At 29.0% G+C, this 288,358-nt stretch overlaps 2 protein-coding genes across 2 annotated transcripts; both read left to right on the top strand.

Moving 5' to 3' along the window:
* Positions 1-73,128: 73,128 nt before the first annotated feature.
* LOC136989451 (uncharacterized) lies at positions 73,129-76,805 on the top strand. The gene is made up of 2 exons (XM_067287604.1): positions 73,129-74,986; positions 76,750-76,805. The coding sequence occupies exons 1-2, from the start codon at positions 73,129-73,131 to the stop codon at positions 76,803-76,805; spliced, it is 1,914 nt and encodes a 637-aa protein (XP_067143705.1).
* A 14,384-nt stretch (positions 76,806-91,189) lies between these two features.
* On the top strand, positions 91,190-256,723 carry LOC136989518 (uncharacterized). Its single transcript, XM_067287715.1, has 8 exons — positions 91,190-91,269; positions 228,540-228,745; positions 239,073-239,208; positions 249,356-249,489; positions 249,556-249,769; positions 252,208-252,359; positions 254,598-254,826; positions 255,903-256,723. The coding sequence occupies exons 1-8, from the start codon at positions 91,203-91,205 to the stop codon at positions 255,971-255,973; spliced, it is 1,209 nt and encodes a 402-aa protein (XP_067143816.1). The 5' UTR covers positions 91,190-91,202; the 3' UTR covers positions 255,974-256,723.
* Positions 256,724-288,358: the final 31,635 nt, after the last annotated feature.

Here is a 288,358-nt window from a genome sequence, read left to right as displayed (position 1 = left end):
AATAATATATATTGTTTTACTAATCTATGTGCTAAAATATATCTTAGTGTTTCAGCATATAAAAGCTTATTTTTACATCAATTTTTGTATAAAATATGAGCAAAATTATGAAGATAGTTGACAATTCTTGTAACAAATTCTTACAAATTTACTTAATTAACATGCATAAATTAATGTAAATAAACTTATTTTAATACACTGCAACTCCTGAATATATATAAAGTAATAAATATTATTGTAACTTCATGTACTAATATTTATTTTAGTACATAAATTTTAATCTCATTTTTGCTTCACTTTTGCTTATATTTCATATGAAAATGTAACGAAAAATTATATAATATAATTAAAAATGTCATAAATAAATTGAAAAATGTAATTCAGGAATTATTGTACAGAAAATGTGTCAGTGTACACAAACTACTTTAAAACAAACAACTATTATATCCTGCAATTTTTTTAAGTACGTAAAGTAACATACACTCCTATACATTTATGTACAAAAGTGCAGTTTAATACATATTAATGTAGAAATTTATTTTTTCATTAATATATAATTATTGCATAATTTTTGTACATATTTTACATAAAACATAAGCAAAAATTGTGTATGATAAACAAAACAAAACAAAATCAATAACAGGAAAGGGCAATGAAAAATTTCATTTATAAGAAAATGCAATACATTTCTCACAAAATAAAATACAAAAAAATTTATGTATAAAGCTACAATGAAAAAATTTATGTATAAAATTGCAATAAAAATTTCACCTAGAAAAATAATTCAGTTGTAAAGATAAGACTTATTAAATGTTCTGCAACAAAAATTTAAAAAGAAAACTTACTTTTTAGAATAATTTATAATTTTTATAACAATTTTCTTAAGTTATTTTTATAAAGAGTAAAAACTTTTTAATTTTTATTAGAAAAAAGTAAGAAATGCACTGAAAAACTCATCGATGTTCTGCAACAAACTGCTATAATTTAAAAAATTTTAAAGGAAAAATTAGTAGTTTTATCTCTTATAATTATGAGAAATGTTACAATAGCAGTTCTCTTTTTTGAATCTTTTCAGTCAAAATATTATATTTAAATAAAACCACTACAAAAAATTTTTCAACTTGTAGTATTCTTCACTGCATAACGCGATAATCAAATGTTTTATCATTATTAAAACATGAATTATATTAAAAAATCGAATTAAAATTTTAAAATTAATATATTAAAACAGTAGAAAGTTCTATTTAAAAAATTAACATAAATTAATTTCATTCATTAATCAACACTTTAACAACATTTTTTTTTTTGTATGTATGTAGTGTAATGCATCCTGGATTTACCATCGATCTACAATTATACCATAATTTTGTGTAATAATAAAGTAAATTTTGTACATTTTTTAATCGTATTAAAAACATTTCATAAATCATCACCTTCTTAAAGAGAATTTTAAAAAATAAGTGTAAAGTAAGTAGATGTGTTATTTTATTTTTTTTAACTTTGAATTTTTTACTCCTCCTCTCCTCCTCTGATCCTCCTTCTACTCTCCTGAAAAATCCAGTATTGTTGCCAAGTTAGATTAATGAATTGGCTAATGATGTTGATATTAAAAGGTGTGGTGTCAGTAACGATTAATGGTAATAGCAACAGCTGTTCTTTTTATCATTGGAAGCAAAACAAAGTAAATAATATGTCTACATTCATTTAAGTTATACAATTTGTTACCAAGCTGATATATTTGTCTCCAACTTACACAAGTCATTAGTCGAAGATAACGTTGAAAAAAATTAATGATAAACCCCTTTGGTGGCGAAAGAATCAAACCAAAACATCAGTTGAACATATTAGAATTAATGGTGCTTAAAATAATTAAATTTTATCATCCAATTCTGATGCCTTCTTCCTTTTTTTCCAGTTATAAATATTCATTAGAATGTTTAAAACTGAAAGTTTTCAATGTTTCAAAAGACAAATAAATTGATAAAATTGGTAATTTTCTTTAATAACCGAAACATAAAAGTCATTAAAAATGTGAAGATACAATTTGTAAAATCGAATTGCATATTTTTTGTTCTCTTCTTCTGTAAATTTTTCATTATTTAGCGCAGTTTTATATAGATATAAAAATAAGTACGTCGTATCGATCATTATATAAAGTTATAAAGAAGAAATTAAGTTTAATGTTAAAATAACCCAACGTACCTTCATTTTACTGAGAAATTCTTCATAAATTTAACATAAACTTGTATAAAATACGATTAATTAGATGGAATTTTTTAAAGTAAAATATGATGAGTTTTAGTGAATAAATTTGCATTTTATTGATTTTCGTATTAGTCTATAAACGAAAAATTAAATTCAAAAGTAAACTAATCTTACATACATTTACTTTACTGAGTAAGAGATTTAAATCATTAAAAATTCCTGAATACTGTTTAAAAGTCTTTACCGAAGTCACATAAAATAAATCACATTAAATTAATTTTTATTAGTATTTAAATACGAAAAATTTAGGTTAATGGCATGGTAATCTTACCAGCAATATTTTTACTGAGTAAAAATCTGATAGTCAGCGACATTTCTTATGAATGAGTACATTACACTAATCTATACAAATGTTTATAAATATAAAATTAAGTTTAATGTTAAAATAGTCTTATATACATTCATTTTACTGAGTGGGATCTCGAGGGGTTAGTTAGTTAGAGAGTAACTTTCTCTAATGCCATCTAACGTTGAAGATGCAGACTAAAAAGTAGATAGATGAGAAAAAGTGCTTGAAACCGCGTTAAAAATGCCTCAGATAATTTTTCGGAACTCTTGAGTAGAAGAAGTATATAAATCCTTCCGGTAAAGAACCGAGTGAAGAAGCAAAGAAGAATTTATTTTATCTTGTTTGTAGACATCTTTATACTGAAGCAGAAGTCAAGGGGCTTAAGGCAAGGATTTTCTGGTTCGGCATGCGGAAACCGGAACCTAAATGAGACAGGAGAAAGCCTTTAGGTTGATGGATGAAGGCGAAAACGAAATCGTTAGCCACTAGATGATTGTCGATCACGTGATTGATTCTGTACAAATACTTTTTTTTATTTTTATTATATTCCTTTCTGCTCGTTTATCTACTCTCCTCCTCTTCTTCTTCCTCCTCCTTTGCACTTTGTTCTTCTCTTTTCGGTTAATTGTTAATGACCAAATATTGTATGAAACTATCCTCGACAGTTTCGTATAAAGTACATTTGTCATGCTTCCTATCCACAGATGCTATTTCGTTTCAGTAAATATCCTAGGTTAATCTTTTTGGAGATTGTTAAAAGTCCAACTCCCATTAATATGCCAAATGAGATAAGTGAAATGATTGAAGACATCGTTTTAATTGATTAATTGCTTTCGCAGTTCTAATGCAATTTTCTGACAAAGAATGATCCATCATAGCTACTTATTTATAAATAGCCGTGTCGGAGATAATACTGTTCTTTTTTATTCCCTTATCGCGCAGTTCTTAAAAAACGCAAGGGATTTAAGAGCAATGGAAAAAATTAAGGGATTTAAGGGTGTTGGAAAAAATTGAGGAGTTAAAGGTGCGATGGAAAAAGTTAAAGGAGTTGAATTATGGAGAAAATTAAGAAAAGTAACAATGTTGGAAACACATTCAATGGAAAAAATCATAGTTAAGAGTAATGGCAAATTAATGGAAAAAATTCAATGGATAATGGAAAAGTTATGCAAAAATTCGAGGGGGAATAATGAAAAAGTTAAATCTAAGAGATTATATATAACTCATGAAAACCCTAAAATAAAAATTTAAGACTTTTCAGGCTATGTGGTAAAAAATTAAGGAAAAAGTTGAAGGAAATATGAATGGTAAAAAAGTTAAGAAAAAGTTAAAAGAGCTATGAATGGTAAAAAAATTAAGGGTTAAAAAGCACAGCGATTATGAATTATAAAGTTAATGAAAACATTTAATACTTATGGATACTGATCAGTGAAAACATAAGTATAGTAATAAAAACTAATTATAATATTTAAAGATTACTAATATAGAAAAAATTAAAGAGTTAAAATTTAAGAAATTATGACTGATAAAAAGTTAAAAGTAAAATTCGAGAGTTGAGTAAACAATTCAGGAATAAAATTTAAAAAGTAAAGAAAAAATTTTTATTAAATTTTTTCACACTTCTTAAATGAGTAGTAAAACAATTATGGATAATAAAAATAATAAATAACATTAAAAGAGTTAAATAATGATATAAAAAATTACGAGAGTTAATAGTAATAAAGGAAATTAAGAGCCATGAATAACGAAAAATTAAAGATATTAAGTATGACTTTTTCAATTGTGTACTTAAAAATAATGCAAAAATTAAAGGAGCAAACAGTAATAAATAAGACTTAAACAGCTTTAAACGATAAAAAATTTAAAAAATTACGATTAATAAAAGATGTACAAGTAATGAAAAATTATAATAAGAGTTAATTGTAATTAGAAAAAAATAAAGAATAAAATATAAAAGTAATGAAAAATTCATGGAGTTTGTTGAAAAAATTACAGAATTAAATCACTTTTAATTGAAATTAAAGAGCAATTTATGATGAAAAAAATGTAAGAAATTGAATGACAAAAAAATGATGAGCGTAATGGAAAATTGACTTATGAAAAAAATTAAGTGAGTTAAGAACGTTAGAAAAAATTTGAGAGAATTAATAATAATGAAAAAATTCAAGAAATAAAAAGGTGATGAACAAAATTAAAAAATTTAACACCGTTGAAAATAATTAAGAAAAGTAAGTGAGTAATAAGTAAAGTTTAAAAAAATCTTGAAGGAAAACACTTATGAGAATTAATAATTATATTTTAAAAAAATAAATAAATGAAATTAAAGGGAATGAAAAAATTCTGTTAAGTATTAAATTAAAATAATTAGAATTTATTCAATTCATTATGTTTACTATCATTCAGAATTAAATGTAGATTTAATTTTAATTAATATGTGAATTTATGGAAATTAATTATGAATATTGTATTGATATATATATATATTTATAATGAATTATAAATTAGGTCAAATTTAATAGATTAATTAAAAAATTTTAATTTATTATTAATTAAATTTTGCTGAAGAGTGTTTTGAATTTCAGCCAACAGAATTATTTTATTTTATTTCTATTGGATTTTTTAAATTGAGTTTTTAAATTTAAATTTCAATTTATAATTTATAGATAAATTTATAATTATTTTACTGAAAAATTTTATTTAATTTAAGATTTTTTTAGGTTTTCAATAGGTATAGAAGGTCACTTAAGAAAAAAAAGTTTAATCTAACATAATTAAAATTTACTTCAAATTTGGACCTGCTAGACAAAATTTGGAAATAATTTTGAATCTGGTTAATCTTACAAATTATATCAATTACATAATGCTGTTACTTAACCAAGGGTTTGAGACTTACTTCATGAAAAAATCCATTTCTCTATGCTCAAGCAAGGGTTTAATAACTTAAAGACAAAAAGAATTTATTGAAGAATAAGAAATTTTGTTTTACAATGATTAGTCTTACAAAATTTCTCTCAACCTATAGTTCGCAACCTACTGTATAGAAAATAAAATTTTTTATTATGCTAGAAACAATCAGGGCCTGATTTGCACAGAAGCTAAACAGCTGCAACTTGGGCCTCCTGTTAAGAGCCCATAACTAAGGCCTCACATTTTTACAAGTATCATTATTTGGTAGAGAGAAGGGCCTGTTATACGTTATAATTTAGGGCCACAAGCTTAATTCTGGTCCTGGAAACAGTATAAACTCTTTACTAACCATATCTAACCCTAAGTGAATCAGTTGTTTGTGCATGAAATTTCTTATATATATGTTACATTTCATGCGATATAAAAGATCGAAATAAATTTTTCATTAAATTTTATGACGTTTTTTACAAGTTTGATGATTTTTTTAGTATTCTATGATTTTAATACTAGTGAAACATCCATAAAAATCTTCTAACTCTTTTCTACTATAAAAAATGTCGTATATGTTTGAAAAGATTCTGTAAGTAACCATTTTAAATAATTAATAAATTTTTATATTAATTTTTTAAAATATTTTATCCTTTCTTAGTGAATTTAAGAAGCATAAATAACCTTAACTTTGCTCTAAAAAAAGAAAAACAATTAATATAAACATAAGTAGTTTAAAAAGTCGTTTCTCAACAAATAGATCACGATCACCCGGTTGATAATATGATAAAACTTTAATAGAAAATTCCAAATAAAGACAAGTTAGTTGAATGAAAAAAAAACAATAAAAATCAGCAATAAAACAAAATCCGTTTAAGCTTTTAAAACCGAACATAAACTTATTCTTTAAAAGTATTCCTTACTCTTTAATTATTTAAAATTCATTGTGAAAAGAGTAAACTTAAAGTTTGTAAGAGAATAAAAAATTTAAAGAGACGATCCACTAATTTCTAAAATTCAATTTTCTAGAATTGTTAAATCCTTTAGAATCCTATAGAATTCGAATAATCATCCAATTTCTACTTTAATAAAGAGCTTGACAGGAATAAAATAATCTTTCTAAAGGGGATTAAACTTGTTGTTTATATAATCAGATGGAAATTACCAATTGTTCGAAGTAATTGTTTGTTTCTCTTTTCCTTTACAGTAATTAGCTAAAGGATTTACTGCACATTTCTCTAGAGAAGAAAACCATTTGCTAAAGATTTATCTCCGTTTACATCTTGGCTAATATGACGTACGATTCTCTTAAGTCGCCTCATTCATTTTCTAAACGTCTCTCATACTTTAAGATTATTTTTAAAAATGGATTTTTAGAAATTGTTTGCATTAATCTTTCATCTAAAAATCGTTTATTTTATTTCCTCCACTATTTTTCCCCATCTTTCACCAAGAGTCTTTGCAGATGTGCGTGTGTCTTTTAAAGAAAATTGTACAAATTTAAACCCCTCCTACATTTTACTTATCGAAAAAAATATATCTGAAAATTTATATTTATAAAGGAAGATTTTTAAACAAAAATTGTACAGATGTATTTCTATAAAACTTGCATATTTTTAGAAAATAATATGGTTTTTACGTGTTAAATTTGTACGTGTATTTTTTTAGGAAAGTGTACAAACATTTGAGTATGTGCAGTTCTTTTCTATTAACACGTCACAAATTTCTATAAAGTAAATATCTTTAGAAAATTCTACAGGTTTAAAATTTGTCTTTTTTAATATAAAATAATATCTAAGTGCTTTTTGAGAAATTTATATAAGTTTAAACCTGTACATTCATTTTTAAAATCGCATCTGACAATTTATAACTACAGAGATAATGTTTATGGGAAAATTGTACAAGAGTAATGAACAATTTTAAAATTGTATTTTTATAAAAATTAAAAAGATTGATTTTTTTATAAAAAAAAATATAAAATGAAATTAAAAAATTGTATTTTTAGAAAAAAGAATTAAAAAGGTATTGAATTAAAAATTGTGTTTGTAAAAAATACAATTTTTCCATTTTCATAAAAATACAATTTTTAATTCAACAATTTTCATTTTTTTATAAGGATTTGCAAATTTATTTGTGGGTAAAACTTTCACAGGTTCAAATTTGCACAATATTTAAATAACAAAAATTTAAATTCAATAATATTTTCTAAAAAAACATAATTTTTAGAAAATTTTTCAAAAGTGTGCATTTAGAAAAATATGTTCGTCTTATTTGCATAATTTTCGTAAAAATATATACAAAATGTTTCTTTTTGGAGAAAAAATATTTATGAGCAGCTGTAGAATTGTTTTTGGAAGAAGGAACATTGTTTAAACTTATATCTTTCTAAAAACATTTCTTATAAAAATCTTTATATATAAAAAAAATTGCAGATATACTTTTTTAGAAAACTTTTCTAGGATATCAATTTTTATGTGTTTGCCTAGAAATGCATATACAAATTTAACGCATATACAAATATTATTTTCTAAAGAAATATTTTAAAATAAAATTTTGCGAATTGCGTTTTTAGAAAACAAATCGTTTAATTCAGCAATTTTTCAATTTTTGCAACAATACAATTTGTAAAATTTTCTTACAAATTCTACTTTCAGAAATAAAATTTGCAAGTTGTATTTTTATAAAAATACAATTTGCAAATTTTATTTATGAAAGTAGAATTTATACTATGTTTTACATATAGTGTTTTTTATAAAAATTTAAAAAATGTTGAGCTGAATTGTCATTTATATTTTATATATATATTTTTTAATTTTTATTTATATTTTAAATATACATACACTTTTATATTTATATATTATTTATATTATATAATATTTAATAAAATATATTTAATAATTGTAAATATTAAATATATTTTATTAATTATTAAAATTACATAAAATACAAAATTATATATAAGTATGATATAATTTTGATATTTTTCCTATAACTATACTTTATGTAACTTGTTTACCTTATTACTATTTATTATTTTTTTTTAAATCTATATTATTTTTCATTATATTTTTCTAAAAACACACTTTTATAAAATGTTTTTAAACAATGTTTTATAAACTCAAAAAAATACGTGTTTTTAAAATATAATTTTGTAGGTTTTAAATTATAAAAAATTGTATAAATTGTCAATCGTATAGAATATTTGTTTACATTTCTCTAAAACTTACATAAAAACCCATGAAAGTGTGTTTTTAGTAAACTGTCTTTTGTATTAAATGTAATATTAATTTTGAATGCATTTTCTAGAAAACTGTACAACTGCAATTTGAATTTTCTTTTTGAAAAAGTTTTTTTAAAAATGTTTATAAAAAATAATATATTTGTAGATTATTTTATTTATTTTTAGATCTCTTTGAATTGGATTTGCATTTGTTTCTTTACACATTCGAACGTGCTCATTTTTCTAAAACGCATATCATATGTCAATAAGATCTTATAAATTTGTGTTTTTAGAAGATAATATTTTGCAAATATCGAATTTGCATACGTGTTTTTTCTAAAATTGTAGAAGTTTGAACTTATAAATCATTTCTAAAGAATATTAGAAAATTCTAATAATAAGTATATGTTTTTATCGAGTTTTCTGCTTCATATGTGAATTTTTTTTGTCTAAAAATACATGTAAAAAGCTCTCATAAAATTTGCTTTTTTTAAAAAGAATGTAATCGTGCATGACAATTAATTCGTTTTTGAAAAAACAAAAAAAAATTTTAAAAATGTTCTAAGGTAAATTGAAACTATTTTAGAAAACTGCATATAATTGAGCATGTAAACCTTTACTAAAACATTTTTAGGCATTCTTATTTATTTTTTTTTTTTAACTATTTTTGAAAATTGTGATTTTCAATTTTGATAATTTTGATAAAAATGTGTTGGTCCAAATATATAAATTTTTTAAAACTTATATCTAAACGAGCAATCACTTATTCTGAAATCGTCACAATACCAGGCTGCAATTTTCGTCACAATGCTCGCAATTTTAGGAGTGTGTTGCCCCTGTACATCAAATTTTTCCTGTTAACAATAGTCATGCCGGTCATCTATATGAAAAAATTTTTAAATTCAAATCACGTGACTTTCAGTTTGCACCGGAGGTTTGTATACAGTTAATCGGGGTCTGTTCCGCGCCCCTTGTCTTTCCATACCCGTTTTCGACTTTCATCTAGCTCCGTTATCGAGATTAAAGAAGGACAATCAGACAGTGAAAATGTTTAGGTCTACAAGTTTTAAAAATTGCAGCTTAAATATATTAAACCTGCAATAATAAATATTAAAGTTACGGGTGCTAAATTCGTTTTTCCAAGTTGAAAATCTCAAATAATTTAATTATTGAACAGCCATAAAGATTAACAATATTTAATTGTTAATCTTTATGGATAAACAATTAAAATGGATTTTTTTAGAAGGTATATAATTCACTAAAAGCCAAAATAGGATTAAGAGAAGGTATTAGTATAATCTTATTAAGATTTTTACTTATGATATTCTTTAAGTAAATTATATTAATTTAGAAGTATAAGTTTAATTCTGTGTTAAAAGATCTAAGTAAATAAAGACAAGTTTTAAAAAATGCAAGAAGTCAATTAAGAAAGAAAAATATGACTTTTATAAGAAAATGAATTTTTTTTTTTACAAAATAAAAATTTCTGCTCTTAATTGAGGTATAAATATATTTGTCAGTTTAATTCTTTAATGTTTATCTTTAATTCGAAACTTTGAAAAGGATTTCTTATTATTAAAATAAAAAAAATATTTTATAATCTGTTCGATTAATTTAATTTTTACAATCATTATTTTAGTTTTGTATTCTTGAAAACAATTTATAAATATTTTTCCTACTTTTTTCACTTTATTTACATTCTTTCAAAGTTTCTTTTACTTATTGATTATAATTTTTACTGTTTTTAAATATTTATTTATAAAATTTTTTAGCTTTTTTTTCAGTTGCAATGCTTATAATTTTTTATTTAATTCGTAAATTCATTTAACAGTAATAAAAATATGAGGATAGAGGAGTGTTTAAGATGGTTTAAGAGTAATTCATGCAGTTTGAAATTTTGGAAAGTCTCATAATTGTTTATGCTGCATTCTGATAATTGTTCATGCTGTTGAACTTTTAAACACAGTTTAAACAATATAGACATCAGCACGAACAATCTGTGCTAGTTCATACTTTTGAATTTCTGAACGTGCATGAAATAATATAATGAATTATAGAATAATGTACAGTACAACTCATAAACAACATAATGAGTTGTTTACACTTTCGAGTTTATATTTCTCACGCTGTAAAAATTTCATGTTTAATAGCATGAACAATTTAAGGCTGAGATTCTAGAACAGGGTTATAATAACAGATAATTATGGTATAAAGTATTACAGGTTGTTTCAAACAACATAAACATTTTAAGCATTAATAATGTGCAGAAGTATACATAAAACTCTATAGCAAACATTGTTTATGTCATTGAAGTTTTAGAACCAGTCTTAAAATAAACAACCTGTAAATTATTTGTGTATCGAATTTTCAGTAAATGCTACAAATTAGCAATAAAAACAAACTTAATATGAATTATTTAGGTTGTTCATGCCATTTAGTTTATAGAAAATATTTCTATAATTCAATTTGTAAGTTGTTTAGACTGTAAGTGCTTAGAACATGCCTCAAACAATATAATACTATAATATTGTTCACTATAATAACATTGCTCAATCGCATAAACAATTAATAACATCACTGATTGTTCGCACAGATCTACTCTTCTCTTCTAATTATAATTAATAATAATTATATATATTTTATAAGAAGAAACACTCCAAAATGTGTCGCAGAGGAAATATTATACGTGATTTAATTATAATCTAAAAATAATAATAAATAAAATTAATATTTACTTTAAAAAACTAGGCAATTTTTACGATATAACGTTTTAATAATAAACAATTTTTTACGAGTTAGATGAAGTAGAGTAACGTCTGGCCATCAAGGATGATATATTTAATATCCTCATCCACTCTGTCATTTTGTGGTTTGTTCTGATTTCATTATTATTGCCACGACAGGGCGAAGGGTGATGAGTAACCACATGTATAAATATCTCCAGATGGGGTCGAAATGATCAAACATTGCAACGACACGTGACCCCTCTGCCCCTTTGGGGACGCATCATTAATATTATTTTGTCACTTTGTTTCCCTGACTGACCACACTCTTGTCATACTCCATCATTTTATGTCTTAGTCCACTAGGAACAGCTGACGCATCCAGTAACCGAAAAAAGTACACATATATATATATATATAAAAAATACAAAGCAAGTCAAGCCGTACTAAAACTACTATGTACAGAGTCAAAGTTGTCATACTCAGAAAACAGACTTAACTTTTCTTATTATATTTCTTTTTTATTATCTCCTTTTCCATTACCCACTGCAAGATTTTTGCTTGTCACTTTACTGCAAACACATGGATTGTACAGTACACTTACAAACTATACACGTAAATACACAAAAATAATATATAATAACTGTAAATTTGGATTTATTTTGTATTTTTGTATAATATTCTACACTCCGAGCGTGTTTTTAAAGTACAAACTTCAATTACAAATGTACATAAATTTGTAGTACAGAAAAATTACGATAAAAATGTCTATAATATGCAACTTTCATCTTTGCTAAATGCAGGACAAGCCAAAAATCGGTTAACAATTACAAGATTTAATACACAAATTACAATATAAAAACAGTTGCAGACTTTCTTGGAAAGTTTGTTAAATTAATTGTAAATCATACACTCAGCCAACTTTTGGGCCAACTTTGTATGTGAAATTCAACAGAAAAGATGTTTTTTTCGCACACTTTGAAAACTTCGTACATATTTCTCATAGTACATGTGATATATGAGAATATATAAAGACCAATATAGTATATGAGGTATTCAAGCACAAGAAATGATAAAAATGAAAAATTTAAAAATATACGGTAGGTAAAAGTTATAAATTATGAGAAGTAATGACAATACTACATGCCTCATATATCTATCTATGAGCTTAACTCATATCTTTCATACTGTATCTATGAGCTATCACTCTATACATCGTACTGTATTGCTGAGGTATAATTACGTATCCGGACTTTATAAAGAGCGGATACGTAATTATAGCTCATAAATGATCACTCATAGCACATAGAAACATAGTTAATAAACTAGAAATTCATGTAAAAACGTTATATGAAGTATAATCATAAAGGAAAAAACCAAAAAAGTATATACAACTACTTAGAGTTGTAAAAACACAAAACAAATTTTCATAATTTTTTTTAAAAAAGTTTTAAGTAATGTATATAAATCTACATTTTCTATGTCAGGAAAGAAAAAAATCAAAGAATTGTTCTAATGTAGAGAAGTCCATCTTTGTCTAAAACTTCAACAAAGACAAAGAGAGGGAGAAGAAGAAGGAGGAGGAGGGGAAAAAAGTGAAAGTAATAAAGACTACAGGATTTTTGGAATATACCCAAAAATCTGTATTGAGTTTTAATGATATACGGAGCATATCAAACAATATCTCTCACACAACGACTGAACAGTTTAGAATGAAAGAGATGCTATTTACTGAAGCATTTCATTGCTTTCAAGAGAGCTGCATCTAAATGAGATAGAATAACTTTATATGACTTTTTCCATAATATAATACAGTCTGTCAATGATCTATATTTCTACAACCATTTTAAGGTGACAACAGAATGAATTATGAATAGAGAGAAAGAGAAGAAAGGAGAGGAGAAAAGAGAAAAAAATTTTCAAAATATTTTTCTTTTCTGCAGAAAAATAAAAAATATATATATATATATATATATATATATATATATATATGTGTGTGTGTGTGTGTGTGTGTTATGTTTAAAATGTGTATTTGTATTTCCAAAAAGGCATGAAATTGTTGCTTTTCCTAAAATTTGAAGTTCAGTTGTGTTTATTTAGAAATTTTCTATTAATTTTTGAGAAGTCGTGATTTTCGAGAAATTGTGTACTAATTTTTGGGAAATTTTGTTTACAATATTGGAAAATCATGTATTACTTTCCTGGAAATCATGTATTAATTTCGAGGAAAAACGTTTGAAATAAAATTATTGCATTTTCAAAAATGTTTTTAAGTAATTCCATTGTTAAAAATACAAAGTAGTTACATTATTTTATAATTATATTTTTCAAAAACACAAAGTAGCCGAGTTATTTTCCCATTTCTCTTTTTTCCCCTTAATTATAAAGTGATCTTTCTAAAAATACGAAAACAAGATATTGTTTGAATATGTGAATTTACATTTTCTAATTTTGTACTTTTTGTATTTTTTCTTAATTATAAATTTAACGTTTCTGAAAATACCACAAGAATTTACTGCTTAAAATATGAAAGTATTACATTAAAAAATGTTTTCAAGTACCTTTATTTCTAAAAAGATTAAAGTGACTATATATTATTTTACATTATTTTGTCATTCCTATTCAAAACTTACAAAGTAATTATATTTCGATTTGGAACTTAGAATTTAAATGCATAATAATTATATTATTTTACTCTTTTTGTACAGTATTTTAAAAGTATTTGAAACCGTTTGGAATATTAAATACAGTAGGTGATCGGTTAACGAACATAATCCGTTCCAAGACTTTGTTCCCTATCCTAATTGTTCGTTAACCGATTATCGATTTACCATAGGTTTTTATGGTAATTTGATTAATTCGTTCCGGAAAGTCCAAAAAATAAAAAATATATTACTTTCTTACTACGTTTATTTATATGTAATAATAAAGATACATATATACACAGTCTTGCATTTTTATTAGTCATGTTTTTTTCCGTTTGTGGGGTTAAAGAATCTGTCTAATGCCGATTGCTTTTCTCTCTTCAGGATTTTTCAGAAATAATTAATTGCATTGTAATTAGGGTTTCTCAAACGGGATCCCGGTTGTATTGTTTATCCGGGAAATATCCCGGGAAATCCCGCAAATTTTTTAAAAGTTCACTTTTTTCTTATTTTATGTTAAGATTGTGGCAATTTTGCTAATAAAAAGTATAATTAACTCATAAACAGTCAGAATACATTTGTATTCATTAATTTTAAACCTACTTATTAGTTTTTTTTAAATTTTTCCTCGTTATGGCATGTCACAAATGGTCAATAATCAATATGTAGCGTATTTGTTGCAGGACTCTAAAAATTCTTTACTTGTCAGAACCTGTAATATATGGAATAATTGTGTTTATGCTGTCTTAATTTTTAACTATGCCCAGTAGCTTCAATAACTGCGTAGATGTAACGCCAGGTTGTGCAAATTGGGAAAGGATACAAACGAGTATGAAGTTTTTCTTCATAAACCAAATTATTGATATTAAAGCCAAACGAATTGCTGAATTATCGGGCTATACGCTTGATGCCGCTATTAAAGCAGCCGAGGCAGACAAATCAATAATACTAGAGGGCAAAAGAAGTACTACAATCTCGAAAACGAACTAGAAATCTTCCAGGCTACTGGTGAAAAAGCACAACGTCTGTCTTCTCTTATATGCTTTAGACGATTCCGCTCATATCAATTGAATCGGAAAGAACATTCTCGGTAGCAGGACTTTTCATTACTAAAATAAGAATCAAATTGAGTGATCGGAGTATTGACCATCTTTGCTTTTAAAAATCTTATTATAAAAATATACAATAATATTTTGTATTATGTTTTATTTAAATCACGAAAATTACCTTTTAAGTTCTTTTTTTTTAACTTTCAACTTAATTCAAAGCATTTTTATTGTTGTTGTTGTATGTAGTTTCCAGCAAACTTTAATAAATTTTTCTATTTGTAAAAATTTCTACGTAATTCAAAGGTAATTTTTAATATAAATCTTACACAGCATTATTAATATGATTTTGGAGGTTGCAAACGTATTAAATTACTTTAAAAAATGAAAAATAATTATATCATTTGATTCCAAGATATTTTGTATCTTAAAAATAATTAATTCTATCCCGGGATTCCGGGAAACAGTACACTTTTATCCCGGAATCCCGGGACAAGCAAAAGACCGGGAAATGAGAAACCCTAATTGTAATTGTAGAGATCCCTGAGTCTAATAACCTCAACCTGGTTTGGATGCCATTCTAAGATCGTTGTTCTGACATCCTCCCACTTCTTCAAAACATCTTTAATAGCAGATATCGGCATTAATCCTTTTTTCAGAAAGAAAAAAAAACATCTTGCCGAGTTTCTTGGTGTTCTTCATTCAAGAGTTCTTGGCATTCTTCTGTCGTCAGATCAGTTTCAGATTCAAGTTCCATTTGAGCTCTTCAATGTTCTTTATTTCTCAGATGAGATTTTTGTTACTCCTTTAGCTGCTTGAGTCTTCTTGATTATACTGTAACTTTCGTAGATAAGATTGAACTGCGGCCTACTGTAGACCTGTTCGAGTCATACTGCTTAGTGACATCAGACGACATCTGCCCACTCTCTACTTATGCTGTTATACTCTCATCTTTCGAAAATAAAAACCCACGCAATACTTAACAGTCTCGCGAATACTATAAAAGAATTGTTTCTGTCAGAACAATAAAAGGCTGGAATTACAAGGGAGAGTTTCAAAGTTCGGAGGAATACTATCCGATCAGTATATACCGGGTTGACGGTCGATGTCGACGTCTCCCGCGCTCCGAAAAGTTTCGAATTGTTGCCTGAAGACGAGGAAAGACCAATCGGTATTCAATATTTTACGTCATTTCTTCTTGTGTTTGTTCTGTGAGGTGTTCGTTATCCGAACATAAAAATCTTTCGCGAAAGTGTTCGTTATCCGATTTGTTCGTAGTCTGAACTGTTCGTTAACCGATCACCCATTGTACTTGTACTTGGCATTTCAAATTTTGAAAGTAAAAGTATTTATATTTACAATACAGGAAAAATACTGCAAAATTTATTTGATTTTCGGATTTTAAAGGCATTATTTTACCTAATAAATGTTGTTAATCGAGAATCACCGGAGAGACAGACAGAAGATACACATTGCAGAGATTAAAGTATCTTCGTTTAATCAAGGAAGTAATAGACAAATATATATTTACATAACTAAAGGACGAACGTCCGTACGTGTCGACAGATCACAGTCAGAAGAAGGAAAAAAAAACAAAGGGTAATAAAACCTTTTGTTCTCTTTGGGAAGGTCCCTCTAGTCGCCAAATTGGTTTGAGTTGAGAGTACCCACACCCCCCTCAATTTCATATTACAGGGGACCTTCTATGGGTCCGATATCTATGTTGGTGACGCTTGTCCGAAAATAGTGGTTTTATCAGGGCGTCGGCCGACATCTCACTGGTCGGTAGATATTTGATGTCGACTTCTTTGCGTTCGAGAGCCTTCCGGATGAAATGATGTCGTATCCCGATATGCTTTGAAAGATCGGGTTTTTGACAAGTTTCTAGGCGCTCTGGTTGTCGTTGTATATCATTACGGGATGATATGGGCTTGAGTGGACATTGCAGAGAAGATGTTTAAGATGGATGGCTTCCTTTGCTGCTTCAGTTAGTTCGATGTATTCGACTTCAGTTGAACTGAGTGCGACGGTACGTTGTTTTCATGATTCCCAGCTCACTACCGCACCTCGGAGCATGAAAATATAGCCTCTGTAGCTGCGTCGATCGTTCGGACATGCTACCCCATCGGCATCCACGAAATCTTCGAGTGGTTTACCTGTCTTTTTGAATGTGATTTTATCGTCGGCAGTGCTTTTGATGTAACGAAGCACTCGTTTTGCTGCTTGCCAATGAGTATGGTTGTAGCTGCTTGCCAATGGGTATGACCTTTGTCGGTTATTTTGGAGACTGATAAGGAGGTTTGTGCAAAGTGATGGCACATGAAGAGTGTTTAGGACAGGAATGTTCAACCCGCAGCCCACTTAATATTTTTGTGGTCCACTGCACTCTAAATTTTTTAGAAATATTTTCATTCATTTTGGTAAAGTATATCGTAAAAACTATTCTCATTTCACTGGATGCACTTTGATGTCGTAATGACGTAATTGGTGCTAGAAAATTATTTTATCTAGAAAACTGTTATGCACATGGAGTAGTAGGTATTGTTGTGAACAATTCTTTTCGTGCATGAAAAACATCAAGTCTGCTGAAAGAAATAAATTGAGTGATTCCTATTTTATTAACATTCTTAGAATTAAGACTAGTACCATAAACGCAAATATTGACAATACTATAAAAAGAAAGCAATATCAAAAATTGCATTGAATTTATTTTTATTTTGTATGAGTATAACTTTTTTACTGTCAATAATACAGTATTTTTTGTAATTATATACATTTGTTATTAAAATTTGATATTCATATTTTGATCTTTTTAAAAGCATATATATGTCTCGCCATGATTGCCAGTAATCCCGAGATTCGGGATTACTGGCAATCATGGCGAGACATGGTATCGCTCTGTTAGTATATTCCCACACGCCATTCCTTTCGAGTACAGCTTCGGCCTGAAGACACCACGTGTCATAATTTTCTCGATTTAATGGTTCGACTTTAAATGAATTCATTCTTACGGACACGAGGAAAAATCGACGAAATAAGAAATACAAAAGATATGAACCAAGTTGTGATCTAGTTGTTATTCAGTTCCGCAGTGGTGATGGTGTCCGGGCCCACAATCTGTTGTTGATCGGGAATCACTGGAGAGACAGACAGATGTTACACATTGCAGTGGTTAAATTATCTTTGTTTAATCAAAGAAGTTAATATACAAATGGATCTTAACATAACTAAAGGACAAACATTCATACGTGTCAACAGATCGCAGTTAGAAGAAGGAACAAGGGAAGACAAAGGGTAATAAAACCTTTTGTTCTCTTTGGGAAGGTCCCTCTAGTCGACCAAATTGGTTTTTATCGAGAGTACCGACAATAAATTCCTAAAATCATCTTTAAGAATGTAAATGTTATGCTGTATATATTTAAAAACACGGAGCAATTATATATACAAAAAAATATCAAATTGGATTAAATTTCGAAAAATCTAAGCAAATATTTACATATATATAAGTGGCCACATTTCTAAAAATATAAATACGATTTTTTAAAAACACAAATTAGCTATATTTTCAAAAATCACAAAGCAATTCCACTTGCAGAGTGTACTTACTTCAAACTACGTGAAAGTACAATGGATACATTTGTAAAAATGTAATTTCATAAAACACAAACTCCATTTTCCAAGAATGTAAATTAGTTTTATTCGCAAAAAAGCATCAAATAAAAATAAATTTCCAAAAATTTAAGCAATTGCCTTTTCAAAAAATAACCGTAATAAATAAAATGTCATTAAACAAACAAAAATTGAATGCATTAAAAAATTATTTAAAAAGTTATACTTGCAAAAAATCATTAGATGAAAACAAATTTCCGAAATTCCAAAAATTTCTAAAAAAATCCACTAACGAGTTGTTTAACTTTCCTGGCAACATTTACAACTGCACGTGTGACGCCATCTTCTACGATATTTTATTATTAAAATTTTTTTATATATTTAATTATTATAAAATTGCAAAAAGCTTAATTTTCAGGGTAAAGATGTGTTTTATAAAAAACTTGTAAATGCTAATAACGAGGAAAATTGTCATTAAGTCTGACCCTACTGGAAATACACACACGACCCCCTTTATCTACTCACTCCGTCGACCTTTAATCACCAAAATTAAACAGAATCAATTCCCCTAATACACAAACCTTCTTGCAAAATTTCAGAAATTTTCGACAAAAAACACTGGAGTTAGAGTTATTAATCTTCGAAGAGAGTGAACAAAATCGTGCTCCCACGCACTAACATTCATACATACAGAAAAAACCCTCGAATTTCTTTGCATTTCTCAACATTTCAAAGTCTCCTCAGTCCAAAAATGTAAAATTCTTGAGGGTCATTTTTGATCGATCGCCATACTTTCTCTCTGTTATATATAGCAGAGCCGAAAAAGTGAGAAATTTGTAATAATTTTTTAATATCAAATTATTACAAAAGAAGTTAATGTTAGTCTTCTACAAAAAATGTTATTATTATTATTGGTAAAGACACATCAGCGTGACGTAAAACACTGGATAAATGTTTTATAAAACTATACATTTGTCATTAACAAAAGACTAAAGTAAAATAACTTAATTAAGTCGCCGTTCTGTATCATTAATTAAAGTAATAAAATATAAGAATTCAGCCATTTTTTTCTCTTGCAGCTCTTATTTTCTTACTTCACTTTACTCTTAGACTTAAATTAAATCTATGACCATAATTTAATTTAACTTGTCTGTTTGTCTGTTTATGTGTTATGTTGTTTCTAATTCGTTTTGCATTTTATTTTTTTATTTCTTCTTATTAATGAGTTGGTAGCATTTGTTTTCTAGATCAAAACTTTTTGACACATTATATTTTCATAAGTAAAGTACTTAACGATTTTTCTAACTTTTGCGTGTATTTTCTTTGTAGAAAATTACAAAAAAAAACTCAATTTAGTCGAAAATATCAGAATGATTTTTTATTCTAAAAAAATCATTTCATATTCGTAATCGATATCCCTTAACGTTCTTTCAGATATATTAATAAGAATTGTACTTTTTCAATGTACTAGAAATCGATCTTTGATATTTTCCTGAGAAAATTATTGATAAAACTAAAGAAATTTACTGTTTTTCTCCTTTTAAAACAATGCTTATTAGTTAATTTACGCGTGTGTTGATTTACTCTGTGTAACTTTTTCTTATCATTTTCTTGCTCTTCTTTATCTTCTTCTTCTAGAGATGCTTCGACTTTAAAGAGAGGTAATTTATAAATTCTTTAAAGAATAAAACTTTTGATATTTTCCTGAAAAAATTATTGATAAAACTAAAAGAATTTACTGTTTTTCTCTTTTAAAATAATGCTTATTACTAAATTTACGCTGTGCATCTTTTTCTTATCCTCTTCTTGCTCTTTATCTTCTTCCTGTTTTTCTAGAGATGCTTAGAAATTAAAGAGAAGTAATTTATATATATATATTAAAAAATAAAATTCCCTTTTCTGGAATTGACAGCTTCATACAACAAAACGGTATAAGGCAATTAACAAGGGGTTTTCCTTTATCAAAATGACGGATACGATCCTTGAAGAACAGTTTGCTACACTTGGTGAATGGTGTGCAGCAATTATGTTTTGGTATAAGCCGTTTGTCACCATTACCTTGCATGAATTACGATGTCTCTTCTTACCTCTTGCTACTTTTCTTAATCTATTTGTATCAATAAGTATGTATTAGTTATTTTCCTATTTATCTTCGTTTGTTGGAAGATAAATGAGATGCATTTCAGCAACACATGAAAGTAAATAAATTTAAACCGCTGTTTAGAAAATTATTTAATTTTTCGTTTTTTAAGATTTAATATTTTATTTTTCTTATTAAAAATTTATTTATTTCCTTTATTCGGATTTAATTATTTAGCACAAAAATGAAGATGTATTTTTATACATATTTGGTCTTAGAAACTCGTGCTTTATTGTAATTCTATAGATGACTGGTTTTATTTTTATAGTACCTTTATCTGCAATTTTCTGTTCTACGTGCTGATAATTTAGTTGAATTTTATTTATTTTATTCTTGTATTAACTAATCCGTATTATATGAGAGCATCTCTATGAGGCAGTAGATTGGATCATTTAATATCTGTTCGATGTGATTGCCATCCTGTTGCAGAGGGATTCAGAGCATCACTCTTCTGAATCTTTGTATTGCATAACAAGGATTTAAAGGGGTGATCCCTCTGAACCTTCGATACACCTTGCAAGACATGCCCACAAGAGGCCGAGTGGATAAAAACCACTAAACATTAGTAGTTGGTTGCGGGTTCATACCTCACCTAAAGTTTTCTGGATTTTCTTTACATGTCTAACACCTAAACATGGGCCAGTTTCTCTTAAAAAGTCTACCCAACAGGCACCACTTCTTGGCAGATCGCCGTGTTGTATTGCCTTATTCCAGCACCCAAACTTACAAGATGTCAGGCATTGATCCCTTACATGCCTGTATGATTCTAGCTTTCACATAGGTAAGTGACACGATTTTCTATCAATAAATAAAGGCCCTCGAGTGACTCCACAGATAATACAGTGGTATGAGGTCTGAACTAAGTGGGAGATATTACATTAAAGTTTGCCTATGTTGCCTAACTTATGGGGGACTCTGTACAACAGCATTAAGTGAGATAATCTGTACACTAAATTAATTTTGAATCATTGTTTATCAGTAACAGTAATATAGAAATCTGTGATTCTAATGCAGTAATGAGGAAGCACCTGCTCAGCATTGGATAAGAAGAACTGCATTCTTTATAACTTACTGAAAATAATTAATTTTATGGCATTACACATTAATTTAAGCTCCTTTTGTTGCAACACAAACCCCATTTTTTACAAGGAAAGCTAATAAAAACTTAAACTGACAGATAATCTGTAACAACAATAAAAGAAATAATCTGTTACTGGAAGATTATCTCAACTATTATCGTCAAGAAACGAAGATTATTATTATTTTTTAACGCTTGGTTAAGCTTAAATTGACAAATAACCTGTCAAAACAACTTAAAAATCGTCTACAAGTAAATAATCTCTATTTCTTTTTATAGTTATTGATAAATAATTTGTGTCTAGTAGCATCACCAAAAAGATTCTTCAGCTCTGCAGTGTTTATAGTTATTATTTTAGCACTTTAATTCTGAATTTTTATAAAAACAATATTATAAATGATATCCTAAACCAGGATTTGATATACAATTATCACTTTTAATTAAATTATCTTCACTTTTAATGTGATGCGGAAGCTAGCTGTGGATACAGAGCTAGAATGGTGGATAGCACTCTCAACATCACTTAGAATTAAGCATATTTTTTATTAATGCTTAATTATGATTTAGAAATGTTATTTATGAGATGTGTGCTTTCTTATTACGTTTATAGGATAGTTTATAGAATATTACAACACATAATAACTAAGATATCATTTTGTTAGCAGTGATACTTGACATATCATTTCTATAGTCTTAATGCTCTTTATTTTAGGACAACAAATTTTACTTTTATTAAAATAATATCTTATTTGATATCCTAAACTAGGATACCATATACAGTTATCACTTTAAAAGATATCCTCAATTCTAATATGATGCTGTGGATGAAGATCTATAGTGATGCTGTGGATAACATTTCTTCAGAACTGAAGATATCGGGCCATTAACTCATAATTATATTAAAGTAAATGATATTTAAGTTAATATAAGTTATGTGCTACGTATAACTTAGAAAATAGTATTTATAATGTTAAAAATTATAATAAAACGGCATTTTTCTGTAAGGAAGTGGCATATTCTAGTATGTAAACGTATACAATCTCGCGAAAGATAAACAAATTTCCAGTTCAATAATCATTACAGGAACTAAAATAGTGTAATAAAATGTTTATAGCATAAATCCACTTACTAATAAAACTATTTACGAGATAGATGAATTTATAAAATTAAATATTTAAATATACAAAGAATATATAAGTATCATCAGCTCTACAGCAAAGAAGATGAGGAAGAGGTTATAAGATGCTGAGCCATTTCTTCTATATTTCCTGGAGAGAATTAGAAATTTTATGTATTCATAAAGTCAAGAAAAGAAGTAAAAACGTAAAAATATAGAAACGAAAATTCATAAGACAGGGGGAAGAGATTGTGATACAAAACATTCTTCTGTCAAGCTCTAGTTACAGAAATCGATAAAGCTGACGTATTGAAGTAAACTTCTTTGAGCTGTGCATAAAAAAATACTTTCTCGTTTCTGAAAGACATTTCTTGCTCTTCGTTCTGTCCGATAGATTTAGGAGTTTTCTAGAAGGTTTTACTACCGACATTTTTACTCCTGACCTCAGCTTAGGAGTGAGAGAACGTTATGACCAACTCCATTCATTCAACCATCCAGCTTGCCACCTGTCGTGGTAAAGTAGATATAAATTTCTTTCTTGTAATAGAGAAGGGAAAAAAAGAAAAAGAAAGGGGAAAAAGGAAGTTCTCCCTCTTACTACATTTCTTACATTTTTTATACATAAACTAAAGATTTTCTTAGATATCTTCTAGGTTTTGATACAGACAGATCTACAGCTTCAGGATTTATATCACCCAGCATCATTGGAGTGATGGGTGATGCGGATATCAAAGGATAAATCTAAGTAAAGGTGTTTGTGAGAACATAATAAAGGAAAGGATCGCAATATATCTCCTTAGACAGAAACGTTGTTTAGCATCTGTTAAATGGCAAGTAAAGTGTAAGATTCTGTTTAGCAATCGAAGGGTTGACTCTTTTCTACAGGATTATTGTGGGAAATTAGGTGGAAGGAAACACTACAATTGTGGCTATAGTTACAAATATACGTGAATAATTAGTTACCAGCACAAATGTATATTCGAGTAATTATTGTAAAAGTAGTGTTTTCAAAGCTGTAACTTTGGTGTTAAGTGATGCAACTAAGATGTATTGATACGTATTATAGATGTCTACAGCATAAATGGGCCTGTATAACTGTGCAGATTCATTAGTTGTGTACATACGTATACATTCGTATGTGTAGATACTACATATATTTATGTTATTCTCTGAGTAGATGCGTTACTGACACACTTCATAATTGCTGATTTTCTAGTATACGTGTATAAATACACAGATACAAAGTAGTATTGCGCAAATATACATGAATTTGTGTGTTTACATTACTGACTCACTAGTATCACACTTCATAATTCTTGTATACATGTATGTATGTTGTATACACGGATACACAGCATGATGTTTGTATTTATGTATATTTATTCTGTATAGCTACGTAGACACGTTACTATTACACTTCACAATTGCAGATTTTCAAATTTAGGAAATTATTAATTTATTACCCAATTAAGTAATAAAAATTATCAATAATTACTGCAATAACACTATTAATTTCTTAAATAAATTTTTTATTTAACTTTTTATACTTTTAACTATTTTTATACTTAATTATATAAATTAAGAGTAACTTTAAAGAGCAAATTTACCTTAATTAAAGTAAAATTTAGGCTATTTTAATTGCAAAATATCCATTTTTAAACCATGAAAAGGGATGAAGACGTTAAGTAGAAAGTGAAAACAGTCGCCAAGCATCTATTAATATCGACAATTAAACGTTTCTGTAGAAAGAAAAAGCAAGAAGAAAGAAAGAAAAAAATACAAAGAGTTTAATTTTGAAAATTTCTGGATGATGACATAGCTTTGTAATTTATTTGAAGGAAGGTATGCAGCAAAGTTTGAAAGGAATTTGTATTGATTGGTTAGGAGCAATGTCTGACAACATCTGGATGTGACACTCTACCACTACAACGTTTGTCAGTGGCAGTAAGACATATTTAAAACTGGCTCCAACAGAGATATACAACAATTTATTTCTTTCTTTAACCATTGTGTGGCTATATTTTCTCGTTTTAGACATTTGTTCACCACTTATCATCCACGCCAGTCGAGTTCTGTGTTTATTTGTTTATCCATCATCTCCACAATGAGACGTCATCATTCTCCCTTTTTTCCTACGGTGATTTAATTAAAAAATATGTAAAATACGTATCGGTTTCAACGATTTTTTTCTTACACACGATTTTACTCGAGTAAAGGAGGAAAAATCCCTTCATCTAACTTACAGGCTTACACGATAGGAGGATGGAGGAAAAAGTAGTGGATACAAGATGCTGTTGGATGAAGAGGAGACGAGAAGAAAAAAGAAAAAACGGAAAGTGAAGAGAGTTGCATTGGTTTTATATCCGAGTCGTTTTTATAATCGACTTTTTATTCTGGTCATCCATCACGTATGACGCAACGTGACTGCTTTATGTCACGTTTTATCCTTCTAAATAAAGGGAACGATCAACAAGGTGTCATCAATCGCCCCCCTCTTTTCCCTCCATTTTCTTCGTGCGTGCTTTTGAGCCTATGGGCTACAAGTTAGGCAACTGAAAAATGATAGATTATGATTATGAAAACTGATGCATAACAGATTTCAATAGCGAATCTCTCCCCCTCGTGTAAGGGGGTGAATAGGAAAAATGTGATAAAAAATCGCAATTTTACATAATTTTTTTATATTTTTTTATAAAATAAAATGCTTGTAAGATGATGAATAAAATATTAATTTAATTTTAGTCATTTTATCGTTCTTATCCTTTGTTTTTAGTGTTTTTAAGATGATAAGAGATGCTCTAACTCGCAGGAGAAGCTCTAATTATGTTAAAATTCGGTTTTTAAATATGAAATAATTAAATTCTTTCTAATTAATTAATAAATTTAGACTATTAATTTATATAAATTTATATAAAATTAGCATTTTTAGAGATGAATTTATAGCCAATCCGAAGAGAATCTTTATAATTTTTATTCAAAGCACGTGTTTTAACCCTTTAATTTTCTTAAAAATTTATAAGAAAATTGGAATTTAAACATTAAATTTTGACTAAATTAGAAATTAATTATATATACTTAAATTAATTTTAATTATTTTATTTTTTCCCCTTCTTTAAACTCTCCAAAGTAGTGCTTTAATTGATGAGATGCTCTAATTATGTTAAAATTTACTTTTTAAGTATGAAATAATTAAATTACTTCTAACTAATTAATAAATTTTAAATATTAAGTTATATAAATTTATAAAACTAACATTTTTAGAGTCGAATTTACAGCAACTTTACAGAAACTACAAATTTTCTATGCATTTCAGTAACTAAATTTAAAAAAGAATCTTCATAATTTCATTAAAAATGTGTAAGAAAATTGTCATTTAAGCAAAATAATTTAATTATAAATCAATTAAAAGCTTTAAAAATATAAATATTTATGAATTAATCACATAAAATAATAGATAAACAGTTGAAGATACGCTTCATCATCTCATCCGTCTTTGAAGTGGAAAAAATTAAATAAAAAAATTATATAAAATAAAATAAAAATTTTAAAATTTAATTAAACAAATTGCTAATTAATTAAACTTAAAAATAATTAAACTTTCTTAACCTCAAGCTTAAATCATACATCACGCTACAGAAAAAAAATACTTCAGTTTTACTTAAAGATAATTAAACTTATATAATAAAATAATTATTTTATATAAATTTTAAGAAAAAAAAAGTGGTAAAATATATTATTATTTTATAAAATTTAACTTGATTTAGTTTATAAAACATTATTTGATTGAATAACAAGGCGATAAGTTTAATAAATGGATAAATTTTAGCATCTTCCTCCTCCGCATCCCAGTGTCAAGATGAATTAACAAAGTCCTACTTTCTTCCTCATCATTACAGAAAAATTAACTAAATTATCTTGGAAAGATCTCATTCTTTAATCTTTTCAACTTGTCAAAATTTTATTTATTTCATTTATTTATATATATTTTTTTCCTTAATTAAATTTAACGCTCGAAAAGGAGCTTATTAGTAAGCAGGATCATTTCTTTAATTAACAAGATCTTGCCAATTATTTAATTAAATAGTTAAGTCTCCATACGTGAATGTTGAAGATGCTTTACGAATTTAATAGATTTATTTTGATCTTTAAGCTCTTTTCGATCATCAAATTGCTATTTTTGTCACAGCTTTCGATCAAATCGATCAATCTTCTAAGCCATTTAGCTTAGAAGAATGATCAATTGGATAGAAATTATTGATTTAAATTGATAAATAATAGTGTTTTGATCAATTTTAATGCGTTTTATAGCTTTTATTCTATCTAAAAATCATAAGATTTACAAAGAATTTCGAATAAATCTTTAGATCTTATAGCTTCCTTATAAATCTCCTGGCTTTTTACTTATATATAAATCATAATACCTATGAATTTTATCGATTAGATCGATCGATTTTTAGTTATTGATCGATTTTGAATTATAAATTACAATATTTGTCGATATTTTGATTAATTTTAGTGACATTTAAGCATTACCTCGACCCAAAAATCTATAAAATATACGAAGGCTTTAATAAAAATAAAACAAAAAATCAGGTTTTAACGAAAAATTGATCGATCTTCTAATGTTGTTTAATTAAAAACCACATTTTAAACAAAGTTTAAGCCCCAAAACCCAAATTTTAAACAAAATTTATGAGAGTTTTGATCAATACGTTACAACGTTTATCAAACGTTTGATCAATCTAATCCAATCTTTAGCTGTTTGTTAACAATATACACCTTTTTCGATCAATTAGATCGAAGCATTACTTTTATCTAAAATAAAAAATGTATAAAATTTCTTTACAAAATTTATCGGTTTTTAACCTTTTCGATTGATCTTGTATCATTGTTTAATTTCACAATCAATTTGAACGATCACAAACTGTTCAAATTAATAACAAATAAACCATAAAATGTATGAAAAATATCCCAAAACTAAAGAAAATTGACGAAAAATTCCGCAAATTAGACAAAATTTATTAAAAAGACCCTCGAAAATCGAATGAAATTGTTGAAAAATACCCCCAAATTAAACAAAACTAATGAAAATCCCCTAAAATTGAACAAAATAGTTGAAAAAATTTCTAAACTTGAACAAATTTGATTTTAAAAATACCCAAAATTAAACAAAATCGAAGAGAAGAAGCCTAAAAACTGACGAAAAATCCCCAGCAATCATATATTTCTCACAAAGCAGACTTTTATATTTAGAAAATTTAAAATAATATAACATTTTAATACATAAAACCCCCATAGAAAAATTCAAAAAATGATTCCCAAAATTGAAAAAACGGCGAAAAACAGGGAATAAGCATCCTGAGATCATCGAACAATTTACAAATTCATGATTAGAAAAATACAATTTCTTGTTATATTATTGATTTTTTTTCGGTGGAACCATCATTGATTTATGAAAAATTTACATTTTGAAACGAAAATATATCATAAGTTTTGATAAATGGATTGCTGGATGTGACTGGCTTGATGGATTCTTGAACTGGATCCAAGAGGTAAATCAGTAGAAAAGTAAAGTCAATTTTTGAAATCTTTATCGATTTTAATTTGGATTATTTACAGGAAAATTGCGGATTATTTTTCAAAGAAATTGCATTATTTTCCTTTTTTCCTTTTTTCCTTCTTGACTTTTTTGTATTTCTATGCAAGAATTTATTACAATCGAATTAAATTAATAATTGCGTTTGAATCTGTGACAACGGACACCTCCCGACAACGGCCGCTACTAAAAAAGGGGCCATTCTTTCAGGAACTTTTATTTTGACCAAAAAAGCTTACAAAATAACCTCCAAACAACGGCCATTTTTACGTTTTCTTCACTGGCCGTTACTCAGAGGTTTGGTTGTATTTTATTACATAAATTAACAAAAAAATGACTTGTCGATTTAAAAAAAATCTATTTTTCAAGCTTTTTCGAATTTATTTTTAAATGTTTTTATCTTAAAAATCCCCCGAAAAAGTAGATTTTTTGGAAAAAATAAAGCACAAATTTTACGTATAAACTTCAAAAAATCGGTTTATAATAATATATAACGTCCGAAAAATTCGAAAAAAATTAATCAAAATTATTTATAAATTTGTTTGAATTTTCTTGATTAAGTTCTTATTTTATTTTGGTAAAAAAATTTTTTTTGGGTTGGTTTATTTATTTATTTATTTTATCTTTACGAAATATTTTTTTGCAGAGATCTCATGTCAAACAACTTTATGATGTTTTTGTTGATGTTTGCCTGCTTTTTTGATAAAAATTTCTAATTTAGATTTATTTATTTATTTATTTTTTATCTTTATATAACAAATATGTATTTATATATATATTTAATTTTAAGTTCTCTTTACAAATAGTCTCCATTTTTTTATTTCTGCCAAGAACTTTGGAAAATTTTCTTGATTTTTGTGCAGTACTTTCATAAATGTCTTTATGATTTTTCCTTATCTTCAACAAATTCTTTCGGCTTTTCTTTTTCATAAAAATTTCTTACATGAAAATTAAATTAGAAAAAATTCAAAAATATTTTTATATTTTTCATTTTAGGAAATTTGAAAAAAAAAGTCATAAATTCAGCAAAATTGATTTCAAAAATACGCCAATATTTAACAAACTTGATGAGAATACCCCAAATTGAACAAAATTAATGAAAAAAAATAATTGTCTTATATTTTATTTTTTCTCATCAATTATGTACAATTTTAGGCGTTTTTTAATCAATTTTTTATGGAGTGTCAATTATGAAATATTTTAAAAATTTAGGAAAGCATCTCACTTCACGTCTCTCTGCATTAAATCTATATATATTTCTATACATAACACTTCTAAACTGTATATTCTACACACCCCTTATTTTTTTTCTAGAAAAAAGTGTCGATTTTTAAAAATTTTGTTTCGTTTTTTACAATTTTATACTCGACATGGTTGCATATATATATGCAGCCATATATATATCTTTATCATATACATAGTGCATGGAAAGTGTAAAATAGAGATATAAATATATTATAGAGATTTGAGATTCCTGATTCCAACATCAGAAAGCGTACGAAGATATCAGGAATGTATATATGTATAAGAAATATGTAGGGACGTCAAGAATTTCTTTACCCCTACATTTCGACATCATCTCTCTCATCCTTCTTCTCACTTTTCTATAATTCTTTCTCTCTGTATATATATACATCGTGTGTGTGTGTGTGTGTGTGTGTGTGTGTGTGTGTGTGTGTGTGTGCATAAATGCACAATTATATGAATATAGAAGCCAGTTATGTATACATAACTGGCTTCTAAATAACTCTTCACACATCCTTACGCTCTAATAAACTCTACACGTTTTAATTTGTTTTGAGGGGGTTTAAATATACTTGATACAGATAGAGACATTACAAATTTTTATGTACAGATGTCAAAGTTCTGATGCCTTTATATCAGCAAATATATGCATAAAGAAACCTCCTTCAGCATCCTCCTCCTCATCCCTCTCAAGCATCATCTTGTTCTCTTCATACAAAACTCTCTCCTACACGATACCCTTAATATATCCTTACACTTTAATAAATTCTACTTACTCCTTAATTTATTTTACACAACTGGCTACACAACTATACTTAACAACGTTTTCAATTTAATAGTTTCAAACATAAGAGGTTGGAGATTCTATCGATTATCGAGTTAGGAAGTAAACTTAAATGCTGGATAGCACAGTAGAAAATTGATGTTTAAAATCAATTCGAAAGATTAAAATTATTGCTTTCAATTAACGTTATTACAAACCCAAGTTTTAAGCATGAAGAATGAGACATAAACACTGCAAACAATACAACATCAGCCATTTTTCTTAACAGTATTGATGGAAACAACATCTTTAACTAGCTGCTAATAAACGATGTGGCTTTAAATTTAAAGATTTGAAGCAGCTGCTGAGAGCATTCCGCATCGGTTAATGACCAGAGATGTCCAAACTGCTACAATAATTATTATACAAAAGCCTTTCTCTATAGTAGAGCTGCGTATATAGAGATAACCGTAATCACGACCTGACAGACCACGTTGTTTAAAGTCTCCTGCAGTGGTTACACGCTGCGAATGACTCACGATACGTGTCTGAAACGTTACTCACCAGCCAAAATGATCATTTAAGCTACGAGATTTTCATAAAAAATCGTTTCACAAGTCTCAAAAATCGTTTAAACTCTTCTTACATAAGATGATACACTCGAAAATGCTCCTAATCTTCTATAGAGAGAGAGAGAGGAAGGGCGGAAGAAAAGTTTTTCTTCTGTATTTTTTTACTTTCTTCATACTTTCTACTCGTTTAGTTTGCATTAAAATATAATTTATAAAATTTTGTTGTGGTAGTGATAAATAATCTTTTAGTTGTTACGCTTATGAGCATTACGTTTTATGCTAAACGAACGTGACCACGTGAGAAGAGCTAAAGTACAAACACGACAGTAATGACTTTTGTCACGATGTCTGAAATAATTGTCGTGTGACACGTGAGGAAACATCGACATTGCCACTTTCTCACTAATTCACCTTTAGCTTTAATGAAGTTGTCATCCGGAACCACGCCTGATGATTACCTCACTTACACTGAGTTTGACGTCACCATTTTACACCCTTTCTCGCTTTAAAGGGTCTCAAATTGTAGCTAGAATATATTAAAATGTAAATTTGCGGATTCAAATTTATGTTTTTATTATTTTTATTAAATTTAATTACTCTTTTACGTAAAAAAAATTGCGGAGTTTCGAGTGAAAAATTTGCATAATAAGCAATATTTTATGTATTATTTAATCCATTTAATAAACATGAATTAATGAAACGAATTTAAAAGAAAAATACGTTATTCAAGCGATTTTACTTTAAAATACAGTGCCGGGCAGCAATTTTTAATTATATTTTTTATTTATTTAATTTAAAATATATGCTCTCGATCCCAAAATTGTAGTGTCTTGTCCCTGTACATCATACTTCTCCTGATTACAACAGTCGTATGTAACTTTGTTCTGGGGAAAATGTCTGAATTAAAATCACGTGACTTCCGTTAAGAACCGTATACAAGAAATCGAGACTTGCCGCCCCCAAGCTTTCCATATCCGGTTTCCAAATTCATATATCTAACACTGTTCTAGAGATTAAGAAAGGACAGACAGACGGATTACAGTGGGAATTTATAGTTCTACAATTTTTTCAAATTGCAGCCCAATAATTGAAATTCAGCCTTAATCAGGAAAATTCTTGAAAATACACTTAATCTTTACGTTATATTTATCAATTTCATTAATTTATCACTAAAATTTTATTTAAAAATTTCATTAATCTAGAAAGGAGCTTTTAATTATTAAAGTTTCACGTAAAAAATTAACTATTAAGATTTGTGACAAATGCAAGAAGTAAGAAGCAATCTCTTAACAACATCATTAATATGTCAGAGACATGGCTTATCATTTTTCACATAAATTTAAATTTAAAAAAATTTAAAAATATAATCAGAATAATTTTATTTTTATAATTATCTGTAATAAATAATAAATAAAATAATTATTTTGCTACTTCAGACGAGAAGATGATAATTTTTTACTGTCTTTTTAATCATTTACAACAATTGAATTTCGTACGTTACACGCGAATGTTAGTTTCTTATAGTGTAGAAATTGATTAAAAATAATTAATAAAAAAAATCCAGCAACGAGTTGCGTAACTTTCCCGGAAAAATAGTAAAAATTGCGCGTGGCGTCATCTGTTATGAGATTTTATTAAAAAGTTTCTCGTATTATTAATTATTGTAAAATGGCATAAATAATAAAGATGAGTTTTATTTTAAAAATTTTAAATGTTAATAACGAATAAAATCATTAAGTTCGACCCCACTCGAGATACTAAACGTGACCCCTTCTATCTTCCCACCCCGTCGACCTTTCACTACCAAAATTTAATCGCATTAATCCCCTAATACACAAATCTCCCTGGAGAATTTCAGAAATTTTCGACAAGAGGCACAATTCGACAAAGGGTATTAAGCTTTAAAATGGGTTAACATAATCGTTTCCCCTTACAAACACACAATAACATCCATACATACAGTAAAACCCCCCAAATTTCTTTTGCGTTTCCTCTACGTTTCAAGGTCCACCGAGTCCAAAAATGTAAAAATTTCTGGAGTAATTTTATGACCCACCCAAAATTTTTCACTGTCGTATTCTGGTATAATAGTGGAAAAGTAAAAACTATTGTTAGTTTTCTTTAATTACATGTAAATGGGTGAAACTGGTTTATAAAAATTGTCATTTTCGTGTATTATTAAAGCTTATTTTGAAAGAAATAATAATACTTATTGCCAGTTTCACGATTTCATGAAATTGAGGAGTTTTTAAAAACGTGTTTTTAATTCATTTTCTTGAAACTGATTTTAAAAATATTTGTCAGTTACATGTGTTGAGTTGTACAGTACACACATGTACAAGCGCACCTGTTCTGTATACCTAAACGTATGGATGACAAAACTGTCAGTTTTTTTGTGGTTCACGCATTCAGGTATACTGGTACATGCTTTACACATGATACACAAAATTGAGAAGTTTATAAATAAAAATTTCGTTTTCATGTATTATTGATATTGATTATAAAAAAATAATTTGTTAGTTTCATATAAAACATTCGGAAATAAATATTATTTTTCAGTATCGGCTATTGTATATTGTTGATACTGATTAAAAACAATCGAATTTCACTCGTAAGATTGGCATACGAAACTATTATGTATTTATTGATAATTCTAATTAAGAATAATTGTAAATTTCACACACAAATACAGAACACGTGAAAATGGTTAATTGTTAAATTTTATAATACATATTTTTAAAAAATATAACGTTTTTTTATGTGTATACAACAATAATTTGTATTTAATCAATAACAATGCACGATAACGATCAATTTTTCATCAACATGTGATACTGAAAATGATTGTTTTTAATTTTCAAACGTGATGTATGAAACTTACAAATTACTTTTTAAAATCAATATCAACAATTTGTAATTGACGAAATTAATTATTATTATTTTTTAATCAATATCAACAGTTCTTACAGCTGTTAATAACTTTTAATCAGTGTCATTAGTGAAAATGACAAGTTAAAAAACTTAAATTTTTATTTTTATTTGTTTATGCTGTGATACACGAAACCGATAATTAATTTTATTTTTTATAATTAATGTCAATTGTTTATGTTACTGATATTATTTAGTCGATGTTATCGATAAATAATTAAAATAATAATTTTTTTAAAAGATTATCGATAGTTTAATACTGATATTTACGTTGAAATTTTATAACTTGTTATGTTAATGTATTCCTGTGTAAATATATGAAATTAGCTATTATTTTTTAATCAATATCAACAATTTTCATTGTTGATGATAATTTTTTTTTTTAATTTTTTAATGAGTACATGAAAATGATTAATTTTATTATCTGAAAATTTCTCATAGCCATGTGTAATGTGTAAAATTAACAATAGTTTTCGACAATATAAGAATGTGACACTTAAGTTTTTAAATCAATTTTAACAATACAAGAAAATGCCAATTGTTTAAAATTCATCAGTATCGTGCACCCACGTGTAACGTCTGAAATAGATCATAATATTTTAATCAGTTTTAACAATAAATAAATAAATAAATCATCATTTTCAATTAAAAGAAAATTAATTTTAATTATTATTTTATAAAAAGAATTTTTTTAAAAATTTTTACTATATTTTTGTAGTAGAATTTAAAGTAAATTTTAAATTATTTCAATAAAATGTACTTAATAAAATATACAAAACAAACTCTAAAACATAATTTATTTACACTTTATTAACGATAGAAATGTGTAATTAATATATAATTTAATCATTATTCAATACAAATTGTCTTAATAGTAGCAATAACAGAAACATCGCCGTATCATTTTTAATTAATATAATTTCTTAGCTTTAAGAGACGAGTAGGTGATACTGTTGACAGTTGAAACGAAGGAGAGAATGTTGTTGAAGTTATTTTTTTCTTTCCTCATCCCCTCTCATGCCAGTCATCGTTACGTTTCTTATCGTTCCATCACGTTACACTAACTCGTTTTGTCACATTACATGCACAACAGCAATACGAAAAATAATTACTTATTTATCATCCTCTACAAGAGTCGAGTCGGATGATAAATTTTCCAGACAAATATAGAAAATATTATGGAAGAGACTACTTTAAAATACGATTGTAAAGTCTTTACCCCTTTGAAAACTTTCGATTATAGAGGAAGAATAGTTGAAAACAATAAAGAAAAAGTAAAAAAATAAAAAATAAAAAATAAACTGTTAGAAATTTTAGTTTGATAAGGTTTTATCTCTTGTCTTTCTTAAAAAGTTTTTCTTTGCCAAGTGCAAATTTCCCAATAGATTAGTTAGCAAAGCACGAAGGTAGTTGTCACTTCATCATGTATTAACTTCCAAGAAGCGTGCGTTTACTTTGGAAAGTAGGAAAACTTGTATAACGGATAGCCATTCACTCCTTTATTTAATCAGAGATTTAAGCAAAAGATTTCCTTTGCCTGACTTCTAAGTCGTCAAGTGTCAAATTTCCTTTTAGTCTCGTGAGAATACACAATCCTTTCCAAGTGTTTTCCAAAATAATATTAATATAACAGAAGAAAACAAAGAGAAAAATATATATTTATATATATATATATATTAGAAAAGGGGGGATTTTAGTCACGTGGATAAATTTATTATTAAGTTGAAGGGATATTGCATCATATGACAACTTTTCTGAAACTGGTTATGTGCTACAAGATTCTCCTCTTTTCTTGCATTATCTGCTTAGTTATATCGTTTATTTATGACTGAAAGAAGTGATAACATATTATATATATATATATATATATATATATATATAGAGAGAGAGAGAGAGAGAGAGAGTTGCTGTGTTTGATATTAGAAACGTGTAAACTTAATCCTTTTTTCCTTTTTCCTAATATCGGGAAAAGTTAAGAAAGTATTAATTTAAATAGTCAACTAATCAGAAAAGTGGCAAATTTCGTGTATTTTTCTTGTAAAATTGTAAAAATATTTGTGTAGTTTCTTACATGGATGCTTTAACATACTTCCCACGCCAGTGTTAAAGGGTTCGGATCCTGCTAAATATGAGTTTATTATTGAATTTCCAATTGAGATTTTATTGCTACTGGATGATTTATAGAATCTGGGCGTTGTTATTGAGTTTTAATAGATGTTCTATGGATTATGGATGCAACAACATGTGAAAAAGTGACAACTTATATGTTTAGTTAGAGAATTTGATGCTTGAAATTTTAAAAATCTCATTATATTTTTGAATATTTCATTAACAACAACTAAAATGATAATCAAAATGATGAACTTCTTTCAGAAACGTGGCAATTTCTGAGTATTTTCTTGTTTTACAGGGATGCTTTTCACATACTTCGTGCAGTAAAACGTTAAAGCTTGCTTCTAGTTGAGTCACGAGTTCGGATCCTGCTGTAGATTTATTATTAAATTTTTAATGAATATTTTATTGTTATATACAATAGTACATTTACTTATTAATCATTTCTCAAGCATTTATCTTGAAGTAAGAATTCCTTTCTGCTATACAGAGAGAAATTTTTAGATAATTTAAGCTAAAAATCTAAATAATTTCGTTTAAAATCGGTTTAAATAGTTCAATTTTTTATATTTATGCAGAAAACACGCACATATCAAATTTTATACAGAAATTTCCAAAAAATACAACACGAAATATTCTAAAAAAATAATAAAATTGCGAAAAATTTTCCAGAAAAGAAGTGGGAAATTCAGTCGCTATTTCTATGAAAAATAGCAATAAATTTACAAATAAATTTACTTGAAAACCTAAAAAAATGTCTTAAAAATTAAATTTAATACAAATAATCTAAGAAAACACAAAAATACTCACAAAAATCATTATGAACTCTACATCTCCAACCTCCTCCATCATCTGTCTTTTATCGTTTAAATAGATAAATTATATATAGAAATAAATCAGGGTGAATTTAATCACATGTTTAAAGAAATTAATTTAAATTAAACGAATAAGAAAGCTCAATATTTGTATAAATGTAAACAATACCAACCTATTTGACATTCTGTAAAGTAGTTAAGAGGAGGCAATATTAAATGATTACAATTAGTGGAATGTAATCTGATGAATGCATTGCTTATTCTAATTAATGAAAAGTATGAAAATTTTTACCAGTTTCGTTGCTTAGCAAACTTTATTCCACACATTACTTTGGATTTCATTCATATAATAGGATTATGTTTACGATAATAGCGTCGTATCTATAAAACGTGACTGTAAAGGAAAAGTAGTTCAGCCTCTAACCATCCCATCCGCATCACTTACTTTAGATTTTTAATTCGTAAATTAAATATTTTCTAATAAATATAATGTGTTGTAATTAATTTATACCGATAAAAGATCGAGTTAACTTCCTAGATAATTGTTTACTTTTATAATTTTCTTCCTTATATAATTTTTATATTGAGTAAAGTGTGTTGGATCTCTATGATTGTTGGATGAGTAAGTCTACATTTTCTCTGGATAATTAATTATTTTTTTAGTATTTTATTATTAATTTTAAACCATGTTTTATTTTAATATTTGTGTTTTAATGGAAATTTTTTTCACAAATTCTTTATACTTTCTTTGAAATTTAAAATTTTGTACAAAATTTTTGCCGGAAACTTAAAGTTTTTTTTTATGTTGCTTCCTTCAAAATTTGTAACTTTGCTTAGAATTCAGAAGGGCTGCATTTTCAGTTTGCTACAAATTTCAGTTTAGGGCCTCGCGATATAAGTCTATAACTTAGAACCTCATACTATTATTATTTAGTGGAAAAGATGGGCATGTTATATGGTATAGTTTAGGGCCACAACAGGTCTACGTCCAGCCCTGAATTCCTTGTATATTCTTCAAATATTTCACTTTCGAAACTTTCTGTTAACATCTCCTGAAAAGCTTGGAATTTCCTTGAAATTATTAAAATTTTTCTCAAAATGTAATGTTTTCGCCTGATTCGTGTATCAAAATTTAATTTTTATTCAGCTATTTCCCGCAAAAGTTAATACTTTTCCTACAAGAACTAACAATTTCTCTCAAACACCTGATGCTTTTCTTTAAAAAAACAACACTTTTCCACGATATTTCCCTTAAAACATGATATTTTTTCTTTAAATAGACGTTAAAACATTTATTTTTAATTTAACTTTCCTTAAAATTTGAATATTACACTCAAAATTTAAGAAAAATTTCTTAATTTTTCTATTCTCCTAAACATCAAACTGAAGAACATTTTACGAGTTATATAATTAAAAATTAAGAATAATGATTGAAAAATTAAACAAATAACAATTTAATTTATATCTAACATAAAAATTCTATAAAATATACGAAGATAAATCCATAATCATCCCGTCTCTCATCATTATTCCTGCATCTTCCAAATAGGGATGAGGAGGATGAAGATAATCCATCTCTATAACGGATTCATCCTCAGCTTCACTCTAACTAATTCATGTTTATCTTAAAGTATTTATATAGAAAAATAAGATGTAGAGATGTACAAATAACGTTTCATATATGAAGTGATAGCCTACAGTGAGGATGTAGTATGGAATGTTTATGTAAGGATGTAGGATAAACTTAGAAGGTTCTCCATCACTTTGAAAAGTTGTACTAGAGGGGATTTCAATTGACTATTTGCCATCGAGTATAAGTTGTAAGCTCACCCTGGAAGCTAGTGTTGAAAAGCAAATGGTTTTAAGTCAACGACTCTGGGGTGGTCGAAGTTAAGTGCTTTGGTAAATTCAAAAATATATCTAAAGAATCTCAAGAATGTGGGTTGAGGATGTTAAACAACAATTTATATTCTTATCTCTTGCTGTACTACCAAACTAACTAAATTTTTCCTAACAATTTATATAAAAATACACTATAAAATGTACATAAAGTTAGACTCGTAGTAGCAGTAACTAAAATTATTCAAGTTACTTCTAATGCTTAAAAATCGCATCAAGCTGTATAAATTAGGATATAATCATCAGTAATTTATTTATATCTTAGTTAGGTTACTAACTTAATACTGTAGAAGCACAAGGGTAGCATTTAAAAAGAGTTTAAATGTTTTGAATAGTTAAATAACGTAATACCCAGTTAAATTGTAATTAAAATAATATTAGTTATGTATATTTATTGTTAAAGTAGTAAGTTAATTACTGATGTTAATTTAATTGCTATATTTCATATTGATAACGTTCAATTTTTTGAAAAATTAACGATAATTCTAAGCTGAAACCTAATTACTTATTAAAAGTGTTACTGTTGTAGCTTTGTTGCTACAGCAGCATATATTAAATTATAGTAAATTTGAGCATTAAAGCATAAATAAATTATTTTTAATGATTATATATTAAATATATCACTAAAATAGCATAGAAATAGCATTATAGAAGCATCAATATGTATCATTTAAGTACAGTTGAATCATTAAAGTTTAAGTGTAACTATTGTAGATTCATAGCTATGATAGCACGTTTATTCCCATAGTAGTTTATTATTAAGACCGTAAACATGTTAAAAATCAAAATATTTATAATATTTTACATAAATTTAACGAAAAAATTTGATAACCACTGATACGATTCTTTCAAAGTTTACGACTAATTAACTTATTAACATTCATATTTAGAGGAAAAAATACGGTTTAGAAACACCAAGAAATTTTAGAATTATCCTTAATAGGTTATTAATTAACATATACTTTAATTAATAACCGATTTTTCAAGTAAAAATCTTTTAAAGCGTGCAAATTAATTCGTGTTTCTAAGTACAGAATGACTAATTTAACATTCAGGAATTTCGATAAAAATTCTGTTTAGATGGTGTTAAACGTTAGAGTAAACTTTAAAAAAAATTATTTAAATTCTATCCATCTTATCACTTTAAAAATGTATTTTTCATGAATATTTTAAAATGCAGCATCTTCGGAAGCTCGAGAGCAAATTCAGCATCTTATAAACGTTTACAGAAATTTTCTAGAAATTGTTTTAGTTTTACTTATTCTATCACTTAAAATACATCATATTTATCGACTTTTTAATATAAATTATTGTCTCATCCATCTTTCATGATGATCTATGAGCTATGTTCAACTCTATGTTAGCTATAAATTTTTTTAAGAATGAGATATCATTCGTCATCTGTGCTTCATTTCGATGATTTTTTAAGCTTAATTAATGCATTCTCCACACCGGTAGCTTGTTAATTGGATCATCATTAAGATGATAATGCTCTTTTCATTTATCATCACTCATTATAACGTTTATTCGACATTTTTTATGATGTAGAGATGCATATTCGCCTCATATTCTAAGAAAACTGAGTGAAGATAATAATAAAATCCAGAAAAATGATGAATAACATATCTAAAATCTGCATCTTTATTACTAAATTATAAAATCATGCCATACTATTGGATAATAATTAATATTTTTAATGACACATCTCCAATTAAAATCTCATTAAATCTTTAACAGTGTAAACTTTTAAGTGGATATTATAAAGGTTACGACAAGCCAATTTATAAAAATATATACAATATATAAGATAATTTACGAAATAAAAATAGAATTATATATAAATTTAATATAGAAAATAGGAAAAAAATCGATTAAAAAAACAGCACGCAGCATCCATCCTCTTCATCCTCCTCATCTCTTCTCTGGTATTATCTCAAATATATCGATTATAATTTTCAAATGGACCTTAAAACTTATCGATTGCTATTTGTTGAGCTGTCAGAACAACCTGAAGGATCTCCTGTAGCGAAGACATAAGTAAAATAGCATACATTTGACTAAAGATCATTCCATTTCTCTTTATGTATCAAAAATTTTACTTTGTAGGTCACTACGCTCTCAATACATTTGACTTTCAATTGAAGATATCTTTCTAGTCATATACTTTCGACTTATACAATGCAGTTGGAAGTATTTCAAACAAAATGATCTTATTGATAATCTACTAAGAAAATGATTCAATTCAAATCAATTCATGCACGTCGAGAGGAGGAAGAGATATAAATAGATACGCATCATGCAGATGGAATTTCTTTCTTTTTTCCTATAGTTTTTTCTTAGCAAAAATCTTAAATTTAGATGAATTTTATATCGAAAAATGAATAAAAATCATATTAAAATAACATACAAAAACAAAATTTTTTACCATTATACACAGCAGAAACGTGTAGAAAGCATTACTAAGTGAAGATCCGTCGATGAAGCATCACCAATATAAACACATTTTATCGAAAAAAATAGATTCAGTAAACGTTAAAATTTAATAAAAATCAAAATTTATAACACATCTCTCGCGAAAAAGTAAGAAAAAAGTAAAAAAAGCAAGAAAGGAGGTTAGCAAATCCGATCACGAAGTGGTGTATCAGTAAGCAGGAGAGATTCTCACATATGTGTAAATGTGGTTAAATCTTCAACAATGCAAAACTTTAATCAATTTATTCGCCGAATAATTAAACAAATAAGACAATAGATAACAATAAAGCACTCATAATTAGGTAGAAAACTCAATACACTTTAATGACGTGCTAATCACGTTAAATAATTCTATAAAGTTAGTCCTTTACCATTACTTAAAAGCTTGTAGCTTTGGTTTCTCTGTTCGATTCAATTATTCGTGTTATCCTTATATATATATTGATTTGTTTCCTACCACAAGATGGCATTAGAGTTTCTATAGCTGCTACCTGACATTCCATCATCCAGTCGATACTCCATTCTCTTAACTCTTTACATATGCAAAGCGTGTAAAGTAAGCGAGTTAAATATATAAATTATGGAAAAAGTAAATTAAAATTTATATATTTTTTAATCAAAATATATTAAATATATTCAAGGTCTTCACTAAAATCGATTCTGTGATGTGTTTATCTATCAGAAACTATAGATAAAGTGGAGCAGTGAAGGTTGTCTCTATGTACTAGCATCACTTAGAAAAGTTTTGGGATTTTTCTAAGAAAATAAAAATAGTCTCTGATAAATTTAATAATATTCAAATTTTATTTAAAATTCTATATTTAAATTTATATAGAATTTATATATAAAGAATTATTTTAAATCTTCTCTCTTTAGCTTTCTTCTTCACACTTGGAGAAACGAAGCAGTTGATATGTGCATAGAAAAATGTAATTTTCTATAAAAATCAGGGAAGAAATAACAAAAAAATTTCTGTAATTTAAACTTTAAAGAGTTGATTTATACAATTTCATAAATTATTTTAATAATTTTTTCATATTTTATTTAAAAAATGACATATCTATACTTGTCTGCTTATACAGTACGTGGATGGTATCTTACACAAATATAAGGAATACACATGCAAGTATTTCATTTTTATTTGTAAACTTGAGAGAAATATAAATAATTTTTCAATTTATTTTCCCATAAATTGATATGAAAGTTTCATTAATAATAAAAATTAATTTTTAGAGTTATACATAAAACACAATTATTAATTTTATAACATGGAGTTATATATCTTTCAAAATAATATTTTTACATAAAAACAGTAGAATTATTATTAAAACTCTCACCTCTCTTTTAATATTCTCTACATATATTTTAAGGAAAAATTAATTAATTAATGGTACACAACGTAAATTTATTTATTTATTATTTTACTTGAATATTTTTTTTAAATTTTACTACTCATCTTTACTTAGAGGAGGAAAGAAAAAGTCATATTTTATCTAAGAAAAAAATTACTTAATAAAATTCATTACTTCGTAACGACTTCTTTACATCTTTCTTAATTTTACAGCAAAATTAAAAGAGAAAAAATACATTCTAACATTAAAAAATCCTCCTCCTCCTGCTCTTCCTCCTCCTCCTACTCCTCTTTCTCCTCCCTTTAAGCATCTCTATTAATTACATCAAATGGTCGTGTTTTATAAATATATATATAAATTAACTACATTTTAAACATTTTTCTTAAATTATAAGGCTGTCACCACGTAGTTAATTAGAGAAATCCCAGTTATTATTTTGTTGCTTTGTGGTATTTTTCTTTGTGATTTTTTACCTCTAATTTTTTTTCATTTCTTTTGATAAAAAACTTGATGTACAAGCTTTCAAGAATGGAATTTCTCTTCCATTTCTCCATTATTTTTATGTATTTATCTTGGAAAATGAACTACTACTACTTTTATCTCCTGCTAACAATTTAATCACATTAAATGTATATGGAATTTTATTTATTTATTTTTTAAGTTTTAGATGGATAACTTAAATAAAATTTAATTAAATTTTTGCTTTTAAGCAATGAAAATGTACATAACTATCATTTAAAAAGCTTTTCTTTCTATTATTTTATTTTATTTTGTGGTTTTCAATGTATTATCTGATAATGTAACAACTCTTGTTTATGTATATAAACAGTTATTTACATCTGGATAATGCTAAAAATCTTTATTAAAATTAAAATTAAATTGTTAATTTTAATAATAATTTCTTATTTAATAATTTTAAAGCCTATTAAAATAAAATATTATTTTATTTATTTGCTAAATATATACAAAACACTGATTTTTTAATTTAAAATTTATGATTACATTTTTATTTTAAAAAGACAAGTTTAATTTTAAAAGATTAAGTTTAATTAGTTTTATTTAAAATATTTTTAAAATATTAATTATTTTCTTGTCTTTTTTCCTGCTTAAATCCTCAGAATCATCATTGAAACTCTTAAATGTGTTTCACTGCAATACAGAAAGATGCGCTGGATAAATAAATATTTTTATTGAAATATATGCTTTTAATCTTTAAATTATTAATTTTTACATTAGAAACTTTTTTAAAAGTTACTAATTTTTATAAATCTACCACGTAATATTGATATTTTTTCACTTATTTTTGTGTAAATAAGCTTTATACATTACATGGCTTCATTCTTTGCAAACAGAAAAATGCTTCAGGTTGAAATAAGAATTTTATATCAAAATATAATTAAATTTAACGTTACGTTTTTTAATTTTATAATAAAAATAATATTGTTATTTTAAATAATTTATATTTATTATTATTTTTTTATTATTATTATTTTCTCCTACTTTAAATTTTGTATCCTATAAGCTTGCTTTACTGCAATTATAAATGATTCATTGAAATAAATTATGATTCTACATTAAAATCTAAAGATCTTTTTATTATATTTTCCTTTTTAAAATATTTTATAAATATTTACATCGATATTTTTTATAGTTTTATCCCAAAATATAATCTAGCCTGTATGTTTGCTTCACTGCAAATATGAATAATGGAGTCGGATAAACGATAATTTAATAATAAAATTCAATGATAAATTGTTATATTTTAAAATTTTTTAACATTTATAAGTATTTTAATTTATATTTTTATTGGAATAAGCAAAAAAATATACTCAGTTTCTTATATTTTAATCTCATTTCAAGTACGAAAAATAAGGTAATGTTTATCACGATTTTAAATTAAAATTTAAAAATAAATTATTAAAGTTTTTAACTTTTTAAAGTCTCGAATAAATATTTTAATTGATATTTTTATAATTTTAATTTAAATTTATTTCTTTAGCCAGCATCTTCCAATTTATAACCAAGTAAGAACGATGTAGTGTGATAAGTGATGATTTTAAAGTAAAATTTTAAACATTTTAAGATATTTTAAATAATTTTAAATAGAAATAAATAATAATTACTTAAAACTTTATGCAAAAAATGATTGTTGTTGTTGTGTTTTAAGAGCTAACATGATTTGGGATGCTAAATAATAAATTGACTTTAGAAACCAATTCCAGATGTGGATTCTATTTCAATAAACAAAACAGAAATTGAATTATAATGAAGAAAAAGTTTTTAATATATTGTTGATAGCTAAATTCCAAATAGAAAAAATTATATACATATATACATATACAAAACGAATTATCCAACTTTTCTTTCGATGAATAAATTAAACTTTTTAACTTTCCAGATGGGTGATTCTCATGTTGGATGCAAAATTACTTTGGATGAATTACTTACATTTTATAAAATTAAAAAAAAAATTCATTTTTATAAAATAATTGAAAATAGTATTAGTTATTTTTGATATAAAGAAACGATGTTTATTTCTCTAACATTTTTTAAAATTAAAATTTGGACTCTGCATAGATTCTAGGATCTTGTTGATTGATTTATATAAAATCTTGTTTAATATAAAATTCTGCAATGATTTATTAATATTAAGTGAAATTTTAGCATTTTAAAACATAATTAAAGCAGAAAATGTAGAAATTATGTTGTAGAAATGCATGCAAAGCGCTTAATTCTTCAGTAAAATTTCCATCTTGGATCATCCATTTATTAAAAAGCTGGAAACGTTGTTGTAGGACTTTGCAGGCAATCCTTATTTGTTTTCTTCCCTGATAATTCCTACTATTACCTTTATAAATCTTCAGATCTGTTTGGGAGATATTAAGTAGGTGGGGCCATATCTCTCGAACCAACGTTACGATTTGCCTGAAAATTTCATAGAAAGTTCCTCCTTAATACTGAAATCTTCATGCAAAATTTCAGATATGTTTAACAAAATGCACGGGAGTTATCACGATTCAAAATGAGTAAGCAAAATCGTAGTTTCTCCAAACACATACAGGAAAAATAACCAATTTTTGCATTATTGGACGTTTCAAAATCCCGAGTGAAAAAATTTAAAAATCCTGGGAAGGTGGTCACTTCAATTCATTGAAATTCCCATCCCTGTGATGCTTTCAGGATTGTAAAAATAGAAATTCATAAAATTTACTACGAAAATAAACTTCGACTTGAGTTTTTGACGCGAAATTTGAATTAACACTTGTTATTTCTTAAATTTAATTTTAAAAATTCTTTAATATACAGGATTTTTATGTCAAAAATATATTTAAAATATAATAGAAGACATTGACGAATTTTCTATTTAAACAATGCATTTTCTGAAAAAATATTTTATTTCAAATTACGTAAAACAATTGAATCTCATAATTTTAAAGAATAATTTCTAAAATTTTCCATTAAAATTAAATATTTGTATTGGAAATTCAGCTTTCAGAATGGGAATATGTTATTAACTTGTTTACTTCACAGAAAGGATTGACTAAGAACTAAGACCATAGCCTTAGTTCTCAGCCAATGCTTCCTATAAGAGACAAAGTTGTAGAATTTTAAATAGAAAAAATGTTAGTTGGGATCCTTTACAAGAAACTTGTAAAAATTAGCAAACATTTTATTAATTTACATATCGATTTTTCTTAAACTGCTCACTCGTTACTGGATACCTTCAAGAGCAAAGTAGATAATGGGAATTCCTTTATAGCTTAATTACTTGTTTTTCAAGTTAGAATATATGTTTAACACTTTAAAAATGTGAAAAATACCTTTAAAATGTGCAAAAATATCTTTATAATGTAAAAAAGTATTATTGCAATGTGCATAAATACCTTCAAAACGTGCAAATAACCTTAGCAAAAAACCCTTTAAATGAAAGAAAATATCTTTAAAATGTAGAAAAACATTTTAAAGTGTGTAAAAATATCTATAATACCCGCAAAAAGTCTTTGAAATGTGAAAAATATCTTTACAATATGCAAAAATACCTTTATGATGTGAAAAAAACCTTTAAAATGAAACAAAATACCTGTAAAAATGTGCAAATCACCTTTAAGATATGCAAAAATGCCTTTAAAATGTGAAAAAATACATATAAGAGGTGCAAAACTTAGTTAATAAATAAGAAATTTATATTTACAAATGTGATATGAAGAGTAAACAATGTATAAAAATCGAGCATATTTTATGATGTTTACGATACAGAAAATAGGATTTGAAAGAATGAGAAAATTTTAAACAATATTATTATTTTTTCCAACAATTTTTCTTTCTCTCTTTCTCTATAAAATTATTGTTTCCCTCTTCAGAAAAGTATTTTTGAATCGGATAAACAGACACAAACGAAATTGCTTACACCATAATCTGTTTTTCTTCTAAAATAAAAAATAAAAAATAAAAATAAATCAAATTTTTCTTTAGAACCAAAGAACTTTATAATATATCAATATATATATATATATATAAAGATTATTTTTTATATAATAAAATAAAATAATAAGATCTATATTAATCTACAGATAATAATAAAAAATTGATTTTTATTATTATTTTTTGTATTTTATTATTTTCCGAGCGAAAATATAATAAAAAGAAACCTTTTTGTTTAATTTTTTGTGACTTTCTTCAAATATTTCAATTTTACAACATTTTTTCATCAAATTTTTCATATTTTTTTTCTTTTCTCTTTCTTCTTCTTCCCAACTTTTCTTACTTTTCTTACTTTAATTTTACAGATATTTTGGACTTGGTGGCCTTGAAACGTAGAGAAAAAAAAAATGGGGGTTATTTCCTGTATCTATGGATTTTAGTGTGTGTGAGGGAATACTATCTTCTTCACCCACTTCGAAGCTTAATAACGCCTGTGCTTTTTGTCAAAAATTTTTGAAATTTGGTAGCGAAGTTTATGTATTATTGGAATTGGTGCTTCTAAATTTTGGTGGTTATAGGTCGAGGGGGTAAGGAGATAGAAGGGGGTCGCGTTTCGTATCTCGAGTACAGTCGAACTTTTACTCGTTATTAACATTTATAACTTTTTCTAAAACTCATCTCTACCCTTATAATTAATCTTTTTGCCATTTTATAATAATTAATAATATGAAAAGTTTAAAATAAAATCTCAACAGATGGCGTTACACGCAATTTTAACTATTTTTCTGGGAGAGTCACGCAACTCGTTGCTGAATTTTTTCTTATTTTTTGTATTTTGTCTCGTCTTTTTATTTTTTTTTTAATTAACTAAAATGTAAGAAAAATTAATTTAAAATTTAAAATATTTAAAGAAAAATAAACAGAAAAGTAAGAAAATTAAGTAGATTCTCTCGCCTTTCAGTGGTGAGTGGTTAAAACCATTGAACACTGGTAGTTTGGTGGTTAACACCGGATAACTCCACGTGCTCAACAGGTTGGTCACGTGGAATTACCCGAGTTTTCTCCACGTGCTTAACACTTAAATAGGTGACAGCGTCTCATTGAAAGTCCTCCCAAGAAACATCTCCTTGGCAAATATCCCCATTGTTACATTGCCTTCTCTTATTAATCCATCCATTTTATCTTTTTCTTCCCCTTCATGAAGAGGAGGAAAAATTCTTTTAATTTCTATAATTGTTAAATCATATGTATACATTTGCTTAATGTATTCACTATGATTTTCTCTAAAGGCTTTCATTTTACATATAATTTTTTGTATTTTTCTTCCTTCCTTTTCCTTCTTCTTAAGTTTTCTGGATTTTTCTTTATTTTTATTTTATATTTTCCCAATTTTGTAAGAAATTTTAATAATTTTTTTATAAATAATTGTAGCAATTCCTTCTTACACTTTCATATGATTCTTATACAACAAGAGGAAGTTGAAGAAATTCTCTTAGCCTTGTTTTTAATAGAAAATATTCATATTTTTAATAAATAAATATTTATTTATTGTAATTTCCTTTAATTATTTTAATTTTACAACATTTTCCTCAATTTTTAAATATTTTTACCATCTTCTTCCTCCAAGAAAAGTTGAAGGATTTTTCCTCTTCCTCTTCGTGAATCAACAAAAAAAATCCATCTTAAATTTTCTGATTTTATTTTTATTTTCATTTTAATTCTTTTACATTTCTGTGTGAAATTTTATTTATTTTTTAAAATATAAATACAAGTTCATATCTAATTTCGATTCTGTTGTGAAATATTAATAAAAGAACTTTGATGGTTTCCAATTCACAAGTTTTCTTTCCTTGTCTTTAATTTGATTGCTTTTTTTACGTTTCTTAATTTAATTTTTGAAATATTTTAATAAACATCAGTCACATTTTAAAGAAAAACATCGAATTTAATTAATTTATTTGTCGAAAATATTACACGTACATGATAAGACTTCAGCATCTTCCAATGTATTATTCTGTTGTGACAATGCCGTTTTTTAAAATAAATTTACTATATTCTATATCTTTCTCAATGTTATAGCATACCTTATCATTTTCTAATTAAAATTACATCATATTTTTATATAATAATTAAATAATTACACTTAGAAATCATCATTATCAGAATTATCATTACTATTGATTAAGAGAATGAGCATTATCTACATACAAACTTCACAATTTTTTTTTCGTTTTGCTAATTTTTTTGAAAACGGCGAATTTTATTGGTTTTTAAATAAACTTTTAATTATTATAATTAGAAAAATAAGTTGTGTTGTAAAAGAATATTTTTGTGGTTTTTAAAAAGTCAAAAATATTATTTTACTCTATTGGATTTTATAATACTGCCTTAATTTATCTTAGAGATGAATTCAATTAAAAAATATATATTTAAAATTTTTAAGCATACTTTTATTTCCAATTGCTTAACTTCTTTTTCCACTTATTATTCTTTGCTTCTCTTTTTTCTTCTTCTTCCTCCTCCTCATCGTTCTTATTCCTCTGCTTTTTCTCTGTCCTCTTCCTCTTCCTCCTTTTCTGCCTCTGTTTTTTTCTTCTTCTTTTTCCTCCTCCTCTTCCATTTCCTCTTTTCTTATTTCTCTTTTCTTCCTCTTCTTCCTCTGTTTCTCATTTTTCTTCTTCCTCTGTTTCTCATTTTTCTTCTCCCTCCTCCTCTTTTTTTCTTATTTTTCTGCTTCTCCTTTTTCTTTCTCTTCTTTTTTCTCCTCTTCTTATTTTGTTTTTCCTTTCTCTTCTACTTCTTTCTATCATATAATGACTGTTCATAAATATTGAAAATCTTCAAGTTTCTTATCATCATTATCACATCTTGCTCCCTTCTAATACGTATTACTTATCACTTTTCAAACTCATTTTCTGTTTATTTTGCTGCTTTTTAATCATCTATTATTTTGTTTTCTTACATATCTTCATCATCATCATCATCTTTCGCTCTTCCTTAACATCTTTTGAGTTAAAGAGATTTTAATATTCATATTTTTTTTATCGTTACAGCTTATTCTATTTTATTATATATCATCTCCTTCATATTTTGCTCCTTTCTTAACAGTTAGTGGAATTCTTATTCCTACTGTATTTCGTGTTTTTATTTGTTACCTTCCATTTTAACCTGTTACATATAATCAAGTCTTTATTAACGGCCACATCTAAACAACGGCCTTTTTTTTTTTTTGTTCTCGTCAGTGTCTATTGTTCAAGGGTTTAACTGTAACAAAATCATGATTATCACCTTCACGTTTCGCTCCTCTTCATAAGATTTACACGAACTCTTGTTTATTTTTTAATCCATCTTTACATCATTTTACCCTTACTCGTCATCGTCATCATCATCATCATCGCATTCCGTAATTTTCTTAGCATCTATTTTAATAATTATTTACATCGCAACCTATCTTCTAACATCATTTTTCATCCGCATCTTCTTTCTTTTCAGTGTCGTCCTTCTCTTTCACTTAGATCTATCCAAATCCTTATTCGTCTTCAATTCATCTTTATACTTCTAAATTACCTTTCTGTTTAAAAAAATCTATTTTCAAATATATTTTATTTCTTAATTCATCATCGATTTTATCATATTTCTTAATACATTTTTTCAAAACTTGATTTTATTTTTTAAAGCCCATTTTCCACATCATCGTTTATCTTATTCCACACAACAATACATCTTATTTCTTAATTCATATTCCTCTAACTTCTCGTCTTATTTATTCACGTTCTTCTTCCCTTTTCTAATGTTTCCATGTTTCGATTCGCTTCGAGATGGACTGCAATCATGAAGAAGACAACGTTACCAGAAGCCAAGTCACTTTGTACTTTTCTGTGCTGCAATTTTTGAAAGAAAAGAAGAAAAAAAAGAAATAATTTAGAATAGAAGAAATGTTCCAGCACTGGAAATACATTTAAGAAAAGTTAAACATGATCACTCTTCTAAAAAAAAAAAAGAAAAAATTCAAGAAAAAAATCGAAGGTTCATCACGTGATGCTGATTGACTTTGAGAGGAAAAAGAAATGAAGAGGAGAAAAACAATATTTTGTTTTCCTTTTTATATTTTTTCCTACTGTTACTTCCTTTTCCTTCTGTTTTTTTTTAAAGTTTTTTTCCGCTGCTATTCTTTGCGTCTTTTTCCTCTTTTTTATTTTTTTCCGTGTTTTAATCTTATTTTTCTGCTGTTTCTTACTTTTCTATTAATTTCTTTCCTTCCTCTGTCTAATCTTTTCTTCTCCTCATATTCCTCTACTGTTCTATCTTTTCTTCCAATAATCTACTATTTTTTCACCTTTCTTTAATACTTTTTCTCCTTTTCTGATTTTCCCCTACTCTTCCATCTTTCCTCTCACTTTCCTACTGTTCTTCCATCTTTCCTGTCTTATATACTCTTCGTTCTTTTCTCATTTCCTATACATTTCCATCTCTTTTCTCTTCTCATTTTACTCTACTATTCCCTTTTCCTCATTTTCCTATCGTTCTTCCTTCCTTCTTTTGTTTACTTTTTCGTCCTTTTCTTATTCTTCCAACTAAACAACAAAAATTTTTCTCACTTAAATAAATCTTCAGACCTTCTTCTCTACTACACGTTAAACAATTAAGTTTAACGCCTCCTTCTTCATAAGATCGTACAGCAAAGACACGACTCCAAAAATAGAATTAAATGATGAGAATTTCACAACGAATTTACATATTTTAAAAAATATATAAGAATAATTACAATATGTATAAAGGTAATGAATCTTTTATTAGACACAAATTTTCTTACTCTAAGTAGAAGAGGTAGAAGAAAAAAGAAATATATAATTGGAGAGGAGCCAGACAAGATTCTTTACTGAGTATCGTGTATCATTGACCATAAAACATGAAATCCTACTGAGTGAAAGATTGCAGAGAAGATTATTAAAATGTTAACGTATACAGAAACGAACCATGAAGCAAATAAAACTATTTCTTTTTTTAAAAAAATACATTTTAAAACTCTTTCTAGCTATGTAAAAAAACATAATAACATAAAATTTGTTCTCATGGTTTGTTCTGAAGCTTGTATCTTCATTTTTTTTTATTCGATGGTGTGCATTAAGCTGGATTATTCTGTTAGAAAAATAGCTAAAGGCCTTTTATGTTTTGAATATTGAAGCGTACTTACTGTTATACTTCATGTTTTTTTTTATCGTTTAGTCTCTTATAACCACTTATTCCTTACTATGTACATAAACTGCAACTGGTAACAGGTAAATAAAATTACTTAATATGTCTTTAAGATTTAATTTTGTAAAGGTTTAGCTTAGTTTAGTATAAACGTGGCTTTCTTCTGGATAATATTAAAGATTTCTCGATTTGTAAGACGATCGCTGAGACGAGGAACCGATCGATTTTTAAAATTATAGCCACTCAGCACGTTTCATTGAATAAAGTACTGATATGCACGAGTGCATATCAGTACTTTATTCAGTTTGTGTAGCGTACAAGTATGTTACAATTTACATTCCCTCTTAAGAAAAGAACAAGAGGAAACCTCCTCTAAGTCAATATCTTTGCTTAGAATAGCGTAACTTATAGAATAACGTGTACAATATACTAACTTAGAATGTTTACTTGACATATAAAGTAAGTTTTTACAATAATATAAATCTATCAATTACGTTATTCTATATTATACTATATAATATCATTCTATCAATGTTTTAAAGTGTAACGCGTAACGTTACGCTATAATAATACTATTGATATGTTACGCATTTGCGAGTTTATGGTTAACAATCTTAGGATCTTTAAGTTGTCTTATTACGATTAGCCTTAAACAGTGTTTTCAAATTAAAAATAGACTTAAACAGTATATTTTTAAGGCTAATTAATTTTAAAAAGATTATTTGTATACAGAAAAGTATACAAAGAAAATTTAATTAAATTATCCGTATAAGAAAATTATCTTTTTTCTACTGATAATTAGATTTTTCCTAATGCAGGAATTCCTTTGATATATTGCCTTCTAATTAAGTTATCCTGGAAAGGTACGCTTCTACTTATACGTTTAAAGTCAAATTAGCTGTAAAACACCTTAAAGAATTACACTATTTAAAGGCTAACTGTTTAGCCTTCCAACACGTCTTTTGTTACATAAATCCTACTATTAACTGGTTGATAACTAAATCCTATACAATAATTTAAAGCAGAAATTATTCAGGCTAAGTAGCCTACCGTTTCTTCTACCATAATTTAATTTTCTTCACGAATTAGCCTTTACAAAGCCATCACACTTTCACGCAACTTCAAATATATACACGTAACATACAACTATAACTCACTAAGCATGCAACCGTAACAACATAGAACACATCAATCACATTGCAAAGCCACAATTTGAATTTCTACAAGCGTGAAGAAGGAAGAAAAAAATTAATATAATTCAAGAACGTAACTATATACAGATCAACGTAAGATATATCAATGCATAACATAAACCTGTGCGTAACGTAAAGCATGATAAATGTTTCCTATGATAGAATCAAAGTGTAGTTTATGGTTATATATATATATATATATATACGTGTGTGCTTGTATATATATTCTTTTTTCTGAGTTATCCGATCGCTATCATCACAAACGTTTCAAGGCAGTCATGATCAATTTTCGACTTAACAACACTATCTCACATTTCCTGAACTGCTGATTGTGCAAAAATCCAGATACCAGATAACCGACTTCTCAACTGTCCGATTGAAACAGTCGATATACCAAACTGGAAAATGGAACTGGTGACGTCAGAGATAAGGGAGAGAGTATGGAACACCTATATCAATATTATATATATATATATATATATATATACACATATATACACACTCCATCCTCAACTTCTTCTATTTGTATATTGCATTACCCACAACTCTAGCGTAAAGCAGCTCTGAGTAATTAGTATAAAAGTTTATAAATAAATAAATATGTATGTACATATTTAAAACAAAAGAGTGGTAAAGTCGTTAAAAGTTGTGATAACAAGTAAGCGAATTTTTGACATTAAAATATCTAAAGATGCGACCCTTTTCTACTTTAATTTGCAAGAAATTTTTGCTTCGATTCTCTGCTTTGAGACTTTCTTAATTTATTTTAAATGTGTTACCACTTAAATTGATCAGAAAATCTTTTCTTTCTTTGAAATTTCTACTTTTCTAGATGATAATTTAGCTAATTTGCATATTAGAGCGTTTCGTTAGGAATTTTTATAAATTTTTAAAATATATCTGTAACTTATTTACGTAAGTATATTTGAGTTTTATATTCATCTTTATTTATGAAAAATATTAGTTAATTAACGTTTTTATTAAGTATTCTAGATAGATTTAAAAAAAAAAAACTATGCTGAACAGCATTGCTCCCATTTTGATAATTATAGCTGTAATGCTGTACAAGTACTTGTATGTCATCAATAAAGCTGCTGTAAACAAAACGGATGCTAGAAAGTAAAAAATTAGCGTAAATGATCCTATCAACAACCTTAATCTTGAGTAGCTATGGAGATCAGGATAAGATATTCGCCATTATAATTGGCTGTTTTTGTTAGATAATTTTTATCTAATTGGCCAATTATATGAAGAAAATAATGCAAAAAGATTTTAAAATTTTAAATCATACAGAAATAAATAAATATATATATATATATGTCATCTTACCCCATGCACATATCATAAGGCATTATTTACTAATAATACATCATATATGCTTAATTATAAATATTTTACAATATTTTCATAAAAAATAGATGATTTATAATTTAATTCTATAAAAATCTACTAAATTTATTAATTAAATTAATATAAATTAAATTTTATACTTGCTAAATAATTAAAAAGGTCGTTAATATAATGTTTATAATAATTTTTCTTTTTAAGTAAAATCATAATGACAAAAATCATGCATTAATAGTCGAGGTTAACATTTATGGTTCATAAAATAATAAGTAAGATATACGTAAAAAATATTTATAGCTTCCTTCACTCCTATTGGTTGTTCTAATCAAAATAACCAATCAAACAGCCGATTTTTTAAAAAATTCTAAAGCGCTGAATTTATTCGAAATACCGAACCAAAAATGTAAAATTTGATTAATTATGTTAATTTTTTAAAAAAATTTGTTTTTTAATTAAATTTTATTAAAAATATAATTCTAAACCAACCATTTTCGTTATTTTAATTAAAAAATAAGAATATTTTATACGTGTTACTGCAATACATTTTCAATTAGCGACAGTTTTACTCGTTAAAAAATTGCATTTTAAGTATCTAAAATTTATCTAGATCAAAAAAGAATATATTATATAAAAAAGAGAAAGTAAATGCATCAAAACAATCTGAAAAAACCAACTGGGTGTTATTATACAATAAAAAGTGGTAAGCTTTTCTCTCTTTGGATCAATACTTTTGTACATTGTTAAGAAAGGATTTAAGTAATATCCTTGAAAACATTTTTCTAATTAATTTATTTTTCTAAAAAGGATTTAAAATATTTAATAGTAACTGTACACCTATTTTTTTCTTTATTAACACAGTTTTTTAATCACCAAAATATTATTTTCTATTGTAAATTTTTACTTTTAAAAATTCTTAATTAATTCTTGTAAGGACAAAAAAAATTTAAATGTATTTTTTTTAATTCATTCAAATATATTTTTAAAAATTTAATTAATGATAATGTTAATGAAACTGTAGAAAATGTTTCTTTCTTTTTTATGGAAGAAGAAGGTTGTATCAGCTTGATAAGTTAGACTTGAATTACTGTAGATGAAGGTGATTTTTTATTGTTTAGATGCTGAATTTCTACATTTATAGAAAGAAGTAATGAAATTCTATCCCTTAATAACCTTTACTTATCTTTGATTTTGCTCATTGTTACGTTTTTTTACACCTGGGAATTGTAAATCGTATCTCGTTCTGTATATATGCCGCATCACTTCGTACACAAAAGATGCTGAAGAGTCACATGAGATATCTCTCTCATCCTCGACTATTATAGCGATTATTGCACCTTTATAGAAATTTTACTACCAGAACAAGACACAGTAAAACCTCTATCTTTGCAAGACACAGTAAATGATCTTTCTATCATCATTTCTTCACCGTATCCAAAGTTACGATTCTACCTTGTCGTTACAAACGACATTACAAGAAGTAGTGAATGTTACCAATCGCAAGATCGTAGCCTGGGGTAGTATTTTCAACAGTTGTGATAGAACAGGACCCACTATCTTGGGTTATTGACCAGCAAATATTCGGTTGACAACTCTTCAAACTCACCCATTCCTCATCTACTGTTTCATACAAGCATCAGCACCTAGAGGGTTGCCAAGCTTTGTCATCCATTACGCAGCTTTATGAAGTCATTGCGATGTCACCCAATCGCCATTTTATATCTTACAAAACGACAGGGGAGTTGTTAAAAGTCTCGTGGCCTCCAGCATTATAGAACAGGAACCGATCGTTGGATAGCAACCAGTGGATGCAAGGTTTCTGACCCTATGCTTCAGGGAATTCATCAACTCCGGCCAGCTCCGAGTGTCAAGTGATAAAACCGCCAAAGAATCCCCTTAAGGTATGATTCCTATCCTCCCCGTCTACATTTAAGTGCAAATTAACTACGCAGTCGCTGTCGATGGTGTCAAACAATGACTCATTTTACCTAATTTTACTCAAGATCTAACGTCTTAGTAGGTAACTTGATATCTTTACTTCTACCTTAATAGAAAACTTTATCGTTTAGGTGATGCTGCTATTGATTTCCTATACTGATTGTCTAGTATCGTACTCCTGTATTACCTATAATAGAAGTGATAACGATTTGTAGGTTACCTTTTTTTCGACTTCAATAACACATAAATTCAGTCTCAAGTTACATTTATAAAATTAAAAGGAGAAATTCCTTCACGCACTAATCTTTTAATTTGTGAATAAAAGAAGAAAATAAACACAAGAAGATGAGAAATATCCTCTCTTATATTTATCTCTTAAACTTCGGGTGTAAATGTAGAAGACGAGTGCTAAATTTATTCTATTTTTATTTAAATACAAGATAATAAGCATAAGAAAAAAATGTAAAGATATTGCTTCATATACTTATTTTCTTTTAAGTGTAAGAACAGAAGATAAGTCTAACAAATTTTACATTTATTATATTTTAATTTCAGTTTGAGTAGGTAATAAGTAAGAAGGCAAAGTATAAGAAAGTGTAACACTGTAGCACTTATTACTTATTAATTTCAGTATGAGAAAGTAATAACTCAGAAAACTAATGTAAGAAAGTGTAACCCTTCGTTACTTAGCTCCTTTAGTATCAGTATGGGGAGGTAATAACTAAGAAGGCAAAGTGTAACCTTACACCACTTATCAACTATTAATTTCAGTGTGGAGAGATAGTAAGTAAGAATACAAGAATAAGGAAAGGGAGTATCCTTCCTTACACTTTCTTCTTTCAATTTTCCAACTAAAAATTTTTGTTTATATTGTATTTATTGAAACTTTTTAAACATATTTTATTATTAAATTGTCAAAATTTTATTTATTTTTGTATTTAAATATTTGAATAGATTGCATTTGTTTCTGACAAGCAGACAGATTTTTGTTTTTGTAGATAATTGGATTATGTTTGAAGTGTTGCGTGTCAGATAGGCAAAAGTTTAAATCAAAATAAAAATGTATATTATTTAATTAAAATTATATAAATAAAAATATGTTCAAATTTAATTTACTGTTTTTATTAAAACATTGAAAAGTTTCTCGAATCATTTTTTAACTCTTATTTATTTTTTTCTTTTAGGTTCCTTTGTGTATGATTGATATCTGGCTTTCAGTTGAAGAATTGCGTTTTTGTACGAACGTTCTGTTTGTCTGAACGTTCATGTCAGACAAAACGTCATGTTTGAGTGAGCAGAATTGTCTTTAGTGCTCCAAAATGTGCTTTTCTAACCTGTTTTTGTGAAAGAAATTAGTATTTTTTACCAGAAAGTCTTGCTTTTTTTAAATTTTAACCTAAAAGTTGTGTTATTTTATTAAGAAAATAAATTTTAAGTACTGTTATTTCCTTTTAAATCTGTCATGAGAATTTTCTCGTTATGTTCATGTAGACAAAACATGATATAAATTAATTAAAGTTGCCATTTCTTGTGTACTTTATGCATAATTCAAGAACATGAAAAGTGAACACAAACCTTATTTATACAGGGTAATTTAACTGATCACGTAAACGTGTGCTCACGTGTTAACATGTATTCTCCATGAGTGTGAGCAAAGCACTCATTTTATGTGTGCATTTATGTAAATGGCACTCACTTATAAGTGTACACTCTATAAAAGGACACTTTAAATCAACCTGTATAATAAAATAAAGCTATAATTAATTAAAACAGGATATTAAAGGCATAAAAATATATCTTAACATCAAAATTATAAAATTACAACACACGTAAGCATTTTATTTATTTATTTATAAAATAACGATTATAAAAGGCATAAAAATTCAATAAAAATCCTTAAAAATTTTCCTACCACTTATGCTAAAAACTGGAAAAAGTATATTAAAAAGTTATTTATTTTTTTATAAAAAAATAGAAGAAAACCAGAAAAATATTATTGAATCGACAGATGGAAGGATAAAAAATATTTTATTATCATAATCTTTATATATATTTTTTTATAAGAATTATACAAGAGAAATTTTTTAAGTTGAACACTTCATAATGGAATGATTATGTAGCTTATGTATATATTCAAATTATTCTTCTTTTTCTTTTTTTTTTAATGTTTAAATAAAGAGGAAACGGCGAATGTTTTTAAAAGTAAGTCCATCTTGGCTTCTATACTGTTTGTCGACTAAACGTTATTCCTTTCTATCTAAATGGATTCTCTTCTCTCTCCCATGTGTCCTGTGCACAGCAATTGTTATCTTCATCCCTCCTATTTAGATTCTAGCTAAAGTTTAGACTGATTCTGTTCTTTTATTTTATTCAATTCTGTAATATTTTTTCGATTTTATTTTATAATGGAACGATTCCTTTCCCTCTCCTCCTCCATTTCTTCCTCCTCGTCCGTCTCCTCCTCCTCCTCTCTGTTTCTACCTCAAAACTAAATCTTTATTATTGTTTCTTATATCAATGATTTTTATTATTTATAACTAAGAAAATGTTATAACTTTAGAACTTGAGTGGTTAGAAATTTAGAAAAATGCAATTTTTCAAAAAAATTCTATGATGAAAATGGATGTTGTGAGTTACTTTTATGGATTCTTGCATTAGATATGTGAACATTTATATATAAAAAATCAAATTTTATTGATCTCTTTCTTATAAATAACATATATCTTTTTGTAGCTCATACATTTTTTTTTAATATATAGATATGTGTATGATCTCTTAAAATCTTTTACAAATTCTCATATCAATCTATGTAATCCGCGCTGTAAATCATGTATTTTATCATATCTTAAGCCAAGTTTTCTTAATAAATATTTACTAGACATATACTAGGATATACTGTGATGATATCTCACAGGATAATTTTAAAATGAAGCTTAAAAGTCGTAAAAAAATTGCAGGTGTAACCACGATAACGTAGAGTAAACGTTATAGAATATATTCCTTAAAACGTGATATATTATGATATCCCGGTATAATTTCTATTAATTTACACAAAAATTGTTCCATATACTCTAAATATACTGAAACACACGTACGTTGATATGCCCATAGATAAATGTACAAAATTCTCATAATATACCTTGTAAGATATACATTTTAAACATAATTTTTTAATGATACATCAAACAAATATATCTGAATGAATCTCGGTAATATATTTTGTATATCGATAAAAACAGAAATTAATTTTACTAATAAATATAGTTTTTATGAATAATTTGAGATGTCATCTCGTATATAACGCGCACTCAAAAGTTAAGTGTTTCTTTTTAATTATATTATTTATGGTATGATTATCAAATATAGCATAATATATCACGAAGATATACTACATACAATAAAGAAAACAGAAATGTATTCTACTAATAAATATGATTTATATCAATTTTTCTTGACATTATATCCTACGTAATGGGCACTTAAGAAAACTGTAATTTTTAAAAATGAATTTTATTTATGAAAAGCGTGAAAATATATATCATGTATACCCCAATAACATGTTCTATACATCAATGAAAAAAGCAATAAATTTCATCAATAAAAATAATTTTTATTCATTTTTTATTGATCATATTTAACTATTCGTTAAAAATTTCTTAAATTTAACTGAATTTAAAACTATTTTTAATACGAAATTTGATCTGAAAATGCCCTTTGACCTTTCGAAATAAGTTTTAATTGGACAAATGATATGCAGTATCGAGTTTAAATCGTTAATTTGATGAAAGTACAAAGGTTCATTAAAATAACCTTTAAAATTTTTATATATATTTTTAGAATAATTTAATTTATTTAATGAGTTTAAAATGTAAACAGGATATGAGTTTATTTTCTATTTTTTTAGACAGACAAACAGACAGAACTGTGATTAGGTATATAAAAACAAAAGAAAAAATTTAACTCTGGCTTCTTTCATTTTTGATTAATTTTGAGAACAAACCGACAGATGTTCGAATAGAAAATTAAATGAAATATATACAAAATTTAAATTCTGTAGCTGTTTCATTCGTTTAATAAATCACAAGGATAGACAAACAGATCGTTCGATTTAGAAATGAAAAGCTGTATTCAATTATATAATTCTTAAATTGTCTTGAGGACAGACCAACAGACGTTCGAATGGAAAAACATATAAAATGTATATATAATTCTAATTGATTAAACAGTAGAATTTTTGACAAATTTTGGAGACAGACAAGCAGACAGATAGATAAGCATAGTAAATAAATAATTCAAACTCTGCAGCTCTTTTATTATTTAAAATCTGTGGAAAACAGCGGACAGACAAACAGCCCATTTCATTTTAAAATAACCTTTAAAAATAGATCAACACACAGACAAACAAACGAACGATTAGTACAGAAGCTCTACTTGTTAGCTCATTTGATTTATGAGTTATCTTCAATTTGGACAAGCAGACAGACAGATGTGCAAGCATACAAGACGAATACAAAATTTAACTTTAGAATTTCAGGTCAACGAAGGAATTTAAGGACAGACACACAGACAAACGAAGCCGTTTTTCAAAGCAAAAAAATAAAATAAAATAATAATAAAATATTTAAATAGAAATAGAAATTTAAACATAAAAAAATAAAATATTTTATATAAGAATATTTATAAATGAGATTATAACAAAGTTTTATTTTATTTATAAAAATTCTCTTATATTATTTAGAACTTTACTTTTATACTATTCAATTTAATGAATAAAATTTTTTATATTGAATAATCTGGTAAATATTTACAGCATAAAAAATAAAATAAAATAAATATTTTAGAGGAAAAATATAAACAATAAAAGAAACAAAAATAAGATTTTTTTATTTATAAAGAAAATGGTTTGAAAGTGAAATTGAATAAAATAAATAAATATTTACACAAATTTTAAATATAATTTCATGTAAATGAGTCTTCATCACTAGAATAAGAGAAGATAATAGAAGTGAATCTAAAGGATAAAGCTGAAGAGTAATGCATATAACTGTTGAAGAATAATTGTGAATAATGATGTCAAAGCTGTAGATTAATTGCTAATTGTGATGAAAAGTTAAACAGTAGCTGTCAAAAATGATGCTGAAGAAGAAGAATAGCTGAGGAGGGTGATGAAGGAATTGAAGAATAGGTAAAACTGATGATGCAAAATTTTGAAAATAGTTGCAGAGAAGAATGTAACTGCCGAAGAATAGCTGCGGGAAATGATGCAGAAACGTAAAATGTAGGTAGAAATAATGATGCAAAACCTGGGAAATTGCTGCAGAAGATATTGTAAGAGCTGAAGAGTAGGTGAAAACTACGATGCAAATTTAAAGAATAGCTTCAAAGAATGGTGAAAAAAACGAAAATTAGGTGGAAACTACGATACAAAATCTGGACAATAAAAGCAGAGAATAATGCAGAAGTTGAAGAGTAGGTAGAAACAATAAGGAAAAAGCTGAAGAGCAGATATAACAATGGTGCAAGAGCTGAAAAGTGACTGAAGACAGATGAAACAGTTAAAGAGTAGTTGAAAACAATGATGCAAATGCTTAATATTTAAATAACGAGAAAAAACTCGAGTACTTGTAAATGATGACGTTGTAGCTAAAGAATAATTGGAAACAATAAAATGAAATTTCAGCTTAATAACAATAGTTAAAATTCTAAGGAGATGAAATTATTTAAATTAAATAAATTCTAAAAATAGCGTAAAACAAAATCAAATAAGATGAAAATTTTAATAATTAGAAAACAAAATTACAATTAAAAAGCTTAATTCATTTTAATTTCAGTTAATTCAAGAAATAAAATTGCTAATATTTAAAAACTAGAAAAATTGAATGAAAAAGCCAAAAATATCGATAAATCTCGAGAAAATTCTTAAACATTATAACCTTAATTAGTTATAAATATATAATCTATGGATTGTTAAAGAATGAAAGTGTCCTTCAAGTTGAAAATTGATTGGAGAAAAGCCTTGAAGGAAATTCTAAAGATGGTGAAGTGAAATTTCATAATTACTTACTGGATTGACGTCATTTCTGAATCATTTTGATCAAGTAGAATACTTTACAAAGCATAGAAACTTACTGCTTTTATTCATTAACTAAATGCTTTTATTATTTACATACGAGAAAAGAGCTTGAGAGGGAGACAGAGAGAGAATCTTTTAATAATAAAACTTTTAGAAAAGTTATCAAAAAGCACAAGAGAATTTCGAAAATCTTATTTAAATATTTTATTTATTCTGTTAGGTTTTATTATCTTATTTAAGATTATTTTATAGTCGAATAAATCTTAATTTAAAACTTATTTAATTATTTAAGATGAGAAGTGGATACATTTCTCTGTCTTTCTGTCTCTTTTTCTTTGTCTTTTCTTAAAGTTTTGCCATTTTAAATGAATGTTTGCTTATCGAAAAACCTAACAAAATTGCCATTTTTATTTATTATTTTTTTAATGTTTAACTAGTTTAAATGTTAACGTTCTTCCATCATGATACATCATGTTATAAAATTCCAGCTTAGAAAGTTAACAGTTTTCGAGTATCAGGATTATAAAATTGATACTATTAATGAATTTATATCAATATTTAAACTTTAATACACAGTAAAATTACTCTTTAATAAATTTCCTCCACTTTTCCAATTTAGTAATCCTCTAATAAGCTACAACTGCACGTTATAGTCAGTCAGTTAGATAGAATATCTACTTAGTAGAATGATATTTTGTAGTTAGCTATATAAAATATTCAGTTAATTAGGTAGATATAAAGTAGCCAGTTAAGTATGGTAGGTAGAACACACAGTTAACTATGAATAGCTAGCTAGTTAAAAAAATTAGTGATGTAGAATAGTTAGATGCAGTGATGTAGTTAGCTGCATAACTCACCCAGTTATATAGTTATAGTTATATAAAATACCTAGTTGGTTAAGAGTTACATTTAGTTAGTTTTATATAACACTCAGTTAATTATAGATAGCTGCGGGACAGTTATATCCTGTTAGTTTTGTAGGTTACCCAGTTAACTGCAGATAGCTGCATAACTAGTTATGTTGAATATACAATTAATTAGTTATATAGAATGCCTAGTTAGTTAGATAATTATACAATTACATTGAATAACCATTTAATTAGATTATATACATCCATATAGTACATGAAGATAACTAATTGGTTAACTAGTTATACCCAGTTAAGCTATTTACTAGAATACTCAGTTATATATAAAGAATATTCGACTAATTACAGTTAATTACATAACTCAATTAACTCATTAAAAATTGTTAGATAGTTATACCTAATTAGTTAAATAGTTATACACAATTATGTAGGGTACTCATTTAGTTAACAAGATAAATAATTGGCTATATCCCAATTAATAACATATAAAATTCAATTAACTAGCTAATTAGATGCAGTTAGTAAGATAGAATTCCCAATTAGATGGTTATATTTGAATAATTAAATAGAATATCTAATTAATTATTCAGGTATATTCAATTACTTAAAATATTAAATTGAATAATTACATTTAAATACTTGAATAGCTAGATAATTGCAAGTCCAACGAGTATATTCACTTCATGATGAAGATGAGGAGAAGGAAGATGAAAATGAGGATGAGGAGGAGGAGGAGGAGAAGGAGGAGAATGACTTTTTTATTATTAGACGATTTAGGAAACCTCTTTAGAATTAACTATCATCTGTATCACAAGAATTATTTTACTCAGGGCCCGAGAGATTGAGAGAGGGCCACTTACTTTTTGGGGCCTCCTCACATAAAACCACAAAACAGCATTTTAAAACATTATAGTAAAATGGATAGCATGCAACTACTTTCGTAAATATGAGACCCAGACCAAATAGCTTGTTAACAGGACCAAATTTACATATAATTTAAACAAGCTCAGTTTAGGGCCTTAAAGGAAAGCTTTTAAATTTATTACTATTACAATAGCCTCTTGTATGTTAGTGCCTATGTTATGCTATATATAACTCAGATCCATAACGTGACTACTAAGTCCTACCTCTAATCCCTATTTTATCATAGGGATCAGCAGATAAGATTTGGCAGTATGAGACCAATACCATGCTGACAGGACCAGATTTACACGCAAACAAAATTATAGATTACAGCCACACGCTTTTAAACTTAATAAATTTGAAGAGCCTCTTGTTATGCTATATATAACTTATTAGGGCCTATGTTAAGCTATATATAACTTATTAGGGCCTATGTTATGCTATATATAACTCACAACCATCATATTCTTAAGAAGTCCCACCTGCTGACCCCTATTGATGGGGATCAGCATATAAGATTTGGCAGTAGAAGGCCAAATGATATGCTGACAGATTTACACACAAATACAGCTACAGCTTACAGCCCCACGCTTTTAAATTTAACAAAATTCGAAGGGCCTCTTTTGTATTAGGGCCCAACAATTGCAAATCTAGCCCCGTCTGTTTTAACAGATAAAAGAACAGATTCTTAGACCGAAATATTTAAAAATGTTTACTCTAAATAACAAAAATACAGTTAGAAAATATATAAAATATCTTAAGAAAAAAGAAAGAATTTTACATTAATATTTATATATGTTAGATATTTTTAAAAAGCTGATTTATATTCAGGAGGATGAAAATGAGTAACACAATTGTTCATATATATAAAACAAAAGACCCTTGTTATAAATATATCAGGAAAGAAATTGGATTTTGTCCTATTTTGACGATATATTTTTATTATTATTTTTGTCTTTTTCTATAGCACTTTTTATCTGCAGTAACAAAAATACATACGGTTAAGCCAGAAGAAATAGAGGGGTCTGTATAAACAGAAAATCCACTACCTCTAGGCTGTGTTTTCTGATCAGTAAGTCTTTGATCTTAAGAATTATTTTTGCGTGCTTCAATTGACAATATGTTATTTCTTCTCCAATTTTTTATTCTATGATAAGAAAAAAATTAAGTATATACAAACAGACGTACTTTCTATTTCTTTATCTGATAATAGTGTAATTATTTTAAAATGCTTTTTATATACTTAAAAAATTTAATTAATTTTGAAATTTTTTGAGGTTTGGAAGTAGTAGAATTAATATTTGTTTAATGCATTTTTTATATATATATATATATATATAAATTTTTTCACAACCATAAAAGAAATAAAAAAAACATATTTTTTTCTGGAATAGGATGAACTTTTTCTGATTAAATTAAATTTTAATTTTACAGTATTGAATTTTTTATTATATTTTGGATCCTGCTGTGTTATATTATTGATGCAAAGTGGCTTCTTAAAGGATTCAGGACAAAGATTTAAAAGTAGGATCCAGAGCAGACTCTAGGATTGTGTCCTGTACAGAATCCAAAATAGAATCGACAGCAGGATAGCATCCTGTATAAAATCCAAAATAGGATATAGAGTAGGAGCATCCTATCTGTATAAAATTCTGTGTAGAGTCTATAGAAGAATCTAAAATAAGATTCAGAATATAATCTATGGCAGACTTTAGGATGAGTTAGCAACATGTAAAAGAATCCAGATAAAAATCTAAAACAGGATCCAAAATAGAATCTACAGCAGAGACTCTAGGTCTTAGCATTCTGTAGAGAATCTAGAGTAGCATCCAGAATAGGATTTAAAGGCTACACATAAATTACGTAATACAGATGGACGATAATCGTTACGATGCGTTACAGGAGGTTGTTTACAAAGACGTTACTTAATAGGATCTCAATCCTTGAGTAACAGAATGACTTGTTTCTGTATAGCGTAGAGAATTCTACTGTTTGTTAATACTTTGTGTGTTACACACGTAATTAATAAAATACTGTAACGTTCAGCATCCCGTACTGTATGTTATTCCTTAGTACAATTAAGGGAGTTGATCCAGGATATGCATTACGTAATTTTGAGGTGAATGTGAGACAGCGTTGTGAATCGTTACCGGAGTTATAAACGTTACCGTAGTTAAAAAAATATAAAAGTAGTGTTACGTAATTTATGGACGATCGCTTAGAGTAGGATCTAAAATAGGAACTAAAATACTCAAAATTGGATCTAAAATACATCAAATAAGATCTTAAAAACTGTAACTAAAAAATAAAACTTGAAAATAGGATTTAAAAACTTAAAATAGGGTGTAAAAAACTCAAAGTAGGATCTAAAAAATACTCAAAGTAGGAAGAAAAACACGATGCAGGATCAAGTATAGAATTAAGAATAGGATCCAAAATAGGAATTAGAACAATGTTCAGAGAGAAATCTATAATGAAATCTAAAATTAGATCTAGAACAAAATCTAGAAATAAATAAAAATTTTCTTTTTATTCAAGGGGGAAAAACTATTTAAACAATAAATAATTTAAAAAAACATAAATTTGGACCGAATTAAATTCTAAACGAACATTTATTAAAGTTTCCAAGCGATCCATTTCACTAAAAATCGAATAAATTTTCACTTTAATTCCAAGGAAGTTAATTATAAATCCACACGGATCCATTCAATTCGAGTAAATAACTGTTAAGGATCATAGTAAAGTATCCGTTATCAATAAAGCGTTAAAGCCAGGTGTTAAAGTTTTTATGGATGGAAGGGAATCAAAGATTTAATTCCCACCTAACCATAAAGTTTTTCAATTAAAATGCTTGGTCTTTAACGATTTGTGTAAATCATTGGGTAGAAGGGAAGAAGTGGGACGACATCTCTGCTAATCACAGTTACTTTGATAATAACATCAGCTGGCACAAAGAAGGTAGTACACAAAGAGACGATTGGAGAAGCTTTAACCACACGACCAACAAAAGGACCTCCTGTCCACTTTGCACAGCAGATCTTGGATGGATTTAAAGAGGATTTGTCTGCTAGTGACGTGAGACAGCCGTTGGCTTTCTCTCACTTCAAGCAAGGAATTAGATCGAGCTTGATAAATAGCAACCAGTAGCTATTAAAGTGGTTTTGCTTCTTTCTATCCCTTCCTATATAAATCCTCTAGTGGCAACTGTCTCGTTTTTACTGTCCTCTACTGATCCTGACAAACTATATTATTATTATAAAACATTCCTGCAAATATTTAAACTTTTTCAATGGGGCTTTGAACGGGGAGGACATTGTAAACTTGTTAGTTAAAGTTAAATTTCTTAATATATTTACTTAAAAATTCGATTATATTATATGGATTTTTCTGTAGTAGCAATTTCGTCTGAAAAAAAATTGTATTTCTGCTGCTAAAATAATAATAATAATAATCAAAGCAAGAAGCAATAAAGTCGTCTTTTCCTAAATTGGAACAAAGTATAAGTTCATTTAACTCGTAAAAAGTAAAAAAAAAACCCCAGTAAACAAATGTTATCAGCGCCTTTCTACCCCTAGCTGTTAAAATATTAACTAAAACAGTAATAAATAACATTTCAATTGTTTTAAACTCGTTACTAGCCAGCTAAATAAGAACCAACTATAATTTCTATTTCACTCATAAAAACAAAATAAAACACTAGTAAACAAAATATTATCTGCGCCTTTCTATCCCCTAGCGATCAAAATATTAACTAAAACCGTCAGTTTAAATTCATTATTTCAGTCAGCTAAATAGGAATCAACTATAAATCCTATTTAACTCATAAAAAGCAAACAGTAAATAAATACTATCAGCGCCTATACTCTAGCGGTTAAAACATTAACCAGAAAGCAGTAATAAATAACATTTCAATTGTTTTAAACAGTTTAAAGTCATTACAACCTACAAGCATAGGGTATGTTTTATGTAACGTAGCTACATTTATACTACTATAGTAATAAAGCGAATTCTTGTTATTGTTAAAGGAAACCAAACGTATTTTCACGTGATATTTAACAGATTATTGAAAGATACAGTTAATTTTTAGAGTTCGAAAACTTAACACCTGTTGTAGTATCGTACATAAACGTAATGCTCTTTATCGTCGTATGTACGTTTACAGTAATAAAAGCTCCAATCAATTCTCTGATTACTGCCTTTCATTTCCTGCTGACTGCAGGTTTATGATGTCCATAAAGTTTTTCTTCAAAACCATTTCCACATAAGAGATACGATGTGACACATAATTGCTTGATATAGCTGGTGTGATTCTCTTTGACGTCACTACCGACTCCACTTTCAACATCATCCTATATAACACAGATGTCAACTCTGAGTTATGATTAAATCAAATAACCCCACACAATTTTTAGTAGTAGAAGAAAGTGTAGAAGTTCCTGAAACAAGTTATATAGAAAAAGATTTTCCTCCTCTTCTTCCTCCTCCTCTTCTCTTTTTATATCTAAAAAATAAATTTTATTCTCTAGATACGATTTTCTAAGCTTCTGTTCAGTTTCTAGTTTTAGGTCAATTAAATTGATAAAGTGTCGATTAAATATGCTGCTGCAGTGTTGAAATACAGCACTACAGTATTAATTAATTGTAAAATGTGCTGCTGAAGAAACAAAATTTTTGTGTTAGGGTATTAAAATACAACACTAAAGTATCAAATAATTTGTTAACACTACAGTTAATAGTGGTGTGAAACAATATCAAATACTATTACAATAATAAAATATTAAAATTAATACTGTATATTAAAACAAAGCTGTTAGTGTTACTACAGTTTTAAAATTTATTAGTAACAAATATCAGAATTTTCATGCTAATATTATTGTAGCAACAATATTTGATATTGTAGTATTGTCCTCTGAACAACGGCTACTTTTTATGTTCCCGTCAGTGGACGTTGTTTGGAGGTTTGACTGTACTACTATAATAATAGAGTTTAGCATTAAACGCATTAAAACATAGTAATATAGTACTAAAATCTGAAACTGTAGCACTAACAAATACTATTGTAATAATTAAATGTAGTGTTTTAGGATTTTCTACAGTACTACAGTTGCTACTTTAGTAAAAAGTTTTAGGGATTATTTTAATAATTGCCCAGATAAAGGCAATAAATACTGCTTCTGTAACAAAGGAAGAACCAAGAGACTTTTAATAGTGCCCTAGTATAATCGATAGTAATTTGTGCCAATAAAATGCTGTTATAGTTACAATTACCTGTTCTAGTTAATTTTATATGTTAGAAAATCTGTATAAATCTACAGTAATAACTGTTACAAATTGAAAATTTTACGTGATATGTATAGAGAAATATTTGTGCTACATTAATGACAACTTTTATGCTTCATTGTCACAAGTTTTTCTAATAAATGTCTGGAAAAATTTTGCTGACAAAGCAATAAATATTGTTGTTGTTGCAAAATGAGAGGAACAAAGAAATTTCGAAACCTGTTCTAGAATAAATAAATAATAATGCTACTATAGTTACAATTATTATTATTATTTTTACATGTTTACAAATACGTGCTGCCAAAATGATAAATACTGCTACAATAACAATATAATAAATTTTAAAAATGTAGCATTAATGAAAGTTTCGTAGCCACTATACTGCGATAAGTACAATTATAGTAATATAAGGCAACACGATAAGTGTTTACAACTATAAATTGCTGTTACAGTTATAAATAACTGCTTAAATTTGCAAATATATTTCGAGGAATTTCTGCAATAAATAATAAAAATACTTCTACAGTAACATTAAGCTGCGTTATAAATACTACTACAGCAATAATATTTGCATATTAAGGCATTAAAATAAACAGAAAATTGATTCAGCACCGTTTATATATGTCAACCACTGATTAAAACTAAATGGATTCGTATCCATAAACGTCCTGAACATAATTTTTTACGATTTTAAACACTTAGTGAAGAATTCTACTGCCTTAGTAACAAAAAGAAATTAAATTTGGAAATGATAATTTAACACGTTTAACAAAAATTCTGCTTCTATTACGTGCTACTGTAATAATAAAAATTAAATGTTATTCTCACAGGCACAAAAACACCTCAATGATGCATAATTTAAGCGTTTAATTAAATTAACGTTTGGAAATTTACCCTAAAAAATATAAATAAATAATTTTAAAATTCAAATTACAGTAAAAAAAAAAAAAAAAACAAAAAACAACAGAAGAAACGAATCTGTTCTAGAGACATGTAAATTTACTAGGCAATTTTACTTCATCAAACAATGTGTTAAATAAAAAGTAGAAGCACGCCTCTAAATAATAAACTGCTGAGGTAAACACAGCTTTTAAATATTAAATTTGAGTGAAATTAAAAAGAAAAAAATTGTAAAAAACTAATTTGAAAATTTCCAAATTAATAAGAAAAATTAATTATCCGCTTCTTAAAAGGCGAAACTTTCACGTCTGAAACGTAAACAAATAAAAGAAAAATTAAGAAATTTGAGAGAAATTAAAATAAAGAATTAAAGAATTCGATGGAGAATGGACAAAAATTCAAAAAATTCGATTTAAAAATCAAAGAATTCGATTCAAAATGAAAATAAAGTGAAAATTCAAAGAATTGTGAGAAAAATAAAGTCAAAGATAAAAAAAAAAAATTAGATCGAAAAAATAAAGAAATTTACAAAATTCATTGAAGCATATAATCAAGAATTAAAACAAATTAAAAATATAGCACATATTCAATGACTTTAATTTAAAAAAATAAATTAAAATAATTAATTTAATAATGTGGAAAAGTAAAAAATTAAAGAATTGGAAAGAAAACAAAACGAAACATTTTCAAATTTCATAAAACTATAGACAAAAATTCAAACTATTTTGTGAAAAACACAGTTAATAACTAAATGATTCGATTCGATTATAGCAAAATATTAGATAATTCGAATAAAAACATAATTAAAAATTCAATTAAACTAAGGTAATGAAACTAATTAAAAGAGAAAAAAACCCGATAGAAAAATAATAAGAATAATAATATAATTAGATAAAGTATAAAGTCAAAAATTAAAACAACGTTCAGTAAACAATTCGAAAAATTGAAGCTAATTCGGTAAAAGTATAGCTAAAAATTCAAACAAATAATTCAAATATTAAAAGATATTGAAGAAAAATAAAGCCAAAGAAACTTAAAAATAGAATTTTATATTTAAAAAAAAAAAGATAAAAATTGTAAAAATTTCAACAAAAGAAAGTAAAGAAACGTAAAAGATTAAACCAAACATTTTAAAAAATTAATAAGAATAAAGCAAAAAAATAAAAATGAAACTAAGAATTAAAAATAAAGCAAAACTTATAAGAAAAATGCAATAAAATTTATACAAGATATTGTCAATAAAAATTCTCAAAGTCAAAAGTTTTACAAAATTTAATTTTAAAAAAAAAGCCAAATTTGTACAAAATTTAATATTAAAAAAAGCGAAAAATTGTACAAAATTTAATAAGAAAAAATTCGAAAACCGAAACAGAAATTCGACAAAAACAAAGCGAAAAATTATAAAATTCGACTTAAAAAAAAAGAAGAAGAAGAAGGAAAGAAAAATGAAAAGAGATTCATGCCTCATTCAAGGATGAATCGACAAGACGCGCGATTCCCACCTGTTTGTTATAACGAACTGTCATAACGGAAAAGTCGTTAGGATCGGCCGTTGGAAACGACCGTTAGGAACTTCCGTGGGAAGAACCGTTAAGTTTCGAATCGTCAACCATCGGACGATTGGCCGGCGGGAAGTGACCGTTGGCGGCCGTTGCGGGAACATTCAAATTTGATTGGAGCAGGGTTCGAACGCCGTCGACTATTTAAGCTCGGATCGAGCTCGTATCGGGAGTTCGGATCGGGGTGTGATCGTATCGGAGGTGATCGGATCGGATCGGATCAAGGGAGATCGTCGTTATCGAGGTGCTAACTAACTCTCTCGTGGGAAGTTACGTGTTGGTGTATGAACTTGTTCCTGACTCGGAGGTTTTGTTAATTACAAGTCTGTTTGTTCGTAAGGAGTTCTTTCGACGAATTTGTACGGGAATAGTCGGTTGTTGTTGGAATTAGTGTTGTGCATATTTAATTGTAACTCTAAAGTGGATTATTTTGTACATTACTGTAAATATAAAATTTGTGTTTTCGTCAAACCGACTGAGTGGTTATTTTGAACATTACTGGCGCAGTCTCGACAGGATATTTTGGATACTTTGGATTACGTTGGATTATCCTGGATTATACTCCAAAGAATCGGAAGAACTGAGCTACGACAGAGAAGCAGACGTACATACAGAGCATCACCAGCAATTAGACCCAGGTAAATTATTTGTTTCTCGCTAGCACACAGAGATGCCTAGACGCGCGAAACCGCGGCAGCTAGATGCTAGGGACTGGGAGGATGACGAGCAGGGAACGGCGCGTAGGACAGACAGGTCGAGTCGTGAACTCGAAGCACGTAAGTTACGGGCCGAGATCGCGAAAATCAAGGCGGCGAGCAAGGAGAGGATCGCGAAATTCAGGGCCAAAGCAGAGGCAGCAGTGACGAGAAGAGCGGAAATCGAGGCAGAGGTGAGAAGGGAAGAGATAGAGTTAGAACAACTTAAGTTACGGCTGGGGATCACCGGAAAATTAGACGATACGAAGCGGCAGGAACAGCAAACACGATCCGAAGGACTTAAAGTCGAGGGGAACCGCGACTTCGGGGATGGAACAAGCTCGTCGGGAAACAGGCCGCGGGTAGAATGGGATAGGCCAAGGGAAACTGACCGGCAGAAAAGAGGGTGTCCTGATAGGCGGGTAGACGACGAGGCCGAACGCATGCGACCCAAGGCAGCGGACCGCGTGGTGGTGGAGGTGAGAGCGTCCAAACTCTCTTGCCCACCGGGGAGCGGGGAAGCAAAGGATCGGGTCAAGGCAATGCGGGGAGAAGGGAGGCCCACGTACGTAGCCGGATCGAGGACGGGAACCGCTGGGGTCAGGGTGGCCAAAGTCCCCATGCTAAGAGTAGAAAGTAGGCTCAGCTCACAGGTAGACCGGGACATTAGGGAGCCTAGTGGAGTCGCGGCAAGACGAGAGGAGGCAGTGCATAATATCCAACCCGAAGTCGGGAGGTCGCTGAAGGAAGCTGAGACAGTAAGCGGCAGAAATGGTCCCCCAGTTAAGAACGTTTCGGGAACGGAAGCGTCGGGGTTAAGGGAGTCATGGGTCCCTAAAGCGGTGACGGGAACGAAGGAGAAAAGCCAACTCGTTGGAGCCTTCGGTCACCAGGTAGAGGCAGGCGTAGCGTCAGTGCCGCTTGGATTGTGGGAGGAAGGACGCGAAGAAACGCCAGGATCGGCACGGGTGACGTGTGCGATCACCAACAAGTTAGGGAAAGCGACAGACGCCCTCTTAACGGAAAGGGACTCCCGAGCGCTGGTAGAAGCGAGAGAGAAAGCGGATTCCGAGGCAAGAAAAAGGGAATTAGCTGAGGAGCAGAGTATTTTAAGTGCGGTAGCGGGGATGTTCGTGGAAGCGAGCAAGGGGGTTAAACGAGAGCCGCCCGACGACAAAAACCGGGGGATGGTCATAGGACCGCTGGACCAGACACAAGGGCGGCAGCGCACGGCCCAGTGTGAGCGGAGGGCGCAGTCTGAGCAAAATAAAGCAGGGGACGTGACTCCTATTGCGAGGAGATATTCCGGTAGCGAATCGGATAGCCGAAGCGAACGACCCGCCGCGAACAGGAAACTGGAGGGCGAGGACGCTGATGAAGGGAGGCCGGGAGTCAGAGCAGTAAAGAATGGGGTAGCTGGGACGCCTCAGGGTCAAAATTGTGGCGTCGGGGAAATAATCGACTTGGGAGATATCGGCCGGGAAGGCGCGACTCAGTTGGCGCAACACGCCGATGACCAAAGACGAGCGATCGGGGAAACTAGCGAACCGCTGCTAGGGTTACCGAATGCGACACGGGATAAGCCCCTGGATGCTACGAAGGAGTGTCATTCCGTGGACGACTTGGCCGGATTGATTGGGCAACAGGCGAACGTGATCTTGGCGACCGTCACTCGGGTTCAAAGAAAACACAGAGGTGAAGAGACCCGGAGGTCTCGGGCCACGGCGGGCGCGGCCAGTGGCCAATCGGAACTACCCACACACGTGCTAAGTCCGGAGGGAGGCATATCGCCGGTCCGGAAAACGACGGACAACGGGCACAACCGAGCTCGCGGTAAGAAACCCAAATTCCGTGAGAAGGGCCGAGCGACATCTGGTGACCAACAAAACCGGATGACGCGCCGAAGGCGACGGGGACGACCTCCTCGTAGGGGGACCCGCGCGGATAGGTCTCGGGGATCCAAGGGGTCCTACACTATCGCGAGGCATCTCTGTGCGCGGGTGATAGCGAGTTTGCCCGGTTGTACCGGAGGTAAGGGTCAGTCCGCACGAACGGACATTTGTAAAATTGCTGAGTGTTGTTGGATCAAACAGGCTTGGGCTAAGCTCAGTTTGATCCTTGGCCGCGGAGGTGTAAGGTATGGAATCGCCAAGACGCGCGATTCCCACCTGTTTGTTATAACGAACTGTCATAACGGAAAAGTCGTTAGGATCGGCCGTTGGAAACGACCGTTAGGAACTTCCGTGGGAAGAACCGTTAAGTTTCGAATCGTCAACCATCGGACGATTGGCCGGCGGGAAGTGACCGTTGGCGGCCGTTGCGGGAACATTCAAATTTGATTGGAGCAGGGTTCGAACGCCGTCGACTATTTAAGCTCGGATCGAGCTCGTATCGGGAGTTCGGATCGGGGTGTGATCGTATCGGAGGTGATCGGATCGGATCGGATCAAGGGAGATCGTCGTTATCGAGGTGCTAACTAACTCTCTCGTGGGAAGTTACGTGTTGGTGTATGAACTTGTTCCTGACTCGGAGGTTTTGTTAATTACAAGTCTGTTTGTTCGTAAGGAGTTCTTTCGACGAATTTGTACGGGAATAGTCGGTTGTTGTTGGAATTAGTGGTTGTGCATATTTAATTGTAACTCTAAAGTGGATTATTTTGTACAAAAACAAAGCGAAAAATTATAAAATTCGACTTAAAAAAAAAGAAGAAGAAGAAGGAAAGAAAAATGAAAAGAGATTCATGCCTCATTCAAGAGAAGAAAAAACAAAAAACAATAGATTAAAATCATCATTTTAAAGGAGCAATATCAAAGGAAAACATGTTACCGAAAACAAGTTAAATTTTATAAAGGTAAAGGTTAAACTTTTAATGAAAGCTGATTTTTAGCTGAATAAGCATTTAGAGAAACATTCATCTCACAATATTATCTTGCTAGAACACGTATTTCTTGATTACTTTTTCGGCTGAAGAAATTACAAACAGCACTTTTGCGTGTTTACTTCACCTTAGTAAACGGTTTTTTTTTTCTTCCTGATTTTTTTTACTTCACTTGCAACTATATACGGTTTCGCTGACTTTGCACAGCATTCTATTCACTAAATCTATCAAAAAATCGGTCAGAAAATATATATCATCTACTTTTTAACCGTTTTTTAACTAAGAAAATCGGGAATTTAATTTTTATTTTTAATATTTTTCTTGTATTAATGATGTAGAATTACAAAAAAGAATATAAAAAAATAATAATTTTTTCTTTCTAATTTTTTTCATAAGAGAAATTCGATTATAGAAAACGAAATTAAATCTTGTAAGCAATTTCTTGAATATTAAAACAATTTTTTTTATGTCTAAGAAGTTGCCGAAAATTATTAGATTTAATTCAAAAAAAATTATTATTTTTTATTTTTGATTGATCGATCTTATCGATTATGGATTAGGATCGATTTAGTGATATAGTTTTTCTGCATAATTTTTTAATTTTTTTTAAAGTATTGATAAAAGTTGAAAGTTAATTATTTTATTTTATTTTTTTAAACAACTTATTTGATTTTTTAAAATTTCTTCAGTACTTTTTTAATAAAAAAAAATTGTGTAGATAAGTTTGGTGAAATCTGTTTGAGGATTGAAAAGGAAGAAGAAAACGTAGAATAAAAATGCAAAAATTTAATAAAAATTGAGAAAAGAAACTTCAAAAATACAATTACCAAAATTTACTAAAAATACAGATAAAAAATTACAAAATGTACTGAAAATACAAACAAAAATTACAAAAATGTACTAAAAATACAAAATTAAAAAATGGCAGTAATTTTCTAAAAAATACAAATTAAAATTTACAAAATTTGATAAAAATACAAAATGAAAAAGAAATTGATATACTGTACTCGAAATTAAAAATCAATATAAAAAGTTTTAATTTTCGTTTAGTTTGTATGGTATTCGGAATATTTTATTTTATTATACTTTTTGAAAATTTTTTAAACACATATCTTAAAAATCACTACAAAAAATTAAACATTAAAAATGGATATTTTAAAAAAAATGCATTTAAAACCAAAGACAATTTTAATGCGAAAAAATAAATATAGAATACAAACTTTAAAGATAATTAAGTTGATAAACAGGAAATAAATGGTTCAATTTTTTTTATAAAAATTACTTTATAAAAAATATATTGAAAATATTAAAAGATATAATTCAGAATATTTAAATTCCAAAATTATTAATGTAAAAAACATATTTTTAGCTTCTTTTAATATTTATTTTCTAAAGTATATTAAAGAAAAAATAGAGAAATGAAGCAGGAAAAAGTATAAATGCAAGAAATTCTTTTGAAAATTTATTGTATTGGAAAAATAAGTAAATATACAATATGAAAATAAGAACTTGGAGCAGTGTAATAGTAAGACTGAATACTGAGCAGTAGTACAGTAAAATACGAATAGAAATAACAAAAAACGTGTAGAAAAATGTAAAGAACCATGGTAATAAGAAATCAAAAAGTGGAGATAACAATAAACTGGAACAGTATACCTAAAAATAGAAAACAGCAGTAGCAATAATGTATGAAATACTGTAGTATAAATAATGACGTAAGAAAACAGTAAAATAACATAAAAACAAAGTAGAAAAAATGAAAACAGTAAAACTAAAACGAAATATCTAAAGAAGCAATAAAAATGCAAATTTAGTAAAAAGAAAAAGTGCAGAACAATAATAACAATGAAATAATGCAATAAGAACAATGTAAAAAAAACAGTAACAAAAATATATAACACTAACAAAACGGTAGTAACAAAGAAAAAATAATAGTAAAAAAGTCACATAAAGCAGTAGTAACAAAGGAAAAAAATGCAAGAATTTAATAAAAATTAGAAAAAATACAAAATAAAAAAATTAAAAATCTTTGTAAACAACTGAGTAGCAAAGCAGAAAACATCACTACCAAAAATTGTAGAACGACAGCGACAAAGCTAGTAGTATCTGAACCTGGAAATAAGAAGTACACATGACGCTAATAAAAATATACAGTAACACCAGTAAAACAAGAGTTTATAAAAGGAAATTTAAAACGAATTTAGTGAAAGAATCTGATAAAGAAAACATTATACTAACATTACGACTGAAATTATCAAACAATTACTTTCACCACTTGTATTATTTCTTAAACACAAAAGTACAAAACAACATAGCACTTACAATTCGTAAATTTGAATTGTTTATAAAAGAAAGAAATAAAACTTATTCGAGTTATTACCTTTTAAATTATTCAAAATAACATAAAATTTTTACAATTTAAAAAAAAAATTATACATTTCCCCAATGAGTGTCCTACATATGCTGAAGGTACAGTACATTATTGGGTAGTACAAGAAGATTTTTCAGACTTTCAGCAAATATCGAAAGTTTGTTTTTCTAAGGAACCACGTGGCACTGCTGTATACCTATCACCCAGTCGACTTTTAAACATAAATATTTAACACAGTTCCCTAAAGTAAGAGCAGTTTGTGCAGTGGAAAGTTAATTAAAATAAATAGTCACGCTTCTTCCCTTATTTTAAAAGGCAGTTTCTTATGTTTGTCACTTATATAAATATATATATATGCAAGTCACACGCGTGAAATTGCTTTATTTTTCGATAAAGATGAAAAATTTTTTGGAAGGAAGGAACTGTCACAACATATATTCAACTTTTCCATTGTTCTTCTATTGATGATCGAAGCTGATATATATCTGGTTACTTGCTAGATATTTTCTAGGATATTTTTAAAAGACTATTTGGAATATTTTTACATTTATCCTAGGATATTTTTACACAATATCCTCAATATTTATCACAAATAAACTAGGATATTTATTATATATTTATACAGAATTTTTTGGAATATTCTCTGAATACTTCTAAAAATATCTCGTATATATCCTGAGATTTTTCTTAAAATTTTGAATACTTTTTTAAAGATATCACGATATATTTTTATATGTATCCTGATATATTTTTCAAGGATTTATCCAGATACTTTCTACGTAATTTGTATTATTTTCTGTAAATATCTTAAAATAAATAATGGTGAGATATCTTTATGTCTTTTTTTATAATTTTAATTATTCTATAAGATATACTAATATAAATTGTAGAATTTTTTGTGTTATATAAACATTTCTGAATACACAAACTTTAGCAAAAATATTCTAGAATATTTTATTTATAGTTTATATATTCAGGAATTTTAAAAATAATTTTAAATATTTCATAGAATATACCCCCTTACAGATATACTTCTTATAAATTGACATGCTTCTAGATATGTTAAGGAAATTTTTCAGATAATTTGTATTATTTTCTACAAAAATCTTTCCAAATATTTTTAAACTTACCTGAATATTTTTATGTATATTTAATACAAAACCCTGAATTCTAGAAAATATTTTTCTAGAATTCGTGTATTCAGAAATTGTTTAGTAATTTTATAAGGTTCATTTTTGTAGGTATCTGTGTGTAAATTAGAATATTTCAACCTGACTTTTTTGGAAAATTTTAGATTATTTGTATTATTTTCTATTGAATAACTTATGTACGATATCTTTATGTTATTTTTGTTAATTTTAGATATTTATATAAGGCATACTTTTGTTAATATCGTCAAATAAACGTCATAACACTTGTAAATATGATTAAAATTCTCTGAATAATTTTAGACATATTCTAAAAAAAATCTAATAAAATATAGCAGCTGTTATATTGGATTATATTCATTGGAGAATGGATTATCTCACCGAAAAATATTATTTTTGATATGTTTATTGTATTTTTGGATAATTTTATTAATATATTTTCTATAAATGCGTATTAAATTATTATAACGTAGTTTTTTAAATTTATCATTAAAGTAAGGGTTGTTGCTAATTGATACACCTTCGACTAGAAACTGTAGTAGTACACTCAATCAATTTATCTTGAGGGAAAAAAAGGAGATTTTTATCTACAGAAAATGTTTAGTAGTGACGAATGGAGCTTTCAAACGAAATGTTATGTTTACATATACGAAAATAGTTCAATAAATTCTTTAGAAATGCACAGCGAGTTTCTCTGGTAAAAATACATTTAAAATAAATTAGTTCCGCCCAAAATTCTTGCTCTATTAAAATTTATACAAATGCAATTTATGGTACATGAACTTTACGATCTTGTTTTATGATTATTTTACTTTCTAGTTCTGTTTATTTTACGATACAGCTCGACTCAAATTACAGACATTGCTCTGACGCTTGCAGCGACGTCGCACGCCGCGACGCGATTTTATACTCTTTATTATAAACTTACCGTTTCTCTTGAGTAATTTTAAGTAATTTTTAATAAAAAAATTAAATTATGCCAAAATATTTCTTTATATTTTAACCAAACTTTTATTTTTTAAAAAAATATTTTCATGTAATCAAGGAAGTGAATTGTCTCTACGCGACGTTGTACTCTGTCTATAGCTATCGTTCTTCGGTAATTTTAATTTTTTTTAGTAAAAAAAAAAGCAAATTCTGTCAATAAATTCAATAAATTTCTTAGCGCTTTTTATAATCAAAATGTTATTTTTAATGCTTTTACAGATATTTAAATGAGTTCAATAATTGTGCATTATCACGCCGTGACTACGCTTAATATTGATCATATCAATTATATTAAACAATTTTAAATATTATTTCATAAAATAAGATTTACAATTTAAAATTATTTTAATAAAAAACGTGAATATTTGCACAATTATCAAGAAGCATTTTTCAGAATGGCACTAAGTACCTCGCGTCGCGTCACACCGCAACCCCTTTACTACATCATTAAAGTAAACAAATTACAGGTAAACAAATGTATAAGCCTGTACGCTACAGGATTTATTATGAAAAGTTAAAAAAAAATACTTTATTTAACGAGTCAAATATTAATTTTTGTTTAAATTTAATGAAATCAGATCACTCCTAGGAAATTGAAATTGAAGAAAGAGGGTGGAAGAAGGAGTTTTATATAAAATTAGAAGCGTTTTTTCATCACTAGAAATAGGAATTTTGTGAAAAACAAGCGTTTCTTCCACTTGTTGCTGCTATTCAGAGTACAATCAATGCTTTTAGCGTAATCAAAATGAGTTTAATTACGTTAAAATAAATCAGTAGATTACCATTGTTTATACAACAGATGCATACTTATTCCAGATAAGTAGTGATAACAGTTAAGCTTTCCAAGCAATTGTTAATGCGAATGTTCACTTAGTCTCATTTTTATCATTCGTAAAACACTACTGAAGCATCGTGAAGTGAATTACTTAATTTAAATGAAACCTCATCAAGTGTACAAAACACATTTTTTCTTCTTTCAGCTTCAGAAAAATTCAGTAAATGATTTTTCAAAATTAGTTAAAATTTTAATTATTTACTAATTTTTAATGGAAAAGATTATTTTAAATATTTTTATGTTTTAAATCTGCAAAAAGTGATTTAAAACTCAAGCGTGAAGTATTAAATTATTCAAAATGATACATTAGAGAAGCGTTGATCAAAGTGAGGATTTCGGATTCGGATCCGTTCCGGAATCTCATAATTTAGATCAGTGTCTTATTCCAGTGGCGCTTTATCCTATAGGAAAAAGGGCAATTGCCTGGAACCCCTACAAACAGAGGGTCCCAAACCAATCTTTTATAAGAAAATATTTTCCCCCAAAACATTCCTCCGAAAAAAAAAATGTTTGAAGTCAACACTGTACGTGAGGCTTTTAATTTAAATTCGCCTGGGTCCTATGAAGCTAAACCCGCCGCTGTCTTATTCCATTCATATGCAGGGTTGTGTTCTCAGTGGGCAAGTGGTAGCAAGTGGCAAGTGGGCAAGTTCGGTAGCGTGGTAGGGCGCCACGCTAACGAACTGTCCATATGGAGTTTTCGAATTTTTTCACGTGCTTAACACCTAAATAGAAGCCAGTTTTCAATAGAAAGTTCTCCAGAAGTCATCTCTCCCTTGGCTGAATGCAAGTACAGTAGAGCGTCGTTAATTGGAACGTCGGTAATTGAAATGGCCGGAAATTGGAACGATTTTCAGTCGGACTGTGTCGTGCTGAATCGAACGTTTTTGATACTAGATTTACTTCTAAAGTATAATTTGCATGTTTTTTATATTCTTCAATTTAGCAGAAATAATTTTTAACGATACGATAGCCTCGATTATTATTATAAAAATTTTCGTTAGGCTTAAAATCGACGAAAATTCAACACGAAGCGACACGCAACGGAGAATAATTTGAACATCGGATAGGTTAATATATTTTTTCGTACAAAGTTGGAAATTGGAACAAATGACTAATTGGAACAACCCCAGTCCCCAATTGACGCCAATTTTCGACGCTCTACTGTATTGCGTTGCCTTGTTCTCTCAATCTTATCCTACTGTATACAGGTTGGCCCAAAATTCAGTTAAACTGCGGATATTCGAAGGTTACTTTATGGTAATAACTATATAATATTATCCATTAGGACTACCATCCTACCTTACTTCAGTTTCATGAAAACAGAATGCCTTAGTGCATTATTTTAAATTTGTGATTTTTTGTCAAACACGAACTTTGTTAAAACTTTTTTTAACACTAATGACAATATAATAATAAAAGAAATGTTTACTGAAGACTAACAGATGCGGAATCGTCCATTTGTTAAGCAATTTACATGTTAAAATTTTAATAAACAGCAGTAATGAATGACTTATCTTATAATAAAAAACTGCAGTGACTGAAGATTTTCACTTATTTATTAGAAGAAACTACTTTAAAACACGGTTAACAAAGTTCTGAGCTTTTCTGTATTAGATAATCTCTCCATATCATATCCGCAACGACTGAAAATTAAGGTTACGTAACATTTGGCATCAACACAAAAGTGTAATAGAGCATTTGCTTTGTTCTGATTCCAAGCGTATCCCGAAAAAATTCACTTTTATTTTATAATTAAATCATTCAAAATGTGCTTAATACATTTAGTATTATGGCCAAATGCTAAATTATCCGCTTTAGTTGGGAAGATTCTAAGTTGAAATCCGCTTTGGTACATTATAATTCAGGTCATTGCTTCGTTCTCCATCCCATAGACATGTTGGCTAACCCCATAGTGGGTCGGTCTGACCGTAATAATTAAAAATTAAGATTTTTTAACTCTTGGCATCAGCACAAAAGCGTTCTGTGCTATTTTTGTGCTGATGCCAGAGTTATAAAATCAAATAAAATCATTACTCTCATCGATTATCGATACTTCCATCATTTTTATTGCTCTCGTTACTTTTACTACTATATCAGCCATTAATATTATCATCAATATTTCCAGTTTTCTTATTACAATAGTAACTAATGCAAATGATAATGGCAGCAATTGTATTCTAGAACTGGCTATAATTAAATACAGTTTAAATGGTAAAAAGAAATATTTTATGATGCAGTAACGTTGATATATATATATATATATATATATATTGAAGTATAGGAGATTTGCTTCATTTCCTGACAGACAACCGTACAGACGGAGTGCTTATAAAATCGATTTACTTAAAAATTTGTTTACATCAACAACAAAGCCAAAATAATATAAATATTAGCAAAAATGAAGCAGTGCATGACTTGAAGATCTCAAAGCATCATCAACCGCATCGGTTGATATCCTTAAAAATATTACTTTTATACCCAATTTTTTACATTTTTTTGAAAGTTTTACACTTTCCTCTTTCCATAAATTTAAAAAAAACCATTCTTAAATATCATTTAGATAAAAAAAATGAATATTTGAAATATTCATAAGAGAATTCTAACCTGTACAGATCACTAGATTCAAGTAAAAAATACTGCATTTTTACATGCTTATATGACTTTAAAAACATATTTTAAACATCACTTCTTCTTCAAATCATACATTACAATCAATAAAAATTTAAAATAATCAAAAAATATTATTTGGAACCATCGAAAACCGTAAGTCATCCATCATCCATCCTAGACATCCACACTTTACTAAAAATGAATTATTGCTGTAGTAGCACCAACGGCAAAATCAATTTCAATAAAGCAAACAGTAGAGAAGAATTTATAATAATTATTTATAAAAATAGACTTGTGTATAAAACTTTTACAAACATAAAAGATAGAGAAAAATTACGATAAATATTATCATTTTCAATTATCAAAACGTAAATTATAATTAAAGTAAAAATGTATATTTTAAATGGAAGAAAAATTATGTCAATTCAAATTAATAAATATATAAATAAAGTAAAATAATATCCTTAAAAGTAAGTATCTTGAAATTGCCATTCTTCTATCATACCTGACTCTAGTCGTATATCTTCATATACTAACAATAAGTGTCTTCTAGTAAAGATGCATCACTTTTAGGAAATTATTTCCCATCAATTTACTTCATCATTTTTATATGGCATTTGTCATACGGTAGACGATTCGCATTATTATTATACTTTCTTTCATTCCTATTATTATTTTTTTATTTTTATTCCAGAATTTTTTTTTCTATTCTCAAAAGATTCCTCTTTTCTAATCTTCACTCCACGTTATTGAAATGTTTATGCAACTTTCTCTTCAGAGAAGGACAATTTTACTGATGAAAGTAAGTTTATATTTACGAATAAAATCTATAAAATTGTAATTTCTTTTATGTAGCATTCGTGTAAAATTTTTATATTATTATTATATTATTATTTAAATTTTATCTAAATAATCGCTTAAGAAATTTAAATTATATATATATATATATATATATTATATTTTGTTACCGTATTATAGATAAAATTATTACAGCTTAGAATTAATAAAAACTGTTTTAAGTAAGCATAAGTAATGTAGGTTTTTATATAGGGTCTCTCACGTTTTCAGAGATCTTTACACGTATGTTTATCGATAAGGAGTCTTGGTTCAGAAACTATATAACATCCTAGACTATTTGGAATTTTGTTTGGGGCCTCGTGCCTTTAGGTACCTCAGACATGGTCTAAAAACAAGCTTGGATCCTAAGCAATTAGGAAACTGATAATTTGTACTTTTGTTGGGGTCTTTAGGTACCTCACACAAGTGCAAATGGTTATCGATCACAAGCTAAAATCCTAGGCAATTAGATAACTGAGCAATTTAAACATTCGTCTAGGGATCTGCGCCGTCAGGAGTTTCACACCATCATAAATATGCGCTTCTTGATACTCTATCTTGATCTGGTACCAACTAGAATCTTAGGTTTTGTACAATATCAAGTATTATGCGGTATAAACTTTATATATATATACATAAAAGGGCCTCGAAAATACATGCTTATTTAGGGTCTCGCATAATCTATCACTGATAATAATGTAACTATGTGCAACATAAGAGAAAATATGAATAATATAACTTATAAAAATATGTAATGCATAAAGATGCTTAATAAACCAAAAGTATATATTCAAATAAAAATTTTTATATAAGATAAAATAAACAATTTAAAAATATATATATACAAAGTTTTATCTTTTCTTGTGAAAATTTATCAAAAAAATTCTTTTACGACAGAGATTTTTATAATGAAAAGACATAAAAAATCTTATATAAAAATTTGTTTTCTCATATAAATTTGTAAATAAAACAATCTTTATATTCAGTAACTTTACAAGAAAAATCAGTAAACAAAACACTAAACATTAAAATATTTTTGGTCAAATTATATAAAAATTCTATATGAAGAAAGATGATTTGATGAATAATGTTTTATTATGAGCGTTTAATGTAATAATATATAGTATAAACCACATAAATATAATACATTTCTAAAAATTAAAAAATATATATAGTTATAAACATAGACAGTTTTCTATAAAATATATGAAGAACATATCCTTAAAAGTTTTATACGATCTTTACGTTCATTGGTTAAATTTATAGTTATCCGAACGTACATTGGCTGAAGTAGTAAAAATGGGAGGAGTTATAGATATTTAAAAATTTAAATAACGGAATTCAGTCATGTCAATACTGCACTAATATAGTAACTGTTAAAATAAAATATTGTAATACAGTATACATTTTTCATGTTATTTTTACACAAATTGCTATCAATTTCAACAGTAAAAAAAATATATATATATATATATTATCCGTCGTTATTGATAATAAAAATTACTATAATAGCCATAATACTATAATAATAACAACAATAGAAATTTCTATAAAATTATAAATAATAATAAGAAAATTATACGTTAACGTATTGACATAGCAATCATTCGCATGCTTTTATGTTATCACTAAACATGTTCATACGCTATTATAGTTTTAAACACGAAGAATTCTGTGTTAATAATGACCACAAAATACATTTTTTATATTCAATTCATGCTGTAATAACGGAATCATCATTGAAAAATAACTTTATAATACACGTCTCGTTAGTAGCGAGCTATTAAAAACCGCTTTCCCTTGTAAACTTTGAAGTTATTTATTAAAAAAAATTATTGAATAATAAACAACAGTCATAAGAAACTATTAAAATAATAAATTGATAACTGTCATCTTTTTTAAATATTAAAAAATATATATATTTTTTCCGCCTTTATCTTAATATAAAACTTTGATATCCATTGAATCGAATAGTGTTTCTAGTTATGTTTAGTTTTTTTTATTTATTTTTTGCTTGAATTCTTCTATTCTTTTGCTTATTTTTTATAAAAAAAAAACAATTTATTTATGCATTTTTTAAAATATTTTAATGAATTTTAATATTATTAAAAAATAATTTTTAAAAAATGTTAATAATCTTCTCTTTCTTCTCCATTCTTTATGCTTCAATAGCGTTTAAATTAACCAAAAATTATTCAAAAATTCTTAGTAAAATATGAAATTTTTTTGTATTTATTACAATATTTATATGAATTTTTAATGAATAAAAATTACTTATAATTTATTTTATTTTTTATTTTAAAAAATATAAAATATATTTATCTACGAAAGTAATTTTTTTAATTAAATTTTTTATAAATTATCTTGTTTTCTTAATCAAATATATAATTACAGGATCTTTGTTTTCTTTATTTTTTCTGATTTCAACTATCAGATGTAACAGAATCGCCTCCTCCACCTTTTCCTCTACAGATAACTTAATCCAGATTAATTTTATCTTGATTCAGATCAAATTCGTAGTTTATAAATTGAACTATAACTAAATTTTACTTAAGTATATTCTAGAATTGATCTTAATTAGTTTAATTTAGATCTAATTCAGTGTAATTTATCCTGGTAATCCTTATCCAGCATTTTTTACATAGAAGAGCAAGATCATGATGAATCCTGATCTTGCTCTTCTTTATTATAGAATCTATTTTGGAGAATTTCAGAAATGAAACAAATAACAGTATTTTAATCTTCATATCTATGATAAAATATAGCTTCTAGACTAAAGCATAGTGCTTTCATCTTGCTCATTTCTGTGATAAAAGGTTCAAGTTTCAAGGATAAAGAACCTGGATAATAGAAAGTAAAGAGAAAATATTTAAAGAATATTGAGAAAAATCTTAATTTTTTTTTTATATTTATTGCTATAATTATAGAAAATCTTTTAAATTATTATCATTTTTATTTTCCGTGGTTTTTTATGGAGTAAAATATCAAGTGTTTTACGATTATCCTCCATTTATCTACTCATTTTTTCCCATCTCTTAACATTATCGTTTTTCTCTTTTCTACCTGATCCAGATTAAGTTTATCTTGATCTTGATTAACTTAGTAGCTTATAAATTGAACTTAATCCAGATCCTATTTCACCATCTTCTAGAATCGATCAGATCTCACAAGATATCTCTTACTCTTTTACAGATTACTTAAGTTAATCCAGATCAACTTTATCACGATTCAGATCAACTTAATAGTTTATAAACTGAAATAATTCTAAATTCTATTGAACTATATTTTTAAAATTTATTTTTATTAATGTGTTCTATCAGAAATCAGAATGTGGATTCTATCCTAACGACTATATAGACTCTTTTCGATAGATTACATTATTGTAATCAGCATCCAATATCAAAGCCTTACATCGTAATTTTTTCAAGAAGCTGAATGGTATTCTAAAGATGAGCAAGTTGAAAATCACTTATCCAACATTCTTCTAGCCAATCCAACATTCCAACATTCATCAGCTTTATTCAACATTTTTCTAAAACATATTTCAAATCTAGAATATAATTGAGTAGAATTTAGTTACATACAACAAATTATTAAAAATAAGAACTTACGTTGATAGAAAATCAATGAATTATATAGAAAATAGATTAATTCTATGAAATTTTGCACCTATATTAACATTTAAAAGAGTATAAGATGGAGCAGAAGATTCTAATCCAGCTCATCTCTAGGATGGAAATCAGCTGCTCATATAAAGCTGAGCATTCCAATTTTAAATCTAGATATCAGACGGTTGTATTCTATCCAACATCCTGCTAAACAGAGTTAAGCATTAAGCTTACTCATCCAGTTTACAGGATAAAGTTCATCTCTCTGATCTGGCTAAAAAAAAAAAAGATCAGCATTTAGAGAAGTCTAAGAGATCAGCAAGATCAGAATGCTGAGAGATGGATGAAAAATAGAATTAACAGAAGCTAAGAAATGAAGATTTACAAAAAAAAGTGTTAAAATTCAGCTGATATAGAATAAAATACAATAAAAATATATAAAAAAAATCAAGAATTTCACTAAGAAAATAGTTTAAAGGCGAAAAAAGTTGTGAAGAAATTCAGATTTCAGCAATTTATAATCTTTTAAATTAATAAGAAAAAAATAAAATTCGATTAAGAAACTTATTTAAAAACTTATAATTTATTCATGATTAATATATAAATAACATAATTACATTTTAAAAGAGTAATTTGTAACTAAATTCAATATATTTATTTACATTTAAGAAAAATATAGTTTGAAGAGAGAGAGAGAGAGAGAGAGAGAGAGAGAGAGGAAAGGAAAAAACTAATTAAAAATAAATATTTCCAAATAACCTATGCTTAGAATTACAGGTAGATAAAACGAAAGAGATTGACATATTCATCATATTATAAATTAAAGAAAAATTATATTTAGATAAATAAATTCTAAAATGAGAAGTCCAGGAGGACATTCAAGTAATTTATTTTTAAATGTTTTCAATTAAAAAATAAATAAATAAATCGAGAGAAAAAGAGATGGAGAGGAGCAGGAAGAGCAAGAAAAAGGGAGAGAGGGAAGAAAGAGGGGAAAGGAGAGGGCAATAGAAAGAAGGGGGAGAGAGGGGAAGAAAGAAAACACACACACACACAAAAACCAAAATTAAAGTTCTTTAAAAAGTCATTTCTCTAGTTTATGAATAAAATATATTTAAATTCTCATTATAAATTATTAAATTTGTCTTTTTCGAAATGCTTTTCTTGTAAAATTTTGGCCCCTTTTTTTCTGGATGATTATCAAGATTAGAAAATTAAATTAAGGATAAGAAAAAAAATCTTTATATTAAATTAATGATTAAATTAAATATTAATCCTAAAGTAAAGAATCATAGAAGTGGAGGAAGAAGAATTAAATAAGATATTGCTAAAGGTAAAACATCAATCGAAGATAAAAGCGATTTTCAGGAATAAAAAAATAAAAAAATAAATATTGAATAAATCGAGAAAGTTGTAGACAAATTCTAGAATAAATTTGATTTAGTTTCTTAGTCCTGTAACGTTTTGAAAGTGTAGTAAAATCGATTCATATGAAGCTTTAATGTCTAAAAAACTTAAAATTTAGTAAATTTTACATGAGTTTTTAGCCTATGTTAATCTTGTCTCATGTTTATATAATGCTTGTAAGAGTGGAACAAAGTGAAACTTGGAGAAGAAACATGTGGTTGATGGTAAGAAGTGAGGAGAAAAATTAAGATTTTGAAGAACTTCTATGCAAAATAAAAACATAAAAATGCCTGTATTATGGTTAAAACATAATATAAAATATAATAAAAGGCAAAGGCAAAGGCAAAAAAAAAAAAACATTCCAAGACTGAAAAACTTGAAGATATCTTGATGAAGATAAGGATAATTCAACTATTCTCTGGGGTCTGGAGGATGTGAAACTAGATAAAACTTGTAAATATAAAGATTAAATTTAAAATATTAGCTTAAGAAATATGTTAAATAAAATTTTATAGATAAAAATAAAGATTTAGTAAGTATAAAATAAGAAAATTTTGTGACAAATTAAAGAAAATCTTTATTAAACGTATCCAGCTACACTTGATACGTTAGATAAAATATAAATTTAAAAAAAAAACTAAAATTCGGATTAAAATATTAAAATTTTACACTAGAAAAATAACATAATTTAAGAAATTTAAACAGAAATAAAAACTTCTTTAAAAAAACTAGAGAAGCTCGAGATAAAACTTCAAAGAAGTTAGTAAAAAATCAAATAAATATAATATTTTAAAAAATAACTGCAATTAAATTTAATTTTAAACCAAAAAAGTAAAATATTATTATAAATAAATAATTTTTTACTTTAATTTATCAACATATAAAACCACTTAAGGAGTGTAAAGAGCAAGAAGATAGAAGCATCTAATTCAAACCGAGTTATAATATATTCTAATTTAACATTAATAAAAATAGTTTTTTGCCAAGTAAAGTAACGTAATTTTAATAAATTATAAATTTAAAAACACACACAAAAAAATAATAATAGTAATTTAAAGATGCTAAAGCACCAACTCGACTTTTAAGCAGTTTAATTTAAATTATTTATCTAATAAATAGTAATATATAAATATATAAAATTATTCAAATTAAATTTATAAATTCGAATTTAAATTTTCGCGTGCGAAAAAATGACGATAATAATTAAAAAAATTGGAGGAAAAAAATGAGAAAAAAGCATCCTTTGGAGAAAAAAAGATGCGGAGAAGTTGGTTCCTAAAACAAACACTCGGGGGCGCCACCGGCGACGGATTGGAGCAGCAGGGAAGATCAGAAAATGTGCCAGTTGTTAAAGAGACGTTGGAGATGTGTGGACTGAACTGGAATAAAATGTTTATCTACATTTTCTTAATTATAACATCATTAAGACAAGGTGAGGAATTTATAAATTCGTGTATATAAAATTTATTATCGTTTACATCATTTATCCAGCATCTTTATCATCTTCCTCATCCCATAAAGTTGCTGGATGTTTGCAGTTTTTTTTCCTCGTATAAGTTATTTATATCTTTCACTTATGTATCGATAAAACAATTTATAAACTGTTTTTCTATTTTATATGATAATATAATTCTATTGATGATATTGAATTACGCTTCTAAAATGGAGAAGTATATAATATAGGGGGAAAATTGTATTTTTTATTGAATTATTCTTAGAAATGTCATTATGCAAAATGACTTTATAGTGAGGTTTTTAGAGGGTTTTTTCGGGGTTTCTTTCTTTAATGGGTTGGTACTTTGTTTAGTCGGTTTTCTTGCTTTGTTTGGTTAGTTTTTTGTGTGTTTTTTTTAGTTGTTTCTTGCGCTTTATTGGGGTGGAGTTTTTTTATGATTCGTTTCGATTGGTTTCTTTGCTATTGCACGTTGGTTTCTGCTCTATTTTTAAGTTGATGTATACGTTACTTCAGTTCGGTTTTTATGCTATTTTTATCAGTTTATCTACTAAGTTTCGTTGGTTTTTGTATTAATGTTTATAAATTTGTCTATTAAAACTATTTTGGTTAGTTTCTATTCTGTTATACATTAATTTCTGCTCTAAATTTAAGTGGTGTATACGTTACCTCTATTCGGTTTCTATGCTATTTTTATCAGTTTATCTGATAATTTTGGTTGGTTTTTTTGTATTAATGCATATAAAAGCGTTGATTTAGGCTATTTTGATTGGTTTCTGTGCCGTTACGCATTAATTTCTGCTCTATTTTTAATTTGATATATATGTTATATAACTCGTTTTTTATGCTACTTTTGTTGCTTTTTAGACTAATTTCGATTGGTTATTTGACTTATTGTTCAGAAATAAATTATTTTAAACTACTTTAATTGGTTTTTATGCTGCTATAGATTAATTCTTGCTCTGGTTTTAAGTTAATGTATAATTTACCTTAGCTCGGTTTCTTTGCTATTTTTATTGGTTTTCTGCTAATTCTGGCATTTCTCTTAGATTAGAGTTTAGAAGTAGTTCATTTTAAGTTATTTCGAACAATTCTGTGTTGTTAACGCTGGTTTTTATGCTATATTAAGTTTGCTGCTTTGGTTTAAGCTTTTTGCTATTTTAAGTGGTTTCTCTGCTAATTTTGGTTTCTTCTTGAGCTCTTTAGTTGATTTTGTTTTATTTTAAGTTATTTCGAATGGTTTTCTGTTATATTTTTGTTGGATTCTAGGCTAATTTTACATATAATCGTGTTTTTTAGTGGTCCTTTTTATGCTTCAGATTGTGTTTTGTGTGTGGCTTTTATTTGATTTCTATGCTATTTTAAGTTAGTTCTGTACTTCTATGACCAATTTCCATACCTATTTTTGATTAATTTTTATGCTCGTTTAATTAATTAATTATCTTTAATTTCTTTGTACTATTTGAAATTTATGCTTAGAAACTAATTAGAAGTGCCATTTAATTGATTTTTCTGACAGATTTTCTGCTCTTCTTGGCTCGATTTCTAAGCTGTCTTAAGCTAATTTATGCAGTGTTTAAGAGTGATTTCTGTTGATTTATTTTATATTTTAATTAATTTATTTCCTATAGCTAATAAATTTTTGTTATATTCTGCGAAGTTTGTGCATAGAAATCAATTTAATTTTACTACTATCTTCTTACAGGCATATTTTATGCTAATCTTCATTAATTTTTAACTACTGTAATACAATTAATTATTCTTACAATTTTTGGTTTTTTTATGCATAACTTTAATGAATTTCTGCATTTCTCTTTATATTTTCTGTATATAACGTTTAATTAGTCAAATAGAAACCAATCATTTCATACGATCTATAAATTATTTAACTAATGTTCTACTTACTTTACATAAATTTAAGCTAATTTTTTTAATTTTTACCTCAATTTTTGTTAAATATATTTAAAACCAATTTAAGTAAGTTTTTCTATGAAATTATCAATAATATTTTTAATCTAAGCTTGATTCTGCTTTAATTTTATTTGATTACCAGGTATTTATACAACCCACCAGTTAATTTGCTGACGCTTTCAGCACTTTGTTTAATATTTCTACATCTACTTCCGCTGAAAGTCGAGCTATTTTGAGAAAAAAATAACATAAACACTTGCTAAATATATAGAAATTTTAAGTGTTATTCACTTATTCTATCAAGCAAACGTGTGTATTTCCTTCTCCATCACGTGTGCAAATATATTTTTTCCACTTCCTCCCGGATTTTTAGGCGTTTCTTATAATAAAATTAATGGAAATATGTCGAAATATGTAGAAAAAATTCTAGTTAATCGATTCTACAACCCACAAAATACATAAATTGGAGTGATAGCGGATGCGGATAATAAAATTAACATTATGTAGTAGAGATGGAATGTATATAATAGATCAGAGTTAAGTCAAAAGTGGGATTCGCTAGAGAATATTAAGGATGTAATTATTAGAATATGTAGCATGAATATTTCACCAAGTCATGCTATAAAGTCAGAAAGATATAGGGAGGAATAACATTAAACGACACGCCCAGGAATAACAGCATGCAATTGATCGACAGTTTAGGCGTGAGCTTCCGGAAGTAATTGCAACTTCCGGTCTGAAATTGGTACCAGTTTCGAACCTGCCAACCCACCTTAAAGGCACGCGTGTGTTACGCTTATAATTCTTTTGTATACGAGTTTGAGAAATAAAGAGGAGCAAGAGAAATTGATGCTGAGGAGAAGCATCCGTAATTTAATTTTTTAAGCTATTTTCTCTTTCGTGATGCTTCAAAATTTCTCATTTTTAAAAATTAATTCAGAAGATAATGGTCCTCCTCACGTACTTTCTTAAGAATAATAATATTATTTAATAAAAGTTTTTAGTTTTAGTGATATTTTCTTATACATTCAAGATCTTGTACAGTACCGTGTTTGGAAGCGCTTAAGTACCTATTAACTGTTGAAGTATATAAGAAAATAAAGGATAAATATAAAATATTTTACAGAATTCTTAATAATAGAGTATGTTTTATAATATTGCATCATTTCTAGTGTAGTAATGTTTATATTTTTCGAGCAGTGCCTTAAAAAATGTAATAAAGTCACGCTTCATCTGATGTAACTTTATTACATCATATCAAAGAAAATATGGAAAATAATTCAATAATATCTTTTAGAATCGATGAAATGTAAAGTTTTCTACAAAATATTTTCTTCACTTGCAGTGGTTTCACGCGTGACACCACGAATATAAGGTGATTTATGTTGCATCAGTTCCATTTCCTCTGTCATTTTCTAAATACAGTTATTACTATTAGCGAATGGAGAAGCAAATGTATGAGGAAAGAAAAGAGGAGGAGGGAGGAAAAAAGATGATGAAGAGGAGTAGAAGATAGTAAAATTGTTCTGCTGACTACGAGATTTACAGACTTTTCTCTTTTCACTCTTTTAAGTAATTACCAAACTCCACTCTACGAATGGAGCATTTTGTTTCTGACACTTTTGATCTTTCTCACTCGAATTATTATAACTTTTAATAGTTTTTTCCTTTTATTTTTAACAGAAAATCCTTCTTTTTACTGTTTAATATAAATTCTTCCAAAAAATCAAGTTTTTAAACGCATTTTTTGAGTTAAAATTTATAAAATGTGCGATATATCAGCGTATGTAAGCCTAGATGTGAGGTAGACGGATGCAGTTAAGACAGAAAAAAAAATAATAAACGCTTGATCCGTCTGCATGCCTGTCCTACAATTTTAGACTGAGTTTCTTAATGCATTTTCCTACTCTAATAGCGTAACTGTAATGCTGAGGCTATAGAAATTACGTTAACCTATAAGTAGAGTAACTACTCTACTGTTAGAGTAACAGAACATCTACTGAATCAGTATCATGTGTAACGATTAAATCAAGTAACAGGCATGATGCTACATAAGTAACATTGATAAATTTATAAGGTTTATCAGTAGAATTAATACTATAGTAGCATCGTTTCACCTATATTTTTATGATATTGATACTACATATGTAACATTGATCATACTACAATCGAACCTTCAATAAAGGCCACCTGTAAACGGCGGTCATTCTATAATAAATGTATTGAAATGCATACAAGATAACCTTCAAATGACGGCCATTTTTATCTTTTTTGTCACTGGCCGTTGTTCGGAGGTTTGACTGTAATTTGTTTAGAAGAATTAGTATCATTAAATGTATACTTTTTAGATACAATCGAACCTCTACCAACGGACACCTCTAAATGGCGGCCATTTACGCAGGCTGGCCACTTTTCACGCCATTTCGTTGAAAAATGTATTTAAAATAACCTGTAAACGACGACCACTTTTTATGTTCTCGTCAGTGGCCGTTATTTACAGGTTTGACTGTAGCCAAGAGTGTAAGTAATTAGGTTTCACTATTGTTTATGCACAGTTAATGGCACATATTTTTCAGATAAATTACAAGTCAAACCTGTGAACAACGACCAGTGACTAGAATTTGAAAGTTTGGCCGGTGTTTGGAGATTATTTTCTGAGCAATTCAAAACGAAACGTCCCTGAAAGGTTGGCCGCCGTTTAGAGATGACCGTTATTGCAGGTTCGACCGTGTACTGACAGAACTGTTACTACTAATAACATCATTAAAACTACAGCAGAATTAGTGGTTTTTTAGTAGTAAAATTTCGAGTAGAAACATATAAAATAATAGAAGCAGCATCAGCGTAACTCCGTAACATTTATAACAGCTCCTATAAAAGTATTAGTATAATTTTATTAGAGTAGCAATTTATAGAAAGTAACCTGTCACATTTAATGCACACTTATTAAGAAGAAGCATCTACAGTACTCTTCTACAGGTTTAAAACACCCTCCGTAAGACGGAAGAGGGAGGAGAAAACATCAATTGACACTTATAAAAAAATAAGAAAAAAATTCAGCATAAATCTTTTATCGTTCAGTAACAATATAAATTTGAAATTACATTTTAGAAGCAAAGTTATGAGGCCTAAAAAAATACAAGATCATAAAAAAGCAATGAAAGTTCACCTTTCAGCAAATGATTTTCGCTACATTACTCTAGAAGCAGTGACGTTACGTCTCTCTAATAATACTTGAGATAAAGGTGAGTGATGCTGAATGAGTAGATGATGATTTAGTTACGTTTAAAATAATAAAAAATATAGAGAAATTACTAAATAATCTGCCATTACGAGTGGTGTGCGTTAGGCAAGTTGACCTGATTAATGACCTGGGAAATCGTATGTCATTATACTCTGTCATGCGAATGACTTGACTGTCACGCTCTTGGTCATACATCCGAAATTTTCCTCCTGATATATTATTATTTTCCAATCGCCATTCTCTTCGTGGTTTGATTAATTAATATTATGTTAAAGATTTCGCTTTAATTATTTAAAATATTCAAATTTATTAGTTTGACATTTATAAAAGAGTAAGTACCCTTTAAAGTAGAAAATCATTTATTTCCTTTTATTGTTACGTAATAATGTTTTTCTTTTTCTATAAATGTTTACGTTGATATTACGTAACAATGCTACATTTTAGAGGAATTTAAACTATTGTTACGTTGTTATTGCGTAAAAATAGTGTTTAAAGTTTGCTATTAAACTAGTAACGTATTTTAATCTTTATTGCCACGTAACAACTTTACTTTATTATTATTAAAACGTAACAATACTACACGTTATATTAAATTTTAAAGTATTCTTCAATTATCGTTACGTACTAAATGAATATATTCTTAAGAGATTGTTGACGTAGTAACGTATTTACTTATTATTACGTCACAATGTTACATTTTTAATCACTCTTACGTCATCATTATGTAAAAACGAATCCTTTATAAAGAATTTTTATTATTAAGCTAGTAAACTGTTACTAAATTAGTGAGATATCTACTATTATAAATAATCTGTCATCAGAATAACGATGGAAATTACGAAGTATACTCTCAGTTACGCTCTTTAGTAACATATTAATTGTATTTTTAATTAATAAGGTTTATAAAGAGCTTAATTTTCTAATTAAAAAGGTAGAAAATATGCTGATCTGTTAGAATATTTAATTTTTTTGTTAATTAAAATGCATTACAATGGATAAATTATCACTTTAATTTTTAAAATTCTTAGTAAAATAGTACATTTAATTGGTATGTGTATAAAATATACACGACTTTATGAAAATTCCGTGCTTTTAACATCATAAAACTGTAACTAAGATCAGTTTTACAGCTCAGAAAACAGTAAATTCTAAATTTAATTTTTAGTTATTGTTACTGTAATGGTTACTGCTTTACAGAAGGCTGTATATATAGTATATACATTATATATTTATTAAAATTAAAAATTAACACTACCGATGTTGAATTTATCGATATTTTTACAGCGTAACAGTGATATTTTTACAGCGTAACAATGATATTTTAATGGTTATCCTATTGTTCCTAAAGTAGTAACACTGTAATTTATTAATATAAATTATTATAAAACATAAAATAATCTAGAATATTGCTACTTATATTGTTATAATAATAATAAAAAAACAGCAGTAATAATAGTGGTAAGGACGAAATTATTAATAAAAATCATAACTAAATCCAACAAACATAAATAAATAAACTGTATCTGTTACAGCAATAACGATGACACTTAATGGTTCCAAGCTGTGATATTTATATGCTATTAAAGAACAATAATTTTATTAAATAGGAGAACTTCTACTTGTATTTTCTATATTGGACAGTAAGAATTTACAGTCTAACTTCCCCCTATCGAAACATCAATTCCTAATCCTAAATTTGGGAATTACTAAAGTAATAACAGGCACGTTTACTCTCCAAAATCAAATCTAATTCATTATTTAAGGAGTGTCACAATCACCTCATCAATTACGTATTACTCTACCGACTTCTAATTGCCGAATCTTTCCTCCAAGAATCATAAAGTTGGATATCTGACATTATTTAAGAGTAGCAAACTTCGTTTTATGTCCACCATTTACGCGGTTGTTAATGCGTGAGAAGTATTTCACTCAGCTTTTTTTCTTTTATATCAGGATCATTTAGAGAAGAAATTGAATGAAAGATCAGATAACAAGAAGTAGAAAACTTACTTAACTTTAGTAATTCTAACTGTTTATTTACTCACTATAAAAATGAGTTTTATGTTATTTTTATAAATTGCCATCCTTTCCATTTTCTTCCTCCGTTATTTTTCTCGTCTAAATTTACATGACGCAAATGATTTTTTTGTAATAAATTCTTTGACTTCTATGCTACTCCACAATAACAAATAGTGTAGTACCATTGTCATGAATGCTCTCTGCAATTCTACCTGATTACAGGATCTTTCCTAGGGATGCTAAGCTATCTAACAATGTCTCCCAAGGGACTGGATTAATGAACGCTCTCACCCTCCCCAGTAATTAGAGAAAGTGCCCTTGGGTCCCTCACGCACTTTTCTGTATACTACACTGAGTTATTATTTCTACGTGACGTCATTAATCAATAAACTTTTTACTCCATCTCTCTATTATCTAAATTCAATTTTTGTCGTTCCCCTGTAAATGTCTCTTCTCCTCTAAGCTCAGCTGTCTGTAGGAGAAGCCATCCACCTACATTTTTCTATTTTAATCGATTTATAAAAGGATTTAAACTTATATTTTTAACGATTTTAATAAAGAAAATTATGTTTTTATATAACTTTAAATTAAAACAAGCTAACATTTTTGCATTTTAATAGAAAAATTATTTCTCAGATGTGGCTTTGTTCTTAAATTAAATATGCACTTTATCAATTAAAAAAATAATAAAATAATAATTGCCCGAAGCCCTCAATTAAAATATTTATTTAAATTTTGTATATATATTGACAAAATTTAATTTAAAAAATTGTAAAATATTTAATAAACGTATAAATATTTTTTTAATAATTAAAATTATCTGAAGATATGACTTTTAAGCATTAAAAATCATGGCAATTAATGTATTAATGTATTGAAAATGTTAAAATTGTAGAATAAAGAATTGTTTCTTAAAAATTAATACAGTAAAACCTGCGTAAATCGAATTATTTCTTCCGTTTAGACAGGTTTTCCTTTTATTCAAGTGCCGTTTTAGACAAGTTTTGCTGTAATTGTAAATAGCAATGTCAGGTTTGGAAATAAAAATTTAATTCGTAACTTTCTAGATATTTAATTTCTCTAGAATTTAAAAAAAATTATCAAAATTTCTCTCCATTAAAAGTATTATTTTAATGGAGAGAAATCGGAAATAATTTTTCTAAATTAAAAGAAAAAATATCTTCAAAACGTTTACAAATTATTAAATGAAAATTTCCTTATTAAGAAGTGAAATTTTAACAAATAATTTTCTTTAAAAGTAAATAAAATTTCACATAATTCTTCTCTAAAAGATATTTTTTCAAAACAAAAAAGTGAAGAAATTTCCCCGGAATTTCTGCATTTCGAATGAAATTCTTCTTATTAAAACTTGAAATTTTCGCGAAATTTTTCTCTGTAAAAAATAAATAAAATTTACTTAAAAATTCATTACTTAATAAAATAAATCTCTTGTTTTTAAAATTAAAAAGTCGCATAATTTTATTAGAAAATTAAGGAGAAGAATAGGAAGAGGAAGTAAACATTAGGATTTATGAGTGAAAAAATCGAATATGTTTAAAGTTTATTAATAATAAATATAAAATAATTAAAAATTCTAGACAAAAAATTGTATTTAAATTTTCAGCTTATCTTAAACATGAATAAATAATTAGCGAGTTTATCATTACGTTTAATATAATCTTACAACAACAGAATTAATGAGGTAAAGTAAATTAAACATAATCAATAAGCTTAATAAACGTCAAATAATTCTGTCTAATATTATTACTATAGTAGATAAGTTTATTGTATTTGATATATTTTGAATATATCAAATCAGAATAGTTGAATAATTAGCAATTAATACATCACAGTGCATCAGAGAAAGAGTAGGAAGATGGTGAAGTGGATAGGAGGAAATGGTTAACGTGTATCATCAGTTATAAAGAATATAATGATACTAAGAAAGAAACAATTGAAAGTCGAGTTAGAGGAGAGACGGGGGGTCGGAAACTTGATGGATTTCCGTATGTACTACGTTTTATCGACGTCATACAGGCGCCAGAAAGGAAACGACAGTCCTGTTCACCGGTTCACAAAAGACGTGACAATTACCATTAACAGGGTTAGAAGATGGGACTCTATAACGTTTTAGGTGGGGGAAAGGAATATTTCTAACCCCCAACAGCAAACATTACCAGTTAATGTCTGTGTTAGGTAGCGATTGACAAATGATGTCGAGTTTGTGAAGCGGGCGAGGTCCTTTCAGGATATATATTCATATTGTTAGATGATTGCTTAGTGAAAGTAGAAGGGTCTAAAATTATACCTTGATTACTGCATTACGTTCAGCTTATGAGTTCAACTTGGGTGGTAGATTCTCAATCATCTACTAGAGTTAAATTATGATGTCACTTAGGTCAATTTTCTCTGTTGTAGTAGATTTTTTTTTCATACTTAATGAATAATAGGAGAGAAATATATTAATTTTTTTTTACTTTTTTTCTTTTTCTTAATAGATATTTTAGTCAGTTTTCCATATTTTTAATATTTAGGTTAATTTTTTAAATATATCTAAGTGATTCTTAAGTTGTACAATGCACGAAAGGTTGGTTACTCTTGAGCTTCTTTAAAGATGCTCAAGATATTCTTTTTTGTAGGATTTTAAATTTTAGAAGAATTTTAGTAGATTCTAGAATATATTATTGTAACTTTTTTAAAAGAAATTTTGTAGGATTTTTCGTGATTTATAAAGGCAATTAATAATTGTGATAAATATTTAACAGTCACGAAAATTCTTTAGAACTAAATCACGGGAAATTCATTTCCAAGAAATTAATAATCACGAAAATTTCCTGTTGAAAAATTTAAAGATAGAAGCATTAAAAAAACATTTGAAGTTGTTACAAATTTCTTAAAATCTCTTACAAAAATTTGATTTTTTTAAAGAACTTTTAAAAAAATCGATCAGTTAAACTCAGGGAAAATGTTTTAAAAAAATTAATAAAATTTAACTTTAAAATAGTAAAATATCTTCCAGAAACACAAATTTTTATCTAAAAAATAGCATGAAATACCCTATTTTCCCCTAAATTACCTTTATTCCATCTAAAACTTTCTCACGTAGCAACAACTTGAATGTAGATGAAATTCTTTTTGCATCTTATAAATACTTTTACAAGGAAACATGTTTTAAAATATATATAATTTAACTACAAAAATTCAAACGAATTTTCATCAAAATTGGCATTTTTGCTGGAGAAACCTTCCAAAACAGTCGTTCTTACTAGAACGGTTTTCTGCAAGGAAATATATTTTCAAAAATTAATAAAATTTAACATAAAAAAACTTTTCCAAAACTACGAATTTTTATCTAAACATCGCATAAAATTCCCCATTTTTCCCTAAATTATCTTAAATGTTTGACGTATGAAACCAATCAAGAATTTGATGTAGAGGGAATTTTTTCTGATTTTTTCTTTAAAGAAAATGCTTTTACAAGGATTAATGCGTTTTTTTTCTTTTTAGATTTTTATTTAAAGTATCGAAAGTGGAATTTTTGTTCAAATTTGAAGTAACGTTTGAACTAATAAAACTGTATGAGAGCCAATACAATGCATTCGTCTCTGAAGAGAATACTTTTCTCATACTCTGTATTTTTCCTTCGATCCACTATTGGTCCTCATTCCTCTCTTTCCCAATTCTCTTCTAGTAGATCGTGCTCCTTCTGACTCTAGAGAGGAATCCCAAGAGGATGTACTTGACAACGGAACGATATTGCGAAAGTCAAAATGGATGTCCAAATGCTCCAGACAAATTTTGTCCAATCTTTTCCACCTCCGATGTTACATACACCAAATATTGAAGGTGAATTTTAGGCGCTTCCAAGAAACTGTTAACAGTTGAAAAATTCTTTTTTTTAATACTTTAATTTCGTATTTTTTGACCGATTTTTTTTCGATTCTTAACCGAGCTTAATTGGTGATTAATGTTTATTTTCTCTGATGCTTCCCCAAATTTATGTGAGACTATTTAATTTTATTACTTTCTTCTACTTTTTGTGGGTGGTTTAATATAATTTTCTTGCTACTATTTGCAAGAAAATTCAGGATTTTCTAGTTTTAACCTGGATTTTTTTAAATCATGTTTTAGAATCGAAGATGCTGAACCATGCTTCACTGTTCTTTCTGTAATTAATTATAAAATTTTACGTCCCGAAGAAGAAACATGAATAAAAATGGAGATTAAAGGCAGCAAAATCTTCCTTTCTTCCTACTCAAAATATTCATCCTTAAAGAGGAAATTAGAATTGAAAGAGCTACAGAACTTTCTTTAAAGATAAACAATGGTCTCTCCTGGTTTTCCTATGTATAAAATCTATTTATTTCCCCCCTGCATCGATTAATTATAAAATTTGAAACAGTTTTGACACTGAAAAGGAAAGAATATGCATAAAAGTAACGCTGGAAGAGTGAGAAAAGTTTCCTTGAAGAGAATCAGTTTGCGGATGACGTTTGATGTACTGATGGATTGGATGGTAGCGGATGTTGTCTCCTAGCAACCAAGTCGATGAAGCGTTTAGATAATGTTCCATAGAGTCGTTTGTTACAGCACTATGTCATCCATTGCCGTTTCTGTACTAGTTTACTCTGGACACTTCCTGCATAACCAGCCATATCTAATCGATACCATCTGCGTTGTATCATCTACTTTCTCTCTTCTCCTCTATCTTTTCTAAGTAGCTCTATCGAATAAACAAATGGAAAACGAATAGCCGTTTTACCAATGGCTAAACTCTTCGATAAAAGTCCACTCGACAGAAATTTCCGGAATCCTTCCGTTACTCGGGAATTAAACGGAACTTGTTCATATTGCTAGAGTAATTAGATGTGTCTGTTTTATCTATTTTACTAAACTACTGGATTGTCGTGTAATAAATTGGGTTTCCTGCGACGTTTGCCATGTTGTAAATGCGTTTTATAGATAATTAAAATGCTTTCCCCTTCGCTTTTCACATGATTTCATTTCCTATAACTCTTCCATATGTTATTCCAGTAATATCAAGTTCGACTTTGTACTTAGAGATTGAATAAATGTGTTCCTATCTTCTCGAATTTCTCTCTTCTTCCATGAATGTTTGTCGTTAATTTAGCATGTTGATTGTTGTTCGGGAGATTTCTTACACGTCAGTAGTAACTAAAGCTACTGTAACACATCTTAGTAGCAAATAAAGCCTATGTAACGCATTTCAGCAGTAAATAAAACTGCTGCAACGCATTTTATTAGTAAATAAAGTTCTGTAACACATTTCAATAGTAAGTAAAGGTGCTGTAACACCTTTTAGTATGAAATCCAACTGTTGTAACACATTTTAACACTACATATAACTATTGCAACATAGTTTAACTCTAAAAGTAGCTGTTAGAATACATTTTAGCACAGTATATGACTTCTAAACCATACTTTAGCTTTAAATATAGATGCTTGAACCTATCTTAGTACTAAATATAGCTGTTGAGACACATTTTAGCACAATTTATATGCTGAAACACACTTTAACACTGGTTATAGCTTCTGGTAAGCTTCTTTATTTATCGAAACATTAAATTTAATTGCTACACAACATAATTATCTTCGATTAACATGAATTAATTATACAATAAAGCACTGCATAGGAGTAATTATTTTAATATAAATAGATTTGCCATAATTCTATGGGCATAGAGGCACTTTAACACGTGAAAAATGACTTATAACACTTAATTTGTTAGCATTTAGAAAGTATTAAGTGTCTTAGATCTTCTGTAATAAATTAAAGCACTCCGAAGACAATTTTCCTAGATATATGAATATTAAATAAATACATCACTACTAATTAATGTAATTAAATCATTAAGCAGCAATTTCGTAACACTTTAATTTGATACAATAAGTAAGCATTAAGAATGTATCATCTCCTAAATCTCTTCCACTCTTCCCCCCTCTCTGTCTCTCCATAAACGTTAATAGCAACTAAATTTAAGACCTTGTTTAATATTTTAAGAAATATTGAATACCACTATTTTTTAAAGTGCTTCTCGATATCTTTTGGTGCTTTAAAATGCTTGTTTCCTCCTCATAATGCGATTATAATGGTAGTGTAGTGTAGTTTCCTTGTAGTGCTTCAAGAAGTGTTCTGTAGTTTCCTTGTAGTGCTTTAAAAAATGTTCTATAGTTTCCTTTTAGTGTTTCGAAAGTTGCTCATAGTTCCCTTATAATGCTTTTAGAAGTGTTCTAGTTTCCTTGTGGTGCTTAATGCTTTACAGTGCTTTAAAATTCTTGTTTCATTTTCATAATATGACTATAATGTACGTACTTTAAGCTCTATTCTAAGTGGTGGTGTATGCTTTTCTCTAGTATTTAATGCTTTATAATGTTGATTTTTTACTTCAAAATATGACTATAATTCATTCGAAATAATCCTAAAAACAGTATCCTAAAAAGTGTTCTAAGTGCTTTATACTGCTTCGAAGTACTGATATCCATCTCACAATGCAATTGTAAAGCATTGGTAAAGTGCCTATATAAACATTGAAAATAATTTAAGGAACAATTTTGATTATTTCGTAATGTTTAGTGCTTTGTAGTGCTTTTAAAATATGTTTTCCTCACTCAATTTTGTTGAATTAAAACATCGCATAGACTCTCTACTATGCTATATTTTCGCACCAAAGGAATTAAAATTAGTGCTTCAGAACGCCTTGTAGTTTGCCAGCATCACTCTGATAAGGATCAGAATGATGCTAACGCATTACAATACACTCGAAAGCACTCTAATTTAACTATAATAACAGTTTTTTCCGTCAGTCTTTCAATCTTTCGAGCTTTACAGTTCTTAAAATACCAAGAAAATTCTGTCTTCCGGGAAATGCGGATGCTCTGTGACGTAATTAAAACGTCATTAAATGTTGGATAACTTAGCCACATCTGTCGACGTTAAGATTAGGGTTAATTATTGTTACTTCCCTCGACTTTGCCATTCAAACTTCAAGACATTTGCTTTACTTTCTCGTTTGGCACGTGCTTTAAACCTCTAGAGACGTCCATTAACTCCCCTCCTTTCATGTGTTTTCATAAAAACTATGATAGGTTTCTGTTTTTTACGAGTATGACCCACTTTCTGTTACTGATAAGAAGGGGTTTTTTTTAATGGTTTATCTGGAAACTCGGTCTGTACCAAAAACAGAAAAAAAATTTGTGTTTAGTAAGGTGAGAGAGGAGGTGAGGAAGCTGGTGATTCTCTTCATCTTCCTTCATTGTTTTTTTTATTAATTTCTGTTGAAAGAATGAGGGATTTCACCTGCTGAATAAGAAAAAAATAATTTTAAAATGTTATTGTTTGTTCCTGTTAATTTTGGGAATAAAACATCAAGAATATATATATATTCTTGATACGTATATATTTGTTATTGATATTAGAGAAAACCAGGATGTTTTTTTACTGATTTCGGAGGAAATTCGGGTATTTTTCTAACTGATTTTAAAAGGAAAATTTGAGAAATCTTCTTAATGATTTTGAGGAAAATTAAATAGTTTCTCCTACTGACTGTAGAGGGAAAATTAAAAGTTTAGCCTTACTGATTTTGAAAGAACTTTAAAAAAATAATAATAATTACTTATTAGTTTTAGAGAAACCCCAAAAATTCTTCCTACTGATTTTGGAGGAAAACCGAAAAATTTTCCTCCTGATTCTGAAGTAAAAACAAATTCTTTCTTCTAATTTTGGAACAAAGAAATTAAAAAATTTCGTCGTAATGATTTTACAAAGAACTCTTCTTATTGATTTTGGAAGAAAATCAAAAAGGTCTTCCTACTGATTTTAAAGGACAATCCAAGACCTTCTTACTACTAATTTTGGTGGAAAATCAAAAATTTTTTAAACTGATTTTGGAGGAATATCGAAAACATCTTCCTACTGATTTTGGAATTAGATCAAATGGTTGTTCCTACTCGTTTTACAACAAAATCGAGAAATTTTCCTGGTAATTCTGTGAATAAATTAATAATTATCCTAATTTTGGAAGGAAATTTCTTTGTAAATCTGCACAGAAATCGGTAAAATTTAAATAAAATTTTCGAAATTTTGCTTTCCAAAACTCACATCCTTTTGCTGAAAATTTCAATCAATTCTCTTCAATTTCATAATATATAAATACATTTTCTACAATTCAAGAAGACCCCTACCAGAATAGAGTGACGATCATTTTGTATGTCTGTCTGTAAAAGAGAAAACAACACGAATTAATTAGAGTAAGTAATAATAAATAATTTAATCGCACATTATATAATATTTATACAATGTAAAATCGCATTGCAGTGGATGGTGATGATGATGATGATCATCATCAACATCTTGCACGCTAAGAGGAACAGACTATAATTATAGTTAATGGAAAACGTTTAACGTGTGGTGCATAAGATCTGCTTCTAAGCATCATTCATCAAGCTGCATCACACATCCTGATTTGAAATTAACTGGGATTAAAGGTGTTAAAGGTTAATCCTAGAAGAGTGCTTAAGGACTTGGAAACTTGTAAGAAAAAACTAAATTTCTATCCTAATACATCGTTAATGATCATTTTTGCATCTTGAAAACTATTTTTTGATTTAAAAATCAATAAATTTAACACGCTTTCGAGCTTCTCCAGATGATTTTTTCCAGCATCTTCCCTCTGCTTGAAAGTCATCCACAGCTTCCGGATGTTGGTTTCATCTCAAGAAAAATTTATCGAAGTGTTCTGAAAACTTCATTTTTACTCGAAAAAATTGTCCTATGAAGCAAAATTTATGTTTTAAACTCTAAAAGTGTATTTTAAAATTGTTACTTAAATCATTTTATTTGAACTATAATGTAAAAAATTAATATTTTAATTTAATTTTTAAATTTCTGTATAGAAAAACTTGAATTTTCTTTGGAAACTTTTGGAAATTTCTCCTAAAATTTTTGGATTTAAAATGTGCGTTAAGTTTTGCTTAAATTATTAACGTATAATTAAATTTCCCATTTAAAAAATGCAAGAATTTGACTCTAAAAATTATTTAAATTTTTTCTAAAATTTCATACAAAAAATGAATTTTTTGGCAATTTATTCTAAAAAAAATTAAAACTTTTTTACATTTAAAATTTGTAAAATTATGTAAAAAACTAATTTAAAAAATTAAAGAATTGAAATTTAAAATATTTGAAATTTTTATACATAAAATGCTAAATTGTATGAAAAATTTATCCTGAAATCATTCCTTATAAATCAATTTTTTGCGCTCAAGACATGCAAAAATATGCAAAAATTATTCATGTGTAATTAAATCTTGCATTGAAAAAACCAAAAAATACCCTATTCATAAACAAACTATTCATCTTTATCTGTTACCATTCTCAGACTTGATAATTACCTGAAGCATCAGGAGAGAGGGGAGGGAGGAATAAGGAAAAAGAAGAAAACAGAGAGATTTATCAGGAAAATTTCTGTCAAGCGAACAATTTGCTTTGAACTTATCCACAATGGAGAGTCTATAAAAAAATAAAAATAAAAAAACAATTACATTGTGAAAGAGGCAATTCGAAAATCACTTAATTCTCGTGTGACCCTTTTGCCAATAACATCCTTACTGTCCCAAGGGGGTTAGTCGTTATCACACAAACTGCAAATCTGGAGGAAGAATCTTGTAGACTGAGAGCTATTTAAGAAATCCCTTATACTGCTTGGAGGATGGGGATGAGGTTTGTTTGTGTGTGGGTAAGGTAAAGATTCCAAAAATTGTTCAACTTGCTCTTGCTCTTCCCTTGTTGCTGTACTCTTTGATCTGACATTTTATTCTTAAGAAAGTAAATGGCCTGATCAATAAAATTGATAGTACCTTTTGGTTTTGGTTAGTGGGAAAAATCTGGTGAGTGATTGTGTTTAAAGGGAAACTGTCTGCTGACTTCGATCATTAGGGCAAATTTAGTGATTGATTGAGGTTAGTTGAGGATTTTCGCTGGTTGATTGTAGTTTGTAGGGGGATGTTTGTTGTGTGGTTGAAATTAGTAGGGAATTTTTGATGCGTGGTTGAAGTCAGGATAGAGTTCTGCTTGTTTGAAGTTTCTAGAGTTGCTACTGGTTTGTTTCACGCTAATAAGGAATTTTTCCTGTGTAGTTGAAATTAATAGGGATTTTTTGCTGTACAGTTAATAAGGATTTTTTGCTTATAGTTGAAATTAATAGGGAATTTTTCTTGTGTAGTTGAGATTAATTGGGAATCTTTGGTGAATGATTGGAGTTAGAAGAAACTTCTGCTTCGTAACTGAAATTAGTTAGAATATTTTTCTGTTTGATTGAGGTTAATATGCTGTTTCTGCTGTGTTACTTAAATTAACAAAGAATTTTTGATTCATATTTAAGGTTAGGGAAAATTTCTGCTATTTATTTGAAATTAATAAAGAAATTTTGTTTCTCGAGTAAAGTGAGAAGAAAAGTTTTGGTAGGGGAAATTAATACACTTTTGATTATTGATTGAAAAATGTAGTTTCTGCTCTATGATTGAATGTAGTATAGAATTTTTGCTAAATTGATTAAAGTTAGTAGGGATCTTTTGCTGCTTGGATGAAGTTATTATAAAATTTCCGCTATTTTTTGTCGAAATTAATGCGGAATTTTTGCTGTTTCATTGAAATTAGTATAGAATTTTTACTTTTAATTGAATATGGGGTTTCTGCTTTGTGGTTGACAGTAATAAAGAATTTTTGTTGTTTTGCTGAAATTAGTAAGGAGTTTATGCTGCTTGGTTGAAGCTAACAGGAAATTTTTGCTGCTTGATTGAAACCAATGGGAAATTTTTGTTGACTAAGTAAAGCGGTTAAAGAGTTTCTAACTTATGATTAAAGATAATAGGGAATTTTGCTGGTTTGTGGAAAGATAGTAGAGAATTTCTACGATATAATTGCATAAAAAATAGTTCGAAAGTTAGTTTTGAAGAAAATTTCTTTTTTTTCTGTATAAAACTAAAGGAAATGTACCTAATAAATGTAAACTATAAGAGAAAAAAAACCCTTGATAGCAGTTAATTAGATGATGGAAGTAAGGAAAAATAGTTAAAAATTGTGACTAATTAAAAATATTTACTTAATCATTATTTAAAAATTGAAAATTTCCTGTAACATTATTATCACATGATGAAGTTTCCTAAATAAGTATAATTAATAAGTCAATTTTATTGGAAAGATGAAGTTAAATTACTGAAAAGTCTTTTGTGAAATAATCTTTTACAGTCTTTATCAAGAAAACTGCAGATAATATACGTAATGACTATACTTTTCTGCATGAAAGTAGTGAAAAAATTTCACATAGAGTAGGAAAATGTCTGATAAATGAATACAATTGATAGGGAAATTTTCTAGAGAATGGAGATAGTTTGCTGATTGATTGTAATTGATAGGAAATTTCATACAGAACAGGAAAATTTATTGTACTATTGAAACTTATAGGAAAATTTAATTTAAAAAAACAAAATCTGCTATATAAATGCACCTGATAAGGAAATTTCAGAAAAACAGGGGAAAATCTGGTATATGAATTCAACTAATAGGGTAATTTCCTGTCTTCAACGTAAACTTTCTCTAAACAATCATGCAACCAATTTTCCTACTCCATATAAAATTTCCCTATAGATGGAATTACGTCAAAAGTTTTTTTACATCATGCAGGAATTTCCCTAAGTAATTTCAATCGATAGGGAAATTTTTTCTTAATAGGAAAAATGTTTTACGTAAATGCAGCTGATAGGGAAATTTCATATAGAATAGAGAAAATTTGCTGCGTAATCGCATTCGATGGGGAAATTTCATATAAAATAGGGAAAAAATCTATTACACAAATGCGATTGGTAGGGAAATATCCGGCAGAATAGATAAAAACTTTTTGGATGATTTCATTTGGTGGAGAAAATTGATATAAAAATATAAAACAAATTTATCAGATGATTTTTAGAGTGGAAAATTCTGTCATCTACTAAAATACATGCGCAAAAAAGAAAAGAAAATTCTTCTAGACGATTAAACAATGAAAATATTTCTAGATTTATAGCAAATACTGTTAAAAAATTCAATAGAATATTGCTAAGTAAATAAATTCAGTAGGAAAAACGTCTGCAAACAGAACTGCAACAAGTAAGAGGAACTGATAAAATTTTAGAAATAATTAAAGTAAAAATAAATAAATCAAGAAAATATTTATGACATTTTCTACAATTATCAGCGATAAAATCTTTAACACGATCACTAATTTGTAAACTAGAACATTTTATTTAGGGGGGATGAATTTAATGATAAGAGGAAAAACAATAGATGAGTGCCTAGGAAAGGGTCCAAATGATCGTGATTAAAACGTTAAGATAATTATAATTACATGACTATTATCATAAATTCACTTTTCCTCTACGAATTATTGATACTAGCGCCATTTATTCCACTATAAATTGTAGTGTTAAAGGTCAAAGAGATCGTTTCTTCTTTATCATTCTACAAAGATGTTGAAGGTATCAGCATTTATTTTCCTACAATTCAATGATTATAAGCAATGATTTAATGCGTAATTTAACGCTTACTTTTCTTTATTTTTCTCCAGAAAATTACTTTTAATGTTACAAACAAACACAATGTTGACGACTGTAGTTTGCTATACATGGCTATACATGCAAATTAGGTGTAATATGAGAGTATCATCAAAATAAAACTCTTAATGCCACGCTATTCTCTTTACTACTAGTTTAATTAAGAAATTAAAATGGTTATTAGTTTGTTTAATATGTATTTAACACGATAATAGTTCATTTTATTATGTTTTTTCACTCATTTTTTACGAATTTATCCACACTCTCTCCTACTTACTTAACGTCTCCATATCTTGACTTTAAATCTAGAAAATTCGTGTTTTAAATGCTAAATATTCGAATGAACAGTTTTCTGGTTAAATCTAAGTTTAATTAATATTTTTAAAAAACTAATTAAACTTAATTATTTAAGAGAGATCGTTTGAAAAATTTGTTTAGCGTAGTGTTCTCCAGCAATCCAGAACCTTGAGGATGTGAAAGAGCAAGTGTGCTGTATGAAAATCTAAAATTAAATCTATAAAAGTAAATGCGTGGATTGGAGAAAAAGTATTTTATTTTATTTTTTAAAGTACTAAAAATATATAAACTTTTGTGATAAGTTTGTGATCAGAAAAGTTTTAAACGAAGCCCGGAAATTAATGTTGTATGTGAACAGAATTGCGTGCCAGAAAAAAGTTTAACTTAGTTTCTATAGATTAAAAAATATTACCAAATTATATTAAATTGTTTAAAATGTATTTAAAGATATCGAAAAATGTCTTGCGAGTAAAATTAATTATATTAAAGCATTAAAAAGTTAACTAAATCTACATAAATGACTCGTTAAGTATAAGATAAAATTCCAGAACTAGAAGTAATTCTTTTAGTTTATACGATTAAAATACCTCTAGAATATTTTTAAAAACTATTTCATATTGTCTAAATATATCGAGGAATACCTTAAGAGTAAAATTAATTATGTTAGAGCATTAAAAAATTAACTAAACTGGAAGTGTAGATACAGATCTACACTTCCAGTACCTACCTGTACAGTTACAGAATTAGAACAAATTTGGCAATTTTATACAGGATAAAACGTCTTAAAACATTTTTTAACTGTGTAAATTATATCTAGAATTATTGAGAAATGTCTTATCAGTTAAATTAATTATATTTAAAATCTAAAAAGTTAACTAAATCTTCGTTAATTAGCTATTAACTAGAGACTCAGTTTAAGAATTACAAGCAATTCTGTGATTTTATACGGCTAAATACTTTATAAAATGTTTTTAGGTTGTTATAAAATATATCTAGAAGTATTAAGAAATGTCTTAAAAGTAAAATTAATTATGTTAAAACTATAAATATTTGAGTAGATTTGCATAAATTAGTAATTAACTGAGCTGATGTCAGCTAAAAGTTTCCAAATTAAAGCTGGTTCTGTGAGTTAAAATACGTCTAAAATGTTTTTAAAACTATTTAAAATGTATATAAAGATATTGGTAATTGTATTTAATATAATTAATTTCAATTTTAATTAAAATTAAACTACTTGTAGTTAACTGAAGAGCAGCTTAAATATAATTCCGCAATTACAAGCAATTCTGCGAGTTTCTATGGGTTAAAATACTTGAAAATAATTATCAAATAGTTTATAATTTATTTAGAAATATGTACAATTGTGTTAAGAGCAGAATTAATTCTGTTTAAGCTATAAAAAGTTTTTAAAATTTACGTAAATCTAAGTAGTTAACTGAAGAGCAGATCACATACAGTTTCGGAAACAGAAACAATTATATAAGTTTCTATAGTTTAAAATATTAAAAGAATGTTTAAAATAAAATCTCGAAACATTAAAAAATGTCATAAAAATAAAATAAATTATGTCAAAGCTTTAAAAAATTAATTAAATCCACATAAAATTAGATGTTAACTGAGATATTCAGGTCAAAGCAGTTTCGAAATTAGAGCTTTAAAGTGAGTTTAAACAGTACAAAATATTTTAAAATGATTTAAAATATACCTAGAAATATTTCTAAATATCTTAAAATTATATTTAATATTATATAATTTAAAATATGATAATTATATCTAAGTAAAATTGCTTTTTAGTAGGCGTGCAAGCTACGAAATTAATTGGGTATTAGGAACAATTCTGTGTGTTTCTGTAGGTTAAAGCGCTTTAAAATGTTTTATAAATTTCTAAAAATACGCAGAAATATTAAGAAATTTCAATAAATAGCTTCTAAATTAGCTTAAATTTAATTAAATCTTGATACACCTCTCTAGTTGATTAGTAAAAGGGTGTATCAAGTAAAGTTATAACTATTTCATTAACTTTCTATAGTAATTTATAGAATAAAAACTAACATTTTATGAAATTTTATATATTATAAAGTTGAAAAATGTCAAAAAATTTCCTGCAGATGAAATTAAATGTGGTTTAAGACGTTAAAAATTAATTAAATCTAGGGAATTACCTGTTAGTGGGAGTAAATTCCGAAGAGAAAAAATGGAGTTAAATGGGTTTCTATACAGTATAATGCCAGAAAATATGTTATCAAATCTCCAGAATATGTTTATAAATGTCTAGAAATGTCTTCAAAAATAAAAATTAAAGTTTTAAAGCTCTGGAATAATTAAACGAAGCGAGAGAATTGCAATTCAAACAGAAAAAGTTTTAAGAAAATTAAAACTAATTCTATGAGTTTTGGAAGGTTAAAATGTCTTTTAAATATAATAAAAAGCGCTTGAAGATGCCAAAAATGTATAAAATGTCAAAAAAATACATTAGAATTGAGGTGAAACTTACTTAAAAGACGAAAAAATTCGACGAAGTTAATGCTTATCCTGTGAGTTTCTGCATATTATAATGCTTAAAAATATAGGTAAGTGTCAAAGAAATGCCTTAAAAAATAAAGTTTACTACCTTAAAAACTATAAAAAAAATTAATTAATTTTAGAGTAACGCACGTAAAGTCTTGATAGCACTTTGGAGAAAAAGTAAAGATGAGGATCATCGGATAGGATAAATGAAGCTGGAGATTGGGAAATTAGGTTAGAGAAAACTAACATAAATAAGCAATAAAAGGTTAAAAGAAACTAAACTAAATCTGTGACAACTAAACAGGTTAAAGAAATCTTTGATAGCAGTTCTATTAATGTTAGTAAGAAGAAATCAAATCTATGTCATTACTGATGTAAGTAAAGAGGTTAAAGGAACCAAATTAGATTTATTTTACTTTCTTGTTAATAAATTTAAGTTTAGAACCTATGCAAACCGATAAAAATAAATATTTTTTTTATAGTAGAAAGTTTAAAAAAATCGAAATTTAATTCTATAAAACTCCTAGAAAATCCTAGTTAAATTTACATCAGGATGAATGTAAAGAATCCCTAGATAAATGGATAAAATTGTAAGTATAAGCACAAAAGTGTTTTAATTAAAGAGAAATATATCATCTCCCTTTTCTCTTCTTTAATTTATTTACTAAAATAATATAACTTTACTATAAATAATAAAAATGTCAAAGAGAGGAAGATGAATAACATTATAAAGCTTAAATATTCTTCTAAACATTGAAGATATTTAATACATTAGCTAGGAAGGTGAAGAGTTAGATTTATATCAAGATACCTGTAAAGAATCCCAACATAAATATGTAAGTGCGAGTGTTTTAATTTAACAAAATAGGACTTCTTCCTCTTTTACCCTCCAACTCGTTAATTGACGTGATATCTTCACTATAAATAGAAGGAAAATTTAATAGAATAGCTGTAAAAATTCAAAAATATTTTTAAAAAATAGAAAGTAGATGTATGTAAACTCCGAGACGAAAATTATTTCTGTTTGAGTATAAGATGAGGATGATCTAGAGGAGGAGAGATGGAGATGATCTAGAGGAGGAGATGATCTAGAAGAAGTGAGAATTACTAGAAATGGGGATTAGCTAGAGATGGAGATGATCTAAAGATCCATATTAATTCTATAGATCTTTAGTTAGAACTAGAAAATTCTAGCTAGCTAAGATAAATCTATGTAAAGAATCATAGATAAGTGTATAAATGTGTAAGTATAAGCATGAGAATGTTTAATTAAAGCAAACTACTACTTTTACTTATTTTCCTTAACTAATCAACATAAATAAATTGATATCTTCATCTTAAACAGTAAAAAATTTCAATGTAACAACTAAATATCCAAAGTAAACGAGGAAATGGAAGAGAGAGAGAGTAAATCTTTATACAAACTGAAAGTGAATAAATAACTTTCGAATAAAGAAAAAAAGTCTAAAAATCGAAACTAATTTTATGAAACTTCAAGTTAAAAACTAGAAAATCCTAGTTAACTAGATTGATAAAATGCTAAATTTATGTCAAGATAACTGCAAAGAATCCCAAGATAAATGTATAAGTGTGTAAGTATAAGCAGGGGAGTGTTTTAATTAAAACAAAATATAACATTTTTTAAAACTTATTAACTAAAATAAAGCGATATCTCCACCCTAAACAGTGAAAAATTTCAATATAATAACTCTAAAAAAAACCCTCCAAAAAATGGAAACAACAGAGGAAGAGAGAGAGAGAGAATGTAGTTAATTTTTCTAACTCGTCTTACACTAATGGCAAGATTTTAATTTTACACAAGAGAATTTCTACCATTTATATATATTTTTTTCCAGTGAAAAACTGGAATAATGCCAGAATTTACCTCGAAAAAACGTTGTCCTGATATAAAATAATTTTTAAATGAATTTTTTGAAGTGGTTACAACGTACAGCAGTAGTGTAGTTTTCTATCAAGCCTTGAATTTTTCACGTTGTGTAAAGCGTATATATTGTATATACAACACAAACTACACAGAATAGGAGTTACCCTTATTAAACATGCTAGTGAATTTCAAACAGGAAACACCCGGAAGCTACTTAATAACCAGAAACTTTTGTGCCAAGATCGTAAAGCCATGTACAACAATGAGTGCTACTTTATGTCTCTGCCAATTATAGACTTTGTGATTGGCATTATACAATGAAACCAGGGACCTTATAATACTCTAAAACTAACTTTAATGATTCTTATAATGCTATATTAACCTTAATAACTTTCATTTATGATAGTAAATTGATGAGGAATTTCGATATTATTACAAATGTGGGTGAAGAATTTGCGAATCTTCTGCTGGATAAATTGGAAAAAAGTCTCCAAAATCTCTAATATCACTTATCATTTTTTTTTTTTTTGTATAGAACACTCCCCAAATGATCTTATTTTGCAAGAATTTTCAGGTGAAATCCCTAAAACGATCTTTCATTAGGAAGGTTTATTCATTAAAAAATACGTAAAAATAGTACTTTTGTGAGGATTTTTTTTCATAAATTTCCAAAATATGATAATTTTGGGCATTTTTGTGTGAAATTTGTATCTGAATACGTTAAATTTTATCTTCCTTATCTCTCTAATGGGATGCACTTCAAATATATTTAATTCTCTGGCCTTTGAACTGATATTTTTGATTCATTTTGATAGAATTTATCCCTCTCTGTCGAATTTTCTGTTAAAGAAATTGAAAAATTCCCTCAAAATAAGATTATTTTGGGGCTTTCTCACACAAAATCCCTTAAAATGATTTTGTTTTCGGTGATTTTCGCATGAAAATTGCATTCGAATCATAAAATTTTATTCTCCTGTTCATGTTCTTTATATACGAATGTTATCTGATGGGAATCTTTTCAAATATGTTAAAAATGTAACCTTTGAACCGATATTTTTGATGCATTTGGATAAAATTTATCCTTTTCTTTTACGTTTAGATAAGTTTTTACTATCAAATTTAAGAAAGTTATTGATAAATGCCAAGATTTTTACTCTTGGCATCATTCTGTTTGACATATTTAAATGTAGTCTGCTTTATTTTTATAAAAATAGGGCATCTAATATATGAAACCTTGTTCTTAAAAATAGATAATCTAAAGATGGAGATGATCTAAACCTTTACTTCGATTATTAGTAGATGAGTTTATAATATTATGTTTAAACCCTATTTTTACACTGACTTTAAGAGAATTTATTTAAAAACTTGTTTAAAATCTTAAATTTCATCGTAAATTGTAAGAAAAATGTGACTTTTAAACATAAGTTAATACAGTAAACAATAATCTTAACATCATACTCCAGCCAATTTTCATAAGATAACCCTAAAAAATATTTATTAAACATTATTAAAATTATATAAATCTTTATTAAAACTAAATTTTAAAGCTTAAAAATAACAAAAAAAATTAAGAAATTTAAGTGAAATCGATAAAATGTTAATTTCGAGGTTATTTTCTAGATAATTATTAAAGATCAAATCTCTCTAAACGTTGCCAAAATTAGAAAAAGTATCCAAGAAAAATCGTCGAGACATCAAAAATTGATTGAAATTCTTTAAAGGAAGTGAATAAAAATTCATTTTTTTTAAACAAGAAAACTTACGAATCTTTTCTAGTAAATTTACTCTAGAATAATTTTAAATGATTTCATCAAGATACGTTGATTATATCAACGTAAAGAGTATTAAAATGAGTGAATATAATATATTAACCCGCATGTTGTCATAGAAGAGAGCTTGCAACATCCACAAACTGCTATCTACAACAATAAATTGGAGAGAAACGATCTTGTAAACCCAGAAGTGTGAGTTTACCCGGCATCAAAATGTCCATCAGAAGACACATAAAAGCTGATACAAATTCAGTAAGAAAAACAGCAAAAAACTAAAGTAATGTTAATCCTTTGGTAGAATATTACTCTAAGCTAGCTTCTGTTTATCTGTTGGTTCTCTGTTATGATTCGTTTTATGACTAAACATAAAAGAAAAAAACACCCACCCTGTAAGCGTGTACTAATTGCACTATCAAATCCATGGGGTCTACTTGGGATAATTGGTGCACATACTGTTCTTCGAGAAACGATTCAAATACTTTGATATTACTTGATTGTTTTTAAATTTAATCTTGTTAAAAATTGATTAAAATATACTTTTGTTTGTTGATTTTAATCTTTTAAAATCTGTGTTTGTTGTGGTATTTTTATAAATAAATTTTATAGTATTGAGGAAATCGTTAGCACCTTCTCATCCTACATTTGTTTCTTCTTCTATTTCTTATTTCGCTTTATCTACTTTTTCCTCTACTTCTCTTCCTCTTATTCTTTCTTCTCCTTTTCCTGCCTTTTTCATTCTCTTTTGTGTTTTCTTCCCCATATCCCCTTTCTATTCTTCCTCTTCTTCTTCGATCCCTTTCTTTTCCTCCTCCTTCTCCTTCTTATCCCTTCTTCTTCCTTCTTTTCCTCTTCCTCTCCTCCTCCTTCTTCTTCCCATCCCTTCTCTTCCTTCTTTTTCCTCTTTCTCCTCCTCCCCTCCACCTTTTTTTATATAACATAGAACAATTTTTTCTTTATTCATTTACATAGTCGTTCGTTTCTAGTGATATTGTTCTTACACAATGAGAAGATAAATATCTTTGTCTTGTTCATTTTCTCTTTTTCTTCCTCTTGCTTCTTTATTTTTCCTAGAAAAGCTCAAATTTCACCATATCTTAATCAAAATTTGGTAAAATTCATGCTCTTCTGTATAAATATATTTTCAAAGACTATTTTCTTTAATCATTTTAATCATTAAAATATTTACGTAATTAAATATTGCTGTTTTATATAAAAGAAATCGTTAAAATTTTTTAAAAAATTAAATAACATTAAAATTAACTTACAAACGTTAAAAGAAACATAAGCGGTTCTCTGCAAAACATGTAAGATGAAATGGTAAAGAAAGATTGAAGCTGATTGGTTACAGCTAAGATTATCCAAACGATGATTGGTTGTAGAAGCGAAATAACTGAAAATTTGAAAATTTCTTTCAGTTCTCTTAACCAATCGCCATTTAAATAAAATTTCTAAATATTTTAACCTTTATATTTACCACCTGTATGCATTACATAATATATGTCGCATAATGACGTTGATACGAATTGAGTATACATTTTCATGACTATTTCCAATTATTTTAATTCATTATCAGTGGATAAAAGAATTAATTCGCTTCATTTTATTAAATAATCAATCATAGAATAGAATAAGTTCTAACATAGTTATTTTTAAGTGATGAAGTTCGTTGTTAGAGAGGATAATGAGCAAGAGAAACGGTGTGTGGTTCTGTTGAAACGGCCGGAAATTGATCTAACATTGTTTTTTTCCTTTCTAACTATAGAACTATATTTTCTTTTATACTTTTTCATGAGTCGTTCGCTGGAGTGATACCTGATATAGATCAATTGATATATATATATATATATATACTTTCATCCTTTTTATTTTTTGATAAATCAGCTATTATTTACATTATTAACTATTTATTTCCCTCTATTTCTCATGAAATTAACTGAATATTTGCTCCAAAAATTACTAAAATATCGTTTAACTAATGGAAGTAATTAACAAAGTTTTACTCGTTTGCTTAAGTTTTCTGTAAAATTTACGTGTGTATCAATACACACGTAACAAAATTTATCATTTCGTTTGTTATATGACGCAAAACTTCTGCCAAAATAAGCTTAAAATCTTTCACAAATTTCCCAAGAGGAAAATTAATATTGTTTCTCGTATTTTGTATCACAAAAACGTGTGAAAATTTCGAATTTTATAAAAGGGGAGAGGGGTATAAAAATCCTATTGTTGTACATTTTTACAGGGTTTTCTATAGTAACTATACGTAGAAGAAGTAATCAGGAGGGTAAGGAACTCAACTGAATCATCTAGTACAATTTTGTAGGTCCTTTTGTGAAGTTATTGTTGTCGTCAATCTATGACAGATTCCTGTAGCAAAGCATTTCGGAAATTGAAAATTTCCATGCTCCTCACCATTCTAAGATTCGTGGTTCCTCATACTTTTTTATTTTTTATTTTATTTTTTACTTTATTTTTTTCCTGTACACTTTTACCTCCCTTCCTGTCTAGGCGAGGAAATGAAATGTCCTATTTCCTGCTTTTTTCGTGACCTAAAATCAAGAATTCAGCATAGTTGGAAGCAATTTTTTATATTTTTTAAAAAGAAAATAATGTTAAAACTGTTAAAGAAACATTTTTGGAAGTTGATACTTCATAAATCTTTAAAATTAAATTAGAATTTTTTTGGAAAATCCACAAAAAAATGCGCATAATATTAAGCTTTGCTGATTGATATACCGTACTTTAACTGGTTACTTTTTATATATTTTTAAAAATTTAATAAAGTAAAGTATATGACTGAATTTAATAGCTCAAAAGTTAAATAAACTATTTTTAGATTATAATTATAAAATTAATAAATATTTGTTTAGAAAATTTACATAAAAGCTATGCATACAAACTATACACTCTATTGAGTACACGTTAAAACTAGATACTATATTTTAATGTTTTTTTTTAGTTTAATAATTAAATATACAATTTTTTATATGTATTAATTATATTTTTAGATTATAATTATAAAATTAAGGATAAATTTTTAGAAAATTTTACAAAAACACAAGCAAAAACTATCGTTTACTAATTTGATATAACTAAACTAGGTGAAATGTTATCTTCATTTTTAAGGTTGGAAGGACAAGGTTAAATTTAATAAGTTTAAAGTTAAATAAGTTATTTTTTATGTTTGAATTATACATTTAAGCATATATAAACTATTAGCTTAATATTTTTGTAGTATTTTCTACGTGTAGTATCTATGGTAACGTCAGATTCATTCTTTACTAATGAGACACTTTTTAATTCAGTCAAAATCGATGAAACAGCAATTTGACTCAATGTTCACGCATGATATCTACAATAAATGCGTTTATCTCTCGTATTGTATGAAAATTGAGTCTGTGGTAATTTTTATATCTATACATAACGTCAAAGAAACGTTTTTTGAAGTGGATAAACGTGATGAGACGGCATAAATCATCCTCTAGAAACTAAACTATAAGAGATAATTAAACAAAAATTTTTACTTAAATTTTTCATTCTATTAGTAAATTATTCTCATAATATTAAAATATAATAAATAGCTATTTAGTTATAGCCCTTAAAATTCTAAGCTAATTCATACAAAATATTTAAAAAATACGTTAATTTTACTAAGTAATTCGCTTGAATACATGAGTCTGAATTTTTATTTCAATTTTTGTTAAGTTTTCTTAATAAAATTTAGAGTTATTTGCCACTGTATGATGAGGTAAAATTTGAGTTGCGCTGCATTTACATAAAACTTCTATGACTTTGTTTACTAAACTCTTATAAATTTATCACTTTTCAATTTAGGAACTGAAAATTTTATTTTCTTCCTATGCTTTTTTAATATTTAATTTATTAGACAGTTTATTTCTTACTTTATTTTCTTCTTTTAAATAATTAATATAAGTAAATTAAATATAAATTTTTATATATATATATATATATAAATGTTTGTTTGTTAACTAATGTAATAAGTTTGTTGAGTGTAATGGTATATTGAATAGATATTTTAGAAACTATAAATTTGTTTTAACTGCTTAAAAAATTCAAAAATAAATGAGTAATATTTTAAAAATACATTTTTTATGTCCTTTCTTCGTAAACATTTTTACTATTTTATTCTTTATTCCAGCTTTTAGATGATTTAAATTATTAATTTTTATTTTTAAATCATGGATTTAGTAAACAGTCAAAAGTTTGTTTAAAAATAATTATACAAATTTTTCAGGAATTTTTTTAATTTTAAAGAAATGTGGAAAATTTTTCTCAAATTCCCTATAATTTATGTTTAGGGAATTCTCGGGAATTTTTGGGGAATTTAGGGACATTTTAGAAAATTTTGAGGAACTTTTAGGGAATTTTGGAGAATTTTAGAAACGTCTGGTAAATTTCTAGGGAATTTTACAGGACTTTTAAAGAAATTTAAGATAGACAAATTTTTGAGAAATAATTTTATATATAAATTTTAGAGAATTATTAGAGCAATTTTAGAGAAATATTAGACGTAATTTAAGAAATTGTTTAGGAGACATTTTAAAAACATTTAAACTAATTTTAGAGAAATTTTTCCTCTAAGGATTTGTACCAAAAAAGAGATACTTTTGTATAAGTTTTAGAGAATTTTTACGGGATTTTAAAACAACAATTTTAAAAGTTTTTTGGAGAATTTTTAAGCAAATTTCTACAGAATTTTAGAGAAATTTTATAGATTTTTATCTTTAGAAACTGCTGCTAAAAATATATCTCTGTGCAGGTTTAAAAGTTACAAATATACGCTTTTAATTATATTTGTAATATATAGAAAAATATGTACTAAATATAAATATTATTTTATTTTCCTTTTCCAAGAATAGATAAGAAAAATAAAATTTAAATTGTTTGCTTTTTAAAAAATACAATTTTCATAAAATCGTATTTTATTTTTATTTTTTTAATAAAAATTCTACAAAATATCATTTCTACAAAAACTTTGTCAATTATTTCTTTATAAAGGATTAATTATAAATAATAATTTACTAATTATGGTACTAAATTTGCATTTTTTTTAAAAATACAGTCAAACCTGTAAACAGCGGCCATAATCGAAACAAAAAGAAAATGGCCATTATTCGGAGGTGGTCGTGTTGTTTGGAGGTTCAAATTGTGCACGAAATATTAAAAATTTTTAAATATTTTATTGCAAAATTCAATTTTTATATCGCTATATCGCTACACATAATTATATACATTGCAGTTTTATACATGATTAATACATCTATACATGTATTTGTACTTTATATCAAATTTACAATTTTTAAGAGAAATTTTCTTTTTAAATATACATAGTTTTGCCTGTACTAAAGCATGTTTCTTTATAAATAACCGTTCATCATACAAAAACTTAATAATAAATTTGTATTTTTTACGCTGAAATGTAAAAAAACTCAGTATTTTAATATATTTTACTGTAAAAATTAATCATTTTTATTTACATGCGTAATAATTGATGTGTCTTTACACGTCGTAACGTTATACTCATGTGTTACAGCTTTTTGTATTTGTGTTTTTATAAAATTACAATTTATATGACAATTTTCCCTTTAAAAAAAACGCAATTTTATATCCACTTCAGAAAAAAATCATTTATGTAAGACTGGGTGGAACTATCAAGCATAAGCTAATGTTCCTATACATTTAACATCGACTCACCTCAACTTATACATGTACCACTTTCGGGTAAAGATTAAAAAAAGAAATAAATTAGAAAAAAATCCTAACTGACGTACACGTAAAAGCACTTTGTAATTCACTGGAGGACCCTTTTTTTAACAAGGTATCTCACAATTAGTCACAATTAATTCGTTTCTAAACGGGGACTTCAATGACGTATAAATGTCAGTCATTATACCACAAAGGACATTGTTAGAAATTTGCTTTAGTACACCCTCCAGGTACACATAGAGTAATGAGTTGGTTGGCCATATTACTACCATCTGGTACACTTCCCTCTAGTAATTGCTACTCAGCATTCAAACGACTGAATTTTCAAATGTCTTCACTTTAAGGACACCTTACATTGAAGTGTACCTTCGTCAATTAGTTCATTAAGCATCTAACGATGTAACTAATTGTATATATTTAAGTAACGTTTACATAGTTTCTATGATAAATATGAATTTTATCAATTTTTATACCTCAAAATGTCTTTATTTGCTTCTTAAAAAAGGCAACAAAACATCTTAAGAATGGCCATACATCGTGACGAAACTACCATTAAAGTTTTAGTGATTTAATTTAATGTTTTTGAATAAATGGTTTGAAATTCCTCCAGTTTTAAATATTGGTTCCTCTCCTCCTCCTCCTTCTTTTATTAATATTTTTTCAAAAATTACAAAAAAATAAATAAATAAAATACAATAAATGCTTTATAAATCGCGTTTTTAAGTACGAAATTTATGTATTAATGATTTAAAGTTAATATACATATATATTGCCATTTATGCTTCTATAAATGGCAATATCGATTTTTTTTTTTAATTTAGATCAGATATTTTAAGCTAAAACTCAAGTTTACATCTTCACAAAAATTCGTATTTAAAAAAAGTAATCTTGCATGTTTAAAAAAATGTATTTTTACGATTGCATTTTTCTAAATTCTTTTGAATTTTATTGAATTTTTGCATATTAAAGCACCCAATTTAAAATAAAAAACGAAATTGTGCAACTTGTATAAAATTCTAGTTTTTGTATTTTTTTTAAATGCAAAATTTTATTTTTTAAAACTTCAATCTGCATTTTTTAAAATCCAATTTGCATTTTAAAAAAAAATAATTTTGCATTTTTAAAATTATTTTTTAAAATTTCAATTACAGTTTTTCTTAATTCAAAATCTGCATTTTTGTATATAAAAATACAACAATTAAATGGTATATAAACTGGATTTTTATATAAAATTTTCTTATTTTTGTATGTGTAAATGACGTGAGCAAAAATAAGTAGTAAATTTTAATTAATTGAAATTGCAGTTTTTTTGTTTTAAATTTGAAAATTTATTTTAATAATGTCTTGTTTACACACTTAAAATTATGAATGGTACAGAATCAAATATTAGTAAAATATTTTTAGGTTTAAATGAATTTTACTAAAATTATTTTACAATTTTTTGTAATACATTCATTTATATATAAAATTACAATTTTCTTTACATTTTATACAAAAAAAAAATTTAATTTTGGGGTCTTTTTAAAATTATTTTACATACAAAATATATTGTAATTTAACTTTGTATTTTTATAAAGAAGTATTATAATTTCTGCACTTTATACAGAAGATATAGTAATGTAGGCTTTCCTTACGTAAAGTTTTTAGTAATAAAATCAATAGAAATCAAATAAAATTCTTTTAAATTCCTTAATTTAATAAAGAAAAATATCTTTAAACTCTTCCAATTTTATCACAAAATTTTCTTGATTTTATTTTATGAAATTTTCTCAATTATTTTTATCTTTATCAACTGAAACTTTTTAAAATTCTCGGTAATAGCAATTATAATTCTTTTGATATTATCAAATAAAATTCTCCAAAATTATCTCGATTTCACCAAATGAAATTCGTCTATGCTCTATTTATTTAGTCAATGAAATTCTTTTAAATTATCCTGATTTTATCAAGTAAAAATCCGTGAAATTCTCCTAATTTATTAGATAAAAATTCCAGTTTTATCAAGCAAGTCTCTAAATTCTTCCAGTTTTATTAAGTGAAATTTTTCTAAATTCCCCTCATTTTACCGTATGAAATTTGTCTAAATTCTCTTAATTTTGTCAATGAAATTGTTTTAAATAATCCTGATTTTATCAAGTAAAAATCCATGAAATTCTCCTAATTTTATTAGGTAAAAACTCTAATTATATCAAGAGAATCTCTTAAATTCTTTCAAGTTTTCCTTATTTTATCATTTAAAATTCTTCTCAATTATATATTTAGGATAATTTTTAACTTGGTTTTAATATCATTCCCTTAATAATAAACATTAATCATTATAAATTTATAATGATTTATGATGATGAAAATGTATTAATAATATAAACTATAAAATTGAATTAAATATTTAAAAATTTGTAACATTAGCTACATTTAAATTTGTGTGACAAATTTACACACTCAGCTTAAAAGTACAGCTGCAAAACTAATTTCGAATTCAAACTCCTTCTCTTTTTTCCTTACTTTTTTCCTAACAACTAAAGTAATTGTAAATTTATGATTACGTGAGATCTTGTACAAAACTGTTGAAATTCCGTAAATGACTAGCACAAAGTTTCGTGTACAAGCGAAACAATTTGAGTAGAAAGCGGTGTACATGACAAAAAATGTCAATCTAAGCATTAATTTTGTAAGAAGAAAGCGTGACTGTAAATTGTGCATCTGTCTGCAATTTTATCAAACATGCAAAGTTAATATTACCCGCGAAATAAATAAAATTGCAACGATTTTTCGCCTCTTTGTGCTTTAAGGATATCGATGTACTAATCGAAGCCTTTAACTTTAATGCAACAATTATTGCTCCCTTAAGGGAGCTATCGCGTAACAATCAGCATAAAACTTTACCTTAACCAACACAACAGTGATTTACTTAAAGAGAACTTCAAGCAACCGAAACGTACTATTAAAGAAGGTTTTAATTGGTTAACGTCAGCAATCTGCTTTTTTTTAAGGGTACAGGCCAAATATAGCTCATTAATGTACGGTGTATGTGTTAATGTGGTCAGTAGTACGCTCTACTACCTGTCGTCTAATGAGTATACAAATGAGAACTCAAGCAAATCGTGTAAATTTGGGACTTCTGGACATTATACTCGGATGTCAATGATCTCAATACTCCATTGGTTTCTAATAAGATAATTTTATTTGTTTCATTCAAAACGAAAAAGTTACCTTTCGATGTAACAAACACCAAACTATAAAATTATTTGGCTGCTGTTAATTGAGTATTAGCATTGTTAATGTAATTTACTTAGTTAAATTTTCATCAGTGGCTGCATTTTAGTAAAATATTTATGTTGTGGTTAGAAGGAGATACAGTGGGAGATTGTATGTGTATGATTATCTGGAATGACACCGGTTCCCAGTGAAATAATACTCTGAATAAATTATGATGCGATGCTTAAAATTAAAATGAAATTTAGATACAGAAGAATGTAATTGTTATCATGCTGAAGAAAAGGCAGCTTTATACTAATGTTGAAGAAAATGCAGCTCGCAGTTAACGTCATGTAAAGATGCAGTTTATAGTAATGTTGAAAAAATGTGCAGTTTATAGCAACGTTGAAAAAAGATTTACATCTTTTCGGGTTGTTGCAGAAGTGCAGTTCATAAACGTTGAAAAAGCTGGGGGTCTTTGCAGTATTCATTCAGAAGTTCATGTGTTAGAAAAAAAGAAGATTATTGCAGCGTTGTGAAATACAGTTTAAAACAGCATTGGAAAAAAATGCATGTTAGCATCGTTCGCAAAAGATGCAAATCATAACAATGTTGAAAATAAATGCAATTTATATCAATATTGAAAAAACCGTGCTCTAAAAGAGTGCACGTTATAGCAACGTTTACAAGATATTTCGTTTATAATAATATTAAAATTCGAATTTTCATCACTAACAGTGATACAATTCTAAAACCATTGATAAAATGTTCAATTTATATTAACGTTGAAAGAAGATAAAACATAGAAACATTAAAACACATTTTAAAAAAACAATGTGGAGAGTATAACTTATGAATACATTTAACGAAGAAACAGTTCATGGAAATATTTAAAAAAACAAATACAACTCAACAAAATGGCACGATTTAATTACTATAAAATAGCTCAGAAATCTGGAACGAAGCCAACAATAAATAATTACTGCACATAGCACACACATTACTAACAAACTGCACATTAAACTACACAATACTAGTAAAATATTAACGTTATAGCCGTATGAAAATGATAAATTATTGATTATTTATGATAAAATTTAACGTTTATGACAATGCAGTTAAGTGGAAATTTTGATAGAAAGTATCGCGAAATTGATTACAAAAATCCCATTTTAAATCAATCAACACAACGCATAAATTGATGTAAAGATTCAACAATTTGTAAGCATCACGCTGCAAATGCAAATTATGCAAAAACTGATTGTAGAAATCTGGAATAGAGCCAATGATAGGTATTTACAGCACGCATCACAACTTTACTCCTCCCACTATATAATGAACTGTATAATGAATTTTAGTAAAATATTTACATTCTGGCTAGTGAAGACTAGTTGATGATTGTGACATGTTTAACAGATAAGAGGATACGATCCCAAAGGGAAAACAACGTGAATAAATTGATATAAAATGTGGAAAAATTCTCTTCTGAAACCATTAGCATATGGCATTAATGGAAGGGGTTGATGTTGCAAAAGTCAGAAAGCTATACACTCCAATCCCAAACGCTATAAAAAGTACTTTTATAGAAATCTGGAGTGCAGCCAATGATAGGTATTCGCAGCACATAACACAACTTCACCCCCTCTGCTGTATAATGAACAACCATTACAGGAGGAAAGAATCGTTACCAGGAAGAACTTAGGAGGGTCAATAAAAGGGATTTTTTTTCTGATTGACGTAGTCAAAATCATGCCATACTTTTACCATGTTAATTATTTTCTTGTCTTCTTGCCCATTAAAAAAACTAATTAACTTAATATACCCGTTAATTAGAAGCTTTACAGCTAATCATGATGCTTACAGGAGTAGCCCTTTGAAGACTTCAGAGAAAACTTTTATTATAAAAGTTCTTATCGGGTATTTTTTAAATTGGGGTTTGTTTTAATTTATTAAACTTGATTTTCATCAAAATTAATAATTGTTAGACTTATCTTTTAGGAAATTGATACGATATAGATTGTATCTGATCCAGTAAATACCACAATCAAGTGCAATATTGATCCTGATCCGGTTCCGTGATGGAAGCAATGACGTTGAAGGTTTAGATAAAGCTATTGTAGTGGACCGTTGACAGAGCATGTACGTTGTGTCAACACTGTAAAGGGGGGTGGAAGAGGAAAAAAAAGGTTTTTGTGTTGGAATAAGTTTAGAAACAGTTTTGTCAACTTGGTATCGGAAAGTTTCGCTATCGATAGTTGGGTGCAGCAAGTTTATTCCTTTTTCTATATATAAGAAATGTCGAAAGCTTGGAAATTATTAAATTTTGTTTCTAGTCAACATTTGAATGATCAAATTAAGTAATTCTGTATATTTGCGTGTACTTTTTTTATTTATATACCTCATTACTTTGTTTTTCTTAATAGTTCTAGTACCGAGAGGAAAAAGGTTGAAAGTAATGCATACAAATAGACAGACTTATTTAATTTTCTATTTAGTAAGTTTGGTGTAGGTTTTTACGTGTTTATTCTATCTTTTCTTTTACTTCTATTGCAAGAAATTTTAATGCTTCTGATAGAAAGAATTCTCCTGGTGCTTCTGCGCTCTACAAGAATTCTTATTTATAATTCTTTGTTCTTCGCGATACTTCTAGTGTAAAGATTCTTCTTTATGGTTCTGTTTTTTCATTGAAATTTTTGGTTCAGCACTCCCCTGTTTTGGTTCTTTGCTCTTCTTGGTGCTTCTGTTGTAAAGATTCTTCTTAGACCTGGTGCAGTGATCCTTCTCTTTAAGTTCTTTGTTCTTTAAATTTGGTTCCTGTTTAACTTCCTGTTTTTTAACTTTCTGATACTTCTGGTATGTATCTCTTTTTTGGTATTTCTACTACAATGCTCCTTTTAGATTCTTTAAAGCGTAGCCACTTGGAAGTAAATTCTATTCCAGATTGATTTCATCTCTACATGGAGAAGAACAAGCAGAAATTATCAAGAAGTATACAAAAAAGCAAGAGTTTCTGTGCCGAAAGCACAAAGAAAGATGTAAAATTATTTATTAGTCTTCCATTCTTAATAATGCAATGTAGATTTTAAGTCTAATTTTCTGTTATTTTCTGGAATTGTCAGAAAATTTATCTCGGAAATTGTCAGAGAAACCCTTGGATTCATTGATCAAAACTTAATAAAATTTTTATGGTTTTCCAGAATTGCAGGAGAAACTCAAAGAATTCCAGCAAATATTTTGTAAATAAATTTCAGGAAACTTTCTAGAATTTCTAGAATTAGAATTATTTGGCAAAACTAAAACTGTTCTAGACGTACCAAAGATTTAGAATTTTGTTCTAAAACTATCCTATCCATCAAAAGTGTCATTACTCACCTTTCAACGTAATAAGTTTTATTATAGATTATAACGTGATCCTACTTCTCAATTCGAACTAAAATAGATCAAAAATGTAGACCGCGTACTCCTTGTTGAATTAGTAACTCTATTATTTTTATCTCTCCTCGCTTTCCAGCTGTTTGTTACATAATAAATCAAGTTTCTTATTAATTTACGTAACATTTAATTAATTTATATAAGTAGCAGCTTGAGTTATTTATTACAAAAAACAGAGAAAATGTATACGATATTATTTATAATTTATCAAGTTAAAACTTTTTCGAATTCTTACAAAATAAATTAAGATAGAAGAATGTTTTTATGTATTAATTATCATACAAAATACAATAGCCCGAAGAGAATTTACTTTATTTACATTTTTAAAGCTTTAGTTGCGAATACTTTCCTTTAATTCTTAAAAACAATTAATAAAAATTCAATATACCTATCCTTAAATTAAATAAATGATATACGAAGATGGGGATTTTCTAGCTGTGATCTAGAAAAATCGTTTTAAACTTTTCTTTTTCCTCCCTGTTTCTACATGAAGAAAAATAGAATAAATGGTTCTTAAATTGAAGAATTGGTTGAAAAATTTATTTATTTTCTCCTATTTTTTTTTCTTCATACAATTCTAATTTTCCTTGATAAGTTATAATTTATTCCCACCTCATCAACAACTTTTTATCAGCAAGGGTGCATTATAAAAGTAAACACATTTAACGGTTATTTTTCATAAATTACGTATCCAAATTTAGAAAAAATTGTTTAAAAATACATTCCCTCACAAAAAAACAAGATAAAATATGCTAAATAAGGCGAAGAACAACTAACTCATCATTTTGAAGGATGGTAACTCAACAGAAGCGTGAATACGATAGTGATAATTGAGACAAATGTGTTGAAAGGAGTGGATGAACAGGTGGAAAACTCGAGATGATAAGTTTAGAAAATGATTTTATTAAATTATTTTTTGAATAGGTGTAAAATATGATAAAAATTACTTACTAAAATTAGACTACTTTGGTGTGTATCCACACACACACACGCGTATCACTTTATATAAACCAAGAAAAATGACACTTTTTGTTATATCTAGAGACGTTTAATAAGTTATTTACGTAGTGTTAGTGATGATGTAAAGAATGGATGATAAGTTAAGGAAGAAAAGAAATTTTTTTCTATAAAAAATCGATATTAAATTATTATTTTCCTTCCTCCTCCTCTTCTTCTTCTTCTGCATCTTCTGCATATTCTCTTTGGTAAATTATTACTTTCAAAACCTTTTCTTGCTTGGCCAATTTAACCGATAAATCATATCAAGCAACTACTTTGTGAATAACAATGGGACTAATGTCGAGGATATTTAAATTGCATTGATTTTTAAATTTAACAAAATTGAGAAAAAGAAATGCGAACTCATTTGCTAAACTCTACTACTTTTCTATGAAAGGGTGGGTGCTGGCTCGCGCTCGTGGAGAGAGGAGGGGGGAACGACGATCAATTTTGCTTCAGGCATATTTTTAGCTGTTGGTAAAGGAAAAAGTTATGAAAATGAGAAAATTCAAACACCTTTTCGCTAGTTGCAGATGTTAAGGGAACCAAATTTCCAATTGCTAACGAAACACGCGCTCTCTTTCCCTAGTCACCCCTTAGCTGTAAGAAAAATTGGTGTTTTCAACTTCCCCCCTTGCCTTCACTTCATAAGTCGAACACCTGCTAGAGTTGTAGGGTAGTGAAATATTATAATAATAACATACGATTTAATAAAGACTCTTATAACCTGAAGGCACAATAAAAGACTCTAAAAATTCGTTCTCGTTCAAATTATCGCCAAAAATTTACAACTAATCTCCACTTTGCCTACAGTTATGTCCGCCATGATGGGTTTGATGCGATGCTGTTATGACACTTGTTAAAAGTGAATGTATTCGCGTGTAAAATTGCATTTTTTATACTATTGTTGGGCCTTTTTTTCCTTAATTAAAAATTATGCAAATTTGCTAAGTGAGTGTGCGAATGGCAATTATTTTGAACGAACCAATATGGCTGAAAGGCCATCTTTTATATTGGCACGTATATTGATAATTAAGTTTTTTTCAGGGTTTATTTTCAAATTTAGACGTTTTTACGGATGTTTTAGAGAGTTTTAAGTCGTGTTAATTCGCTGTAAAGATGGGATTTGTTCGGTATTTTTTCTTAAAAATTTTATGGAATCTTTCAGTTTATGGAATTAAAAATTCGTGGTAGTATATGTTTGTTTAATCAGTTAAATATCCAAAGAAATTTAGAGTATGTTATAGCTCGAATTTTCTGAATATTTATAAATTGAATCAATGATTTAAATGCTATAACTCTTAAAATTTATATATTTTTAGTAAAAATATAGATTATTTATTTTAAAAGGAATTAATAACAGTGAAAGTTGAGATTTTAGAAGGATTCAAAGTTCAATGTTCATCAGCATCGCTTTTGTCTTCACTACTTTATGAGATGAAGCAGCGTTAACTGATGGTGAGAGATAGATGAGCTCTAGAACTGAATAGCTTCGTGAGTATTGTTATTTATTAAATGGGAAAAATGCAGAGAGATCAGAAGATGATGCTAAAGATGGTAGAAAAATCAAAAGATGATGCAAAATAAAGCAGAGAGATCAGCCGATAAAACGTAAAATGTTGAGAAATCAGTTGATGATGCGAAAGGAGACAGAGAGATCAGCTGATGACACCAATTTATAGTGATGATCATCAGTCGATAACGCTATCTCTTTCTTCTATTCCTGCAACTATGTGAAGAGCAGTACCATCTCTCACGCTGCTGTTCATCAAGCGATGGACTGATCTTCATCATCAATTCAATATTTTCTTGCTCCGTTTCTTACATTTCTTCCTTTAATTCATCACCTTTACATCATCACCTTTAATTGATCAAGGATGTTGTTGATCAACGATGCTGATCATCGTCACAACAACTGATGATGATAAAGCTAGTCTACCTTATAAATGTCTCTATAAGCGAAAATTAAACTCTATTTTTATACAAAAACTACATAATTGATGATTTTAATCTTAATAAAAGAACACAGAAAATTATCGCTGCAATTCAGATATGTTGTAGTTATTTCAACCATAAACGATTGTGTATAGTGTGTGAAAGGGGATTAGTTTGAATCTGGTGAACTCCTAATGATGTTGTTAATGAATAGAAAATAAAGGTGAAGATTGAGATAAACTAAAACCAAATCTTTCTCTTGATTGAAGAACAATTTGGATAAAAGGCCGAAACAAAGCTCAGAAAAGGGTTGATTTTAACTGACGTCTTACAAGATCATCATCATTTCGTCATTTAATTACGTTACCATTAACAAACTTGTTACCTCCTAACCTTTGCAAGAGTCTGGTTATCGTAGCGGAACATCTTTTGTTTCTTTCTTAAATCGGTTCGCTTTATAGGAAGATTCTTTGATGTGTTTGTCGGCACTTATGCGATTCTTTTCAAGTAAAATCGTGTTTTATCGTGTTAACATTCTAAATTTTCTACTCTAACTTTAATATATGCAAAGGAGTGTTCGTAAAGCTGCCAATTGTACGATAGTAGCAAAATGATAGCGTATGAGTTAACGTATTCGTCGATCGTTTTCGGGCATTTCTACCCTCGAAATTTATTTATAAATTGTAAAAATATAAATTAATTTTATTTAAAATTTTATAGGAAACTAAAAAATATATATACATTTTTTTTTAATTTCGATATTTTTACTAATCTAATTGAATGAAGCCGAGTTAAATTTTTGTATTTTGACTCGGTTTTTAGATTTATTTAATGTTTTAAATTATGATTTATGCTTAAAAATTTTTAAATAAAGTAGAATTATACATCATTCTTCTTTAAATATTACAATTTTTTAGTTTTAAGGGTATTTTTTTTTTCTTCTAACTGCAGAAAGTTGCGAGTAATTTATTATGTAATATATATATATAATCGCATAATTTATTACTAAAGTATTTATTACTAAAGTAGCATTTTTGCTTATTAAAAATATTTATGTTAACTCAGTAATATATTATATTACTATATAAAAACTATACTTTAGACCCTTTTTTTGTAAAGAAGAAAGTCGTAGACCTCTTTCCACTATGAGAACACTAAGAGGTCCCAGTATGTGTTTAGTTTATATACGCCCTTAATAGACTTATAATTTTACACTATACCCTTGTGAAGGCTCATAACTTTACGTGTGTCGTGTGGGGCTGTTTGTACTTACCATGTACACATGTATGTAAAGATGGATAGGAGGTGGATGCTTATGTTAATGTTGAGTAACCAAACCTTTTATTTTTTGGTTTGTCCATTTAAAGCTTTATTTTTAAGGAAACGATTGACTGGTTAACGTTGTTTTATTAAGTAATAAATTGATTTGATAGCATTATTTAGTATTTAGAAGGAGGCCTCAAGACTAGTTGCACTAGGGCCCTCCAAGTGCTTGGTCATCCACTGTTTCGGGAGGACTTTAGTAGGAGGTGGGCTCCATTTGGAGATTAAGGCATGTGGAGGAAACTCGGAAAAAGTCCAAATATATGGCTAAGTATACTTTACACCGTACAGTACTGTAATTCTACATTACTACTATAGTAGAACAGTAGTATAGTAGTACAGCACTAGTTTACTGTAAAATATATATACAAGCTCATGAATAAAATTATATAGAGCTGTATAGTATACTATACACATGTATACAATAGTTTAGCAAGGAAATAGAAAGTAATTTATCATTTAAATTAAAAGAAGATCAATAAAACTATATAATTTTTAATCGTTTTTCATGGAAAAATTTATTACTAAAGTAGCATATCTTGTTTATTATAAGTAATTTTATTGCTGAATTATGTTACTGTATGTAGTAGATGTGTATAAATTAATTAATTACGATGAAAAATGGGTTTCTAATATGCAAATTTCTTATATTTTCGACTTTATTACTATATTATCATCATCAAAATATATTACTAAATAAACAATTTGCTTTTATTGCTCGTTAAAGTGGTAAATAAAATTGTTATCACTAGTTAAAATCTTTTTACTTTTGCATAAACCAAATTTTATTATAGAAGCATTTCTAAATTCTACTTTAATAATTAAAAGGTTAAATATAGCGGTTTAAATTTAGATTTTATCATCGTAGCAGCACCCTTTAATCATTATATAGCGCTGTATAATAAAGTTGTACAACTCCTTCCAGCAACTAGCATATTATAACGATAGCAGCACCTTCTCTTATACCCCACTAAATTAAATTATACAATTATCACTGATTAAAAAAATATACAGTACATATATATATATATATACTTTACATAATGATTTTCCCATTTCTTGCAGCTTTATTGCTGTAGTAGCACCTCAACTTAATGGATAAATTTAGGGTTTTATATGCTGTAAGATAGCAGTGGCGTAAACAAAACTGTCGAGGCCTTGTGTGGGAAAAATTCTGCACCCCCAGAGGAGACAGAATAGGGAGCAGGTAGATACAATTCCTACTTTATTTTTTCTTCTACGAGGCAATTTCTATTTTAAGTTTAAATATGTAAATCTAGTTCAGAAGAATGTATAAGAGACCAGACCCCCCCTTAGGAATTAGGGCCCTTATACGACGGCATGCCTTGCATATTCCTATTTACAACCACTATGCAAATTTTTTTTTGCTTCAGTAGCATATCAGCAATTAGCACTATTTTATAATTAGCCTGCTGCAATTTTTAATGAATTTTAAAGTAATTGTCTTGCTACTCTAAGCAGCATTATTCAGTAAAGTGGAAATGCTCTTCGGGAGCTGCAAACACGACAATATCAGTGATTAAATACATCTTATTCGAGATAATTCATCATAGAAAAATGAAAAATAATTCTAATAAAAAAATCCCTTCAGAAACATTTGAATTTTTAATATTTTATCTGCATTATTACCATAACAGCATCTACAACGGTAATCTCTACTTAACAGTTAAATAATTTCGTCCTTTCACAAGAGCTTATCACTCTTGTAATCCTTCTACTTATAAAATGATGGATAGGCAAGAGGTTAGAAAAATTCTCTAAAGGAGCATCATCTTATAAGTTTATCTTCAAAGTGAATAGAGTTAGCATTTAATAATCTAGTAGTAGCAGCTGTTAAAATCGATGTAGCTTAATTATAATACCAGATTATTATAGAAATTTAATATTTATTTTAAAGAATTCTACTAAATATCATCTTGAAAAGACGAAAGATTCTTAATTAATCTTCATCTCTTTGCATCACAAAATGATTATTGCAACTACTCGAAAGGTTAACTGAATTTAATAAACGATAATAGGAGGCTTCATTTTCAAACTTTCCACTTAACAGTGTTTGATGTAATTCCAAAGAGGCTAATATAGCTTCGGATGATTCAGGTAAATCTATTACTATCACGCAAATTACAGTTTATTACTTGCATATTCATGGTTTAAGTATGAATATATATAACGCTTGCTTGTTTGATGTGATATGTATTGCTATTGATATCAATCTTTACGTGATTCTACAGCTACGCGAGCAATTATTTGTTGTGGCATCGTCACAATTCCGGGCTGTAATTCTTAATTATCTTTTAATTTTAAAAATCACGTGACTTCCGGACCCAGTTCGTATACAGTTAATCGGCCCCTAAGCTTTCCATATCTGGTCGCGATTTTAGTAGTGGCTTGCCCCTGTACATCATACTTCTCCTGATAACAACCGAATCATGCCGGCCATCTAACTCCATTGAAATCAGATGACTTCCGGTACAAACCGGACGTTTATATACAGTCAATCGGGGCATCTGGTCCTTAATATTTACTTCCGTTCTCGAAATTAACGAAGGACAGACAGCAGTGGAAATGTATGGGTCTTTATTCTAAAAATTGCATCCAAATAAAGACAGGAATTTATGTTACGATAGCATCTATTTATGCTGAATAAACCTCCGAATTCGTAATATCAACTTAGGAGGGTGATAATTATAGTTTTATGCTTCCACTCCACCACTTTCTTGACGCATTTAAGCGTGATGTGAAGATGTATCTCAGTACGAATTCATTACTAAATGTAAAATGACAATAATTCCTTAAGCGCTATTCATTTTAATTGTTTAATATTATCATTCGCATCACTTCTCATAAGTTGTACAATGTAGAATATGAATCCTGTAGAGATAAAGTCTTCACAACTGCGGTTAATAGGGGTTGAACTTAAGATCTTTAGAATGAATAATAACGTGCTAAATGATGTGCATCTGAAGAATTTTACCACTTAATCATAAAAATACGTATAAAATACATACATGAGAAATACTGAAATACTGTGATATGCCCCACATACTATGTCCCCCACCAAATATTGACCTAAAGAGCCACAGTCCTATACTGCATCCTAATAGAGAATCATACTATAAAGTATAAACGCTTTATAAGACAATTTTCTATATCATGTAATGGCCTTATTTAGGCCTTATACTATAGAAGTTTAGTATTCTACATTCTATCTTCAGTTATGACGTAGACTCTCATTTGTATAAAAATGTACCTTTATTATCATCTTAGGTTGTGATTTAAGGAATCATTCTTAAAGAGGAGGAGCCCTTATACTTCAATTAATGTAATTAAGGGATTGTTGTCAGGCATTGGGAGTAATAGCATAAAATTGAGGGGGTCATTTCTATAAACACGAGCGCCGCATCCTTTATAGAGCGATAGAAGAGTAAGAAAAGTAAAATTTTTCATTACTGTAGCTGTTCCTTTTAATACTCAATGAGTGAATAACCCCTTTAAGAAATTAAATTCAAAAATAAGAGGTCGAATTATATTTACTATAAAGTAAAAGTTTAACTTAAAATTTCATTATAGACCTTATTAATTTTTTTTCTTTTCCTCTTTTTCCATCTAAAGATGAAATACATTAAGGGAGGAGATTATTTTAACGCAAATGATGCACATCATGTTTCATAAAATCAGCAGCATTTGCCTTTTTCCCATAATTGTTCGACATGTATAGGAAAGAATAGATAAACAAAAATTTGTTTAGAGAGGGTTGACGTTTATAAATAGGTGGAGGAAGGTGGGGTAGTAGTTTCACCCCTCCTACCTTTTATAAAACAGCTGAAAACTACTTCCTGTACATTGATATAATAGAAAAATGTCGGTTTAATTATCAAAAATCGTGCTTTTGGAACCGAAAAGTAATAATCGTTTCTGCTCTCATACAGGAAATCGTAACCATTTCCTGTATTTTTGATAAACGACATAATTTGGTCATTCACACGAACCGAATTACTATTATTATTATTTTTTATATATTTATTTATTTATTTTTTAAAATTTAATTAAAGATTATGATCTATTGATAAAGCTTAAAATTTCTCTTATTATGTAGAGTAGATATTTATAATTTTAATATCCTTCTATATCTTTCTGCACATCTCTTTTGGAGTGAAATCCCAAGTTGGATACGCCCTTCCTTGGAGACGAAAGAAGAACGTTGCATATAAAATTCTGGTAACGAGAAGAAGTCGAGAAACGTTATGGATATTGAACTGGTTCAGGGGATACTTTTATGCAGATATTTCACTTTCTCTCGTGGCAAATTATGCGAGGAGCATCGTAGTTGTTACTTGCCGCTGAATTAATTAATTGTGTGGGTGCAAAAACAATCGCCATTTAAGAAATTCTAGAATTGCGGTTGAAAGAATAAAATTGCTTGTTTACAAAATTGATCTAGTTTATTGGGTTATATGAAATTCAATTGAGGTGCATCATACTTAGATTACTCCAATTTCAATTAAGTGAGGTGAGTTAGAATTAATTTGCTTCAATTACAATTAAGTGAGGTGGATTAAAATTAGTTTATTTTAATTGCAATTAAGTGAGGTGATTTAGAATTAGTTTACTCCAATTGAAATTAAAGGAGCTTAATCGTAATCGAATTGTGGTTAAATGAAGCGCATCGGAATTAATTACTCCAATTGCAATAACATGCATCGCTATTAATATATTTCAACTTCAGCTATATAAAGTACATCTTTAATATTCTCCTGAAACAGGCAGATTGCACAAAGATATCAAGACCTTATATACCGTATAATGCATAAGGAATTAACGTACATTAGATTCCTGTATATTGATGGTTAAAAGAGATATGTAAGAAGCATAACGCTTGTATATCAGGCACAACCTGTTCTACATAAAACATCTGAACGAGGTACACCAGATGCACTTATATTTCTTTAAGATCTACTGGAAGAGATTTAAAAAAAAACATATATGGAACATAATAGATGCACTAAAATCATTGCAAAATTTTCATAATACTCATTTAGTATATGTTAAATCAGGATGCTAGAATATAGTATACTGCTCCTGATTGTGCGGGGTAAGAATCCTTGTGTGTACTGCTCTTAATTATACGGGGGCCAAATCATTCTACTGCTCCTGATAAATCAGAATCCCATAACTGCTGTTCCTGATTACATCAAATAAGGATTATAAGATGTGCTGCACCTATGTTCAATAATTTTTGTGCTCTTCTCCTGGTTATGTTAAGTAAAAAACGTGTGCATGCTGTTCCTACTTATGCTGAATTAATTTCTAGTTTATGCTGCTCCTGATTTATAGTAAATCGATACACAACGTATGCTGCCCTGGTTATGTTACTTTAGGATTTTAATGTATGCTGCTGTTAATGCTAAACGTTTCTAGCGCATTATGTTAAATTTGATTGGATAGTGCTCTTAACTATTTTAAATTAGGATTCTATTATATACTGCTCCTAATAGGATTCTCCATCAGTAGTAGCATACATTTCAATACCTGAAAAGCTGTACGAGAATAAAAGTTTAAAGCCTAAACGAAAACATATTTAATTATTTAAGCATTCATTACTCAAAAAATCCAAATGGACTGCTTTAAAATATTAAAAAAAAGCATAAAAAGATTTTCTTTAATCATTCTGAGTTAAATGGAGAGCATCAGACATAATTAAAATTTAACTTAAAAAGAAGAAGAAAATCCACTTTTCTAGATCATTCCTGTGATCGAAGTCGCTTACTATTTGTAAAATATGACGACAATTTAACATCTTTTCCTCTCCTCAAATGATGTACTGTCTGTAATTTCCTCCTATCGAATTTTCCTAGTTCCTCATTTGTTGGGAAGCAGAAGATTAAGCACCTTTCCTGACAAGGTCCGATCTAGAAAAGACAGTGAGTCGAAATGGTAACAGAGGAGACGTCAATAGCTGTCTTTTGTAAGGTTGTCTGTCGTCTTTATTGGTTTAGCTTGTGGCCAGCTATTGAACGCCTTGTAAATCACTCGACCAGCTGTCCTCACTATTTCGACAATGCCACAATTTGCTGCACTTTCTGCATGGCCTAACACTAAAGGCGTATGGTATATAAATGATTCTCTCTTCATTTACGCCGTGTTTCTCCTTTATGATTTATTTATACAGGTGGTTTACAACCCGAAATGGTGTCATTTAACGTACGCTCCTCTTCTTCTTCTTCTTTCCCCTTCTATCTTTAATAACCTTACAAAACGTTGGTGTTTGCTGTGGATCGATTGGGGTACATACACAAAGAGCTGTTTACCATTTAAAATTATGCAGTTTGAATGTAAAGTTTGGGGAGTTTATTCACTCGAAAATCTGCAGTTTTCTACGCTCTTTTTTTCTCTAAAAGTATGTTTCTTTAAGAAGAGTTGTTTCTGAAGACAAACAGAATGTCCATTCCTCTTTCGACAGACACAAGGGAATAACTTTTCGACAGCCTGAAAAACGATAGATCCACATCTCGTCAAATGTGACGTTTTCTTTAACGTAGGCAAGACTTTCCTTTATTTTTCTTTCATTCGCCTATTCCACTTTCCATTTCTTATTTTCTCTTCTTCTCCCCCTTATTTTCCCTCCCGTTTCCAAGACAACCTTCAGAAAATTCAGTAAATCCTATAGTTAAAGATTTAAAAAAAACTATTAAGGGGGTCATTTAAATCGTTTTCTGTGTAAAATCATTATTATCAACCCTTATAAAATTATTAAAAATATAATTTTTAATATATTTATTTTCTAGAAACTATAAAATTTTGATAATTAAATATATATTTAAAGGAAAAAAATTCGAATTTATATCAAAATGGTTACGTAAAATACATTTATATATATTTTTTCTTTTTACAGAATGGGGGAGATCTAACCTAGTTTTTTTCAAAGTAATAAACTGTATTATAATTGATGTAAAATATTAAATATTGATCGCGGGTTTTTGAAGCACGTAATCATATATAATTTTTTTTCTTAATAAATGGGAATTTGTGTTTTTCTCCATCTGTAACGTTTCTGAATATCGGTTAAATGATAGGCTTGAATACTAGTTCAGATCTAAGAAAAGTTGTCATTTATATGAATTATAAACAAAATACATATACACGTGTTCAGTTTCTTTGGATATATTTATATATCGTCGATTTCTTCTTATTCTTCTTCAATAAATTCTTCTTCTTTTACTTATTCTTCATCAAGTTCTCCTTCTTCCTTTACTTCATCTTCTACGTATCATTCATCAAATTCTTCATCTTTCGATTTTCTTCATCAGTTACTTCATCATGTTCTTCATTTCCTAATTTTTCATCTCCTTCATCTTCTTTTCAAATTATTTCTCACTAAGTTCTTCATCATCTTGCATTATTTATCATCATTATTTTTCTTCTGCTACTTATGCCTTTTCTTTATCTTCTTTAATAAAGCAGAAAATCAAGAAATGTATCTTAAATTAATTCTACTTCAAATACAACTTGGTATATGCATTTTTAATACGTACTTTTTAAAATTTCTATTTGTACATTTACTTAAATTTCGGGAAAAAAATGCATATTTGCATATCAAAGTATATAAATTGAGTAAAAAATGTTCAGAAATTGTGTATTTTAAGGCAAATATTAAATATATTTTTACGCTTTAAATGTCTTCTTGTGCTTTTTTTATCAATAAATTAATTAATAATTTCAATACTTATTTATATTTTTATATATTTATTTTCTTATAAAAAATATTTTAATATATTTATATATTTTATTTGCGAATATTTTCTTTGTTTTTTATAAGTATTTTAATATTTTTTCTATCAATATTTTATTCACATTTTTATATATTTTATACGAATATTTTTAAATATAATTTTTTCCATATTTTTATTGATTTTTTTGTGATTTTTTAAACTCGAATTTTTCCTTCTTCTTTCGATATTTCGACTTAAATTTTAGTGTGTTTTATTTTATTTTTCTTTAATTATTCATCTGTTAATTATTATGTCTAAGAGCATATTTGCTCAAATTATATATATATGTATATAAGTTGCATATGTGTATAGAATAATACTTATGAATAATTTTACTTCAATTATTTTCTGGGTGGATTTTTAAATTTTAGAAATCCAATCTCAGGATGAGAAAGTAACATTTGGTATTGAGTACCATTGCAAAGGACATAACTGCAATTCATAAATAGTTAGTTTCTTCGATTGAAATGCGGTAAAATTTTACATATTCTTTTGTATTATTTAAGTTAATTAATGCCCTTTTATGTGTATAAATTTAATTCTTTTCTTCCTTTAAATGGTATGTATGCTACTTTCTTCACAAGATGCAATTATTCAAGTAATTCGATGCAAATTTAGCCATTGAAAACAAAATAAAAACACCGAATTTTACGTTATTAAATGAGTTTGATCGCTACTTTTACTAGAAATCTTGTTCTTTCTGCGGTGCGGGTTATACGCGGTTCGTAGCATATAATTTATAATAAATTTTTAAAAAATTACGTATAGAATTAAATAAATTTGATAATATATGATTTAATAATATATCCTGATACATAATATATAATATTTTCTATATATTTTTCCATGTTTCTGAAGAAACGTGACAATTTTTCCCTTTTTTAAATGTAAATAATTTATCTATTTTCCGTACAAAATTCTATTATTTAAGTAATTCGGGTGCATATTATATTTATAATAATATATAAAAAAACAGAATTTTATAACATTAAAAAACTTTTTTTACTGCTTTTATGAGAATTTTTGTTATTTTTGAGACGGGTTATATACGATTTAGAACCCGTAACTATATCAAATATATAAAATTACCTTTATTATTAAATAAATTTATTGTATACAATTTAATAATTTATTATGATACAGATTTATGATGTTATCTATACATATTTTCTATCTTTTTTTGTGGTAAGTTATGTATTGAAGCTGTATTTTCCTCCGTTTAACCTACAGTAAATCATTTAGATTTTTGTATAAAACACCATTATTTACCTAATTCGATGTAAATTTTTATATATTAATAACATAAAAATACAATATTTTATAATATCGAAATCATTTTTACTAGAAATTCTCCATTGCTTCTGCGGTGCGGGTTATACGCGATTTAATGCATTCTAATTAAAATAAATCAAAAAATTTATGTTTATAAATAAATAAATACATAAATTATCATTTGATAGCTTCTCCTGATATAGATTTTATGATATAAATGTGTTATTTTCTGTATATTTTTCAGTTTGTTTTTTTCTTCTTTTATGTACTGGGGCTATGAAACTCGTTTCTTTTTTAATACAAAGTGCGATTATATTTTGTTCTAAATCCATCAAGATCTAACGGATATAACTTATCAAACCGCAACTTTTCTTTTATCATATACAGGATATACAAGGATAGATCCCTGTTGGGTCTGACAACATTCCTTATCAGCAATGGGTGGGATCCTTTATCACTATCGATCGCTTCTCTCAACGATCGTTAGCGAAGTAATTTACAGCGTCAGTTTTTGTCTGTTCTTTAGCAACAAGCAACCAAGAAAAGAATAAAAAAAGGGGAAAAAAGTTGAGGAAGATCTCATTTACACATGATTGATTTATTCTTTACCTTTAGGTCCCAGACCCGAGGACCTGTTTTCTCACCTGAACCCACTAATGAAGTGAAAGAATAAAACCATTTTTCTCTGTTCTTCTCCCTTCTATCTGCAGTGAAAACAGCATTAAAAAAGACCTAAGAGGGAGAGGGAGAGAGAAAGAGAGAAAGACGAAAATACAGATTTTTCTATCATCTACTACAACATTTTTTGAATAAAAGTAAACACAATCTCAATGAAATTTGCATATGAAGAAAATAGAATAATAAATTTGCTAGATACGAAAATTTAATATAAAAAACACGATATTTTTTATATTAAATGTGAAAGTTAGAATGCTGTTATGTAATCTAGATCAAAAATTGGACTAAGATGATTTTAAGGAGTAGAAAGAGAAAAATCAAAATTCTATTAAAAAATAAATCAAAAATAAAATAGTAAAAAAAATAATGTACAGAGAATTTTTGACGTTATAAAAGTAGAAATTTCTTTATATTCTTACGAAATTATAAGTGAAACTTCATAATAGTAGTAAAGTAAAAGTCATAAGAAGTCTTGTATTATGTGTTTTTTGAAAGGTGCTTACGTGCGGAATCAGTATTCAAAATCCACACCAGAACACACAAAAGAGCAAGTAGATTTATGATGTAAGTAGGCAGAAATTCAAGAAAAATAAGTGCTATATAGAAACATCAAAGTGACAATCAACAATATAAATATTTTTTAAAATATGAAGTTTAAGGACAGGTCTAGAATCTTCAAGACAAACATTTCGATTAGTCGATTCGTTCAAAGCTTGATAACAGGTGTTGAAAATGCATTTACTTTCCTATTTTCCCTCCCTCTGTTTTATATATACAGTAAATTTCCCTAAGAAAAAATAAAAATATATATCTATCTGCCTAGTTTTCTACAATTTTTTTTTCTTTTGGTATTTTAAGGGCATTTTTTATATATTCTTTTGCAGAAAATAACAACTTTATTACGCTTTCCTATGCACAGAGACATTTAAATTGAAAAGATCTTGTTTGGATTTATATACATATATTTTTTGTTTGATCTTTGAATCACTTTGTTTGTCTTTATATGTATATATATATATATATATTATGGATGTTTTTATAAATGATTTTTGTGTAAAGATAACAGACGTTAAAATAATAATTTTTGTTTATGTATATACATAAAATTGAGACTTAAATGCATAAAAATGTGAAAGAAAATATTGTTTTCTTTAAAAAAAGTGCCTTATAATAATATTTTGCTATCGATATTTTATAAATTTTTAAGTAAAATGGGTAGCTACGTTTAGAATGTTAATGCTGCTAAAGTGATAAGTTTGCTTGAATTATGCTAAATATTTTAAAGAAAATATTTTAAAATAATTGTTTAAAGTATAATTTAATCGTTTTTATCAAAAATTTAATAAAATTAATATAAAAACGCACGATAAAGTACTGTAAATTTGAAATTTAGACCGCTCTTTACGCAATTTAGAACAGAAATTAAGCTAAATTTTTCAATTTTTCGAGCGAAATACGTTAATTAAATGCATAAATTTTTATTTAATAATAACGATAAAATTTATTAATTTATAATGAAATTAATAATAATTAAAGAATTTTAATGAAATTTAATTAATTAATTGGAGTTTTAATGATAGAAATGCAATTTTTATTAAATTACCATAAGCTAATTCTACTTTAAGGGATGAATTTCATCTGCAGCATCGTAAATTAAAATAATTTTGACGTTAAAACTGTTATAGATGTTAAATTATGCTATAAATATGAATAATGTATGAGAAATCAGTTGATATTGTATTAAAAAAAAAATAATAATAATAAATTTAACTTTGAATATCATACAACTACAATAACAATTTTCTTGGAAGCTTTACCTTACTTAATGTGTAATTTATGGCAGGGGCTGTGATAAATTTACCCATTTTTAGACAGAGTACAATTAATTTAAATATTTTTATCTGCATAATATTAATTATAAGATTTATTTATTATTATTATTATTATTGTTATTAAGAAAAAAAATGGCGGCGTAGTATTTTTGATTCGTGTTCAATAGTTATCACTAGGTGTTTTTCACGTGGTAGGTGAAGACACGTTATTAAGTTAATGGATATTCCTAGGCAAAAGAGAAAATACAGAAAAATGGCTGAAGGTAGGTCCTGTGTAGCGCAAGTGTCATCCATCATCGCAAAACTTTCTAACCTTAATTATGCGTACCGTCAAATGGAACACGTGCGAATCCCTCGCCCCTCCCAAATACTTTTAAGACACTCTTTTCCGTATCTATACAGATTTTTGGCACACCCCCCTCTAAAATATTGCATCATTCTAACGTATGAGATGTTACCTAAACTATAGTGACATCGTCACAATGCTCCAATTTTTAATCGTATTTCAAATTTATTTAATTTAAAATATATGCTCTCCACCTCAAATTAGCAGTGTCTAGCCCCTGTATATCGTACTTCCCTGATAACAAAGGAGTAGTGCCAATCATCTGTGTGACTCCATTCAGGAAAACATTTTTTGAATTAAAATTATGCAACGTATTGTTTAGACCGGAAGTCTTTAAATAGTTAATCGGGACCTTCTAGCCCTAATTTTTTTACATCTTTCTCGAATTTCATAAATTTAACATCATTCTGGAGATTATGGAAGGACAGACAGCGGCAGTGGGAATTTATAGATATACCAGCAAAAACTAGTGACATCGTCACAATGCCGGGATGCAATTTTTAATTATATTTTTAATTAATTTAATTTATAACATATGCTCACCATCTCAAATTAGTAGTGTCTTGCTCCTTTACATCATACTTTTCCTGATAACAACAGAGTCGTACCGGTCATCTATTCAGATGAAAATGTTTTGAATTGAAATCACGTGACTTCCGATTTATACAGGAAGTACATATATAGTTAATCGGGGTCCCCTGCCCCAAAGCTCTCTACATCAGTTCTCGACTCTCACCTATCTAACACTTTTCTCGACATTAAGGAAGGACAGGCCGTCAGACAGATGAAATTTATAGGTCTACAATTTTTTGAAATGGCAGCCTAATTAATCTTATTTTTATTTTATTTTATTTTATTTGGAAGTGATGCGGTGCGTAATAATTACGCATCACATCATTTAAACGTCGTTAAGGTTTAAGAGTTTTGAGAACGGTGAAGCTTTCTATATAAATTTCTGAAAAAGATGAGTCATCAGTTTCGTAATAAATCAGTTTTTCATTCGGCAGTTTTCTTAAACCGGAAAAAGGAAAAATAAAAATGAGAGAGAATTTTATAAACTTTTAAAGGATAAAATGATTAAATTTTAAGAAAATCCGACTTTAAATTGTCTTCAATTTCACATATTATATTATATAATTAATAAATCGCTCGATTTCACTATAGAAATTGCTTAAAATAATTAATTTCATTATTTTTCTTAAATTAAATCAATTTTTCTTAACAATTTCTAAAGTAAAATTTTCATTTTTTTAGTTTGAAAAAATTGTTTAAAATAATCGATTTCATCAGTTTGTTATTTTGAAATTGATAAATTTCATGAAATTTCATTGAAAATGAATATTATTAAATCTATCAATTTCATTGAAAAAAATAACAGCCAATTTCAACATTAATTAAGTGAAAACGATTAAAAATTTCGATTTATATAGTCAAACTTTTCATTTAGCGCCACAATTTGTCTATGAAATTGGCGCTAAATCGAATATGACGGTAAAAACGGAAAGAGACGAACAATAAAAACTGTATATGTTAACAGTAGTGAGATTTTGGCCTTTTTGTGCTCTTTGAGCGGTAAAGGGCCTTAAATCTACAAAAAAGTAGAGATCTAGGCGCAAGTTTTAGTTTGAAATCACGTGTTAGTAAGGGACAAGTTACGTGAATTATCGGACAAACGTACGTATTTAATATAACACAGACACTAAAGGGTTCTCAATTGTTAGTTGGCGCTATATGCAGATGCGTTATTCTGAATTGCGCTATATCGAGGTCTAAATAAATATGAGAAAAATCAATGGAATTATTATTTCCATAAATTCTATTTAATTGTAATTATTATTATTACTAAATTTCGCAATTTTCTGCTAAAGATTAAAAATAATTATCACTTTATTTAGTAGCAATTAAGTTTAAATATTAATTTCATGAAATTTTTATTCAAATCAATTTTGTAGATATTACGAAGATATCGATTGGATTTAATAATAATTTTCTATAAAAAATTGAAAACAAATGATAGAAGATAATTATCAATTTTAATAATATATCAAATGAAAATCATTTCAATTTCGTAGTTATTCTGTAAACATAGCAATTATTCATTTATAAATTTGTACAAATAATCAATTTTATTGAATTTATAAAGAAAATCATAATGAATTTCATCATTTTTATAAAGAATAAGAAGAGATAATGAAATTTTTTTTATTCATATTTTTATTAAAATTCATAAAATTATTCAATTTCGTGAATTTTTATCAAAAGAATTATTGTGAAATTTAATCAATTTCAAGTAAAAATTTTAAAGAAAGAATAATAAAGAAAGATTTTAAAAAATCAATTTTTCGTAAATTTCTCGAAAGAAATAAATCAATTTTTACAATTAACGAAATTTCAATTTCATTTTAATTATGAAAAATAAAATTGAAAATTAAATGAAATGAAATTAAAATTACATTTCAATTTCATAATTACAAAAATGTAATTGTTAATAAATTTATCAATTTCAAAAGAAAGAAATAATGAGTTTCGTGGAATTTTTGAAATGGAACACGTATCGATTTCACTAATTAAGAAAAAAGGTAATTTTTAGTATTTTCCATCAAATAAAAAATAAATGGAATGGAAATTAGTTTTCTATTTTTATTTATTTAAAAAAATAAAATAAAAATAAAAATAATAGTTATTACATTTTTACAAATTGATAAAATTGATAAATTTTAATAATAAAAAATAATACATTATAATTATTATTAAATATAGTTTATAAAAAAATTTTATTTTTAATTGAAATATTTTAATTTATTAATAATTATAAAATATTTTAATATTATATTTTTAAAATATAATTTTAAAAGAAAATTATATTTTTATAAGTCGGAAAAGACAGAAATGTTTTCAGAAGGAAGAAAAGGAAGAAATTAAAAATAAAAGGAAACAATGGACTAAATGAAAATATCAAACATAAATTCTTTTAAAATTGGGGTCAGTTTTTATTTTAAAAACTCTTTAAATTTAATGGAGATAAAATGAAGATATTTTTAAAATTTTATTTTTATTTTTTTTATAAAGAAAATGTGTGAAGTAACACATTCAAAAATGTAATTTTATAAAGTTGAAGATGATGAAAGACGTAGACTTTTCTGAAAAGGAAGTTTTCTTTTATTTATTTATTTATTTATTAATTTATTTGACTTTAAAAGTTTTTCAAATAAAAAATAATAATGAAACTGAAAATACTACACTGAAATTTTTTTAAAAATTTTATAAAATTGTATCGTAAACTATTATTACAGTGAAACCTGTGTAAACCGGATTCGTCTGGTACCAAATATTTTTTCTCGGTTTAGCAGATTTCCGTTCTATTAAGGTTTCGTTTTAGACAGGTTTTTCTGCATTTTAATAAATGAACAAAAATTGCGCGTGTTTTTATCGCATATTTAAAATATATATTATGTTTTATATTGATTTAGCACCACTATTTGATTCGTTCTCTCCTGAAATTGGCACTAAATCGAGTGTGGCGCTAAACCAAAGTATTTGAAACAATAACAATTGTATGCAGTAATGCGTTCTATATGCTGTTTTGAGTTTGGGAGATTCGACAGTCGTGTGATTTGGAGATAGCAATCTTGTTTACAACGTTTTAATAATTCAAGATAATGAAAGAGTCTCTAAGAGAAAAATCTGTCTACAAGTACGAAAGCGGCGCTATTTAAAAGAGCGTTATATCGAGGTTTAATTGTATTTTTATAATAAATTATACCTTATAAAATTAAAAATTTGAATGTATTTTAGAAATTTTAATTCTTATTATAAATATTGCATATAGTCATGTCATGACTCGACATAGTGCTACACTCGATTTAGTGCCAAGTTCAGAAACGAAGAAGTGAGGGAGTTAAATCGAATTGTTTAAAATATTTTTTTGTAAATTTAAGGATATAAAAGTATGTAATTTAATTTTAATTTTATGCGTAAATTTATCTTATTTTTAAGAAAAAAATTCCTAAATTTCTTAACTTTATCTACAATTTTATCAGGGGAAGACTTTTAGAAATCCGCTTTTTAAAATATAAAAAAATTATTTTAATCAAACTTTCTAAATTATAAAATTTAGGAAATAATCAGGCTTTAAACCACGATTTAGAAAATATTTAAAAGTTAGAGAATTACTTGAAATTAAAGTGGAATTTTCTTTTCCAAAAAAAATAAAATTATCTTCTATTTTATCAAGTAGATAAGTGGAAAAATTAATTATCATTAATATAATTATTTTTTGGAGAATTAAGATTAGTTTCTTCCAGTCTCTTAGATCATTCATCTCGTTATAATTTGTACTTTTTTTAAGTTATAAAGGGTGGAAGCGAACGTAAGTGGTTATAGAGAAGAGGAAGTAGATTATAGAGTTAAAAACAAGTCATAAAGATGTTATAGAGAGAATGTTATAAAGGAGAGGAAGGAAAACAAGGGTGATATGATGTTGTACAAGATTATAAAAAGAGTTAGAGAAAATAAGCGTTATACAGTGTAAAAAACAGGCTATAGGATTATAGAAAGATGTTATAGGAAGAGAGGAAGAAGTTATGAATAAGCTGAAGTAAAAACAAAGATAATATGTTCGTCATATATCGTTCAATTGAGTCATTTATTAAATATATAAAATCACTACTCTTCTGTCATTACTCTTCTGCATCATTTTACAGAAAACAAGGATTAAAAACAGGTTATAAAGATGTTATAGAGAGGGAGAATAAGGTATAAATGATCTAAAAAAATTATGTTAATTAAGATGATATATTGTAGGAGATTGTAAGGAAGTTATGAAGAGGAGTTAAAACAGGTTATAAGGACGTTATGGGAGAGAGGAAGAAGTTATAAAGGAGCTGCAGAGGGAGAATATTTTGTTAGATTATTCATCAAATATGCAAATATTCTTGGAAGAATTGTATCGTTTATTAAATATATAAAATTACTAGTTCTTTACATCATTTTATAATCCCATCTTAGTTTTTCCATTACATTAATTATTTTTTCCAGTGTTAAATGTCCACAAAGGAACGATCTTGAGTTTTCCAACTCTCATAACAATCATTCACTCCTTTCTCTATAAAATAATTAATAAAGTAAATTTACACCTTCCATGTTATGAATATCATAAAATATAGAAAAAAGGTTTCAAAAATACAAATTTTTAGAATATTTATATTTATACTGCATACTTAAAGTATGTTTGAGCTCTCATTACATTACAGGTTATCCTTTAATTGTATGTGGGTGTTTAAAATATTGATTCTGTAGAATGAAACAAGTTAGAAATTAAAGTAAATTATTTTTCGATATTTTTGCTGAAGAATTTCCTCCATGTTTTGACTTAGAGACAATCTTGGAGATTAAATTATTGTCTTTTATATTTATTTTTGTTTTCTTCCTCGTCTTGTAATTGGTACAGTTTATTTTCTAGAAGGATTATCTTGAAAGTTGGTTCGCAGCTTCTTCTATTTATCTTTCCATGTTTTTTTTTTCTTTTTTTACTTTATCTTCAAAATATAAAGATGTCTGCTTTTATAAAAGGTTAAAATTATACTTTATATAAACAATTTTATCAATTATTTATAAGTCAATTATAACTTTGTAGACAAAGCTTTAAGTAATTAATATATTTTTGTGCTGTGATAAATCTTCATTTATGTACAAAATAAATTGTAATTTTTTAAAATTTCATTTTTATAATTTAACTCTCTTAATTTTTATTTTAATGAAATTTAACATGATAATTTTTGAGTTTTTTTCGTTTTAATGCCTCTAAATTTTGTATTTTTTATATTAAAGTTAATTATCTTCTTTTTAGTGTATTGTTTATTTTTAAAAGTTTATAATAAAATATTAATTTTTTACATCAATTTTTAATAAAATTCTTTAATTTTTTATGCTTTAAAATTTGGTTTATTTTACCATAAAATAGCTTAATCTTATTAATAAACTGTACACAAATGAGTTTTTTTGTAAAGAAATTTTAAACTTTCAAGCCATTTTTTAATTAATTTTTAGATTTTTTTTCAGTTTAAACTCGTAATGCAACTCCTTTTTAAATTAAAATCATTAATTATAACCATAAAAATCGATAAAAGTTTGATACATTTACAATTTTTGAACATCTGTCAAACAGAAAAGGCATGAAGAGAGGGGAAGTTTCATTCTACAATTGAAAATATACGGGTGTAGAGGGAGTCTTATCTTTCGTTTTCTCTCATTAAAATTGTAAAAAAATTGTAGAAAATATGCTCTAATTTTAATTCGCTAGAGAATTGAGTTATCTGAATAGAAGAGAAAACTGCCATTCTGCACGAAGCAGTTAAAAAAAATAGGAAAAAATGCCTAGGAAGAGTGGCCACTTCTTTTATGTTCATAACTTTATCAAACAGACAAGTGTATCGATCTTAATGCTTGCCTATTAATTGGTGACCAAACGTAGTAGATGATTGTGTGCTGCTTGCCTCTTAATGTAATAGAAGGTCCCATTCGAGATAAAAATCCAACCCACACGACACGTATTGTATGGGGCCAAACTTAATTAACACTTAGTAAACTGAATAGATGTGCGGGTTTGACTCCCTAAACCCTCCTCTAGAGTCTACTAACATTATTCTGCTTGTTAATTTACTTTTTGTTTGTCTAAGAAAATCATTACTCTTCTTAACCCCCCTTCAAAAAGGGAGAATATAAAAAAATCATTCCTAATTTGTTCAATTTATATTAAGATGAGTGAATTTTTCACATTAAACTGTTTTTTGTGTGTTTTTATAACTTTTTTTCAGCTTAATATTACGATAAGAATAGCAAAAAGTTACAAGAAGAATATTGTATTTTTGAAGTGTTCTTAAGGGTTTTTTTAGTAAATTTTTAGAGAAACGCAATTACCTTAATGGAATTTGAAACCCCTCCTAAGAGTATATAAATATAATTTTATATTTTTTTGATAAAGAGAAAAATTAGTTAAGTCTTTTGTTGTTTTTTAAATAAAAACCTTAAGAAAGTAGAAATTTTTAAATATTTTTTCCCTTAATAATTGATAAAAGTAAACTATATTGTGTTGTTTATGTGTGCCATTAAGGCTAATATAATAAGTGATGAAATTATTAATTCTAATTAAGTTTCGCTCGTAAATATTTAAATTATAAAGTGACGAAAGTACTTGTCAGGAGAGAAAAAAAGTGTAATTTTTTTTAATCCTTGTTCTTTTAAAAACACAGGAAATAAGATGATCATATTTTAAATTCAGCTCTAAATTTTCGAGCTTTGAAAATATTGCTTAACAAATTTTTTTTCAAATGTATAAAAATTGCGTCAAAATTTTAATTTTTATTTCATTATATAACGTGAAAAATCAAAATAATATATATACACGTGGAATGTGAAATTATTCGATTTCACGTAACAGCTGTGAAACGGATTAAATTATAAGCTGTTAATATATTTAATTTCTTTCTTAAAATTTCAAGTTTAAACTTGTTTGTTCTGTAAATAAACATTTTTAAAACTAATTGAAATTTAGGTATTGTTAAGGTATTGAAATTCAGGTATTGTTCAGTTTCATATAACAGCTGTGAAATAGGTTACAATCAATTTCTTTTGTTTCAATTTTTAATTTATGTAAGCTGAAAACAATACATTTATATATGATAAATATGAAATTGATTAACATTTAAGTGATAATTACGAAATTGATTCAACATTCACAACATTATTAAGAAATTATTCAATTTCATATAACAGCTGTGAAATAAATTAAAATTTGATTGATTAATATGAAATTGATATTTAATTTCTTGTTTAAGATGTTAGTTTCAATTTTATTCATATTTAATTTGAAAAAAAATAGACAAATTGAAATTGATTGAAATTCTAACGTAGTTAAATTTATCAATTTCACATAATTGAAATGAAATTAATTATATTTAAGTGAATGAAATGAAATTAATTATATTTAAGTTTTTGTTTCAGTTTCGATTTCAAATTAACAATATTGTTGAGAAATTGCTCAATTTCAAATGACAGCTGTTAAATTGATTAAAATGTTTATATATGGCTTCTAACTTGAATTAAATTTTAAAAAATGTTCGTATAAAACATGGAAATAAGAAATTTTAAATCGTAAAAAATGAATTAAAAGTTTATAAAGTTTAATAATTAATTTTTTTTAACTTTAGAAATATTTAATTTATAATTTATTTAAAGGAAAAACACTTCAAAAAGATTATTTTAATTCGATATTTAACCGTAAAACTTTAAAAAAAAAATTATAATAGAAATTTTGTAGATAAAAATCTTGTTATAATTGGCAATTAATTTGCAAAGATATTCTTTAATAATTTATTAAAATTTCAATATATTTCTCTTCTTAAATTATTATTATTTTTTTCCTAAGGAAAGATAATGGGGTGATAAAATGCAACATTGCGAAAATGTGTAAAAATTCAAAAACGTGATGTATCATTTATCGAATATATTTTCTTTTTTTCCATCTTCTTCTTTCATGCTTTGTTCCCTTATTAAAGAAGCAAAGACATGTGAAGATGTGTGAAGAGCACTCAGTAATAACTGCTTTCAGAAACTTAAGTGCTGTACTGTCTGAGTTCTCCACTTGACGTATCTTCGTCTATACCGTGCTAATGGAGTGGAAAGAGGAAATTTCCTTTTACAGTCTGACCCTACTTTGTACTTGATGAAATATGTATATGTAGGTTGGATTACGTGTCACGTGATTGGTAACCGTATCTCAACGCTGTCAGGCATCATCACCAGGTAAAAGTAAAGCTACACGATCTGTCTCGTAGGATAGCATCTGGTAGTCGATTTTCAAGTTTAAAGATGGTCTTTTAGATAAATTAAGCTTGAGCCAAGTGGAAAAGTATTACATAACTGCGGAAATTAATTGTAAAAGACTCAATAGGTGTCCCTTCGATTCTCCTTTGTGGCTTTCCATTCAAACTGTGCTACACTTTTAAAGGGTTGCTGCATCAAACAGCTCTTATTATACTTTAAATTTATTGATGTTTTCGAATGAATTGCTTTTTATTTCTTTTTTTTTATATATATAATGTAAAATTTATATTTATTTTACATCATTATTCAAGATGTTCTTTTTTTTCTAAATTGAATTTTAAGGATGTTTTCCGTGTATAAAATTCTTTTTTCAATCGATTTTTTCATCTTTCTTTTCGAGAAATTTTAGAGTAATTGCTTAATTAAGTACATTAAATTCTATCTAATCAAGGAAAATTTTTTTAAAAGTTTTATTTTTTATTAATATCGTATACTTTAAGAAATTTTTGTAGGTTTATTTTTTATTAAATTACTGATAATTTGATGATAACATAATGATTTTATGAATTAATACAGCAAAACAGTGTAGATGAAAGCATAAAAATGCATGCAAGTTTTACTTTTTTTATTGAGTTTTAATGTGTTAAAAGTGATGTGCACGAAGAACATGTACATAAATATCTGTTATAGTGTTTCATGGATATGTGTACAAGAAGATATAATGCTTCTAGATGTGCTGTTTGCTACGGTAAAGCACATCATAATGAGTAAAGTGCTCTTTTTTCTTAGTGTACAGTGCTTTTACAGGAGGCCCTTCTAATTCAGGAGGGTTGAAACTATGGAAACAAATGAAACTGATAATGGCACTAACTTATGCGTCGTCTTATCTACTACAAAAGTGAAGATGATGAAGGTACAATACACAGAAGAATGATGATGCATTGTTTTTACAGATCTAATTGATGATAGTTATCATTTTTGTGGTAAGAGTGAGATGATGTGTACAACAAATTTTCTATCCTGAGTTATGATGTATTTTATGTATAGGAAATAATACTGGCCTGATCTTATGTATATTATCACAGTAATTAAAGAGCTACTGAATAAATTGAAAATAATAATAATATAAGAGAAATTTCATCTTCATTACAATTGATGATGTACGAAAACTGTATTATCAGTGAAGATAAATTCTCAACTAATCATCATGAAAATATGATGCATTTGCCTTGAATGCTGACTACTATAGCATTTTTATCTCATGGAAACGTGCTGAAAGGGTACAAACCATCCAAACTGATAACATTATTTGTAAAGAGTAACCACAGCACGTATGATAATGATGCATTTACCTTAGAAAACTTTATTTTTAGGACGATACTGTCGAATAAACATTAGATTTTATCATTCCAATTTATTGAAAAACACTAATTATAAACCAGAAAGGAGCAGGGAAAAAACGAGAAACAAGTAGCACACTCAATTAATAATAAGGTAGTACCAATTAAACCTAACCAGGCTCTTACTTTTCTAAAGGTACCACACCCCAATTTTAGTATAAAACGAAACTTGATAGGTTCGAGTAACCCTTCCCCCATTTTCTTATTCATCGACTCCATCAACACCAATCACCACTAACTAAAACTCTGTGAAGAGAATGTTAAAATCATCTTCACCCTCTGATGTTTACGTGATAAGTTTACCTGATACTCGATTAGTTAGACAATGATCCTTAACTATTTATATATGGAAGATATGTTCGAGGCGTGTCTGTATGTCAGTTATTTATTGTCGAATGTCACTGTGATCTCTACCCCCTGTCAAATGTCGCATAAAAACTAAGTAGAGATTTAATATCAAAGAGTAGAAATTCCCAGTTATATTTATTAACTATACGTGAGGGGTATAGCATAATTTAATCAATAAAACTAAAGTAACACGAGAAAGTTTTACAATTATATCAAATATTAATGATATTACTGCCTGTTTCATAATTGTAATAAGTTCAAAAATTACTGTTTATAAACTTTAATTATTGATGCTCATCCTCCTCCTCTTCATCCTGTTTAAGCTTCATACTTTTAGCTTGGAGTAGGTTTTAAGTATTTATAGTATTATAAAATAATGCCTAGTCTAGAAACACATTATTTTCGAAGACATTTATGTGTGTTTCGAGCAATGGAACAATTAGGAGGGTCATTTTCTAAGTCGTGTCTATAGCTAGAAAACATTAACACGTACTAGAATGTAGCAGATTAAAACATTTAATAGAAGGGATATGCATGAAAAATTGCAATTTTTCGCTAGATATTATTCAATTAAGCATTATATATTTATCTCTAGCCTTGCAGATTGTATAATTTCCTTAAAATGGGCTTTAAAAATTGGAAATTGTAGATTTATCCTATATTTTTATCGAGTAAATCTTTATATATATAGAGTAATATCAACTAACGTTTTAAATTATATTTGAAATCCTTTAAAAAAAGGAATCTCAATCTCTACTGAATCGGTTTTCATGTATAAAAGATTTTACCTTTTCTTTCAATATTCTTTATACTATTCTAGATCTTGACAATCTCTTCAATCCTTCCATAGAATTTCTTTAAAAGCATGTTGACGTCAGCTTTCCTCATCGGAGTTAACTTGATTTTTTTTTCTCTATTTTTTATTTTTATTCTTTCAGGATAAACCTATGTTTCTTTGCGTTAGTACTAAAATTTCATTATATTTTACGGTTCTATACAATATAACATGTATAGATACATTCTTATATCATCTACTCGAATTCCTGGAATCTATCTATATGAGCTCTTATATATTGCGAGTATAGCTATATATGGACCTCTATATAATTATACGTAACATAAAGTGGATATAGACATATATATGCTCCTATACATTATAATTAATACATGTCATGACGCTTATATATTGAGATTTCAACACATGAAGCACACTCCTGCATAGCTGTAAATGGGCTCCTATGCAATGTGTTTATAAATATTTGTATATAGTTATACACTTTAATGCTCCTGTACATTATAATTTACACTTATCACAGTCATATATATTAAAATTTCTTTTCATAACGCTCTCTATATGCCATACATTTTCATAAACTATAAGGTTAAAGTTTCTCTATTTTATAATATGGAGAAGAGAGAAGTTATGAAGTGTCTCATAATGTATGGAAGGCCTTAAAATATGTTTTCATAGATTGGCTCTTCCTTATTTTTATAGTGTATGGACCATATGAATAATATGCTTCGTATATTATAAAGCCTCATACTGACGGTATATAATGCCATATAAATTGATATAGGGCCTATAATGTAATGTTTTTAATCATTCAAGATGGATTTTGTGTCTATATTTTCCTATAGACAACACACGTTTACAGTAAGAATATACCTTTTAAACTATTTTTAACATTAAAAAAACGTTATATGGAACATTTAAAATACATTTTCTTCTTGTAAATGTAGAAAAAGAATGAATAATGTTGCCGTGATTTTTGCATAAATCGAAAATAGTATTGACATTCGTACTTACACGTGATTTTATCATTCGGAATTCGTATTAGTGTCACATTTTTACGTGATTTTATTTATGAAAAATCCCCAAAAAAGCACATTTTTATGCGATTTATCAATCAAATCTTTGATAGAATGACCCATATTTTTTATGTTATAGAAAGTAGACTTACACACGAACGTATATAATCATACTTTTACATGATTTTATCAATAGAAATATATATATAAATATAAGAAAAAACAAAGATTTATGCACTTAGATAAAATCAGATTTTTCACATGATTGCATCTATCAAAATTTCGATTTATAAAGTTTATATTTTTATATGATTCTTTGCATTATTTCTCAGGATGTAGACGATGATTTTAGGGAGGAATTCGTGATATTTTCTGAATTTTTTCCCCTATAAAAGGCTCGGGATTGGGTGTTTTAGAGTAAAATCTTATGTGGTTTGCCTTTTTTCAGCCTATTTCATTAAAAAACAAGTATATAAATTATGATTTCTGCAACATGTTTTAGAACGAATGATAATTTACACTGGAAAATACGTCATATTTTCTTAAATTTTATCAAGATGAGGATCTAAATAGGGTTTTAAGACTCGAATTTTTATTTAATTTTGCTTGTCTTGAACATATATCAGCAAAAAGTCGATAAATAAACTAAAATTTGTTCATTTACCAACAAAATAAAAATGCTAATTTAAGGTAGAAAATTTGAGATATTTTTTATAAATTTTATTAATAAAAGACTCAAAATAGAGTTTTAAGACTTAATACTTGTCTAATTTTTATTTTTTGAGGAAGTTTTACTTGAAAAATAAATAAATAAAGACGATTCTTTGCATCTTTTTTAGGATGTAAGTGATGATTTAGGAGCAGAATGCGTGATATTTTCTTAAATTTTATGAATAAATAACTGTAATTTGAGGTTTTATTCGACTTAGAAGTATTCAATTTACTCAAAAAAGAGCAAAAATAAATAAATAAATCACAAAAAACTACATCAATAATGCATAAAACAAACTCTTTCTATTAAAGCCATTGTATAGAGGAGTCGACAATAGGCGAATTTGTATTCTATTTTACAGATTTTTCACCCTTCTTCGACTGAAAAAAGAAAATAAACTCGTAAATTAATTGTAAAGTTAAAAAAGTGTTTTAAAAGCAGAATTTTAGAGAAAAATCTCCTGTTTGTATTCAGCATTTCCAACTGTTTCTATTGGAAAATTTTATATTTTGCAACTAACAAATTTATCAAATTATGTCAATTAAGGATGTGCTTAATTGTATTAAAGAATTAATTAGCTGAAAATTAGCTATGTTCCATCTGTCTATGCAGTAAAATCGGGCAGAGATAGAGAACAATAGCCAGATGTTTCGTTCATCAATGGAAGAAAATTGCTGCTGGGCTGGAAGCATGTCTGAATACCATAAATAAGTGATGCGACAAGCTTTGCCTATATAAAACGTGAGTTGGAAGGAAACTTTGATGCTGTAGTCAGGAAGAAGTGAAAACAAAATACTTTCTTCCTAATTTTCTTATATGAAATGAGTGATTTTATTGGTTAAAGTGGTTTTTTTACTCCCGAGTTGTAAAAAAACAAGGAAGAAGTGAGAAGGGTACATCTTTCCTTAATTTCCTTGCATGATAATGAGTGATTCTGTTGCATTTTATTCCTTAAAATGTGAGAATAGTGAGGAAATTGTGAGAATAATATCTTACCTCACTTCTGCTGCAGAATAATGAGTGATTCTTGAAACAAACTGCATATTTTTAGCTGTTAAATTACAAGAGAAGTGAATAAAATGAACGGGAACGGTGAATAATTTAGTCAGAAACGCTCCCCCTTAAGTTCCTTGCGTAATAATGAATGATTTTTGAATATTTTTAAACTCTTGAATAGTAAGAATAGTGAGAAAAATGTCAGAACAAACCTTTCTCTCCGAAGTTTATTACAAGTAAATGGATGATTATTTGAATAAATTATATTTTTTTAAGTCGTTAATAGATATATTTCTTAAATGTTTCGATATCTTAAGCTTCCTTCACGTTCAATTTGTCACTACTCACCACACTACACGTTCCTTCTACGTGCTATCCTATAAATAAAATAGCATGAAGGATTGCAGTTTCAATTTTCCAGTTCATTCTGTCTTGTCTTTTCAATTAAGTTCTACAATAATGATAACAGTAGGAAATAATTAAACAAGCAGGAAAATCCTGCACAAACAACTATTCGATAGGAGATTGAACGTGGTTTTAATTGTGTCACATTAATTACAATTCCTTAATTGAATATGGCCACGTCTTTCGTGAAAATTAACGCTTGGTAAAGGATGATAAAATGTAAATTTTATCATCCAAAGTGACGTTTATTTTATTTCATTTTGTTTCATCGTCAAAGAAACAGAACGCTTTGTTTCGCTGTTAGGAACAAGCTGCTTGTGTTTCCAATTCTTAAACCTGTTTTACCATTAAAGCAATCACTTCCTCTTACATTATTGGTAGCAATTGCTTACTCCAATTTATCATTAAGAGCAATTGTCAAGTCTAATCTATCATTAGAAGAAGTTGCTTACTTTATTCTATCATTATAGCTAATTGCTTGGTCTATTATATAATTAGAACTATTGTTTATTCTATAATAAGGAGCAGTTGCTCAGTCTAATTCATCATTAGGGGATATTATTTGGTCTAATTTATCATTAAGGGGCGATCCTTTTTACTCCAATTCCTCATTAGAGGCAATTTTGCTTGATCTGTTCCATCATTAGAAGCAATTATGAAGTCTATTCTATCACTAGTTGCTTAGTTTACTCAACCATTAATCTACTCTTAATTCTGGTTCTTGCTTATTCTTGCTTAGCATTAGGAGCAGCTGCTTTGTCTAGTTTATCAACAAAGACAATTGCTTCATTAGTTCCATCGTTAGAGATTAACTTATAACTCTGTTTCATCCTTAGGAGCAGTTGCTTAAACATTTCGCTACTAGTGTTAATAATGTTTGAATATTTTATCATTAAAAATAATTGCTTAGTCTATTCTAGTATACTTATTAGGAGCGGTTCTTTAGTTTATTCTATCATTAGGCATTGGCACATTATAGCTTCGTGGGACCCAGGCGAATTTGAATTAGGGGCCCCATGTACAATACAGTGTTGACTTCAGGCATTTTCTTTTCGAAGGAATTTTTTGGGGAAATATTTTCTTATAAAAGATTGGTTTGGGCCTCCTGTTGATGGGGCCACCAGGCAATTGCTTTTTTGCCCATAGGATTACGCTCACTGTCATTAGGAGCAGTTGCATGGTTTAGTCCATTATTAGGAGCAATTGCTTAGTTTACTCCATTATTAGGAGCAGTTGCTTGATCTACTTCATCTTTAGATAAAAAATGTTTACGTTTTTGAGCATACTCTACAATTCTCCCTACTTTATTAAAATCTGTTTCAAATATCGAGCATACAATTTACAGTACAGTTATAAAGTAAACCACTCCTTCAACATCGTCACTATTATCAATTCATTACTTAGTTTCGTTTACTAAAATGAAACTTGATTATTCATCCCATAAATATGTGAAGTTTGATAGATTAATTCACTATAAGGAGCACATTATCCGTTCAGTTTCATTATGAAAAACTGATTGCTTGTTCTATTTCATGAGTAGGAAACGAAATTACTTCATTTTATTTAAATATATATATATATATATATATATAACATTTTTCTAATAATTTCATCGTGAAGGATGCGTATTATCTAAAGAAAATTTATTCGTTCCATTTCATTCATAGAAGAGCCTTAAAAGGTGGGCAATTTTCGTACTGTTAACCACTATAAAGCAGCAGTGTTTTATTCTATTCCATTATTTCAGAAAAGGAGACTTTATTCTGTTTCATTAGGTAGGAAAATTGCATCACTGCAGGGCAGAATGCTCAATCTGTTTCATCATTAAGTAGCAATTTACCTATACCATTCCACCAATAATACAGGGGGGGATGTTCCTCGTTATATTTTATCATTTCGAAGCAGATTCTATTGTTATAGATCAATTTTTATTTATTTATTTATTTAATGACATTTTTGCGTCTATAGTAGAAAAATAAGAGAAGAATTTTGTATTAAAAAACCTCTGTAAGCTTTTGTAAAAAAATAATATCAGACATAACATAAGTGAGCATGTGTCTGTTGACATAAATGACTTTACACGTGACAGGAAACGATAGAACGTCTTTCCCAGACTTCAACTTTTGTTCTATTTTGGCGTGAGTGAGTAACACGTGTAGCTGTACAACGTCTGATGGATGAAATAATCTTTCTGTTTACTCGTCTATTTATTGTTTGCCTATAGGCTAACAATTACCCGTCCATTGTGTCAATCAATAACGTGAGTCAGTGCAGAGATATATTTACACACTTTCATAGTAAAGATTGGGCTTTTTACGTAAATTATGAATGATATTTTTTAGAATTTCCTGTTGTAAAAATATTAAAAAATTCTTAAAAGTACACTTTTTATATACTACACACTTTCATGCCCTCCTGCACTTTACAGATTCGAGCACCTTCTATTCAAATTATTGAAGATATTCTGTAGAATTTGCTGTTATAAAATCAATAAAATCCTTAAAACCTTAACATTATTATTTCTTGGACGATTTTTAGTGTCTATAATGAATTTCTGAATAATTTTATGGTTTAATTACAGTTTTTGCCTGCAAATTATTAACGTGTTTGCAACTTTTATCAATAAAATTAGAAATCTTTAAGTAGATTATATCGGTTCGTTCCGCCATATTGAAAATCTTGCATCTAAAAATTGTTTATGTCTTAAAATTTAAATTTAAATTGTGTCTGTTTCATTTTAAAATTTACCGTTAATATAATTGATTAAATGACTTATTATGTTTTGAATTATATAAAAAATATATAAATAAAAAATCATAATACAGTATTTGAATTCTGATGCTTATAAAATAAGTTGAAACATGTATAAATCTACATCTGCTTCATAAATTATCATGGTTTCGTGTTACAAGATCATACACTTTCATGCTACAGTCAGCTGCAAATCAAAAAATAAAAAAGTAAAAAAGTACAGCTGATCCTATTGACAGTCGCCATGTTTTCAAAATGGCGACTATTGTTAAAATTTATTGGGCGCGTTGCCTAGTAAAGCGACTTTAATATAGTTTGATAAGCAAGCCAATAGCATACCCAGTTTCAAATACAACGGGCTACGTCGTTGGCTAACTTGTGGGTCAATGGGTTTACTTATGGGCACGTGGTATTACGAAGCAATGCGCCCGCTATCATTTCTGATGCTTATAAGTTGAAGCATGTGTTACTCATTATTTGCATCATGAATTATTATAAAATGGTTTCATAGCATAACATAGCTTGTCATTATAAGTAACTAAAAGCTATATGCTAATGTTTGTATAAAATGCACAGCAGATCTTATCAACAGCCGCCATTTTGAAAACATGGCAACTTCTATAAAAAATGTAATGTACTTGGTAGAAACTTTTTACAAATTAAAAAAAACAAGAAAAAATAAATAAAATTCACTTGGCATGTAAAGTTATTTATAATAATTAATTATTTTCTATAAAATTCAAAATAGATATAAACATGTACCACGAATGTTTGAGTTCTAAGGCTAATAAAAGTGTTACTATTTTATATTTACTGAATAAATATATTCGATATATCCTAATATATCTTACATATCTTGTATATCTTAATATAAAAAGCCGCCAGTTTGAAAACATGACGCCATGTTTTCAAAATGGCGACCGCTTATAAAATTCAATGTAATTAGTAAAAAGTTTCATAAAATTTATAAAAAGCCAAGAAATATTAATAATTAAAATTTATTAGGCGATATAAAAATCCTGTTTTCATTATTTTTTTTCATTTATTAATTTTAAAACAATAAAGGAAAAAAATTAATACTTCTATATCTTCATACAACAGAATGTTATCTTGAAAATCTTCTTAAAAGATTACACGTTGAATAATTTAATATTCAGAGTTACGAGAAGGCTTTCGAATAGAAAAACTCACGTTAATGAAAATTAATATCTTCACTTAATTCAAGAACTTCTTCTAATAATCGAAGAAAATTGTCAACAAATCCTTTTCGTTTAACGTACTAATTACATAATTAATTAAGGTGAATTAAGTATGGAATTTTTTTTCGATTATAAATGATAAACTTTTGAAAATAGAATTAAAACATATATATATATATATATATCATCACCAAAAATTTATTCATTTTTTTCTCCCTTCAACTGACATGAAGAATAACAATTTATCTTGATGAAGTTTAAAGAAACGTATTAAATTTTAATTGCTCTTCACCTGAAAGGATTTTTTTACAGTTACACAGGCATAATTATAACTTTTCTTTACTTTTAACTTTTTTTTTAGTATTAACGATTAGGGTGGTTAATTTTAAAATTTTATTTGCTAAATTTACCTGTCTGCACATCATTAAATTGCCCCATTCTTGAGGTGTTTAACTTAATCGCTTTCTTCTGTTGAAGAAGTTCACGTAAAAGGATTTTTTACAGTTACGCATAAATAAGACTTTCTTGCCTTGGTTTCCTTATTTTTAAGGTATTCTTTAATATTAAACAATGATAAAACAATGGTTAAATAGAAGTATTTTGGAGGAATTTACCTTTATTGTTTTTCTTCTGTTGAAGGACTTCACATAAAAGAGTTTTTTTACATTTATACTTACATAAATATAATTTTCTTATGTTGGTTTACTTATTTTATGGTACTTCTTTAGAATTAAACAATGGTAAAATAGTGGTTAAATTTTGGATTGGTTCGATGGGATCATGGGCGATTTGCCAAGAGGGACGCCTTCTGGGAGGATCCCTCTATTTAGGTGTTAGACACGTGAAGAAAACCCGGTAAATTCCACGTGACCAGGCAATTGATGAGGCACGAACCCGTGAGGAACCACCACTTGTTCGGTGGTTTTATCCATTCGGCCACTGGTGGGCAACAAGACAATTAAAATTTTATCTGTTAAGTTTACCAGTTTGCGTTCCTTTAAACATTAGTAGAATTTTAATTGCTCTATTCTGTTGCAGGAATTTACCTTAATTGTTTTCATCTGTTTTGGACTTGTCTAGAAAACTCGAAGAGTTTTCTTCACAAGTACGATTTCCTTAAATTGTCTTCATGCTTACCAGAGGCCGAGTGGATAAAATTATCGAATATTTGTAGTTTGTCGCGGGTTCGTGTCTCTCCAACAGAAAGTTTTCCTGATTTTCTTCAAGTGTCCAACACCTAAGTAGGGGGCAGTTTATCATAGAAAGTCCTCTCTGGAGGCACTCTTTTGCTATGCTCAAGTGTTGCTTTACCTTATTCCATCGATCTAAGTTGATTTTTCTTATCTTTAATGTATTTTTTAGTATATAATGGTGATTAAAATTATAAATTTCTTGTTAAAAATCACCAGTTTGCACTCCTTTAAATGTTTCAGTTGAAACAATCCTTTGTTTGTGTATTATTATTGTTTCAGTTGAATTTTAATTACTCTCTTCTGTTGAAAAAGTTTACTTGGAAGGCTTTATATACACAATTATAATTTTCTTAAATTGTTTTCGTTATTTCTAAGACACGCTTTTAGTATTAAATAAAATGATAAAAGGGATGGTTAATTTTGAAGAAGAGATTTAAAATTTTATCTGTTAAATTTGCCAGTTTGCTTTCCTTTAAAACATGTCACTTAAACAACATCCACGATTTAAAAAAAGCAATGTTAAATTTAGGAATAACAAAATTTTATTGAATAAGCGATCGTGGATCAGAGCAGATGTTCAAAATGACTTCTTCCTCTTCCTAAACAAACGTTAGTTGAACAGATAAAGATTTACAAACAGAGCTTCCAGTATTTGAATATTGCTCAAAACTGTTTATGTAAACGCTGAATAAATTACCAAATTATCAATTTTTTAAAATAAAATATCTTAAATGTTTTGAAACTTACATTTTTTACAATATTTAAAACTTAAAATTCAGTAAAACTAATTTTAGAGTCTCTATACCATTGGATCACCGCCATATTGTTTTACTGGATAAAAATCATTTTGCTATATTCTGACGCGTATTTTTGAATTGTTAATCGAACTAAATTAATATTTTAAAAATTAATTTTGTATTTATATTATTATTATTATTTTAGTTTAATCATAAAATTTTGTTATTTTTTAATTAATCGCAATATAATTAAGGAAACTTGAAGTAGTCGCTATTACGCGATGTAGCACAAGATGATGCTTAACAAGCAGAAATTAATGGGAAAAAATTTTGAAAATAAAAAAAAAATAAATATTCAGAAAAAACTGAAGTTTCTTCAGTTATATAATTAAGCATTCTAGACATTTTATTATTATTTTAGTATAAATAGGAGCTTGAAAAACACTTGTATCAAGAAGCATCTAAACGCAAACAAGTATTATTTATTTATTTTTTTAATCCGCTAGAGCCAGAAGAAGAGGAGAGAATGAGGGAAAAAGTACTCAATTAATTTTGTTTTTCATAATGTTATTAACGTCATAATCTTAGAAGAGATGCCAGGTTAATTTTAACTTAGAAAAGAAGCTCCAAATGACAAAATATAATTAGCTTGTTATCCCCAAAGATCTCTCTCTAAACAACTGCATCCTCTTCGACGTACATGTACAATTGATTGAGATTAAGTTAAACTATTGAAGCAGACATTTTATGCGCTGATTTTATCACTAGTTTCAGATTAAATAGGATAAAAATACAGTAAAGTTAGCATCTTTATTAGCTTTATCCGGATGTTGATCCTCCTACAAGTGAAGGGATGGCTCACTTACATGAGGTATTTTTATAGGGAGAAAAAACGCGTTTTTTGCGCATCCTTGTCTAAGTTTTTCTGTTGTAAATCGATTTAAACATTCAATTATAACGTTAAAGTAGAGCTAGAGAGCTTATGAAATCGTTATTGATGCAGTTAACTTAATGTGCGCGCCGTGTTGCGTCGCTTATAGTAGCGACGTAACGCGTAGCTCAAACTTCCTTAATTTTAATTTTAATTAATTTTTATGTTAAATGATTTAAAATACACACTGAGATAAGTTAAACTAAACGTAAAGTTATATGAATAATAGAAAATTTAAAGCTGAGTTTTTATTGACGATATTATCACAAGAGATGCTAAATGGTTTCTACTTGATTTATACGACATAAATTTTTAAAATACACTAAATAAATAGAAAAAATTTCATTATTTTCTTCATGTTTTATCATTTATAAATCAATTTTACAACATTAAAAAATACGATAAGAGAGCACCGCTACGTCGCGTCACTCGCGACGCGTGCGCGTCATCTAATTTAACACGGTTATGACGTAAAAACACGTCACCGATTTGCTTTGTTTAACATCAGTACCACATATCGAAGGAAATAGTGTTTACGCTTCATTTATATTAATTTTTTTCGCGAGTTTACATATATAATAGCGTGGCGTGACCACGCGGCGCGGCGCGTCGTTTTGTAGTCACGCGTTAGGTTTATTACATTTTTAAGTACGTGTGTAAGTGCGTTAAAAAAAAGGGAAAGTTACATGGTGATAGCGTGAAGATCAAGCAACTTCTGAACTAACTTCCCAACAAGAAAGGAGTTACATAGAAAAGGTGTTTGACTACATTGTTCCTGTTAGAAAAATATCATGCAACATCATACAAGTTTAAGTTTTAGTTAAACTTAAAACTCAAAAAATATGTTTCTTTCTCACATTTTTTTTAAACATGGAAAGTATTTACAGATTTCTATCGATGTTTTATCCTTTTACGATTCAATATTTCGATTTTAAACTTACTTTTCCTCCCTTTAAAACACGAAATAAAACATTTTTTCTTGATGTAGAAGCGTGCTTATTTTAAAACATTTTTAAAACTTTTTTTATCGTTAAAACTGCTTAAAAATAAAAATTATAAGTAATTTCCTTCTTATATTTTTTAAGAAATTTGTTTTAAGAATTTTATTTTTAATTTTGAGTAAGATTTTTGGCTGTGAAATTGGGTTTTTTGCAGGTTGATCGGTGAGTTTGATTGCTTTTCTTTGTTAAGAATTTCGATGATTTTTAGTTGGAAATTTATGAAAAAAATTAATGACGATGATGTGTAATTTGTCAAAATTGTACTTTTTAGTGTTTATTTTTTGTAATTATCTTAATTTTAGTTTAGCTTTGTGTCGTGGTCTGACTATCTTCACAGAGCAATGGTCACAAGGATATTGCTTAATAAAGATTGAAGTAAAAAAGGATGATGATATTGAGTAGCTTTAGTAAGATTGAGGGTTGTGTGGATGATAAATGTAAGAATTGAAAATAGAATGGATGTAAGATGAAGAATGAATGAAAATAGAATGGATGAAATAAGGGAATGAATGAAGATAGAATGAGTGAAAAATAAGGAATAGATGAAACATGAGGAATAGATGAGGATAATATCTAAAATTATATAAATTACAATAGTATAAGTTGTCGTCATTTATTTAACATAGCGCTACAGATATCTTTTTGCATCTTTCTATTATTGGACTGCGATTTGAAAAAATTGTAGACCTATAAATTCCCACTGTCGTCCGTTCGTCTGTCTGTCTTTCCTTAATCTCGAGAACGGAGTTAGATAGATTAAAGACGAGATCCGTTCCCTGAAAGGTGTTAGATAGATGACCGGCACGACTCTGTTGTTAAAGGAAAAGTATGATGTACAGGAGAAAGCCACTAGCAATTTGAGGTGGAGAGCATATGTTTTAAACTAAATAAATAAAAATATGATTAAAAATTTGCAGCCCGGCATTGTGACGATATCACAATAAATAGTTGCTCGTTTTGTTTATATTTTCTCCACAAGTATCTCTTATTAGCAATCTTCGTTATCAATCTTCGTTATCTTCGTCGCCAGCCAATGGGCCAGGGGGGAGCAAGATGATATAAATTGATAAAGGATATGAATTGTATGTAGGTAAAATAAAAACGATTCATAAATTTTAAGAAGCTCAAGAAGATTATTTTAATTAAAACATAATCTTCTTGGGTTTTTGGTGAATTTTTCTACTACTTTATTATTAAAATCCTTTATGTTTTCATTGATGATCTTTCTATGGATACTCATCATTGCAAGACCATTGAGGCGACTTTCCACCATGGTACTTCTTAGCCAGGTTTTCATCCGTCTCAGGCTGCTAAAGGATCGCTCTACAGTACACGTTTTTTTTTAACTCTTTCCGCCCTGTGGGTATTAAGAGGGCCTCTTTTAGTAGGCCCATTATGGGTTCGGCCAGGCCCATAATGGGGCGACCGGGTGGTGAGGGATGGGGCAAACTACAGTACACGTTGTGCACGGTAGAGTAATCAAAATTTTTAGCGCTTTACTCGTTTCGGGAAAGAAAGTTTTCGTTTCTTTTAGAACATCCACAACGGCCAGCTCAGTTACATTGGGTTTATCCTGCCACAATTGTTGCCACAGTTCAATTTCGTATTTTATGTTTGGTAAATCGTAAAATTGAGAGAAAGTTTGGCAAGCTTTTGTGAGACTTTCCATGGACATGGTTTGCATTTGCGCCGGGTGTAATTTAGATAATGCGAATGATGGAGTATTTTCTTTTACAAATCGTCTTTTAAGAGAATTAATAATGTCCAGGTATGGTATTATTAAAGACCTTTTCCAGTATTCTGAAGGACTTCTTGCTGGATGGTTGCTTCGATAACTTTGTCTTCCAAAAATGCGCGGCACTGATGTCATGTCCTCCTCCAGTCCGAGTGTTTTTGCAGTGACAAAAGCATCCCTTAAAATTTCATCTGTGACTTTATCGGCATCATCGCGGTGTCTTTTAAACAATTGCATAATGTTCTTAATGTGCTGCGAGGCCTTGATCGCGTCCAAAGTTACAGACTGGAGTACGTTTACCACGGGTTCCATCAAAACCGAGTATTTGGCTATCAACAAAAGGCACAGAATAAACGAAACTCTTGAAGCGGCGGCACGGAGCTGGAATGCATGATTTCGAGTCGCACTGTTTCCATCACGCGATAAAGTTTCTAAGGCCTCCATTATAACATGAAAATTATCCTTAAAAACTCTGATGGTTTTATGTTTCTCGCTTCACCTTGTTTCGCAGAGCGTGGAAATAGTAGGTATTAACTTCCTCCTTAAAATTGATTCCCGAAAAAATGAAATAATGTCTTTCGTGGTTCCTATGGTGTTCCGAATTTCAGGCAGAGCATTGAGATCATTGATTACTAGATTTAGTTTGTGCGAAGAACAATGAAAAAACAAAGTTTTAGTGTATTTTTTGCGTAAGATTGCTTGTACACCACTTTCTTTTCCGGACATTGTCGAACAACCATCAAATCCTAATCCAACGCATTTTACTGGAATAAGTTCTTCTTTTGTCAAAAATTCATCAATGGTTTCTGCGATAGATTTCGCATCCAGACCTTTTAGCTCAACAAATCCAACAAACACTTCTTGGACTTTGTTGTTTTTCTCATGAAAATAACGCAGTCCAATAGATAACTTTATTATAGAAAAGATATGTCACTTTATGATTTAAAAAAATTATATTTATTACAAATGTATGGCATCGTTTTTACATTCAACATAAACACGCATAGGTGTGCGTTACAGGTCGCATCGCGCGGGAATTATAAATCGGGCAATAAATGACTTAGCATTTAAATAATTTTTTTCGCATGTCTAGGGAGGGGCAATTGCCCCTCTGCCCCCCTCTGGCGACGCCCTTGTTCGTTATAGCATTTTATTTCATTTATATGCAATCATCCTTTCTATATTTTCCAATATAAATTATCTAACTGTCGATCATCATTATTAAAAAATAATCTCTTCATCCTAAATTCACACACTGATACATTTCTCATGCTCTTCTAAATTATCATCATCGTCCTTAAACGATACTTTGAACTATTCTGAATCATCTTTCACATTATTTTAACTATCAATCATCATGCTCTTCATCTCATTAACTTAACGATTATTAAGTTTAACTAAATACTGTTTCCTAAATGATGTATATCATCAATCAGTAGCAATGCCATAACTCTAAATGAAGTTGTATGAAGTCCCACATGTTGATACTGGATGATTTAGGCATATTTTTAGCGTTGTAGATAAAGTAGAATCAGCCAAAAACTAATAATCAAATAGTCATAACAATCCATCAATAGCAACACAGCCCATCTCTAGCCATTTAATGAGCATTTATAACAAGCAGAGATATTTTATAACAATCATTAAACTTTCCCATTCGGTTGCGAAGAGTCATGCTTTCTGACTAATTGCTGTCATAAAACTTTCATCGTGTGCAGCCACACCGTGTTAAATCAATTTTGCATAAACGAGCAACACACTAAAAAAATGTTGATGTCCAAAATAATCTTCATATCTTCTCAAAAATTAGCTAAATTTCCAGCTGAAAAAGCTGAAAAAGCAGCTGAAAAACCTGTAAATTACACTATAGTCTATTACTCATTCTCTTCATCTCACTCTCTTCATCACCTTACATCCCACTTTTCATATTCAAAACTTTTTAAATTTTATGCAACTTACACACTACATTTCAAGATATTTATCTTATTTACGCTCTTCGGCATCATTTATCGTCATCCTCTCATCATCAAATCTCTAAACTACTCTCAACATCTCTACAGTTATCCGCATCTTCATCACACTTACTTCTCAGTCGTATCCTGTACTCTACACCCATCCATTATATCGAGATTAGTACCATAAATTACAAAAATTAAGCACGATAACATGATATTTATCTTATCCTCAGTCTCCGGCATCACTTATCCTCATCATTATTTGATGAAAGATCTTGAATATAGTCGATCCTCTTGGCTTCCTGTACAATATAAGCACTTTTAAACTGAATATTTTATAGTTAAACCTTAGCTTACGGGGCTGAATTAAATATAATATACTATAAAACAAGATAACAGGATATTTACAGTATCTTGGTCCCAGTCTCCAGCATCACTCATTAAAAGCAGATCTAGTGTGATGATATATTATCATCATCGTATTAGACTTTTTAATGGACTCTATTAATATTAGTGGAATTTATAAATGCTCTACAAAATCAACATTTCTGTGAAATATCTCTGTTTGAAATACTGTAACATTTATAGTACTAAATCCTTCCAAATATGAATAAAACTCCAAAAACAATTCAGAAAAGAATATATTTTTAATGGGATAAGCAACAGTTAATCTAATCTGTTAAAATTTTCATTTTTTAAAAATACTGTATAGAAATTTCTAAAAATTAAAAAATTTATTTATTCCACTAAAGAATGCTTTAAATTTTAATTAGTTTTATTTAAAATCTAACTTTTTTTAAATTTAAATCTAAATTTAAATTCGTTCTACTGAAAATCGTTGCAGCTTTAGTTAATCCTACTAAAACTTGCATTCAAAATTTAATTTATCCTACTAAAAAAATATTCAAATTTTACTTTATCCTACTAAAAACCTTTCAAGTTTTAGTTTATCCTAATAAAAAGTCCTCCAAATTTCAGTCTATTTTACTGAGAACAACCTCTAAATTTTAATTCAGCAAACTAGAAACCTCAATTTTAATTTACTCTCCCAAAAAAAAACCTCTAAATTTACTTCGTATTACTAAAAAAACCTTCTAAATTTTTATTCATCCTATTAAAAAAAATCTCTAAATTTTAATTTACCTTACTAAAAACATCTGAATTTCAACTCACCCTACTAAAAATCCTTCAAACGAATATATAAAGAGTATTTATTTATATTTAATTAAATTATCAAATTAACATTTTTATATTTAAAAAGAAAAAAACATTTTAATTACTTTAATAATGGTGAAGATTATTTTCTCGATCGAGTAATTATTCGTCTCCAAAAAACACTTAAAAAAACTAACATTGATACATAGAACAGTCACGCGTGACTAATTTAAAGCAGTCACATAATATCAATCAAGCAAGCTAATTAGTCAAGTGGTTGTTCCTCGAAAGGTCAAATTAAAAAATATTGCCGTTACCATGGATTCCCTTCACGTGCCAATAAAAAATACAGGCAGAATTCTGTTACTCTGGTAGTATTTTTAATAATACTCACAATGATCGAATGTTTCTGGTGATACTGAAGATGTTACGTTGAACTGTTGGGATAATATTTTCAAATTGTATGACCTATAGATTCCTACCGTCGTCGTCGTCGTCGTCTGTCTGTCTTAAGCTCGAGAACGGAAGTAGATAAAAATCGAGACTAGATTTGAACTCCATGAAAGGCTAGACTAGATTTAGATTCCATGAAAATCGAGGCCTGATATGGATTATATGAAATTCGAGATCGGATTTGAATATATGAAAATCGAGGCCGGATATAGACTATATGAAAATCGAGGCCGGATATGGACTATATGAAAATCGAGGCCGGATATGGACTATATGAAAATCGAGGCCGGATATGGACTATATGAAAATCGAGGCCGGATATGGACTATATGAAAATCGAGGCCGGATATGACTATATGAAAATCGATGCCGGATATGAACAATATGAAAATCGAGGCCGGATATGGACAATATAAAAATCGAGGCCGTATATGGACTATATGAAAATCGAAACCGGATATGGACTATATGAAAATCGAGGCCGGATCTGAACTCGAAGAAAATCGAGACCGGATATGGACTATATGAAAATCGAGGCCGGATCTGAACTCGAAGAAAATCGAGACCTTATCTGGTCCAGACAAGAATATTACCTACGTTTTTTATGAATATTTTTTAAAATTAAAATACCTGTATGATCAAAATTTTCAGACTAGCATTATGACTATGTCACAATAATTGAGAAATTTTTTTATTATTACAAACTGCCCAGAAATAGAGACGTTTCCTGTAAATTTTGTTACAATACTAGCAGCGCCGGATTAAGCCTCTAGCGGGCCCTAGACAAAATTTAAATTGGGGCCCCATTTAAATAAGTTGCTTCTAAACAAATCTTATATAATGTGACATTAGCGTAGCTAGCATGGGTGACACTTGGTGCGGATATCGTGGTGTCACCCCAAGTCACACTGTAGTGTCACCCTTTTTAACTCTTTTATAAAACACTATTGAATTGTAATATCTTCGCACTCGAGCAACTTGAACGCTATATCGAATATGCGATGTCGCGACGTATAAGTTTAGATTTAGAAAATAAATCATAACCATACATTAGTACTACCACGAGAGGCAGTCCTAGGAATATTTCTAGATGGTGAGAGATCTCGTGGCGTACATTACTTCTGACGCACGGGTGGCTGTTGACCTGTTTTTTTTTTAGGCAATGGCTAGTCGAGCGGAGCTTAGTAGGAATTGTTAAATACAGCCTTTTCTGTCCTATCGAATTTCTTACATAATTTTTAACTCGTTTTGAAACAGAGAAATCTTCTGCACTGAAGCCGGGCCCCTCCGAATTACGGGACCTAGACATTTGCCTACTTTGCCTATTCGATAATCCGGCCCTGAATAGTAGTATTGCTTATGAAAATTATTGTAGCACTTTTAATGAAAGAATCAATGCTTTTACCATAGATTTCCTTTGTATATGTATGAAAAGATAAATTAATTTTTGTAAATTTTGTTACTATAGTGGCATTTTGATAGATATTAATGCTTATTCGACAATTCTCGTATGTTTAGTGAACGGAATATCTTTTCAACCATAGATTTATTTTACATATTCATAAAAAACGAGTATAAAATGTCATAAAGTTTTGTAATTTTTGTTATTCTAGTAGCATTTTGATAGGTTAATGCCTGCACTTAGTTTTCGTAATATGTTCAGCGTAAAGAGCATTGCTTTCACTATTGATTTGTACATATATACGCATGAAAAATGAACATAAAATGGAAATCAATTACGTTTGTTACCATAGTAGATTCTTGATACAAACACTAATGTTTTTAACGACATCGGAGTGTAACACTACGATTTTACATTAGTTCCTTTCTATGTAAACACTGAAATCGTAGCATTTTATTGCCATAGTTAGCATTTTTAACTAGTAAAACAATAAAATATTTCTTAAAATTAGTACAAATTCGAACGAACTTTCCATACATTCTATCCAAAAAGTCAAACCTGAAGGGAATAAATTTTATTACCATAGCAGCGTTATCGATGTAGCAGTAACGTGGTAACATTCTACATGCCACAGCAAGCAGAATAAAGAGAAAACAGTGATTTTTACCATAGATTCTCCACGTATCTGCATAAAGAAGAGTAAAAAAAATAACAGAGACAAGTCGAGAAAATTTTATTACCCTAGTAGCACTTTTGATATACGTACAAATACACACAAAAGACGCAAATTCAATTTTATTTTCGTTGGCTGCTATTCACTTTTATGACATGTAAATGTCAGCAGACACCGAGGCAAAATTCTATTTACTGTCCGAACTGTTGGAAGAGAAAGAGAGAGACAGAGAGAGAAGGGGGTTAAAACGGTGACGTCACAAAGCCAGGCAACAAATCCCTGCTAACATTAATCAAACTACAGATAAGAAAGGTGCAGAATATATTTATATGCTTAAGTTTCGATGCTCCCACGCTAATTATGGCTAATTACCTTAAAGTCGTTCTACTAAAAATGGCACACCCCCAAAGTGGTCACGTGCCTAGCCGTCACCCGGTTAATTTCACTTTGGTAAAGTTTCGCCACCCTGTAGAGAGATTGGGGAGGGTCACGTGCGCCAGGGTGCCGAATTAACCAAAATGGCCATTCCCCCGTCTTAAATTAGCGTCAGTAAGGCTGTAAGCTCGCGTGACCTGTTTCTGATCTTGAGACGCGTGATTGAGCCTTCGGGTGTCATGTGATCATTCCTGCGCCTGATGAGTCTCGAGCGATTTTAATTTGTGGGCGAAAGTGCCCATATAGGGTAGAGAATATCACGTGACGAGTGTTATTTTTATAATTAATTGTATGTTTTGTGGTGCAAATAAGCAAATAGAAGAAGGGAGAAGTTGGATGTAACCGAAATAACGTTTCAGAAACGTCACGTGATCTATAGTAGCTTGAAAAGTCACTTTTTTGTCACGTGATATTCGTTTCCTCAGGTGAAGATGTCGAATACATCTGCATCACGTGACCATTTTTACCTCGCATTAACACCGAATAACAGTAATACAGTCTTACTTTGAAAGAACTTTCACGTGAGCTGTTGAGAATGTTACTTCACAAAATGCTATTTACTTAAAAACCTACACAAGTCGAAAATCACGTGACTGAAATCGAGCGAAATTCTCTCCCGGAAAGACCACGTGATTTGCTTTTCTCCCGGAATCAATATCCCGAAAATCGTCGGTACAATCTCTCTCACGTGATCTTGTCTTTTTACATCCCCAAAATTACGTCACAAACTCTCTCTTTCCCCCGGGAAAGGCACGAAAACGATCACGCGACAGTTTTGCAAACGTCTCCAACAGTTGTTTCCCGACTTTTCTTCCCTGCTGAAAACAGGGAAAAAACACGTGAAGATCCTCTCGGCGGCGCGAAGTAAAAGATATTTCTTGCGACATTTCTGTTTCCCTTCTTAAAAGGATGGAAAGGGAAAAAAGTGGCCCCTGGACATAATCGCAGAGAGAGAGAAGGAAAATGTAATTAATTTTTCTATTTTTACGAAAAATGATATTTTTCTCCTCTTTTCAGCTAGAAGATTTCTTTCTTTCTCCATCCCCGTCCATTTCGCTCCCCCTCTCTCCTTGCCCTCTCCCTCTCCCCCTCTTTCTGTTCTTCGGCGTACCAAATGTGATTACGTTTTCCTTTCTCCCCTGCGAAACCAATGTTGGCAGATCACGTGGCGACGGCCTCAGCTAGGCCCGGTCACGTGACGGGGCTTCTTTAAAAATGCGGGTCACGTCGCCTCGCTTCTTAATTCGCTCACGTGACGCAGTAAATATCCCGCTTCGTGGAAATCACGTGAAAACGGTCGATTGGGGGCGTGCGTGCGTGCGTGTGCCGTAACGAGACGGGAAGAAATTTCGGGCGGCCACGTGATTTCCGCTTAAATTTACTAATATTCCGCTTCGGTCACGTGGCTGGACAGCCCGCGCGCGAACGCAAAAGGGAGAGATTTGGTGCGAGCAAACGAGCGCCACGTGATGAGCCCGCGGGCCCCTCCGCCCTCGTTCGCGTGACGCGCACGAGCTGATGCAAATCATCCGGAATGATCTTGCAGATCGGTTGATATTTTAATTAACAGATTTTCCGCTCCGCCACTTTCTGCTCCGGCCCAAACTAATTGAAAATTGGGGTAGGAATTTTCGGTCACGTGACTGCCGACCATCCTCGCGAATTAGCAAATGTAGCGGCGCCGGATAGCGGAGGGTGATGCCCGTCACGTGACCCGCAGACAGATGTGACACGTCTGGAGCAGCTGGTGGCTCCACTCCTCCAACTCGCCACCTGCCCAATTTTTACTTTGTTTCTGTAATGGGCAATTGGGCAGCTTCTCTGTTCGGTTGATCGCTCTTTCGTATCCGGGACTGTGCCCAGAGCATCTTGCGTCACGTAATACAGTTTCCTTTATCATCCACCCTCGTGTGATCTGCGTTATTTCCTTAATAAACCACACATCAAACGTGACCTTCCATTAAAAAAAAGACCCTCTAACACGTAATCTCTTAGAGAATCCAGTAAAAAAAACCCCCTTTAGAAGAGCCGTTAGCATTGGCAAATACTAGAAAGGGTCTGCAGAAAACACTACAAAATCACGCGAGAGTAAGCTCTCATTTAGCACGTGATATTTCTAACAGGCGATATTTTCAAGAAAAAGGACCCACTACTGAGCGATCTTATAGCAAAGTTGCTTGTAATGCATCCAAGTACTAAAAAGGGGTGAACGAAAACTACACAAAATCACGTGACAGTGGTAGAAATAACACAAATTTTCGATAACGTGACAGTCCGACCTATTATAATCAGATTAGAAAAAGTTATGTAGATAAGCCTTTAGAAAGTAATAAGGAAGTAGGAAATTGAATTCTTGAATAATCCTTTTTTCTATAACTTATGTATGGAGGGGGATGAAGTAAGATGACCCTACAATTTCAAATTCTTTACTGTGTCTTACGCCAACAATATTTCCACCTATTCTTCTATTCTTCATTGCTGTAAATTACTCTCTTCTATCTCCATTGTTACCACTTACTATTGTTATAAATTAGGTTACCCTTGTTAAACAATTGGAAACTATATACACTATTGTTATCGAGCCCTTCTTATTATTTAATTACTATCATCGAATTATTCCCATTGTTACGTATTGTTAATATCTATTTATTCTTTTATATTGTTATTAACTGTCACGATTGTTGTATTGCTATTCTATGCTACAATTCTTGAGCATTGTTATAATCTGTTCTCAATACCTCTTTGTATTGTTACACATTGTTACATGTAGTTAATGCCTATCCACATAATGTACATAGTTAAGTGGTAACTATGTGGATATATGTTAACAATGTGCATAAATGGTAGCATACATTCACACTTTTGCACATTTATGCACATAGTTAACATATATCCACATAGTTAGCACTTAACTATGTGTATAAATGTAGATAGGCATTAACTACGTGTAACAAATGCTGATAGATAGTAACTATGCGTCACAATATAGTACGTATTACATATATTGTTGCATACAGTTACTATCAGTTATGCATATTTTTTCATAGTTAACATTTGTCTACTGTACAGTATATTGTTACACATCGTTTATTCTTATCTACATTGTTACTATTCATTGCTATTGTTAGCCATTAATTCCAATAATGTAATTGAGCCAAGTCAAAATTTGAACATTGTTCTCTTTGTCAAATGATACTATAGTAACAAATCATTTCCTTATTATCGAAAATCCTCGTCGGAGCTGGTGAGGTAATTATTTACAGTTTTATTTATTCGAAATTTACGGCTGAGTGTGCTGGAGCGTGACGCTCTTTTTTCCCTCATATTTTGATGCTTTGATTACTTAGTACAGGAAGAGGAAACGTCGAACAGTTTCTGGTTGTAATGGAAAGTATAAAATTGATTGCCTCACCGAAACCGACGATTTTATTTGAAATTTTCAGGAAGAAAAAGCAGGTTTGAAGCGTGAGGCAATCGAAGTTTTAAGGCATTTTATTTGAAGCGTGAGGCAATTAGGTTTGGTTCGAAGTTTCGAGGAAGCTGCAATTTACTTGATACGTGATTTTGAAGTTGTTTAATTTAATTCAAGCTTCAGGCAATTATTGAGTTTAATCTGAAATTTAAAGAAAGGTTTGATTGAAGCGTGAGGAAATTAAATTAAATTAAAGTTTAAAGTGCCAAAATGCATTTTAAGCGTGAATAAATCGAATTATCTGAACTTCAATGTAGTAAAATTAGTTTAAACATTGAGGCAAATTAATTTTTTAAGTGAGAATTCGTCTGAAACGTGAGGAAATTAAGTATATTTAAAATTTAATACGGTTAAGCAATCGATCGTACTTGCGATCTAAAGCATGTAAATCGATTTAATGAGGCAAACAAAACTCATTTAAAGCACGAAGCAACTGGGTATTATTCAAACGCGAAGCAGCAAGTGAGGAAACTTTTTTACCAGAAACGTTAGAGGTAGATATTATATTGGCACAAAGCATAGTCATATTAAACGTGAGGCAATTAAACTTATTCAAGAGATAAGAGGAAATTGAAGTGCTAAAAGCGTGAGGCATTTCGAGGAAATATATTCATTTTTACCATATTTTGGACAAAATATGGTAAAAAAAAAAAAAAAGAAACAAAGGAACGCCAGAAAGACGAAACCCAAAAATAACAGGCGTGACAATAGGATAAAGAGGAAATTAAGTATCAGCAGAACAAAGATCAAGAAATGTGACAACTATTGTGAAAACAATTGAAGACAATTGTAAAGGAAAGATGTGTAAAAAAACGCCGAAGAATACAGAAATTGACAAAATATTCGTACAGAAACAGGCCAAACAACAAGCCTTTAAAGACAATAAACAACAGGCGACAGGTCAATAAGTGTTTCGTGAAGACAAAGGACCAAACAGCAAGACTTCACGAAACACTTATTGATCTTTCTTCACCCCTTCTGAAAACAGGCCAAAGAACAGGTCAAAAGGCAAGACTTTTGACCTGTTGTTTGTCCTGTTGTCAAAAGGGATAAAGACAATAAAATGAAGATTTTCTTGGAATGACTTTAAAACAAACAAACAAACAGAAAAATAGAAGAAAGTAAGAGTAAAAGATATGCTAATTATGAGAATGGAGCTAATTATAGTTTGATAATTGAAAATAATAATTAAGGAGACATTTGTTCAGCAACTTCTTTATGGATTTCCGATTTTCTATACAAATAGTAATTAAATTTATCTGCAACATGCTTGGAAGATGTAGCCTAGTGTAATTAGCGCATCAGCATCGATCACGAAAGGAACAAGTTGTTTGCAACACACTTTCAATTCCTTTAAGATATTATCGAGATGCCAAGATTCCACTTCACTCCTTTCAACAAAGAAAAGAAGAAAACTTAACTACAGCCCACTCCAAACTCCATAAACTACTTCTCTACGTCACCTGTCACGTGTACAGCACCGTACTCTAAAGAGTACAGAAGACGTCTTTGTAGCTTACCACGGAGAAATGTCACGCGACTGTTATTGCCACCTTTGCGTGTGGTCACATCATTCTAAGTTTAAAATCTCGCGGTTCTGATGTCCACGTTCGTCACGCTTTCTATTGTTTTTCTTATTTATTTGTTTAATTGCTAATTTACAGGTATTAAACAATGGTGTGGTGTTAGTTTCTAGTTACGTTTCGGGGTGTCATGCGTAAATTATTGTGACTTTTATGTGACACAATTGTTCGTGTCATGTGTCACTTATTTTGTGTTAAATACAGGAAAGTATAGTGTAGAAATTGTATAGTAATTGTACCTTTAAATGATCGTATTGTGTTATAATCATAGAATAGTGTACACGAATCTCGTATGTATGGTTAAAACACTTGTGTTTAACCATACATACGAGATTCGTGTGCACCGTTCTAGTAAACAGTTATAATTGTATATACGTACATGATTCATGTGAACGTTTTTTACGTCATTTACACAATGTTCTTGTACCTATATGCGTATACAAGAATAGTGTATAATAGTGAACAAGAACCTTGTATATATGATTATAATTGTTATGACGTGTTGTAATCAAGTGTGTACAAGAATGATATCGCTTCTTGTACACTAAGAAACAATCGTAAGAAATAGAATTTACAAATCTTACAGTTTTCTAAGTAGGAAATTTCAAAAAAATATGTACAAAATTAGTATCATTTTCTCAAAAACTTGATTAATATATGTACTGTACAGTACTACACGCTAGGTTTGTATTATAACGTACGTAACTATCATGCACATTACACACCATTTTTTGCACACAAGTAAAATATAATGTAAAAAATAGCTCAAATTTCCGAATAAACAATAATATCGTGTACAAGACATCATAATATGCAATTAAAAGTGCTTGAAAAGGTACAAGAACTTTAATATTTTTCTCTGTTTGTACCGTAACACCTGCCATAGAAGCTCACTAATTTACTAAATGTATACACGAAAACCATTGAACAGTATAAAAAAAAGGATACATCTGGCATACGTAAAGTGTACGTAATGTACACGTACAAGTCAATAGAAGTCATTGAAAGGTAACGGAAACACGCATCACGTGATATTTCTGGTTAGCGAAGCGAGAAAGTTGCGTAAAAGTTTATTGATAATAAAGGTACTTAACAAGAAGAGAATAAGAAACAATAGACAAGAGAAATTCTATCTTCTCCTGTTTACAAATCTGGATCTCGCAGGTGTTTACACAGCTACAGAGGAAGCGTACATTTATCTAATGGATACACAATCTACACCCATTGAATTCCTCGTATTCGATTACACCAATCAGCATTTGCTTGTAGAAATGTCCTTGTGTTTCTGGTGTTATGACGAAATTCAAAAGGGGGGGTTGTGTGCACGTGAAATTAGTCTCTTAAATTGATCCGTTTAATGTTATCTTCCGCTCTAATTTGTTAAAGCGACCACTTTCACGTGACGGGTGTGATGCAATCATGAGGGTTATTTTCAGTGACGTATCGTGTTTCTTGTGTGTAACTAAAACGTTATTGGTCACTTGATGCTTGCATGGACAAAAAAGTAATCTGTGTGAGGTATACTGAGTATACAATGTCATATAGAACCTGGTTGTTTACTGGATATTACATCATACAGCTTATATGGAGGGTCAAATATACAGGTAACCTGCATGATTCATAGGAGTATCACATGGAGAATCATAAAAAATCCATGTGTTATACTACATAGTGAGTATACAGCATTATATAACAATTCCAAGGGGAACAAAGCACACATGGAGGTAACATAGAGCCCTATACCTCAACATATATGATTCTGTACAGTGAGCACAAATTTATGGAAAAGTCTGTACAAATTTATGGAAAAGCAGGTGATTTGTGTGATGCTGTATATATTGGGTGCAGTGAACTTACTCTTCACAGGGTGGTTTGTTAAGCTGACTTTTATGTTTTCCCCTTTAGATAAACATAGTGGGACACGACAGTCTCCTCACGTGTTATTTATTCAACGATTACTCAAACGAACAAGAAGAGGGATTGAAAAACTAGGGGTAAAAGGAGGGCGAGGGTAGGGGTGGGTGTAGGCGATCAGATAATGGTTACAACCCAGGCAAAAACCAGATGAGTAATTTCTGCTGATAGAAATTGGAGACCGGTAATGAAGTATGGCGTAGCCGCAATTACAAGTAAAACAGACAGTTGAGTCACACCGATCACAAAAGCCAGGTGATGTCCGCACGTGCCATCCTTCCCTAACCACGTGACTAGATAAGTAAAACAGTCAGGTCGATGGCTGAACTTTGATGAATGGCCTCACGCACCGGTGAAGGGAGGCATTTGGAAGAGGGGGTGGGTTTGTTGGTCGCTCGACGACGTCACACACACTACTTTCGATCTGTCATCGGGGCTTCGATCGGCACAGATGTTGTTTGTATTTACGTCATAGTTACGTAACAGAGCAACAGAGGGTTGGAAATGAAATTTTCAAGATGGTGGATACCGGTGCCATAAAAGGGATTATCGTGGTTCTAGTGACTAAACGGGGAGATTTGGTCCAAAAAATCGATGGGTGTTTTTTTGTTTGTGTGGTAGAAATTCAGTAGAAAAGTAGTAGGAGACATTCAGTAAGATGCAGAGGAGTGTAACGTGCATCGAATTGCATCATCGGAAAACTAATTAAAACGAAAAATCTATCGTAAAGTAAAACTTAATGTTTCTTCTTTCGACTGGAATAAGCAGATTAATTATCAATTTTATCTTGTAAATAAAATAAAAATACTTTTATTCTAATAGTGGATTAATGTAAATGTAGAAACAAGCGATTAACTTTCATTTCCCAGCTGCATTTTTCTATCGGAATCCTATACTAATGTTGCTTTTCTGTACGGTTTGACGCTTTTGTACTTTGTACAAGTCATTTCAGTACATTAAAATCATCTCTAGTACCTTTTAAATATTATCTAGAAGGCTTGCTTCTACACACAAATTTTATCTTGCATACGCTAATAGTAGATCCAGAAATCTTCAGAGGTGGGTGCAAAAAGGGCACAATACTTCTTGCAAAATTTTTTACTGCCTGAGATACTCGGAGGAAAATTCCCAGAAGAGAGTGCAGCTGCGCTCTGCCCACCCTAAGTCCTCCAAATCATCTTTTGTAGGTGCAATTCCTCTTCATCTTCATCTTCAACCACATTCAAAGCCTCTTCTGTAGTTAGCCCACTTTTCTAAACTATACTTTTACAATAATCAAACTCTCTTCTGTAGATTCAGATCTTTATCTTCTACAATAAAATTGCTCTACTATAAACCAGATAATCTTCTCTATATCTAAAATCATTTTTTCTATATTTAAACCTTCCTTCGCAATCAATTCTCTTCTGTAAAGCTAAATTATCATTTTGTATCAAATAAATCTTCTACATAGAAACATCCATTCTTGTCTCCATCCAAACCCACTTCTTTTACATTTATAATACTTTGGAAGTACAAAAGATTTGTGTGTAGAAGAATAAGGTTTTCGAAACACAAGTTTGTAGTGGAGATATTAGGAAATAGTTTGGGAGTACAGAAGAGGATTTTGATGTAGAAGTATTTCCTACAATCTCCACTACAAATTCGTCTTTCGCAAATCCAATTCTTCTACGCCAAATCGTCTTCTGTACTTTCAAAGTATCCTCTACAACCTCCACTACAAACTTTCCCGTTATTCAACACCCAAACTTTCTTCTGTATATGCCTCTTATACACGTGAACTACCTTGTACATCCGAATTCCCTTGTAGAAACGTTCTTCTTCTTCTTAAAAATCCAATTCTTCTCCTTATAAATCAATGAGGTGTTACGAAACACCGAAATGTAAATAGCAATTTTCTAACAGTGACTATTTCCCTATCAGTCGATGAGAGAACAACCCACAAATATTCACTCGTTACTAATAGAGTCGCTGTATTTCTCCACGTACAGTTGTATGTGATACAAGCGACGTTGCTTTATCTAATAGCGTGTTTCGACTGTAATTTTCCTCATTTATCATGGATTGTCCTCGCAAAGAATGCACACAAGGTAGCCTATAAATCGATAACGAAAACTACACTCTTCCATTCTGACTTCCATTTGTATAGAAGGTTTGATAAATGAGAAACGATGCAGGGGGGACCACTTATGATTTTCAGATATTTTGATTAATTGATCCTTCGATTTAAATATATATTTATATATATATACGCACACACATAGCTTTTGACACTTTTTTCCAGTGTTACGAGTGAGGAAATTTCAAATATTATTGATATAAACGAGGGTTTGTTGGAGGTGAGAGGGTGTTAATGTGGTGCTGATGATGCCACGCTTAAGTAATTCCAGAAGGAAGATCGTTATTGTGCATTGTTCATCACACATAAACGTGAGAAAGTACAGAAGAGCCGCGTGTTCTTAAGGGTGAGAAACTTAACATTATGATAAAATTCTAGTGTGATTAAGGGGTATGATAAGGTGTGGGGATTTACATTTTTATGTACTTTAAGATATATTTCTACTACGTAGCTATGAGGAAGAACACACAAGCAACGTATCCTTCACACAGCCTATAACGTTACACCATTGTTGAAAGGATACATAAGTATGTATTAGCAAAATTACACGTCGATACGTGTAAAATATACATAATTACACATCTATAGAAGCGGTACAGTAATACACCCTCCATATGAGAACACTGGCTAATTAAAGATCACTCCATAGAGACATTTCCATATCGTTCCATAAAATGGTTAATAAATCAACACGAACTCACATAGAAGAAAACACACGTCATACAAGCTAAAAAAAGAAAAGTCAAATATAATAAAGAACGAGTCGACAAACTGACGACCACGCGAAATTAATTTACGTTTGATTACGAAAGTAGTAATAAGAAACAAATTGGATATATTATTAAGTAGATATTTCAATATTGGTGTAAGAATGCCGGGCACCCCAGACAATCTGACTTAATTAGAAGAAAAAGTGGACATTGGCGCCAGGGAAGAAGAGAAAGTGAAAGCGTAGGAACAATCGATTAGGGGTAATTTTGACCAGTGAGGGAGCCACCGTAGCTAGAGCAGGAAAGCACATCCAACAACTGCCAACTCGACTGCCAACCTTGGAAGGTGGTACGTGTGTCCGATGTATCTCACTGCTAAGAATTCGCATTAGTGTGCATCAACAGAACTAAAGCACCAACCACCCTTAAGGATGAATACAATACTTTTTTGGTACATACTTTTTAAAGGTAAGCTTCTACTTTCTCTTCTTTCCCTCCCCCCTCCGAAGCCCTTAACTTTCTCAAATATTTTTCTAAGGTATACTATTAAGGCTCTTAAGAGTCATTTTTGAGAGGGGGGTATCGATCGTTTGAACATTATCAACATCATTAGTTTTCGTGTTGACTCGGTACAAGATCGTTCTCCGTCTGTACAAGAACGTTGACTCGTTTGGTAAACATTGACACAAGCTTTTCTGCACGGGGGGTGGTGGTACACGGGCGATTTGACAACGCTCCCGTGTTGTAATTCAGGCACGTGCTTTACTTCTCTTACCTCTACACTTATAATTCGTAAACTAATCTATGCGTAGGGCATTAAATTTTGGTCAAGGTTAAAAAACAGGAAGACGTCTTTCAACCTTGACACTTGTCAAAATTTTCTCATTTATTCACGTGCTCCCCCCGCGTGATGTGTTTTTTCTTGTAGATAATTAGGAAGTGGCACAGATATACAAGTTTGATCTTCTGTTGTATTCTAAATACCTGGGATTTTAGTATGCTTTTTTGTTTTTTTTTTTTATTTTCCTGTGTTGAAATTTGAAAGGGTAGAGAATATATTTATGCAAATTTCTTGTGTAGGTTTGTTTAATGTGATCGAATGAATGTTTTCTAACGTGTTTTTCTTCCTAGTTTACATAATTTGCATGTGAATAACGATGGATTTAAAAGGGTTACTGAATGTGAGCTTAACTAACGATTGTGTTTTTAAGAAATTTGCTGATTTTTGAGGGATTTTTTGCGTTTTTTTAATGTGTGATGGATTACAATAAAACAATTTAAATACGTAAATCAAGATAGTATAAAACTGCATTAAAATGACAAAGGTTTATAGTGTTACGCAGCTTTTACTATAGTCTAAACGTTATGATCTTTGAATGTAACTCTATATCGTAGCTGTTACGCAGTTACGTAATGTGTAAAACTATATTTAAGCAACGTAACATTAAACTACAAGAAAACTCTATAATGTAAATTTTTTTTGTATTTTTTAACGCGTAACAAACACTTAAATACGTAACGTAAGAAAAAGTCAAGATAAACATTAAAATGTATACTATTATAAAGCTTTTTTTAAAATAAGCGTAACGATGTCTGAGTACAACTTCACGCGTAACGAACTGCGTAACGGCCACGATTTATGTGCTTATATTGGAGTATCGTAACTATAAAATCAGTTGAATAACATTGCAAGCTTTTTCGATATTAACGTGTTTTTTCTTGATGTTTTTCATATAAAATTCTACAACTTTTTTTATTTTTAATACGTGGGAGGATGCAAAATGCACGTAACACATAGGAAAAAAACATAAAAATACATAAAAAATCACAAAAATTGATAAAATTACGTAGCGTTTTTTTCTAGAATGAACGTTACAATATTCGTACACAAATCGTAACCATTACGTAGTACGTAACACGTGTTATTTCCTTATAAAACCGCGTAATTGTTTAGATTTTTTAACCTTCTAATACGTAGAGGGATGGAACAAACACTTGTAACACACCCCCTAACAGAAAAATTGATGCCATTAAAGCAGTTTTCTCTATGAAAGTAAACGTAACGTTTAAACACAACTGCACGCGTAACGAGCAGCGTAACAATTACGACTTAGGCGCGTGTTTCGATACGTCATTCAGATTTTTCATTTGTATTTCGTTTTGAAAAATGGCACGCAAACGATTCGAAAAGAACATAAAAATCTTCGAAATCAATCGTAAAAATGTTGAATGCGTAATAAAAACACGTCACACCTCGTGACAAACCTCATAATACCCAATGAATTTTCTGTTTACTTCTCGACTTTCCGACCCCCCCAAAAACCAAAAAAATTCAATAAAAAAATAGGGAAACGAATAAATTTCTCTGCTTTAACATCTTCTTCTTCCTCCTCTTCATCTTCTTCATGTGATTAATTCTTTACAGCTTCAACACTGCACCATTTGTTACCTGAATTACCAAGCGAATTGCTGTTTTCTAATGTGTAGAAACTTTTTAAAATAGCTTTTCGTATCCATAATTCAAAAATATCTTTGCAATATGAAGTTAAAAATGTTCTTAAGCATGGAAACGTTATCCTGAAAACGTATAAAACTTTACTACACTAGATTTATGGAAAATATTCATGACTTTTATACACGCGACTAGACGCGACGGCGCGTCGCGCTTCTTTTACTTTTACAACTTCTTTAATATTTCGAGTTTAAATTAGTTAAAATTATAACTATTCGATTTATTCGAATATATAAATGGGGTTTTAATCAATGTATTATTTAATAATTTATTATTTTTATTTTTGTTTATTTTTTTTAAATAGTTTTTTCTCTTTTCCTGGCGACGCGACGAGACGCTTATGCTTTCACTATTTTTTTAGTTTTGTGTCTAAATTTCATATAAATTTAATTTCTTTTCTAATTTTTGGTTTATTTAAATATATAGTAAACGCTGGTTAAAATTTTATTCTTCTATTAATACTAATAATTTTTTTTCTGAAATTGCTCTTTCCTTTCGTCGCTTGCGATGACGCTACGCGAGGCGCTGTTAATTGTAATTAATTTAATAATTAATTTTATAAGTCTTCATTTAAATTAATGAATGTGATTTTTAATTATCTAATACTGTTTAAAGTTGTTTTAAATCGAATCGATTTGATTTTTATTAAAATAAATAAATAAATACTAATTTTATTTGCAAGCGACGCGACGAGTAATACTAAAAATAACTATTTTATTCGTCCCGGTTATATATAAAGAAGTTCTATAATTTGTATCTTTCAAAAGTAAACGTTTTTCAAGATGTACAGCGATTATTAATTATATAATAATTAAATATAACAATTCATATTTAAAATGATTTAAAATTCAAAAAGAAATGAAGTTCAATCAACGTTTTTAAACATTTTTGTAAATATAACACGAGCAACGTTTTTGATAATTTTATGAAATGAAATCACTCTTTAAATATTTTTATAATAGTGTCAACGTTTTCTTGACGTCTGCATAAATTTTTTTTTTAAATTTTCTTTAAAGTTAAACTTGTCAAACGTTTTTAAAGTTAATATAAAAAAAACCTTCAAAAATGTCAGTCTGCTGAACTTTAATGCTGACGTCAAAAAATATATAAAAACGTTTTTATGTGCGTAAGTTGCTCAAACATGAAAATTCTCACGATAGTTAGTTAGTAATTAATTAATTAACACTTTTACAGTGTACAATGTTTTTAATGGTTTTTTAAAACATGTAGGGAGTCAACGTTTTTTGAAAATGTCAACGTTTTCCATAAAGAAATAAGCCGTTCGAACTCATTAGTATCATCACGGCTGTTAAACGATAACAAGAACTTTTGAGGCGCACGTTTTTAATTTCTAGTATACGAGTGTAGCAGTCAACGTTTTTTTAAACGTTTCTGTGTTTTTTGCTTCTGTAATTCTATATCATAACCGGAATATTAATATTTACTCTTCTATTAATACAACAAGAGAGTTAAACATCTGCTCTTCATACATTTGTACAGTTGTTTGGCTTTGGGGTTAAAGGAGGGAGAGAAGGAAAATATAGGCACCAAATATGGTACAATGGTCCAATTAATGGCGGGAAAGTAATTAGACCCTCAATAAAAACATTTCTTGTCACTTTTACAGTGTTTTCTCCTTTCATTAGTCAACTGTTGGAGGGAGGAAAGACACGACGTCGTTCCCGGAATCCAAAATTAGAAAATTGATGTAACCTTGAACCTTCATAACGTCCCCACTTACGACGTTAATAAACGTACATTACCTATCGGCAATTATAAATTTCGATGAAAAAAAAATCTTTCTATAAACGTTGTTAATTGCTTTTAAACTCAATTAAATTAATTTTTTTTTTTTTTTAGAATTTAAGTGTGTTAAAAGTTGATTAAAACCGTCTTCAACGCATGCCACAGTTGTCAATTGTCAATCGAATTTTACTTCTGTAAAGGTATCGAATGTAGGTTAAGGCAAACGTTTATCGACATCGAAAACGTTGAATTTGACGTTTTCAGAAAAAAATGTTATGTAAAAACTTCATTCAAGTCGTAAAACGTTGGCTGAAATCTTCCTTCACGTGCCACAATTGTTAAATCTATTTTTTACTTTTATAAAAGTGAAAAACGTAGATTAAAGTAACGTTTTTTGATAATAAAAACGTTGACATTATCCATCTGTGGATAATGTCAACGTTTAAAGCGTTGATCCACGACTTTATACTGATAGGAGGTGGCATTTCACACAGGTTTAACCTCAATTAACTATCAAAAAACGTTAACCAAATTAGTAAAAACGTTGACATTATCCACAGCAATACATCTGTACGGAAATAACGAAAATGTTCATGAAAGTGAGCCAGCCACGACACATTTTTAGTTTTGTAGAGATGAAGGGGGGATGGTTACGAAGCAGAATGTAATTAAGTACTCACGCACGAGCCTATCTTCATTTAGGAAGAAGACTCGCTTGTGTGTACTTTAATTATAATTAGTAACCATCCAAGTTGAATACTATCCTAAACGTGTCGAAATTCACTAAGTTACTTTATGTTGGTTACAGCGGTTACGTTTCTAGCTGTAAATCTATTTTCCTGCCTTTTTTTTCTTATTTTTTAGTCTTATTTTTCTAATCATGTTAAACGGCGTAACAAAAAACTTTTTTTTTAAACTTCTCCTCCTGTTACGTGTGTGTGACGTTACGAATGCGTTATACGTTTATAAGCTAATTTTCTGTTTTAACGAATTTATTATTCGTCCGTCGTCTTGTTGTCTGTTAGAATATGTTACAAACTCGATTATGTTTGCTGTTACGCGTGTTACAAACCGCAATTTACTTCATGACGCTTCGTCTACGGCGTCAGAAATTGTTTAAAAAACTAAGGATTTTATTTTATTTGTTACCTTTTTTTTCAAATTATTTTTTTATTGCGGTTTTTCACGTCGTTACGCCAAAGAAATGCTATTATGACGCTATAATGAGGGCTATTTTGTACTTTTTGTTACGGGTAATGATGATTTTAATGCGGTAAAATAATGTGTTACATTATTGTTGAGGTTTTGTAAATTCTTTATTTTATTACAGTAAAATAGGTTTATTGTAATAATTTTTTGGATGTTACGGTAAAAAAAATTCGTTTTAAATCTAAATTATTTCACTAAAATATAGTTTTTAATGCGCTTGATGATCTATACAGGAAATTATATTTTGCTTTAAGTAAGGTCTGAACCCACGTCCTAATTTAGGCGTTGGTTCTGATTCCATACAAGGCAATGGGGGAATAAAATCAAAAATAAATATCAGTCAAGGAAAGGGCGGTGAGAACATTGAAATATCGAATATTTGTTTCAGCCGGTGGTCCGAACCCACATCTATGTGAGGACGTGGGTTCAGGTCCCATTTTAGAGTAGTTTATTCGAATTCTTTTATTAACTAAGATGTACTGTACACTAACAAATTATCTGGAGTGGTCCGAACACACAAGTTAAAAAGTGTGGGTTCTGATCCTTGATAGAGTAAACTTTCTAAAGGTTAAACTAAATTACTTACCATATCGAAAGTATTTTGTATTTATACAATAAAACCTGTGTAAACGGGAATCGCACGGTACCGAATATTTTCGCCGTTCAGGACAAGTTTCCTTTTAACATAGAAAATCGCTCCGTTTCGAAATTTTTTTTTCTTTTAGACAGGTTTCCGCTTTATTCAGGTTCTGTTGTGGACAGGTTTTACTGCTTAAAAAACAATAGCAAGGACAACAAGGATTTTTTCACTACATCGGGTGGATAATATATCGAATACATTACGATTTAAGTTGTATTTTCTGTTAGAAAATATAGTATAACCTGTGTAACCGGAACCGCACGGTACCGAATATTTTTGCCGTTCAGGACAAGTTTCCGTTTTGGACTGGTTTCCTTTTAACATAGAAAGTCTCTCCGTTACGAAGAATTTTTTCCGTTTAGGCAGGTTTCCGCTTTATTCGGGTTCCGTTTTGGGCAGGTTTTTACTGTAGTTGTTCAATTATCTTATCAACAGATTATAATAGATCGACCATTAATAATGGAATATTTAATAGTAAAGTAATATGTTATTTTAATGGTATGGTTCAGTTACGGCTAATGGTTTAATTCTAAATATTTTGGTTGGTAAATTACGCATTATTTTAATGCATATAATAATATATTTTAGATGATTACGTTACATTATTTTAATGATACCGTAACAGATAATATTAATACTATTGTAACAGGTTATAGTTCAAGATCATTAAGGTATTATAGTACATTAATAAATGCTACTTTAATACAATTAAATCGACTTGTTACGTATATTTTCGTGACGAAAACTGTTCTGCATAAAGCCTAAAACATGAACGTAACAGTACAACCTGTGTAAACCGGACTTACGCGGTATCGAATATATATATTCAGGTTCTTTAATATAGAAAATCGCTCTGTTACGGATAATTATTTACGTTTAGGCAGGTTTCCGCTTTATATAGGTTCCGTTTTGGACAGGTTTTACTGTACTGTAAGTAACAGAACATTATGAAACAGTTTATTGGGCGGTTACTTTTAGTTAATAAAATTAAAGAAGGTTAATAGAATTACAGTAAAACCTGCCCAAAACGGAACGTCAATAAAGCGGAAACCTGCCTAAACGGAAAAAATCTTCGTAACGGAGCGATTTTCTATGTTAAAGAGAAACCTGTTCAAAACGGAAGCCTGCCAAACCGGAAAACATTCGGTACCGTGAGATTCCGGTTTATACAAGTTCTGCTGTAGTATAATAATAATAAATAATTTTATAAATAGGTGCTTTGTTACTGTAACATAGGACTCGTATACAGTATAATTACGGTCTCACCTTCAATAGCGGCCATTTTTATGTTTCCGTCAGTGGCCGTTGTTCGGAGGTTTGACTGTATGAAGCTTGTATAAAATACTGTTACAGTAACAAAAACAATTTAATTTATTAGCAGAAAGATTAATGAATAGATAAAATCGTAAAAAATATTTAAAACAATTTTTTATCGTAACAAAAGTTGGTAATGTGTTTCCAATAGGAAAAGTTTACTTTTTTATCTCTGTTTACATTCTAGTAAAAAAAAATCTAATTTTCTTTGTTTACGTTGATAAACAAAATTTTCTCAAGTTTATTTACATAATATACAACTTAGGAATTTTTAATGTATGTATTTTTTACAAGTTTAAACGAGGAAACTCCTATACCAACGGTAATTTACTACTACAGCAATATAGTGAAACCTGCGTAAACCGGACTCGTAAGATATCAAATATTATTTTTCCATTATGACAGGTTTCCGTCTTATTCAGATTTTACTGTATTAAAAAATTTAAAATACAGTAAAACCTGTATAATCCGGAATCGCACTGTATCGGATATTTTTTTTTCCGTTTAGGCAAGTTTTTATTTTGAACAATTATTTTTAACATAGAAAATCGTTCCGTCTCGAAGAGTTTTCCCGTTTAGGCAGGTTTTCGTTTTATTCAGTTTCCGTTTTGGACAGGTTTTACATTAATAGGACAAGCTGTACTAGTAAACTAGATATAATTACGTTTGTTACTGTAGTAGTTTGACAGCCGTTATACGGTAAAATCAAATTAAGATTAAACTTGACACAGAAAATCTGCGTAAACCGGAATCGAATATATATATTTTTTCGGTTTGGCAGATTTCCGTTTCGAACGGGTTTGTCTTTAACACAGAAAATCTCTCCTGTACGAAGAATTCTTTCCGCTTGGGCAGGGTTTTATTAAGGTTTCCCTTTGGACATGTTTTACTGTAGTTGCTTAATAGATCTGAAAACCCATTTATCTTCTCATAAAATACAAATATATATATATATATATATATATACACTGATAATTTTCAAATGGGTTGAAGTACAATAAATTTTGATAAATTTCCTTCATTGTTTTCTTTTTGAATTCCTCTATAGTAATAATATAATATAAGAAAACAATTTGGAACGTAGTAAATATGTTTACTCCGACGGAAAATTTTATTTATTTTTTGTAATTTAAGCACTTAATACGTGTATAAACAAAGCTCAAACACAGTTAATATGTCTGCTACAGTATATGAAAGTAATAATTTTATTACAATAAAACGAGATTTTATAGTCGAAAATTATGTTTATTAACCTGCAAAACTGCCAGTTGCAGCAATTTAAATCATTTTAAAATTATATAGAAGCGAACGAAAAAATAAAATAAAATGAAAAAAGTACGATAAATCTAAAAATTGTATACTGTGAAGGAGAGGAATATGTTTATATAATTTGTGTTTATAGCAATAAGAAACAGTTTTTGAGCCTCATAAATATGTTTATTAGCTTACAGAACGTATGTTGTTACAGTTGAAACAGTAAAAGTTATATGAAATAAATTATAAGTAAACTCTGTTACGTGTATACAGAATGGGGGGAGAATAAAAAAAAGAGGAGGAGGAAAAGTGGAGTTTATTTTAACGATTTCTTTAATCGTCTTCTCGTGTACAGTTTTATTACAGCACTCATACAGATCTGTCGCTTGTTAAGATTTATCCATTTGAACAGGTGTTGACAGTTATAAATCCCTTGTCTAATATCTAATAGATGATCCCTAACCTATTTTTACTTCTACGTCACGCGATATTAACGTTGCTTAACTTAAAAAAAAAAAAAATATATATATATATATGAAAAAAAGCAATTGTATTTTTTAATTGTTACGTAATACTTTATTAATCTATTTAAATTTTTTGATGTAATTATTCCTTGAAATTCACTCGCATTTTTTTAATTGTTACGTCATACTATCTCAATTGGTTTAGTTTAATAATGAAAAAAAATTAAATTTTAATTGCTACATAATAGAGTTTATCTGTGAATTTCAAATTATTTTAATTATTTTCATGAATCGGCTGCATTTTTAATTATTATGTCACACAGTTTTATCTATTTCACGTTTTTTTATCCTTAAAATTATCTTTAATTATTACGTAACAAATCGACTTTATTTATCTATTTCCATTTTTTAATTGTAATTTTCATAAATCAGCTTCGTTTTTTAATTGTTACGTCACACCCAGTTATATTTTTAATTGTTGCGTAACACACAAAACTTTATTCTGTCAATTTCCATTCTTTATGATTATTGCTTACGAAATCGACTGAATTTTTTAAATTGTTACGTAACAAAGGAACTTTATTTGTCAATTTCGATGTTTAAGATTGTTATTTTTATAAAATCAGCTGCATTTTTTAATTGTTTCGTAGTGGATTAAATTAAACAAACAATTTAAATTTTTTATAAACTCGTTTACATTTTTAATTATTACGTCACGTAAAATTATTTTAACTTTATTAATTTTTTTAAACGTTTCAACAAGGTAACTTTATACGATTTTCTCTGAATATTTCTATCTTATAGACGGTCGCATTTTAATTATTCCTTGATAAATAATTTTTATTTATGTATTATTTTTATTTATATTTTGAAAACTGAGTTTTTTAAAGGAAAAAAATCTGTTCTCTCTCTCTCTCTCTCTCTCTCTCTTTCTGTCTTCTCTCACCGATCGAGTTTTCCAGTTGCAGTCTACGCATCACTACACAATTATTGCTGCACATACACACAGACGAACGGAAAAAAACGCTGTCAAATTCTCGGCATTCAGCCAGGAACAGTTGAATGTACCTGAAATTCTCCAATAATAGTAGTTGTAGTAGTAGTAGTAGTACTAGTAGTAGATACGATTTAGCGATTCTTATATTTATTTTTTCTTCTCTCCCTCTTCTTTTTTTTCTAGAAAGAAAAAAAAAACATACTGTAATAATTGTATCTAGGCGTGAATATATTCTCAATATTCTCGATTTTCCATTTTGTTAATGGGTAGAAAGACAATTTTATATATTAAAAGAACAAGTTTTAGAGTTTATAGTACTTACAAGCTACGAATCTTCAATAATAAAAAAATAAAAGAGTAGTATTAGAAGAAAAAGAAGACTGAAAATCAACATCTGTTACTGCATCAGTATAGTTTTTCATTCTTGTTTTATCTATCCAACCTCAGCAACTTGGTAAGCTTGAAGTGACGAATGTCAAAGCTAAGAAGGGAGAGAGAAGTTGGGAAAATTGACTTCATTCGGTTACTCTTAGCAATCTTTTCACACTTCTCAATCGGTAGCTTTAACTGTAAAAAAAAAGGAAAAAAGCTAGAAACAGGGGATAAAACGGGAAGGGGGAAATGGAGTAAAGAAGATTGTCCTCATTCGTACAAAGATTCAGTTTTGACTCGATAATAAATAGCATACTGATGGAAAAATAGATTTGATTTTAATTCGATTATCTTCTTGACTATTCTTAGAAAATATCCCTCTATTTTTTTCATTTTTTAAATATATTTTATTTTTTTATACTCTATCCTTTGGATCTTTCGATAGAAAATAACCTTATTAAAATAATGGCCAAGGATAAAATCCAGGGGAAATATATATATATATATATATATATATATATATTTATTTAAATAAAGCCAATCTTACCTAGATACTGTCATACATTATAGATTTATGAGCTTCATTTGGAAGCAAATACTATTTTTTATTATTAATGTAGTATTGTATTTAGAATAGTAATTGCATCACTCTTTCGTAATTTTTACTAAAAATTTTCTGTAAATTTTTTGTGAATTTTAATCATCTTCAGTAGGATTGAAGCTGATTACAAATCAGAATCAACTGTGATGTGGGAGTTAAAGCGGATTTTTCTAAGCTTCGTGTTCGTTTGAAGTTGATTATATGTTAAATTGGATAATATAAAACAGTTAAATTTCTTAAATCTTAACTTCGATATTTAAATTCATTTTACTTTTAATTTACTTTAAAATCAATTTATTGCGTTCGAAATTGTACAAATTTGTAAATAATTTCATGGTTTTAACAATTTATTGATCTTTGTCTATTGTACAGTCCTGTCTATTATATTTAATTACAAAATTACTGTTTAAAATTATATTTATAACAAATTTTTATTAAAATTTTCTGTTTTATAAAAAGAAAAAAAATGAAAAAATTAGAGAAAAATCTTCATTACTTTTGATTAAATTTGAAATTTTAACATCCATTCAAGTCTATTTTCTATACTTAAAAGTTGCTTAAAACTAATTAAATAATGTAAAGTTATTAAAATTTCATAAATTATAACTCGGAAATTTTAATTTAAAATTATGAAATGCAAATTTTATTATTATTATTATTATACAGGTCGATCCAAAAGTCTGTTAACTATTCTTGTATGTTATAAGCACACATCAGATAATTAAATTAATATGCCTCAATGTCCTTAATTCATTATAATATTATTTCCGTCTACTAGTACGTATTTTCTATTAGCAGGACTTATTAGACTGGCTTTAAGGATACTGAAACACAGTTTCACAGATCAGAAATTTGTTTTATTTGATTCAAATCCAGTCTAATAGTTAAAGCCAGTCTAATAGGTCCTGCTAATAGAAAATACGTACTAGTAGACGGAAATAATATTATAACACATCAGATAACCTTCCTAACACCGATAAAGTATGGTGTAAGGTTATATCTAGTGGTCCAAAAGGCAGTTGGTTTGTGTTTCACAAACACACAAAACTGTGCTTTGTGTGTTTCAATACCTTCGTGAATCATAAAATAAATTTGGAACTATGTGCTTTTTACAGAATTAGTGTAAACGTGATTAAATATTGAATAAGGCAGTAATTTATTCTTTATAGTGGCTAACTGACTTTTGCGTCATCCAGTACACACTTTCAACAGTTTCATTTTCAAGTAAATCTCTCGTTTATAAATTAAATATTGTAATTAAAACAAATTTTAAGATAAATTTAATATACAATGCAAATATAACTGATAAAAGTTAATTGATTGTATAATAAAAGACTGTGTTCAATTTATCGAAATTAAACTAAAATTATCATCATTATCCTAATTAATAATTCGAAAAAATCTATATTTACTTAAACGATAATTATAATTTAATTTTTAAACATTTACAAAGACCTTTGATGAATTTTTCTTTAATTATTAAATCATTCAAATGTGTTGTAGTTTCAAGAAAAAAGAAAAAGAAAATAAATATATTAATTTTTAATGTTTTTAGATTAAATTTTTCTTAATTTTACTCGCATTTTTTCATGTAAATTCTCGAGTTATAATCTACTTATTTTGCTAAATTTTTACAACTAAAAAAATGTAAGGTTAATTAACTTTTAAAAATTTAACATGGATACAGTTTTTTTTATAAGTAATAATTAAAATGTTATATGTAGAAAGAAAATTAAATTAAATTGTTAGTTTAATTCCTTTCTGCAAGTTGCTACAATAAAGATATAGAAAACAATAAATATTTTTCGCTAAAAATTTTTTTTTCAGTTTTTTCAGGCACAAATTAAAATTTTTGTTGAAATTAAATACGTTATTTTAGTATCGTTGAAACTGAAGTGTTAATTTAATTATTAAAAAAAAAATTGTCAATTTAAAATCTGTTGAAACCGAAACATAAAAACAATTGGTTCATTTCTTTTCGAATTTTATTATTTATCAGTTTCATTATTGTGAAAACTGAAACATTAATTTAAATGAATATAAATAGCGAGGGTGAGGCCGAAGTTTTAAACGCGAAAACGTGTACGTACGTCGGACGTTCAGCGCCGCTTTCCTGTAAGCCTAGAAGTTTGACAATGGCAAACTTCTAGGCTTACAGGAAAGCGGCGCTGAACGTCCGACGTACACGTTTTCGCGTTTAAAACTTCGGCTTCAACCTCGCTAATTAATCATCAATTTAGTATTTATTGAAACTGAAACACATGAAATTAAACTGTTTTTTTAATTAAGTAGCATTAAAATATAATTAGTATTTAAATATTAATATTAAATAAATTAAAAATAATGAATATTTTAGTAAATTTAAAAACAGTTACATATTTATTAAAACAAACAAAAAATAAATAAATAAATAAATATAAATTTAGTTGAAACTGAATTTTATTTCAAATTGCAACGATATTTTAAAATCAATTAATAATTAAAATAAATAAAAAAAATTATAAAGAGAATTAACAATTTTTTGGTTTTTTTAATATTTAAGCGTTATAAATCTTTAAGCAAAGAATAAAAATTTAAAAATACTTTAGTCGAATAAAATTTTAAATTCGATAAGATTTCTAATTAGCAGAGTCGTAAGTTTTGCTGCCCTATTGTAAGGATTATGTCACCTTTTCACAAGATAAACTTTACCTTTTGATGATGACAAAGTCTCCTTTTGCATATTATCTACAAAAGGTGATTACTAGAGGATTAATTATCCTCAATAAAGGTATAGTTTGTGTGTATATACTTTAAAACTCTTCTACTTTAAAAAGAAAAATGTCGAAATTTGATCGATGATACCATAAATAGAAAATCTTTGTAATTTGTAATTTACTCTAATAGAACTGTCTTGACGTGTTTTAATCAATAAATATACCCTTTTATATTATATACGTTAATGGTATTTTTCTTTTAAATTTCTCTCTTTTTTTTATTTTTTATTTTTGTTTTATTTTAAAAATACTGATTCGTTTGAAATTCTAAACCATGTGAAGACGACAGATGCTAGTGACAAGTCAAATACCTGAACATCAAATCGCAAATGGAATGGCCAAAGGTGCTTTCTGGTAAAGAAGTCTTCTACGCTTTTCTTCTACCAATGGGTTACTATTCAACTTTAAAACGGGGGGTTTACAACTCTTTAATGGGTCTTATCGTCGTTACTTTCTTTACTGTCAACTTCTTTATTGGCTTTAAATAATGCTTGGATGTAGATAGACATTTGTAAATGTTAAGTGATGCAATGGGGCTTCTTCTATACCCCTAAATAATTTAATAAAATTTAAACTTTTTTAATTAAAGGTTTTATTTCGTGTACTGTACAATATTCTATGTGGTTGCGTGTTAATTATTCTATACTTTATACAAAATTTGTTCTTGGGACATTGCTGCAAATTTTGCGTGTTCTTTTTAATTGTTTGGTGCTTGTTTTTGTTTCTGCTTACGTTTTTATACATTATTCTAGTGTAGATTTTTATGTTTTAGGCATTTTTTTTCTGTTTTTTCTTGTTTACATTTACGTAGTTTAAACGTTTTTTAAGTGTTTGTTTCGTTGTTACGTATGTTTCATTCTTTACGTGTTTCGAATACGAGTACTTCGTTTTTATATTTTCTATATGTTCATTTATATGTAGGTGAGTGTAAGCGGGTAGTGTGTGTAGCTGACTGCATGTGTGGGTGTATAAATGTGTGTTTGTTTATACAGTAATCATTTCATTTACGTGAATTCACTTTAACAGGGTTGAATTTTAAGTAGTCAAAGTTTTGGTAATAAATGATAGTTGCTCCAAATGGAGGATTTTTGTTATCAGTAACCTCTTATATAGACCTATATTTTAAAAAATTAGTAAAACTTTTCTATCTCAGTAAGAGTAAGATTCTGCATTTGAGAATATGGAACAGCTTCCTGTTTTAAATTGCTCTCCATGGATCCATTTTCAACTTTTCATGGTTTCATTTCGAGCTTTGCATGGTTCCACTTGCAGCTTTCCATGGCTTCACCTGCAGATTTCCATGAATTCGTTTCCACGAAGCAACGCGTAAATGGAAACATTTACGCGTTGCTTCGTGGAACCAATTACTCGCGTAAATGGAGGGATTACTGTATTTGTGTGTTTATCTGTGTATTTAGTTGTGTTTATTTGTTAGTTTATATTTTATTTATCTACGTATATATTTGAATAAATCTTACTAAAGTAAACTTTATTCGATTCTGTAAAGTTTAAATGCATATTTTTGTATATATCTTTACAGTTTTTACTATATTTGTTTACGTGATTTCGACTACATATGACTTTAAAAAAGAAAGGGGAAAAAAAAGCAAAAATCAACTCCTAGTGCAGAAAAATATTACATATTGTAATATTGTTTACATATACTAATAAAAAATATTTTTATATATTTTTAAATAACCAAAACACATTAAAATTTATGAGAGGGGGAAAATTATATATACGTTTCTTTCTAAACCGGAATAAGATATATCACAGTTTTATTGTAAGAAAATGAAAACTGGATAAATTTCCTTACTGATTTTTCTTTTTAAATTTAGAAAAAAAATTATACAATTTATATTCGTTTTTTCTGATTTTTCTCTAACGTTGGAGACTATAACTTTAAATTTTCTGTAAGAAAACAGTGCATTGAAGTATAAGAGTAGAGTGAGAATCTGTAGATTGTTCAACCTAGTTAAGAGAGTTGACAATGTCCATGAAGTGATAAATCGTCGAGGAAGGTGAGTGTATTGAATCTTGTCCAGAACTTTCTTCACAAGTGACTTTTGTTTGCAGTTATAAAGTTATACTGCCATTTCCTCAATTTCACAGAATTCCTGACAGAAATTGTCGCTTTATCTTCTTCTTTTTTTTCTTCTTCGCTCCATCTTAAAGACCTGAAAGGAGGTAGAGATCGTCTCGATGATTACTACGTTTTGCCTACTTTAAAACGTTATTTATACCCTTTAAAATATTAAGATCGAGTGAATTTTTAATATTATTTATCGTATATTTATTTGTATAATAAAATAATCTTATTTTTATTTAGTAAAAGGCATAATAAATTAGAGAGAGAGAAGCATATTTGCAACAGTCTCTTTGGTTTTTCTCTTAAATTTCCTTAAAGCAAAAATCGAAATAAATAGAAAGAAAACAGATTCGACAACCGGAAGGCAGATAAAGCAAAAACCTCTTAAGACTTATATCTCGTGATGTCAGCCATTTCCTGATGGCAGTCCTCCTCTTTCTTCTTATATTTTTTTTTCTTTTTTTATATTTTTCGCTCGTTAAAAGTTCGCTGGAAACAAAATGAGGATCATCGTCCTTTAACGGCCAACCAAACACGCATCTATACGCAGAAAATTTGCAATATGCTTATAAACATGCATAAAATCGATGAAAGTTTAGCTGGATCGAGATCCACTTTGGTAAAAATGCTGATAGATTGGACACAAACGAGTTAGAGTACCTCTAGCCAATATAACCAATCGAAAACGTGATGTGTCGAGTGGGAATATATCCGATTTTCATGCAACATCACTCCTATAAAGTAAAGAAAAATCTTTTCTAAAAAATATTCATCTCCGAGATTGAAACTATAGCTTTGCACTGCATCGTGGATTTTTTTTTAAATTCGATTATAAAAAGACTAAAAGAAAAAGAGGAGAAGAAAGAAAAGAATCTCTTGAAGTAAATTCATCTTACAAAATTTAAAAACGTAAATGTTTTATCAAGAAAGAAAATATCTTAAAATGACTTTACTTAACTCTATTAAGTTAAACTCTCTTTACTAAAGGTAAAAAGAAGAGGAAAAAATATTTATAGGTGGATTATGTATTGATGTTCCTTCTTGTAATTCTTGGTAGAAGATCCGTAAAAGATACAAAATTTTTACAATGGACAGGATACTACCTTACCTAAACAAGTAATCGGTATTTATGTGAGTTTGTGAGAAACGTGTCTTCTCTTTCCAATTGTAACTTCCATCTTCCACGTATCATCTTGTCCTCTCCGTTATTGCTCCAATCAGCAATATATAGCAGACATGGTTGTATGTATTTTCCCCTTCTCCTTCTTCTCTTCCTCCTCCCACTCTACCCCTTCTCTTCTTACTGGTATGTATAACTTTTTGCTCACACACAGCGATTAAAATTTTCATAACTCGGTGTACATACACATGGGCATAGTATCTTTGTCTATAGGTCGGTTGGGAGTCGTACTAGCTACTGGTAGATGCTTTACTGCATCCTCCTAGTCTACTTGGTTCGTGACGGATTGCAGAAAAGGCCCAGGCCTGTCTAAGATTAGCTTCTTGACTGGACTCGAATGGGATATTAAATTAGGATAGTGGTGCGAATGTTTAGATGGGATGAGGGAGTTATTCTTTTCTTTTGCTGACATTTCACTCCAGTACGATTGCTACTGTGATGGAAACTGTACATAAAATCGTAGCTTAGATGTTTTTCTTTTGTATATACGTTTGTCCTTTTCTTTTCTCTCTTTTTTCCTCCTCTTCTCCATATTTATATACTCTTAACGTTCTGTAAACTAAGAAAAAAAAATGATATATATGACAATTTCTAATTCTGTAAGAATATTTCCACATTACTCAACGCAGTTAAGAAGAAGAAATATGTAGGTGTAATCTACTTCTTCTTACCTTCTTTTTGTAGTTAAAAAAATGTGCCATAAATTCTAATAATGTCTTCTATACTGTATATAAAACCAATGCCTTGAGGGACGGTTAGCAAGTTCAAGTTTGGTTCTGCTGATTAAAGAGCTAATTTAAATTTATACGGATAGTTCTAGCAAGTTTTGATCTTTTAAATTCTCTTAAGCAATATATAAACACTCCCTTTAAAAATCCCTTGAGCAATTGGAAATTTTCACTATATGAAAATTATTTTTCGCTCTTGTTCTGTAAAATTTTAAAGAGAAAATTGAATGCTTTAATGAACGAGGAAAGCGTTAAATCAATGCAAATTATTATTCTTGTCTCGACTCTTAATCTGTTTGATATTGCTGAAATTATTGCTCTCACTTCTTTGTTTATCGCCTATTTATCTTTTATAAATATTCAACTCATTATAAGAATTATTTTTTAAAGATAATGTCTTATTTAATCCATTGTTTGTATGTTAATCCTACACCTTTCCATGATATCATTTATTTCTTCATCCATTTCTTCTTATATCTTATAATACATAGATCCCATAGAATATCTAGAATAATAGATCTAGAATATAGACAATGTAAAGTAATAAAATATGTAAGACGTTTAGAATGAAGTATATATTTCAGAGATTCACTATATTTTAACTCTGTTTCCAGATAAACTCTGCATTCTAGAATCTTTAATTCCGGATCTTACAAATAATCCAAATCTTCTAATTCTAGATATCTCATATATATGATATTATTAATACTGAATATCTTACATATCCTATATCTTTAATTATGTATTTTATATTTATAGTTCATAGATATATACACAGATATTATGTATATTTTATATGTTTAGTTCTAGAAATTGCATATATTCCGGATATATAATTCAAATCACTAATTATAAATATATTCGTAAGCATCGTAAATTGTCTTTAATTCTAGATATTAACTATATTCTAGTTCTAATTCTAGATACTACATATATTCTACATCTATAATTATAGGTAACCTATGTAAGTCTATTCTAGTTCTCATAATTCTAGATACCACATATACTTCCTCTTACTCAAGTTATCTTCATAGATATTCCATATATTTTAGACTATTTTTATTAAAAAGTTGCATATATTCTGGATATTTTAATACTTAAATATTGCAGAATTTTCATTAAATTACTTTGCGTATTCTTAACGTTAAATTCAATATTTACATTTAATTTTTCATCCTTCTCGTATTATAAATATTTATATTTTAGAAATATTATAATGTCGACAAGTTGCTTAATTAAAATTATTTGTCAGTTTATTCGACCTGCAAGATAACACAGAATTTAGCTAATAGCAAATTTCTGAAGCTAAATAGTCGATATATAAGCATCTTAAGAGCATCTCTGCTGATTATCTTGCTTCACCATCTCTTTCTCAATTGTGTGATACACGAAGATATCAAGAAGATACTGCTGTAGTTACTGTATCTTTTGACATTTTGTATATTCTAAAAGCTCCTACTTCTAATTTTCTATGTTCTATGTGAAATTTTACCTTTTACTCTTCCTAATAACCTAGAAATAATAATTTTCCTTTTCTAGAATCCATAATTTTTCTATATACTTTAGTAAAAGAGCAGTAGGCACTTAGGTTCATATACGTTTAAAAACACTTTAATTACACTACTTTATTTTTACTAAATTAATGTAATTCAGTCCCAAAATTACTATAAGTTTTTATTTTTTCGTGGTAATTTTTTAAAATCTTTATGATTTTTCCATTAATAGATACAGTGACATAATCCTTAATTATGATAGATTTATATATAATTTTTAAAACCGAAATTGGGCAAACAAATTTACACAACGAACATGACCACTCAACTAGTTAATTAACTCCGTTTTATTTTCCATTTTCATTCAATTCATTATATAATTTCTGATTGTAATCCTCCGAGAATTCATAAAACTGATTCATGAATGAATCATCATCATCAGTACACGTTAAAAAAATTCAATCGTTTCTCTCAATAATCTTCTCCATTTTGTTAACGTAGAGGCATCATGAAACTTTAGTAAAATGGCACAAAAATCAAAATAAACCGAAACATCTTCAAGCAATTTACAAGGGATAAACTAGGATCATCATCTGACATATTACGTATATCATGTACAGTAGTTATTTGACCAAACAACGATCTTTGCAACGTACAAGGTGCACATTGGCATCAGAGATTGCATGTGAATGTACAATCTGTATTCTTTGACACGCGATTCCGTGGCTGCTTGATTAAATATCAGATCCGGTTTCGATTTGGGTGGAGCGTCGAAAATTGGTCTCTTCTAAGATTTGTTGTGCTTTCGATAGACATTGAGCGATAACCATTCTCTCTGCAGCTTTCGTAGTTATCACTCTGCAAGAGACGGGGATATATATATATAATAAATATTTTGATCGATGTAACCGACACTAAACAAACAATAATCATTAATTAAATGTAATCAGAAGATAGAAACCAGTAGTCCAATTTAGGAAGGTGAATAAAACGCCCTCTTAGTTTGAGAATTCGTCATAATCATACGCTTTGCACCAGCGCTTATAAACGTAAAAAGTAGATTTACACGTTAAAGAAGGTTGAAGATGACTGCTACATCATCATCATACGCTTTGCGTATGATGATGATGTAGCAGCCAGCGCTTTAAAACGTGGAAAGTGGATTTTAAACGTTGAAGAAGGTTCAAGTTTTGAAGTGTAACATTTACTTCCATCCTTTAACTTCCTCTTTTGTGCCGAGTGGCCGGTCGTGAACCGAACAAATGATAATGTATTGCCCGCCAGTGTAATCTCTAGCGCCTACAAATATGTTCCTGGTCTTATCTACGTAACTGTAGCTGTATGAATCTCTCTACCCCTAATTACTGTCTCCGATAACGGGTCTCGGTTATCTGTAAAAGGCCAAACTGTTAACAAGACTACATCAAAGATTACTAATGTATTGAATACAATCCCCGGATATTTTTTCTTTTTAGTTTTATATTCATATATTAAGCTTTTACATCAATTGAATATTCGATAGCTGTTGTTTATCGATTCCTTCTACTTTCTTTCACCATTGTAATGGTAGAAGCTTTTATAATATGCAATTTTTACCTTTGTAATCTTTACAAAAATTTCTATTTTTATTTACCATCCCTTAAAAATTTTCAAGGGGTGAAAAAAAAATACGATTTACAGGGTTAAAATGATTAAGAGGTTATTTTCAAAGATGGCCAAAGAGTAAAATATCCCTTAAAAAAGATCGAAAGATCCTTTAAAAGGGGGTTTTTACACCTTCGCTAGGATGAAATAGTGGATTACCTCTTTAAAAAGTATTTTTCACTTTTTAAAATATTTTTAAGGGATGGAAAACACCAATTCGTCTTAACGAAGGGATAAAAGCCCCCTTTTTAAAGGGTATTTTACCACTTCGTTACGTTGAAAATAAATTTTTAATCATTTTTACCCTCTGAATAATATTTTTTCCATCTTTTCTATCCTAAGAATCATACTTTCATCATTAAATCCTTAAAAAATCCTATATTTATTCTTTTTATCTCGTAAATCCTGTTAATGTTTTTCACGTTAAAACCCTCCTTTTCAAAGGTTTTCACGCGATGATAATCCTTTTAAAACCTTTCCATCCTTCGAAACAGTTTCTCACAACTTAAAAATCTCTAAACTTTATACTTTAAAATGTTTTAAAGGGCGTTTTTCACCCCTAAAAATTAAAATTAAGAGTTAAAGAAAAGAATTTTTATATTTTTATCACTTTCATTTTCGTAAGAATTTAAAATTTTTCCTTACAATTCCTAGTTTTTGAATTCAGCATTCCTTATAGAAAAATTATAAATTTTTTAATCCTTAAGAATTTGAGTTTTTCCCATTTATTTCATGGAAATTAAAATGTAAAAAATTACGATTTTCAGGGTAAAAAAAGATTTAAAAATTATTTTTCAGAGTAAAGAAAGTAATTGATGTAAATGATGACAAGATTTTTAGGGGTAGAAGGAAGCTGCAATGACATTTTTAGAGATAAAAAGACAGAAATGACAACAATTTTAGGGGGTAGAAACTATAATGTAAGATTTTAAGAAAGAAAATAAATAAATAAACCCTATTTTTATTCGTTATAACTCCTCAAAAACGATAGAAAAAATTCTTGTATTTAAACACAGCAATGCGTTTTGTTTAAAAAAAATATTGAGGTCATTGTTGAATTATAACAATAGAAGTATTGTAACAAAAGAATAAAACAATACGTTAATCATTCACGTCACGAATTCTGGTCACTTTTTAAATACTTTTTAATTATTTTGCAAATTTTCATTTCAGATATTTCCGTTTTAATAACTACTTTAGTTATTAACGTCTATATTCTAGTCACGTGTGTAGCTTTTGCTTATTTACAGGATCCGTTCTGTAAATTTATTACTGTAGCAGCATAACTTATTAAAAAAAAGCGAATTATTTTCGAGATAAATTAACTAACAATCGTCAAGATAGCAATATTCTAGCGGTTATTAATGGGATAGCATCAATGCTACCCACGGAATAATATCGATTTGAGTTAGTTGAATGCATGCTGCAGGGCTGGCACCTCGATTAATGACACCCATTTACGTTGGATAAGATGAAAGTATTATGTCAGGTGGATAGCATAGAACTAGAAGTTTCAATAAATAGTAAGAATAAGCAATTTTTTGCTGATTTATCTCATGTAAAATACTTCAAAACTTGATATCAAGTAGTCATACTTTATTAAGGATGCTTCTTGAAAGTAGGTGTGTTGCATGGTGAGAAGAAGAGTGTGGTGTATATGTTACTATTATGGTATAGGTTTCATATATAAAACGTTAAATAGATAATTTATTATAGAATTAGCACGAATATGTATGCAACTTCTGTAGTTTATACAAGCTTCTATAGTATATTTACGTCTCTATACTCTATATAAATATATAGCATAGATGAATATATGATGCTATATATCTTTCATCATTAAAAGTATAGCATAGAAACATATTATGTGAGATAGCATACAAATGAAATATCTATTGTACTTACAGAGAGCATAAGTATATAAGTTAATTATGTACAGCGTAAGTATAAACTTTATTACTAGTTCTATACTATTACTATACTAGTTTACAGTTACGCATAGCATAATTATATAAAAGCATACGTTAACAATATTTCTACATACATTTGATAGTTAAGTGTTAGTAACATAACGCTATGCATCTGTTGTAGTTGCATGTATAATTTCTATACGCCTCTATGCTGTACTCGTATATAGAGATGAAGGCATCACAATTTAATTGCATAATTAAAATTATTCCGCAACAACTTTATTCCTTGGATAGTATTTGATCGCCGTTCCATATCAACCCAGTAAAATCCCATTATAGATTTTTTTTCTCTCTTCTAGTTCCATCCCATCAGCTTAATCTTAGATCACCACAAGATTGCTTAATTCCATTTGATCTTTCGAGATTATCCACTTTTTTCTTAACCCGAATACCTTAATTGCATCAGAGAAGAGAGACAAGAAAAACAATTTCTCGAGAATTTCTAGAAGAAACGTTAAAAGAAAAGGATTGAAAATATGAAGTCGAGTTTTAACTCTATTAACATTACACAACCCCATATTTAATTTAAGTAGTTGCACCTTTTCTAATTATGTACTTTTGTTAAGATGCTGAGGAGGAGCAGGAAGAGGAGGAGGAGGAGGAGGAAAGAAAAAATAAAAAGAATTTCGTGCATTTTACTTGTCCCGTAACATTTTAAAACAAGAAAGTAGATTCTTTAGTAAAGTAAATGCAATAAATTCCATACAAGTTTTTATCATCAGATGTTTTTTTTTCATGGATTTAGATCTCGTGGGATTGCTCAAGTTTGCCCAAGTTAATGGTATTTTTTTTATTGTTCTCCTCTGTAAAATAAAAAAAAATAGTTACCTCAATTTTATATAAATACTTCATTTCGTGTTAAAACAATAAAATTTAATTTCTTCTTATTATTTTTCTTGATAAACTGAGAACGTTCGATGAACGATTTTTCGATAATCTTAATGCATTTATCTAAACGTATACAGTGAGAGATTTAATATATATATATTGCTTTACTATTTTCTGTTGTAGTTCTATGAACTATCCTACTATTTTCCTCCACAGTAGATGATGTTCCTCCCCCGTATATATATATACATTTTTTTTGAGTGATGGAAAAATATATAAGTAAGACGTGAGAACATAGAGAAAACATTAGTAAATGGATAATGTTAACTTAGTAATGTGAGAGAAATGTTCCATTTAAGATTTTAAGGTAGATAACTTGGATATTTTTGTATTGAATTTGCATTTACATTGCTCTATTGCAAATATGAAAAGCAATAATTTTTCTATTTTTATTTATTTAAAAAATATATTTTTCTGTTCACGTTTTTCTACCCTGTTTTCCTCGCTTTATACATTGGTTTCTATCATTTTATTCTCATATTTTATTCATTTTTAAGGTGTTTCTATGCTTTCTTAACGTGTTTATTCGGTTTTTGCTTAAAAGCATAAACACCCCATTATAATTGTGAGCATGTTTATGTTTATTGCTATAGTCAAATACTTCTGTTCATACTTATTTTTGGATGTTCATGATTATTTTAAACTATAGAACCTCCAATAACGGCCATCTTTTAAATAAAAATGCGTACAAAAATAACCTGTGAACAACGGCCATTCTTTATGTTTTCGTCAGTGGTCGTTGTTTACAGGTTTTACTGTGCATTAATATATATATGTATGGTGTTGTTCCCTTTATTTTTTGTGTTTATCTTATACTTTAAGCGTGTTTTTCCCATTTTTACTGTGTTTTCATTCATTTCAAATGTATTTTCATGCATATTTCTGTAATGGAAGTTTCCATGTTTATTTAAACACGTTAACGTTCTGTTTTATATATTTCCACACCTTTACGTTATACATTTTCCACGTTATATTATAATTTTAATGTAAAAATCCTGTATAGAAACCGCAGAAATGTAAAAATATTTCAAATACTTTCACGTACTACGTGGGAGAAAAGCGTAGAATTTTTATAATTTCTATACATTTATATATAAAATAATAATGTTACATTATATAAAATACATTTTTCTAATATTTTCTTCCATAATTTTAAAACTGTTATTACTTTTTTTCACATTTAAAACACCAGTTTCTCGCATTATTCGAAAATAAAATGATGAAAAAAAAAATCATTTTTTCACCTAGGAATTGCAAATTGCGATCAAAGAAAATTACTAAAATATTCACGAAAATTTCTTAGATAAATTGGAAAAAAAATTACAATTTTTCTCCTCTTTTTTTAATGTATAAAAAAATAAATTTATTTTATTTACTTATTTAAGGAATAAAAATACTTTCCTAAATAATAAATATGTAAATTGTGGGTCGTTTATAACTCTTATTTATATCGAGAAAAGGGGCTAAATTATCCATTTAACAATTGCATTCTGATGGTAAAAAATCAAAAAAATTTATATATAATAAATCAAATTTGAGTATTATCACGAAGACAATTAAATTATCTTTATAATCGATACGGTAGAAGGCGAGAAATTGTCATTGAAATTGGATAGTCGACATGAAATACGATTGACAGTCACGCTAATATGTCATAAGTATGTGTTTGAAGTACTTAGAGATATGGGGAACTATCATAAAAAAATGGAAGAAAAAATGTATAGTGGAATGTTGGGCAAAAATTGGTGAGGAATTAAACATAAATTTCGAAGAATAACGTGAAAAATTGGCGAAATGGTGATGCATAAGTCTATGGTGGAAGAAACACAAATGTATGGGAATAAAAGCTGTAATTAGTCGAGGAAACAAATATGCGGGGAAAAGATAAAGCTGAAATTTGCGAGGGAAAAGTCGAGGAAGGGAATATGTAGGAGGAGAGAAAACCTGAAAGTTATGAAGGAAAGGTATATGTGGAAAAAGGTAAAATTGAAATAAGTCGAGTAAAAGTGTGAATCGAAATAAAAAATAAAGAATAAAACAGGGATAAATGGGGGTAAATTATAAACAGAAACATGCGGAATACTATTAAACAGAAATTCATGGAGAAACATTAAACAGAAATACGTGCAGGTAAACTATAAAAAATATGACATGAAAAATCATTGAATAAACATGAAAAAAGAGGAGGAAATTGTTGATTTAAAAATACTTTGGAAAAATTGAACAAAATACGTTCTTCGCGTAATTTTGTTACGTAAAGGAAACGTTAAACAAACTTATGTGCAGGGAAGCGTTTAATAAAAATCGTTTTAAAAAAATACAGAAAAATGTTAAATAAAAATATTCAACAATAAAAATAGTTTAAAGAGAAAATATTCATAAAAAATTATATTTACCAACTTCATTTACACAATAAGATAATTTCCAAACTAATTATATTAAATTATACCACTTATGTGGCCATATAAGGTCTAGAAAATGAGTGATTCATTGTGAAAGCCTCTTATAAATGCCTTTAATGTTTTACATTCATTATAAAATTAAGGCTACTGCCGTGTTTAAGTGAAAGGTTAAGAGGTTACGTAAACAAATTTAGTAATAATATCAACGTAGAGTTATTGAAGTTCGTTGAAGCAGTTTAAGAGGGCAAATTTTGAAGATTATTTTGTAAATTTTTCTATGATTTTATTGAAGTAGAGAATCGATGAGGTTTCTATTGAAAAGTACTCTCATTTTTTCCTCTTAGATTAACCTTAGAGAACTAAAGCTATGGGTATATTGCTCTTGAGGCTAAGAAATTCTATATAAAGTTTATCTGAAAATTGTTATATTATATCAAAAAATCTCCTGAATTTTTATATTAAACAGTAATCAAACTTTCATACTGCAGATTGACCTTTTAAGAATCAGGAATTTTGTAAATACAAGAGAGAAACGAATGAAAATTTATAGGAACTCTTGTATAGAGTAAGAACAATATAAATCAGGACAGATCTTTATAACATGAAAGATTTGTTTTTAATACTTAAAATTTACGTGTTAAAGGAACAGGATAAAGGAGTTGATATGAATAAACATGTTAACAACTCGAAGATGAAGATTTGTTAATGATCAAAAACTTTCATCAGTATAAAAACATGACTATAAATTTATAAATTTACGAATAAATAGCTTAAATTTATGTTGAATGAGTATGTTAAAGGATCAGAACCTTTACAATTCAACTGCTTTAGCATAGCTCCTGTTTTAAATTTTAAAATTAACGACTCAAGATGAATCATCGTCTTCTAAAGACTCAAATTTACCTTCTAATGATTAAAACTTTTATACCAAAACATCACAATAGAGGACATATCCCTGCTTTTAATTTAATTTTAACTGTTCAAGATGAAAAGTGAGTATCACTTTTTATCTTAAGCAGTTCGAGTCTTGATCTTGAGCTGTAAGTCCTGATCATGATGCAGTATAAAACAAAGCGAAAACTCGAAATTATTGTAACTAAAATATACATTAAAATAGCAGTAGAGAGATTTAATAAGTATAACAATATCTTAAATTAAAGAAGAGAAAAAGGAGCAAACTATTGCTGATGGAAGATGATGAGCCTAATTATTCTTTTTTTAAAGCGAGGTTCATAACCTCAATCAAGTTCAGAACGTTTTCTTATTTTGTATTCTAGAAAGAAGGATCTCGCAGGGATAAACAACGATTAACCACCAACAAATATGTCGAAATTTCTCAAGGGATTTCGGATCTGTTTGTGGTGGAAAGTCGGTTTAGAGAAAGCAAAAGTATTTTGTACATTAATCGAATTGAAAAGCAAATTACCGTTAAATTATACGTTATCAAAGTCTTATTAAATTGCATTAGTAACAAATTAATTCTCTCACTTTACTTAGCATTATCATATTCATAATTAAATTTTCTAACAAGAGCGGAGATTACGCATTTATGATCTCTTATTTTATCTCTAATCAGAAATTAAGGAAACCACTTATTATCCTCTTCTTCTATTTAATTTTATTATTTTGTATATGGTTTTTTTTCTAATTATCTCCTTCAGATTTTTGTTAATTATAGCAGTTTTTTTTCCTATTATCGAAGATAAGATAATGTTTTCTAAAGGAAACTTTCAACAGAAATTCAATTTTTTTTCTTTTTTTGCTGGTTTCTTTCATTAATATCGAATGTTTTTGCAGTAACACCTGTTCCTAAATAGTCTTTTTCTTAAATTCGAATGATGAAATTCGATAGAAATTCATTTTTCCTTTCTTAAATTAACCTTAATACAACGGTTAATAGAAATTATATATTGAAAATCATTATATATTTCTAGTGAAATTACGAAATATTTTCAATTAATCAATAATTCTGTTTCGTAACGGATTGTTTCTTCGATATTTTGCATGTATTTTTACTTTCAGATTCATTTTTATTGACTTTTTTTTTTAAACAATCGAACCTCCGATAACGGCCACCTCCCAACAACGGCCACCTCTAAACAGCGATCACTTTTTTCCGCAGGAACATATTTTGGAGCTAAAAAATGCATACAAAATAAACCTCTAAACAACGGGCATTTTTGTGTTTCCGTTAGTGCCCGTTGTTCACAGGTTCGACTGTATAGTTATAATGGTGAAAATAATGTATATTTAAGGGTTTAAACGATAAAAAAGTAATTAAAAATTAAATTATATTGAATTTTGTGGCTTTTCTTATATCGATAATAAAGAAAAGTATACGATTAATTTCCTTTGTTTTCAGTTTTTAGAGATGAAAATACCGTACATAAATTAATCATTAATAAAATAAATAATACAAAAAATATAGAAGAGCATAGAGTAAAAAATAATGGTGTGGAAATGTATAAATATAGAGTAATTATGAAGAGAAAAATCCAGCAACGAGTTGCGTAACTTTCCCTGCCGAATAGCTAAAGTTGTGTATGGCGCCATCTGTTATTGGACTTAATTAATAATATAAAAAGTGTTTAAAATAATTAAAAAATGGCAAAACGCTTAATTTTGAGTGTAGAGATGAGTTTTATAAAAAAAAAAAGTTATAAATGCTAATAACGAGTAAAGTCTTCATTAAGTCCGACCGCACTGGCGATATGAAATATGGCTCCCCTCTCGTTCCTCATTCCCTCGACCTTTAACCACCAAAATTTAATAGCATCAATGCCACTAATACACAAATGTCCCTGCATAATTTCAGAAGTTTTCGACGAAAGGCACGGGAGTTATTGAGCTTCAAAGTGGGTGAACAAAATCGTACACACACCCCCCTCACACTCGCACTAACGAGTGTCCATAAATACAGAAAAATCCCTAAATTTTTGCATTTCTCGACGTTTGTAGGTCACTGTATTTGTTGTGTACGAGTTTAACATAAGATTGTGTACTGCGAGTAGAATGAAGAGAAGAGAATAAGTGTACAGTACAGAAGCACGTATAGAAAACAGCATAAAAAATAAACTAGCATAACGTATGAAATATAACTTTGTATATAGGTGAGATGCCATTACATTTATTCTTTACTACATAAAAAACAAATGTAAATAAATAAAATATACAAATCAAATATACAAAATAAAATGTAGAAATAAGTTAAATTTAAAAGAACGTATATTCTATATGAGAAAATAGGAAAAAATATGAGGGAAAATGTTGGAGAATATAAAATATAGGATAAATGATTTGTATAAATGATAAATGTATGAAGGAGTTAGGTGAGAAATTGTTAGGTGTATAAAAATGTGACGTAGAAATGAATGAAAAATGTAAAAAATTGTAGAAAAATAAATAGGAGATGAGAATTAAATAAGCTGGAAGTGTGTTATAAAAGAAATGTAAAACAGTAAATTTGGGAATTATAATATAAAAATGAATAGTTATAATCGTAATAAATTTTTTAAAATTTTATTTTGTGCTATGCAAAAAATTAGGAAAGTTTAAGAATATTTTATATTTTAATCTTACAGAAAGGAGCATTGGATATAAAAGACCGTCGAGTGAACTATACGTAAAAAATTATATAGTAAACTATGCATTAAAAATCAGAGTGAATTCGTACAATATATAAATTAAATTAGGCATAAAAGAGCAAAGTGTAAAAGAAAGAAAGTGAGGTGAAGTGCGTATGAAAGAACATACAATAAGTATCTCGGTAGGAGACGTAGAATAATCAAAAATAATGGATTTAAAAAAGTAAAGTAATAAATGAATAAATAAAATGGGAAATGCAAGGTTAGAAATTAAAATTCAAGAAAAGAGAAATCACAATAAAAATTATTAAACGAAACAAAATCAAAGAGGCTATTTTTAAAGTAAACATATCTAAATTCGAAAGCCATTTTACCCTTTTACAAAGAGAAAACTATAAATAAAAATAATAATTTCTTCTTTTTTAGAAATCTAAATGAATGAATGAATATAAAATGAGATTTTTCAATTTTTATTCGAATTTTCTTCTTTAATTATTCAACAAATTCACGTTAAAGAAGTTCATCTCATTATTCTCTACTTGACTATTCCAAACAAAAGAAGGAAATCCTTCATTGGTGAAATTTAATCTGTCTCTTCAGGGTCCATCAATGCCAAATATTTTCGTTTTTATTAAAATTTCTTTAGATTATATATATACAAAGACTTCTTCAATCATGCAATAAGCAATAACGCAGAAGAGCATAAAGTATGAAGTTAGCGATGCAAAACTAAGTCAAGAATAAGTACTTTAGGAAGAAATGTGGAGTAAGTTATTCAGGAAAGAATATAAAATAATAGCTTACTCTAGGCGCCTTTGTATATAAATTATTCTATATTCTAGAAAAGTGAACTATATCCAAAGGACACGGAGTGAACTATCCCCAAAAGATCATGCAGTAAGTCACACAGAAAAGAGCACCTGAAAAGCGTAGAGTAGGTCACACAGAACAGAGCATGGAGTATAATATACCTAGAAGAGCATAGAATAGTACATAAAATAGAGCATAGAGGGAACTAAATCCAAGAGAGCATGTCACACAGAAAATAACCACAAAATAATTCAAAGAAACTGCAGAGAATAAAAATAAGCAGAAAAAGACATCGAATAAATAACACAGAAAAGAACATAGCGTCACACAGGAAAAAAAAAACAGAAAAGCGTAAACCCAACAACACAGCAAGAAGCGTAGAACAATCATTGAAGATCATAAAATATAGAACAAAAAACATAAACTAATTTTCAACAATAAATTACACGTTTATATAAACTACACACATTTATCTATAAATATTTGAAGTTTGTAGAATAAACTTTTATTTCCAGATGGTCCTAAAAAGCGATGACAAAACGCGTATACAAAAGACCGTTTATTCAGCAAAAATTGCGAAAAAAGAGAGAGAATAATATCGATAGACAACAACAATTTTGTAAATTTCATTTTACTGAGTACTTTAAAAGAAAATTTGCTTTTTTGTAAATTACTTTTAGCAAAAATGCTCTTTGGATATTTTATCTAAACGATAAACTAAGAGGAGTGTTGCTGTAAATCTATTTTTAATAATAAAACCAATATTGTAAACCACACAACAATAACGTGTATTGAAATAATCGAATTTCTATTTTCACGTGTTATAAATACAAGAATTTAATACCCCCCAGAAACATCCTGCAAAGGGGTTTTTCCCCTTCTTCCTCCTCCTCTTCTCTTTGTTGCCATTCTCTTCTATGTAACAAACGTTGCAGCTTTGACATTCGTGGCAAAGGTTGCTAGATAAATAGTGTGTCCAGTTCTTTCGAATGACACGTCGTTCTATCAAACCATACTTCTCATCTCTATAATTCCATGGAGGAAATGACTACCGACTACTTTAAATCCATCATAGAGATTCGCTAAATCTATGATTCGGAACAATCGGTATTGAAGATTTACACTTTAATCCCGAATTCCTAGAGGAATTAAGAATTTAAACAAGCTTCAACCGTGGAGTGTGACGGAACAGCTTATGTTTCTCAGTTAATAACTCTAAATCTCTCGGTTTAATTTAAATAGGAACTTGTTTCCACACTGAAGCTCTTCATCTTCCTCGCTTGTGAGTAAAACTGTACAAGAGTATGTTTCAAATACTTATTCTATACACAAATAACTTATATTCTGTACTATCCGGCAATGTGTGGCTTGTGTTCCTCGGTTAGTAACTGTTAATTTCTTGGTTCAATTTAAATAGGAGACTGTTTCAGTATTGCAGCTCTCCATCTTCACTTGTACAGTGAAGAAGATGGAGAGTAAAGTACACGAATACGCTTCGATTTTTTCTGTGTATATGTACACGTCAAGTGTGTAACGAACACGTATAATGGAGTAAGCTCGTGTTTCTCAGTTGATAACACTAAATTTTACGCTTTAATTTAACACGTACCTTTTCTGTGCTGCGAATCTTTGTCTTCCCTTACTCGTATAGGGATGACGCTTCAAATGATCCTATTTTTTCATAGTTACGTGTGTAAGGAATGAAAAGAGAGCTGTAACTTACAAGTGAAGTGTATAAAAATTGTTTACTTGTCACAAATATTTACATGAAAAGTAGTTGAAATGGAAGAAGAAATCATTTTAAAATTGGCTAAGTGCCTAAAGGGAGAAAGGAAGAGAATTAATTAACGAGTTTATTTATCTCTCAAAGTTTATCTTTCTGCACAAAAGCATTCTCTGATAGAAAATACAGTATTTTGCTTTTCACAATTACATTTATTCAAATATATTCAAAGCTTTAAATATTTATTTGAAATGATACACAATTCAATTTATTAAAATATATATCCTTTATGAATATATAATATTCTTTACTCGTCCCTCTTATTTCCTAATAATATAATTTTTATTATTCCGAATTTAATTTTCTCCCTTTGAATTTCCAAAATATTTTTATAAATTCGTGGATTATATCATATCTTTAAATACAGAGTAGAAAAATGCAAAGGAAGATCGGGCTTTTTTTATTAAGAATTTTTTAAAGTGAAATATATCTGTAATTGTACATCTAGATAATAGAAATTGTATTGATAAAATTCCCATTCTCATTACATAGTTTTCGCTATTGTAATTATCGTTATAAAGGGTTGCAGTGTTTCAATTTCTATCAGCATAGTCTCTATTATTGTCTTTATACTTTCTTTCATGCAGTCTCCATTATTATGTTTATACTCTCCTTTATGCAGTTTCCATATTAGTCTTTACACATCTCTATGTAGTTTCCATTACTGTAAATCATAATGTAATTTTTATCTTAGTTTCCATTATTATGAAGCTTCATCATCTTTAAACTAAATACTTTTATAACATAGCTTCATCTGTTTTAAATATATTAACATTGTCCACTTCTGGTTGCATCAGTTATCATTTAAGACCCTATTCATCTTTAACACAGCTGAAAATAGTAAAGATGACGATGCTTTTTATAATATTTATTATAAAAAGCTATGTTTTCCTTTTTTACAATATTTCTATATTCCATCAAACAGCATCTTCTCTACATCATCCCTCTCCTCCTTATCGGATATTAAGCATAGTATTTTGTTACTGTTTAACAGCATTTCTTCATTAATGTATGCTAAGTAGATTAACCTTTCCACAGCTTCTTTCACACTCTTTTATTCATTAATGTATGCCAAATCTTGTTTGTATCCATTAGCCATTAAAAGAATGTTTAGAAAAGATAGAAAACATTACTTTATCTTAAAATGATAACACAGAATGTATTTATTATCATTATCATATTGTTTGTAACAAAATTTCACTCGTTATTCTTATCTTTATAGTATATAATTAATGTTTTCTTTTTTCATTTTCTCAACACTTTTAAACCTCATCCTTATCCTCATTAGTGTCCAAGTTACCTTTTCTTCTTTTTAATACGTTCATCCTCATTTTCTTAGTGTATTAATGTAGATAAAGTCTCTTTCTTATTATCGTATTGCTTATCACAAAATTTCACTCATCATCCTTTAAACGTCATCGTTCTCTTCATTATTATAAAGTAACCTTTTTCTTATTTTTAACATACCCTCTTCCTCTTTTTCTTCGTGCTTAATGAAGATAAGGCTACTTCATTATCTTTATTAATGCACAAATAACTTTTTTCGTTCCTTAAACAAAGCTTCCTTTCTCATCCTTATCATCATTAGTTACTCGTAACATCATCTCGTTTTTAACACATTCTCTTCGTGTTTTTCCTGCATAGATGAAGATAAAGAAAAGGTTTTATCTTTACTAATGCATTCTCTAAGCATGTTATCTCCGTCATTCTTATCTTCATTTTGTACGATCCTTTTCTCAATTCTCAGAACGTGTACTCTTTTGCCTCATCATCATCCTAAAGACAAACTCCCTTCCTATTCATTTAAAAACACTTTAACCACTCTAAAAACCATCCAACTTGATATTTTCACGTATAAATTTATTAATTCTTTACCGTTTCATCAAGCAAATTATATTCATCCAACTAATAAAATCTTTCTCCCTTCATCTGATATATTTTTTCAATATTCATTAGTTATCTAATTTCGCATTCATGAAAGAATTTTTAAAATTCTTTAATTATGAAAAGAATTTCAATCAATGAAGGACATCAACATCCTTTAATTTAAACCAATATATTTGATAAAATTCAGTTTTCTAGTATAAAAGTTAATCCAGAATTTAAAAAAGAAAAAAGAAAAAAAGGGGGGGGGAGGAGGAGGAGGAATTTTTAGGATGTAACAAATCAAGATGAAATGAGATAAAGTCTTGGAAAGTAAATTCTCATAACAACAAACGATTGTTCTTTCTCTACATCCATTCTTACTAATTACTTTCAGCTATTGTTCCCTATCTTTAGGGCAGTCAAGTAGGTTTACAACTTGATAATTAAGTTTTCAGCATCACTTTTCTATTTATTTTTAACGGGTTTTATCTGTTCTATACACTTCATAAATGTTGACAAAAATTCCAATTACTTCTAACTTCTTCACTTCTTTATTGTTTCTTCCCCCTCCTTTAGGCCTTATTGTTTCGCCCCACTTTTTTAAAAAAAAGGGGGGTGATGATTTTTCACGTTTCTACGTTTCCTCGCCTTAAACTTACTTCCCATTTTGTTTCACTAAATGGGAAATGATCACAAAGATGATAAGTTGTCAGTCACAGTGAAGACAGCTCGCAGCAACACCTCTTAATTAACTTCTTTGTGTGGAGTTAAGTAGGTGGGTATCACCTGGAGTAACATAAACTGCATTCGATATAAACTGCAGCAATAATTAAAATAATAACCAAGCTTTTCTTATTTAATTTAATAAACATTTTTGCTTGGGGCTTGTTAAAAAATAAATAAAAAACTCGTGCATTTTCTTATATCTTGAGGACAGATATGACGTTTTCGTGCTCTTTTTGTCGAACTCCCCACTACTCTACTACATTATTAAACCCTTCTGTGTTAGATTTAGAAATAAATTTTCGATCTTTAACGGGTTTTCTGGGTGGTTTCTACTACTACTACTCGCTACTACTATATGTTAGGGTCAAAATGTGTGACGGATATTCTACATGCGTACAGACTGTTTGAATATTCAATACGCGCAAACACGCAAACGTACCGCTCGGAATGAAAGATGAGAAGAATCCTGATAGGTACGAGATCATTAAAATGCTTTCGATGTATTTCAAGTTGCCGAGTATAGTGTTTTCACACCTAACTATAATCTATTTACTTGATTAATCATTTATATCAATTGCTTGCCACAAATTTTCCCTACTTTATAAGGTTTGCTCGTTTTATAAAATTATCGGTTTGGCTATATCAATCATAACTAATCTATTATCAAATTTATGTCCAGTCATTTCGATTGCAGATGTTTGGTGTGCGCATTATACACACTTCAATTCCATAAATGACGTTCCCAGTAGCTTGTCGGGATTTCCTATAGTAACTCAGACAGATTTCTATGAACTTATTACAGCTGCATCACTAGCTAAACTCGACCCCGTTAAACTCGAATTTGTACGGAATTACTGGAGCACAGATGCTCTAACTTAATTTATACTCTTCCCCCTCACGCGGAGTGGAAATACTACTGTAGGAACAGAAGTATTAATTAGTATATGACCCACTTTCGAACATTTTGTTAAATTGTCTCCTTGGTTGTAGATAAGGACTTACTTATTCCCCTCTGACCATTGCCGAAATGGTGTCCCTCTTTGATGTAGTTATAAATCACTACAATGGTGTCAGCGGGAAGTTTCCAACACAATAAACAACTTGATTTTCGGTGTACACACTAACTCCATCCCCGAGACCCATCTACTTGCCAAACGCGAGTTTAAAAAAAGTTTGAAACGATAAAAAAGAACACTTAAACTTTATCTAGTTCGAGATTGGTAGTGAACATTAGATGTGCGGAAGCAGCAGCACACATGTATACAATAGTACAAATGTATTCTTGTATACAAGCGTGCTGCTACTGCTGCTAAAAATGTTGGCATGTACGAAAACTTCCCCTTAAAAAACACTACACAGATAGAAGAGTTTTCGAAAGAAGGGAACTTTACAAGTAATTCATTTTTATCAACTTTAAGCTGTTGTGTACATTAATCAATACCCTCAACAGTTATATATTACGCGACATAAAATGATATAAATATTTCAGTCCACGTACATCTACACCTGTACAACGTCAAATGATACCAGCTCTTGATGGGATCTAATTTTAGTGTTTCTAACATTCGCAAATGCTAATCTAATCAAGTAATTTCATTACTTTGTCAATCAGTTTGACATAAGACACTGTGCAGTTCCCTTCTACTCTGCATCTGTACTCGACTCAATGGTAATGCTATGCCAACCCCCTCCCCACAAATGACTGTACAGTTTTATGGCCATTCTGCATCCGAGATATAGTAAATTATATCCCTATTTGTGTTACTATTTAGTCTTGGGGTGAATCAGTCGGCAATCTCTGGGGAATCCCTAATCGTCTGTGACTCATGCTCCTTTGTTCTATCGCTGCCAGACGTATAAAGTCACATAGTTTCATCCAGTTGTTGATTCATCCCCCTAATGCCACTAGCTGAAATGGAGGGAAATGCATTTGTAGCTAGACTTTTTGCAAAATTAATTACTCGTCCGGTCCCTTGCTGTAAAATATTTTATAGGGTTATAAAATTTTGTACTTGAAACGCTCCTCCAATTTTGCTCTATTGAGTCTTAGAATATAAAATATAAAATTTACAGGGGAAAATTTTATGTTTTATATCTTTGTATGCAGTTAAAATATTCATGTATATCTCTACATCTCCGTTTTTATGTCAGATACAGTCCTGTACAGAGATGTAGATGTAGACTGTACACAACTACTGCAGAGGTAATCCTTTAAAAGGATAATGAGGCAAAAATTCCAGCGATATAAAACAAATAAGTGAGATGTAAAGATACGGAGGAAACAGAGGTAAACATACAGAGGTAATCGAGGTAGAGATGAAGAAGAAATTGAACTGTCGAGATATGAAGTTAGATATAAATAAAGTACAGATATAGATGTGTGGAGGTAATTGAGTAATGGGATACAAGTGTGGAGGAAATTAAATTATAGATATAGAGCTAAATGAACATATTGGGGTAACTGAAATATAGTGATATAGATTTACAGATGAGCAAAGGCAATTGAGGGAAAGAGATAGATGCACAGAGGAAACTGTGGCACGAAGATATGCTCTTCATATCTTTATCATAGATAAACAAACTCTTATACAGAGAAAACCTTGTATATAACCTCTTTAAATAGCCATAAAATCTAAAAAATAGATATTTTTTTAGAGACTGACACATTAATTCCACATCACACATACGAATAAAAACATAAAGGAGAATTTCACACGAAAGAATTTAATATTTTATACAGGAATAAATGCTTTTATATGATATCCTACCTTAAAAGGACGATTTTATTACAGCTATATAGGCAATTTATGACTCTTCTAAAGCTTTCTCACCTGTACTTCAGGTAACCGAACTTCATTTAGGTGTTACAGATGAAGTTGAAGATAAGAAATAAACAATAATTCTATTTATAAAAACTTGATGGAGGGATACAAAATGGTATGAAAAAAGGGAGCTTCCATTTATCACACTAGGATTGTTTCTCGCGCATGATAGGAATTGATTTTGTACATTGAACATCCGAAGATATTTTTATGCCTTGGGGGATGTTAGTCAACCCCCCATTTACCAAACCCCTCAGGCATATATTTATAGCACAAGACAATGGTTACATTGGTAGAAAGGGTATAGACAATCTCTTTTCTGTCTTCCTCTAATGTCTCTTCGAACATGTTTTATGTATGCAGTGATTTCTTAGTCCGGGCTATACATCTCTCGTGTCAATTGTTTCTCCATCGTTTCTAGCCATAGCTTGTTGTTGGATTGAAGAAAAATTCTCTTTGGCAGGTTGTTGAAAATTTTATGGACACTTCCCCCCCTTTACTCCCATCGTTTTGTGGATAGTTTGAATTTCACATTTCTACCATTCGCTGTCTACCTGAACGATGCGAGGGATATTGTGAAATATGCAAAATGCATATTCTATATCACTCGGGTATAGAAAATTGCCATCGTTTCTCGTTTGTAAGCTACTGAAAAATGATATTGTTAAAAGAAAAAAAAAATAATAATAATGTATATATATTGGAATAAGTTGGAAAATGATGAATGATTATCCTTTATGAACATCTAAATATGAAAGATGTAAAGGGATATTGTCCTTTCTGGATGCTGTAAAGTGCTTTTATGTAGTTGTTTTCCATTCTAAAATATAAATAAATTGCTTTATTTTTTTAAAAACGGATTTATTTTATTTCATTTTTTTAATGTTTTGAAATTTATTTATCTTTTTTAGGTATTTAAACAGTACTCTTACTAAATGAAATACGGTTTTAACAAATTAAAGATGGCTTCCAATCCATATTGTTGTATTTTGTAGAAACAATGCATTATACAGTTTTCTAGAATGGTATTTACAGTAAAATCTGTGTAAACCGGAATCGCACGGTACCCAATATTTTTCCGTTTTGAACAGGATTTTTTTAAATATAGAAAATCGCTCCGTTTCGAAGAATTTTTTCCCCGCTTAGGCAGGTTTCCGTTTTATTCAGGTTCCGTTTTAGACAGGTTTTTGGACTCGGAGGACCTCGGAACGTCCAGAAGTTTAAAAGAATTTAAGGGGATTTTTTCCTATATTTATGGATGTTTGTGTATGGAGGAACGATTTTGTTCACCAAATTTGAAGCTAAATAACTCCTGTGCCTTTCGTCGAAATTTTCTGAAATTTTGCAGGGAGGTTTAAGTGTTAGGAAGAAATGTTTTTAGAAAATTTCAGGAAAATCGTACTGTTGGTTCGTGAGATATGGCTCCACCTCTTAATATCTCCCGAACTAATGGCAGCCATTTTTAGGGGTGAAACAAATAAAGAATGCAGGGGAAGTTCAGCAACAACTTTTATTTTTGTTTGTTATAAGCTTTTACATGATACTGAATGTAATAATTAATTATCACACATCGATTTTTATGTAATATGGAGTTAATTGTAGCAATATCGAACTGTATAGTTGTACAATATTTACGATACTAACCTATAATTACACACAGAGGACAATATTTAAGTATTGTATGCATGATACTTATATACCATGTATAAAGAGCGATTAAATACTTAAAATATCACGTATAATGCGCAACTACATACTTATTTTGTTGCACATTATACGTGATATTTAACTATTTGTACTTCAAGCATTATACTAAACTACCAAGTTTAACTTTATACGTAATGCTGCCATACATTCTGCTTTATTCATGAGACTGAATTAATTAGTTGCGCTTTACGCACGACACCAAACTATTCGGGTGCGCATTATATAAGCTACCGAATTTACGTTTTAATTCTATCGAATTTATCTATTGTATACCTGCTGTCGAAGGGTTTCAACACCGAATTAACCTTATAAATATAACATCGAAGTATTTTTAAGCGTTTCAAAACGATTATGGGACCAACTTTTGCATGATACTAAGCTGTTATGTCACGATACTCCACTATATCAGCTATAGAATTCAGTTAATATCGTATATTGAAGTATGTTATTGAAGTAATACTTTAAAGAGCACAACTCATGAATGATGTAGAAAAAACAAAAGCTCAAGTCAAGCTATATATATATTGAGATTTAGCAATTTTCATAATGGTAGAAACTCGTACCAAGTTGGAAATTTTTGGACCGTTTTTATGTATCATCCATCAACTTTTCTCTACCAATTTGTCATCCTATTTATTAAAGTCAAAGATCTTTTTATATTTTCTTTTAATCTTTTGCCTTCTAACTGTCAGTTTTTATCAAGATCACGGTAGAATTCCTTGTATGAAAACACTTAAAAGTAGTATTTTTCATGTAAGAATGCAGTAAAATAAGGAAGAGGAGGATCAGGATGAAGATGAAAGTTATGGACACACAGTGTTAAGATAAATAGAAATTTTTTCCTATATTTTTAAGTAAAATATAAAGACAGAATATATTTTTGTGCGTTTTAAAGTAAATTTCTATTTATCTCAACACTGTGCTGATACTTTTCGTCCTTATCCTGATCCTCCTCTTCCTTCTCCCACACTTATTATTACTGGAAAATACTATTTTGAAGTAATTTTACTTAAAAATAATAAAATAAAAATCGTTTTAAAAATTTTAAAGGGAAGAGGAAGAGCAACATGAAGATGAAAGCATCAATACAACGTTAAGGAATTAGAAATAAATAAATAATTGATTCCTATATTTAACGTAAAGTTGTAATTTTTAAATAAGAGTAAGAGAAAATGATGAAGATGAAGAGCAGAAATTTCATCTCCATCTTTTTTCCTCCGACATTGCAGAAAAATAAATTAAATCTTCATACATTTTATTTAAAACTATTCAAAGTAGCAAGCTTTTAATTAAGATAAGAGAAAGAGGATGAAGAGGAGGAGGAGGAGGAAGAGGAAGATGATCAGGATAAAGAGTATCGATCCTAAAAGATCTTTAAATGCGCTTCAAAAGTGAAAGTGAAGAAGTATAATGAGCAGAAATAGGAAAAAATGAAGCTATTTAATATACAGTTAAACTTGTAAATAACAGCCAACGACGGGGACATAAACAATGGTCGTTGTAGGGAGTGTCCGTAAGCCGGAGGTTGTTTAGAGCGCATTTTCGTTCCTGAGAAAATAGCCGTTGTTGCGAGGTGGCCGTCATTGAAGGTTGGGCTGTATTTTATTTTAAAATATTGAAATTAACAATTCTATTTTTCTTGATGATGCAGGATGAGGAAGAGCACGAAGAAAGTGTTTAGAAATGGAGAGAATAAAATCAAATTTTTCAAACATTTTATTTAAAACTACAAACCCTTTAACTATTGAATAACTAATTTTAATTAAAGTAATTAAGATATTAATATTCAAATAAATAAATTATTCACAAGTAACTATGAATAATTTATCGTTGTAGAATGCAAATTCCGTTATTCAGCTATTAAATCTGATTATTTACAATTACTATACCGCAAAACCTGTCCAAAACGGAACCTGTTCAAAGCGGAAACTTGCCTAAACGGAAAAAATATTCGGTACCGTGCGATTCCGGTTTACACAGGTTTTACTGTATAATATTCGTAGTTAATAATAATAATAATTTAATTTTAATTTTTAAAAATAATTTCATTTAAATTTAGAGATTTTAGTGAAAAAAATAATTCATAAAATATTAAAAAATCGCTAGAAAAAAATAGAATTTAATTTCATAAAAATGTTTATTTTATTTAATATTTTTACTTTAAAAATAATGTTTTTTAATAAAAAAAACAAGTGTAAATTATTCGCATTTAAACTTAAAAAATTACCTTGAAAAACCGCATAAAAATTTATTTAAATTAAATTAAAATCCCAAAATAAAATAAAATTTATTTTAAGAAATGTGTTATAAAAAATATTTAATTCTTAAGTTTTTTAAAACAAGAAAAATTAATTTTGGAATGTTTTTTCACGTCTTAAATTTAAAAAAATGTAATTTTTATACTTTTGGAAGAAGTTAGAGGAAGATGCAGAGCATCGATATAATGCTGAGAGATGGAGAAAAACCTCCGAACAACGGCCATTGTTTTATTTTGCATACATTTCATTAAGAAATATTTCTGGAAGAATGGAAGTGTTTAGAGGTTGACGTTGTTGGGAGGTGGTCGTATTGGAGGTTCTACTGTATTAGACTTACAAAAAATATATTTAAAACGTCTGAGTACACGGCCACAACCTTCGAACAACGGACATTTTTTTTTATTCTGTACACATCTCATTTAAAAATTTGTTAGGAAAAAGTTTTAAATAATAAAAAAATAAGAATTTTAAGCTAAAAATAAACCAGAAACTTAATTTTTTGAGCAATTATGTAAGCTTTAAATCCAAAAAAATCGTGTAAAAAATTAGAAAATCCAGGAGGGTCAAGATGAATATGAAGAGCATCAATTTAAGAAATGGAAAAAAATAATAATTTATATAAAAATATGTTTAAAAAAACCTCAATATTTATTTAATTTTGTGAATTTTAATTCGAAAAAAAATTTAAATCCACAAACAAACTTTTTAAAAGCTGAAAAAGAATTAATTAATTAATTTTTTTCTGTTTTTAGGAACGGTTGGGCTTCGTCTCATGAGACTCGAAGTACCTTCAGCAGCGATTAGAGGCGAACCTGTATGGTTAAACTGTACATTCGACTTAGAATCAGACGAGTTGTATTCAGTAAAATGGTACAAAAACAACGTAGAATTCTACAGATTCTTACCGACAGACCAACCACCTGGCCAAAAATACGATCTGATGGGAGTTTACGTAGACGTAAGTTAAAATTGAATCCATTATTCTGTATTTTATACACAGTATCCTAGTGCAACATATATCCAGCTTACAGTAGAGCAACATATAGCATGTGGCAGGGATAATCTGTATCTTGGATACAAATGGCGCAAGTGATATTGCTAGAAAAATTACCGTTCAACGTGGTGAAAATAATACTTATAATGGAGTTGGTAGTGATTAATCAACAATATATATCTCACATTTGCTCTTTGTCAACAATTGATCTCCCTGTTGACAATTACAGATGTCCAGTTGAGAACATATTAATAACAGCGCTTACGTGGCTTATGGCCTCATCCTTCATATTGTTTTCTTTTTGCTCTTGACTGTTTATATACTTTACTAAATTTCTGACATATTTTTCTTAGATTTAACATCATTTTACTATGCGTTAAACTTCAAAATACTGTACATTCCTACGAAGTTTCTGGTATCTTAGTCTTTCTTAAACTTCTGGTGCATTTTTAATTCGATTTTAATTAATTTCTAACGACTTTATGTCATTTTTAGCGTATTTTATTAAAATTTTATTCAATTCTTGAACTTCTGCTTAGTTTTTTTGGCTTACATCAATTAAATTCTGCGTAATTTTAGGAGTCTTTCACTTATTTCCACGTAAATTTTAGAATTTTAACTCACTCACGTGTGATTTTTAAGTTTAATTTAGAATCTATGTAATTTTTGTCACTTTTTACTTGATTTATACATAATTTTCAACGTTTTTTTCATAAATTATATGAAATTTTTAGCATTTTTTCCTTGCATTTTCCATAATTTTTAGCATTTTTTCCCTCGATTTCACGTAATATCTAGCGTATTTTTACTGACACTTCACATAATTAGAACAATTCATAGGACATAAGTCAAAACAAAACCACACTTAATTAATTTATAGAAAACTGTGCAAGATATTATTAAATAAAATAAAATTTTCTAACTTAATAACAAATTATATAGAACTAAATTAATCAGGAAAAAAGGATTTCAGCTTATTTTTTGCGCATTTAATTGTATTAATGCACAGGGTACTTTTTTACTTCTTATTTCTTAACTACACCCACCTAATGTGCCAAAATAAATGATCAATCTGGGATGCCAAGAATGTAAAGTTATAAATGATGTTCTTAATTAAGTCTCTGATGAGACTAATGACTTGATCTGTCAAGCTGAAGATTACGTCAAGAAGCATAAAGTAATGTTCTTAAGAGTACGACCCGAATTCACGCGTTTAATTACCACCTTCTGATGGGGACGAAGCATGAAAAAAATAATTCTCTGGTGATAATTTGGAGATTAAGAACACCTAAACACGAGTTTTAAAATATTTTAACCAGTTTTTATCTGTTTAAAACACGTTTATTCGGAAATTTATAGTAGTTTAAACGCCATTAAACACGTTAAAAAGATGCAGTTTTAGCGCTTGAATATGCAAAAGTATGCCTCTAAATCCGTGAAAAACACTTAAAATTCCCGATTTTAGACGTATTTTTTGCTTTAAATTCTTAATTATGTAGAAATTAATTATTTTCGCTTGTTTAAAATACGTTTTTTACATATTTAAACGCCTTTAAACACGCTACAAAGGACATATTTTGGTAGGTTTAGATGCTGTTTTAACACCTAATCGCGATAAATATGTTGACAATTGGTTATTAAATCTCTTAGAAGGCCTTAAAATTCTTGATTTTCGGCATACTTATTCATTAAACTCCTTAATTATTTAGAAATTAGAGATTCTAAAGGGCACTTCTACGCAGAAAACAAGCACGTAAACACGAAAAAAATATCCTAGTTACTCATTATTAGACTGATTAATTAATAGGAAAACTCCTTTAGAGAAGTATATACAAATCATTAGAGAATCTTACTAATAAATATGGCATGTAATAATAATTAATTATATTCAAAATATGTTTGTATATAACATTAATAAGAGGGGTTAGAAGAGAAGAGAGGGGAGAGACAGACAGAGAGAGAGAGATATATATAGAGAGGCGATTGTATTAATAACAAACGGGAGAGAGTAGGGGGGACGGAGTTGAGAGTTGAGAGAAAGGATTGACGATTGTGATTTGTCGGCTTAGAATAAACGATTCTGTTGTTTGTCAGATAGGCAAAGCTGAGTCAAGATTCATTACAACAGCAAATTGTTCAGGAGTTAATTAACGAAGAGACAGTAAAGGAACTCCTTATTGTGTAATTAGGCGAAAGATTTAACGTTAGCTGACTGAACATTTGAGCAAATTTACAACCAGAACTTGAGAAGTGGAGTAGAAAATTACACTATTTACATCCAGTTTAGTCTATGAGAATGTCTATATTTTCCATTTGGATATTTTGATTTCAATACTCTGTTAACTATCTTCACTACACTAATGTAATCATTATGTAAAGTAACTAATTGAATTGTAGTCCATTCCCTCCCTACTTTAAGCGTTAAATTACTTAATATACCTTATAAAAATAACCTACATTATATTATTTATGCAGTTAACACTTTAGAAATTCATTTAAACTAAGAACCTGTCCGAAACGGAACTTGCCAAAGCGGAAAAATTCTTTGGAACGGAGAGATTTTCTATGTTAGAAAGAAACCCATTTATAACGGAAATCTGCCGAAACGATGCGATTCCGATTTACACAGATTTTATTGTATTTTATATGAAAATTACACAATAATTCCATTTTTTCCTCAAAAATTTAGATTAAAAATGGCAGACTTTTTTTAGCAAGGAGATGAAATTTTTGCGTAATTTTGATACAAAATAATCGATTTTTAGAGTAAATTTTGCAGAAATTGAGTTTCTTGTGAAATTTTTAGCTAATTCGCCAGCAATTTTTGAAGAAAATTGATTTTTTAAGAAGAAAATGCATGAAAATTTCGACACAAAGTAGAATTTCTGCGTTTTTTTTACACAAATAAACCAAATTTTAATTTAAAAAATACAAAATAAAACCCATATAAACCGGAATCGCACTGTACCGAATAATTTTCTTCCGGTTTCCGTTTTAAACAGGTTTCTTTTTAATGTAGAAAATTGCACCATTTCGAAGAATTTTTTTTTCTGTTTAGACAGGTTTCCGCTTTATTCGGGTTCCGTTTTGGACAGGTTTTATTGTATCGTATTTTATAAATAATAAACATTATTAAATTGTTCTAATTTAAAAAAGAAAATTAAAATTAAGCAAATATTCTAGACAATTCCAAACATTAAGTAAACGTTTAAATTTCTTAAAAATAGAAGAAAATAAAACTAATTAAATTACAACTGATGTAAAAATTAACTTTAAACAATATTTCTTTACATTTTTTTTACATTTTCTACATCTTTTAAGCTCTATAATTACTTTTTCTAGAAGAAAAACACTCGAAAATTAAATTTACACGCAAAATGTTTACCTTCAGCAATTTAAATGTACTGTACAGACATAAATAAATTTACATTTAAATATAATTACAGTAAAACTTGTATAAACCAAAATCGCACGATACCGAATACAATAAAACCTGTCCAAAACGGAACCCGAATAAAGCGGAAACCTGTCTAAACAGAAAAAAAAATTCTTCGAAATGGTGCAATTTTCTACATTAAAAAGAAACCTGTTTAAAACGGAAACCGGAAGAAAATTATTCGATACAGTGCGATTCCGGTTTATATGGGTTTTATTTTATATTTTTTAAATTAAAATTTGGTTTATTTGTGTAAAAAAAACGCAGAAATTTTACTTCGTGTCGAAATTTTCATGCATTTTCTTCTTAAAAAATCAATTTTCTTCAAAAATTGCTGGCGAATTAGCTAAAAATTTCACAAGAAACTCAATTTCTGCAAAATTTACTCTAAAAATCGATTATTTTGTATCAAAATTACGCAAAAATTCCATTTTCTTGCCTAAAAAAACCTGCCATTTTTATCTAAATTTTTTTTAATCGTTTTCTTTAATTAAAATGGCAATTTTTTTGGGAGAAGAAAATGGGATTTTTGCATAATTTTGATACAAAAAACAATAAAACCTGTGTAAACCGAAATCGCACCGTTTTGGACAGGTTTTACTGTATTCGATTTCTAAATGAATTTTTATAAGAAATTATATGAATTTCCTTTTTAAAATTCCAGTTTAATCGTGTTCATGATGGTGATAAAGCCAGATTTTTTTTTTCAAAATTAATTAAAGTTTGTCTAAAAAAATTAATATTTTTGCAGAAAAAATTTTAATATTTTATCTAATAATTTTGTCATTTTCTTAAAATATCAATTCCATTCTTTGATATATATATATTTTATTTTAAAAATTGCTGGTAAATATTTAAAAAATTGATAATATAAAATATCTTTCCAAAATTCCACTTAAAATAATGAAAAATCTTTTAAAATTTTAATAATTTACTAAAATTTTGTCAGAAAATCTAATATTTTGCATTTTAAAAATAACTGCTAAAAATTCAACTTTATTACTTAAAAATTGCGATTTTCATCGAAAAATTTTGATATTTCCTTTACATTTTTTATTAGAAATTATTAAATAAAGAGTTTTTAAGAAATCAATATAAACTTCCCTTTCTCTCTTTCTCTCTTTCTCTCTTTCTCTCTGTCTCTCCTCTTTTTCCCTCTCAAATATCTTTCGTTCTCTCCTCTTTTCCCCCTCTCTTTCCTCTTCCTTCTCTCCTTGCCCTCTCTCTCTCTATCCTCTTTTTCTCTCTCAAATATTCCTCTCTTTCTCTCCCTCCTCTCTTTTTTCCTCTCTCACCTCTTCCTTCTCTCCTTACTCCCTCTCTCTCTCCATCCTTTTTTTTCTCTCAAATATACTCCTCTCTCTCCCTCCTCTCTTTTTCCCTCTCTCCCCTCTTTCTTCTCTCCTTACCCCCCTCTCTCCCTCCTCTCTTTTTCCCTCTCTCTCTCCCTCCTCTCTTTTTCCCTCTCTCTTTCTTTCCTTTTCCCTCATTCTGTCTGTTTCTCTCCTTTTTCCCCCTCTCATATCTCTCTTTTGTTCTTCTCTCTTTCTCTTTCTATCTCTTTCTCTATCCATAATTCGATTTACACATATTTAAAACAATGATAAAGTCAAGCACAGGTACGAAGAAGTATCGATGTTTCTAGTTGCTGTTCTCATCAAAGATTACTTAATTAGAATAATTACCACCTCGAAAAAATTACAAAAGATAAATTCACTTTCATTACTATCTGAATTTAAAAAAAAATTATTCCGAACGTTAGACGAAATTTCTTCCTCTACAACTAAGCCGCTATCACTTACTCCAAGTTAATGACATTATCTACAAACATCGTCATCATCATCATCATCATCATCCTTCTAAAAATGACATTACTTAAATGACTTTATCTACCTTTTCTGAATGTAATAAAGTCTTTAAAATGTCATTCGATTAGTTAGTTAATTCTACAAAGTACATATTTTTATAGAGAAAATATTTATCTATAATTTTCTTCGAGTGGATAGTCAATTACTTAAGAAGATGGAGAAGGAAGAGGGGGGATTTTTAGTTTTAATTTCTATCTAAATGGGGGTGTATGTTTTTGTATTAAGTGTATGATTTAATAGAGAAATTCCCTAGTGAAACAGAAGACGATTAATGCCATTTGGAACATAAAATGGCTAGTAGAAAGTATGGAGAATCTACTTCCATTACGTACGTCTAGAAGTGGAATTAATAACATCCAAAGTGACAGTAGGTTTCCTAGAATGGGAACAGTCCATCAGTAGAAACTGGTGGAGTAACACGGAATCGTCGACCATTAAAGCAATCAAAACCTTCCAGCCAGTTCCTGTTCTACAACAGGTGTGGCTTCCCTGTCTTACACATCTGCTACGATGTGCGGTCGATATCGCAGACCTTTCACTGACAATTTTCTTTTTTTTTTTTTTTTTTCATTCCTTTTTTCTTACTTAAACGTTCTTTTTTATATTCTTTTCATGTCAAAGATTTCAACAAATATTGTCGAAAGTCTTTCGTTGAAATTTTGATTCGTTTTGATTCCTCTTCTCGCAATTTACGTTTCTTCTTATGTCTCCTCCTTTCCGGTAAAGTAAAAAAGTTTATTTACTGAATAGAGGGAAATGTTGGGGATAATTCAGGTAAAAATCGTCAAATTTAGCGACATTTTGCTTTAAGTAATATCAATTTTAGAAAGTTATTATGGGTTTAGGGAATTTCTACGTATAAGCAATTTTAGAGGAATTTTCTGTCGAGGTATTTCAATTTTAGGAGATTATTAGGGTTTCGGGTTTTTAAGGGAATTTTATTTTGAGAGATTTCAATTTTTAGGGAATTCTTTAGAATTTAGTCCAAATTTAAATATATTATTTTAATTTTAAGGAAGTATTTTTTTGCAGATCAATTTTTAAAAATTCCCTAAATTTGAAGTTTATTGTAAACTTGGAAGACTCAGAAAATATCTGTAGTTACGCGTATCGAAATATAATTTCCAACTTAGGGAACATTCTCTAAAACCGTGATAAAATCCTCGATTTAGAGAAATATCCCTAAATCTACGATGAAAATCCCTAATTCAGGGAACATAATTTTTGAGATAATGTTATAAATTTTTCGATCTTCTCAGAATAAAATTTTTCAGTTATGTTACTAATTATACTTGCACTTATTAGTAAAATTTAATTAATAATGTATTAACAAGTAAATTAAATTTACAAACAATTTTAATTTTATTATCGATAGTTAATATAATTTTGAAGAGTTTCTCTTTGTAACAAGATTTTTTCGCTTCTTCTTTTCCACCGAAAGTTGTAAAAAAAAGAAACGAGAGAGACTTAATTGAGAAACTTTCTTCTCTTCCTCCATTTTTTTCCCTCTTTTTCTCCTCCTCCTCCTCCTCCTCTTGTCTCTTTCTTATCCTTTTCTATAGATTTTTGTGCATGATGATGCACGGTTTGTTAAGCTTAGAAAAATGTGGTACCCAATCGAAAATTTCATTTACAAAAGTAGTAAAACATCTCACATGATGGGGATAGCATAGGATCAACATCAGTCTGAATCAGGAAATGGATGCCATGGGATCTTGGTAATGCTCTTCCGCATCTTTACTACTACGCTACCGGATATTCTATTAATAATTCACTTGGAAATTTATGAAACTATCAGATACTTTTACATCTTTCATTTCGGGATCGGGTTTTAATCTTTCAAATCCTATAAAGAAATCTCGTCTTTTAGGTATTTCTAATAATATAACATCAAACAGGATTTGGGTGCAATCGAAGGGAGGTTAGCAATCTTGATCCGTTTCTTTGTAAAATGTGCAAAAATTTAATCCCTCCTTCAATCTTAAATAAATAAAATTTGATATTTTATATTTATTACTTCGTCTCTTCAAATTTTATGCCAGTTCTTTAACGTTTAGGCACTCTTTAACGTTATCTAGATGCTTTTATTCAGTCTTCAATGCAACTCATTTGCATCTGGTTGTGTAAAGAAATGAATTAAAACTCGTTGCTTCGCATCTTTCTCGTGTTTTCTAACCTAACGAAATGGATAAACAGAAACAGCTGAATAGGATTTCTATAGAACTTTAGAAAGATTTCCATAATTAAATAAATGATATACGTTTTAAACCTTGTATACTGAGATTTTCAACAAGAATGCTGTTATTGTCATTTTAATCGACTTTAACGTCTTCTATTTTGTTTTCTTGACAATATAAAATATAAGTTTAAAATTTTTAACACTTTATTAGTTATAAAGTTTAGCTAAATACATGATTTTTTGGATTTTTTATAGTTGCAAAATAAGAAAAATAAGTTTGCTGAATTACTTTTCGTTGCATTGTTTTCAAGTTTTTGAAAATTTATAAATTTAATCATACACATTAAAATTATTGTAACAGTTATTACTATTTTCTATATAAAATTATTTTTGTTTAAATTTTTAGAAAATTTATTAAGAAAACGATCAGTTCTTAAACACTAATGAACGAAGTATTTTCTACAGTTTCTCAACTAGTAGATCGCGATCCTAAAAGATGCTCAAGATCAGACTTTGCTTACTTTAAATTATCCCCCTTTTTTAAGTGAAAGATAATCAAATCAAGAATAAAGCTCAATTCTTACTTTTTAAATGCTTTATAATAACAAATTTATTGAATTAATTCGTATTTATTTCATAATTTCTTTAAAAGATCGAGAAGAAAAAAATTCCCATCAATCTCTCACAAAAATTAATTTTTACTGCATCAAAACTGAGCCAATTTATAAAAATTTCCCATGACGACTTTATTTTTATTTTCTTTAAGCTATAAACTAAATAAAAGTACGACATGATCCAACTAATTATCAGAGCATCTTGAGACACATCAAATTCAGTGATCCAAAAAAAAAAAACTGACAAATTGAACTTCAGTAAAGTTGTAAGCTATAATGTTATTTGAATTTTTTTGTCATTTTTTCCGTGTATGTATATATATATATACATTAATATGGTTGAACGAAAAGCAAAAATGTAGTATCATCTCGGAGATATCCACCCGCTAGCGATTTGCAATTGAAAACTCGTGAGCAGTCACGTAACTTCGCGTGAAGATCAACCTAAATGCAGTGTACACATACAAAAAAAAAAAGAATAAAAAATAAAAAAAACTAATATCAAATCCATCTAGAATTATTTTGATTGAAGTATTTCTTACAAATCGATAAATATTATATCATATAATAAGTTTTCGTTTTGCTACCAGATTGAATTTCCTTATGGTAGCTTCTCTCTCTCTCTCTCTCTTTCTCTCTCCCCCCATTTTTTCTATCCACCCTTCCTCTATTGATTACGTATGACGCTTTACTTACTTCAATGAATCCATTCAAACGTTTTGTGTATTCTGTTATCGTTTCCTCTCAGTATTTGTAACAGTTCGTCACATCAACTCGCTTGACATGTTTCAAATGCTTTCTCTTTCCCTCCCTCTCTCTCACTTACTCACTCACTCACTCTCTTGAAAATATTAGAAGAGGGGGAGAAAAATGTATTTTCACATTCACTACGAATCTGTAAAGTGTTTGTCACATGCGAAGAAACTCATGAATTTCGTGTAGTTCTCTTATAGAAATGCAACGTGATGGGCAAACAAAACACGTTTATAGCACACCCATCCCCCCTATTACATTGATTTTTTCTAGTGGAAAAAACATGGCGCATTTTTCTGCACATACAAAAAAAAAAGATAATTGATGGTCTTTTGTACTTTTCATCACTCGCCTCTTTGTATAATGTTAAACTGGTGATTAGAATTATCTTAAAGGCGTTAAAACCTTGTATAATTTAATTAAGAATTTTAATTGTTATAGCTTCAATTGCTTAATTTCTAAAAGGTGGTGATAATTTACAATGTTTTTTTCTTAGTAGAGAATGTGTTTTTATTATTACTCAATTGCACATTAACCAGCTACACACTATCAAAAAAGGTGAAGCTCCCAACATTATCGATGTTTTTAGCGGGGGGTTAAAGCTACAAAGTTAAAGCTGTAGTAAGAAGATTAAATATATATCTATAGCGAAATTACTTCTCTGAAATGTTTCATGAATGATTTATGATTCGATCTATCATTTTTATGATAATTTAGTTAAAATTTCATTAGGTATTTATGATAACTAAACATAAACCTGAACCATACCAACGATACTACTTCGAGTTTGCAACGTGTTCGGAAAGTTTAATTTGTATAAAGAAAAATTTCTTTAAATATATAAATATATATATAAGAAATTATTAATTTTGTATGTAATTTACTTAAAAACAGTTTATGAAAACTCTCGAATAAACGATTTTTTTAAAAGGGAAATTTTTAAGGAATTTTCGAAACATTATTCAAAGATAATCCAATTAAGATTTTCCTGTTCATTCGTAAGATTCGAGGAATTTTCGTTTTAAAAAATCGAAAATTTCACTGAAAATTGTTCATCGTCTCTAAACAATCTCCACAGTTTCCTATTCGAATTTTTTTAGGGATTTTCGAAAAGAACGTTTGGTTAACTTGTTTTAAAAGTATTTTAAAAAATCCCTAATTTCCCTGATATTATTTATTTAAAATCTCTAATTTCTTTAATTGATGTAACTTTTGAAACTTCCAGAAGAGCCCAAATTTTCTTAACTTTAATTAAAAATCCTCGAGAGTCTGTCAATTTCTCTAATATTCATTTTAAAAAATAAGAAAAATCCCTTTCTCTTTTAACGTGTGATTAACTTAATCGAATGTAGACGTATTTAACGAAAAATGATATATAAAATCCTCAATATACGAATCTTTATAAATCTGGAAAAAAATAATAAAAAATCGTTATTTACAGTTGGGAAAATCCGACACGGGACATGTGCATCTGTACAGAACCGACCTTAATACCGAAGGGACGTATAGATGCGAGGTATCAGCAGAGGCTCCTTCTTTCCAGACAGTACGAGATGAGAAAGAATTGAGGATTTATGGTAAGTCTACAAAATGGGTATTTTTCCATATATTTCCCCCCTCTCGCTATCCAATAGTCATATATGGAGTTACATCACAGGTCAACAGCAGTGCTTAAAGAGAGGGAAATTCGGGACGTAGACCATCTGTTATTGATTACATTAATCATATGACAAATATTGAAGTTATTGACAATCAGGTGACATCAATCGTTCAATCTGACAAAGTGAAGGGTGGTGTCACCTCACCGCTATCCATCACAACTATTGGTTAGTTAAGGTCACGCCTTCACTTCTATGAATCACTAGACGGTGATACTTTTTTAATAAAGATTGGTCACTTTCCTGATTTATTGTTACCTTGACATAATTTAGTTGGCATAAATAAATTGCCAGTTGTAATTTTATTATTATTATTATTATTATATTTTTTACATTGTTGAATATATAATTAATCATAAGCATAATATACATGATTATCCATTTAAATAAACCATTTAAAATTACTTTCTTAAATATAGGAAATTGTAATTATTTATGCTCGATTAACAGGCTGTTGTGACTCAGGAATTACATTTCCTACGTGAGATTAATGGAAGTTTTTACGTAGAAATGATTCAATTAGGTTAGGGAATATTTAGGGAATTTCAATTTCATCAATCATTTCATAAACATCACATTTTTGCAAGAATATAAAATATTTTAATAAAATTGTCAATATATTCAGGGAGTGTTTAAGAAGAATAAAATTCCCTAAACATTCCCTAATGTTTAGGGAATTTTTTCATCATTCCTCGCCATTTAGGGAATTTCGGGAAAGATAATTTTATTGTCCCTAAACATTCTCTAAACATTCTAAAATTTTCTTCAAATTAAAATCCCTAAATCTTCGAAATTTTCGCAAATTTAGTTAAAATTTTCTTGAAATTCCTTAACATTTTTAAAAGTAATTTAACTAAAAATATTATTTATAGAAATGAAAATTTATGATTTTTATACCTGTAGAAATGAGCTACTTAAAATTTAAAAATATAAATATATATTAGTTTTTATTACGTTTATATTTCATTTAAACGATTAATTTATAAGCTATTTTAAATTTTACTTCCAAAAAATATAAGATTTATTGGTAAATTCAAAATACTTTCCTTGACAGAAAAATTTCTTTCATAGCATTTTCGTATTTTTACCCTTGAAATATTGATATTTTTTTTTTAGTATAAGTGTATAAAATTTTAACCATAAAAACCTTTACATATATTAATTTGTGCTTTAATAAATAGATATTTCATCGTAAGAAATGTTAAATTATTGAAATATAAATTTCAGATATTTTTGAATGAATATTTCTCTTAGAAATTTGTAAATTTTTAAAAAATAATTTGGAAAATTTTAAGAGAATTTCAGGGAAAAGATTAACTGAAAATTTGAGGTATTTTAAGGGAACATTTTTGTTAAATCCCTATTTTTTTTTTTTAAAGGAGTTCGAGTATTTTTAAAGTAGCTTCAGGGAAATTTTAGGGAAATTAGGGAAATATTTCCCTAAAAATTACATTTAGAGATTTTTTTAAGTTTTAAATGAATTTAGAACAGTAAAAATTCTTTTAAAGTCAACATCCTTCCGTCGTATGAAAATAAAGAAAATTATCTATATATAAATGTAGAATTGAATAAATATATTAAAATATAATTATGAGTAAATATTCTTATCTTAAAATATATTTTTTCAGATTTATAATTAAGTTAAAGTACAATATTTCGTGCATTTTCGTACTATTTCTGTAACGTATCTATATTTATATATATAATTGTAAGTTCTGTGTATACAGAAGTGTATGCACGAAACAACATTAAACCAGCAATTTACTATATATTAAACAGATAAATATCATATTTTATATATAAATTTAAGATATTACAAGCTTTCATGTTTATAAAAATTTGAGAAAGGACTACAAATACCACTGAAAAATTCCCAAAATTTGACTTATAAAAATTTCAAATTATACGCTTATCTACCTGGACGTGCGTGTATGTATGTTATGTATATTTTCGTATATATATACATCACATTGTTTACCTCATCTTTATACATTCTACAGATAGGTGTATCTGGATAAGTTCAGTTACTATTGCTGTATATTTATATTCATTAAGCAATGACATCTCGAAAGTGAAGTGGAGATTGTGATGTTTCCTAATGTACGGCGCTTATCTAAATCATTTATTATATACTTTATAATACTACACATCTAGAACATTCTTAATTATTATAAATCTTACGGTTGATTCAATAGTAAACGTTTCAACCACTTGGCTTCTACTGAAGAGTTCTGGATAGAACACAGATGGTAAAATGACTTTCTGTACCTGATATACAATCCCCTTAGGACAACAAGACAGATGTAATGATGCGAACCTTCTACTCTTCTTCCTATCCGTGTAATCGCAGGATTACGCGCTTTATCAGCCATTCTACTAATTGATTAGCTGAAGAACTACAAGAAGGTATCTTGTCACTTCCTGATTGGTTCCTCTTCACTTATCTCACATCCTTTATGTTCTACTTTATCCCTTTTCTTTGTGATCTTAACGTGTGAAAAGTGGCTAAATATAAATATAAACACCAATTTAAGTAGGTACGATATTAGAATGGAAAGTTAATTACGTACCCAAAAATTTAGCTTGCTTAATAAATTCATGAGATTGTAACTCAACTTCTATCCAACTAATTATTCTATAGACATTAAGTAGCCATTTACATGGCAATATATTTAGTAAACAGAATGAAGACTTCAATTTTTAATCTCCCGAGTGTCTCTTGCAGTCGGCTCCTGTTTGCTGAGTCGTTATTGGAAGATGCTAGTCGTAATTAAAGACGGCAAAGTTTAAACAAATTAAGGCGAAATTAGTTAAATTTATTATTAGAAATGTAGAAAAATTTCCGTTTTTAGAAGCTTAAATATCAATAAATGACGAACGAAACTCGTGTTTCTCTTGAGGATTTTTATGAGATGCAATAATCCTCAGTTTATGGCACTCAAGAGGAACAACTAAAAATCTTGCTCTAAAATCCTCAACATCAGGAGAATTTCTGATATTAAAGAAATTTCAAGTATGAGAAGGGCAAAATTCTCTTTATGCCTGAAATTTCTTACATTAAAATGGCGTTAGGAAATAAACAAGAACACGATTTAAGTTTAGAAATGGAGCTTCTAACTGTTTACAAATACTTAATTAGGAGTTCTTATATGTCTACGAAGATTTTCAGGTCAATATTCCCCTTAAAACCTGATTTACAACCCACCTAAGTACCGTTTGCAAGTGATAATTCTAATTAAAAATAGAGCAGTTTACTTAATTAAGGAAAAATTAGTTATATTATCATCTCGTATACTTAGAAAACACCTTTCTTAACATCATAAATGTTAAAAAAAGCTCATCTATAGTTATAAAATTCCTCAGAGACAGAGTCGTTCCTTAGAGTTTAGAAGCAAGACTGATGAGACTTATGGGATAAAAGGTGAAGGCAATGGCACCCAAACCGTAAATTACCGAAACGGCAACCACACCCCAACCATGTTGAAAAATTAATACATTTTCTGCCACGCTGTAGAATTTTAAAGAAGCTGCCATGAAACAGGTGGAGGTGTGTTATTCACATGTTCTTATGATGCAAATTTTCTCTAGTCCCTACAGCAAAAGAGCACGAAAGTGTTTTAACTTGCTACTGCAGTCAGCTCGAACACGCGACTAACATCACTAAGTTATGATCTTGTTCTATTCAATCTAAACTGACATGTAATGAAGAATCGATGCCTCAAATGATTTCCTCGTCGATAGTTAAACAACTAGGGGGATGGTGCTTTATTTGATGCTTTTGTTCGTTAAACTTTCTCAGTTTTAAATGCCCAAACGGGTGTGGGAATAGAAAGCTGTTCTGTGCAACCGTTCCCCTGCACGCACACCCTATTTAATGAAGGTTCCACAAACAAAAGTTAGATGATGAACCCCTGAGTGGGAAATAACCTACTTTAATAGTAGTAGAAGGTGTGTTAGATGACTAACTCGTGTGTTTCTGATACGCTTAATAGTTCCAGATTATATACGAAAATTACTACATCTGTCAGCTTTCTGACCCCTCCTGGAAATGTGCACGTCACGATACATTCTATTCTCATTTTTTATAGTAAATTTGATTATATTTTCGATTTTATTACATCGTTTTTTGGTATATATACCACCGGAACTATGTTGAAAAATTCATCATCCTAAATGGAAAACAATAGGGTTTACGTAACTCAGCTTCCACCTGCACTATGCAAATCCCCGCCAGCACCTCTACTTGATCCTATTTTAGATAAAAATGATCATGTTAATATATTTCCTCCATTAGCAAATACCATTTTTTTTTTTTGTAGATCAAGTTAAAAATTCTCTTATACGCTTTATACTTTATTTTTTTCCTGTTCTGTAAATCTTTCTTGATCAAAATAAAAACCTTTTGGGGAATTTGATCAGATAGTACATAAAGGTGTCGAAAAAATGCTCGACTCTTTACACTGACAGCACGAGAATTACGGTAAGAATGATTGATTTTTGGTCTCTCAGGATGGGATACTAGCATCTCCTGAGAGTACCTCTTCTAATGCTTTGAGATCCCAAAGCTGTCATTTTGTTTTACGTTGTACAAAATACCCGCAGTCATGACTACAGTGTTGATGTTCCAGCTGTTGGGTGTTATATTCCTAACATAATGACTTGATTTTTGTCTTCTACACAATGCAAAGGAATCGTGCATTTACGTCTTTATCCCTCCCCAAAGGTTAGACTTTTAAAAACATTCTACGCCATTTTGTTGAGGGATGTTTTGTAACTGATACTTATAAATAAATTACCTTACTCTAGACAGTCGAGTGATGATACATATCTACAACAATATCTTGCATGCGTATTTTTTTAAAAATCATATTTAGCTTCTAGAACTAACAAGATCACTGGAGAGTGCTTATCTCAATTAATTAAAAACCATCATCATCCCCGCATCCCGACTCAGTTGTGTGAAGTTATTGATTCGTGAAGCTCGAATTTTAAGGATTTTCATTTAAAAATAGAATCGAAAAGCATAAATCTTGTCGTATCCAAGACATAAATAACACTTAGTGACTGTTACATGCCAAATAAATCAGCGTGAAGCCGCCAAAGATATCATCTCTTTCTTTATGTTTATTCACTTAGAAGAAACGAGTTAAAATAAACATTATAATTAAATTTTTATATTAAATTTTATTATTTTATAACACGTATGACGTACGCAAGAAAACTAAATTTTAATCATGGATATGAGCTTGTGTCGAGTCGAGTTTCGTTTCCGTTAAAGTCTACTTTGTTTATGCACGAGACAAACTACAGGCCCTTTATTCTATTTATATCTAGAAAATAAATTTAGTAGAATTGAATCTCGTTGTTTGCTGCGTTTTCACACGCAGGAGATGTCTATAGCAATATATCTCACCCCTTCGTGGTCCTACGTTTGAAAAAATACGTTTTTTAATCAGTATATAAGGTTACAACAGCCTTTGATATTCAACATCACGAGAGATCATCATAAACACGATATTCTTGCATACTAACTTATGCACAGGATGCTGATAAACAGGAATACATGCTTTAATTAATCTCTTTACCCTACACCGTACTCTATGAATGCATCATTACATGCATATCCTTCTTCGTAAAGCTCTTATACACCGCATCATGCATAATTTATATTCAATATCACACGCATAAGAAACCCGATAATTATCTTCACTCTATATTTTCGTAAGCAAAATAAGGACTGGCGACATTACTCTTCACCCGTTTCACACGATAAACCATTTGCACCCCCTCCTACTTTACATAAGGAAGATTGTAAACGATGATTACCCTCTTCACGTAGAGGAAAGTAAACATTAAAGAAATAATATTTTTTTTTATAAATCGATTTTTATTAATATTTTAAAGTAAAATAAACACATCAAACCACACTACGATAAGCCCGCAGAAGTGTTGCAAGTCGATCCTTGCAAAATTTTATTGAACTACTTTAAATATCTGAAGAGATACAGCAAATCGATAGAGCGAGCGCTAATATCGAATTGATAACTGGCATAAAAGAAAAGTAAATAAACTAGTTATTGACTATTTTGAGATTCCAGACACTCAGACGACCAAACATAAAACCAATCCACTCAATTTTTACGATCTTCTACTTTACGACACCGTCAAATACATCTGTGAACTGACAACTATAAAGCCAACACTTCACTTCGCCTGGTGACGTCGTAGTGGAAGTAAAGTATGACGGGGGTGGGAATTTTATCGTGTGTTTTACCATACCTAATTGTGACGTGTGTTGTATGCGTGTGCGTGCGTGTGTGTATGCGAGTTGCTAAGGTAACGCATCGATATATAAACACAAACCGCCATATTTAAATCTCCATTTTGTTTTAATCTATTAACCTTGTTTTTTTTTATTGTGAGGGACGTAACGTAAGGAATTCTTACTTTTTAAAAAATAATTTCCGATTTTAATGATAGAATTGATATTGCCGGTTGAAACAGGTGAAAATATTCTCACCTAAACTTTGAATTTTTTTTTCCTTATTTTTTTTCTTGAAAAATGATTCCACTTCACACTTCACTTACAATCAATTCCTCCTCTCGGTTCTAGTTTTTAATCTAATTTTTTTAAACTTAGAGTTTCTCCCTAGTTTTAAAAACTGTAAATTTAATTAAAATCCTTTCCAGCACAGTTTTTTTTCTAGAATTAAAGAGTATTTTTCTCAATTATACTTTATTTTACGTGCATCCCTACGATTCCAATTGATATCACTATTTAAATATACGTGATGCGTGACAGTAGTCACGATATATATATATATATATGTATGTATGTGTGTGTGTCTGTCTGTATCTGCTGGTCCACTTTTGCTCTTTGTTTCATCCACTATTGGCTTATTTACATTAGTATTTATCGATTACTACTACCCCTTCGTGTTAATTGTGCAGTGATTACACGTAAAAGTGTGTAAGTACAATAACAAAATATTAAATTCTCATTAAAAATACAAATAAAACATGCAAGATCAGCTCGTAGAATGAAATTATAGAGAAAAATAACATCAAATTTTTATATAATTGCGACATTTTGAGTGTTAAGTTTTATGTAAACAATACCACAAAACAGTTCAGAAAAGTGTGTCGTTTAAGACAGACATTTATAATTTTTATAAATGTGTAAGGGAAAAATAATTATTCAAAATAAGAGATTTAGAAAATACGTTTTCTTCTATTTTTGTATAAATGTGAACACCTAATTTACATATAAACTATGTACACAAGAATACATAATATAAAAGAGTATACTAAGATACTTTCTAAATACTATATAAATTGTATACCTAAAGTATATAAAACAATATACAGTATATCATATATAAAACTGTGTATCGAGGAATAAACAGCACACACGAAAGTGTGCAGAAAAATAAACAGCATGCACAAATGTACACAGGATAATAAACATGCTCAAAGTTATATAGGAGAATAAAATAGCGCACACCAAAGTGTATAGGAGAAAAACAACAGAAAATTGAACTTGTTCGAAAATTTTCTAATTTTCGGACAAGTGCCAAAATTTGAAGTGTTAATTAAATATTATTAAAACAGCTTTAAATGCCAATTTCTGTGCAATAACTCTTCATAATCGTTTTACACGTACGAACATCATCACAGTTTCCACTTAATAATTCTTATTCATGAATACCAGAGTAGATAAATTAGGGTTCAACATCTGTTACTGAAAATTTAATAAAGTGCACTGTGATACATTTTTTCGTTGCTTCTTCTTCTTCTTTCTTTCATAATACCGTTGTATCATCGCTTTATTTTATCTCGCTTACAAGTTGGTTCGAATTTAATATGATCCCCATAAAGGTAATTCAATGTTTTTATCGATACGCATCATCAATAACTGTCTTCAGATAGGAGAAGAAACTATATCTGTCATCAGATTTCGACATCGACACCCCCAAAAACAACTGATACACTATCGATATATTGATAATTCAAACTGCAAAGTTTGTCAGACGAGTAGTAATAAATCATTCTGCAAGATGACGTTATCTACAATCGTTCTTTCTAATTGCTGTTTTCTTTCTGTAACGAGATACCACTGTATTGGGAGTTATGAAATCCCCTTTCGAAAAAATCACAAAGAGTGTCAAAGAGTCAATTGATGGTTCATTCATAAATATATCACATTTTGCAGCTTTTATGATGCAAAGGATGCTGGAGATTTATCACTTGTACTTTTTATTTTCTACCCCCTTTTTTAAAATATATATATATCCTCCGTATAAACACGCGCGCAAACACACAATCAAAGCAACGATTAATCTTAATATTTTTGCATAACAATGCTTACAAGTGCGATTAAAATAATAAATTTTAAGTATTTAATAATTTTGCAAAATATTTTTAAGGTATTTTTTATTTAAGATTTTAAATGCAAATCTTTTTATTTTTTTCGTTGTGGCGCTGCGATCGCGAACGACGTCCATTTTGGTTCTAAATGATAAGAGCCAAATTTAAGTAATTAATTCTTATTTATTATTTTTTTTTTTTTTGCTCTCAAAAGCTTAGTAAAAACATTATTGCTCTAATCGTTTGTGTTTATTCTCTTATTTAGCGTTTTTTGGGGAGTTTTTTCTTAAAAACGCTTGTTTTTTGGGGTCGGTGCTATAGTCTCATTACTATATTTAATGATAATGAAATTAAATGCTAAAAATCTAATAATAGTATCGTATCTAAGCTTCCGTGTATCGTAAACTTCATTTAAAAACTATTGACTTCACGTTCAGAGGAGCGGCGTTATTAACGAATTTTAATAATATTATTTAATAAAAAAGCTTAAAAATTAATTTTAATAAATTAAATAACCTATTTTTGCGACTTTTGCGTTTACTAATTCTGTTTTTTTTTTTTTTTTTTTTTTTTTGGTCGGTGCTACGGTCGAATGCGATATTCGTACGAAGTGATTTTTATGTTAAATGATAATAGCATGACTTTGCTACATTACAAAACTCCGCATACATATGTATGACAGTAAGTTTGGTAGCATACAGACCCGGGGCTTTATACTGTGGCTAATGATATTAATCATCTCAAAGGACGGAATAATTACACAGAGTAGTCTCCTACCGAGTTTAATGGTATCTGCTACGTTCAATCCACTTTTGCCATAGGGGGAAGATGGCTTCCTTGCTTCTGGTGATTTGGCGGTTGTTCTAATTAACTACATGCCTAGATTTCGCGTTATGTGGGGTTTGTGGCCGAATGATTTCAAGTTTGGCTTCGTTATCAAACTTTGACACCTTTGGTGACAAATCAGCGATCATTTTTCAATTACTATTTCTGTAACATTTTCTGGTAATTTTTGACGTTTTGCTTCTAAAGAACAAGAAAAAATGTAAAGTAATTTATTTATTTTCGACTTTTCAACTTTGTGATAAAGAGGAATAAAAAGAGAGAGGAATTTCTTGTCTAACGCTTGATTTTTTTCATTTTCTCATCCTCCTCTACTTTTTAATAATTCCTTTCAAAAAACGGCAAACAATAACAACAACATTTTCTAATTTAACGTTTTGAAATTATATTTTTAATCATTTTTTCTAGCTTCTCGCGTGTTAGCTTCCATATTTTACTCTTCATATTTTACTTATTTGAATTTTTTCTTTGACTTTACGTCTTTATTTTTATCTTTTCTCTTCCTCCCTCTCTCAGTGTTTGTGTGTGTGTGCGCGCGGGTCTGTTTGTATGTCTGTATTTTCTTGTTTTCTTGTTTTCTATTTTATCTTTCGCTTCTCATTCTCCTTTCACTTTTGTACTCGATTTTTTTTTTTCTCTTTGATGTAATTCCCATTTTTGTTGAATCACTTTATCTTTCTGATGACTTTTGTTGTAGTTTCCTACCCTATAAATCATGTTGTTGTATCCAATTTTTATAATACCTCTTAACGAGATCACATGTATAGCAATTGAATTTTTGCCGAATTAACATTTGCATCAAGTATTTCTTTTATGTGACGTATCCAGGTGTTAAAACACGTACCTATTTTCATAGTCTTACCAGAGGATGGACCAACAATAACCGGCATAAAACCACAATACCAAACTGGAGACGAAGTAAACGTCACGTGCTCGGCAGGACCTTCAAAACCGGCAGCAACACTAAAGTGGTACATCAATGGCCAAGAGGTAAGCTACCAAAATCTCTTCTATTCTCTTCACCTCTGTATCAATATCGATTAATCTGTATCGCAGGCACCCGTATCGTACGAAACAAGAACAAGACCCCTGAGACACAAAGACAGGTTACAGATTTCTACCCTGGGGTTGAACTTCGAAGCTAGGCCTGTCCACTTCCGGACTGGATCTATGAAATTGCGCTGCACTGCTGTTATATCTCAAGCATATTCTATGAGTAGCGAAGAAATCATTGTTGGTGATAACGCTCGTGCCTCAGGCTTTCATTCTGGTGAGTGTCGATTCTATCTACAAAATGGAGAAAATTGAGTTCTTTAACTTAGTTCATCCACCTGAGGCTCCACTATTGGAGTGTTTGTTAGTTGTTAAAGCCAATGGGAAAGGGAAAAAATCTGACGTTCGGGATGCTACACAGTTATGTAGATAAACTAGAAATTGTCACCATACCTGATCCTTTTAACGCTACACAACCGAACCTTTGTAGGAAAAATCCACAGATCTAAACATCCTCCCCCTACTCGATACAAGATATTTTAACGCCTGAAGGATTTATAAAGGTTTATATTCAAAAATTACATTCGTAAGGGTAAAAATATCTCTATTGTTAGTATACCAGCAAGGAACTAAAACGAAGAGGGATCTCATATTATTTTAGTACCATTAAATTAGAAATAAAAATAAAACCTAATACAATTAAACCCTCTTTTATACAGTTTCAATACTATAAAAACAACGTTTATTATTACTATAGTAGCACTTAACAAGAATTAAAACAAAGAGAAATTCATAATTACTGTAACAGTACAGCACTGAGATTAACATAAAGCCCTATGAAGCGAATACAAAAAGTGGCCGCTGTTAGGAGGTTCGACTGTATTTACTGTTGCATGAGCATATTAATGTTTTTTATTGCTGTAATGGTAATAATTCATTAGAATCAAAACAGAAATCTATATTAATTATTATGGAAGCGCGACGTCAGAGTTGTAGTTTATTGTTGAAGTAGTACATCAGCGAAACTGAAATAAAAATTAATATTCATAAGAGTTACAGAGCAAAAATAGAAATGGAAATAAATGTTAATATTTATTATTAGAGTGCCGGCAAAAGAAGTAAAAAATAAAAGAAAAATCAATATTTATTATTGTCATAGCATCGCGATAGAATTGAAATAATGGTAAATATTTATAACTGAAGTAACACGGGACTAGAATTGAAATTAAAAAAAATAATAATTAATATTTTTCACAAAAATTGCCTGCCGTTTTCTTACAAAATGGCGGATAATTTTCGCTGTTAAATACAATTCTACATACAAAACATGTTCTGTTGAGTTTCGTTTCCGTAAATTTGAAAAAAAATACAGCGTGAAGGACGAACAAAACTTTGTGCTTTCACTTAAAATGGCAAACATTTCAAGATGGCGGCAAGTCTACGTAACAGCACGCGTTTATACGTCAGAAAAATACAGCGTGAAGGACAGACAAGTAAATACCAATACTGCCAGACTGTCAGTTAACTATCAATATTTATCATCGTTTCTTTTTCAAAATGGACGATTTTTTCCCCTAAGACAAGCTGGCATTTAGGAACAAAACATTTACGAAACATTTATTTCTATACTAGAAAAATATTCTGTCCTTCACGCTTTAAAAACGTTTGCTGCTACCAAATATTCCGTTCTTACAGGCAAGTCTGAATTTTTAAAACGAAGCGTCAAATATTTCATTTAAAAGATCTGTAATTTGTCTGTCCTTTACGCTGTAAATGAAACGTTTGCCGTTTTATATATATATATATGTTTTAAGCTAAGGCAAACAATACACGAAAAATTCGTAACGGTACTTGAAAAATACGCTCAAGATAAGTCTGTCTTTCACGCTGTAACACAGTTACTTAACAGCATTTCTGAAAAAAGAAGAGAAAAAGAAGGAATTTAAACGATACAAGAATTTTTTAATTCAAAAAATAAGAAGAAATTTCCACACTTGAGGGGGGTAAGAACCTTCTTTTTTTTCCAAATTTTATTTTGAAGCACGAGACTCGGTACGAAGCGACAAACAGTAATGTTCCACATGGTTTATCTCGACAGTAATTATTCGTTTTCTTCGAGACTCGAGGTTTTCCACATGATCGAACGTGGTTGGAATTTAATTTTTGGTACATCACGCTTAAAAAAATAAAATAAAATAAAAAAATACCCAGTTGAAAGCGGTAAATGGGATAGACGAAGAGTTTTGGTCACGCCACATTTGCCTAATTTCGTTGCACTTCTTTTCCACTTTACTTCTTTTTAGTCACCAAATAACCGGTCTCAACCGGTGAGTCGCGAACCCAAATTGTACTATTCGCTAAAACGGGGGTTGCCAAAGAAATATGATTTAAACAACGTTTTCAACTAATTCGTTGATTCTTCTATCGATTTTAACATGGTTCAGGATCCCGAGAGACTTAAATTCTTCACTAAAACGGAGTAACTGAGTAAGAGAGATTGAGAAGTACGAACCCAATAAAAGCTCTGAAACTTTCTGACAATGTAAAACGCTACAACGAGATCGACAAGTTTCTCCAACCCGTATAATACACAACCCGTAAAGGGGGAGAGGTTGCCAAGTGTACAAAAGGTCGTGAAACTTTGTAACTTCGTAATATCACTCCCGATTTGAACGTGTTCAAGACTAGGTGAATGGGTTTGGTTTATTGTTGCAGGTTTACTTGGAGACGGTCCAACGATTACGGGTGGTAAACCAAAATATCAAGTAGGTGACGAAGTGAACGTCAATTGCACCTCTGCCAAGTCGAAACCGCCAGCAGAACTGTTATGGTTCATCAACGATCAACCTGTCATAAACGACAGACGAGTAAGTGAAGTAGAAAATATTCCTTTATAATTTTAATATTAATAAAAATTCCTGCATATTTATATTAATAATAATAATAATAATAGAAAATCCTTCCATCAATGAACAGAAAAGACAACAATACCACAAAGAAAAATTAATAAAAATTTCTTTATCTCTGTACGAAAATACAGAATTTTATTTCATTTTATTTTTATCGATTTAACTTTTTCAAAAGTAAATCGATAATTAAAGTAAAAAAAAAAAAACAATAAAGAAATCGCCTCTTAAAAGGTAATTTCCTTCGTTAAATATTAAATTATTTGAAATTTAATTTAGTACATTTTCCATTTAATTTTTTTTAAAGATATTTATCTTATTTTTCCTTTCTTTTTGTTTAATTAATAAGTAAATAAATTTAAATGCATCAAAAAATTTTTCTGTTCTGATTTTGTCATAAACCACCGCACTAGTTGCACCTTCTTGTTTTTTCAGGTGTGTTGCATGTGTTGTTAATTGTTTCGTGGTTGTGTTGTCGTAACACAGTTCGATATGTTTACTATCGTTTATGCTTTCTTCTATATTTAATTTTATATTTATTTCTTTGATTTTTATTGATTTTAATTTTATACGTTTTGTCCGTTATAGTATTTTGTCCGTTAACACTGCTGCAACAGACACACCAGGAGTGTTTTTTCTTCTGTTTTTCTTCTCTTGTGTTTAATTATTTTATAAAAATTTTTTTAAAAATTAACCTTTTATTTTATTGTTATTGTTTGTAAACAATAATGTGATTTTAAAAATCACTAGCTCGACTTTGTTGTATTGTTTGAATGTGTTTTTAATTGTGTTCTTTTATGTAATAAGTAGTTTAATATTGTTTTTTTATTGGTTCATTTTTATTAGACTAGTGTTTTAGCTGTTTTCCTACTCCATTTTTGCTTGTGTTTCCTTGTTATTTATTTGTCTTTTAAAGCCTAATTATTCGAAAATAACTTTTTACTTGTTAAAATTATAAAAAAATAACCTTTTGTTGTAAAGATTTCTTTTTGTTGTTTACTATAAATAGTAGTGTGATTCTAAAAACACAAAACTGAACTAGTTGTGGTGTTTTTTTGGTTTGTTGTATTGTTTTGCATGTGTTGTTAGTTGTTTCCTGGTTGTATTCCTGTGTGGTCAATACTTTTTCTAGTTCTTTAATCAGTTGTAACATAGTTTAATCTGTTTACTGTTTTTTTCTGGTGTCTGACATTTAATTTTATATTTATTTACTTTGAGTATTTATGGTTATATATTTTGTTTTAATTGGATTATTCGGCTGTTCTGAAAGTATTCAAAATTATTATTAGGCCTATATAAAATGTATTTTCGTCCATAATTTCTCTTATAATTATTTCCAGAGTTGTTCTTCTGTTAATTTACTTTGTTTTAATACAGGTGTTACCTTTACTTTCAATACTTTTCTCTACATAAAAGTAAATATTTCTGCTTCTACAGACGTCGCGAATATGAACTTGCGAGGCACCTTTTATGGACTTTATATTATGTAAACTGATGTATCATACTATACTCGATAATGTACTGTACAAAGTTTAGAATTCTAGTTAGTAGTACATTCTGAGTAGTGGATTGCGATCGATATCCACTGTATGTGTCTGAGGCCCTCTAAAAGAACTTGCTGCCTATGCCTAAAGTTTCTATATCGTATATATATATTTTAGTATGGTAATTAAGCTATTATTTCTACAGTACTATACGTATTTTTGAGAAAAATATACTTTCCCTTATAGTTATTTGTACAGATAACTCAGTAGAAACAAACATAGTTACTTTTTGTAAACTTTTTCCTTAAAAAAACTGATTTAAATGCTTTTACAATTGTTTCTATTATTTCCTAAATAATACTTTATACAGTTTTGTCTCTACTGTTTCTTATACAAAACTTTGTACAGTTTATCGTATAAGTGACTATTTAGGAAGACAATAACGATTGTTTTCATTTATATAAAACCTTTTTTTGTGTGTATTTTACTTTTGTAAAGTCTTAAACTTGTGTTTAAATGGGTATGGAATAATTCATTTCTTTAATAATATATTTTAGGTCGTAAATAAAGTCTACCTAATTGTTTTGAACAGACCTTTCTAGTTTATACAATTGCGTTATAACGCATATTTAAACATTAATACTACTAAACTATGTATTATTTTAATTTAAGTACTCAAAATAAGTATAAACTCAATAAATTTGATATTTTCAAGGGGAGAACCAAGCTTACCCATTATCCAACTATGAAGTTCTCGGACGGGTTAGAGGTCAACATTCTAGGTCTTAATTTTCGTGTACAGTCGGACCACTTTCAGAAAGAGGAGATGAGACTCAAATGCACAGCAACTTTATCAAAGGTGATCAATATGAGCAGCGAAGAAACTATAGTAGGAAGCAGCCAGCAGAGTTCTGGATTGCACATTTCTGAAAACACGGGAGCAGGTAAGAAATATCCCACCCCCTCCTAAGCTAAACATTGACATAATTATAATTATGTTTTTCTTACATCAACGACAAAGATAAATTATCATTGATTAGATTAATTAAATTTCAAAAATTCCAATAATAATTTTTAGCATCACACCTCCTCCTCATCCATGATGAGGAGGAGGTGTGATGCTAAAAATCGAAAAGAAAAAAAAATCAATTTTCTAGTTTTTTCTTATTATTTTTATTTTCTAAACTTGACTTAATGATGGATAAATTTCCATAAACACAGAGATAATGGGTAGAAAATTGAGTTGGGCTTAGAAAAACACGAATTTTATATCTGTGATTAAAGCGCATTAATATCACATTAAAGGGAAGAAAAGTAAAGGAGAGGAGTCATTTCTTCTGTTAAATGAGTCATTAAACATAGGGAAAAAAGAGATACAACTTTACATTGCTATAATTCTTGTTACAAAAATCTGATTTCTAGTTAATTTCGTTTGAAATATGTTCTACTTAAATATATATTCCACTCGGAATCTGTTCGTTAGAAGCATCATTCCGTTTCTTGTAGTGTAAAAATTCCTGTTTATTTACAGGAAATTTAACATTTTGAAAGTTGAGGATGCGAGAATAATGTAAAATTCTTGTGTAATTTTATGAACAAATTTGGAGATTTTATACTCCCAGATGAAAGTTATTAATGCATTTTTTTCGGTCATCTGAAGGTTCTATCGATGTATATCGTATTTTATGTCTTTAACATGTGAAAGAACATTGCACAGCACTGTAAAATGTTTTTATTTCCTTCTTATTAATCTTGTATTTTAAAAAAATGTTACATCCGTTTGTGATTAAGGTCAGCATTTGATGTCCCTCCAAATTGTGGCAACTAATGAGTGATGATTTTACTACATACATTTGGTATAAAAGTATTCAAAATTTAATTAATTATAGCAGTGTTAAACTGTTCAACAGGCTTTGGCATATGTTTAAATTGATTTGTTGCATTATAATTACCCTTAATCGCAAGCGGGTGAATCGATTTTTATTGGTGATGATCTTAATCCCACTTTACCCTTTTACAGTACGCAATAGGGCAACATCGACCATGCTGACGATACCTGTGCTCAGTATTCTAATCGCCTTCTTGTCGTAGCCCAACGTAGCTGCATCAGTGACAGTGCCTAGTTAAAGGCGTTCAAGAAAATGACCGCCAAAGAATCGGGACCCCAGGTGACCCTAGTCACTCAATGTGCCAGATTTCAGTTGAAGTTTCATCATCTCTTCTTCCAACTGTTACTTTTCGTTGGGCCCGCTCGCTGTTCTAAACAATATTAAAAAAATAATCAGGAGGACATTCAACCCGGACCAAACACGAGGTCACTACAGGTCAGACTTATCACTCTGTGCCTCCCAGAAGGGGTTTCAATTGGTGTGGAGCGCCGTAGCCCTGTCTACATCTACAATATACATATTATATATTATATATATATATATATATACACATACATATATATATATACATACAATAAAGCGAACTGTAATGCACTGTGATGTCATAAACTAGTCACCATGCTTAGTTTGTACGTAGCAAGAGGAAGAACTAAAGCACACTTCTTAAATTTGCTCTTGTACATATCATTTTTACATTCACCAAATTCCTTTTATTTTATTTTAAATGTTTTTCTCCTCATATTTTACTTCTTTTTGTGTGTGGTTCCTAGTCATCGATAAGGGACTTTTAAAAGAAAAATACCCAAAAAACCAAAAAATAACAAAAAAAGAGAAGAGGATACATCCAGCGGATGGATGTATCCGGCCTTTATGTATATAAATATATATATAAATATATGTCTGCTGGTGTAAAGTCTTTCCGTTTAATAAAAATCTCTTTCTGGCCATCAAATTTATTTGATAACATCAAAAAAATAAAAATAAAAAAATCTAATTAAAAATCTATGCTATATACAACATAATTGCATAAATGGACAATCGATGTTATATCTTTTTATTCATCCAGAAACAAAAGAAAATCAGCAATCTTTTATTTTTTTCATTGTATACATTTGAAATGTGTTTGTAGTTTTCAGAATTATTCTAAAAACTATGCATTTTTTGTCTGTGAATAATAAAAAAATACAAATATATATACATATATATATATTATATATATATATATATATATATATATATATATAAATTTAAAAAATGTAACTAGATTAAACTGTATAGAAGATTTTTATTCTAAGTTATAAACTTGATGTTGTTCTCTCTCTTTTTTCTTTCTTTCTTTTAATTTCCCTTTTTGTTCTTTCCTGTAAAAAAAAGGAGTAAATTTGACTTTTATTTCAACTGTTTGCCATGTGTTTTATGCTAATTTCTTTCCAATTTTCATGTAGAAACTGTGCAGAAAGATGTGTTTAGCTTACTAACTCGCTTTATAATTACTAAAATGCATTTAAAAATTCAATTTTTACAATGGAAAGTTCCCAAAAAAATACATTTTAATGGCATTTTATAATGCTGACGATCAAGTAAACAATTTTTAATTAATTAATTAATTAATTTCTTTTAAGTGAGTGAGCGTTAGACTGAAACATAATTGTCAAGGCTCGAAAAAACTGCATAAATAAAAGGAAATTTTTTAAAAATAAAGATACAAAATTGAATTTTATAGAATAAAGAAAGATGTAAATAATTGTGTAACTTAAAGGAAAACTTTGAATTTCAAACTAAAAATTTGAAAAATTTATTAAAATACAATTAAGAATGCTCAGAAATGCACATAAAAACACAAATATTTAAAAACAGGAGGATAAAATTCGGGAGAATCGATGTAAAATACAAAAACAAAAGCATTACAAAATTTGGGTAAGTGAAAAAAAGCAATGGTATAGTTCAATACAAAGGATTTAAATGAGTAAGTATCGAAAACAAGGGAGAGAAATAGGTGGAAAGTAAAGAAATATAAAAAAGAATTAAAATGAGTAGACACTTCAAAGAAAACAATACTAAAAAATAAAGAAAACAAAAGAATTAGTTAGTACAAAGACTTTGGAAATGAAAGAAGTCGAATTTTAACTTTACATTATCGTCCAGAATACACAGAATAAAATACAGAAATAAATAAATAAATATATATATATATTTATATAAATGGATAGAAAGTTCGTATAAATAAAATGCGGGAATAAGTTTATATAAATGGAAACGGAATAATATTGTAAATGTAATTCAAAAGTAAAAGTTGAATATGGACATATAGAAGAGTAGACGATGTAAAACAGTAATGCAAAATAAAATGCAAATGGAAACGAAGAATTGAGTAAAGAAAATGAAAGAAAGATGCAACAAATTAAACGTAAAAATACATTAAAAATAAAATAATATGTATAAAAATGCACTAATACATAATGAAAAAACAAGCAGGTGGAAAAACTACGAGGTGTGGAGAAATTAGCTGTAAAAATTATTAAAATGTGCAAAAAATAAAATAAAATGAAGATGCTATAAAATTAAGTAAAAATAAATAAATAAATGGATGCGAAGAACAAAGTAGATAAGATGCAAAAATTGAGTTGATGGATAAGGATGAAAGAAGCTGTAAGATGATGAAATAAAAATAAAATCTACAAGAAAATATATTTTATTCTGTACATATATGTACAGAATAAAAACTGGTGCTAAAATACTACGATAAAAGTAAATTAAGCGTGTAAAAAAACGCAAAAAATAATATAAATTCACAGGTGAGTAATATGGAAAAAGGATACAATAATGCTATAAATAAAGCGTAAAAATAAGCATAAAGTAATTTTAAAAATACAAAATTGTTTATATTACGTAAAAATGTAGTAAAACATATTTAAAAAATTCAACAAACGTACAAAAAAGAGTAAAAAATAAACAATAAAGTAAAGCATTTTACGCCTACAACTCCGTATATAAACAGAGAAAAAAATACAAAAAAAAAATCCAAACCAAAAAATTGTATTTTTGTTTCTTTGGATTTTTTGGCGTGATAATTTACATAAAAACACATCTAATAGCGTATAGATAATACCCAATTCGTTAATACGCATACACAGAAAAACTTGTGTAAAACGGAACCCGAATAAAACGGAAACAATGCGGAACGGAACGATTTCCAGTGTTAAAAAGAAACGCGTTCAAAACGGAATATATATATTCCGTTTTACACAGGTTTTACTATACATATTTTAAGTGGTGTATAATATAAGAAAGTACGGGAAAAAAAGAGATGAATAGTTTCTAATTTAGCATCACTATGCATCCCCATTTATGGATGGAGCAACCTTCTCCTTGGTAAATTGTGGCACAGTGTGGAGTCAATAAACTGTCAGAAATGACGAAGAGCCGACAATGAAATTTCTCTTTCAATCAGCTTTTTTCTCTTCCTTCTTTCTTCCTTCCGACAAAAGACCGTGCACAACAGATGAACAACCAGACAGATTTTGATATCTCGTTAGTTATTTGTTAAGAGGATCACAGATGGCATCCTATGTAATGCTATGCTAATGTTGAATTATTGGGTGCTCTTCCTCCATTCTTATCCCATTAGGTTTGTTTATTTAGCCAAGAAAAAAATTATAATCCTACCCGCTCCGCCCATATAAGTACTTATCTGCCCATACTTATGATATTCCTGTAAATTGACGTTTAATTATCAGCTCCGCCCCAAAAACAAAATGTTGGGCGGAGCTGCTTTGGATTTTCTGGATAATTGGATACGATTAATTAAAAATATGCATAAAAACTATTCTGGGTGGAGCCTTTTTTTCGATAAACTATCTTAACGCTCCGCCCAAATTCAACAGAATTTTAACTTTATTAACCAATTTGTGTGTTTTTTTTTTCATTCTTTATTCTATAGAATTTATTTATTTATTTTATTATTAATTTTAAGTTCTTCCTCCGCCCAATTCAAATCAAATATTTAATAATTCATTGTTAGATTATAAACAATTCTTAAAATATTAGTTTACTTTAATTTTATCCTGTTTTGAAATTTTTCATTTTAATTTATGATCTGTTCTGTTAAGATTTGCTTCTTTTTTCCTCCGCCCAAATGTATAGAAAATAATCACACAACTTGTAAATATTTAAATCATGAATATCCTCTTAAACTTTTAAATAAGATTTATTTATTTAAAATTTTAAAAGATAAGAAGAATCATTTTTATAAACTTAAATTAATTAGCATTGGGCGGAGCTTTTTAAAATGTATATAATTCTTTTAAAAAGTTTCCTAATTAAATACGAAGCTTTTAAAATTTTTATCCATTTAAAATACATTTTTTTTTCAGGTGACTTTCTATGTCTTGCTCCGCCCGAATGTCAAAAAAACAGTCAAATTATGTCTAAAAACGTCAAAGTAAATTATTTCTTATAAAAAATAATTAAAAATAACATTTTTTTCTGATTAACATTGGGCGGAGCTGATTAAAAAATTATTAAATAAACTAAATATATATATAATTTGAAACTTTGGAAACTTAATCCCTCATTAAAAATGCAAAATGCATTATTTCGAACTTTTTCATAGTCTGCTCCGCCCAAACGACAATAAATCACCGAAGAATTTCGCATAAATTTAACATTACAGGACTAAAGAAAAGAAACGAAATGAAAAAAATTAGTATAACAATCGAAGAAACTCATTCTAAAAAATTACTTTTAGTGAAATTAAATTTGATATCATATATACATCGAAATTCCTATCATTAGACTCCCAATTTTTTGAAATTGAAGTACATTTCATATATATATTTCCTCTAAAAAATTCCTTTTCCTCTTCTCTTCTTATTGCTTATTGGTTGGAATTATTTTTTTGAAAGTTTATAACTCTAACAACGAAACACTATCCAGTTTTTGTTTAAAAATTGAATTTTTTTCAATTTAAAAGCAAACCAAAACCTAAATCAATAAAGTAAAAAAAGAAAATAATAATAATATACAGTAAAACCTGTGTAAACCGGAATAGCACGGTACCGAATATTTTTTCCGTTTTAAACAGGTTTTTTAAATATAAGCAAAAATATATTCGTTCTGTTCTTCTGTTTAGGCAGGTTTCTGTTTTATTCGTGTTCCGTCTTTGACAGGTTTTTTACTATAAATTTCTTCCTTAAAAAATCGTATAAATTAAAGATATTCTTTTGGACAGTAAACGGATTTTTTTAGAAGAAATTGGACCTGAATATGGTTCCCTCGGGTACTTTTAAAGCGTTTAATGTTATGACATTGCTCTAAAACATGCCAAAATATCGTTTAGATCTAAAAAGCACGCCTTGAAAAGGTAAATAATCGGTAAGAACATTCTAAAACATATTTTTAGAAAGTAAATAATCAACAACGGCGTTTAGATCTCAATAAAAAAAAGTTAACATGAAAAAAAATCACTATCGAGTTGCCAATTTAAAACACTAACAATAAATAAAGTTAATTTTTTAATTTGTTTGGAGTTTACAAAATCGTGAGTAAACTAGAAAATTACTTAATTCATTCCTTTTGGAAGAGTCTCGTGTTTTTAATCTTTCTGTGGATTATACTTTTATTGTTTATAAAAGTATATCACTGAACGTGGGTTCGTGCCTCTAACAAGTTGGGCACGTGGAGTTTTCTGGATTTTCTACACGTGCCACGCGTCTTTCCGGGAAATACCCGTGTTTAGCAGATTGCCCAAGTGTTGCGTGGCGTTTTTCCACCAATCGAGAAAGTTATGCATCGAGAAGGGAGCGTTGGAATGGAATGATAGTTCGATGGTAACAGGCGATTACAATATGGACAATTTAAAATAATTTCAAGAAACCTTTAGGGCCATGTAGGACCACTGTCGTCTGTATAAATGTAGCGATACCATCGGGCATACAGGCAACAGATTTGCCCACAGACTGTTTCAACTGCGGTTCTAGATTCGTCACACTTGGATCTGAACTGCCCACATGGCAGAAATTTTGGCAAAATGGCTATCCTGTTTTTCTTACCCGTTCTCAAACTGTCAACATAGTAAATTTACGCTGGCCCTGAGACACCTCCAACGTGGAAAAACAAAAGTGACGTCACAACTTTAAGGAATGGCTATCTCTTAAAAGCCTCTGTACCTTTAACTTTTTTGCTCTTAGAAAAAGGGATTCCCTCAACAATCGAGTGACACTGAACTCAGATGGACCAATGGACAAATTTTAATTCCGTATGCACCAACTGATAAACCCAAACCTAGAAAAACCAAAAAATGTAGTAATCATAAACGGTAAGAATAGGTAACAGTGATCAACGGAAACAGGAAGGAGAAACGAAGCCCACAACAACCGGAAGTAAAACATACCACAAGTGCAATAACTGGAAAATGTAGTAATCGGGCACAGATAGAAGCAGGAATTGTAATAGCCGGAAGCAAGGGAAACCAATTAGTTCAAGTAAAGGAAAACCGAAAATAGGAAGAACCATAAACTGCGATAACCGGAATTAGGAAGAACCATTAGCTGAAATTACAGCCTATGTCATTTCCTACTTTCCGTTATTGCAGCATCCGGTTCGTTCTTCCGGAAGTAGAAACCAGAAATGGGAAGTTAAACCGGAAATGTGAAACAAAAACCCGGAAGTAAGAATAGTAAAAGGGTGGAAACTTATAAACCGGAAATAGATTACTGGAAATCGGAATGGAATAAGAATCGGGAACTTAAAAAAGGAAGTAAAACCGGAAGTAGAAATAAAAAGCGAAGTAAAACCGGAAATAAGAGTAAGAATAGAGGAAGTGAAACCGGAAGTAGCAGTAAGAAAATGGGAAATGAATCCGGAAGAAAAACTAGTAAATGGGAAATAAAGACGAATGGCGGCTTATAAACCGGAAGTATGTTATTGGAAATTGGAAGTAAATAGGAAATAGAAACTAAAACCGGAAGTAGGAACAAGAAAACGGGAAATAAAAACCGGATATAGGAATTATACGCCGGAAATGAATTATTAGAAATAGGAAGTAGGATCGGAAGGTAAGAAACCGAAAATAGGAACATAATTGGGAAGTAAAACCGGAAATAGGGAATGAAAAGGATAGTAAAAGTATTTTTTTTTTATTTTTGATTAGTATAATATTTAATTATACAAAAAAATAATAGCGCTAAGTGGAGGAAAACTAGTAAAAATTAACACTGTCCTCTTTACTTTTTAATAATTATAAAATTACAAAACAAAATAAATATATTAATTATTATTAAATAATTTTAAAAGGATATTCTCGTTTTCCACATAAATTCTTAATAAAGAAGACTTAAAGGCAAAGTAAAATATTCATTTTGCAATCTCAAACAGATTCTATTATTTAATTTTAAGAAGTAAAACTGAAGTAAACAATAAAGAATAGGAATTAACAAGAAAAATCACAAGATAAAACTGGAGTGAAGCAAAGCTTAAGAAGAATATCTAATTACTTACTACTACTAGAAAACTAAAAGTAATTAAATTCTTTCTATTCAAGTTTATTAAAAAGGTCTCAAAAAGTAGATAAAAGCATCCATAATTAGTAGATTGCACTTTTAATAAAGAATCAAAGTTTTATTACATTTCTTTGAAGAAAAATATTCAATATACCAATTAGAAAAAATTAAATAAAAAAAAAAAAATAGAATTTGTCGACTAGTTTCTCATTTCTTATGTAAATAAAACGAGGAAGAACTCCAACAACCATTAGAGTAATTGTGTGGTGTAGAGAAAAAGTAATCGAGATGAAGTAAAACACGAATACGTATAAACAAACAGACGAACCTACCATTTTTACTACTCGTAAAAAAAGTATACTTTCCTCCTAATGATAAACAGGAGGGACGATTGTCTTGTCTACAATTATCACTTCAAAAATACAAAAAAAGGAGGGAAACTGAACGTTCTCCACCCCTTTTTACCGTTTAATTTTGAAGCCAAACGAAAAAACAAACAATGAAATTCGTGTTTTGACAACCGGATTCGAATACTTTTCAATATTTTTGTGTCCATTTTATTCTTTTTTCTAATAAATCAATGTCGTAAGAGGGAGAAATAGATAAATTTTGTAGCAACCAAAAAGTTGATAACGAAATTAGAAATCAACTACAGCATCTCTGGAAGGTAGACAGGAGAAGAGGAAGAGGAAAAAAAGATAAAAGAAGTCGTGTATTAATTGAATTAAAGTCGTAAGTAACGTATCGTTGAACGTAAAGAACCAAAAACTAACTTCTGGTATAGGTTCGTGTGAAATGTTATCGTGAACGATGTCATACTCTATTTTTCAATTCACACTTTTCTGCTTCTTGTCACTTCCCCTTGTCACTTTTTGAGACTTCATTAAATTTTAACAACACGTCGAAAGGTAAAATTTAACGCTTTTTTTACCTTTCTTTTCCTTTTTTTCGACAGAATAAAAGTATTTTTCTTCTTAAAAATATATGCACTGAAACATAAAGGGTAACGTGGAGAGTATTGTAAACACATTGAACTTGAATAAATCCTATTGAACTTGAATTAAACCTATAAAACAAGTAAATGTGTGAGCGCAATATATAATTGTATTGTATAACACACGTTATGTTAAATGTATGTTCAATATGTTATCTATAATCTAGGTTTACCACGTGTATTTGTATTGTAAAAAATACACAGAATGATCATAAGTAGTGGGTGTTCAGATCTCTCTACAGAAAAAACTATAGGGTAAATCTCAACTACATTTGGCATACACACTGCCCCGAGTTTGCGGCTTTGATTCCCCCAAAAAATTTTCTAGAAAATTCAGCCGCTTGAACGAAATTTGGAGCTCCTGTCTGCTTAATTACAGTCATAATTTTTGCGGTTTTTGTATAAGTTATGCCAAGTAGAGACGAATTTATACATAAGCTTAATTTAAAGCACAAGGCCCTAGAATAAAGTTTCTTGGCGAGGCTACAATATAGGGCCTCCTCGTGTTTTTAATTTATTATTACTGTATTTAACGAATTGGAAAGGAGCCTTTTAATATTGGGGCCACGACAAGACTGAATTCAAGCATATCTGTAAATGTTTCGTACGTTACAGTATTTGAAAATATACCATATAAAATAACGAATAAGACCTTATAAGATCCCTAAAATAAGTCACAAAACGTATTTAAGAGTATAGAAATGCCCTTTCGGATTCACCCATTACGCGCTATTTTATCAAAATTCTATAGATTTTTTACATAGAAAATTAAGAACAGACACACAGGACGTACCAATTGAAACACATACTAATCACTTTTAAATGTCAAATATATTTAATTATCTCTTAAAACAACTTCTAAATTATATGTAATTAAATTAAATGTTGTCAAATTGTTTCTTTATTACTCTTTTAATGTAAAGATATTATATTAAAATAATTATGAGAGAAGTAAAAGTAGATCTAGAGATATGGAAAAAATTATAAAAATCGATATCCCTCCATTAAAAAAAATAAAAAAGAAATACTTTTTTTACTTTATTTACCATTTCAGTTACCGAGTTTGTCACTTCGCTTAATACTCTTTGTCATCTCGAATTATTCAACACGTGGATTTTAAAAACAATAATTAACTTGAAAAACAGTATTTTTAAACACTTTCACCCCTTAAAAATATATTTTATTTGTTATTTTCCTCCTAAAAGGGGTATATTTCATGTGTATTTTTTTTCTCTTCCCCATTGTTTCCTACGTCGTCGAGAGGGGCAGATAGAGATTTTTCCCCATATTCAGAGTAAACTAGAGGTTCCCACTGCTATTTATTAATAAAGAAACACTATATATATATTTCATTTGCCCAAAATAACGGTTAAAGAAGGACTCTCATCGGCTTGCCTACAATTTACTTGGAAAACTGTACTTTCAACCCCCAAAAGTATACTTTATTTAGTTTTATTTCCTTCATATAGCATACCATTTACGGATATTACGTGTGTAATTTCCCTCCCCACTGTTTCCTGCGTCAATCTACATTTAATTAATTTTAAAATAGGTATTTTTTCAATACTTTCAATCCGTTTAGAAGTATATAGGCCTATTTGTTTAATTTTTTTTTATTTTTAAGTGGGGTCGAAGATATTCGAGCCTCGTAAACTATAGAATAAGTGAAACAGGGGAAAATAAGATTTAAAAAAATACAGTACAGTTTTGTTTTTTCCCCCCTCGTACAACATGACGTTTAAGTGTATGGCATGTATTTTATGTATGAATTTTTTCCCCCGTTCGACATTTTCTATATTTAGTGCTGCGGTCGACAATCTGCTACATTTATACATAATACAACAAAATCGAAGCAGGAATACGCAACAAAATAAATAATTACTACACGTTCCGCTTTACATTTACTTGTCATGAATATAAAAATTGCATTGGTTGTAGCAATAGTACAAATAATCATTTTTCACGTGAATTTTTTTCGAGTTTTCAATTGAATTTTAAGAATTATAAAACCCTCGCGCGTAAAAGAACATCATTCCCCCCCTTACACACACTATTACGCTCGTTACTTAACCTTCACTTATTAGAGAAAGAGGCCCTCGGGCTAACCGAGTGCTTAAAAGAGGGGAGTCAATTTGGGTCTCTAGGGCCACGTGTCTCATATGATGACGTTAGAAATCATAGGAGGTCAGTGACTCTCTTGTAACCGGGTCAACCACCTTTGTTGGATCGTTTTCGTGTCCCGAAGTTTTAACATTAATCTGTCAATATTGTTACTTTCTGTAAGGCCATCCCTGCTGATGTTTTGATTAGAATTAAATCTGGTAAATTATGTTTAATTTTACTCTAGTTAATTACAGATTAACACTACCTTACTTCTAGTAGTTTTCTTCAGTGTCATTGAAACACTGGTTTTCCTGTTAGAAGTCTTGTAAGGTATTCAAATTACCTGGTGTAGGGAGTAGTACGATTTCTTACGAAGTGTTAGACCCCTATTAATTAAAATGGTTTAAACTTTCTAGTCAATTCTTATATATTTTTCCAGTTTTCTAAAGGAAGGAAACTACTACCATTGAAAGGAAACTACTCCAAGAAAAAATACAACAGGAAATGTAGTAATTTCCTACTTTTTTAACTGATAAGAAAAGCAATAATAGCTACTATTGTTGCTGTCTGTTCAGAACATTTCCTACTGTTATCATAGAAATGTACAGTACATTTCTTAGGTCAGTAGTTTATTATAAAAAGCTGGCAACATTGTTGCTAGACTTTCCCGGCATTCTTTCATTTGCCTTCATCCCTAATAACTTCAGATTGGTTCGGAAAATATTAAGATTTAGGGGCCCTATCTCCCGAACCAACAGTACGATTTTCTTGAAATTTTCTAGAAATATTTCACCCTAGCACTCAAACCTCCTTGCAAAATTTCAGAAATTTTTGACGAAAGGTACGAGAGTTATTAAGCTTCAAATTGGGCGAAAAAAGACATGCCTCCACATATAAATACAGAGAAAAACCTCCCACATTTTTTGCATTTCTGGATGTTTGAAGGTCCCCGAGGTCCAAAAATGTAAAAATCTTGGGAAAAGAGACAGCTTTTGACCGATCGCCATACTTTCCCTCTGTTATATAACAGCCTGTAAAGTAAAAAAAAATAGGACCCTTACAATAGTATAAACTGTTGTATAAACAGCAGACAAGTACACAGTACAACATAAATGCTGTATTATACAACAGTGAAGTATATAATAATTTCCTATATTTATAGGAAATTATTTTATTTCTTGTTGTATTTTTCCTAAAGTAGTTTCCTCTGAATATATTCTAAAAATACTTTCCTACTTAAATGGGGGAACTAGGAAACCACACCCTATTTAAACTTTATAACTTTATTCTCGAGTTTCAGGAGCAGTAATACTAAATACAAAAAAAAAACGTTTACTCTTGTAACGTATTAACTATTTAAATTTAATCATTTCTCGTATTCCACTGTTATTTTCCTATCAAACACGAAAAGCTACTAGAAAATTAATGATTTTAATTTATTAAAAATTAAATAGGATTTTATAGAAATAATCTTATAAATTATTCTTTTAAGAATAATTTATGGAAATTTGTCATATTTATTTAAATTAATTAAAATTATAATAAAAGAAGAGGTGATTCCTACTCGCTACTTTCAGTAATTTCCTACTAAACAGAGGAAATAAGAAGTAACTGTGTAATACATTCTATTTACTAATCATTTATCCTATTCTAGAAACAGTTTCCTACTAAACGAGCAGGGAATCAGTAGGAAAAAAATCCCATTTATGTGCTTTGATAGCAGTAATTTCCTGCAAGAGGAAATAACTACTGGCAAGAAATTATCTCAGTAGCACCTATTTATTAATCATTTCATGTTGCTACTTTAATAATAGTATAATTTTCCCACCGATTAGTAGGAGAACCACTAAGCAGTAGTTCTTTTAGAAGAAAAATTGTGTAATTTTTTAAGTTCTTAGTACAGTGATACGCTTTTGACTAACTTCCCCCTTCAAGTCAGGACCCTCCTAACGTTCTGAAAACATTTTCTGGTAGTAATTACACATGCAAGAACTCGTATACCACTAAAAAACTTCTAGTTGTTTTAGTGATAATCGTTTAGTAGTTTCTTACTAGATATGGCAAACTCGCTGCAGAAACTACAATTAATTGTTTAAGACAGTGTTCCCAAATTGGGCGCTACCGACTCCTCGTGAGGGTGGTAGGAGAAGACTTGGGGGGCTAAAAGGCAAGGAGGTTGGAAGACGGGAGGCAAAAACTCATTTTGAAGCAAACAAAATATATAAGAAATGCATGCACTGAAGGGAGGGGGGTTATTTGGAAAACACCAGTTTGGATCCTGGTTATTTCCTGGATTTGTTTTAGTTTCCTACTGTTTATTAGTTTTTCCCCCATTCAGTGTAAGAAAGTACTGTATTATTGTTGTATTACGAGAAACAATTATGAGTAAAACAGCAATCGACTGTTCATACTCCAGCAATCTCTCGCTGTTAAAGGGGGTACCGAACAAACTGGATAATGCTACAGATCACAAATTAATTACATCTTGTACGTGTCAGTTAAGCATTTTCCAACAAACGAAGTTAATTTAAAGTTATAATATTAATTATAACAAGGAGGAATTAAATATCACCTTTCCAAAAATTAATTGTCTGCGTTAGACGACAAGAGTTTCAATTGGCTCTCCCTTATATATATATATATATATATATCGAGCATGCGGGGGGGTGTAAGCGAGATGGAAGCTGGGGAGGGGAGTGAAGTCACGCGTAACTCTAAACATTGTGACGAGGGGGATAGTTACGTCAAAAATCGTGAAATATGGACGAAAGTGGAATGATGAAAACGTCTGTCAGTTCGTAAGGCGTGGTCGAAAGTTGTTTTGTGGCGGGAATATGTGCTAAGTGAACATGGGGCACGCACGTGGCATAATTAATATCCAGTGGCTTCCGGTTCCGCGAGATCAAGTTATTAAGGTGTATATTTACCCACCCCTTAATCGTTTTCTACTTGTATTTAAATATTACACAAGAAATTTTGATTTTATTATTATTTTTATTTTTATTTATTGTGTATTTTTAAAAAGAGAAAAATCAAAATTTCAATTATTTTCTTCTTCATTATACACACATTAATTCGTCTAATCAGATTCATGAAGATTGATTAATAAAGTAAATTAATCACCTGAAATTTTTTTTTAAAAATTATTATTTGGTACAATTTAATTTTATAATAGTTTCCTTCCCCCTTTTTCTGAAAAGATTTTTTTGAAATTTTTTTTTACGTGTTGCACGATACACTTGTATTCTCACGTGCGCTTTTCTAACCCCCGAAGCTAAACGTCTTCACCAATTTATTTTAATAAAAATTGATAATTTTAAATGATATTTCATCTCCTCATTTGAATTTAGCAATGTTAAATTTACTGTAAACAACTGGGGATAAATACGGCATTAATATGTATTTCTTGGATTGTCAAAACAATTTGATGCGCGATCGGTTATAATTAAGGTCGTAATTTAGGCTATAGAACAATAAATTTTTAAAATTAATTTTAAATTTATAATGAAATAGTAATAAACAAGTAATTTACTGAGAAACGTCAAAATAATTTGAATAATAAATTAACTATTTCATAAGAACTGAACACTAGAAAATTTAAGGTAAGCTCAGTTCTATTATTAATGTCCTCAAATTTAAACAAATAAATTTAAATTATTTACTTGTTTATCATTTATGAAATATATTAAAACAATTTTGAATTTTACAGTAAAAAAACAGATATTTTCAATTATCAACGCAATTTGAATGTGCGATCACTTATGATTAATAACGTAATTTAGATTGTATAATAAAAAAATTATATAAACAATTAAATAAATATTTTAAAGACCTGATAAACAATTGATTTACTGAGAAAAGTTAAAATATTTTTAAAAATAAATTAAATATCCTATAAAAACCAAACTTTTAGAAAATTTGACGTATGTGTCATACGTCAAATTTTCTAAAAGTTTGGTTTTTATTATGCGGTTATATTATAAACTTTTTCAAATTTAAAAACAATTTAAAGTATTTATTTGTTTATCATTAATGAAGAAAATTTAAAATAAAAAAAAGAAACAAACAAAAATAAAAATGCGACCAAAATCGAATTTTTAGCATCTATTAAAATGCAGCGCCATCTGTTTTCCTGCAGCGAAATTAAATTTAATTATCTTTAAAAATAAAATTAAGTGTAAAATTAAGTTTTATAGCAAAGTTAAATTACTTTAAAAATTTACAACCATCTTTAAATTATCTATAACAACTTTTACAACGTGCCATAATTTAAAACTGGTTTTCTATAGATAATAACTTTGGTTTCTATAACATTCATAAAGGTTTTATCTTAACAATAATAATTTTTAAGCTAATTACCAGTAAAATAATAATGAATATTGATGAAATAATTAGTTTAAATGGCATTAAAGTTATTATTTTAATCGGCTTTGCATTATATTTTATACAGGCAAATCTCATTAAAAAATTTATATAAAAATTTACTAAGACAATAAACTTTAATTTTAATAAAATTTTTATTAATTAATTGGCTTTTAAAATGATTTTTTAAATTAATTAACATTTAAAAAATAAAATAATAATAATAATAATCGAAAAATACGCAAAAAATAGCGACGTTTAAATTATTGCGGTTCGGTGACGTCATAAAAATCCGCTGATTCGTCATCAAAATTTAAAACAAAAGCTTGATTGTTATTAGTTTAATTAAGCGTGACGTAGCCATTTTTGTCGAACGTCAAAAATGACGTAGAAGATTTAAGTGTAAATAATGTGACATCAGCAATCTGTTGTTTCGTTACAATAATTAATTCTTTATTTTTTTCCGAACTAAATAAAATTGTGATGTCATAATTCTGTTAGAAGACGTCAGCAATATGTACTGTGACATCATCATTTTGTAGTGTTTTAACGTTTGGAAATGTTAAAAATGCATTTATTTTATTTTATTTTATTTTTCTTTTCTTTATTACATAAAGAAATTACAATAATTTTATTAGAAAATTTGTAATGTTATTTTATAAAATTAGAAAATTTTTAATTAAACAAAGTTTTTTTTAAAATTGTTAATAATTTCCAGATGATTTTTAGTGAGTTTTTTTAGTGTTTCCAGCTGCTAAAATTAGGTCACATGAATCACATTACGAACACTACAGCACGTTCCCACCCCCCTCTATAGCAGGATAAGGCAGTTAATACTAACTTAACTCTATATAAATTCATAAAATATTCTGTATGACGAATAAAGGCCAATGTTACAGTAGTGTGTTTGTCTGTCTGTACTAAAGCTATGATGTACAATATTATGATCATTACAAGTGTTTGTAGATAGGATAAAGTTATGGTACAGCATATCTCAAGCTTTACAGCAGTAAATCTGATTGTCTGTAAGAAAAATAAGGTTATAACAGATTATACTGAAAGCGTTACAGCAGTGTATCTGTCCGTCTGTACATAAAATAGGGTTATAAATATAAAACCAATTGAGTATACATCTCGAAAACGCAAAGAAAAAATTACAAAAGAGAATGAAAATAAAGAAAAGGGGAGTTAACTTAACCTAGTTTTGTAACTTGCAGAACTGTTAAGAGTTAGAATTAAGTGATAATTACTAGTTTACAAGTAAATGTAGTAGAATAAATATAATTAATCTTAAACGGGATAGATGTAGCACGCATCAATTATTAATTTTTAAGCTTAATTAACGTTATGTTACGTCAGAGAAAATTGGAGGGTGTCATCTTGAATTAAAATAATGATAATAAATAACAAAATAATTAAATGGTTGTTACAATAAAGCTATAGGGAATATGAAGTTGAATTTTAAAATCGATTTCCTCCCTTCAAAAGAATGGTTATGTGTTGAATATCAGGATTTTTACTACAAGAGTTCATTTAAAGATCGAATGTACCTTACTGAATACAAATTTTTTTTCTATTTAAAAAAATATTCTAAAAATTCGTTTATGGATCATTTCAACTTTCTGGTAATATTACAAATAATAAAATATCAATACATAAAATTCTGAAGGCAAAGAACCACAAATTTAGGTTACCAACTGAATGGTTCCCTTTATGTACTTTCCTAATTTTTTAAAGATTCATTTCGAATAGTAAAACCTGTCTAAGACGGACACCATAAAACGTAAACCTGCCTAAACAAAAAGCGAATCTCGGAAAGAAACGTAATTATGAGTAGTAAACCTGTCTATGGAGGAAACGGACGACTTTTTATCGAAAAAAACTGTAATGTAACGCAAATTTTTCGTCATGACGGGTTAATTTTAATCGTAATTAATACGGTAACCTGACGAAATGGGAAATTTCCGTTTTAAACGGGTGTTTATAACCGTACATTACGTTATAATCGACGGGTCTTTCTGTTTTCGAGTGACGAAGTCTCTATCAATCGAGTTTCAACAAGGAAAAAAGCAAAAAAAAAGTCAATACAAAGGAAATCTCTCTTAGTCCAATGGGTTGCCATCACTGCCGAACTTACATGTCGGTCAATTCGGAAAAAACCTAACTCTATTCTAAAGCAGGTTATGACAGAATGTTCCCAAAATGCTGCAATGACATGTTATCAAGCTCGGGAAATAATGTCACTAGCTAAAGTATGGATCTGTCAGAAAGGATCAACCATTCCTCTCCCCCAAGAGACACAAGCAAAAACGAGAAGTTGCAATTCATGTGGCATACGTCAATGAAATATCTTCTGAAATTTTTCTAACTTCATCTTGTCGATTTTACTTTCTCTTTTCTTTTGTTATACGCCCGCAGGGAAAAAATTGATAAACTCTAGACACTTTTAAAAGGGGGGTATTGAAATTATTATTATTATTGTTATTATTATTACTGTGTGCAACTAGCCACAAGCGGTGTTTTACCGTTCGGTTTTCGATTCCGGATGCTTCTACAAGAAGAAAAACGAAAAAATTTTCGGCAGCGAGTTGCGTAACTTTCCCGGCTGAACTGAAAAATTGAGTGGAGCTATCTGTTATGAGATTTTTTATTATAAAATGGAAAAAGGTTTAATTTTCAGGGTAGAGATGAGTAAAATTAAATCGTCAATAAAATCTTCATTAAGTTCAACCCAACTCGAGATGAAGCATGTGAACCCCTACTATCTCCTCGCCCCCTCGACCTTTAGCCACCAAAATTTAATATTATCAATGTCCTCATCCCTGCAAATTTTCAGATATTTTTGACAAAAGGCACAGGAGTTATTCAGCTTTAAAGTGGGTAAACAAGCTCGTGCTTCCTTCCCCCCACACGCGCGCGCACACACATATACATACACGCACACGCACTAACATTCATACATACAGAAACCCCCCCCAACTTATCTTGCGTTTCTCGACGTTTTAAGGTTCCCCTGAGTCCAAAAATGTAAAAATTTTGGAGGGAGAGTCATATTTTTACCGATGGCCATACTTTCTTTGTCAGGAAAGTAAAAATCTTGTACAACAGAAAAAATGCAGTGTCAATTTACGAAATTTCAATGCTTTTACACACTGCGATAGTAAAATTGCGTCACACAAGTTCTTATCAATGGCACGCAACATGGAATGGATTCATGCCAATCCGTTTAAATATGATGTCGATTGATTTCGTGATGGATCCAGCAACGTAAAATGGATTTATCCTGATTTAATACTTCGTGATATTGATTACATTAATCCACTCTTGCATAAAATGGATCTACGTTGGTCGATATTTTTTCTCCGTAACATCAGCGAATTCGACGGAGATTTCACACGGGGTATATCAGGAATTTCATGTTCAAAATGAATTTTCCCGAAAATTTCGTGCCCAAATCTCGGAGTCCTCCGATTGGGCAACGCGTAAACAATATCGAAATACAGAATTTCACCTTACTCGTGATGAATTTTCACGAAATAACGTTCTAATTGATAAAACGGAGCAGCATATTGAAATGCCCCCCCGCCACGGTATCTTCAATCTGACGAGGATTACCGTATGCAATTTCGCACGAGTGTCACGTGCTCGTGGACACATCCGACACGACACTTTGATAATTTATGGATAATACCAAATGCCCATTAATCATACCACCGAGAGAAATATGGTGGAAATTTTTGGCATTAACTGCATAATAAGTAAAACTAAATTGTGTGTTGCCTCAACTGAAGCGGAATCGAGGAGCAACTGTAGGAGACCATCGATAGGAGTAAAGGAGTCCCGTGTGTGTCTTCATCGACTATCAACCAGGTGTCGCGCTGACATGTAACATTCATGGTGCTCTAGCGCCATTGATAAATCGAAAAACGTTCTTCCGATATCCGTGGATAATTTTAACAAACCATACACTAGGAAGGATTTCTTCAGCAATTCTCGACCCTACAAAACTTACAACTCCGTACAAAACTTCTCAATTTTTGTCCCCCAAAAAACATTTGGGGATATAAGGGAAGTGGTTTTTTTCCCCTTATATCGTGGTAAAGGGCCGAAAAAACTACTAAACCGGGCTGAACTTTTGTCCTTAAAAAAATAATAATAAAAGAAAAACAAAACTCGCAGAATTTCATTCCACCACACAAGAATTAAAAAATCCCGCGTATAACGTACAAAAATTTCAAATAATATACATAAAAACTAACAGGTAAACCCAATGATAATCCATCATCCCGTGTTTATTTCCTACTGTAGTCGGGGTCATTATTAACTCGATATTACAAATAAACAAACTGGATCGATCGATATAAAGAGGGAAAAGATTTGAACGAGGAGGGGAGGAATTTTTACTTTTCCACCCCCAGAAAACTGGAAATGACATCATGCGATAGTAAATGACGTTAATTGAATTGATCCTTTCGAGATTTTTGTTACGAAACTCCGATATAGCGCTATAAGGATATAGTTTTTTAAATTCGATCGTTTGTTTGTCTGTGCAAAACTTCTAAAAAAATAAAATAAAATAAAAATAGAAGTCTCTCTTTAGGAAGAAAATAATCTCTTGTTACTTAAGAGTGTATACAAAATTAAATTTTTATATATTTTTCGAGTGGTGCTTTAGAAGGAAACAAGAGCCCAAAATGACCCCAAGGGTGACGTTAGAAAAATAAAAATGGAGAATTAAGATGATCTTAAGTTTTATTTGATGTTCGAAAACAAAAATTTCGTTTCTTCCTGGATAATTTATTATGTTAAATGCCGTTCTCCCGTGTTTCGTGCTCGCTGCAGATGTACAGTACCTTGGCTCTACTCTTCCCGCATATAACGTTTCGCGAGTACTGATACATTTATTCTTATATCTAACAAATTTCTACGCTTTATTCTCAAACGTAAACTGTATCTAGATTTTCGTGTAGATCCCGGATATAACGCGAATTTTTATTAACGAGGGTTTTATTATTTTTTTTTATGACGTTCCTTTATTTCTACACGTAGCGTATGATTTTTCCCGTATGTTATGTTCCGTTTAGTCGAATGTAACGTAACGTTCATCTCCAATTCATCAATATAACGTTTATATTCGTAATTACGACATACATTTTCAGAGTAAAGCTTGTAACTGGAGTTAAAAGGCTCTGTTGTGATTAAGAATATAAGCGTTATGTTGAGGAATAAAAATTGAACGTTATGTTTGAGTATATAAACGTTATATACGGGATATGTTTGAAAAATCTAAATATATATTTTACATTTGGGTATAAACACGACGGTATTAAAGATATAGAATAAGATATAAAAGATTGCTAGATATCGGTGAGCAATAAACGTTATATGCGGGAACGATACAAAGTAAAAATATAAGTATACAACAAGATTACAACTGGAGATAGAAATACTCTTATGTACTCACATTTATAATTTGTATTTTTCCCGCATATAACATTTCTTGTGAACAATGTTTATTCTCATATTTAATGATTTTTTTATGTCCTACTTTTTATCTTTTATAATAAAGCTTTTCTCTGGATATTTCTCTGATGTAACGCAAAACGTTCCACAAATAAGTATTTCACGTCACGTCTAGAAATAAAGACGATTATTACTTATTTATTTCTAGACGTGGCATGTGTTTGTCTGTCCGTTTAATTTTAAATATAGCGTTTATTTCTAATATGGACATTTATTTCTCGATATAACGTTTATATTCGTAGTGACAACATACATAGTAATACTGTTCCATTTAAAATTATTCATATTATCGAAAATAGCCACAAGTAACCCTCGATATAACGTTTCAATACAAACTAAGCTCATGCTTCTATATATCGCTGTTCATTCTCCGATAGAGTATTCCTATATAACATTGATTGAAAATTTAATTATTTTTATTACTCGATATAGCGTCCATATATTCAACATATATGGATGTGTTTTCCTTTCTAATTACAACTCCTAAAAACTACGTTCATTTCCATGTAGAACTATATAATACGTTATTAACAATTTATTACGATATAACGAGGTAAAATATCATTTAATTTATGGAATAAAAAAAACATCCATTTTTGTATATAGACATAAATTTTATTACAACAGCTACGGTGTGTGAATTGTTACAGTTAACCTTAAATTGTATTTTAATACCTGGCATAATATTAAATTACAGAAATTTGCATACAATTTCATTTACTATAATTAATTATCTCGTTTTAAAATTATACTTGTTTAAAAAGAAAGCATTGCAAGCAAAGTATTAATTATATAACGCTTCCAATTGTCTTAAGCTTCCAATTGCCCTACGCTTTGTGTGTTATGCTTCCAATTGTCCTATGCTTTGTGTGTTATGCTTTCAATTGTCTTTATTTTCTACTTTGCGTACCTTACGTTTTCAATTATTTATTTATTCTAAACAAACAGTTATTTACAATTGCAAAGACGTATAGTATTTTAGACACTAAACCCTATTACGCACACTGGAAACAAATCTAAAAATTTACAGAATTACAGAATTAAGAAAAAGTCATAAAAAAAGAAACGTGAGTAAATCGTAATTTTTATTATCGATGCCATTTTTTCTAAGCGAATTTAGCTAATAATGAAGGGAAAAAAATACGTGACACGTGATCATTTCTGTGCAAATATTACGGCATCGCGTGATTCTTCACGTCAATTAAGAGTAAGAAAGAGGAGTGACGCCCTTTTGGATGAACAACGATTAAAATAAATTATTGCTCCACCATAAAATAATAACACTATCAATTTAGATATGATTGAATTCGATTTTTCTTTCGTGATTTTTGCCATCAGCCATTTTTTTTTCTTCTTCTTCTTCCCTCCTTTGAAATTCGATTTTCTTAGCACCAAGATCTGAAACCTGGACTTGACTTTTTCCTCCTTAGAGAATTGCTAGAAATTATAAGATTGAAGAAAGTTAGAAGTGATAAGTGATTGAAATTTAAAATAAAATAAAGTAATGGTGTAAGTCGAAGAATAATAATAATAATAATAATGTAAGAACATGAATGATAAATATCGAAATTTTCATACAAATTAATCGTGACAGTACGTGAGAGGATGATTTAAAAAGTTTCCAAAGTAGGGGGAAAAATGGCGTTATTGGAAGCGAAATTTCTTTCTTCCGTTGTTGCGTAAGTGATAACGTATATAATTACGTAATAGTCCGATTTGTTTCGCCGTCGTATGAATGATTACGTGGCAATTACGTAACAATTCCAGTCGTACCAGCAATTACGTAGGTATTTACGTGGCCATCCGATTGGCTTCATTGGTGTGCGCCCGATTACGTTGTAACTTTGTGACAATGCAGTTTGTTGAGTTGTTACGTAATTACTTCGAAGGAATTGTTACGTAGTTTTTGACATAGTAGTGTAATTTTACTTTTAATACACAAAAATTATAAAACATTTTCTAAACATTGCGCCTTTCGTGTAGACGGGCCTCAATTTTGGTATATGACGACCTCACGTGATCTAGCCTCAAAATTGTCCTGTTTTTATATAAATTAGCCTTAATTCCAAAACTTAAATTACAAAACAAAACAAACTTACGTCAGACCTAACACTTAAATAATCAAGAGAAAAACGTAAGAAAGGCGACCGCACCAATCAGTATTCGAACTCGAAGTCTTACTTAATCTATAATTTAAATAATAAACAGAGAATTTAGGTCATATAGGGTCTGGCATCTGAAAAAACTAGGGAATGGTCGTAACAGGAGAATAAGGTAGACAGGAATTTAAGGCGTATAACCTTTGATTCGAGTGCCGTGTAAACTATGAATTTACCTCATTAATCTTTACTTATCACTGGGCTGCAATTTCCAGTCTGTCCATCGTCTGTCCTTCGTTAATCGTATAGAACTGAGTTAGATAGATGAAAATATTTACTCCTGTATAAAAGTCAGAAAGAATATCTTAAACTTTTTCAACTACACACAAAGTTCAAAAGGTCAACACGGGCCAAGTCCCATCTCCCCCATTAATCTAAGCCATAACCTAGAATGGCCTCCTCAACTTTCCGCTACAGGAATCAATGAAACAATCGCGACAAAAAGCCTCGAAATACCGTTTAAGCACGGAAAATCGAGAGGAGGGAGAGCGAAAAGATGTGATTAAGGAGGATTTCTATTTCGTAACATTTGAATTCAATCTGATTCGTCCACGTGGATAATTCCGAGGAAGCTCCGAAAAAGTGAAAAAAGTCAAGACACGAACCATCGAAACTTTCAATATTATGTTTGTGTAAAGGATCTGGAATTTTTCATTAGTTTGCCAATCGATATATGCTTTTGTTTTCTCCGTCTTCCTCCCTCCAAAAGATTTTATTATATATATAAAAATAATAATAATTTCATTCCCTCCATTTTAATAAAAGTCAAAAATATTTAACGTGATATTTTAATATCGCAATTTTATACATAAATATTTCCACCCCCTCTTCAAGCAGTTTTTTTCTTATATGACCCTTTCTAATTATCATACCCATTGTTTTCTTTTAAAAATTCCCTTGTTTTACCCCGGATAATCGAATTATTTCTTTCTTTTTACTGTTTTCTAACGTACTAAATCAATAATTCAGGTGTGTGGTTTTGTTTAGAAATTTATTTCCTTCCGTTTTTTTTTTGGGATGAAATTTTCAAAAATTGCAGACCTATAAATTCTCACCGTTGTCTGTTGTCTGTCCTTCCTTAATCTCGAGAACGGAGTTAGATAAAGTCGGAACTAGATATATAAAGCTTAGGGGAAGGGCTCCAGATTGATTATATACGAACTTCCAATTGGAAACGGAAGTGACGTGTTTCAAGTGAGAAATTTCCTCCTGAATGGAATTAGATAATTGACAGGTACGACTCCGTTGTTAACGAGAAAAGTATAATGTAAGGGGGCAAAACAATACTAAAATTGAAAGCATTGTGACGAAAAATTGCTGCGTCTCTGCTTTTAGTTTTGAGATTTGAATTTTTCAAGCAAAAATGAGCCTCGAAATTGATGTAAAAATTCGCATTTCTGAGGCTCAGCGGTCTTATTTTAGTTTAGAAAAGTCAATTTACTTGATTTCTTTTATTTATTTATCTTATTTTACTTCTAACTGCTTCGATTCATCTGTTTCGGCTCGTTTCCCGGAGCTTCAAATCTGATAAATTAAGGTGACATAAAATAAATTCTAGAACGTAATTCAAAATGCACATTTAAATAGAAATAGTAATATTAAACTTATTTCATTTTGTATCTTTTTTAGAATCAGATAAGTAATCAAATCCTAAAACAGAAAATTAATAGTTGTAAGACTTTGCAATTGCTAAAATAAAATAAATAAAAGAAAATATAGTGTTAAAAGTAAAGCTCTGAAAGTCTGCCTAACAAAAATTTCTCTTGAAATAATTTATTCAATTGCCTTATCACGTGAAGCTAGTCATCAGGGTGATGAGTGACCCTGATGAAGCAAGCTAGCAGGATCACTTACAAGTAACGCAAGTCATGAAGTTTACTTACGTGAAACAGGCCATCAGAGTCACTTATCACATGAAGCAAGACATCAGGGTTACTTATTAACAACAGATAATTAACCAATTTCTAAACTGAAACCAGCATCAAGGCTTTTCAATTGCTAGAAAAGAAACTAAGCTAACCTACAAGTGAAACACCCTGAAGGTGTTTGACGGCAGTTTACCTTGAACACAGTGTATCCACGAAACAAATTTATCAGCAATTGAACTCGAAGCAAGATGTTTCACTTTGCCCACACCATTAAATTTAAAGGCACGGACACTTTCTAAAACCCCGTAAACACAAATTCAAACATGACTTATGATCCTTTAACGCGTCTACGGAACAGAAACCTATCATCATCTGTATAAATTAACGTTACCAATGGAGGGAACAAGCGATTAAAATCGATTTTACATATAAATTCGGATGGTCCTTGTGGCATTGAAGCCATACTGAATAATTAAAAATTTAAAAATCGCACGCTCGGCTCCACCTCATTAACATAACTACTAATAATTCGATTAATGCCCTCCCTATAGGAATATTATGCAAACAGAATCGAATTTAATACCCTTATCCCTTAATATATTTATCTTTCTCCATCTTTAACGACTTGAAGATGATAAGTTTTTAACGTTTATCGATAATTATGCGTCACTTCTCTTAACACACGGGATGCCATGTTTAAAAACAAACAAAATTAATTCATTCATTAATTAATTTTTGCTGATTAAAATCGATTTAACATTTTTTTTATAAGAATAAAATAGAATTTTGACAAATTAATTTATGTAAATTTGCTGCATTTTTTCATTTAATTTCGTTAAAAAATCCGTTTCGTAAAATAATAGCGCACGTTGTTACGTCAGTTTGACGTCATTTTTAGTATCAACGCATACCTCGTTTTACACTTCTCTACTATAAAATACGCCTGTGACGTGTAATTTGTACTATGATGTACACTTTTATGTCACATTCGAATTTGTTTATGTTTATGATTTAAGTTTCTATTACTTGTACTAAAATATAGCCTATATACATTTTTAAAATAAATCAGAAAAATTTAACATCAACTTTCGTCACTAGATGGTAGCACATTACTGGCTTCTCCAGACCTGCGCCAGTCAGTAACATGCTGCCACCTAGTCTTCAGATATTTGATTTTGGTTTTAACGAAGATTTGTTTTACTTGTAAATTGCTCTGCAACTATTTTTATAATAGTAATATAAAATAAATGAGTACTAAAAGATTTGTTAAAAGTTGTAAAATTCTATATAAACGAAACAAATATTTTACACCAACAGGCCTTGGCGCCACTGGAAAACAAACACAATAAAATGTTGCCAGATGAAAGAGAAGAAAAAATACTCCTGTTATTAAATGTGTATACCAACGAGATAGAATAACAGAGCAGTGGCGTGCCGTCATTGGAAGCGATGGAAGCGCCGCTTCCACCTTCCAATGACCTTCCCTTGTATTTTATAAAATATAAATTTTCATATTTTAACGTACTTTGAATTAATTAAAACTAATATTTTATTATAACTGCATTATGTATCTTTTACAAATTTCTATACTACATGTGAAAAAAAACGATAAGATTGCTATTGTATATTCGAATAATTCAGTGGCGGAAGGAATGTCGAAACCGGGTCAGTTTCTAATCAGCCAAATTATATAGGCATTAGCACATGCGGTTTACAGTGCACCAACCTCAACCGGTTTAGCTGGTAGAAGCAACACACGCGTAAAGAGTCCGACTTTATATCCCGGAGCGGTTGTGGGCTGTTAGCCACCTGCTCAGAGCCGGATTATCGAATAGGCAAAGTAGGCAAATGTCTAGGGCCCGGCTTCAGTGCAGAAGATTTCTCTGTTTCAAAACGAGTTAAAAATTATGTAAGAAATTCGATAGGACAGAAAAGGCTGTATTTAACAATTCCTACTAAGCTCCGCTCGACTAGCCATTGCCTAAAAAAAAAACAGGTCAACAGCCACCCGTGCGTCAGAAGTAATGTACGCCACGAGATCTCTCACCATCTAGAAATATTCCTAGGACCGCCTCTCGTGGTAGTACTAATGTATGGTTATGATTTATTTTCTAAATCTAAACTTATACGTCGCGACATCGCATATTCGATATAGCGTTCAAGTTGCTCGAGTGCGAAGATATTACAATTCAATAGTGTTTTATAAAAGAGTTAAAAAGGGTGACACTACAGTGTGACTTGGGGTGACACCACGATATCCGCACCAAGTGTCACCCATGCTAGCTACGCTAATGTCACATTATATAAGATTTGTTTAGAAGCAACTTATTTAAATGGGGCCCCAATTTAAATTTTGTCTAGGGCCCGCTAGAGGCTTAATCCGGCGCTGCACCTGCTTGTCAACTTCCAAGCAGCCAGATTATAGGCATTGGCGCATGCGCTTTACAGAGCACCAACGTCACGGTTTAGCTGGTAGAAGCAACACACGCGTAAAGAGTCCGACTTTATATCCCGGAGCGGTTGTGGGCTGTTAGCCGCCTGCTAGATATTCTGCCACCCTCGCCTGATTATGTGAATCATGAGCAGACTAGATCAACGGCGGGCAACCCCCGGCCCGCGGGCCAGCTACGGCTCGCGAAAAGTTTCTATCCGGCCCGCGAGATCTTTAATAGATTATTAAATTGGAAAAATAACTAATTAATAGTTATTTTTCCAATTCTTTGTAATTTTCAAAAACGATAAGAGAAATAAATGTAGTAATTAACTTTTTATTTATTTATTTCATATTTGCAGACTAAAAAAATTACGAGTCACAAGAAGGCGTCAATTAACTACTACGGCCCGCGGAAAAAACGTAAAATTTATTCTGGCCCATGTTATAAAAACGGTTGCCCACCCTAGACTAGATTTATGAACTTAACTCAACCGATAGGAATTTACTGGCATGTTTTATGATAGTTCTGTATAGTTGACAGGAGTTTTAAAAAAATCCATTAAAATATTTGATATATTTATTCTGCGTTTATTCCGCTCTCCCATCTTATATTACTTACGTATTTCAATGTTAAACCGGTGATATTACGATTTAGTACGTCCCATCTGTAAGGGGATGCAGAAAAAACGTGTACAATTCTAGTAGTGTTAAAAAATTAACTGTTATTTTGGCAGCATCATTTACAACCAAATTTAATGAATGAGACGTACAATGGTACAAAAAAAGCCTAGAATTTATTTTCTTTAAATTTACGATTTATGTATCGGTTGTCATAAAAATTTCTTTCTACTTCTTTCCCAAGACTACAGATATTCAAGTACAAAGTAACCGGTTTCAACTTATTTCTACTTAAGTAGTAGTTAAATGATTAAGCGATTAGGGAATTAGAAACATAAATAAAACCCCGATGAAAGAGCCGAAATTTTACTTAAACAGAAGCTTAACCGAACCAATCTCTTGCCCAGTACAGTGGGGTCTGATCTCTTCATAATATTAGATGTAATAAAGACAGAAATTTTTCTAGTTCAATGAGAGTGACCGAAAAGTTGTAAATTTTGGAAATTTCCGTGAACACTCGGTCCCAAAACGAATTAGTTAGAAAACGAATGACTATTAAGTTTAACATATTTAGATTTTTACAGCTATGGTGAGAAACGTTTAAAATCTACAACAACCCGTCCCCCGTCGCGTCCTTTGAGATATACTAGTGATGCGACAAAAGAGGCATTTGACATTGACCGGTATCGGCACCCTCGGGATTTGGCACGCACACACCTACCTGGATCGTCTCTGATTTCATTCATTAGCCACTCGTAGGGAGCTATTTCACTAACTTGTAAGTCAGCGGTTCCCAACCAGTGGTCCGTGGACCACCAGTGGTCTGCAAGAGCTAAAATATGGTCCGCGAAAGATTTAAAACTTTTATTTATTTTAAATTATTATTTCCATATTGATACAAACTGAATTTAATTTTTACTAAAAATGTTATGTTTTCTATTATAATGGTACTGTTAAAGCAAAAGTTTTGAGTTTAACGATTACTTATATTAAAAGTTTTGATTAAAGTTTATTTTTCTTAAACCTTGTGGTCCCTGCTAACAACAATGAAATCAAAGTGGTCCCTGGTCAAAAGAAGGTTGGGAACCACTGTTGTAAGTGGATTGTTTTAAGATTTAAAAAGTAAAGAATATTTTGTTATTTTTATGTACGTTTCTTCACAAAGTTATATTTAATTATAAGTTTCTTTAAAAGTATATTCGTACAATTGAAGAATTTTTTTTACTAGGCATGTATATTCGTCACACATTTTGTTTTACCAAGTAAGTTTTTTTTTTATAATTTTAATTTTAGCTCTTATATCGTGGCTAGTGATTCAAAAATTTATTTTAAAAAAGTTTTGGTTCAAGACCATATAATGAAAAAGAAAACATTATTAAAAGAGAAAGACCAATGACTAAATTAAATATAAATACGTCGACAAAAAAATTTCGACATTTTGATGATAAAATTTATGACGAATGACGATTCTTTCGTAAAATTGAAGCAATTTGGAAATCAAAGTGGAATAGAATTTAACATTGGTAGACAATATAAAATAAATATTGAAAATTATAACGAGATAATTACGATTAATAGATATATCTAAATAGATGTTATATGTTTTTTTCTCAAAGCAAGAATTGGCATTTAGAGGGCGTAGGGAATTTATTGAATCTAATAACGGAGGTAATTATATTGAACTTTCTTATTTATTAAGTACGTCAGATAATCTATTAAAAATACGTTTAAAGAAGTATACGGTTTTTACTGGCTTATCGAACAAACGAATACGAACGGACCCTGACGCGCAATTAATTGATTGCCCCTGTAAGTCGGCTTCTTACAGAAACACAGCTTCCCTATCATCGAAAGACCAGTTAATCTACCGACTCTGCTGTAACAGAGTGCCAGTAGTAGTGATTACAGCGCCACTTTTTGAAGCTGATTAAAGAGAAGGACGCCATGATAGTTTCAGTGGGTTTATACCGTAAGAAATATTTATTCCACATTTTTGTGCCGCTATCAATTGTACCAACAGTTACAAGAAAAATTCGGAAATTTCATTTTACAAGTAAGTTATAATTACAGTATTAATTTTGCTTACGCTATACTTTTCTATGTCTAATAAAATGTTTAAAGATTAATTTAATAAAAGCAAACGAAAAGTGTCGAACTTACTTTAAAATGCTGTCTAATTAATAAAAATTGGTTGAAGTATACCTAGGTAACCCCAATGGCAGCGCTTCTGTTAGGTTAGGTTAGATTAGATTAACTACATTTTTAGTAGACGTTTCCTTTTTTTCTTTTGTTCAATAACTACCGTGAATCAACAACTAGTGATGTTTAGCACACGGCGGCCTGCAGGCGGCTCCCCTCCGGGAGGTCAGTCGGGAGCACGAACAGTCGGAAGCGCGGCTACAGCGCCGCCATTGGGGTTACCTAAGTATACTTTGACCTAAAAATTTAAATAATTAGAAATGTTTTGGATAGAAACCTTATACATATCAAATTATGAACTTTACAGTGGTCAACATCAGTGATATTAAGGCCTACTTACTGCTGATATTATGGGGTTAGATTTACCTATGGTATACAAAATGGCGGCTCGTCTTTAATTCCAGAAAACAGAAGAAGGGAAACAGTGCGGACACACGTTCTAATCTAACCTAACCTATTCTAATAATTTGGTTGGTAAGAATTATGGTAATTTATTAGAATAGGTTAGGATTTTTTTTTTTAACTCTTTCCGCCCTGTGGGCACTAAGAGGGCCTCTTTTTTAGTAGGCCCATTATGGGTTCGGCCAGGCCACAATGGGGCGACGGGTGGTGAGGGACGGGGCCCGACATATCCGAACGGACCACCCCCGAAAAATTCCTGGGGATTATTCGACCCGTTCGGATTCGATCCCGGGTCCCCCAGAGCAGTAGGCTGCCACCTTTACCGCTCGGCCATCCGGCCGTCTAATAGGTTAGGTTAGGTTAGAACTCCTCACTGTTTCCCTTCTTCTGTTTGCTGGAATTAGAGACGAGCCGCCATTTTGTATACCATAGGTAAATTTAACCTATTATGGTAATATCAGTAAGTAGGCCTAAATCGGATTTTATTCTTGTGATAGTGAAATTTAAAATAAAACTTTTTCTTTGTCGGGTTTCCACTCGCTGACGAATCCTTTCTTAAGAAATGGCTTATACTAATGCGACGCCATCGTTGGACAACGAACAATAATAGTAGAATTTGTTCATCTCATTTTGAATGTTATAATGATGCTAGAAGATATTTACAACCAAATTCTGTTCCTACAATTTTTTCATTTCATCCGAATCTTCAAAAAATCCCTGCAAAAAATGTTCGGAAAGAAAACCAACATATAAAGAAAAAATGCAAAGATAGAATATGAAATATCAGTCTCTCGTGATCACACATATTGTTTGCCGTCTCCAAAGAAAGTGCATGAAATGTTAATTTGAACAAGACAGAAATGTAAACGGCTACAAAAGAAACTTAAATATAGCAGACGATCTAATAAAAGAAATTCAAATAAGATTGTGAATTCAAAAAACATTCAAAGGCTCAGAGAAATGCTTTCTAAATCCGATGCTATAATGATAGAAAGTAACTTTAATGGACTGCTTCGTGATCTATTAAAACATCGACTTTTTGGTAATGTAGGCAATGAATATCCAGAAGAAGTTAAAAACTTTGCTTTAACTATTCACTTTTAGTAAGGCATGAGAGTATCTAAGGCAGTTTATTAAACTATCTGCTCCTAGTTCTTTATGGAAATGGTCTTATATTGATGGTAGTCCTGGTTTTACTGAACAGTCTTTTATAAAAATCAGAGATGAAATTAAAATTTCAACCCATACACTATTATGTTGTTTAATTATGGATGGAATGGCAATTAAAAAACAAAGTTGATTGGGATGGGAAAGAAGTAATAGGATATATTGATCTTGGTGATAGAAATCTTGATGCTGATGATACTCCCATGGCAACACAAGCACTTGTATTTTTAGTTACTGTAGTCAACAAAGACTGGAAAATTCCTGTTGGTTACTGTTTGATTAATAGAATACAAAGCACAGCCAATCTGGTAAAACAATATTTAGAGAAATTATATTCGGTTGGTGCTCATGTAATTGCAATAACACGTGATGGATCTGCATAAAATATTTCAATGTATAAAGAATTGGGAATTAACGTTGATGTAGAAAATTTGAAAAACTGGTTTTATCACCCTCAACAGAAAAAATTAAAAGTTTATGCATTTTCTTGATGCAGCTCATATGTTGAAATTGATGAGGAATCTTTTGGCTGATCTAAAGATGGGTGAGAATGATGACAGAAGTCATTAAATGGCAATATTTTATTCAGTTATATAACTTACAGAATAAAGAAGGTCTTCGTGTCTCAAATAAACTAAAATCATATCATATTGAATGGTGGAGACAAAAAATGAAAGTAAATATAGCAGCACAGACATTAAGTAGATCTGTAAGTAATGCTTTTATATTTTGTAAAGAAAATTGCATAGAAAGCTTTAATAATGTTGATGCAACTGCTGAATTCACATTGAAAGTAAATGATATATTTGACATGCTTAATTCTTCTCAACCAATGGGGATATGGGCAAAGAGTCCAGTCACAAACAGAAACAAAAACCAATGTTTGAAAATAATTAATAAAGGAATTGATTATTTCAGTAAACTGAATGATTGTAAAAACTGTCCACTTCAAAAAGGAAGAAGGAAGATTCCAATAATTGGTCTAATAATTAATTTAAAAAATATAGAACAAACAGCAAAAAGACAGTGATACACATCCTTATTTTTTAAACATGATATACAGTATGTATAATATATTTTGCATCACACTGTAAAACTTTATGCTTAATATGTAATGTCGATATGTGTATATTAAAATTAATTTTTCATTTTTTCTAAAAAATATGTAATTTTATGAAATAATAGAATTACGATCAATTTTACACAATATATTTGATACATTGATTTTATCTAAATTGCAAAATATCATCAGTTATCAT

This window comes from Centruroides vittatus, unplaced genomic scaffold (assembly GCF_030686945.1).
Source record: "Centruroides vittatus isolate TY-2023 unplaced genomic scaffold, ASM3068694v2 scaffold_576, whole genome shotgun sequence".
NCBI classification, from domain to species: Eukaryota; Metazoa; Arthropoda; class Arachnida; order Scorpiones; family Buthidae; genus Centruroides; species Centruroides vittatus.
This window is presented reverse-complemented; position numbering and strand designations above follow the sequence as displayed.

What these genes read in the sequence shown, in the direction of transcription:
- LOC136989451 (XM_067287604.1), top strand. Translation starts at nt 73,129, where the DNA reads ATGCCTAGACGCGCGAAACCGCGGCAGCTAGATGCTAGGGACTGGGAG. An exon ending in CGGGCACAACCGAGCTCGCG is followed by an intron (nt 74,987 to 76,749) that starts GTAAGAAACCCA and finishes AAAATTGTGTAG; the next exon opens with ATAAGTTTGGTGAAATCTGT.
- LOC136989518 (XM_067287715.1), top strand. Translation starts at nt 91,203, where the DNA reads ATGTGTGGACTGAACTGGAATAAAATGTTTATCTACATTTTCTTAATT. An exon ending in TATAACATCATTAAGACAAG is followed by an intron (nt 91,270 to 228,539) that starts GTGAGGAATTTA and finishes TTCTGTTTTTAG; the next exon opens with GAACGGTTGGGCTTCGTCTC. An exon ending in TTCTGAAAACACGGGAGCAG is followed by an intron (nt 254,827 to 255,902) that starts GTAAGAAATATC and finishes ACCCTTTTACAG; the next exon opens with TACGCAATAGGGCAACATCG.